At 40.3% G+C, this 288,358-nt stretch overlaps 6 protein-coding genes, 1 long non-coding RNA gene and 1 pseudogene across 15 annotated transcripts; 4 read left to right on the forward strand and 4 right to left on the reverse strand.

Moving 5' to 3' along the window:
- Positions 1–16,313: 16,313 nt before the first annotated feature.
- On the reverse strand, positions 16,314–91,866 carry KIF9 (kinesin family member 9). 3 transcript variants are annotated; one of them, XM_020999126.2, is made up of 22 exons: positions 91,635–91,859; positions 88,847–89,451; positions 87,496–87,593; positions 84,997–85,162; positions 80,134–80,240; positions 76,047–76,271; positions 51,439–51,522; positions 51,233–51,325; positions 46,682–46,829; positions 45,782–45,846; positions 38,201–38,278; positions 32,732–32,800; positions 31,948–32,052; positions 30,701–30,756; positions 27,787–27,877; positions 27,300–27,433; positions 25,620–25,814; positions 22,947–23,161; positions 22,060–22,236; positions 20,713–20,828; positions 17,768–17,872; positions 16,314–16,643 (listed from the first exon to the last, which is right to left on the reverse strand). In XM_020999126.2, the coding sequence occupies exons 2-22, from the start codon at positions 88,875–88,877 to the stop codon at positions 16,542–16,544; spliced, it is 2,460 nt and encodes an 819-aa protein (XP_020854785.1). In that variant the 5' UTR covers positions 88,878–89,451; positions 91,635–91,859; the 3' UTR covers positions 16,314–16,541. The 3 variants fall into 3 exon arrangements, with proteins under 3 accessions (XP_020854785.1, XP_020854787.1, XP_020854788.1); XM_020999129.2 differs by having other exon boundaries at positions 16,556–16,643; positions 20,708–20,828; positions 91,635–91,866; XM_020999128.2 differs by lacking the exon at positions 88,847–89,451 and having other exon boundaries at positions 91,635–91,858.
- On the forward strand, positions 27,874–33,839 carry LOC110217011 (uncharacterized). Its single transcript, XR_002326939.2, has 2 exons — positions 27,874–28,669; positions 31,639–33,839. It is a non-coding gene; the product is annotated as an uncharacterized LOC110217011 (long non-coding RNA).
- A 95-nt stretch (positions 91,867–91,961) lies between the features above and the next one.
- On the forward strand, positions 91,962–179,658 carry KLHL18 (kelch like family member 18). Of its 7 annotated transcripts, none has more exons than XM_078152447.1 (11): positions 91,962–92,234; positions 137,963–138,093; positions 139,673–139,813; positions 144,197–144,395; positions 147,610–147,753; positions 148,367–148,527; positions 152,230–152,366; positions 153,665–153,902; positions 175,724–175,828; positions 176,281–176,392; positions 177,385–179,658. In XM_078152447.1, exons 1-11 carry the CDS (start codon positions 92,106–92,108, stop codon positions 177,769–177,771), a joined length of 1,884 nt encoding a protein of 627 aa, XP_078008573.1. In that variant the 5' UTR covers positions 91,962–92,105; the 3' UTR covers positions 177,772–179,658. The 7 variants fall into 7 exon arrangements, with proteins under 7 accessions (XP_078008573.1, XP_078008574.1, XP_078008577.1 ...); XM_078152448.1 differs by having other exon boundaries at positions 153,680–153,902; XM_078152449.1 differs by lacking the exon at positions 91,962–92,234 and adding an exon at positions 97,835–97,897.
- A 17,405-nt stretch (positions 179,659–197,063) lies between these two features.
- LOC110217051 (cathelicidin-related antimicrobial peptide Bf-CRAMP-like) lies at positions 197,064–200,418 on the forward strand. Its single transcript, XM_020999195.2, has 4 exons — positions 197,064–197,379; positions 198,237–198,344; positions 199,192–199,275; positions 199,813–200,418. The coding sequence occupies exons 1-4, from the start codon at positions 197,194–197,196 to the stop codon at positions 199,915–199,917; spliced, it is 483 nt and encodes a 160-aa protein (XP_020854854.1). The 5' UTR covers positions 197,064–197,193; the 3' UTR covers positions 199,918–200,418.
- Positions 200,419–207,753: 7,335 nt separating this feature from the next.
- Positions 207,754–212,165, reverse strand: LOC110216987 (cathelicidin-related antimicrobial peptide Bf-CRAMP-like). The gene is made up of 4 exons (XM_020999089.2): positions 211,947–212,165; positions 209,825–209,932; positions 209,199–209,282; positions 207,754–208,633 (listed from the first exon to the last, which is right to left on the reverse strand). Exons 1-4 carry the CDS (start codon positions 212,130–212,132, stop codon positions 208,508–208,510), a joined length of 504 nt encoding a protein of 167 aa, XP_020854748.1. The 5' UTR covers positions 212,133–212,165; the 3' UTR covers positions 207,754–208,507.
- Positions 212,166–234,716: 22,551 nt separating this feature from the next.
- On the reverse strand, positions 234,717–236,870 carry LOC144456786 (death-associated protein 1 pseudogene; annotated as a pseudogene).
- An 11,917-nt stretch (positions 236,871–248,787) lies between these two features.
- LOC110217133 (neutrophilic granule protein-like) lies at positions 248,788–254,491 on the reverse strand. Its single transcript, XM_020999308.2, has 4 exons — positions 254,230–254,491; positions 251,646–251,747; positions 250,076–250,166; positions 248,788–249,050 (listed from the first exon to the last, which is right to left on the reverse strand). Exons 1-4 carry the CDS (start codon positions 254,401–254,403, stop codon positions 248,929–248,931), a joined length of 489 nt encoding a protein of 162 aa, XP_020854967.1. The 5' UTR covers positions 254,404–254,491; the 3' UTR covers positions 248,788–248,928.
- A 19,937-nt stretch (positions 254,492–274,428) lies between these two features.
- LOC144456787 (protegrin-2-like) lies at positions 274,429–282,171 on the forward strand. Its single transcript, XM_078152452.1, has 4 exons — positions 274,429–274,679; positions 276,096–276,191; positions 279,621–279,706; positions 281,319–282,171. Exons 1-4 carry the CDS (start codon positions 274,494–274,496, stop codon positions 281,566–281,568), a joined length of 618 nt encoding a protein of 205 aa, XP_078008578.1. The 5' UTR covers positions 274,429–274,493; the 3' UTR covers positions 281,569–282,171.
- The last annotated feature ends 6,187 nt before the right edge of the window (positions 282,172–288,358 follow it).

A 288,358-nucleotide genomic window follows, 5' to 3' on the forward strand; every position in this document is an offset into this window, starting at 1 on the left:
ACTAAAAAAAAAAACACAAAAAACTTCAGGTCTTACTAAGCCCCCAAAAACAACCAAAAATAAAATCCAAACAAACAAATCCCAAAACAGTAACAACAAAAATCAATCCCTTGACCATTTAAAAAACCCCATTTTCCCATCCTACATTTCTCTTTCCTTCACTACTAAACTTCTTGAATAATTAACTTAGCACCAATATCCCTACTTCTGCAGCACCTATTCTCTCTATAACCTCTTCAATCTGGTTTTCATCTCTTCTGTTAGTACTACCAAACCTACTCTTAAAAATCCACAATAATTTTAATTTGAAAATCCACAGGTTCTTTTTTAGCCCTGTTTCTTTCTAACCTCTATGCCGTTTTCATCACTGTTGATCATTACCACCTCCTACTGGATACACCCAAATTTTTTTTTTTGTTTTGCTTCAAGAATATTACACCCTCCTGGTTCTCCTTCATCCTGTGTCTTTCCTATCTTCTCTGATAGTTTCTTATCCTCTTCCTAACCCCATAATGTATGTGTTCCCTCAGGTTCTGTCTCCAGCTCTCCTTTCTTTTCTCACTCCATTCTCTCCCTTAGAAAGTTCATTCATTCACATAATAGAAATAAAGTTAGAAGCACAATGGGAAAGAGAGAGATACAAACCTCCTCCTTCCCTCTTCCCCAAAAGGATAGAGTGACACAAAGCTGTTCACAGACATTATAAACCTAAGTTTATAGTGTTTTCCTTGCAACTGTGTGCTATATCTATTGTGTTATCATTCATATTCGACAGGTGTAGAAACTGAGTCCCAAAGAGATTAAATGAGTTTCCTGTTGTCACATAGCTAGCAGGCAGAACTGGGGTTTAAAACCAGGTCTCCAGGATCGCCCTTTATGCTGCCTCTCCTAGTGCTGATTTGGTGGCCTTTTAAGACTTTTAAAACTTTTAAAGTTTGTTGTGTTCTAAGCAGTAGGAAAAGTAGGAATAATTGTCTTTTGGCATCCATTCCACATGCAAAGAAACTATACCAAGGGCTAGACACAGGGGTGACACGTGGCCTCGAGGCTGTGGGTTCCCCACCCCTGGTAGAGTTTTCCCAGTCCTGCCTTAGGCCAAAAATATCAACAATGCACAGCTGCCTGAACTTCAAAAGCTTCCCTGATTCAGGAAGGAAATAAGGCCTTGGCCATTTGAAGTAAAACCCCACCCCTCACACTTGAGTACTGGTGGGAGCACAGGGAGGATTGTCTCTCATCTAAGATTCAAAGAAGGGCCAGCTGTCAAAACTCTGACATGGAGGGAGAGTAAACATGCAGGTGCTGATTGGGAATGCAGTTGAGATGCGTGATTGATTAACTGGCCTTCCCACACCAGTGAAGGAGTGAGTTAAGTCGGGCAGCAGGCAAGCCCTGATGCTTAGAATCTGCTCTAGCTGTTTTGCTTATCTTTGGCAGGGCAGACAAGGTATTGTTGAATGAGGTATGTTGTGTTCCATAGCTGGATATGTGTGTCTGTGTGTGTGTGGACCAGACAGCTCCTTCCCCACAGTGGTCGAATATTAAAAGTCTATTTGTGTGAGTTAATATAGTTCTCTTAGCTCATACTAGGTTAGAGTTGAGGGGACTCGGGCATATAACCCTAGAACAGAGGAGGGGAACCTGCAGCCTCAAGGCCACATGTGGCCTTCTAGGTCCTTGGGTGTGGCCTTTTGACTGAGTCGAAGTTTTACAGAACAAATCCTTTTATTAAGGGGATTTGTTCTGTGAGGTTTGGATTCAGTCAAAGGGCCGCACTTGAGGACCTAGAGAGCCACATATGGTCTCAAGGCCACAAGTTCCCCACTGCTGCTCTAGAATTACAAATCTAGAGACTACATCTGTGTAGAGAAGTTATTAGTAGTATATGTGTGTGTGTGTGAGACACACACATATATATGCATAGAAGTGACTGAGAAACTAGTCAGATTATAAGGGGAAGTCTCTACTGATGGTGCCTTAACTAGATGGAGCCATGTCTACCGCTGTATGAGAAGTAACTTATAAGTTTCCCTTTTATTACTACTAAGAAACCTCACAAAAGCATCCAAAGTCTAAACCTTGTGCTAAAAATCCATGTGTAATAATAATAATAATTCTTTGTAGTTGCATAAATATAATTTGTAAAAGTGCTTTCTCAGACATTTGGGAAATTTGAGCCTTGGAGGAAAAAAGAAAGCTATAAAAAGTAAGCCGGACAGATATTTCCATTTTTTGCAGGTGAGGAAAGAGATTCAGACTCTGGGCTAGTAAATGGCAGAACTAGCGCTTGAACCCTAAGTCTTTTCCCACATAGAACCAAGTAGATGGAGTACTCTGTTGGAATTTGTGCAACTTAAGTTTTATTTGGCTTCCATCACTGAAGGAAGGTGTGATTTTTGACTGATTACTTCTCTGAATCTGCATTAGGACAGACCTACTCATTAAATAACAGCATTTCTTTGTTACACACCAGTGACATTATGTTCCTCCTCTTCCTCATATCTTTTCTAGTATGTGCCTTTTCCCTTCCCTTTTCTTTTTTCTCTTAAAACCAATAAAACAGGACAAAATCGCATATGGGCCCTGTGTTTGTCTTTCATAGCTCCCTTTTTGACCTCTGAAGACAGTGAAATTCTGGGTTGTTGTTTTTTAAATTGAGACTGAGTCTCTCTACCTCACTCAGACTTGGAAGTGGGATAATGCCTGATTCCATTCCTGATCAGCATGGGTGCTTTGAACTATTTCTGACAAGGGCCAATTCATTCCCCTTTGGGCAGCCTGGTGGTCCCCTGCCGTATTGGTGCCAGACTTAGGTCAGACGCATGTAATCCTCCAAAATCATCCTCAGCTTCCCCTGGGCAAGCACCACTATGCCCAGCAACAGTAGATATTTGTCTCTTTTCCTCCTTTTGGTAACCACTTATCATAATTTATCTCCTTTCAATTGCTTAACTGTATTTGTCTTTCTAGGTTTCTCTTAATTCCTGCTGTGTTTGTTTTAAGGTCCACTTTTCACCATATAGGATTGTATTCGGATTTATAGCATAAGTTATTCTTATAAAACTTTGTCTTTTGCCTTTTGGATTATCGTGTTTCAAGATTTTTTCTTCTTTCTAGTAGTTACTTCATAGTAGTTAGTTATAATCCTGACTGTAGTTCTTTGGTACTTGAACTCTTTCTTTCTAGCTGCTTTCAGTATTTCTCTTGTACCCTAGAAACTCTGAATTTTGGCTTTGACACACCCAGGTATTTTCAATCTGGTGCTTCTTTCAGGAGGTGACCAGTGGATTCTTTCTATTTACTTTACCCTTTGTTTCTCTTATCGGGAGAGTCATTCTTTTGTGATTTCTTTAAATATGATATCTAACTTTTTTGTTTTGTCATGATTTTCAGGAAGTCTTATGATTTTTACTTGATCTCTTCTTACCTATTTAACAGGTCATTTTTTTAAATGAAGAGCATATAAAGTACTTACCATTCTTCCCCAGCATTTTGACTTTGTTCTAATATTTCTTGTCTCAGAATCATTTCATTCTCTTTGCTCCATTTTAAGATTTCTTTTCAGAGAGTCTACTACTTAGGTAAGGTTTGACACATTCAGTCCTAAGTTATTTAGTCCCTTTCCAAATTTTTCCTTGAGAGTGTTAATTTTATTTTGTGACTCTTTTAAGACTTCTTGCAGAGATTCTTAGAATGCTTGTGGTCAAGCCATTCTTTTATCTGAAGTTCTATTTGTATTTGCTATGGAATTACTCTTTTCTTCTAGGTTGACCTCTTGAGCTTCCCTTAGCATCTAGTATTTCTTCAGTGTTTTCTTCTGTTTGCTTATCTCTCCAGGCTCAGTTTCTGGATTAAGACCTTGTGTTTGGGTCAGTCTCTGCCTCCCTTTCTCTTTCTCCTCCTCCACTCTTGGATGGAATGGGAGGGCCTAATTTGTCACTCTCTCTTCTCTAGTCTGAATGCTTCCAATGTTAGAATTCTGGAGGAGGTGGCTGAAAGTAGGCCCTGGCCTCTGACGTAATGCCTGTCTTCTGCCTCCTTTCCTGGTGGCCCAAGGCAAGTATTAGTGATGTACTATATGAAGTCTGAGGGGAAAGGTAATTACTGATTGGGAAGGTGGTGGTAGTGGAATGAGCTACAGGCTTTAAGATTGGATTTTCTTGAAAATGCTATCCGCATCCAAAGAAAGAACTATGGTATTTGAATGCAGATCGAAGCATACTATTTGCTATTTTTTTTCTTTTGTTTTGTTTCCTCTTTCTGGTGGTTCCTCCTATTGGTTCTAATTCTTACCTACAACATCACTAATGTGAAAATATGTTTAATAGGAATGTATATGTATAGCCTGTATCAGATTGCGCACTGTCTTGAGGAGGGATGGGAAGAAATATTTAAAACTCAAAAGCTTATGGAAGTGATTGTTGATAAATCAAAATAAATTAATAAAAAAGATGGAATTCTTTGGAAGATATAGTCCCCAGAATATTTTATTATGTACCCAAATCTCTTTGACATGGGCCATTGTAAATGGTTTGTTTCCAGGCTACTACAACAAGCCTTTGAATTGTGAAGAGAGCCTTCTCTACAAGCCAATGGAGAGGCTTCGAAAGGATGTGGAACTCCGAGATTGTTATACTGGGACTGGTGGCATAGGAGCAGGTATGTCATGGGAGGAGAGGAGGAGAAGGAACCTAGCTAGATTATTATCCTTAACATTTTGATCTTGACATCACTTTTTAGATTTGGGTTTACCAAGGACTCATCTAGCTTTTTTCCTTTTTCTTTTTTCTTCTTCTACCAAGGTCCTGGGTTTGTAACTCAGGTAAGCTGACACGAGGTGGATGATGGTGCCTGAACCATGTAGCCTGAGCAGTTAGAACTCTCCAAGGTGTGCTTCAGCAAATAAAAGATTATCACATTTCCCCACTCAGTTATACTTTGTTTCACGGTCTGCTGTGAATCCACTGCCAAACGAGTAGCCAATCATGGCCAAATTCATGGCTGAAGAATTTATTTCTACTCAACCAGATTACTGTTGATGAGTCTTTCTGCATTTAAGCAGGCTATTCCTTGGAAAGTAGAAAAAGTCTGGACTATATTCAAAGCTGTTCCATTTTAATAGATGGAGCTAGAACTTGCTTTCCCACTGACATAGCCTTTAAGAATCCAGGGTCCCTTCCATGCTACCATGAGGTATCAGAGTACAATTTTGTGCAGGGTAAGCATTATGTATGGCTAATGAATGGGGCCTAGAAATGAATAGAAGGAGAGAAAGGGCTGGATTGCTTTTGGGAAATGATGCAGTGTTTTTAATGGCCTCAAGCTTCTGCATGGAATGAAGGCTTATCTATTTCACATTAGTGTTCTTCTGGTGGTTCTGTGTGACTGCTAGTTATGTTATACCTGATCTTTAAAAAACTCGAAAGTTGAGTGGGTCAAAGGGCAATGGGAAAGGTACATGGTGGGAGTGAATTCGGCTGCAACATATTACCAACAGCGAATCAGGCAGGAGAAGGTACTAAGGGGATCATCAGAGAGATGTCAGAAAAGAAATGGAAAGGGCTGTCATGGAGCAAGATAGCTGATGCCCTGTTTGCACTTCTACTGCTATCAATCACTGCTTAATCTAATTCTTGTTTTTAACACTGCTGTCTTCCTTTAAAAAAAAAGATTTTAACTTTTACTGTTTTTTTCATTACCTTTGTTTCTGAATATATCCCTCCTCCCACCCCTATCCAACAAACCATTTCTTATAATTCAAAATAAAAGAAAGAGAAAGGGGAAAAGAAACAGTTCAGTAAAACTAGTGCACATACCAAGCCAGTCTTGACATTATATGCAGTATTCTACACCACTAGTCTCTGGCTTCTGCAAAGGGAGGGAAGTGCATTTCCTCATGTTTTCAGGGCCAAGCTTAGTCATTGTAATTACCAAGATTATAACATGACTTTCTAACATACCCTGAACCTTCCTGGGGGCTATTCTAGTGTTTTAAAACTTTCAGTAGCTTCACTGTGTATCAGGGCTCCTAGAAGCTCTAACTAACAGAGAATCTTATCTAGAATTGCTTTCTGCCTGTCCCAAAAAAAGTCTCAGATCTCTTTCCATGCACTCTTACTCCACTGGAGTGCTCATGTTACCTTTGTCTTTAACCTTCTGCTATCAGTAAAAATTAAAAAAAGAAAAACAACTCACCCATGAATATCCTGAATTGGCCAGCATGATTCCTCTGTGACTTGCCTGCCCATTCTGAGTTCCAAATTCTCTCCCTCCCTTGTCTCCCTCCCTCCTTCCTGAGAAGGTAAGTAATTTGATATGCATGCTTACATTAAAAAAAAAGTTTGTTTATTCATTCTTATTCAGAGTAGAACTTTGATTTAATGAATGTTTAAATATTGCATTTTCTGAGCGTATACATAGGTGTTCTGGTCTGTGGGGTTCTAGAATGGATACTCTACTTTAAAAAAACCATTGCTGTAATGTGGAATTAGAAAACAGAATAAAAACCATGTAAGCCAGATTAAGCCATTCAGATCCTGCTGCAGAGATCACCATGTTTTAATGACTCTCCCTGCCTCTATAATAATTAGTCAACAGCCATTTATGAGAAAACTGTCCATTTCCCTCCACCAAACCCTATCCAAGTCCTAATTCAACTCTGCCCACCCCTTCATTGTGTCCTCTGAAATTCCTGTTCCACAGTGAGTACACTTTTTTTTTCTTTTGCCCTGGACCTCTCTCTCACACTCTTTTTATCTACTGGTCCTCCCAGAGCCCTGGTTCCACCCTGTGCTTTGAATCGAGAAAGGGACTCTGAGGGGTGAAGGCGAGGAGGGACTCTATTGCAGACCCAGGCATGAAAGGTGTGGAAGGTGTAGATGGAATGCAGTGTAGCGAGAACAACCAGCAGGCCAATTTGATCAGAGTAGAGAGTGCCGAAGTGAAATAATACAAAATGAGATTGGAAAGATTGTGGAGGGCTTTAAATGCTAGGCGATGAGGTTGTATTTTATCCTAGAGGCCATAGGGAGCCCCTAGGGATTTTTGAGTAGGGGAGTGTCATGGTCATATCAGTGTTTTAAGGAATATTAACTTGGGAGGGGAGGGGAATGAATCAGACAGGGGAGAAATGGGAAGCAGAGAAACTGGTGAGGAGGTGATTGCAGTAGTGACTGAACTTGTCCCTGGTGTTTCAGCTGGAATTAACAATAAGAAAAGTAGGAATGAAAAGAGTAGCATCTGTATAATAGTTCAGATCCAAGTCTGTTCCTCTCCATTGTGCGCTTAGTGTTATATCTGTGGCCTGAGTGCTGTATAAAACACATGAAATCCATAGGCCCCTATTGTCTAGAAATCTAGATTCTGAAACATATTGTAAAAAGATCACCCCAAAGTAATAAATATAGCTGACAGTTTTCCTCAAAACAACGCCATGAAGGATAGTGTACAATCATTATTCTCCCATTTTACAAATGGGAAAACTGAGGCTCAGGGATGGGAGTCTACTGGCCTAGCTAGTAAAACTGGGATTTGTTTTTCTTGTGAGGCCACACTGCCTCTCCAACAGGGGGTTCATGCAACCATGGGGGTCTTCACTGGATGATCTACTGAGCAGGATAAATGTACTACTTCAGTTCCCTGCATTGGACTTGTTCAGTTGGTCCAGCAGCCTAAAAAGCTGGTCAGCAACCAACGATACCATGTCTTTTGGGGCAGCTCAGCCGGCCTGGCTCAGAGGAAGTACAGATCTTAAAGACACAGTGGTTCATTTTGCTAGCTCCACTGTCAGTCCATAGGGTGGTCCCCACGTGCCTCTAGAATGAGCAGAAGCTCAGTGGATGCTTCCAACAAGAAACGCCTTAAGTGGAGAGCAAGAAGAGCTCACTCGTATCTGTATGACATAATGGAAAGACACACATTCCCAACAAGTGCCTGGCACATAGTCGGCACTTTGTCAGTGTTTGTCTCGTTGAACTGAATCTTGTTCCACACAGAACATAGCCCGGTGAACCTACCCCAGCACCCTGCCCAAGCTGGGCTTCCTGGCGATAATGAGGTGAATGTTTTGTGTCTCTGGGAAAGGAGGGCATAAATAAAGAGAAGTTACCACTGTGGTTAAACTTTGCACGGGAGAAAATGTGGTAGAATCCATGGCTTTTCCACTGCTGGCCCAACAAGCCATAAAACCACCACCACAACAACAATAACGGTGATAGCTAGCATTTACATGGCGCCTACTGTGTGCCAGTTACTGGGCAGTGCTGTGACCACATTTTGTTTTTTGTCTTCCAGCAGAGGCCAGGTGTTTTGGGACAGCATGGTCTCATCTGTGACACGCTTCTTGCTTCTAAGTCGAGTACTGGGGAGCCTGTATCCTTCTTTATGTGAGCACTGATGTCAGTGCTCACATTGGGACTGAGAGTGTAATGGAGAGAGCACGAACATGCTTGTGCTTTCTACTAGGACACAGTCTACTGACCAGATGGAAACCAACCAGACACTGTCACTCCTTCAGTCAGCCAGACCCCAGTTATGGAGTCCCACCTGGCTAGCTCACATTTACTTGTTCAGTCATTTCATTTTGTCCAACTCTTCATCACCCCATTTGGGGTTTTCTTGGCAAAGGGACTGGAGTGGTTTGCCATTTCCTTCTCCAGCTCATTTTAAAGAGGAGGACACTGAGGCAACAGGGTTAAGTGACTTGCCTAGGGTCACACAGCTAGTACATGTCTGAGGTGGAATTTAAACTCAGGTCTTCCTGACTCTAGGCCTGACGCTATCCACTGTGCCACCTGGCTGCCTCAGCTCACATTTATATATTACTTTATAGTTGCCAAGTACCATACTTCCATTCTTAGATCCCCACATTAGCCCCGTGAGATAGCTCATACAAATATTTTCCCCTCTTCTTTTTTAGAGGTGATAGAAACTGAGGCTCAGACAGGGGACATGAATTAATTGCCCAAAGTCCCACAGCTAATACATGAAATAGCTGGTGATGGAACTTTCTAAGACCAAATCAGTTACTACATAGTGCCCCATCTATGTAGTGGGTACTGTGGCAAGATTTAAAAAAAAAAGACTCCCCGCCCTCCGGAAGCATACATAACACCAGAGCTATTATTCTAAGGCAATGGAAGCTAAATGCCTGTGGAGTGGTAGAGATAAGTATGATCACTATGGGCTAGGCTGGTCATGGAGGGCCTTAGGTATGAGCTGAGACATGAGTTGTACCGTGGAGTGTTGTTCTTATCCCAGTCTATCACTGTCTGTCTACCTGTGCAAGTCATGTTCTGGACAGTTTCCTCACCTGGAGGCAGAAGAAGAGGGAGGAGAGAGGCAAGGGGCCAGACTCTTTAATCTCTTTAAAGTTACTTCCTTTCTCCCTACCCCTATTCAGTAAACTCCAATGGCTTCCTGCTCCACCTGCCCCTAACCTCCCTTCTGATTATTCCCTTCCACACTCAATGTGGTCTCACCATATTGGCCACTCCATCTCCATCTCTATGGGCCACCTCTTTGCCCTTGCCCTTTCCTCATCTCTGCCTCTTGGAATCCCTAATTTCCTTCAAGATTCAATTCAAGCATCGCCTTCTTTGTGGGGGCCTTTCTTAGTTTACTTAGCTGCTTGAGCTTTGCCTCCCTCCCTCTGTCCCTCCTACCCCAGGCTGCTTTGTATCTGCTTTGTAGGGTGTTTGTGTACCTACGTTATCTCCCCCCCCAAAGAATCCGGCCTTTCTTTGTATTCCCAACACTCAGCACGGTGCCTGTTGCTTAATAAATGTTTGTTAAAACATGACAGACAGCTCAAGGACTGGATCCAAAGGTTTCTTCTATAAGGGAACAGCAAGAACTGAGTTTAGAGGAGGATCTTGAAACGAGTTGTGGTATTTGGAGTCGAGGTGAGGAGTTAGGGAATGGACCTGGTATCCTTGGGGGTTGTCATGATCCCTGACCCCAGGAAGCTTATAGTCCAACAAGAAACAATACAAGAAAAGGTATCTAACCTAAAAATGCAGCTTGTGGTAAATGCCAAGTGAGGGCTAGAGTCAAGAGCTAAAGAGACCCACGGAAGGAGAGATGACTGAGGAGGAGGGTTGTCTAGGGCGGCTTTGCAGAGAAGGTAAGGAAGGATGGGGAGGATTTGAATGGGCAACAGAAGAGTGAGAGAGTGCTGTCCTATTCTACCATCCTCCCTCCTCACCTAAATTGAACAAGGTATTTTCTCTGAGGTCTGCATGCTCTTTGGTCCTTAATTTACGCTGTTTCCAGTATTATAGTACTTCATTGCTGTCTGTGGCCCACAGTAACCACTGCTCCTTGTTCTAACCCCAGAGCTCTGCAATGAAGAGGCTGCAGCAGGCCTATGGCTGTGTATCCTGGAACCCTTTCCCTCTCTCTCTTTGGACAGGTGAGCTAAACCTTCCCCAACAACCTGAAGGCTCTTCATTCATTCAGTAGTCATTTCTTGGGCACTTACTGTGTGAAAGGCCCAGTGCTAAACACTGTGGGGCCTCCAGAAAAAAGATGTGGCCTTTACCTTCAAGAATATTAGTAGGCTGACTGTCCCAGGTATTTGGTGCTAATTGGTATTAGTGCTTAGGAAAGAAGGTGTGGAATGAAGAAGATGGAACATTGTTATATTTGGGTTTCCAATATCTGGTGTTGATATGATCCCAGGGCCCCAGATGGAAGAGTCCAGAGTCAGTGTAGATATCATATTAACCAGAAGCCTATTGCCAAAACACCCAATGCCCCAGGGTCCATGGCATCCCCAGGTTAGGGTCCAAATTGCAGGGGAATAACCCTGATCATGACTGTTCACATTATATTACTCCTGCTAATGGATGGTCTAGGTACTGCAAATTATTTTTGACCTGGAGGGAATTGTGATTTCATCAGTGTAAAAGGAAGTCCCAGTGAGGAAACTCCCATTACTCACGAAGCTGGTCACCTGCTCTGCACCGACTTGGGCCGCTGAGACTCTTAGGTGACTTTCCCATGATCCTACAGCCAGTGAATGTTAGAGGAAGAGCTTGAGCCCAGGTCTCCCAGACTCAGATCAGATGCTTGTTCCACTGTATCATGTTGGTGGGCCAAGCCAATACCAGGCCAAGCTCCGTTTTCTCCATTGCTTTCAATTCAGTGCAATTAGGTTTTTTATTAAGTGCTTTAAAGTTGACAAAACACTCTGCTCACAATCTTGTAAGGTAGGTAACAACAACAAACAGCAACAAAGCATATAATATTACTTAACATTGTTAAGGTTAATGTGGCTTTGAAACTGTAAAGTGTGTGGATAATCTGAAGGTCCTTTGAAAAGGGATTTAGTAGCCACAACCTCACTTTTCTTCTATGAGAAATAATATGAGGATCTATGGTTTCCTCAGCAGGGTTATTGGAATCTCTCTATTCAGTAGATGATTTTTATGAGTTGTTCTAGCTGAAAAAAAAAATCCCCACTTGGTGGCCAGCCCTTTGATGATGAGCTTACTTGTTCTGTGAAGTTTGGATTTAGCCAAAGGGCCGCACTTGAGGACCTAGAGAGCCACAGGTTCCCCATCCCTGGGATGGGCAATCCAATCCAATTTAGCAAATGTGTGCAAAGCACTTAGGCTTTGAAGACACCAAAACAAACAAGGAGAGAGTTACAGGATCATAGATTCAGACTCAGAGGGAGCCTTAGAGGCCATTGAACCCAACCCCTTCATTTTACAGAGGTGGAAGCTGAGACAAGGATTTACCCAAGGTCAAACAGCCTAGTAAGGGTCTGACCTGGATCTTGACTACAGGTCTTGCTGACTCCAAGTCCCATCCTCAGTACCATTCTCTGTCTTCAAAGAGGCTACATTCTTCTGTAGGCAATAAAATATGTAGCCAAGTTCAGTATAGGGTGAGGGAAAGTGAGGAGGAAGAGAGCCCTGACTATTGGAGAAGCCTGGGAAGGCCCAATGAAGGAAACAGCATCTGGGCTAAGCCTTGAAGGAAGACAACAGTTCTGAGGGGTGAAGGGAAATAAGGCATGAACGATGGCTTGTGCCAATGCATGGAGGTGGAAGATGGAAGGGACAGTTTGTTTGGCTGGCATGTACTGTTTGCAAAGGATGCTTGTGGAATGAAATAAGGCTGGAAAAATGGATGAGATTCAGGCTGGTCCCCAGAGCACAGAGACAGCAGCCCATCACAAATCTATATTTGGACTCTTTCCAGTTCTGTAAGACTTTCCAGAGCTTCACTGGCCTTTGAGAACCTAAGGACACTTCCATTTGGCAATGAGGCAACTGAAGAGGGCAAATGCCATGACAACAAACCCCATGAAGGCAAAATATCTCTGTGTAACAGAAAACATATGTTGCTTTAGCGTTATATCCATTATCTCTTTTGATCTTTGCAGCAATTCTGTCGGGTAGGTAATACAAAAACTATTATCCCCCATTTGACAAATGAGGACAAGGCTGTGAGGTTAGATTATTTGCTCAAAGTTGTATCCCCTGTAAGTGGCAGAGCAGATACTAGAACTGAAGTCTCCTGACTCAGTCAGCACCTCTTAGCTACAGGATTAACCTTAAGGTTCTATTTGAATGTGAACCCCTCCAAAACAAATATTCCAACTAGGAATTGTGGAGGAAATCTGGGGTAAAGGATGTCAGACAAACATGATCCAAAAAAAGGCAAGCTAGTTGTATGGTGAGAGTGGGATATGATCAACAGACAGCTCATGTGCTCCACTGATACTATAGAGATGTGAAGAGAAAGTGAGAAGGGCCCCTAGCCTATTGATTGGACCCTCTAAGGCAAATCATTGGGAAAATATGGACAAGATATGCAAAAGATGGGCAGGCATGGATGGGCTCCTTCATCACCAGAAGAATAATGGTATTGATAAGATTACAGATACAATATAGATTATATGAGTAAGCCCCTCTTGCCCTCCTGCCAAAGCACTGTCTAACCCCTTTACCTCCTCCCCTCCCACAATATGGCAGGATTGCCATTTTTGTAGTCTCTATTGTGCTGATGTTTCTCTTTCTGCTACCTTATGGCAGCAGATGGCCTCACATACCATTATAAAAGGAGGATTTGAGTGGTCCATAATGGGCTTTAACCTTTCGTTTTATTTTACAGGTGTTTGTGCAATGTCCCAATCGTGGCATAAAAACTAGATAACCTCCTGCTTGGCCTTTCTTTTCACAAGGTTCTTTCATGTGATTTAATAAGCCAAAGTCCAGTCCAAATGAAGGGATTTCAACACTTCTTCCATTTGCTTACTTCTGTGGAAAATCCAGCAACTTACCTGCTGTCATTTTGCAGGGTTTTGTCTTATTTTGTTTTTTGTTAAGTTAGAATAAGATCTCTCACTGGAGTGTTCCAGGGGATGGGTACTTTTCCATATTTCTTTTTAATCAGCAACTTGGAAGTATAAACTGATGTGCTTATTAAATTTCCAAATGACACAAGGTTGTGAGGTATAGAAACATTTTGACAGTCAGTTGATCTTTGCACGCTAAAGAGTGGACTGAATTCAATGAGATGAAATTTAATGGGAACAAAAGGAAAAGTCTCATACTTCGGTTAAGATGAATCAATCATAAGAGTACAAGATGTGTGTTTTTGGCTGGACAAGAATTCTTATGAAAGGAAGAGTTTTGATGCCCTGCAAGGTCAGGATGAGTCAAAAGTTTTTGTAGGTGCTTTCCAAATACTTGAGATCACGGACTTCACAAAGAACCAAGTGAATTTCTATCCAAGAATCTCATGTAGCTGGCTGGCTGGGTGCAGCCTATACCTTGTCAGAGGGGAATTCTAGAGGGCTAAAGTAAAATTAGATCTTGATACTCCAGGCACCACCTATTGGAAAAGAGTGATAAGTAAATAGTAAGGCAGCCATTCTTAAAACCAATTGATTCACCTCCCAACTGTGTGGTGCCTTGGTGAAGCAAGCTCAGATTTCACAGCAATTCTAGGAACTGCTAGCACGATGGAGAACATAAAAATAGTAGTCTTGTTCTTATTTCATAGCTGGGAAAGGTCACAGGCATATGTGAGATGAAGAGGAAGGAGTCTAGGAGATTTTAACAACGCTGAATCTTAAGGATAGCCCTATAGGAGTAGCTCTTAACCTGTTTGGTGTCACGGACTCTTGGCAGTCTAGTGAAGCTTAAGAACCATTTCTCAGAACAGTGCTTTTAAATGCATAAGATAAAATACAAAGACTTACAAAGGAAGTCAATTATTTTGAAATAATTACCAAATATTTTAAAAAATATAAGTTTTAATAGGAACCATCCATGGTGGTAGTAGAGAGAGGTAAGTAAAATCATAGGATCTTCACAATAAAAGGGACCTAGAAAGTCCAGTTTCCAACTTGGTGTAGGAAGCTTTTTTACAACATCTCTGATAGCCCATGAAAACTTCCATTGATTTTTTTGCCTCCCTAAGCAATCTGTTCCATTGTAGGACAGTTCTCAGTATTAGAAATGGGGTACTACTGGTGTCTCATCTCCTGTTTCTTTATCTTGACTCCAACCTCATGTTGAGTCAAAACCTGACTCTGTTACTATTACCCATTGGTACCTAATTCTTACTGAAGCTATGTGGAATCATTCTGTTGCATATTCCTTTCCAACTTTAAAGATATCTATGGTGTTTGCCCTTAATTTTGTCTTCTCCAGGCTAAACATCCCAGTTCTTCTACCTGCTTACCTACCTATTGTGTGTCAATTTTCAGTGTCTTCACCATGTGATACCCTTCATCTGGATGGGTTAAACTTTGTTACTGTGCATCTTTAAATATGGTACCCAGAAATGAATGCAGTACTCCGGATGTGGGTTGCCCAGGGCAGAGTAAAGTGGGACAAGTATTTCCTATGCTTCAGGAGTGGGTAACCTGCAGCCTCAAGGCTACATGTGGCCCTCTAGGTCCTCAAGTGCGGCCCTTTGACTGAATCCAAACTTCACGGAACAGATCCCCTTAATAAAAGGATTTGCTCTGTAAAACTTGGATTCAGTCAAAAGGTCACACCCAAGAACCTAGATGCCCACATGTAGCCTTGAGGCCACAGGTTACCCACCCCTGACTAGACAATTTGTGTCTATGAATGCAGCCTAACTCCAAAACATTTCTTTTCTCACAGCTTGCTATGACATGAGGGACCCGACTAGTCAGAAGCACTTACTTACTGTTTGTGCCAACCATAGCAGCATCATAGACCTGCTGAAACACACACTGGAGAAAGCACAAAAAATGTATTCAGCCAACGCATATACCCACTGGTATAGGGAATATGGCTGTGAGGGGAAAGATTTCGAGCAGGCTTTTGATACCCTCTCCTCAGTGAAGGCTGAGTATTACAGTGCAGGAGAATGAGTGACAATTCTCAGAGAAGCATCTATTTGGTGTCCCATTGAAAGGACTGAACTGAAGCCAGAAGGCCTTGACCATAGGTTAAATGATTCCCCCAGATGTCAAAGAAAGCTCCCGATTCCCACTGATCTTGGGGAAAAAAAGTGGCCATACATCTACTGCTTTTAATAGCTCAGGAAAGAAATAACTACTAAAAAGACATACCAACATTCAGCAACACGAGCCTGCAAACCAATATCTCATCAAATCAAAGATGATCTTTTTACTCACGCTTAACTGTAGCCTATTGGGCCTATTCTAAATGTAATGCTGGGGGGGGGGAGGTGGGGAGAGGGGGAGGAATTAGCCTATCAGCATTTCTACCAGAAAATTAGATTACATCTGGAAATAAATAATCAGTTCAACTGAAAAATGAAACAGTGGGGAGAAGCTTAAGGCCAGAAACTGATGAATGAAAACTTGTGTGTTTCTCCAGAGTAAGTATGCTGAAGCTGGTCCTCTTGTTTCACATGTAATCGATTGGCCAACAAGGGAAGGCCATTGTGTTCCTGGGCCTGTCTTTAACATAGCTCCTCTATTGCCAAATAGTGGCATGTTATCTAGTTGACACTAAGGAAAAGTGTCTGAAACCAGGCTAAGGAGGGAGGTGGGATTTGTCAGGGCCATCAGATATCTACCTTACATCATGATTAGATTAACAAAGTTGTGTTATCTCCAAAATCTGGCAGTGGAGCAGAGAGAGGCTCAGAAATCAGAGAATGCAGGATGAAGGAGGTAGAGGGTCAAGTGTGCATTTCTTAGCTGTAAAGAGACTGGACTGATTGGCAAGAAGCTTTTAGCACCAAAGATGAGATTGACTTTTAGGCAACACATGCTATTAACTACGTTTTATTCTACTCCTCCAAACTCAGTTCTTATTCGATTGATAACGTGAAGAAACAAAAGTATGTTGAAGATGACTAATACCCCAAACATATTTTATTCTTGTCTCTGCATAGAAAATAGGAAAAGTACTAAAGCCAAAAAAAAAAAAAAGAAAGGCTCAACCTAACAGTGTAAACATTTTCCTCTGTGGGCTAGGCTTGGCGGGGTAACAATCCAGCAGTTATCCATCCTCTGCCAGACTCAGAGACTGGGGGACAGCTGGAGAGCAGCGCACTGGGCCCTGCCCTTCTGGCTAACGCAGGTTGTAGTCGCTGGGAGACTTCTCCTTCAGGACGGAGGGGATAGAACCAGGCTTCTTATTCTGGAAGCTGGCCATAGTTTTGGAGTAGTTTTGCTGGAAAAAGGAGAAGAAAAATAAATAGGGGATGGTCAGGAGGAGTACAGTTGGCAAGGGCCTGGCCTTGGGGGTGTCACCTATGATATATTGATTGCTGATGTTTTACACTTGTCTGAGAAGTCAGATGAGCCCAACTGTATTTGTATTTCTGTCTTTTTCATTCTTTAACACTGAAGAAACTACTTGTGATTAAAAAAGATTCAAAATCTGTTTTGAATATTCAGAAGGCATGGCCCCTTTAAGAAAAGTCTTAAAGGGAAAAGAAAAAAGCCTTGTGGGAAGAAAGAAGGTAAGAATGAGGGGCTATTAGTGAAGTGGATGATGTAAAGGCCCTGGAGTTAAGAAAGCCTACCTTCAAATTCTGCCTCTGACAATTAACCACATGACTACTTTTCTGAGTCTGTGTTTCCTCAACTATAAAATGGAGGATAATACAGTCATGATATGTAGGTGCTATTATGATCCCCGTTTTAAAGTTGAGGAAACTGAGATTGACAGAGGTTAGGAGAGTAACTCAGGGTCACATAGCTAGTTAAGTGTTTGAGTCAGGATTTGAATTCATGTCTTCTGACTCAAGGTGCAGCATTCTATCCATTCTGCTCCCTAGCTTCCTCTATAGGCTCTGTCATCCCAGGAGAAGAGGAATCATCTATCTCAGCAAGGCCCAACACTTTCCCTCTCGGCTACCTGCATTTTGAACCCAGAACTATCTACAGAGAAAGAGTATCTAGTGTGTGGTGACCCCAGATGGGAGTATTTTCTTACATTCTTAGTACTCCTCAGATGACTATTGTGTGTAAGGCACTGTAGGTGATACAGGTAGGGATCTCTGGTTCCATTACCTACAAAATTCATGATATTGACACAACTCATTGACTGACCTCTAGTAAGTGATTTAGCCTGTGTTCCTCAGTTTCCCCATATATGACACAAGGAAAACAGTTCTGCTACAGTGTTGTGCTGTATACCTGGACACTATGATACATTACTCTTTAGCAAAGAACTTTCCCTTTTATCATAATTAAATCAAAGCAAGTATTAACTGAGAAGAAAGCAGATTATTCAGATACCTCAAGCTCCTTGAAAGAAAGTGGTAAGAACAATATCTATTTTTAATTTACCTTCTGGTCCAACTTCATTCTGGCATTGTAGAAAGGGACCGAGTCGGGACAGTCAGGGAGGACTGATGTTTGGATTTGGCCAAATTTATCTTCATCATCTTCAGCCTATGGGGAAGGCCAAGAGAACAGCCATTAAACCCATTAAGCCATTGGGCAGTTTCCCAGAACTATGTTCAAGAGTCCCTTGACTCTTGAGGGCCATGGAAATTCATTCATTCATTCACCTATTATTGAACATATTTATCAGATGTCTATTATGTACAAAGCACTGTGCTAGGAGCTTGGTGGGGGGAGAATAGAAATATAATAGGGTCTTCCCTGCCCTCGAGGAGCTTACAATCTGGTGGGGGTAGGACAAAACACGGACACAAATGATACAGACTCTAATTTGTGTCTAGTATACTAGCTGCATAAAAAGATTATAATGTGCAATTAGATCCCATGTAGTCTAGTGGTTCAGGGATAACTCATGGAGAAGTCAGCATGTGAACGAGGCTTGCAAGTGTTCCCCTCTCCTAGGTTGGTTGCTGGAGACTTGCTGTCAAAGCTTTGGCCCCAAGCATCTTTACAACTACTCTCTTTCCTTTCCCCACTGGGGCATCCCAGCTGTGTGACAAGAGCTAAAAGCCAAAATCCCATTTGGATTTTAGCACACCACAGGGAAGGACCATGAGGTCTAGGCAAAGGCTTCAATCTGGACCGACTTAGAACAAAGACCTCATTCCTCTGACAGCCCTTGTTAGGAAGCTTGGAATTTTGAGGGGGGTGGAGGGGGAACCTGTTATAAATCCACAAATGTATATCAGCTGCTTCTTAACAGGCAAGTGCTAGATACTGTAGGCGATGGTATAAGACATGGTATGCCCTCAAGGCATTTATAATCTAGGTAGGGAGACAAAACATAGAAATGTAAAAAAAAAAAACAAAAAACAATAATCAAAGACCGAGATGAGGATTCTGAAAAAGGAAATAGAGAAGCAAGAGTAGGATCCAGGATAGCAAAAGTCATGGAAGGTGAGCTCCTCATGAATGAGAAGCTACATGTTTGAAATGAAAAGGGAGAGGATGGAAATACTACAAAGAGAGGGGTTAATTCAAAGAGGGTCCTGGAGAAGACAAGAGGATAGAGAGTACAGGGGGGCTTGCCTCTCATTTCCTTTGAGAGGAAGGGAAGGAAGAAAGGCCAAGGGGAGAAGGAAATATTTTGAGGTAACAAGGAAAGACAATCTCACACACCTGTCCTCAACTTTTTTTTTTCCAGGAAGTAAGTGACCATAGTGAGATAGTCCTCTGAGAACAAGGGGAAAGGAGAACATTTGGAGTTTGAGAGCAGAGAAGCTTAGGGAGTACTAGGGAAGTGATAAAAGGCCCAAGGGACTGCTCCAGGTCAGCATGACAGATAGTGGGTGTCATCTGCATGATCCATGACTTCCTCTCGATGGTGGGACTCTCCTGCCCGTAAGAAGGGGAAATCAGGTGGAACGAGTAGCCCAAAGTCCAGGCCTGGCCTGGCCAAAGGTGGAGAAGACTCGCGTCTCTTATGGCTCCTTTAATCTGTACCTTTCATGGAACATGTGACCTTGCATGATCTGTCCCTTTGGGGTCTGACCTTGCTTCTATCTAGACTACGTTCCCTGAAGACAGTGACTGTATCAAAATTTTCAATCCAATTCAATCCATAAATATTTACAAAGTGCCAACTAAATGTAAGGAACTGTGCTGGTTATTAGGGACCCATGATACAAAAGGACATGATCTTTGTCTTCAAGGGGCTTACAATCTAATAGGGAGAAGAGGAAAAAATAACTACATCACAAGGCAGCGCATTATTAAGTATGTGGGAGGAGCCAACGTGGCCTAAGATATTCAAGGAGCCAGGGGGCACTTGTAGTGATGGGGGTGGGAGGGCATCCTGGAGGAAGGGGCACCTGGAAGGGGGAGGGGAAGGGGTCATTCCAGGCTTCAGGGATGGTGGGCAACCTAGCACTGAGGCTTAGCCCAGGGACTTGCATCTGCTGCTTCAGTCCTCAATAATCGTTTGTTGGATGATTTTTCCTTCCATAAGGAATTTTCTTTGTTAGGGTCATGTCCTGATCTTAATTTGAATGCCCTTATATTTCTCTCACATCACAGTCTTTTTTTTTTTAAGTGCCTCCTTGTAAACTCTCATTCCCTAGTTCTTAGGAGTTACTTAAAAAATAAATGTTGGCTGAATGAATGAACAAATTAGAGAATTAAGGGCGTCTTCAAGAACATCATTGAAGTGACTGACCATGGAATCTAGGCTGGTTCAGGAGTTATGTCACTAGAAGGGGATAAATGAACTTGATGAATTGGGAGAGATGAGGTGAAAAAGAAGTTCCAGTGAGCTGAAGGACTGCCCCTGTGGCATGGGGCACAGGAGCAGGTAAGGGGGCCTTAATTGCCACTCCATGGTCTAGCAGGAAGCTTGTAGCCTTTCTGGAGGTGGCCCATTCTGCACAGGGTGGCAATGAGGGTGGAGGGTGAACTGACTTTTCCTCTCCTGTAGGGCAGCAGAGGTGGTGGTGGTGGTTGCAAGGATGGTGGTAACACCATCTCCAGCATCTGGATGGTTTGGACTGACTTAGAAGTACCTCAATGAAGACTCTACAGGCAATTGCTACTAGTGCCTTCTAAACCACTGGAGTGGGACTACCCATTTTCTAGCTAGTCTTTAAACTACTTTGGGCAAGGAGGAGAGTGAAATTTCAACCAGATGCCCTTTTCTACCAGTCTTTCCCTCAATAGTCAGGGCACAGGTGTTGAAGAAAGCCATTGGCTCCTTCTCTTTGGCTAGCATTGCCTTGACTAAATGAGCTCAGTTCTGCCAGGAGAGACTGGGAGCTAAGGCTGGGTTCTACCCTTGAGGCTGCCTGGGGTCCCACTCCATGCCAGCTTCACAAGCTGACCCCCATTTACCTTACCAGTGATGTGAGTTTGCTCAGGGGTAGCAAGCCTAGTCTGATGCTACCCTTAGCCTTCAGAGGCGCTTGTACATCCTCATGGATGAGGAAGGATTCCTTGTACCAGATGTCAAATTCTGAAAGGAGGAAGATGGCACCATGAGAAGAGGAAGTCTTGTGGGTCCACACAACACTGACTTCTTGCCATAATGCTAATCACAAGACCAAGCATAACTAACATTTATATAGGGCTTTAAAATTTGTGAGGTGCTTTAAATACATTCTTTCTTTGGAGGCCCAGCAGTATGTCTACAGCACTTCAAGGTTTACAGAATGCCTTCCTCAATGGTATTGTCCCTATTTTAAATGAGAAAACTGAGGATTAGGAGGATGAATGCAACTGAAGCCAGGTTCAATGAAAGGTGTGATTATAAGGCTCTTTCCATTGTACCATGCAGGCAATTCCTGTCCAACTGTCAGGGTGACTTCAACTCCTCTCACTGACTTGGTTGGCTCACAGATGGGACTCTACACCATGGGTGGGAGTAGGGGGAGCAAAAGAACCTCCCTTCTCCACCTTGCTGAATTCTGTTAGAAGTGCTCCTAAGAGCTGGGTGTCCAGACCCACTCCTTTGAGAGTATTTTGTTTTTTAAAGGCTGTCAGGACTCTCTATTCTTTAGCTGCTGAGAGTAGCTCATCTATCAGGTTGGAATAAAGAGCTTCTTCATACCTTCATACTTGGAGAATGCTTTCACACCTCCTAAAGGAGTAATCAAGTATTAATACTTACGTAAACATCCACAGCAAATCAGGTCTGATACCTTAGAGACAAGACCAGAAAACTAGTATAGAAGGCTTGCCTTTCCATGATCTACCAAATCTTGGCTAGGAGAACCATTTTCAGAGTGAGAGAAGTACCATATACCATGGTGTGTAAGCATGATCTTTCAAGGATAAAAATTAACCACAATTTGGAATTTGGGATAGATTCTAGGTCCCTTGATAGGGCTTTTCTGCTAGAAGTATTCCTAAGAGCAAGCTGGCTGTCTTGATGGACTCCTGAAAAAAGTTGTCTAACTTTTTAAAGTCCATTAGGGGCATGGCTGATCCTTTTGCCCATCAATACCTAGTTGCTCTATGGCTCTATCCAGTTTGATTGAAGAACTTCACACCTGAAAAACTTCTTTCCCACATCCTAAAGGAATAAGAGCACTATTGTATACTGACTTTAAGACCTTGTCAGCTGACCTGAACATTAGCACCCCCTCCTCCCCATCCTAAGGACTTACCCTTTAACCAGGTTAAATTATTATTTTATTTTTAGTTGGTGCCCTTGAGCACAGTCTGCTGGTAGAGAGGCTGCTTACCTGTGAGCAGTCGTTGACGACATTGGTCCACCAAATGTTGGCAGTACTGAATTTCAGCCTTGAGGTCCCGCAGGTCTTGGTATTCCCCCCGATACTGCTTCTTCAGTTCCTTCAGCTTCAGAATTAGTAAGAACTCCTCTTCATCAATAATCATCAGCCCTTTATTCTCATATTCCCCTGGAGATTGAAGATTGGAGGATGAGGGAAATGCACAGAAAACAGTTGGGTTCATGCTCTCTAAATGGTAGAGCTCTTGACCTAGGCTGCTGCCCAGGAAGACTCTTCCAATGATGTTAAGGACAGCATAGAATCACAGGATTTGGAGCTGAAAAGGAGCATAGACATCATCTAGGGCAGGGGTGGGGAACCTGCTGCCTCACAGGTTCCCTACCCCTGGTCTAGGGCAATCCCCTAATTTTACAAAGTGGGAAAATAGAGCCCATGGAGAAGAAAGTAACTTGACCCAGGTGAAGTAGTTAAGTAGCAGAGCCTAGATCTGAACTCTGGACTGTGACCTCAAATCCTGCATCCTTGTTATTATGCCATAGCTGCCCCTTAGGACTAAGTGTTTAGGGCAATGCTTGCACTCAACTAGTGCCCACTGTTTTAAGAGTTCTTTATTTCCAGGGGCAAGCTAGGTGGTGCAGTGGTTAGAGCACCAGCCCTGAAGTCAGGAGGACCTGAGTTCAAACTTGGCCTCAGACCAAACACTTGACGCTTACTAGCTGTGTGACCCTGGGCAAGTCACTTAACCCCAATTGCCTAAAAATGAAAAAAATTTTAAAAAGAGAATGCCCCTTCAGATGTGAAGGCCCTCATTCTTCATACTTGACTTCCACTTGCCCAGATCCTTTTCTTGAACTCTAGGGAATGCTTCCCTTTATTACCTTGCTCTTCCCGGAAAGTTTTCTGTACATCCAATGCCTCCTTGGTAGAGTCAATTTCTTTCTTGATAGAATTGATCCGCTGAGCAGTCTCACTGGCTTTCTTCCTCCGGTCATTCAGTATGGTTTTGTTCTGCTTGAAGATCCGATTGATCTCACTGCCACGTTCATTTTTAAATTCCTCAAAAGCTGATGGTTTAGGAGGTGGGGTGCCGGGTCTGGGAAACCAACGAGAAAGGGAAAAATTAAAAGATGATCTTGATATAGGAGACTCATTTTCAACCCTTGGATTATCTGTGGTCATGGCCCCACCGCTCCTTGCTAAGAACAAGAGGATAAAGTGTTCTACTTCTTTGTTCATGAAATCTGACATTCTTTTATCCAGTCATAATCTTTTATCATCCCATCTTCCCTGGGCCTTATAACCCCCCTAACCCTGTTCTTGGTCCTTATAGTGACCTCCAATCCCTCTACTTCTCAATTCTTTTCTGGGCTATCCTCCCTGCACAGAATGCTTTCTTCCATCTCTCCTATCTTGACTCTTGGGTGAACCAGTTGAACTCAACACCATCCTCTACACTCAAATCCCTTGCTCTCATGTCTTATTGTCAATCCTATCTAGCTAAACCTGAGCTTTGGATTACTTCCACCATCCATCGCCTTTCCTTCTATTTACATACTACTGAATGGAGCTGTAGAAAACTCAGGAAACCAAGCTGACTGAGTCTATTACAAATTTATATTAGGTAATCACAGGGAAGCAAGGTAATTCTTTTCTATCTCCCTGATTTATTAGCTTTTGTACTCAAGACAGTGGCTATTCCAAACTTTCTCATTCCTCTTTATGCCTCCCACGGAACCTCCTCTTCCCCTCTCTCAGATGAGGACCTCACCTCATATTTTACTGAAAAAAAAATGGAGCCTATTCACTTAGAGCTTCCTCTTTTTCCCCTCCTCCTCTTTTCATCTCACTTGGGGATCTTCCCTCATTAGGTCCTCAATCACTCTCGTCTAGGATGAAGAGGTGGCCTTTTGCCTTACTAAGGTAAACTCCCCTACAGGTAGTCTTGATCCCATCCCCTTCCATCTTCTCTAATAGGTTGCCCCTACTATCATCCTCCATTGTCTCTCCAAACTTCAATCACTTGTCCTTGTACTTTTGCTACAACAAATAGGCCCATGTGTCCCCCACCCTCCAAAAGTCCTCACTTGCTCCAACCACCGTTACTGGAATCCTACATCTCTCCTCCCCTTCTCCACTAAATTCCTTGAGAAAACTGTCTATCCTGGGTTTCTCCATTTCTCTTCCTCTTACTCGCTTCTCTGCAATTTAGCTTCCAACTTCATTCAACTAAAACTGCCCCCTCCAAAATGATCAATGATCTCTTAATTGACCAGTTTAATGGCATTTTTAAAATCCTTATCTTTTTTTACCTCTTTGACCCTGCTGATTTCTCTCCTCGTGGGCATTTCTGGGTTTTTGTGACACTTTTCTCTCCTAGTTCTTCTATCTGACCATTCCTTCTTGGTCTACTTTGCTGGATCTTCATCCAGGTTGTGCTTACTAACTGTAGGTGTCCCCCAAGGCTCTCCTCTCTTTCCTCTATACTATCTCACTTGTTGATCTCAACAGCTCCTATGGATCCAATTGTCATGTCTATGCAGGTGATCTTCTGAGTTATATTATCTCTCTATCTAGCCTCAGTCTCTCTCCTGCTCTCTAATCTTGCATTGCCAGCTGCCTTTTGGACATCTCAAACTGCACGTCTCATGGGTATCTGAAATTCAACATGTCCAAGTCAGAATTTCTCTTTCCAGCTTCCCTGTTACTGTCAACGATAAGCAAGCCCACTTTGGTGTCCTTCTCCACTCCTCTTCCACTCATCCGATATATCTACTATATTGCAAAATCTTGTCATTTCTACCTGCACGACATCTCTTGTATACATCCCCTTCTCTTTATCCCCAGTAAAGGTCCTCATCACCTCACTTCTCCCCCCAACTATTACAATAGCTTTCATCTGCCTGCCCCTCAAGTCTCTCCTCCACTCTATCCATCTTCCACTTCTGCTGATTTCCTAAAGGGCAGGTCTGACCATGTACTCTACCTTAATAAACTCCAGGGCCTCCTTATTACCTGTAGAATCAAATGTAAAATACTTTGTTTGGCATTTAAAGCCCTTTACATCTGCTCCCTTCCTACCATTCCAGGCTGCTTACCTTTTCCTCCACTCTACACACTCTGTCATCCAGCTATAATGGCTTACTTGCTCTTCCTCACACATAAGACCGCATCCAAGAACATGATTGTTCTCTGTGTCTGGAATATTCTACTCCCCTTGCCTCCCTCCACCTCCCAGTGTCTCTGGCTTCTGTTAGGATTTACTTCTAAAATCCACCTTTCTTCAGGAGGTTTTTCTCAGTTCTCCTCCCTCCCCACTCTCACTGCTTGCCCTCGTCCCTGCATTCTGATGTCACCTACTATTTATACTACAGATCCAGTATGTACATGTGGTCTCCCCTATTAGACTGTGTGTTCTTTGAGATCAGGGAGTATTTTTTTTTTGTCTTTTTTGGTGTCCCCTGTGCTTGGCATGGTAGGTGCTTAATAAATGCTTGTTAGCTTTGGCCCAGATCCCTTGCCTCTGAAAGGAGATTTACTTTAAAGGAGTTCACCTAGTGGTATGGGAATCTTCCTTTGGGGAATCTGACACAACAGGTTCACTACTGGAAGCTTCCCGATCATGGGAGGGTGCATCCTTGACATCTGCTTCCTTGGAAGATGATAACAGCTGAGACCTTGATGTGGAAAGACTGTCTACATCCTTCGCACTCGCAGGGCTGAGGAGGCCTTCCTTCTTGGTTGAAGCTCTGAAAAAAGGATATAGGGTAAGAATCCTAGACATCCTGGCCCTGACAGAACCCTGCTGTTATTACAGATGCTATGGCGGGGCAAAAATTATTAGCCTTTGCCCCCTCTTCCTATGGTAGAAGGAAGATTGCTTATCTGTTATTCCTGGCATGTTAACCTTTACCTCAAATATTGTCAAAGGAGCCATTGATAGCTCTGAAAAAATATTAAGTTTTTAAAGCCTTGTAGTTATTGGGTTGTTTTTTTTTTGGGGGGGCGCAGAATTGTCCCCTCTCCCAATCCCTGATCCCCATGACAGGTGGCCTTTCTATTCATACCTGGGTCAAAGCACAACAGGTGAGGGGTTGGGCCCTGCCTTTGGATGATGGAACAAGCCTCTCTACTGCTCTAGTTTGGAATGATTGGCCCTGTCACATCTACACTTTCTTAATACAAGGAAGGTTTTGTTGTCTAATTTTTCTTTCCATGTTTCTCTTCTATTAATATGCATTTAGCAAAAAATAATATGGAAATACCGATATGTGGAATACATTTTGTCAGATGCAAAGAAAAGTACCCATGTTGATTTAAGAGTTAGGCATGGAGAGACTTGTCTTGCATGGTCATTGTGGCCGCCAGCTCAATTCATGGAGGAGCCTCGGATCCTCCAGCTTTCTCTTTTATCTTGTCTCCCAGGTGAGAATTATGACAATGTGTCAGTTGAAGTAAAGGCAATAGAACACAGAATCATATTCACAAAATTCTGATCTTGTGATTTTCAACTGTGAGACAAAGATAGGGAAGCAATCTGGAGGATCAGAGAATTCTAGATGAATTGAGCCAGAGGTCACAATGCCCATTTAAGACAAGTCCCTCCACCCCAACCCTTGAATTGGCCTGGTTACTGGGTTTTATTTGTTTGTTGTTTGTTTTATATCTGACAAAGTGCTTTCCCCACGTTGGTATATCCATGTTTCTTTTTCCATATCTTTTGGAATGGAAGTTTTCTGAGGGTAAGGGTATGGTCTTTAATATATCTAATGAATTACTTCCTGAGTATATATTGTTCCTTTAGGACCGATGGATGGAAATTGCAGAGAGTCAGATTTCAGCTCATTATAAGGAGTTTTCCAACACCAAGAGCTATCCAATAATGAAATTAGTTGCCCCATGAAATGGTAAGTTATTTGTTGTTAGCATTTTATTTTTTTCAAGCAGAGACTGGATGATGACCTCATAGAGATTTTATAGAAGAGATTCATCTATCAGACAGGGGACTTACTGAACTAGGTGGCCTCTCAGAGCATATTCTAAGATTCTGTTGAAGGTGAATTAACTCTTTCAGAGAGCCACAAGGAACCTTGGTTAAGGGGCAGGGGGGAACTAGGCTAATTATAATCATTTTTCCTTATGAGAACAAGTCAGTCAATAGCTTGAACAATAGTAAAAAGGTCCAACCAACATAGACAGGCAAGAACTAGTAGTGGCCTTGTGAGACAACTCACCCAGTAATATCTCTGAATGTCTTCTTGAACTTGCCTTTCTTCCCAGGCTTAGCAGAGAAAGGTGCGACACCAAGCCCAAACCCTTGTCCATCTGTTTCTCCTACTGTGTTGCCTTCCACATCAACCAGTCCGGCCTGAATAAGGACAATCCCAAAGACCCGGCCAAGATTAGAATTCTGACCCATGATGGATTGGATTCCTCTCCTCCTAAAGATTAGGCCCGATGATTAATTGAGCTCATGGCCATAATCCCTTCAATCCTTAGCCCCTGAGTAGGCTTGCTGGAGAAGTTAATCACTGAGGCCTGTTTTCAGATGAATTCCTAATAGGGTGTGGGCTCCTGTTGGGAGTCCAAAGTGGATCTTACTCTTACCTATTTAATCCCTAGTTCTGCCCCAATGCAAGAAGCCAGTTTCTCTGGAAAAGGTCTGGTGATGGAGAATCCCAAGCAGGAGTTCCAGTCTAGAAAAGCCCTGCAAACCCCTACCTTGTTGACGGCAGTAATGGTCGCAAAGTCATTCTTGTTTATCAGGGTGTACTTTCTACGTAAGCTGGCCTCCACTTCTTCTTCTTGTTGGCTTTGGAGTGAGAATGACATTAGTTACTGAGTGAAAGAGCAACTTTTCTCTGGAGGTCAAGTTGAAAATGTTGAGCATTTATCTAAGCAAGTCAAAATTTTGAGGTTAAAAAAAAACCCACGAGAAAGAACTCTTTGCTCTCACTTACATTAGATACCTTGTAATATTGAAGCTGTATTTCCATTATGTAATCCAATGGTACAACATTCGATTCAAAGAACGTTTAATAAGAACTTATGTGTTAGGCATTATGATAAGCCCTCATGACAAAAACAAAACTGTCTCTATCCTTAAGAAGATTGTGTTCTGTCCTGGGTGTGAAGGGGAGGAATTACAAGATGCACACCAACAAATCTGGCATAAGAAAAACTGAAGAAGGGATCACTAATACTGGAGAGACTCACGGAGGCTTGACAAAAGAAGTTCCCCTTGAACTGAATCTTGAAGGAAGACAAGGATTTATAAGAGGCAGAGGAAGATGGTTATGTGACTGGATGGATGTAGAATGGAAGATAAGAGTACTGAATTTAGGAGAGGGACACTAGTTCAGTTTGGCTGGATTGACTGGAACATACAATTCATGGAAGGGAAGTGGAATGGAATAAATCTGGAAAGGTGGGGGTTAGATTGTGGAAGGTATTCAGTGCTAGGCTATGGATCTGTATTTTTTTTATCTTATAGGCAATTGGGAGCTACTGAAGGTTTTTGAATGGGGAAGTGACATGCTGAGGCTTATCAAAATTCAAGAACCAGTGAGACCTTTGACAACTCAGAGAATCAGTTGAACAGAGAGTAAGTGGCAAACTCAAAGGCTGAGCTTAAATGTGCATTTCTAAACTCATTGCTCTATTTCGCCTCACAGCTCAGAGCAAGAAGGTGGGGTTCAAGGATTTACAGAAGACTGATACTAAAAAAGCTAGCGCAAGCATGAGCTTTATTATTATGCAGTGTAACAAGCAGCCAAAAATGAAACTAACACACACACACACACATACACACACACACACACACACACACACACACACACACACACACACACACACACACACACACACACACCCACCACAGGCATTTGGCCACGCAGAGCCAAGGGAGATGTGTATAATTGTAAGACCTCAGTGGAAGTACATGCTCAGAATGAGGTCTGAACAAGAAGTCTCATACCTTAAAGGTGAGTTGAGTTGGGGCAGACAATCAGCACCAGATGTGGAGGGGAGCATTCTTTATCAGACTCAGATGCCATGGGAAAATTCCCCAGGTTTGCTGATTGGTGCCAGACTCAGGTGGAGTAGTTTTCTATTCAGGTACCAGAAACTAGATGAGAGTGGTGAGGTTGTCCAATACACAACCACCGCAGTGACCAGGAGCCTCCTCCAATCAGGGGTCAAAGTTATTCATAGGCTCAGAATAAGTCAGGGCAGTGGGAAAAGTGCAAGCTGTCTGTTATTGCTGACGTGCTTATAGTCATTAGGACCACTTAGCCTAAGTGATTCCACATTGGAGTCCTATCATTTATAACTACAACATCAAATGATAAGTTTTTTAAAACTACAATGATCACACACTCAGTGTATGTATTAAATAGTTTCTAGTTCAGGTCACAGAAGAGATAGTTTATATGTTCGATTATCAAAATGGGTGTGGAAATGACTTTTATTTTTTAAATATTAAAGTGAAATTATACTATAATAGCACCTCACTTATCAGGAAATAATCATTTGGAATAGCTATGAAACTGTAAATAAGTGAAGGTCTTTCCATTGCTTAAATAGCCACCATAAGTCCAAGAATGTAGCTCCTCATTGTGAGCCTTTTCACTCTGATTATACATATTAAGATTTCAAAAAAGTTTGCCTGGTTTCTCAACTCTGTGCAGATTTTAACAGATGAACTCTGGTCCCTTTTAGCTCTATAACTGTATTCAGTCTATGATATGTGAAGCAGTAAATGCTAACGGTGATACTGGTGGAGAATTAATAGGCGTGTACTACTGACAGCAGAATAGAATGACAGGTAATAATCTGGAATTGTGGGAGGGGACAGACACTGAAGCAGAGGGAGAACCCAAAACACCCGTAGTTCAGGGCCATTTAGTATACGGGCAAGCAACTCTACAGACCTCATTAGCAAATGGAGGTCTATTATGACATTACAGAACCTGGCAACAACACTGATGTTTACAGTATTGATCTGAAAATTCTTTAACAAGTCATTATGTTCAGTGTCCTCGGTTAAAAAGGTAGGGAAGCATGTCATCCATTTTGGTTTTTTTAAATAAGTTTTATTGACGCCTTTTGTTCTTATATCACAGCCATTTCTAAACATCCCATCCTTTTCCCCAAAATGAAGCCTTGCATATGTAACAAATTTTAGAAAGTTTTTTAAACGGTTAAATAAAAAAGTTTTCAGTGCTCAAAAGGAAAAGATCCCATTGTATGGAAAATTATACCCCACCATTCGTAGTTTTTGAATGAATAAATGATATGAAATAAATGGCCCATTATAGTACCCTCCATAGTGTAAAGCCCTTTGATGTCAAGGGGATAATCTCTTATTCACCTTTGCATTGCCTGTGGCAACCAGTACAGTATCTCCCATCTAGTAGGAGCTTAATACACGTTCTTTGAATGAATGCAATTGTTCGATGAGCTCAAAGCACTACTCAAAATATATCTCAGGGTTAAACATTGTTTTTGGAAAACTGATACAGAGAGTATAATTAAATCCCAATCTGATTTAACAGCTTAGTAACAAAACCCAGAAGAAGCAGGTACCCTCCCTCCCACATCAATGCTCTACAGTTGGGGAGAAGGGCATTATTACCTTAAAATCACTCTGAACTGATTAAACACCTCTTGGATTTGTCGGAGGTTAATGATCTGAGGAAGAGAAGACAACACAAAGGCTAGACTATACTTACTGACCTATGTTGGGGGCACAGGCTACATCTTTATGAAAGAAATTTCATTCCTTTCGCTGAATTGTAAATTATTTGGAGTTATATATTGCATAGATGTAGACCTCAACACAGAGATTTGCTGTTTGTTTGTTTTTTTTAAACTACAAATGGACACAGACGGATCTGTTTTTTAAAGTGGATCTGAATTTAGGACTGAAAAATGCAATCCTATGTATGCTAATACAAAGTCAAAATAGAACTGACCCTTAGACTCCACATGAAACTTCAATGAGATTGTTACTTTAAGGCTTTAGATATCATTTATCTTATGAAGCTCAATGCTGCCCTAAAAAGCAAATCCCTTGACTCCTCTGATCATTTGCAAAAAGAATATAGCCTTTCTACAGTTTGGCAGATATGGGCTGCCTAGGTGCATAGGAAAACTTAATTTATGTCTTAAAAATAATAGTTAAAACACTTTTCATGAGTTAAAAACAGAAAAAAAAATAAAGTGTCTTTCAGTTAACAAATAATGAATAAAAAAAATGGAATTAATTTTTAAAATTTCATTATTTAAAAGAGAATGTTAATTTAGCGCAATTATTTTTTCTATTGCTCCTTTTACTTTAAAAATAGAGTTTAAACTTAACATCATTTTTTTTGAGGCCTGATTTCAGTTTTTCCTTGCCCTTGGTTGACTCATCTTTGGTAATTTAATGTTTGTATACTATAATATGTGTATGACCCAGCTTTTGAAGATAGTCTTAAAACTAAAATCTATTATCCCCCATGCCAGGCCTCATGGTAAAGGAGTTGTCACTCCTCCCACCTCTTCCCCCTTACATACCTCTTTTCTCTAAAGGTTCCACAGCCCAAAAGAACCTGTGCTTTACCTGGGCCAGCCTCCAAATTCAAGGAAATTCAAATATATAGCAAGGAATTGTAGAGAAGCCTTTCGGACACTGATAAGAGGCATACTGCCTGGGGAGCTCACCACTTTTACTACAATTAACCCCTCCACTGAAGCAGCTGTTAAGGCAATGGAAGTCACAGCAATGGGGTCTAATTTCTCATGGAATGTTTAAAGAATGCCCAAAATCCATCCATTAGCTAAGCAGCTTGTGAACAAAATGCTCCGGCCTCCAAGCAGCTCTATGAAAATGCTACTCACATCAATTTCATCCAGAGATCCATCCAGATACCTGCGAACTTGAGAATTAATCTCAGCTATTTGGATTTCATCCATGGGATCATAGGTGACCATAGCACGGTTGGCCTTAAAAGTGAAAAATGTTTCATTAGAAACAATGGAACTCAAGCCAAATAAACTGCTTTACTGTACTTGTGCTGGGGCCAGGAAGGAGGAGTTGCCAGTTCAAGAGAACTGATCCTTGAATCCTGGCCGGTATCAAGGTTGCATCCCAGCATACTGTGATGTCGTGCAAGTATTATCTCCATTTGAAGAGGAGGAAACTGAGGCTTGGAAGTGAAATGACTTGCCCAGGAACATAGGGTTTGTCATTGGCCAAACTTGAGATTTGAACTTAAGTCTTTGATCTCTAAGTCTAGTGAATTTCTCATTAAATGTCCTCTCCTTAATTTAGTTACAGCCAAAATATGAAACCAGATTTTCTAACTCTATGTCTAGCACTTTTCCCATGCTATAAATAGGAAGTAGGGTTTATTTAGCACTCTAGGGCGGCGTGAGAACTGCTGGTGTCGAGAGAGGGGACTCTGTGGCTGAAGCCCCTCATTAAGAGGGAGGGCACTGTGGAGGCTCGGAATGATAGGTAGACAAAACACACCAGACACCGTGAAAAGAGGACAGAAATGAAAAGGGCTTGATGAGTGGAGGATGCCCCCTCGCTCCTGCAGTTAGTCCCGTCAGCCTCTCTGCAGGCCACGGGCGGGTAGGCAGGCAGATCCAGGAGGAGCACGGGTAAAGAGCTCTTTACCAGACTGTCATGTATGGCCAGTTCCTGTTTTAGCAGAATCAACTCCTTCTCCAAGTTCTTCACCATCCTCTAGCAGGGAAAAAAGAGGAGAAAAAAGACCGTGAGAAATGCCTTCTGAACACACAGAAAAAAAATGCTCAGCAATTACTTATTAATTGAATTTATCTAAACCATCTAAAGATTGAATTTATCTAAATGATCACTTTCTTCTCTTTTTCCTTTGATAATCAAGATTTTATCAGTTCTTGTTTGGTTATCAGTACCTAGATTCTATGAATAATTTGTACATTTTTAATGCTACTATGTTGTTCAGTTGTTTCAGTCGTGTCCAATTCTTTGTGACCCCATCTGGGGTTTTCTTGGCAAAGACAGTACCGTGGTTTTTCATTTCTTTTTCTAGATCATTTTACAGATGAGGAACTGAGGCAAGCAGGGTGAAGTGACTTGCCCAGGGTCACACAGCTAGTAAGTGTCTGAGGCCAGATTTGAAGTCAAGAAGATGGAGTCTTCCTGACTTCAGGCCAAGCATGCTATCCACTGTGCCACCTAGCTGCTCCCTAATACTAGTGTAAAAAAATCCTAAAAACCATGTAGTTATAATCCTTTTCTAAACCTTCATTCCAGTGACTTTCCAGCTTTAAAACTGTTCCTAAAAAGAGACGATATAAAGTGCCAGGGCCTTGAAGGTGGATCAAGTATTAGGTTAGAAAAGTTCTCCTAACTCTGTATTTAATAAAACCCCATTCACTGAATGTTTGATCTTTTTCCAACCTTTTACCACACATTCACAAAGTTATTGGGACCCGACTACCAAAGATAATGTCTCTGGGAGTGCATAATTCCAAAAGGGAGATCTAACAGCAGTAAGCAGCTTAACTTAAGAAACAATTCTACTGAATAATAAGATGGATACAGAAGACAGATAAGGTTAAAGCTTTAAAATTCGTGGTCACAATTCCAGGTCTGATCTGTATTATGCTTCATTTAACATTAAAAAAAAATCACCTGCCTTTGGAATGTTGTCTCTGCACAAAATGATCAATGTTTCTGTTAATATTCCATTAAGTTATGGCTGTATGGAAAAATAAACAACCAGGACATGCTTTCACCTCTTTAAAAAGTCATTTACATTTACCTAAATATGTCTTATACCTGAGATGCAGGAATTCCTCCTTATTAAAAAAAAATATGTTTCTAGTGCTACTAAATGATTTGCAATTACAAAACACTTGTTAAAAACATACTCCTGGGGCAGAATTGTCCTTCCTCTTTAGCATCTTGGCTGCAAAGGAGTATGGATTTGATTTTACCCTCAATTAATCCATTAGCATTTATTAAGCACCTCTTCTGACACTGCAGGAACCAGTATTTGCAAGAGTTGGTTCCAAAGCTTCAAACCTCTACCTAACTGCTCCCCCTTAGCACTTCCTTCTATAGTATGGGCTCTGCCTGTCCTGCTAAGAACCTCTTACTGATCCAGTTTCCCCTATGGTAATCCTCATCTCTTTCTACCTCTCACAGAAATGGGACATACGATAGATACCCTCTACTAGCTGACCTTTAATTACTTTCACCTTTCCAGAAAAAAAAAACCCTTACTTGAATAATTCTATATTTGCCCTATCCAGTGGTAAATATTTAGCAACCAGCTTTCTGAAAACACGGGACACACTTTTAAGTTTAATCTGCACTATTGACATTCACTTGGTCACTTTCTTAAGCAGAGAAATTAAAAACAAAAACCCTAAATGCTGCCCTGATTTGTAGCTTGCCAATCTCTGAGGTGTAAATGCTCATGATGAAAATTTAACAATGCTTCTTGCCAGCAGTAGCTGGCACACCCCTGGTTCATGTATATCATAATTTTAGAAACTGGCAGAGGCAATGGGAAAATTCAACTCTCCATCTGCCCAAAGCCCTCCCTTCATGGTCCAGACCAAAGGCCCTTACTTCATGGAGTCTTCCCTGACTTCACCAGCAGAAGTGATCTTTCCCTTGTCTGGACGGCTTGTGGTCTGTTTGTACTTATCTTGGGGACTTAAGACATACTACTTTGTGGTATAGTTATTCATGCACAGGCCTCACTTCCCCCTACTAGAATGTAAGTTCTGTTAGTCAATAAACATTTATGATGCACCTTCTATATGTCAGGCAGTGTGCTAAGTGTTGGGGATACAAAGAAAAGCAAAACTCAGTCCCTGCCCTCAGGGAGCTCTCAATCAAATGGGAGAGACAACGTGCAAACAACCATTTACAAACAAGCTCTACATAGGATAAATGGAAAGTCATCAATAGAGGGAACGCACTAGAATTGAGGATTCAGAAAGGCTTCCTGTAGAAGGTTGGATTTTCGAAGGCATCTGAAAGAATCCAGGGAAGCCAGGAGGCAGAGGATGGAGAGCATTCCAGGCGTGGGGGAAAGCCAGTGAAAATATTCAAGAGTCAGGGAAAAAAAAGTGTCTTTGTTCCAGGATCAGTAAAGAAGCCAGTGGCATCGGATTGAAGGGACGTAAGGTGAAGGAAAACTAGAAAGATGGTGGGCAAGGCAGGTATTGAAGGGCTCTGACTGTCAAACACAGGATTTTGTATTTGATCCTAGAAGTGACACAGAGTCATTGGAATCCATTGAGTAGGGGAGGGATGCTATGGTCAGAGCTGTGCTTTAGGAAGATCCCTTTGACAAGAGTGGAGGATGGACTGGGGTGGGAAGAGACTTGAGCCAGGGACACCAACCAGCAGGCTATTGAAATAGTCCATGTATGAGGGGACGAGGGTCTGCACCAGGGTGGTGGCAGTATCAGTCAGAGGCAAGAAGGGGGCATATGTGAGAGAGTCACAAAGGTACAATCAACAAGATTTGCCAACAGATTGGATAAAAGGGGCAAGACATGGGAGTTGAGGATGATTCCTAGGTTGTTTGGAAGGAAGGTGGGTTTTTTGGGGGGGAGGGTGGGGGAAGGAGTTAATTCAACATTAAGGCAGAGAACATGTCTTATTTATCTTTGTGTTCCCCAGAGTACATACCACAAAGTCCCATATACAGCAAGTGCTCAGGAAAGATTTGTTGAATGTATAGGAAACCCAATAGGTCATGAACATTAGTAACTGTATCTTAAATTTGTAAGGTTTTGGCTTCTGGTCTTTAAGATCTTCTTTAAATCCCACTTTCCCACAGAAGCCTTTCCTGGGCATTCCAGTCCATAGTTTTCCTTCCCTTCTCTAAATTACTGTAATACTCACTACATCACTTATTCAACACATCATTTAATGCCTGGTATTGTTACCTTTTATATGTCTATCTCAACTAGATGGTAAGCTTCCTGAAGGCAGAAACTATGTCTTTGTGGACATAGTACCTAGCAGAGTACCTTTAACATAGGAAGTGCTCAGATATATAATATAGGACTTGTCAAAGACTCTTCCAGTTCAAATCTTCTATAATACTTTGATTTTTAAAAGTCTCATTTTATTCTATTTTTGCTACAGGAAAGGCAATAATAATTATTCACATTTCTATAACAATGATTTATAAAATGCTTCCTTCGCAACTACCCTGTGAGGTAAATAATGCAAATATTATTATCCCTATTTTACAGATGAGGGAACTGAACCTCAGAGAGGTGAAATGCTACATAGTGAGTAACTGTCAGAGTCAGGCCGCAAGCCAAACCTCCTAACTCCAAGTCCAGTGCTCTTTCCGCTATGAAGGGACCAGCCTTCATAATCTCCTAGCACTCCATTAGCCCCCCCAGCTTATATTCTAGGTGTGAGAGTTTTTTGGCAATTTTCATTAGGGCAGGCATTACTGTAAAACAGGAGCAATGCTGTGTCCTCTTGCTGGCAAATCTTTTTTTTTTTAATTTTTAATTTTTTAAAAATTGAAGGCATTTTCTTGAGGGAAAATATGTTGGGAGCAGTAAAAAAAAATCATATAATTGACATAGCATTCTATGGTTACTCCTCTCTATCTTTCATCAATTTAAGGAAATGAGTCAAGATTGTATTTCAAATCCAGCATCTTATTTTGGAGATCATTTCATATTTTTCTTTCAGTATAACCTGTTTTTCAGATTTGATCGCATTAAATTTGGGAGTCCAAAATTTGGGGCTTTTTTTTGTTGTTAAAAGAGTATTATAATGAGGGGCTGAGTGACTGACAATCTAGAATTATTAAAATGAAGGTAAAATAATGAAATGAAATGTAGTCACCTATTCCCTTATCCTTTTCCTGCAGCTTCCATGACTGTGGTAATACAATCACCACTTTTTCTCCTCCAGGTAGAGACTTTTCCCTCCCATTATCTGAATTTTGCCCACTTGAAGCAACTCCTTTGGGAATCCTTCCTTAACCAACCCCCAGCCCTCAGAGACCTCTCCTTCTACTGAACCCCTGACAGCACCTCATTTCTACATCCTTCATTTAGCTTTGAATAGACACTGCCCTGTATTATTAGTTTTTATTCATTGTGCATATTTCTTGTCTTTCCAATTAGACTGACCTCTTCAGTGGCCTAAAGCTCATTGTATCTCCAATATTTGTGACAATGGGTTGCCTACAGTAACTTTAATTTGTTGTTTCATTAAAAGAGGAGGAGAGAAAGTGTGGCTAAAGAGCATTTGGCTTTGATGTTTTCGGTCAGAATGATCACAAAGACTTTTTAGCCTAGGATTCTTGTACTATGTGCCAAACTTTATTTTCTGATGTATGCAGTATACATCTTTGATCTATGGGAAGGATAGAAACTTAAAATTTCCTGCACTTCACATATTGGGAACATTTTATCAGTATATTATGCACCTGGTCACCAAATATCTCAGGATGTTCTATATTCTGGTAAGTGACCAAACTTTCCCTTTTTTTTATGATGCCCCTTGAATCTTAGAATGTTAAACCTGGAAGGGATTTTAGAGAACACAGAACATGGAATGTCAGAGCTGAAAGGGAATTTGGAACATTGGACATTCTATGGAATGTGAGAATGGAAAGGGGCCTTGGAGCATAGAATGTTAGTCTGGGAACAGGTGTTGGAAATCTCCTAGCCCAACCCCCTTGTTTTACAGAAGTGGCAATGTCTTAGGGAAGTGAAATAACTCGATCAGAGGCCCTTAATCAGTGTCAGGGTCAGGATTAGAACTCAGTTCCACTGAGTCCCCAGACAATCTTATTTCCATTACACTCTACTGTCTTCTCCAGTCATCTGTCCCCAAGGACCTTTACAGAGTAGGAACTTTAGGGCCGGAAGGCATCTCAGGGGCCATCAGGTCTAATGCCCTCTGGATTTTACATATGAGAAAGTGGACATCAAAAGAGATAAAGGGACTGCTGTAATCTCTCAGGGGTGGGGAGGGGCAGAATTGGCCCAAGGTTTAGTTCTCCTGATTTCCTGTCCACAGCTCTATATCAGCCTGCCTCTGGAAAAATTATTTCCCTTTCACCTTTGCTGTCCCCAAAGTAATGTGAATAAATACCTCTGCATCATATTTTTCATTGATAGAAGGCTCAGTTGTGATCAGTTTCATTCTGCTGGCAAAACGAAGTGAAGAAAGCTGAAAAACAAAAGGTCATGATCATGAGGTGGCTTTTCCTTTCATAAGTAGTTCTTAGGTCTCTGGAGGAACAGGGAGTAGCCTTGTTCAGCCTGATTGTCTGCTATACTGGGAGGTCCTCCAAGAGGATGCTGGCTCCCATCTGCATGGCAGGGCTCTGGAAGGCTTAGAGACTCAGGGGTGGGGAACCTGTGGCCTTGAGGCCATGAGTTCAGTCAAAGGGCTGAGCTTGAGGACCTAGAGGGCCACATGTGGCCTCGAGGCCACAGGTTCCCCACCCCTGGTAGACCCTACCTGCCTAAGAAGGCTATCATAGTCTTCATTCATGCATTCTTTGCTGTGGAGCTGTCTTACAAATAAAGGTTTGCCTACTTTCCCAAGAAAATGGCAAAAAGAAAAGAATACTGATTTTTAGCTTTGCTTGCCATCTCTGTCTGTTTTGTAAGGGATGTGTGTATATGTGTGTGTGTGTTAATGAATGGAAAGAGAAGAGAAGAATGGAGGTGGCACTGGGGCTGGAGACAATTCTCTCCCTTCTTCTAAACCTGTGATATCTAGTTACAAAGTATGACATAAAAGTTCTTATGATGGGGTTGAGATCTGGGCCCCAGAAAGGAAAAACCCTGGACTTTCCTACACAGCCAAAACTATAATCCCATCAACTGGCCTTTTCACTGTGGCTACACCCAATCTCCCTTCCTTTGTCTTACTCCCTATGTATGGCCCCCTTAATCCTAACTAGGCTCCATTCTCCCTTGGCCTCAAGGTCCAGGGCCCAGGAGTTCTGTTCACCCCAGCTTACTTGCCACTCCTAGGTCCCTCCCATAGTCTTTCTGTATATAAGGTCCACCTTGTCTCCATCAAGGTGCTCAGATTCCTAAAATCTAGCCATGCTGAGATTCTTAAAATCTAGCCATTGCTCAGATTCCTAAAATCTAGCCACTGCTTAGATTCTTATAATCTAGCCATTGCTGAGATTCTTATAATCTATTCACTGCTCAGATTCTTAAAATCTAGCCAATAGCTCACTAATGTTCAGACTCCTTAAGAGTCTGCCCAATATGACGGATGTTCTAATAAACCTTGTCTTTGGCTGAAAGAAGGCTTGGGTCGAATTCTTTTGGACAGGACCCACATGTGATTTTGGGGTCCCAGGACCCTTCAACCCCTAAACTACATCATTTATATACATTTTTTAATTGGTCTGCTTATATCTGACTGATCATCTCTAAGTAGACACATTTGCAAAGCATGTAATTAGTGCTAATAAATGACGGAAGGCTAATACCCAAGTGAGGTAGGTTTCCAGAAGCACTAGATCTCTAAGGCTTAAGCTGGGAGCTACTGGACCCACATAGTGACGTTGCTCATTCCCTCCCTGAATAACTTCTGGGAAAACATTTCTTTCTGGCAGAAAGGTTCCAATAATTAGGTAAGTAATAGTTGGAGATCTCAAGGTCAGTAGATTCAATAGCATTTACAGAGAAAAACCATCTGTCTTTCATGGCCACTCACTAGTGTGCCTCAAACTTGCTAAATCAACTTGACACTTAGTCCAGTGTTAATCAACTTGACTGCTTATCAACCCAGCCAGTGTTTAGAAAAGGGATGGATCAGGATATTCTGGCTATAAATCTGCCTTCAGTGGAATTCCTAGAAGGGAGAATGGTAAAGTTTAAATGAAAAGTCTTTAAATGAAAGAGGGAAGGCTAACGTGATAGAATTGGTGTTATCTTTGGATTATAAAACGTTGATTTGGATAGTTGGAAAAGAGATGGAAAAGACTTTCGAAGGTCACCTAAAGTAACCATTTGTAAAATGAGTCCAAGGTTACAAATGGGAAAAATGGAGCCCAGAGAGAAAGTTATTTGCCCAAGGTTTTGTAGTTGGCTAGAGGCAGAGTTGAGCTGAGAGTCACAGTCTCCTGTATTCCTGCCCAGTCCTCTTTTCGTCTATTCAGAGAATCTCTTCTCTTTCAAGGACGCAATAATGATACTAAGTAGTCTGTCATGTCTCTCAAAATGAGGACAACTTAGCACTGAAATGTGTGAGTTAGAAATTAGAAAGAAGCTTGCTTAAGATCTCACAGGAAATCAGAACTGAGAACTCAAAATTAGTCCACTGAGAAAGGAAAAAAGTAGAATATTTTGTTTGATTTTCTGTAGAATAAAGTATAGCATGTTTTTTATTTGATAGAAACTTACCTATAATTAAAATGGTAAAGTCTTTGGTATAAATATCGAAACATTAAAACATATGGGAGTTCTTCATTCATCTCACATATAATTTTGTCCTTCCTCTCTCTCCTTTTGTCTCCCTGCCCTTCCACTGAAAAACTCTGGGATTAATATAACTATTTCTCCAGACAACGAGGCTTGGAAAGTAGTGGCAAGCCCTGTGGATCCACAGCCCAACGACACCTTAGGGAGCAGCAGGATAAACATCTGGCTCTGATGGATACAGCAGTGTCCTGGTCCTGTGACTATTACCTGGGAAGGGCTTTCAATCCTTTAAAAAGTTTCTTCCTACTTGAAAAGGAAGCTGTAAGGTTGGCTAATACAAAGGATTGAGGATGAGGGTGGGGAACCATCTGCTTAAGTGCTATTTAATTTAAATCAGATGTGCCTTTGTTTATATATTTGACTGGCATAAGTATTTTGTTACACTTTATTCTTACATTTTGAAATGGGCTTATGGCTTAACAGCCCTCTGGCTTTCCCTGCAGATAGAGAGGCCAGGAAAACCTCTGAAATGTCAACTCTCGTAAGGACGATCAGCATTTACCATCTAAACTAAAATCACAGATATGAGTCCCCTTTGTTCCCGGTTTAATATAAGATGACAGTCTTTGGCTTTAATCACTATACCAGGTTCTCTGCTTCCTCAAGCTGAAGTCCCACCTTGGGAGGGTACTAGATCATTAGAAAGATTGTAGGGCTTTAGTCATAAAACACTAGATCACAGTCCATAGCACTGAGAGCTAGAGGAGTCTTAGGTATCTAAGAAGGAACCACTTACTTATGGCCACTACAATCAGTTTTAATGCCCCATATGGTCTGCTGGCTTACACACAATACCTTCAAAATACAACATCCTTGGGGAAGAAGCTATTAAGCACACCTTTCCAGATAAGTGAAGTTCACTCTTTTCAGTATCAACACTGTTTAAAACATACAGGATTAGAAATCTTTCTAAATGCATCCTAGACTTCTATTCTCTCTTAAATCAAGGAGACCAAACAAAATCTAACTGGGTCATTAGGCACATGCAGCATCTTACTGTGCTGTTGTGATACAGTGATGCCCTCAGGGCCTCTTTAGGTGTGGAGGACTGACTGCTTCATCTTTACTGCACGGTTTCAGATTGCTGGGCTTTTTATAGCTGACTCCTACTTCATTATCAGGTAGACAGCTGTCTCTTCTTGTTACTATCACTTGAGACTACCTTTAACAAGTCTGCAGTTTTCTGATCTGCTGATTCTAACTTTCTGGAGGCTGAGAAATTGGATCACCAACCTGGTCAGAACTGTACATTAAAGCAAAATCAGTCAGGCTGTGTACTCTGAGGGGGCCCCAGTGCCAGGCTGTAGAGCACAGACCTTGTCTCAGTTCTTTCAGCAACACAGAGAGATCCTTTCAATACCTTCACCGATGCTAGAAGTCTGACCTCCAAATAAGTGGGGGATTACCGTACTCCTTCATGCTTCCCAGAACACTTGGCATAGCACTAGTCACAAGGCAGACATTTCAAAAGGCTCATTGGCTACATAAACAGGGGCCTGAACAGTAGAATATACATCTGTCCTTCTACAAGATGTGCGTATTACGTTTCCACAGAATGTCAGTAAACAAAAGCGAGCTGTCAGGAATTTCTTACTATGCAGTTTAAACTTTCTAGGTTAGTTACATGTCCTAGCCATGTGTTTTCCCTTCTGGTGATGGCAAACCAAAGTTGGGATTTGCAGGATAGTTGGTACAGCAGTAGCTGAGTCTCTTGAGAACAAGGGTTTTTAGCCTGGTGTCTGTCAATTTGTTTTTTAAAAAAAAATTTTTGATAACTGTGTTTTAATAGTGTAATTGATTTCCTTTGTGATCCTGTGTGTTTTAAGCATTTAAAAACACTCTGAGATGATGTCCATAGACATCTGCCAAAGGGGTCTGAGACACGAAGAGGGCTAATGCCTGACTTCATTCCACAGCTTTGAATGGGCCCAAATTTACCTCAGACTGCCCATTTCACATAGTAGCACAGAGTAGCCCCATAGCACTGAAACAAGTGATGTTCTTTTCAAATGGAAAATACTACATATGGAAACTAATTGGACTGGGCCAAATCCACCAGGCCTTTCCAGAGCTTAAAATTGCTCCAGGAATGTTAAAGGCTCTGACATCTGTGGAAGAAATGAGTAATGGCAAAAGGATTTCACCCTCAATTGATTTGGACAACCTCCTACAGATAAAGATGGAGGCAAGCGAGGTGGCTCAGTAGAGCAGGTAGGTGGTATGGTAGATAGAGCACTGAGACTGGAGTCAGGAAGGCCTGAATTCAAATCCAGCTTCAGGCACTTAGCTGTGTGACCCTGGGCAAGTCACTTAACCCTGTTGGCTTCCATTTCCTTATCTGTAAGATGAGCTGGAGAAGGAAATGGCAAACTACTCTAGTATCTTTACCAAGAAAACCTCAAATGGGGTCACAAAGAGTGGAACATGATTGAACAACATACAGATAAAAGACTTAGATGTGATCTTTACTTGGGAAGGGTAAAGCCTGAGCAAGTTTGTTACTAAGTTCTCTGAGGTAAGAAATCCTTGGGAATCCAACAAGGTCATCCAACATGAGCTGTCTCTCCCTCTTTTTTGGTGTGTGTGGAGTCAATTGAGGTTAAGTGACTTGCCCAGGGTCACACAGCTAGTCCGTATTTGAGGCTGAATTTGAACTCAGGACTTCTCGACTCCAGGGCTAGTGCTTTATCCACTGGGCCACCTTGCTGTTCCTGAGTTTTCTCTCAAAGCTCCTCCTTTCCATTTCATTATTTGTCTATATTTTCACACATTTTCTTTCTCAATCCCATATCAGAGAAAACTATGTCCCACCTTATTCTGAGTCTAACTTTTCCAACTCTACCACTGATCTTTCTTACTTCCTTTGGGAATTTGCTCCATCATTTATATTCTCTCTCTCTTGCATCTTCACTTTCTTGACCCTGGTTTTTCCTCTAAAACGACAAACATGTTCATGTCTCCCGCGTTCTAAACAAGTTAAAAACAACAAACACAAACATCCTTCCCTAAACCCTGCCCTACTTCCTTGTAGAGCACCAGACTCCTCCAAAGAGTAAGAACATTCTATGTCCTCCCTCAACGTGCTTACCATCCACTCTTTCCTCCACCCTTTCCCATTTGGCTTCCACATCCATCACCATATTAAAACTTTAGTGAAGGACCTTGTAATCACCAGGTCTAAGGACACCTCCTAATATTTATTCTCTTTGAGTGTCTGCATAATTTGATACTATTGAGAATAACCTTGACATTCTCTCATTTTTTGGGCTTCAGTGATACTGGTATTTCTTGCTTATTTGACCTTTATGACAGCTCTTACCTTTGCTATCTTTTACTTCCTGACACTTAAATATAGTCATTCATTAAGGCTTAGTCCTCAATCCTCTTCCCTTCCTTCTATATCCTTTCTCCTTTGGTGATCTCATCCACTATTGACTGTCATCTCTATGGCTATGCCTTCTAAATCTCCACCTCCAGACTCGATGCCTCTTCTGACCTACAGACTATCACCTGCAGTTTTCTGTTAGACATCCATACTTGAATTTCTGACAGGCATAGCATATGCCTACTCCAAACCAACTTCAGCATCTTCTCCCCCAAACCAGGTCTTGCTCCTTACTTCATTTTTTCTATATATTACGGATAGGGACTGGACCTGAGATTTCATTGGTATAGAGAATTCCAAGGTGTAAGGTATCAGTATAAAGAAACTTCCTCTTCTAATGTAGGTCACACTTTCTCTGCAACTTATAGTCTTAAAAAATTGCCTGGAGCACTAAGAGGTTATGTGACTCGACCAAGGTCACACAGCTAGTTTGTGTCAGAGGTGGGATTTGAACCTGGGCTTTCCTGAGGCCAGCTCTGTATGCACTATGCTACAATTCTTCCTATTTATGTAAATATCAAGAGTATTATTGAAGTCACTAGGGCTTGAATTCCTAGCCCATCTTTGATTTTCCCTCTCCTTTCATGTCTAATGTCATCAGTTTCAATAATGTCTCTTCTATCTTTTTTATTTTCATTTTTTTGAGGCAATCAAGGTTAAGTGACTTGCCCAGGACTACACAGCTAGTAAGTGTCTGAGGCTGGATTTGAACTCAGGTCCTCCTGACTCCAGGGCTGGTGCTGTAGCTGCCCCAGCCCAGGAGAACCCTCTCCTTTCCCTGTCCCACCACCACCACTCTGATTCTGTAACAACTAACCTCCTTACTGGTCTCCCCATTCCCATTCTCTTCTCCCCTCTAATCTTTATTCAGGCTTCTATGACATCAGTCTTCCTGAAGGACAACTCTGATCATGTCGTTCCCCTGCTCTAAACCCTTCAGTGACTCCCCATTGCCTGATGAATAATGCCTTAACTATTGTGATTCAAGGCTCTCCATGATCTCCTTTTTTGTTTTTTGTTTTTTGCTTTTTGGTGAGGCAATTGGGGTCAAGTGACTTGCCCAGGGTCACACAGCTAATCCGTGTTATGTGTCTGAGGCTGGATTTGAACTCAGGTCCTCCTGAATCCAGGGCCGGTGCTCTATCCACTGTGCTACCTAGCTGCTCCCATGATCTCCTTTTTAAAGCTCATCTCCTCCACTCTCTTCGGTGTACCTTATGCTACAGTCAGATTAGATTTCTTACCATTCCCCAAAGTCATTGTTTTCCCACCTCAGTACTACTGCTTACAGGTAGCTCCAGCATCTTGAATGTCGTCCGCATACATCTTTACTCTGAAAGCCTAAGCATCATTCAAGTCTTAGCTCAGATTTTATCTTATCCACAAAGTTCTCCCTGATCCTTTCATCCAGAAATGATCTTTTCTTCCTTGAACTCTCATAGCACAATGGACCTCTCCACTTTGGTTACTTGTATGATGATTTGTCTTAGCTCCTCTATGGAATAAATTCTTTTTTATTAAATTTATTTTTTATTTTTTATTTTTTTATGGAATAAATTCTTAAGAGATGAAGATCTGATCTTATATTCAAATCTCCTACAGTACTTTAGCATAATCACTTGCACCCAGTTGATTTTCAATAAATATTTGCCAAAATGAATGCCTAAGTTGTAGCAGGGTCTTGTGACCTTATCCTTGAAAACGAATGTTTTTAGAAAAGAGATTTTAATAGGATCCACAAGGAATACTTCTCCTTTTCCCATTCTTGAGGCAAAGGGCAATTCACGTTCTTGGGAAGAAAATCTATCCCAGAAAGCAACCGTCCCCTCTACTTACTGTCTCATCCAACTGAGTGGCATCACCATAGATATTTGCCACAATGACCATGTTACAATTTCCTCCTGCAAAGGAAGAAGACAAAAAGGCCATGAGCCATAAAGGTTTTGTGCCCAGACAATCACTTTAGTGTTATAGTAACTAGAGAATGAGAAATAGCAACTAGACCTGTGATTTTACTCTACCAATGCAAGATGGGTATCATCTTCTATGCAACTTCTATGCAACTGACAGACTTAAAAGTTTTCCTAGAACAAGAAGAGGGGGTAAGTACCTTACCCAGGGTCACATGGCCAGAATGTGTCAGAGGCTGATCTTATCTTTTTGGCTCCAAAGCCAAAGCTCTATCTACTATGCCACAATGCCTCTAATAATTAGTGAGAAGGGAGGAAAAGAGTGCATAGCGGAAGAGAGACACCCAACAAAGAAAGAAAAGAAAAAAAAATGAGATAAACATAGAGGTGGAGACACACACATCGGGAAATAGAGAAGGAGGAAGAGAGGGATGGCAGGAAGGGGGAAAAAAGAGAAGAAATAGATAGCAGGAGAAGAAAATGAAACACAGAAATGGAGAATGTTGAAGAGAAAGTTAGATAGACAAAGAACATATACCACACTTTTGACTCATTCCACTATGTCTGATGGTCACTGGGGAAACTATACACGAAAGTATGTATAAACTTGAAAAGAAGAGAAAAGGAGACAGTGGTTTTGATGAGATTCACATGCCTTATATCTTTTGAATGATTTAACACTGTCAAAAGCAATGATGAGTGTTTACTGTTGGCACATACATAAGCTTTAATGGACACTAGCCCCCAAGCTCCCTTCTGGATTGTAAGCCGTGAAGGCTTTCTTTTATTATTTTATATCAACTGAAACAAATTCTAGTTTCCTTACCTAATGAGTCCTTCAGAGCATGGGTGAGCTTGCACTGCCGGAAGGGGACATGCTCTCTCCTTCGGTCCCCTAAAGCAATAATAGCCTGCTCCAGGAAAGACAGGGATTTGTTGATATATGTGGCTTCCTTCAGGATTTGTCCTTCTGACTACAATAAAAAAAAGAAAAAGGAAAAGGAAAAAGAAAGAAAAAAAAAGAATCAGATGGTTCAGTCACTTCACTTCAGATGGAGAGGTCCATTTGTCAAAAGCAGTTCTCCTCATTCATTACTAACAGTAGTAATACTATTCTCCCAGTCACCCAGGTTCAGAGCCTCAGAACTGTTATCCATTTTCAGTTAGGCACCAGTTCTGTAAATTTTTCCTTCACAATAACAATGATTTATTAAATGCCTACCATATGTAGAGCCCAGTGTGGGATGGGGGTGTGTATGTGGCAATTTAGTTTGGAAAAGACATAGTTCCCTGCCCTCATGGTATTTGTCTAGCAGGAGAAATAAGCTAAAAACAGAAAACTTTAATACACAATGTTAAATAAATGAACTAGATTCTTGCAAATCCAAGAGCCATCTGAGATCCCTGTGGCCATAAGGATCAGGGAAGGCTTTATAGAAGAGGCAGCATTTGGTTAGCCTCTAAGCAATGCAAAGAAATTCAACAATCTTCGAGAATAGAGCAAGTGAAAGGACGGAAGCAGGAGAGAGCAGAGTGTTGGGGAGGTAGTCCAATTTGAATGGAAGTTAGCAGTAGGAGGGAGACAAGACTGGCAGAATAGGACAGTGCCGGATGGAATTGGGCCTTGAATGCCAGGCACAATAGGTTTAACTTTAATCATTGTGCAATGATTCACAATGATTTTTAAGCAAAGAAATGACATGATCAGACCTATGCTTATGTAGGCTTTTTTTTCTTTTCTGGCAGTAAAGTGAAAAATGGACCGGGTCTCTCTTTTTGTTCTACAAAAATGCTATGAAAATGCTCATTTTATTTGCCGTTTAAGTTCAAAATAAAAAAGAAATTAAATGAAAATCTTTTAAAAAAAAAAAGACTGCAGGGAGGAGAGAGCAGGAGAAAGATCTGTTATAAAGCTGTTGGTGTGGTAAAGTAGAAATGAAGGACTGTACGAGGGTAGTGGCAGTGGGAATAGAAAGGAGAGGATGGTTATAATTTGTTGTTGTTTTTCAGTCACTTTCGTCATGTCCAACTCTGTGACCCTTTTGAGGTTTTCCTGCAAAAATGCAGCAGTGATTTGGCATTTCCTTCTCCAGCTCATTTTACAAATGAGGAACTGAGGCAAATAGGGTGAAGCAAACAAGCTGCCCACGGTCATATAACTGGTAAATATCTGAGGCAGGATTTGAACTCAGGAAGATGAGTCTTCCTGACTCTAGGCCCATCATCATTCTATCCACTGTGCCACCTAGCTGCCCAAATAGTGAATATAATAGATTCAATTTATCAAGTACAAATATTTAAGTGCATAGGACATGCCAGCCATTATATCAGGTACTGGGAATATAAAAACAGAAAACGAAACAGGTCTGTGCCCTCCAGGAACTTATATTTTACCAGGGATAGGGGGTAATATGTACACGGATAAAGTATTTATTAGGAAGGAAAGAAAGATGGCAACTGGAAGGCTCAGGAAAAGCCTTCTGCCAGAGATGGTGGATCTAAAAGGCAGTTGTGAGGAGGAAGGACATTCTGGGCACAGAGACCAGAGACAGCATGTTTTTAAAAAATGTGTTATAAACTTAACAACTATCCACAAAATAACTATACAAATATAAAAAACAAGGGAGAAAAAATCACACACAAACTATATCCTTTAACAAGGCAGAATCAGCAAAAAGCAAATTAAATTCCTTTGTTCTGTGTCCCCCTTGAGGCCAGGCTCAAGCAGTGACACTACAGACCTACGTTTTTCCTTTCTTTTCTGGTCAGTGTATACACCATTTGGACTCTACCATTTTACTCTTAATCACCTTACATAGATTTTTCTAAATTTTTTTCCAAATTTCCTAATTTTCCTAAATTTTCTAACATTTCATATTATTGTGTTTTTATGGCAAAGATACTGCAGTGGTTTGCCATTTCCTTCTCTAGCCCATTTTACAGATGAGGAAACTGAGCCAAATGGGGGTGACACATAGCTAATAAGTGTCTGAGGCCAGATTTGAACTCACAAAGAGGAGTCTTTCTGACTCCAAGTCCAGAACTCTATCCACTGTACCACTGAGCTGCCCCTATATTATCCCACTAACTTAATATAAGAAATTATCCAGCCATTTCCCAATTGTTGGACATCTAGGTTGTTGCCTCTTTTTTTTTTTATCGCTCTCAAAAAGAAAACAATGAATATATTTGTACAAATAGGAAGTTCTTTTTTCTTTCAGGTGATGCTTTTGGAAGAGAGTTCTGGCAATAGAACTTCTGGGTCAAAAGGTATGATCAATTTGTGGCTACACGATGAAATGTAAAAGAGACAAAAGGTTCTATATTTGTATTCAAAAAATAAATAGCATAAATATAGGATGGGGGAGGTGTGGCTAGACAACAGTTTGTGTGAAAAAAATCTGAGGCTTTAAGTGCATCACAAGCAGAATATAAGCCAATGGCAGCCAAAAAAAAAAAAGCCCAACCCTAATGGAATATTAAGCCAAATCAATAGTGGCACAGTGCCCAGAATAAGGAGTACACTTTATTTTTTCCTAATCAGACCACATCTGTAGTATAACTATATTTAGTTATGGTGGCTGCATTTTAGGAATAATATTGACAAGCTGGTGCACATCCAGAGGAGAGTGATCAGAAGACTGGAGACCAAGTCATGTGTGCATCAGCGAAGGAATTGGGGTGTTTTGCTCAGAGAAGAAAACACTTGGTGAGGGAGAAGGAGGTAGGAGGCAGGACAGTAGGCCTCACGCATTTTCAGGGTTGTTAAGTGGAAGAAGGATTGGACTGGTTCAGCTTGTCCCAGAGGAGCAGTAGTGAGAAATTTGGGAGTTAGATTTTTACTTTACATGAGAAAAAAAACTTAAAGCTATTCAATAAGTAGAATGCCCAGGAAGTAGTGGGTTTCCCATCAGTGGAGATCCTCAAGCACAGGCTTATCATGTGGCTGTTATAGAGGGCTTTCTTGCTCAGAGACTGGTAGGACCAGATAATCTCAGATAATTTGCTACTTTGGGATTCCACTTGAGGGCCTAGGCCTCCACATACAGTGAAAGCAATAACTGTCCTGTCCAAAAATATATTTGAATACAAACACATGAAAGCTCAACAAGACTTCACCTCAGTATCAGTTTCACGTCCTCATGTCATAATTTATATTTTAATGATACCTTGATTTAATCAATCCATCTATTTAGACTCCTTATTTCTTTCTTGCTCATGGCCACTGAAACTTGCCTGATCCTCCAAACCTTAAGCAATTATATATTATCTTCAACCTGCCCTTGACCTCTGCTAAAAGCAACCTCTTTGACCCCATTGGGTGACCTGGAAATCAGACAATTGGGCTCCGTGTCTGTAGATATCATCCTCCATACTTGGAATGCCTTCTTCCTCCTACCATAGTTCTATAAATTGGGATCTTTTGAATCTCTTTCAAGGCCCAGTTCAGGTGCCACTCTCTCCCCGCCAACATAGAAGTTAGGAGTGGGTGTGGCAAATACAGCAGCCCATTGCCCACAGTTACACCACTGTACCCAACATTTCACTGACATTAATAACTCCTCTCCATAGCCTGTTCTAGCTGACTCTTTGCTAACTTTCCCAGCTTTAGGGTTTTTTTGCCTACTACTTCACCTACTGGATTCGACATTTTCAATGAAATCTGTCCTAGTTCAGAGTGGCCTTTGGCTTAAGGTCAAATCACCTCTTGGATCATGCCTTTTTTCCCCAGGTAGGCTCTTTCTTCAGGCCCTAGTGATTGTTTTTAATCACTTTATGGCAATTCCATTTCCTTTTTGGGTGGCAGGGGTACAACACACCTTCAGCTTACATCAATGTCACTTCCTTCTCCAAAATTTATAGCCTATGCTGTAAATTGAGCATCTGATCATATATTGTCTGGTGTTGTTTGCCACTTATTGAGGGAATCTTCACAACGTCACATAGCACTCTGGGAGAGATGGTATCATGACCCATGCTGCTCTGTTCTTTGACTCCCCTTTTGGCGTAATGAAGTGCTGCCATTGCTTCAAGAGCCACCTCAAAAGCCAAAACCCTTTACTAAGCTTTCTCTGATCTCCCTAGCTGGAAGTGATTTCCTCTCTAGACTTTAATAGTACTTCAAGTGGACCTTTTATGCTTGTATCATATTATATTTATATATTAACATATTCTATTATATATTATATATTATAATATATAAATATTAATTTATTAATATATAGTCTTTTGTTACTGTATTTATTGTAAACTCTTTGAGGAGGACCATGCCTTATTTATCTTTTAATCTCCTCCAGCATTCGAAGAACACCTTGAAGGCGGTAGGTACTAAATAAATGTTTGTTAAATGAGCCCACATTTTCTCCTAGCTACTTACCCCAGTCTTCCCCACTCTCTCAGAACCTGCCAAATCCACCAAATTAATTTTAGAAGTAATGTACTTCTCATCAGATAAGCTTCTTGAATGAGCCTGGGGAATAATCAAGCAGAGGTTAGACATCCCAGAACACTGTAACAGGCTGATTAATTGTGCAAAACGGTCAATTGTCTACATCCTCTGAAAAATGAAGTGATATTGCATACCTCAATATATATTGTAAAAATACAATGAGATCTAGATGAATTTTTGTTCATTGTGTGAGAGGCTATTATCCTGTTGGTCTCTCCCTGAAAACAGAGCAAAGAAACACTTTAGAATAATAAATAATAATAGATAATACTCAGCAATAAATAGCAATAAATAAATAATAAAGTAATAAATAAATAGTAATAAATAGAATAATAAATAATAACAATAATAATAGTGCTCAGTTCATATTTCAACTATTAATGTCATAGAACTACATCATCATTTACACAGGTAACCCTCTACTTGGTCTTCAAGAGTATCCTCCACACATACCTCACCACCTTCCCCTGCCCCCCCTTTTTTTTACTAGTAGGGAGGATAAAAAGTTGCTAAGAATTTCAGTCATGAGCCATTCACTAAATGACCCCAATGGATCAAAACCAAAGATCCTTGCTTATATTTCCTGAGAGCAGACTTGTCCAAATTGTCCTTACAAAGAATGCTTGGAAGAGGAGCTGTTTAAAGGGTGTACTGAAAGAAAAAAAAAAGGCAGAAACGGAATGGAATAAAGAGCAAGGACCTCCACTAAAATCCTATTGTGACATAGGAGTAATCTTAGTTCTTTAAATTTCTTTCTTTTTTTAAAATTATGAATGTAATAATTATTAAATCCAATAGAAGCATTCCAATATACAAATAAGAACAAAAAAAGATTGGGTATAAAACCATTAGCTTCTGTTACACAGTTTGTTCTTTAAGTGTACATAAAAACTCTGTTTGTTTACCTATCTGAACTTTTTTCTTCTGCATTTTTGTTATTGATGCTCTTTTCTTGCATAATTTTTCATCTCTGTCATTTCCTGCTAACTCACCTTTCCCCTCTTGACCTCATTAGAATTTCTCCTTTATAATATATAAGTATAGTAAAGCAAAACAAATCGTCATGTTGGCCATGTCTGAAATGTATCTCTTATTCTGCTTCTCCAGTCTATCCGTCACCATTCTTCCCAGAGGCAGAAGGCATTTTTGTTTCACCATTAGTCTTCTGAAGGCATGGCTCGAAATGTATAGATGAGAGTTTTGAAGTCTTTCAAAGTTGTTTTCTTTTACATTGTGCTTCTGCTCCTCCTTATTGGACTTTGGATCAATTCATATTAGTTTTACAAACATAACATCCTACCAACAGAGACCAACAAGGATTGAAGGTCTGAGAGCTAGATAGCATGGGTGATTTTGTCTAGAGTATCTTGTAGTATACACTAATTCTGGGAAAGTGAGAAGAGTTCTTTCTTCTCTCCTAAGATGAGACTTGACTTTGAAGGAGTCTGAGAAGGGCAACAACGTGGGATAAACTGGAGGCTAGCTCAAGCTAGGGTCCTTACGATGAACTTTTTAATGCAGGGTTGAGAATAGGTAGAGCACAAGAGATAAACCTAGTCAACCATGAAACTGTGATGGAGAAAAGGGAAAGTCCAGTTACTGCTAGGGATAGCCCAGATACTAGGAAGCAATGGATATTTGTTGATAATTTTAGCTTGAGCTCCTCCCTGTGCTCACCTGGGAGCAGAGACTTACTCCATTCTTCTTTACCTTCATCTATTTCCTATTTTTACTCATCCCAACAGATTAGAGTTGAGGCAGAGAAAGCTACCTGTTTCTACCTTCCCTTTTTAGCTGGAGAAAGAACTGTCTATCAACTTTTGGAACTGCTGGTTTTTAAAGGGATATTTTGGGTTTCCTGTTATCTATTTAAACTATATTAAAACCAGATAGCTATTGAATCTGTACCAGTTCTACTTGTTTAAATGTATTTGGGGAGACTTGAAAAGGAGATTTAAATTACTGAGGTTTTAAAAACTCAATTTGGATTTTTGCTGTGTAATCTTGGCTGGGGGTTTAGAGCCATACATTTAATGGAACTGAGAATTTATTAAATTGTTTTAATAATTTCCTAAAAAAAGAGAGAGAGAACAATCTCCATGAAGATACACCTAGTACGCACAAATTAGTGTAGTCACAAAGAAAAGTGAATGAATTGAAATAGGCAGCCATTCCCCTTGGCAAAGAGACCCCTTCCTCCTTTCCTCTGGAAGGCAGTGTATCAAGTTTGAAAGGAAAGCGATTTCCCAGAATGAGAATGAGTTGATAGAGATGCTATATAGCCACACTAAGAGGAGGAGAACTGATTTCTCTAGGCATGCACGGCCAGGGTCTCAGGCTCAGGGGGGGACTTATAGCTCAGCTTGCTTTGCTCACCAGTGCCATCTCATGTTTATACAAAGTTTCACTTAATTTTTTGTTTTTGTCATTCCTCAAAGTACAATATTTTAGTACATTCTTATACTCCAATTTGGTCAGCCATTCCACAACTGTAGGTACCAATTTTATTTCCAGTTCTTTGCAACAATAAAAAAAATCTGCCACAAATATCTTTGTCCATATAGGTCCTTTTCCATCTGTCTTTGACATTGTGGAGTATGTATGACTAGTAAGTATTGTTGGGCTAAAAAGTACATATACTTTAGCGTATTTTCAGTTTTACTTCTAAATTGATTAGAATGGTTGGACCAATTCACAGTTCCACCAACAGTACATTACTGTTCCTGTCCTCTTATAGGCTTTTCAAAAATAGACATCTTCCTTTTTTGTTATTTTTGTCAATCTGATGAGTATGAGGTAAAACTACAGAATTGCTTTAACTTGGATCTCTCTTTTTATTAATGACTTGGAACATTCTTTCATATGATTTTTTTTTTTGCTTCTTGATGAGGCAACCAGGGTTAAGTGACTTGCCCAGGGTCACACAGCTAGTAAGTGTCAAGTGTCTGAGGCCAGATTTGACCCCAAGGCCAGAGCTCTATCCACTATGCCACCTAGCTGCCCCCTTTCATATGATTGTTGATAGCTTTGATTTCTTCTTTCTAAAACTGTTCATTTCCTTTGGCCACTTATTGACTGGGGAGTGGCTCTTAACTTATTTGCACCAATTCCCTTTATATCTTGGAAATCTGGTCTTAATTAGAAGCATTTATAGTAAAAAATTTCCCAATTAATTGTTTCTTCTCTAATTACAGCTGCATTGATTTTGTTTTGCACATTTCATCTTCTATAATCATCTCTTGTTTAAAATAAATTTTCTTGATTTTTTTTACATCACCAAAATTTCTCCCAGTATTTTCCCTTCTCCTAGAGAATCATACCTTTTGACAAATAATATTTTGAAGAAAAAAGAAAAATCAATAAAATTTATCATCAAATCAAGACAGTATAAAAATATGCAAATGTTTAATACCCATGAACTTCCTACCTCTACAAAGGTATAGGGTAGGAGGTGGGAGGGGAGTGGAGGTTCTCACGTGTCTTCAAAAAGCTATGCTTGTCAGCTCTTTTTGTGGTGGCAAAGAATTGGAAATTGAGAGGATGCCCATCAATTGGGAAATGGCTGAGCAAGTTGTGGTATATGAATGTAATGGAATGCTATTGTGCTATAAGAAATGATGAACGGGCTGACTTCAAAAAAACCTGGAAGACTTATATGATGCTGAGTGAAATGAACAGAACCAAGAGGACTTTGTACACAATAACAGCCACATTATGCAATGACCAAGATTGTTAAACTGAACCCTTCTAAGCATTACAAGGATCTAAGACATCTCCAGAGGCCTTGGGATGGAAAATGCTGTCCACATCCAAAGAAAGAACTATGGAAGTCGAATCGTTATCACTTATTTTTACCTTCTGTTGAGTTTTGTTTCACCATTCTGATGGCTCCTCCTATTGGTTTTAATTTTTACTTACAACTTCACTAATATGAAAATGTGTTTAATAGGAATGTAAATGTAAAGCATATATCAGATTGTGCGCCATCTTGGGGAGGGTGGGGAGGAGGAAAAGGGAGAAAAATTTTAAACTCAAAAGCATATGGAAGTGATTGTTGATAAATCAGAAAAATTAATAAAATTTTTTTAAAAAGCTATGCTTGTTCTTTGTAATTTTGCAGTACTCACTCTTGATTAGATAATCATTCTTTCCATTCACATTGTTGTAGTCATTGTGTATATTGTGTTCTTGACTCTGCTTATTTCATTCTGCATCACTTATGTAAATCTTTGCATACTTCACTGTATTATCATATTTGTTATTTCATCATCAGTTTGTTAATATTCTATCACATTCTTATGCAATTTGTTTAGATGTTCCTCAATCCACTTTGGTTTCAATTTTTTTTTATTATCACACAAAAAGAGATGGTGCTATAAATGTTTTGGTGTATATGGGGAATTTTCCTCCATCAATAGTCTCCTTGGTTTATAAGCCTAGCTGTAGAATCTCTGCGTGAAAGGGTATGGACATTTTTAGTCATTTTATTTGCATAATTCCAAATTGCTTTCCAAAAATTTTATACTGTTTCACAGCTCAAACAAAACTCAAACAAGTATGCCTATCTTCCTACAACCCCACTAACACCGACTAGTCCTATCTTTTGTTAACTTTGCCAATTTTCAGACTACAAGGTGAAACTTCACCCAAAATAAGCTGTTTTGATCTGCATTTCTCTTAGTATTAGTGATTTGGAGTATTTTTTTCCATATATTTGTTAATAGTTTACTTTTTTGAGAATTGTTTATTAATAGTCTTTGATCATTTATCTATCAGGGAATGATGTGTGTGTGTGTGTGTGTGTGTGTGTGTGTGTGTGTGTGTGTAAGTTAATTGTTTATGTTTTTTGTATACTAAACCTTATCAGGGAAGTCTGATATAAAGATTTGTTTTCCTATTTAACAGTTTCCTTTCTTATCACAGGTGCATTAATTGTGTTTGTGCAGAAAATTTTCAGTATCACGTGATAAAAGTTACAGCTAGTTTCTAGTTAGTGCAACTAATGAATACTGTGAAGTATCATATTATATAAATTCATATTATGGAAAATTTCAATTGCATGTAAAATGTGGTAATTGGTTTCAGTGGAAATATGCAATGAAAATTTTTAAAAATTAGTTTATCCTTTGTCAACATAATAAAACAACAAAGGATAAGAAAAAATATTTCTGGTTTAGGTTTATCACAAAGTAATACCGTAGTTGCAGAAAACAAAATTTAAAAATTAAAAAAAAATTACTGAATATCATGCCTAAAGATAAGCCTACAATGATATGACAAAACAGTTATTGTCATTTAAAAAATTTTAGCAGTGTAAATTAAATGGTCTTCTTTCTTTAAATATTCATACAGCTGGTAAATATAGAGAACTTGTTAATGAATTTTTATGCTCACATTGGATGACCTAGGACATTATCTAAAATCAGTAAGGATCTAAACATGATATTGTTGTCTTTGCCATATTTTTCAACAACTGGAGTAAAATGACTTGGAAATCAGCCTTTAAAAACAGCTTGAATCACCCGTACTTTCTTATTTGACTGTCAAAGAACTGGAAGCCATCAATGGCTGTAGTCTTTTAAAGTGTGAGGATTTTGAGACTAATAAACACACATTTGTTTTAATTTAAAATCACCTTCAGCATTATCTTCCAGTAAGTGTTAGATGACCCTTAGACACTTTAAATATAGACTGATTTTTTTTCTTAGAAATACAAATTCTAGAAAGCTTCCCTTTCCAGAATAAGCCTGTTTCACCCACATTAAAATTTTGTTAATTACATAGCCGCCCACTTTATTCCATTATTCTATTCAAAACATTGAGATATTTAGCCTCAGGATCTTCATCTACACTGGCTGCCTCACTGGTAATTTTAACACTATGCAACTGAACGTGATTTTTAAAGTGACTGAACTGATCAATTTTTACAAGAAAAATTTCTGGACTATCCACTTCATTTTTATTTTCTTTCACTGCCATAAATAAACTTGAAGCTTTTGTCTGAATGACAGTTCTGCTAAGAAGAATGCATTTTTATATGGCTAAAAGATGATTCATTTCTATCACTGCAACACTTCTATTCCTTGTGGTTGTTTGCAAAACACAAAAAAGCTGATGTAACTTTGCCTTTTTCTTATTATATTCCACACTTTAGATTAAGGCATTCTGACATCTTGTCCTTTTTTAGTTACTATGAACTATAGGTTCATGCTACTCAATTATATCAAATTTTTGTCCTAATGTAATAACAAACATCTCATTTATTGTGCTGGCAGTGTTTTCATCTGAAATAGTCTTCTTTTTGTCCATTTTAATAAATTTAAAAAATTAACATAATTGTTGATAATATGCTGTGCAGCTGCATATCATATCCCCACAAGATGACAGGTAAAGATTCACAACATAGCAGTGTGTTAAAACACTCATAGATCACGTGTCAAATGAACTGAATTTTGGCTTGCATTAAATGCAACATGGTATTATTTTATAATTCACAAAAGAGAGAAATTTTGCATTATTTGAACTTACATTAATCACAACCTAGCTGCACATATCTCACACAAAACTATGAAAGGTATAAGATCTGCTTCTCTTCTAATTTTTCAGTGGTATAATCTTTATTACCAAGGTCATGTAACCATTTAGAATGTACTAGGGAATATGGCAAAAAGTGTTGATCTAAACTTAATTTTCACCAGACTGCTTTCCAGTTTTTCCAGTAATTGAAAAAAATAAAATAAAATAGGGAGCTCTTTTCTAAAGTAATTTATTTTTTCCAGTCATATAGTTTTAGTTCTAGAAGTGATATTCCCCCTATATCCCTACCTCTTTTCATTATTTCACTTGATAGTCTAGACCTTTTGTTTTTCAAAATGAATTTTTGTCATTTTAGCATCCTGTAAAGTATCCCTTTGATATTACGATTAGCATAGTACTAAAACTATAAATTAACTTTGGTAGTGTTCTCATTTTTATTATATTGGCATGGCCCAGACAGGAGCACTGAATATCCCATCAGCTTTTTATTTTATTTTCATTTATTTATTTTGGTGAGGCAATTGGGGTTAGGTGACTTGGCTAGGGTCACACAGCTAGTGTCAAGTGTTTGAGTCCAGATTTAAATTTAGGTCCTCCGGACTCCAGGGATGGTGCTCTATCCACTGCGCCACCTAGCTGCCCCAAAAGATAACCCATCAATTTTTTTAAAAGCTTTTTTTTTTTAAAGAGCACTTTGAAATTGAATCTAAGATTTTGTGAGCTTTAGTGGATTGATCTTCAAATATTTTATGCATTTTATAGTTATTTGGAATGAGATGTCTCTTTCTATTATTACCTCCTGGATTTTGTTATTGTATGGAAATGCTATTGCTTTCTAAGGGTTTATTTTGTAGCCTACAACTTTGCTGAAACTATTGTTTTAATATCTCTGCTGATTCCCTAGGATTTTTTAAGTAACTTATGAGAAAACTGGGAGAGTTTTATCTGCTCTTTACCTGTCTTTAAGCCTTTACCTCCTTTATTTCTCTTATCTAATTGCTATCGTTAGCATTTCCAGAAATATATAAAAAATAGTGGGGAAAATGGGCATCTTTACTTTATTCTTCTATTTATTTGGGATAACTTCTGACATATCCATATATCATGTCTTTTTCAACATACTTTTCATGATTTTTAAAATGGTCTATGTCTATAGAGTTCTATAGAGTTTTAAAAGAGTGTTATATTTTGCCAAAGGCTTTTTCTAAATATATTGAGATAATCATGTGGTTTTTAGGTATTTTTGTTTTTAATATGATTGTTATTTCTTTCCTAATGTTGAACCCTCCTTGCAACCATAGTATAAATCCAACTTTGTCATAATGATTTCTTGGATGGATTGCTGTAGTCTCTTTGGCAAGATTTTATTTAGAATTTTAAAATTAAAATTCATTAATATCACTCTATAATTATTGTATGCTTTATCCTTTCTTTCTTTATGTATCGTTCCTATATTTGTCTAATAAAAGAAGTCAGTTAGAGTACTTTCTCAGTTTCTCAGCAATTATTACTAATTGCTCTTTAAAGTTTTGATAGACTTCTTCTGTGATTCCATCAGGATCAGGTTGTCCCTTCCCTCACCACCCCTGCCACCTATTTTGGTAGTTCTAATACAGCTAACTCTATTTTAAAAAACTGAACTATTTAAGAACCTGATTTAATCTTCTGTTAGTTTTGTATTTTATATTTTTGAAGTATTCCTCTATTTTCTTGTGTTCTCAGTTTTGATAGTATATAACTATGCATAATAGGTTCTGATAATTTATTGAGATTTCACCTTATTCATTTGCTATTGGGATGTTTTGATTTTCTGCCTTTCTTTTTAACAAGCTGGCTAAAGGTTTATCAATTTTGTTAGTCTTCTCAAAGGGACATTTTTTTTTAGTTTTATTGATCATTTCTATAGTTTTTTGGTTTTCAATTTATCTATTTCTACTCCAATTTTTTTTTAAGTGAGGTAATTGGCATTAAGTGACTTGCCCAGAGTCACACAGCTAGGAAGTATTATGTGTCTGAGGTCAGAGTTGAACTCAGGTCCTCTTGACTCCAGGGCCAGTGCTGTATCCACTGAGCCACCTAGCTGCCCCTGCTCTAATTTTTAACATCTCGTTTTGGTGCTTATTTTGCGGGTTTTGTTGGCTTTCTAGTTTAAAAAAAATCATTTTCATTGTAATTCATGAATCCTTTTCTATTTTGTTAATGTATGTCTTCTAAGGATATAATTTACCCCAAGCATTGCTTTACCTGCATCCCAAAAATTCTGGTATGTTGATTCACCATTATAATTTTTTTTTACATAATTATTTCTATGATTCATTCTTTGACCCACTCATTATTTAGGAATTCATTGTTAAGTCTCATTTTGGGTCTGTGTCTTTTGCTAGTGTTCTCTGAACTGTTTATTATTTTTATTTTACATTATGATTTATAATGTGTTCACTATATCTGCCTTTTTATATTTGCAATATCTCTGTGCTCTAATACAAAGCCAATTTTTGTAAAAGTTCCATGTGTTGTTAAGAAATATGTAATATTATTTAGCAGATCCATTTCTAAGATCCCATAATTCTTTTAGCATGTTTTCTCCAGCAATTTGTTCAATTCTATACTTTCCCTTGCATTTATCTTTCTGTTAGATTTGTCCAAAACCTCCTACCCCATTGTACTACTGTTTATATCTTCTTGTAATTCAGTAAATATTTCCTTTATGACGTTAAATGGTAAAGCATGTGGAAAATATGTTTAATACTGGTATTGGTTTGTTGCTTATGTTTCCTTAAGCATAATGTGATTTCTTTTTTAAAAAGTCAACTTTATTTTATTTTCAGTTCCACATTCTCTCCCTCTCATGTCCCTCTCTCTTAACTGTTGAGAAGGGAAAATAGAGCCCATTACAAATATGTATAGTCATGCAAAACAAATGTCCACATTAGTCATGTTTTTTTTTAATTGCAAGAAAAAGAAATAGAAAAAATGCTTTAATTTGCACAGTCTACATAGTTTGCATCCATTCTCTATATAAAGGTGGATAGCATTTTTCATAATCAGTCCTTTGGAACTGTGGTGGATCATTATTCACTTTACTATGCAACAATTCACACAAATCATCCGAGGTTTTTCTGAAATCATCTTTTTCATCACTCCTTATAGCACAATAGTATTCCACTGCATTCACACATCATAACTTATTCAGTGATTCCCCAGTTGATGGACATTTCCTCAGTTTCCAATTCACGGCTACCACAACAAAAAAACCAAGCTACTATAAATATTTTTGTGCATGTGGGTCCTTTTTCTCTTCCTTTAATCTCTTTGTGATACAGACCTAGTAGAAATTGCCCTGGGCTAAAGGGTATGAATAGTTTTACAGCTTTTGAGGAATAGTTCCAAATAATTTCAGAATGGTTTAGACTAGTTCACAGGTCCACCAATAGTGAGTATATCAGTGTACCTGTTTTCCCACATTCCATCCAGAACTTATCATTTTGATAAGTTTGATAAGTATGATAGGTGTGAGATTGTATACGTTTGGTTTCTTCCCTTAAAAACAATTCATATCCTTTGACCATTTACCAGTTAAGGAATGGCTCTTATTCTTGAAAACTTGATTCAGTTCCCTACATATTTTAGAAATGATACCATTAGCAGAGAAACTTGCTGCAATGATTGTTTGCTAGTTTCAAGCTTTTCTCCCTAATTTTAGCTGAATTAGTTTTGTTTGGGCAAAAGCTTTTAAATTTATGAAACCAAAATTAAACATCTATCTCTCATGAACCTATCTCTTGTTTGGTAATGAATTCTTCCCCTATCCATAGGTCTGACAGATAATTTCTTCTATGGTCCGTTAATTTGCTTATGATATCACCTTTTGTGTCTAAGTTATATATCCTCTTTGAGCTTATATTGGTATATGTTGTGGGATGTTAGCCTGTGCTTAGTTTCTGCCAGACTACTTTCTAGCTTTCCTAACAGTTTTTGTCAAGTAGTGAGTTCTTACCATAAATCTGGAATCTTTGGGTTTAACAAATATTAGGTTATTGTTCTCATTTGCTTCTGTATATTGTACATGTAATATGCTTCACTAATCAACCTATTTCTTGTTTTTGTTTTTTGGGGTTTTTTTTTTTAGGCAATTGGGGTTAAGTGATTTGCCCAGGGTCACACAGCTAGTAAGTGTCAAGTGTTTGGTCTGAGGTCAGATTTGAACACAGGTCCTCCTGACTTCAGGGCCGGTGCTCTACCCACTGCACCACCTCGCTGCCCTGTTTTGTTTTTGTTTTTAATCAACCTATTTCTTATCTAGTACTGAATTGTTTTGATGATTACAGCTTTGTAGTATTGATTGTGATCCAGTACTGCTAGTTCTCCTTCCTTTCCCTTGTTTTTCCATTGATTCCTTTGATATTCTTGACCTTTTGTTCCTATGGGTGAATTTTTTTTCTAGCTCTAAAAAGTAATTCTTTGGTAATTTAATTAGTATAGAAATGAATAAGTAAATCAATTTAGGTAATACTGAAACTTTAATTATATTGGCTTGACCTACCCAATAGCTATGAATATTTCACCAGTTATTTAGATCTGTTTTTGTGTGGAGTGTTTTGTAGTTCATATAATTCCCATGTATGTCTTGGCAGGTAGATTCCCAAGTATTTTATACTGTCTATAGTTATTTAAAATGGAATTTCTCTATCTCTTTCTTCTAGGTTTTGTTGGTAATATATAGAAATGCTGATGATTAGTGTGGGTTTCTTTGATATGCTGCAACTTTGCTGAAGTTGTTAATTATTTGTTTTTTTAGTTGACTCTCTAGGGTTTTCTAAGTAAACCATCATATCATCTGTAAAAAATGATAGTTTCATTTTCTAATTGCCTGTGCTTGTCTTATTTCTGTATCTAGCATTTCTAGTACAATGCTGAATAGTAATGGTGATAATGGACATTCTGGCTTCACTCTGATCTTATTGGAAAGGCTTCTATCTCATCCTCATTACAGATGATGCTTGTTCTTAGTTTTAGATAGATACTACTTAACCATTTTAAGGAAAGCTCCATTTATTCTATGTTTTCTAGTGTTTTTTTTTCATAGAAATGAGTATTGCATTTTGTCAAAAGCTTTTTCTGCATTTATTGAAATAATCATATTATTTTTGTTGTTAATGTGGTAAATTATGCTTTTGGTTTTCCTAATATTGAACCAGCTCTGCATTCCTAGTGTAAATCCAGCCTGATCATAGCATATGATCTTTAATATATTGCTTCAATTTCTTTGCTAATATTTTATTTAATTTTTTGCATCAATATTCATTAGAGAAATTGGTCTATCATTTTCTTTCTCTATTTTGACTTTCCCTAGTTTAAGTGCCAAGACCTTATATGTGTCAAAGAAGGAACTTGGTAGGACTCCTTCTTTGCCTATTTTTCCAACAGTTTATGTAGTATTGGAATTAACCACTCTTTAAATTTTTGGTAAAGTTTTCTTGTAAATCCATCCAGCCATTTTTTTCCCTTAAGGAATACCTTTATGGCATCAATTTCTTTTTCTAAGATAGAGTAATTTAAGTATTTTATTTCCTGTTCTAGTTCCTATTCCTGTTATGCTAAGGAATTCATATTTTTGTAAACATTTATTCATTTCATTTACATTTTCAGTTTTATTGGCATATAGTTCTGCAAAATAGCTCCTAATAATTGTTTTTATTTATTCTTCATTGGTTATAAATTGACCTTTTTTCATTTTTGATACTAGTAATTTGTTTTTCCCCCCATTAAAAACCAGTTCTTAGTTTTATTATTATATCAAATTTTTAACTTTCATTTTTCTTAATCTCTTTTTTAATTTTCAGGATTTCTACTTTGATGTTTAATTGGGGTGGGGTTTAATTTGTTGGTTTTCTAATTTTTTTCTTTTTAGCTCCATGTAAAATTTCCCCTAAATACTGATTTGGCCACATCCCATAGATTTTGGTATGCTATCTTATTATCTTTAGGAGAATTATTGATTCTTTTAAGATTTATTCTTTTACCTACTCAATCTTTAGAATTAAGTTTAGTTTACTATTAATTTTTAATCTATGACTCAAAGGCCTCTTATTGGATGCATTTTTTTTATTACATTATGGTTAGAAAAAGATGTATTTAGTATTTTTACTTTTTTGCATTTTTTGGAGTTTTTTATGTCCTAATACACAATCAATTTTTTGGATGGTGTCATGTACGGCAGAGGAATAAGTATACTCCTTTCTATTCCTAATCAATAGTCTCCTGAGTTCTATTAGAGCTAACTTCTCTAAAATTCTATTCAGCTTCTTATTTCTTATTTTATGGCTAGATTTATTTAGGTCTGAGAGGATTAAGTTGATGTTCCTCCACTATTATATTTTGGCTATTTCCCCTTTAACTCATTTAACTTTTCCTTTAAGAGTTTAGATGCTATACTGTTTGGTGCATATATGTTCAGTATTGATATTGTTTGTTACTTTTCAGCAAAACACAGTTTTCTTGTTTATCTCTTAGGTCCATTTTTGCTTTTGCTTTGTCTTAGTTTATGACTGTTACCCCTGTCTTTACTTCAGCTAAAGTATGATAGATTTTGTTCCAACTCCTTATTTAACTCTATGTATATTTTTTCTGTTTAAAGTCTGTTAATTGTATAAACAACATATTGTTGGATTCTGGTTTCTCAGCCATTCTGCTGTCCTCTTCCATTTTATGGTTGAGTTTATCCCATTCACATGCATAGTTATATATGCTAACTGTATGTTTCCCTCCATTCCATTCTCTTGTCTTTCTCTTTTTCACCCTATCTTCTCTTTAAGATTATGTTTTGCTGCTGACTACTGCCTCCCTTAATCTATTCTCCCTCTTATCTTACCCCCTTTCTCTTACCCCCTTCCTTCCTACTTCCCTGTTGAGTAAGATGAGTTTCTACACCCAACTGTGTGTGTATGTTTATTCTTTCCTCCTTGAACCAATTCAGATAAAAGTGAAGTTTGAGTGTTGCTCACTCCCCACCCCCACTGCACCAATTATATAAACTCTTCCGTATGTACCCCATCAATGTGATATTTCCCCCCACTATTCTTCTCCCCTCCTCCCTCTCCCAGTGTACTCCATCTTCCATTCTTCTCTCTAAGATCATCCAAACATGAGAGAACCACACCTGGACTCCCTCTAAGATGCAAAAGTTCTGAGGAGGTTACATTTATCACCTCCCCAAATAAGGGATGTAAACAGTTCAACTTTATTAACACCTTTATGATATCTCTTTCATATTTACCTTTTTATGTTTCTCTTGAGACCTTTGTTTGAATGTCAAATTTCCTACTCAGCTCTGGCCTTTTCATAAGGAATGCTTTAAGGTACTCTATTTCATTAAATCTCTCTCTCTCTTTTTTTCCATCTGGAGAATTATATTCAATTTTGCTTGGTAGGTTATTCTTGGTTGTAATACTAGATCCCTTCACTTTCCCTAATTCTGGTGCTTTGATTAATTTATTAATTCCTTCTTTTTCTTCCTTTTACCTGGTTATTTAATTCATCCTCTTTTTTCTCTCTCACTTAAAAATGAGAGAAACCTCTCTTCCTTCCAACTTTTGTTTTATTTTTATCTAATTTTCTTTGCCTTTTCTAAAAAGAATTTCTTTTGCTCATGTTCTTCATTATTTCTGTTCCCTTTCTATATGTTATACTTTTATTAATTGATCCATTGCCCTTATACTGATTTATTCCTTCTTTAGTATTCCTTATTAAATTAAACCTTTTTAGTTATCTATTTTGAGTTTCTTCCTCTAAAGAATTTCTGTCATTGCCTTGTATATATTTTTCCCTGACCCCCTTTTCCCGTTGTGCCTCAGTCTTAGAAATACCAATCCTGCAGAAGATAGAAAAGATAGAAATATTAGCCCATGGTAGGAATTTTCCCATGTGCATATTTGTGCAGTTTATAATAATAAACAAACTCTTTCCCTCCCATGATCATTTTTCCCCATTTGACATGAAATCTCCTCTTGGGGCCCATGCCCTCCCACTCTTCTGGGTGTCAACTGCCCCTAGAAGTTCTAATTCCCCTTATCCTGAAACAGGATGTTGGAGACACAACACTCTGTTCTCTCTAAGCACCAAATTCTTGCAGATTATATCCACTATAAGGTCCCCATATCCCATTATATGATCTCTCTCTTTACCTCATGGAAGTGTTCTTCAGTAAGCCACTTTCCCACAAATGATCTGAGATTTCCCTTCCTCTTTCCATTTCATTCCCTTCCTTTGTCACTTTACCCATTTTTCTTTTAGACTTTAGCAGTTATTTTCCCTTCATTGTTAACCATTGACTTGATTAAGGTACATTCCCTTTATTTTCTTCATCCCTCTCTGCTTTTATGTGCCCTCCCATTCTGCAGTTTAGTTCCATAAAAAATTTAATTCACCTCTAGGCAGGATGTTTGAGACATATCATGTTTCGTGCCTTTTTTTCTTTTCAATTTCTCTTTTATCCTTGTCTTCTTGTATACTTTTACAAAGAATCTCTTAATGGCATCTATATTGTTGTTTTGTTGTTACTATTTTTTACTGTTGATAGCATAGATATATTCCTCTAATTTTGTTTTTGTTCTTTCTGGGGTAATTTATTATATGTGCCTTCCTTGGTTCTTATACTTATTCATCCTTCTTGTATTTCTGTTGTCTGAGGTATCTGCAAAGCAAATAATTTGCTCAGGTATAGTTTTCTTTATAGGAATGCTTCAAAGGTCTCTTTTTAATTGAATATCCACCTTTTCCCCCTTGATTATTAGGCTAAGGTTTTCAGGATAAACTATCTTGGCTTGCATCTTGAACTCCTTTGCTCTTTTGAACACATTTCTCCATTTCCTCCTTCACTTTCTGGTTGGTGCAGAATAGTCTTGTGTTCTTTGAATATAATTTTCTTTATATTTGAAGGTCTTTTCCCTGGTTACTTGCAGAAGTTGTTTGTCATTGGAATTATTAAATTTAATAACTATATGTTTTGGTGCTTGTAACCAGGTGTATTTTTTTTCTTCCTCTACAGACAATCTATGGATTCTTTTGATTAGAACTTTAAAAAAAAACTGTATTCAGAACTTCTGAACAATTTGGGGGGGGGGGTTGGTATAATTTATTGCATTGTGATGTTCAGGTTTTTTGACTCATGGTCTTTTGGAAGACCTATAATTCTTACAATGTTTCAATGTATCCTTTTTTTCCCCTTCAAGATTAACATGGTCTTGCTTGTGTAGAGATGTTTTCTTTTTAACATTGTTATGTTTGTTTCTCTTCTGGATTATCCTTCACTTCTGCATATTTGCATTCCCAATCAGTTGCTCTCCCTTTTTCTTTCCTTTGGCAAGATTTGCCAGCATGGATTCAGATTTTTCCATTCTTCTGATCATTTCTGCTGTTACGGCCATAAATTCTGCTTTCGTGATTCTTTTATCGTTCTTGAACAACTCAGGAATATCCTGCTGTGGTTCAAAGCTGTCTTGAGAATATGCAGGGTCCTCTGCATCCTCAGGTGTTGATTCATTTCCCCTTATTTGTTCATAGATGTGTGAACTCATTTGGATGATCTAGAGGCCACATTCCATATTGTTATTAATATTTTTCACTTTCGGTTTATGTGCTTGTGCTCCAGGTCTTTCACTGTCTTCTTCCTGAGATCTTTGGCTATTTCAGTCTTTTTGTTTCTTTATATTTTCAGTATGCTCATTTTCTTACTCCTTTTTCCTTTTTGTGCCTTTTTTCCTAGGAGCTGTTTAGCCACTTCCCATTTTTGGAAGTTCATTTTATTACAAGTGACTTTTGCAGGAAGAAAATTAGCCTCAGTTGGAGACCTTTCCTTCCAGTCCCCTTTCCTACAGGCTTGGTGGAGGTCCACACACATGCTGGTACCCTACTTCTATTTACTGTTTTTCAGTTCTCTGGCTGAGCGCTCTTGGAGTACAATGCATTGTCATGCTGCAGTTTGGTTTTCCTTGGGGCTGGGAGGGTGGGGCAGCACTGAGTTCTGTTGTAAGTCCAACTGTCACCTTGTGCAAACCAGCCAGAGTGTGGTGGCCTTTATGGGGAAGAGGTTCTGAGTAAAGCACATTAGAGATTAGCCTTCTCTATTGTTAGTGTATTGTTAGGATTGTTGGTATTATAGACTATGGAGACATATAAAATTGCCTTACCTCTTGCATATAATTCTTATTTTGAGAAGTTTGAAAGATTGTAATGTTTGGATGAAATGACTAATTGTCATGTGATCCCGGAGTCCATTCTATCTCATGTTTAATTAAGAATTTTTCCCCTAGGCATAGTGAAATGACATCTCTCTCCATTTTCCTTTATTTTTAAATTTTTTAAAAATGTATCAATTTGGATACAGAGAACTGAAAAACAGAGTAAAGCGGGGCAGGGTACCAGCATGTGTGTGGACCTCCACCAAGCCAGAAGGGAAGGGGACTGGAAGGAAAGGTATCCAGTTGAGACCAATTCTCTCTCTCTCCAAAGGTCACTTGGAATAGAGGGGAAAGGAAATCTCCATTTGGAGATTCTTGTGCTGGCCTAAACCTAATTTCTGCCAGATTGCTTTCCTGTTTCACTGCAAGTTTTTGTCAAATGGGGAGACCTTATCCCTAGATACATTTGGCTTTATACTTACTATGTTCAATTGTTTCTAATTCATATCCACCTGATCTGTTCCCATTGGTCAACTTTTCTTTTTTTAAACCAAAACCAAAAAATTTTGGTGAATACTACTTTATGACATAGTTTGAGAAGTAGTAAATGCTCATCCTTCTTTCTTTTTTATTATTTCTTTTGAGGTTTTTGACCTTTTATTTCTTCAAATGAATTTAGTTCGCTAGGTCTATAATGGAACCCCTTGGTAAGTTTGACTGGTATGGCACTGAATCTGCAGATTAATTTGGGTAATGGCATTTTTATTATAGTGTCAAAGACCAAACATGAACAGTTACTATTTCTCCAATTTTCTAGAGTTTGCCATTATTATTCTTGAAAAGTTCTGTAGTTGTGTTTGTAGGTTATAGTTTGACATGTGTCTTGGTAGTTTGAATACCAAGTTTATTTTGAATGGATTTTTCCCCTATCTTTTCCTGTTGGGTTTTTATAGTAATATATAGAGTGGGTAATTATTTTGTGAGTTAATTTTATATCATGCTACTTTACTGAAGGCCTTATTTAAAATAATTTTTAGTTGAATTTTTGGGGTTCTTTAAGTAGATCAACATATCATTTACAGATAGAGATAATTTTTCTTCCTCTTATGCTTATTTCCTATTTTTCTTTTCCTTTTTTTAATACTGTAGTTAGTGTTTCTAGAACTATACCAAATAAGAGTGATGACAATGAGCATCCTTGTTTTCTTCCAGATCTTAGTGGAAATGTCCCCTGCATTACTCCATTATTGACAATGCTAGGTCTTAGAATTAGATAAATACTATTTACCATATTAAGGGAAGAAGTACTTAAGTTTTGTGATTGTTAATGTCTTAACATATTCATGTTAATGTTTTAATATATTCTAAAGCTTTTCTGACTCTATTCATATAATAACGTGATTTTTGTTGTTTTGTAGTGGTCTATTATGTTTATCAATCAATCAGTTACTGCACATTAAGCACCTACTATGTGACAGGCACAGTGCTAAGAGCTGAGGATACAAAAAGAGACAAAAGACAGTCCCTGCTTTAAAGGAGCTTACACTCAGTAGGAGGAGACAACATGAAAAAAATATATGCAAAGAAAGCTATATACAGGATAAACAAAAACTAATTAACAGAGGGAAGGCACTGGAATTAAGAAGGGTTGGGGAAGGCTTCCTGCAGAAGTGGGGTTTTAGTTGGGAAGCCAGGGTGGTTAGTAGTCAGAGCAGAGGAGAGAGAGCATTCCAGGCACAGGGGACAGCCAAAGAGAATGCCACAGAGTTGAGAAATGGAGTGTCTTGTTCATAGTGAATAATCTTTTGAATATATTGCCGTAGGCTTTTGCTAGGATTTTATTAGAAATTTTTTCTCATATTTTTATAGAGATATTATCTTTTTTTTTTCTCTGCTTGACCTCTCCTGGGTTTGGATACTATGATTGTATTTGTGTCATAGAAGGAATTTAATAAGATGACCTTTTTTTTTCCATATTTGCAAACCATTTATGTTAAGATTCAGTAAATCATTCTTTAAAGGTTTTATGGAATTCCATTTCAATCTATCTAAACACATCATCTGTCTCCACCATCATCTTTGGATGTTCATCTGTAGCTTGTTCAACTTCTGATTTCAAGATAAAGTTGTTTAAGTCTTTGTTTCTTGTTTTGTTAATCTGAGTATTTCATATTTTTAAAAATATTAATCTATTTAACTTAAGTTTTGTTTTATTGTCATGTAATTGAGAAAAGGTTTTTTAAACAACCTCTTTTATTTCCTTTCATCTATTGTGATTTCACTCTTTTCATTTTTTATCTTCTTCATTTGCTTCTATCTTTTTTAACAAAACAATAGCTAATTTAAAAATTTTTGCTAGTCTTAAAGTTTGTTTTATTCATTTATTCAATAGATCATCCCCCCCCCAAGTTTGTTGATTTCTTCTTTGGTTTTCAGAATTTCTATTTTTGTGGGTTTTTTCTCTGTTGCTTTAATTTTTTTTTTAAATTGCATGGACTTAGTACAAGGCTTATTGTAGGTGTTCAATAAATGCTAGTCAACTGCATGCCCAATTCACTGATTTCTCCTTTATTTTGTCGATGAAAATGTCTAGCAATATACATTTTCCTATAAGGATTGAATTGTTTGCATTCCAAAACTTTTGGCATGTCATCTTCTCAATATTGTAACTTTCTTTGATGAAATTATTTTTCTATGATTGGTTCTCTGATTCACTCATTTTTAGGATATCATTTAGTGCCCATTTAAGTTTGAATTGTTTTTCAAATTTCTCTTGTTGACTGTAATTTTTATTGATCGTGGTCAGTAAAATATGCTTAACATTTCTACTTTTCTGCATTTGTTTATGAATTTTTGTATCCTAGCACATGATCAGTTTTTGTGAAGATGACATGCAAAGCTGAGAAAATATATATATATATACCAAATGAGTACCATACCAAGGCTCTATCATGTCTAATTTTCCTTAAATTCTATTCAGGTTCTTCACTTCTTTCTTGTTGATTTTTTTGGTTAGATTTATATGGGTTTTAATAAAGTACATTGAAGCACTCAACTTTTTTTTGGTATTTCTCCTTATAGTTTTCTTTTTTTAAAAAATTATTTACTTGTTTCTAATCTTTTTTTTTAAATTTGAATTCTAACTTTCCCCTCTCCTCCCAGGCCTTCCCCCACCCATTGAGAAGGCAAACGATATGATATGAATTACACATGTGAAATCAGGCAAAACATATTTCCATATTAGCTATGTTGCAAAAAAAAAAAGAAAGAAAGAAAAAGAAAAACATACACTTCAATTTGCACTTTGAGCTCATTAGTTTCCTCTCTGGAGGTGGATAGCATTTTTTTTTATCATAAGTCCTCTGGAACTACCTTGGTCAGGATAGCTAAGTCTTCCATCATCATTATAATATTGCTGTTACTGTGTACAATGATTTGGTTCTGCCCACTTCACTCTGCATCAGTTCATATAAGTCTCTTCCAAGATTTTTCTGAAATCACTCTCTCTTGTCAATTCTTACAGCACAATAGTATTCCATCACAATCGTATACTACTTGTTCAGCCATTCCCCAATTGATGAACATCCTCTCAATTTCCAATTATTTGCCACCACAAAAAAAATGCTATAAATATTTTTGTACATCTGCGTCCTTTTCCTTTTTCTTTGATCTCTTTGGGATACAGACCTAGTAGTGGCAGTGCTGGGTCACAGTTTTATAGACCTTTGGGCATACTTCTAAATTGTTCTCCAGAATGGTTGGACCAGTTCATAACTCTATCAATAATGCACTAATGTCCCTATTTTTCTAAATCCCTTCATTTTCCTTTTATGTCATGTTAGCCAACCTGGTAAGTGTGAGTTGATACCTCAGAGTTGTTTCAATTTGCATTTCTTTAATCAATGGTGATTTAGAGCATTTTTTTCATATGACTATAGATAGCTGAAAACTGCCTGTTCACATCCTTTGATCATTTATCAATTGGAGAATGGTTCTGAGAGAAATTATTATTAATAACCAATGATTTGGGGAGATCCAGAGTTCTCACCTTTTTCTAAAGTCCTGATTTTAAAAAGTCCAGTGTCTTGAAGGACACTTTGCTGAAAATGAGATTGGACTAAGACCCTGGTAGAATAGCAATTGTGTTCTGATCAGGCTTGGGTGGGGCATAAATTCTTTGAATAGATTGCCCAAGGCTGGGGGTGGTCTGAGTATACAGATAATCTGTCCCAGGGGGATGTGATGTTACTCTCAGCCCCTCACTGTAATATTCCTTCTCTAATTGTTAACCAATCAGAGTTGCTTCCCATCCTGGGGACCACCTACTCTTCAAAGGGTATATAAACTGTGAGTCCACCACCATGATTGTCTTTGGTCTAAGAGAGAGGTGACCATCCTTTTATTAATAATGTGCTGGTCTTATTAATAAAATGATTAAATTACCCAGAAACTATGTCTTTCAAACCTTTTTAATCATCACAGTTCCTGTTTTTATAAATTTGACTCACTTCCCTATATATTTGAGAAATGAGGTCTTTATCAGAGAAACTTGCTGTTAAGATTTTTGATTGCCTGTGCCTTCATTGCCTATGGTACCTTTTAGCAAAATATAGTTTCTCTGATTATCTCTTTTAATAAGGTCTATTTTTGCTTTTGCTTTGTCTGAGACCATGATTACTATCCCTGCTTTTTTTTTTAACCTCAGCTGAAGCATAATAGATTTTGCTCCAGTCCCTTATTTTAACTCTTTGTGTGTCTTCCTGTTTCAAGTATGTTTCTTGTAAACAACATATTGTTGAATTCTGGTTTCTAATCTATTCTGCTATTTACTTCCATTACATGGATGAGCTCATCCCATTCACATTCACAGTTATTGTATATTTCCCTCCATCCTATTTTCTTCTGTTTATCTTCCTCTCTCTCTCTTTACCCTGTGCCTCTCCTCAAAAGTCTGTTTTGCTTCTGACGATTCCCTCCCTTAACCCACCATCTCTTTTATCACCCTCCACCTCTTATCCCTTTTCCCTCTTACTTCTCTCTTGGGTAAGATAGATTTCTATACCCAACTGAATGTGTTCCAGCCTATTTCTTGATTTTGAACTTCATGTTAGAGTCAGGCTCTGCTCACCTTGGCAAGGAGGGTGGGGGTCACTGTCTCAAGGTCCAGGTTTTTCACATTACTGTTTTCAGAGCTAGTTCTGGGGGTCTCCAAATTTTTAGTGCTTCCAAGATGGTGTGATCTGAGGAAAGATCAGTTCACTGCTCTCCTTGTCTATGCTCTGGTCTTTATCCAGGAAGGGCTCTTGCTCCCCAAAGCCACAAGCACTAGTGTCCCTCTATGCTCTGGAACTGCGACCAGAGCCCCTGCTCCCTTGTGACTGACCACAATTACTTCTCTGTGACCTGGAACTACAACCCAGAATTGCATGTGGACTTGCCAAACAGTACCTAGTCCTGCACTGTGTCAGCTCAGAGTGCCCTGTAATCTCATTCTAACCAGCTGTGTGGTCCTCTTGCCATTTCTGGTCTGAGAGCTCCTGAAACTGCTGCTGCTGTCACAGCTACCTCTAAGGTCCACTGCTTATGTGGTTGCCACATGCCCTCTGGGATAGCTCCCACCCCAGTCTCACCGACCTCTCCTGCCAAACTCCATCTTGGGATGGAAAAACAGCTATGCCATTCCAGAATTTGATTTGATGTGTTATTTTTAAAGTTGTTTGGAGAAGAATATTGGGAGAGTTCAGCTCTAGTGCTTCCTCTACTCTGCCCTCTTCATTCTGCCCTCTCACTTGCCTTTAATGAATTATATCTATTCCATTTGACACTTACTGTTGATATTATTTTATCATCTCCAGTGTCTTTTATACTATAATATAGTTTCTCTAATTATTTCTTTCTATTTTTATGTTGTTTTGTCTGAGATCATGATTGCCCTCCTTGATTTTTATGGATTCACCCAATGTCTAATAGAGTCTATTCTAGTATCTCATTTTAACTGCATGAATCTAAATTTTAAGTGTTTCATGTAAACAACATATTAGTTGATTCTGTTTTCTGATCCATTCTACCTTTCTCCATTTTATGGGTGAATTAATTCCATTCGCAGTTATGAATATTAGGATTTTTTTTTAACCTCCATAATATCCTACCACATGTGTTCTCTCTACTTTCCTCCACTTCTTTGCAGAGATGGGGAGTCATGGATATAGAATACTGAACATAATCTCAAATTTTTGGGATATGTTGGTTAGTTTTTACAAACTATTTTTTCTTTCTCTTTTAAAGTTTTTTATTATAAGTGATAGCTCTCCCAGGGAGGGGGGGAAGAGGGAGGAATACAGTGGGAAATAGAGGTGACATAAAAACAAATATCAGTAACATTTTATGTTAAAAAAGTGTTCATTCTTTGACCCTACTTCCACCTTTATTTAAAAAAAAAAGAGTCACATAGTGAAAAGTAATGAGATCAGCACTAGCAATCACTTTAGTGGTCTCAGTTTATTCCTTTGCTATTCCTCTTTAGACTCAAATCAGATCCAGATCACTCGGTCTCACTCCTTTATAATTACACTTATGTAGTTGAAATTTGTTTTCCTTGTGATTCTAACTTCACTACCTCTCAAATCCTCTTCTTCCCTCTGTTCATTTTAATGCATTTTTACATTATACCCTTCTGTGTAATTTTCAACCTTCCTTTGCTCAGGTCAGATAAGAGTGATATTCATTAGATGCTTACTCCCTGCTCTTTCTATACCTATATACTCTTCCCCTGACATGCCTCATTATGAGAAAGAAAAAGTTCTTCCTTGTTCTTTCTCATTTCTTCCCCTGACTGTTTGCAATGGTGATTATGCAGGTGAGAGGAATAGTGGTTTATTTGAGCAGGTATGCTTTAAAAATTTTTAAATGTCTTATTAGTAAAAAATTCTTGTTGTATTTTATTTATTTATTTTTTTCTTGTTGCATTTTATAGTCTACAAATGTCTCATTCTATTTTAACCCTTAAGCCTAAAATTACTGAATTGGCCTAGTTTAGGTCCAGACCAGAGCTAAGTCCTTCCTCCAGTATAATGTGGATAAAGTTGTCCTGCTATATTTCAGGATGGGGTTTTTGGGTCCTGGTTCCACCTCCCCTATAGTGGCCATTAGCTAGGACATTGGCTGGGACCAGTCTCTCTATCTTTCCATAATCTCTGCTTGGGACCAGAGCTAGGACCAGAACTGGAACTAAGTTCTATCATTCTCAACTGGGAAATCCTTGGCTTCAGACTTCATCTCCTGGTGAAGTTTTCACACAGGAAGTTGAGCTGTCTCTGTTCCCTTTCCTGATGCAATCCTGAATGTTTTGGAGGAGCTTACTGGTTTATCTTTGAATTTCTTGATACTTTGTTGTATGTGATGCTGTTCTTAATCATTCCTGAGATGGCTCCCCAGGGAGCTGAGATTGGCTAGGATCTTTTAGGTTGCCTATTTCTTGGAAGTTGACCTTGGGTTCTTCAAAACTATGCCAGCAGGTTGCCAACTCTACTAGTTTCTACTAAGCCAGATGGTGCTCATTATCTGGTCTATATGCCTATCATCTGAGGACAAGCCTAATTTTGGAAAGACCACCACAGAGTTGGCCAACAAGGAATAAATTTTTTTCACCCAAAACAACTCATAAGACTAACTACTAAGGTGTGGAAAGAGTGCAGTATATGTTGGTTGATGTTATGCCCATTCTGATGAATTCTTTGGATCCTTGAAGTTAGAAAATGCCAAGAAGAAGCATAGCTTGAGGAAATCCCTGCACAGCAGCTGGCAAAGTAGAAGGGAATAGTGCTAAAAATTTAAATCACTCTCAGTTGATCAAAGAGGAGCTCTGCTTATATACTACCTTATGTACTAGATAAGTATGAATCCATACTTATATAGATAACCTCCGACTTCATTTCTAGCTTCAAGATTTGATGATGCTATGATTTTCAAAATGTTCCCTTGCATAATACTTAGAAGGAGGAAGTAACTGTGAGAGACTTAGATCTTACCTCAAAAAGGAGACTGAAAGCATCTTCCTCCCGTCCTGTCATATGCACAGATAGGCCCTTGACAAAGATACCTTGTGGGCTTTCTACTATAGACATTGGAGTGTCTGAGTTGCCAACATAGGGAAGGGTGGACAAGAGATCAAACAGGGCCTCATTACAGATTTCCAGATAAGAAACCCGAACAGTGATGGAATGTGTGGGGCGTTCTTCTATCATCCTAAAAACCTAGAAAGGATATTAGACAGAAATCAATAAACGTGTTTTTAATTAACTGCCGAGTTTTTGTTGAGCACTTATTATGTGTGCCAAGTACTATATGGTAGTTACAAAGATATATGATAGCCCCTGCCCTCAAATGGCTTCTAATCCATTTAGTTGGGCTTTTCATCAATAAAATGCTTTATCATTCTGTTAAGAACAGCTAGGTGGCACAGTAGATGAAGCACCAGGCCTGGAGTCAGGAAGACCTGAGTTCAAATATGGCCTCAGATTCTTACTAACTTTGGGATCCTGGGTAAGTCACTTAACCCTTTGCTTCAGTTTCCTCATCTGTAAAATGAGCTGGAGAAGGAAATAGCAAACCACTCTAATATCTCTGCCAAGAAAACCCCAAATGGGGTCACAAAGATTCAGACAGAACTGAAACCACTGAACAACAACAAAAACACCATTCTGTTGCTTTTAAGATCATGGATGATTGATTAGATTGACCAACATTAGTAAATTCACAAGTAGAGCAGCTAATGTGGTTTAGGTGAGTGAAAGTGCGGATCTCCCAAATAAATGAAAAAGCACTTATTAAGTGCTTACTACATGCAAGGCACTGTGCTAAGCACTGGGAACATGTAATAGCAAGTAAAACAGTCTCTACCCTCAAAGAGCTTACATTTGAATGGGGGAAGGCATAATGTAATGGAGAGCTAAAATGGGTGGGAGGGGTAGAGATGGTGGAATACTCATGGCAGAAGGTTTAAAAATGGCTGGAAAGTGACATGGAGTCCTGTAAGGTAAGTTGAAAACTCACCTATCAAACATTAATAGGGGGCAGAATCCAGGTACCATAGAAGGAAGGGTGAGGAGGATTAGATTTGGAAAAGTCTGGGAAGTGATGCTGGGACAGGTAGGTGGCATAGTGGATAGCGTGCTGGGCTTGGAGTCCAGAAGACTCCTCTTCCTAATTTCAGATCTGGCCTCAGACACTTACTAGCTGTGTGAACCTGGGCAAGTCACTTATCCATGTTTGCCTCAGTTTCTTCATCTGTAAAATGAGCTGGAGAAGGAAATGGCAAACCACTCTAGTATCTCTGCCAAGAAAACTTCAAATGAGGTTATGAAGAGTTGGACATGACTGAAACAACAAACAATAAGGGAAGTGATGCCAAAGTCAGGTCTCACCCTCAGCCTTAGTCACATCTCTACCACTAACTAGGTAGGCAGCCTTGGTTAAGTCCCTTTCCCTCTTTGGAATTCAGTTGTCTCATGTGTAAAATGAGGGGGTGGGGTTGATGACTTCTAGAGTGTTTTTCCCTTTAAAGATCCCATAAGTGAAAATGTTTATAATGGGACTTTTTTTTTAAAAGCACCACTATTAAAACTGACTCCTAAGGAGGTAATGCCAAGGCTGAAGGGTTTCTGATATTACTTTAGAGCTTTGTATGTGCTCCCCTAATAAATTGGAAATCTCACCAATGAGGGTATTTCCTCTAAAGACTGAAACCTATTTATGCCTACCCATTTGGTATGATTCTTATCTATATCCTCTCATAAATTCACCACAGTGGAGGCCCCTAACATGCTGGAGACCTTCCATGCATTCTCTTCACATTGTGAAGAATCATAATTAGAGTGGAATGTGATCTCTGCCATCTGTCTCTAGGCAAAAGAACACCCCAAACATCCCAAATAAGTTGCTAGGTTATTCTAAAAAATCACCAGGGAAGGAAATTATACAACTTTCCCCAGGTAGCCTTCCCAGAGCATACAATTAGCAACCCAATCTCATGCATTTAGAGTTATTTCTTTCTAGCTCCACATTCTATGATCCTGTGATTCTTTTGGGCAGCCATAATGCTATAAGTTGACAAAGTATTTCAATAAGGATATGACATTACAATGAGAAAGAACATGATATAGAGTCAAGTCGACAAACATTTATTAAGTGCCTACTATGTGCCAGTCACTATGCTAAGTTTTGACCTTAGAGTAAGAAAGGTTTAAGTCCTTTCTCTGACACATACTGGCTGTGTGACCCTGGCCAAGTCACTTAATTCCTTGGTGTTCCAAGAAGCTCTTTAGGACTATAAGTTGCAGAACAGTTGCTGATCTGCATTGGTAGGAGTTCCCTACACCAATGAACCAGAAGGACCAATGCAAAACAAGCAAAAAAACCCCAACACCCGCCACTTATCACATGGTAGGTGCCCCTTCTAAGAAGATGCTCGGACAGCCTATCCATCTTCAACTGGCCCTTGCTGTAGTAAGGCAGAGCTTTATTCTTCCCACACTGAGTGCCAATTCAGCTCCCAACAGAAGCTATTTCAAGCCTTCTCCCCTTTCCTTAAGCATTCTACACATCTCCTCCAGTTGTGGAACTCTTGCTCTGCTAAGGAAATTCAAGCTATTTGACACGACCTCTTTTTACTCTCTCCCCTTTATCTCAAAACCCTTCGACATTGTCCCTCACTTTCCCCCTTTCCTTTTCTTTAGTCTCTGAAAATAAGGTGACACTTCACCTTGTCAAGACAAACTCCTCCTTGAACCTATCTCCTCCATGTATGTGTATATATGTGTGTATGTACATAACACACATACACATATGATCGTACATGTATATATTTATCTACTTCTTGTCTCCCCTCCTAGAATGGAAGCTCCTTTAGAATAAGATGATAGGATAAATTTGGAGCTGGAAGGGACCTCTAATCCCTTCATTTTACAGATGAGGAAAAAGAGGCCAAGGAAGATGAAATTATTGCCCTAAGGTCAGACAGGTGGTAAGGAGGAGATGGGATGTGAACTTCTGTCTCCACAATCAATGAATGCCCTTTTCAAATGTACAGCAGTTGTTTTATTCTTTGTAGTTCTATCTCTAGCATACAGTAGGTGCTTAAAAAATGAATGCATGAGAGGAAGTAATGGGAAACAAGACCTGAGCCAGTGCTTTAAGTGACAACCTGAGAGCTGTATTTGAACCTAGAGGCAATAGAGAAGCTTCCAGAGCAGGAGTAACATTGTCAGATCTGTGCTACAGGAAGATTGTTCTGGTAGCTGGGTGGCCAACGCATCAGATAGAGGACAGGATGAAAGCTGGGATACCATTAAGAAGCTAGGATTGTGGAGTTTTTTGGATACCATTCATATCTGACTATACGCCTCCTATTCAGCCAATGAGCCATCCTTTGTAACAAAAACTAAGAAATAAAGAGGAAAAAGCATTCAAACAAAACAAACCAATGCATTAACCACTTCTGACAGCAGGTACTATTTCACATCCATTTTTGCCATCTCTGCAAAGAAAGGAAGGAGGTATATGTTTTCTCAACCCTCTTCCTGGGCCAAATATGGTCACTACAATTACATGGCACTTCATTTCATTTTTGTTTTTCTATTTGCATTGTTGTAGTGACTGTCATTCTCTTGATTCTGGTTACTTCACTCAAACAGTCCCTCCCAGCCCTCCTCTGCCTTTATGAATTCTTAGCATTTGTCACTTCTTATAGGACTCTGGTATTCCGTTACATTTATGTACCATAATTTGTTTTGATGTTTCCCAGTTGATAGGCTCTTACATTGTTTCTTGTTCTCTTTCTCCACAAAAAGTCCCGCTACGGATTTGATAATATATATGACTCTTCTTTCTGTCTTTGACCTCTTTGTGGTCATTGCCCAGCAATGGGATGTATGGTCATTTTGTCTCTCCGACTAGACCACGAGCTCTTCTGCAAGAGCAAGGACCACATCTTAGCCTTCTGGATCCTCCACAGAGCAATGATAAGCTCACAGAGGGGCTAGATAAACACTTGTGTTTTCAGAACCTGGAGAAAAGGCAATCTTGTCATTTCTTTTCCCTAACAGAAATTGGCCATACCTGCTGTAAGGCTCGAGGAAGGATGCCTCGATGCTTGTAGTTTTCAGTTGTTCCAGTCATGGTATATGTCTTTCCTGCTCCTGTTTGCCCATAACACATGATTGTGCCTGGAAACATTTAAAAAACATTTGTGTAAAGATCAAGTAAAATGCCTTCCCATGAAGATTTACATGAACTGTTGCTAAGTGAAGTGAGCAGAACCAGAAGAACATTGTACACAGTAACAGCAACATTGTGCAATGACTGACTTTGATAGACTTGGCTCTATTCAACAATACAATGATCTAAGACAATTCCAAAAGACTCATGATGACAAATATTATCCACATCCAGAAAAAGAACTATGGAATCTAAATGCAGATTGAAGCATACTATTTTCACCCTTTTTTGTTTGCTTTTTTTTCTTTCTCTTAGTTTTTCCCTTTTGCTCTGATTCTTCTTTCACAACATGGCTAATATGGCAATATGTTTAATATGATTGTACATGTGTAGCCTATATCAGATTGCTGGGGAGGGGAGAGGAGAGAAAGGGGAGAAAAAAGTTTGAAACTCAGAATCTTATAAAAGTGAATGTTGAAAACTTTCTTTACTTGTAATTGGAAAAAAATTAAATACTATTAAAAATACTTCTCATAGAATGTAGACCTCTAGAAACATGAATTTCTGAAATGTTCTAACAAGGCAAATAAATCTAATATCATCAATTAAAAGCATATAACAGAAATTTTAAAAAAAATTACTTATAATAGAAATTCCAAAGAAAGGGAAAATATGTCATATGGAGCCAATGGCAGGAGGTTATATGAGCTGATGAATAGGAAATTAGACAAAGGATGAATACAGTTGACTTCCAGTTTACCCACCTGCCCAATGAGAGAATCCTTAGGTGGGTCTGGAAAAACAGCATTTTTTAGTGGAATGACAGCTGGATTTGGAGTCAAAGGACCTGAGCTCAAATCCCAGCTCTGCTTATTATCCATATGATTGTGGGCAATCTGGTCCCTAGACTAGGACTTAGTTTTCTTGTCTATAAAGTAAGAGGTCTTGGGGAGGTTGGGCTAGAGGACTTCTGAAGGTCACGAACATTTCCCCCATTTTGGCATTTCTGGCCTCTTCCAGACTCTGCTCGTCTTCCACCTTCTGCTTTCCCATTTCCCCAATCCACTGAAGGCTTCCCCTCTGGGGCCATCTTCCTTTCACTTTCACGTACCTTGTACATAACTATTTATTTATAGTTCTCTCCTCCATTGCAAGCTCAAGGGCTGGTGAGGTGCTTTGTTTATTGCCTTTCTTTGTATCCTCAACATGTAACACAGCTCCTGGCACATAGGTAGCCAAGCAGCACAGTGGATACAATGCTGGGCCTGGAGTCAGAAAGACCTGAGTTCAAATCCAGCCTCAGACACTTACTAGCTGAGTAGCCTTAGACAACTCACTTAACCTCTGTCTACCTCAGTTTCCTCAACTGTAAAATAGGGATAATAGTAGCTCCTTACCTCCCAGGGATGTGGTGAGGATCAAATGAAATAATCTTTCTGAAGTGCTTAGCACTGTGCCTGGCAAGTAGTAACCACTACATAAATGCTAGCTGTTATTACAGGTATTATTAGCAAGTATATAAAAAATTGTTTACTAGAATGATTAATCAATCTATGATCCTATGATCTCTAAGATCTCTTCCCATTCTAAATTATGAACCTCACATCTTGGGTGAAGCACTGACTCTGTCTATGACTTAAGGTAGTATTTCCCAGCCTGCAAGTTATGGATCTCTTCAGGGTTGCAGAGTTATTACAAAAGGTATATGACTCCATGTCTGATTTAATAAATATGATGAACATAGCTCCCATAGACTAGATATAAAAAGCTTTTATTAAGCACTTACTATGTTTCTGGCATTGTGGTAAGATTGAAGAAATGGTGTGTCATATTTATAATTATTTTTCAAATATATATAGATACTACTATGATTAATAAATTACAAATCATAAAAAAGTATTACTGACTTTACAGTGATTTTGTTATTATGTATTTTCTCAAGCTATGGATCCTAATAGCACATCTAGTGCCATGAACGTCAGCTTTAAAAAGAGGTTCTTATACTCAACCAAGTGGGAACCACTGACTAAGAGCAAATCTTATTTCCCCCATCTCAAAGACAATTTGTGGGGGAAAGCTAGTGAGGTCATGAGTGTAAAATGTAAAGTAGTTCTCCCTAAGATACTCAAAATGTCCAACCAGTTTATTTGTTATCATTATTCAGAAAGGGAACTGACTCCCCAGGCTCCCAGTATTGGGGTCATCTTCTTCAGAAGCTAAGCCAGCAGGAACAATAGAGTAGACGATAGAAACTCCAGGGCTCTTCTAGAGAAAATGAAAGCGGCACTCTGAAGCTCATCAGATTCACAAAGGATGGAAGGATCTATTTTTTTTTTGGCTAGGCAATGGGGTTAAGTGACTTGCCCAGGGTCACACAGCTAGTCAGTGTTATGTGTCTGAGGCTGGATTTGAACTCAGGTCCTGAATTCAGGGCTGGTGCTCTATCCACTACGCCACCTAGCTGCCACTGAAGGATCTATCTTAGAAGGTCATTTTCTTTGTACAGTAAGCAAAGTTTATAGGGAGGAGGTTTCACTGGAGTCCTTTCTATGTTCCAAGATTGTAAGGCAAGGGAGGACTATTGATTTTTTTTCTATACCCATTTAAAACCATTTAAATTTGTTACCTTCTATTTTCATATTACCTTAATTTCTGATTATATCCCTTCCCCTGCCCCAATCCAGTAAGGCATCTCTTATAAAAAGAAAAGAAAAAGAATGAAAAAAAAAGCAGTTTAGCAAAATTAACTAATATATCATAGGATCTTAACTTTAGAGCTAAGAGGAACCTCAAAAGAACATCTGGTCCAACTCTTTCACTGAGGAAACTGAGTCCTAGGAAAGTTAAGTGACTTATCCAAGGTCATACAGCAAGCACCTGAGGTGGGATTACATAATCAGAGTCTTACAGTACATTCAGTGCTCCACACCCATAGTCCTTACCTCTGCAAAGAATGAAGGAAGTGCATTTCCTTCACTCTTCTCCACGGATAAGCTTGGTGACTAATTATATTCTGTGCTCTAGGGATCGTGTAGGGATTCTACCAGTAAGTCATTAATCATACCAACATTTCCTTGTAGCTTTCATTATTTTCTAATCTGGCAAACTTTGATTTGCTCCTCTGGTGTGTACTACCTGGAGCAGGTAAGAAACTTTCATATTCATGTTAATATAATCTTTCTTGAGCAAACTATGCAAAGAATCCCCTTCAACTCTATTTCTTCTTGCCCCCCTTTGGTTAGCTTCAGATTCTGTCACCATGACAGGACTTAATTGGCCTGAACCTTGTGTTCTTTCTTCATCAGCTTTTTATCCATCAACTATTACCCAGATTTCCAGGCTAATGCTATGAAACAGTCTGGATAGATTGATTAAGTATTATTGTCTAAGTATAACTTTACAGGAGAGGTTACTTCAACATGCTTGACCCAATTTCCTATGCTCTAGAACAGAGTTTATATAAAACTAAATATATACCAGAACACGATTTTGGCATGCTTTTTGTTGGCAGGAACATTAGTGTTTATCCAGAACAGAAGAGCATGACATGTTTTACTTTGGCTAAAAAATAAGGCCATTTAAGAATGGAGAATATGGCTGGTGGTCAAGATTCCTTCCTCGTACATTCTTGATTTCTTTAAAATCCTTTAATTTCCCTATGCTGCTATTTCTGTAGCTATAAGAGCTGGAGGTTATATTACCTCAAGGAAATAGTAAAGATTAATTAGAATAATGGTATAGTCCCATAACTCTTGAGATGATAGTCATCATAATCTAAGTATTGTCTATTATTATGTACAATTGTTCTAAAATGGGAGAAATAAGATGGAGCCCACTAAAAAGTGAGGAAATTTAGTTGATAGGGCATAGGCTATAAACTGTGTAGTCTTACGGTTCTCTAAATAGTAAACACTAGATAGAAAACTGGAGAAAGAACACTCTTCATTTTCCCAAGAAGAGTTCTTTTTTCTTCCATTTTGTTATGAAGACCAGACTCTGCTTTTGTGTGTAGTACTAAAAATACAAAAAAACTTGAGTGTTTATATTTAACCATGCTAATGAAATTCCTGGCAATAATTCACATTAAGAAGGTATGACAAAATGATCTGACTTTAAAAAGTTCCATAAAGAATATTTTGGGGAATTTTTCATATAGCTTGTTGAGCACAAAAACTATCTTTGTTTTTAGAAAGAATACTTTATTAGAAAGCCAGTCTTGAAATTTGTTCCAACATATGTGTTTTGAGCTCTGTCATGAATATTATAAAGCAGATAATGATTCCTCCACGGAATGAATATATAAATAAAATGACTATATAAGTTTTAGTAGAGATGCTATTGTTTTATCTACTTTAATGCTTAACTAACCTGCAATTTCATTAATGTGGGTATTTTCTTCATCAAGGCAGATTACAACTCTTACGTGATTAAGTATAAATTATTTGAGAATTGCTCGTCAAAAATTCATCATCCTTTGAATAATACAAGTGATAAATCTCTCTGACTGTTACCTGACCTGTACTGGAACTCTTCATGGGTAGTAGGACTTGCCAGAGCTTATACTCTGCTGATTTAACCTTTGAGAAACTAGGGTCACCTTTTGATTCTTCTAGACATCAAATCAAAACCTTAATTACCATAAGAATGTCATTGGAAGGAATCACTAGCTTCTATAATTTAACTTAGTTCCAACATTTTCTATGTGCAGGGTGTTATACAAGTTCTTAAAATAAGAAAAATGTTAATTAACCAAAACTAAATTACCATTATAGCCATCCAGGGCTTGAGCAACCACTTCCTTCGCTACCGTATCGTAAACACAATCCTGTGAGGCATCGTGAAGAACCCCATCCAATTTGAATGACCAGTCTGTCTGTTGGTTATTGATGATTCCTCTTCGGCTATCTTTCTTGATGTGAATATCAATGCTCTAAAAATATCAAGCGGTTTTATGGAAAAAAAAAGAAAGCTAAAACATATGATATGTCATTTGCTCAAAAGGAGGGAGTGTAGTACTGTGGAAAGGATACTCACTCTGGAGTCAGAGACACTGGGTTCAAATGCTACCTCTGATGCTTACTACTTTGTGCGACTTTGGGCAAGTTACCTAACTTCCCTAAGCCTCAGTTCCCTCATCTGAAAAATGAGGGGGTTGGTCTAGATGGCCCCTGAGATCCCTTCCAGCTCTAAAGCTATGACCCTAGAGAAGAATATTGTTACTTTTCCTCCCCATCTCCTAGATTATCATAGCCTTGATTAATAATAACATGTTCACAACCACAGAGAAGGAGTTAGGGAAAGAAAAAGTCTCCTCAGTTAATTTAGTGCATTCATTCTTTGGAAAGCCACTACAGGAATTTCTCTCTAGCATGAACATTTATAGAACAATTCTAAATGATTTACTGTTTTTCATGCTTTCACTGCCTTAAGAGCAAAAGAGATCTGAAAAGAGTGAAGACAGATCTGACCAGAAGCTTTATGTGATAAAATTAAATTATGTAGGTATCAAAGCTCAAATTATAATTTTTTTTCCTGAAATAACCAGCAGATGTGAATTCTGACCTACTCTCAGTAGTCTTTAAAAGATCAGAGACAATGGGAGGGGTACCACAGGTCTGAGGAAAGGGAAATGTCTTGATTTTCAAAAATAGGAAGAGAAGGTAGTCTACAAACAATAGGCCAGTTAGCTTAACTTGGATTCCTGGCAAAATCCTAGAATGTATTATGGAGATGGCCAGTGAAGATCTAAAGAAGAAGTAGTAAACAGAAAGCACCAACATGGCTTCATCAGAAACAGGTCATGTCAAACTAACTTTATTTTCTTTTTTAACAGGGTTACTAAAAGTGTAGATCAAGGGAATTCAGTGATATTATTTATTGAACTTTGGCAAAATATTTGATAAAGTTTTTCATACTATTCTTATAAAAAAGATGGAGACATTTGGAGATATGATACAACTAATTGGATTCAGAACTGGATAAATGGCCAAATTCAACCAGTAGTCACTAATGGTTCAATGTTAACTTGGAAAGAAGTGTCCAGTGGAGTACCCCAGGAATCTGTGTGTTATTCACCATTTTTCTTTATTGGTGATTAGCTTAAGATATAGAAGGATATGTTTATCAAATCAATCAGCCACATAATAAAAAAAGAAAATGTATTTAATGCCTACCAAGTGCCAGAAAAGGACAGCTAACACACTGAACAATAGTCAGGATTCAAAGGATCTAGGCTGGTTGGACCATTGAGCTAAATCTTATTAGATGGAACTTGATAGAGATAAATATAAAATCTTATGCATGTTCAAAAAAGCCAGCTTTCCAAGGTCAAGATGAGAAAAAGCATGAGTAGAGGGCAATATGGAAAAGGTCTGCGGGTTTTAGTGTAATAGAAGCTGAAACAGGAGTTAACAGTTTGATGTGGAAGCTAAGAAAGCTAATGAGACCTTAGTTGGCATTAAAGGAATATAAGGAAGTCTAAACCTTACTCTACACCACTAGTCACAGACCATAACCAGAGTATTGTGTTAAGCTCTGGATGTCACATTTTAGGAAGGCTGCTGGTGAGCGCACAGAATAGGGCAACCAGGAGGGTAAAGAGCCTCAAGTTCAGTCCATGTGTGGGTAGGTTGAAGGAAATAGGGCTGTTTAATCTGGAGAAGACTTAGAGGGGACAAAACAGCTATCTTGGAGTATTTGAAGAATATCACTTACCTAGAGGTATTGAATTTGTTCCATTTGGGCCTTAGAGGACAGAATTAAGAGTAATGGCTGAAAGATGCCAAGAGGGAAATTTAGACTTGGTCTAAGGAAATACTCCCTAATAATCAGATCTATCTAAAAGTGGAATTGGTTATCTTGGGAGACAGTGGGTTCCCTTTCATTTGAGGCCTCTAAGTAAAGGTTGGGTGACAACTTGTTGGATGTATTGTAGAGGGGATCTTTTCTAGGTATGGTTGAAATAGATGTCCATTGAAGTCCCTTCTAACTCTGAAATTCTGTGATTCTGTAATTTAAAGATACTTTTTTTTAATCTATAAGGATAGATCAAATGAAAGGCCTTTGAATTTTTCATCTGTAAAGTTAGATTAGCTAATCTTTAAAGCCCTCCTCAACTTTAAAATTTTATGGTAAAATTCCAACTTTGATTTCAAAGAGCTCTTCTGAAATAGTATCCAACTTGGATAACATGAGTCCCCAAAATGGAAACTGTATTCAGCTAAGAGAGGTCAGTGCAAATGTAGCATTACAGATTATAGTTACCTTGTTGTCTTCTCCAAAGGTGATCATTTCATAAGCAAATTCATCTGTGGGTTTGACCCGTACATAAGTGTGCACTTTTTTTCGAGTGGTCATTTTTACTAAGGATAAAAGAAAAGAATTTTCACTAGTATATTAAAAGATTTTAGATTTTTTATAGGCCCACTAAGTCTTATCAATACATGAAAATGATCTGAAAATGTTAGGGTGGATAAAAATTAAGGTTAATTAAATTCTATTTTCTGTTCCCCTGGGTCTTTTTACAAATGAATAAAACTTTGTGGCAAACATTCAATTCTTTCACACCAATAATTTTCTGGTGATTTTTTTTTGGCTATGAACTATGGAAAACCTTGATTTCAGGAAAAATAAATTTACGACCTAAAGAATAATAGTGGAGATAAATGTGCTGCAGTACATCATCAACAGCTTGAGCGTAACTGGCATAAAACTCATCATGCAGGCTACAGCATCTCAAAAAGGAAGCAGTGCTGATTACAGAGCAAGAGCAAGAGGTGACAGCTCGTGTGGTCCATCGGCACCTACCTCCCAAGGTATGCAAAGAACTAGAGGAATGCTTCTGGAATGTTGGATTGTGTCTAGGGAGGATTTATAAGACAGACAGACAAGGGTCATACAGAGTAAGATGTCACGGAGGGGTTGCTATCTGTATAAAGAGGGGAGGAGAGTGCCTACATCAATGAAATAAATTCATTGAAGCTTGCCAAGTTTAACCTTTATAATTTTTTTTAAATAAAAGAAGCCCCAAACATTTTCATTATTTCCCAAATTAAGGGAAATTCAAAAGAAGATATCATTTGTCTGGCTTGCTTTGATATATGTGGTTGGTATGGTGAGGGAAAGAGGCTGTTTTTGGCTAAAGTACAAGCATTTTTGTCATCTAACCCTTTGGAGGAAATCATCATGTTATCACATGCTGATATTTATACTTTCCAGGTATATAGAGAATATCTCCTGGCATCATTTCAAAGGGCAGAAAAACCTAGATGTACCCATTTCTCAGAGCCTGGTTTATAAAGTAGTTCTTTTGAAAGGCTGCAAGATCTCCAAGTGCCCAGAAGCCCCTGGTGACTGCCAGCACAAGAAAGAGCAAACCAATCATCTTCCACACTTCCCATCTCTTTTCCTGTCCTTCAGACCCCTGTACAACTTGCTAGTGCCAACCTCACTCACATATTTAACTGACAAATTCCCCAAATGAAATGTTCTTCCTTGCTAGTCATTAACATCCAGTCCTCCACACAACATGCATAGCCTTTGAAACTAAGCCCACCTAGTACAACTCCTCTACTCCACCTGGGATCAAGCCGATCCTGTGTTGTCGGGCACTTACTGATGCGTTGCTTGTTCTTATGTCTCTTCATTGGAATGTTCAGTTCCCCAGTTAGATTTTAAGCTCCTTGAAGGCAGGGGCTGTGTCTTTTATTTCTTATGAATCTCTCCCCACGACGTCAAGTGATATGCTCAGCATACAGCAGGTGCTCAGAAAATGCTTGTTGACAGGGACGACCATTGTTAGATGTGGGAGAGTAGTTGAGTCTCCATATTCACTTCCATCTTCTTGTTTTACTAAGAGAATGTTGTTTCTCATACCCAGATGTGTTCTCCTCCTGTTTATTTCTTTCACGTGCACACGGGTTCACTCTCTCCACTGAGAACATTCTACCTGTTGAGCCCTTAACCCTTTCTCTTTCCAGAGACTTTTATGAAGACACCCGACTCTCTAAGTGAAGAAAACCTCCTTTTGTTTCAACAAGCTTTTTCTTTCAGTCTTTCGCGGACATAGCAATGTCTGGAAAGAACATTAAGTTTGCAGTATCCACTGTTCAGTCAATGTCTAGCATTTTCAGAAAACTTGGGTTTAAGGCCCTTGGCTAAGGCACTTACAGATGTGTGACCTTTGCCAAACCACTTTAGACCGCACCTCAGTTTCCTCACCTGTAAAATGAAGTCAGACTAGATAACTTCTAAGGTCCCTTCCAACTTGAGCATTCTCTGAGTCATCACTCCCTACTTTTATTATCTTCTATCAGTAGTGCCTTCTCAATGTCAGAAACCCCTAATTTTTCCTTTCCTTGCTCTCTCTATAAGTATACTTCCTGGGTACTTCTCTACATGGCATAATTGCCTAACTGAAAGAACAATGAGTTGCTAAGTCCAGGGAATGCACAGGTTGGAACAATGGGCCGAAACTAACAAGGTAAATGCAAAATACTTAGTTTAAAAAATCATTTGGTTTATAAAAAGATCAATTTTATATGTGCAGAATAGGGGAGGTAAGACTTTCACATGAAAGAATCTTTGGTTTAATTAGTGGACTACATTGTGCTCAATATAAGCCCTGTTCTGTTCAACATTTTGTTAATGACTTGGATGAAGGCATAGATGAGTTGTTTATCAAATCTGGAGGTGACATAAAGATGAGAGGGAGAGTTAATGCTCTGGATGACAAAACTGGAATCCAAAAAGATCTACATGTGCTGAGGTGACAGGCTGGATCTAATGAGCTGAAATTCAATAGGAGTGTAAATTCCTACACTTGGTTTCCAAAAATCAAATGTACAAGTACAAGATGGGAAAGGAATGACTAGACAACAGCACATAAGAAAAAACATTGTGATGTTTTAGTAGATTTCAAGTATGATAAAAGTCAGCATTGAGATATAAAAGCATATATATATATACATATATATATATACATATATATATATATATGCACATATATAAACTTTTTAGAGATCCTCTATTATTTAGATTAGCATCTTCTCTTGAATTTTTGCCTGGAGTACTGAGAAGTATAAGCAGTATGTATCAGAAATGAAACCTAAACCCAGGTCTTTCTGACTATGAAGCCAGCTCAGTAACCACTACATCAAGCTGCCTCTAATGTAATAGCAGGCTTCATTAATAGAAGAAGCAAGGTGTTCAAGAAAGGGGAGGGAATAATCCTAGCATCCTCTGCCACAAGTGGGTTCACTCCTGGATATCATATTTAAGAACTAAATGAGATGTTGCATGTTCAAAAGAGGATGATTAGGAAGAAGGAAACTAGGACCCATTTTACATCAGGAAAAATGTAAAAAAAATGAAAGCAAAACAAAAACCAAGTAGCTAAACAGAGTATTTGTTCTATTCTGGATGAGAACTGAGACAGCATTGGACAGGCCACTTATATGCTGTATAACCTGGGTTAAGTCACTTCTTTTTAAATCTCATTTTCCCCCCATATAAAGTTATGGGTTGGCTTCAATGACCTTTAAAGGTCATTTCCAGCTCAAAATTATAATCCTTACAACTGTGACATATTTCTTCCTTATCAGTGAGGGAACATTTTTGCTTCCTTCTCCAGAAGACCTTTAATCTTTTCAGTGTAGCAGGCATTCTTAACCTGGGGTCCACAAACTTGCTTTATTTTTATAACTATTTCATTATAATTGGTTTCCTTAGAAATCCTATGTGTTTTATGTATTTAAAAACATTATTCTGAGAAAGGGTCCATGCCACAAGACACCACTGGTGTTGTGGAAAGAACACTAGCTTTGGAGTCAGGTAATCTGGGTTTGAATCTCAGTTCCAACACCTACCAGCTGTGTGACTCTGGGCCTCAGTTTCCTCATATGTCATCAGGGGCAAGTCATTCTTGCACTTCTTATGAGGAAGGCAGCTAGTAAACTTCAAAGTACTATGGGAAACGGGAGTTACCAATTCTGCAGAGGCAGAGAAGAGCAAACTGAATTTGGAGTCGGAAGAAGCAGTTTAAAATACCGGCTCTCCTACTTACTACCTTAAAGTTTCTTGCTGTATCTGATGGAGTTAGTTCAAGGAGTACTTTGAATCCTCTCCAATCTCTTCCAGATCTGATAGTCTATGTTCTGCCGATTCCCTCAGCTTTCAAACTTATGACAGTTCGCACTCCTGGGGATAGCCTCAGTGTGCTCATCTGTACAATGGGGGACAATCTACCCCCCTGAAAGGTTTGCTGCGAGGAAAGCGCTTTGAAGAGCTCTAGAAATGGGGGCTATTCTTAGAGACTCCCTCCCCTCTTCCTCCTCCTAGGGGATCAGGCCCTGGCGCTGCTCTGAGACTCTCGCACCCAGGCCTGTCTCCTCTCCCCTCCTTACCATTCACAGTCAGCCTCCCTATACCCCCCGGAGGGCAGGGACCCCACCAGGTCCGAGGCGGCTACACCGGCAGCGGCAGCGGGAGCAGCAGCGACAGCGGCGGCAGAGAAAGCTGCAAACCAGCCCGCTTCCAAGGCGGGAAACGGAATATTCAGGGCTCTGTGGCGCAGGAATGTGTATACCGTCGCTATGGTGACGTGACGCCATCTGGAATCTCCGGAAACACCCGAGGGGGGGAAGAGGGGGCGGGGCAAAGGAAGGCGAAAGTGGGGTGGGCAGGGCTTCCCTAGACAGGCCGACAGGGAGGGCTGCTCAGAGCAGGAAGTGAGACTTAGGTGTTTCCGGGAGGCGGAACTACGGCGGCCGCTCGGGGCCGCACCTGTCCTAAGCTGCCGGTCTGGTGCAGTTGGGTCGCTGGAGAGGGAGACTCTTTGCCGCCGCAGTTGCGGCCGGCCTTGGGGGTAGGGGAAGATGGTGGAGGACGGAGTGGAGGAGCTGGAAGATCTTGTGCATTTTTCTGTGTCGGAGCTGCCGAGCCGGGGATACGGAGTGATGGAGGAAATCCGGCGCCAGGGGAAGCTGTGCGATGTGACCCTGAAGGTGCTGGGGCTGGGGGGAGAGAAGAAGAAGAAGAGGGAGAGATGGGAGAGAAAAGGGAAGTGAAAAAGATAAGAGAGAGAGAGAATGAGAATTGAGAGAGAAGGGAGAGATGGTGGAGCAAAGAGGAGAGAAATGGCGAGAAAGAAGGGAGAAATGGGAGAGGAATGAGACAAGGAGACAGCAGAGGGAGAGAAGGGGAGAGGTGGAGAGAAGGAGAAGGGAGAAATGGGGGAGGAAAGAGAAAGAAGGGAGAGGGAAGAGAGAGATGGGGAGGAGAGAGAGAATGGGGAAGTGAGAGCAGAGAGGGATGGGAGGAGAAAGATGGTGGAGAAAAGAGAGATGGGAGAAATGGTGGAGAGAGAAAAGGAGAAGAGGGAAAGAAGGAAAAGATAGGGAGGAGACTGGAGGGAGAGATGGGAGAGGACAGAGAGAAAAGAGAGAATTAAGAGAAAGGGGAATTAAGAGCCAGCCAGGGAGGAGAAAAAGAAGGGGAAGTTAGAGAGGAGAAAGATAGGAGCAGAGGGAGAGGATAGGTGGTGGAAGAGGGAAGGGAGAGATAGTGGAGGAGAAAGATGGGAGAAATGGTAGAGAGGAGAGAGAGAAGAGATGGGGAAGGGAGAAAGGAAAGAGACAAGAGGAGAGAACAGGAGAGATGAGGAGAAGAGAAGGGGAAGGGAGAAAGGAGGAGTTGAGAAAGGGGGAGAGATAGAGAGAGAAGGGAGAGAGAGATGGGGAGGAGAAAGAGAAGGGGAAATAAGAAAGGAGAGAGAGAAGGAGAAGAGATGGGGAGGAGAGAGAAAGGGGAGAAATGATGGAGGAGAGAGAAGGGGAAGATGAGAAAGCGATGAAAGAGATAGGGGAGGAGAGAAAGATGGGGGAGATGGAGGGAGAAAAAAGGGAGAGTTGGAGAGAGGAGAGAGAAAAGAGATGAAAGAAGAGGGAGAAAAGAAAGGGATAGATGGGGAGGAGAAAGAAGAAAGGAGGAGGAGAGAAAGAGAGATTGGAGAAGAAAGAGTGAAGGGAGAGACAAGGAAGAGAGAGATGAGAGAAAGGAGATGTGAGGAAAGGGAGAGAGGAATGGGAAGCAGATAGAGAAGGGGGAAAAAGGAAGAGATGGGGAAGAGGGGAAAAAAGTGGGGAGAAAAGGGAGAGAAACATGGGGAGGAAAGGGAAAAGGAGAAGAGAGATGGAAAGAAGGAAGAGAGAAGGAGAGATGAGAGGAGGGAAAGATGGGAGAAGGAAGGGAGAGGAGAGAGATGGAAGAAAAGAGGAGGAGAAAAGTTAGCAGTGAAAGAAGAGGGAGAGAGGGGAAGACAGTGAAGGAGAGAAGGAAGAGAGATGGGAGAGGAGAAAGGGGGGCAGAAGGGATAGATGGTAGAGGGTTGAGAGAGAAGAGAGAAAGAAGTGAGAGAAGATAGATGAGAGAAGGGAGACAGATGAAGGAAGAAAAATGAAATGAGAACATGATGGGAGAGGAGAGATGAGAGAGATGGAGCAGGAGAGAGAATAGAGATGGGGAGAAAGGGTGAAAGTTCTGAGGGTTTGGGTTTGTAGGAAATGAGAAGAGGGGTCCTTGAGCAGAGTGGCAGTTTTAGGGCTATAGGTGTTGTGCATTGTGTCTGTGGGGAGAATCAGAGTTTGCAACAAATGAGAAGAGAGAGGGAGAGGGAGAAAGGAGAATGAAGAAGGAAAAGAGAAAAGATACAGAGTTTGAGAAAGGGGAGAGGATGGTTAGGGGCTAGTGGGAGATCTGATGTTGTGAGGGGAAGACCAGAGGCTAGGTTTTTGGTACAAAAAGAAGTTGTAAGAGAGAAAAAAGCTGGGCATCTTAGAGAAGGAAGGCAGGGAGATGATGACATTGGTGTGGGGTCAGTTTTGGTCAGGTGTTTCTCCTGTATGAGAAGTTTCTTCTGTAAGTGTTTCTCCTGTATGAGGCCTTCCCTGATTCCTTCCAGCTGCTATTCTGCACTCCTTCCCATTTTTATATGTATTTTTTATTCACATATACTTGATTTCCCCATAGAATGTAAGTTCCTTGAGGGCAAAGACTACTTCTTTTTGTTTATTGATTGATTGATTAGGAGGGTGTGGGTCAAATTGATTAAGTCAATATTGAATTTGGGACCCCTTTTTAAAAAGAAGAGATGGATAAATTTTTTTTCACATATTTTAATGGTATTGAGGGAGCCTTCCATTTTCCTCTTTTAGTCAGTTCCTGTGTAGAACCAAATATCTGAAATATTTCAGGATGTTAAAAAAAAAAGCAACCCATCTAACCTACATTTAATTGACAAAGCATGTCTTCTTGAAGGGGAGGAAGGTGATTTTCTTTTTTAGGGGCTAGGGGACAGATTCAAATAAAAGAAATTGAGCAGATAGGGAGAATAAATGGAAAAAGTTTGAGGTTAGGTGTATAATTTACATTTTGCTATGAAGCAGCAGAAGTTATTGGAGATATAGAAATAGTGGAGTCATGTGATTATGATAGGCTGATTGACAAAAGAGATCTTGGATATCTGGTGAAAAGAAACTGGCTCCTGTTCTGGGATTGGTATACTTGGATCAGAGATTTGCCCATTGTGATGAGAGTAGGAGCAGGAAAAGAACTTCTCTTGGAAATGTTATGGAGGAGAAAGAAATTGTGATTTCATTAACTTCTGAACAACATAGTAGGAATGATAAAAGAATGAAAGTTGCTGCTTCTGTGTGACTCCTTGTTAGTGAGTAATATTCAAAATTTTTGCCTGATGCTTAAGGTCTCCAACAACCTGACACCACCTGGCCTTTCCAGCCTTATATCATTATTCCCCTTCACTTACCACTGTCCTCAAGCCAAAGTGGACATTGCTCTGTTACTGTCCTTTAATCTTATGTCTCAATGCCTTTGTTAATATGGAATAGTCTACCTCTTCTCCACTTACCTGTTGAATTCCTACCTGTCCTTTAAAGTCCAGCCCAAATGCCATCTCCTACAGGAAGCTTTCCCCAAGCCTTTTCACTTCCTCTTCTGCTGGTAAAGAACTTTCTTAGATTTCTCATCACTTGTGACTTGTAATCTCTTACACTTATCATCTAATGTTGAGCATTATAGTTATTGATATTTGTTTCTAATCCTTGTATCTGACTGTATAGTGTTGAGGGCTGAGATCATGTTTGATTTAAATTTTGTATCTCTCCAGTGCTATGCACACAGCAGGCACTTACTAAATGTTTGTTGTATATGTTAAATTTATAGTTCTTCCATAGTCATATTTAACATGCATATCAATCTCAGTCATTTGAAACTACTCTACTTTCCAAGGTCTTAAACGCTGAAATTTTGTTGTGATTATAGTCTCTCCTATTCTTTCTGTCTAACTCACTCTCTCACACCTACTTTACCTGTTTTTTGTTTTCTAATTCTTTGTTCACTTTTCCAAATCTGTCACCCCTGATCTCATTGTGAAATTTGGATGCCGCTGCTGACCATTTCTGTAGTGTCCTTAAGAATCCTCCCTAGAATCCTCCCCTTGTCCTGGTCTGTTGGCCTTGCTACTCATCAGTCTTGGACAGATTCCACTTTTTACCCATCTTGCTTCTTGACCCAGGCTGCCAAATGTTATTGGATAAAGTCATGAAACCAGGATGGCTCCACTAGCAATTCTTGTGTACTTTTTTATTCAGTTCCTAGTAGATTCCTAATCACCTCCCCCATATCAGGTTCTAAACCTTTTCATTTTCATAAGTTCTCCCACATTCTTTACTAAGAAGATAGAGGTGATTTAACTTGGGCTCCCTCAGCTTTCCTTTTTGTCATCTCTAAATTTCTGAATCCTCACACATTTTCTCATCCTTTCTGCTTTTCTCTGAAAAATAACTGGACAACTTCCTTTCCAATCCCAATTCCTCTACTTGTTTCCTTCATTGTATCTCTTCCTGTTCTTTCACACCCTTGTTTTCAGTTATCTACTCTTCCTTGTGTCTTCAGTCACTTCTTTATACTGTTTTCATTGTTTTGTGCCTTCAGACATGTTCTAGTCTCACCTTTCCTAAAGAAAAACCTTGCCTAGACAAGATTCTGCTAACTTCCTAAGCTAGCATCTTCTTTTTCCTCTTTCCTGAGCTCTTCAACTTAGTGAAAGTATAAGCTACCGTCACTTCTCCACTTCCTTTCATCATTTTCGCACTTATATCCTTTGCAATCAGGCTTTTCCTCCAGTAGTCCACTCAAACTTCTTCCAAAGTCACTTATGATCTATTAGACAAATCATTCAGCCTTTTCTCAGTCCTCATCTTCCTTGATCTCTCCACAGCATTTGATGCTGTCGCTGTCTCCTCCCTTGTCTTTGGTGAGTGACAGCACTCTTCTGCTTGTCTTTCTCTAACTGTTCCTTCTTGGTCCTTTTCTTCTAACTATTGGCATTCCCCAAGGCTCTGGTCTCACCTTTCTTCTCACTATATGTTCTTTCCCTTGGTGATTTCAAAACCTCCCATTTCTTCAACTGTCACCTCAGTGCACATAATAATAGCAACTGGCATTTATAGAGCACTTTAAGGTTTACCAAGTGCTGCTTTATGTAATTTATCTCATTTGATGCTCACACCAATGCCTTGATGTAGGTACTGTGGGTATATTACTCCTACTCCTATTTTAGAGATGATGTTTGAAAGGAAGGCTCAGAGAAATTAAGTGACCCAGCCTTGAACACAGATGGTAAGTGTCAAAGGTGAGACTCGAATCTTGTTCTAATGTAGGAGAGAAAATATTCCTGTTACTCTTCCTCACTTCCAAAATGTTGCTTCTCACGTAAGTTTCCCTGGGCCTTGGTTCACATTATCCTAGTGGGATATCTCTTATGTCTCATATTTGAACTTGGATGGAATACGATATTGTAGTATTTCCTTTTGCCCACTGATGCTGGATGCACAATTTCTCATCAAATTCACTTTAAGAGTAACATATTTGAGTCTGGAGTCTAGTTCAGCTTTTTTTTTAAAAAAATACTAAGCTACTTGATGATATAATTTTAGGTGGAGAAGGAAGCAAGGTATTCTCCAATAGGAATGTAATTGGAGGGCATGTTAACACATGCCATTTGTATGCCATGTACATTATCGTATAGAGTGTTACATCAGCAAACTCATTTGGCATTGACATAGCTACTCATTAAAGGATGCTCTATTCATAGGCCCTGCTGATCTGAGTATCTCCATAAAAATGCTATTAGCAATGTCATCTTTTAACACAAGGGGCAGGAATGTGTTCAGATGTTCAGAAAGAAAAGCCATTTTGTTTCAGAAGAAATATTGAGATTCGTTACAGCTGATCCTCTGAACTGTTTAACTGTTTTCTTACTAATATAAAAGTGTGGGCCAATTGCTTTTCCAAAGTGCCTGCTTTTAAATGTGTGTGCTCTGTGTGTGTGCATGTGTGTACGTGCATGCATGTTAATACATAAACCATTCTCATCCACCCCTCACCCCAGTCCTTTGGGGTTCATCCTCAGTGATTGATTAGAACTGACTTTTAGAGAGTCCTGCAGAAACACAGAGCCAGGAAGATCTTTTTAGCATGAATAATTAATCATTAAGAAGTCAGCCTTACTCTCTTTCCATTTATTAGGAAATTCTGGCCAAAGCCTCAACGTGAATCACATGACTGAAGAAGTTTACACCAGTTACAGGTGGGTGGGGATCAGCAATGAGAGGTACACCCTGGAAAACTGAGTTACAAGCTGAGCAGCATTGTTGTGGCGCACCCTGAGGCTTTTGGAGGATAGCCAGTTGGGGAGGATTTCTGGGAGTCGGCATTTTGTGCTGCTGTTTTGCTGCATGTGATACCTTTAGGATATTTACACGAGATCGAATCCTGTGTTCTCTCAGCCTCTCCTCAGCCCTTGAGCTGGATCCCTGCGGATTGGTTCATAGAGAAAGAAGCCAGGTTGTGGTGTGTTGTTCCCCCCCTCCCTTGGAGCACGTTCCGTGTATGTTACAAGAAGTAAGGCATCCCTTTTCCTAAGAAGAACATTTTGTGGGATGGGTACTTCTACTTCTTTGAAAAGATTCAGATGTGTGTATGTGCATGTGCTTTTTGTCATGAGCATAGGGAGAATAGCCTCTAAAACGCTGCTGTACTGCACAGTCCTCTCTTTTTCCCTTTCACTCTGCTGCTGTTCATTTTATTTTAGTCTAGGATAGGAAATGAAAAGGAAGAGGGGTGAATGAATGAAAGTTATGTACTTCAAATCAAGGTTCTCTGAAAATGTCAATCAAAGGGGTGGTTAGGTGGCGCAACGGATAGAGCTCCGGCCTTGGAGTCAGGAGGACCTGAGTTCAAATCCAGCCTCAGACACTTGACACTTACTAGCTGTGTGACCCTGGGTAAGTCATTTAACCCCGATTGCCTCACCAAAAAGAAAAAAAAAGAAAATGTTAATCAAATCAAATCATAATATTTTTAAGTTTTCATCAGATAGTCAAGGGCTTGATAGTGGCATATCTTGAGGAGCCATGATCTCATTGGTAGTGTGTTTACTGATAACAGAGCTCAACCTGTCCACACCTTAGCGAGCTGATGTAGTTTTGTGAGCTGCTGTGGTTGAAGATATTCATCATTGCTAGACCGCTGATGATAACACACTAACTAGGTTAGTCCTTGTTGGACCCATTCGTTGAAGTCTTTCCAGCTTGCTGTAGGGTCTGTGAGAGCTTGCACTTTGTGGGCCTAGCCTTTGAAAGCCCAGAGTTATCTCCATGCAACAATGAAGCATCTGAAGACTCTCGTGGAGGGATAGTAATAGGCACCTATCCCTTTTCATCATCCTGGCTCTGAAGCACCATCACCACAGTGTTCAACAGCTTTCCGAGTATTGGAAAGCTTCTAAGTATTTTTAAAAAAAAACTAAAACTCAGTAGTCTAGGAAAGAGAGGGATTCCTAAAGTTCGAATCTAGGTCATCCTGGGACTATGCTTGTAGATGATCAGATATCTTACGTGGAAGAGGTACACAATAAATTTTGTCTTCCTTTTTAAAAAATTCATTGTTCTGAGTTCTGCTAGAGCTCTAGAAACTGAGATTTTGAGACCTAAACAAATCTGCATTTTTACTCATAATTACTGATAACTCAGTAAAAATTGAGGCAGTAGCATGCCAGACCAGAGGAACTGTAGAATGTCAGACCTTTAGAGATAAGCTAATTTAACTTTCATTTTATAGATGAGGAGACTGAACTGTAGAAAAGGGAAGTGACTTGAACAAGGTCACACAGCTAGTTAGTAGCAGAACTAGGACTAGAATCTATTTCTCCTGACTCATTCCAGGGTTTTTCCCCCTGTTCTGTCAAAGATTCTCTGAAGGTCCATGGGTTTCTCCTGAGTTTGATGGATTTTATTTATGGTCTTGAAAATAAAGAGTCAGAGTCTGTACCTTATTAGCAGGCAAAATAAATGGTTCAAATTTAACATGGTCTATTAGTAGTACTAGGTGCAAAGCATGTTAGTACTAAGTGACTAGGTGACCAGAGAACATGAAAAAAAAACTTCATACCCTACCAAAAAATAAGCTTCACACATCTCTTCACACATCTGTCCATGTTCAGATCAGTGGACTAGACTTTTCAAGCCTGCTGTGTGCAAAGTCAGTGTACTAGACTCTGGGGATAGATAGAAAGATAAAGATAGTGTAGTCCCTGCCCTTCAGGCATTTCTAGGCCATTGTATCTGAGCATCAGGTAAGCAGGTGAGACTGATAAAACCTGTAGCCTAGTGAGAGGCAGCCACAAGTGAAGGCCCCCACTGCCTTCTGCTTTGGTGACTTTGACATTGTATATCAGTGGTATCAAAATGAAATAGAAACAAGGGCCACTGAACCATACTTAAGGATGTTGACTCAGAAAACCACACATATTTATAGGTTTCTTTTTTTATTAATGTATCATTATATTATATGTACAACGTACAAGATAACATTAAGATCAGATAGGAACTATGTTTCAATCTCATTCAGGAGAGTTTGTGGGCTGCATGTGTCCTGCAGGCTAGGTGTTTGACGCCTCTGTTGTAACTCAAGAAACTAAAGGTAACGTGTGTGTGTGTGTGTGTGTGTGTGTGTCTATGAGAGAGACAGAGACAGGGAGAACATTTTCAGAAGCATTTGAATTTGCACATCCCCACCGCAGCTGCCTTAATGGCTTATCCCATCTATTACCACCGGTCAATTTTTATTCATTTAAGTTTGTCAGTTTATTTCAGGAAGCTCTGACAGCTGCTTAAGAGAAAAAGATAACGTGTAACATAAATATTTTATTAAAGTGACACACACTGTATTTCCTTAGCATATTTTTCTTGTGCAGTTGCATAAAATCTGAGTGCTGTGTAATCTTTTTATTCCCTTTTCTTGGGGACAATTGAAATGTGCCTGCCAAAATATGTTATTAATGTTGCCAACATTTCTTACAAGGAATGACAGTAAAAAAAATCATACAGAAGGGTTATAGATACAAAAAGGACATATGTATTCACCAAACATTAATTCTGCAAGCATATGCATGTCTGCTATGTACCAGAACCTTGCTCATACTAGGCCCATGGTGGGGGAATAAAAAGAAAATGAGATGATGGGTGAGGAGAAGGGAATACATATTTATACAGTGCCAGACACAATGCTAGGTGCTTTACAAATAGTATCTCATTTGGTCCTCACAACAGCCCTGTGAGGGAGGTACTGCTGTTATCCCCATTTTACAGTTGAGGAAACTGAGGCAAACAGAGGTTAAGTTACTTGCCCAGGGTCACAAAGCTAGGCAGTGTCTAAGGCTAGATTTGAACTCAGTTCTTTTTGACTCCAGTTCCAGTGCTGTAGCCACTATATGGCCTAGCTGACTCAAGATTTAGGCTAAAGGAATTTTCATTCTAGAAGAAAGGCCTTTTCTACTAGGGAGTTGTATTGTTTGGTGATACAGATTCATTAGGTGATTCTAGGATTTTGGTTGCTTGTATCTTCTTTTCCTTTTGCTGAGAGGAAATAAAACAAATCACGAAGGCAAGAGATCCACTTTGGTAGTATTCATAGAGTCCCAGAAATTCAGAGCTTGCAAGGACTTTAGGAGGCTGTCTTGCTTGACCTCTGCCTGAGTGGCACTCCTCTCCAGTTCATTCCTGACAAGCGGGCATCTAGCCACTGCTTCAAGGCCTCAGTAACTCCCTGAGACAGCCCACTCTCCTTGGGCATAGCCCTCACTATTAGGGTGCTTTTTTCCTTACATGCCACTTGCAGTCATTGCTCCTGGGTCTCTTCTCTGGAGCAAAGGAGGACAGGCCTAATCTTTCTTCCACATGGCAGTCCTTCAGGCAGCTGAAGACAGTGATCGTACTTCTTCTAAATCTTCTCTTTTCCAAGCTAAATATCTTCAGTTCCTTCGTCTGACCCTTGACATGACGTAGTTTTCTCACCGTGCTGATTGCATCCCTGCGTGCTCCAACTTGTCAGTGTCCTTGCTAAAATGAGGTTCCAGCAAGTGAACACTAAAGCAGATCCTGCCTGGCCATCCCAAAGGACTGCCGGACCAGCATTTCCTTTATTCTGAATGCTATGCTTATGTTCACGTAGTCTAACGTCACATCAGCTGTTTCAGTTACTGTGTTAACATTGTTAATTCATTAAGCTTGGAATTCACCAACATCCCTTGGTCACTTTTCACAAAAAATTATTTGTAGCCAGGCCTTTCCCTATCCTGTACAGTTCATTTTTTTTAACCCAAATGTGGGTCTTTACATTTATTGTTAATGGATTTCCTCATTAAATTTGTATTTTTGTCCCATCCTGACTTTTGGATCCAAGGTTCTGCCATCTGACATGCTGGCTGTCCTTCCTAGCTTTCTGTTATCTACAAATTTGATAAGTGTGCTTTCACCTATGTCACTGATGACAGAATTGGGCCAAGGACAAGTCCCACAGCTCTTCCTCTAATGATATCAAAGCGAGGAATGTTGGGGAGAGAAAAAGCAGCCTCACAGAGCCCTTCTGTTCCCAGACTGTACTGCTAAAAGCCTCTTTCGTTTTCATAGTAAGGATTGTCTTTTTTCTCCACTTGCTGGGTATTTAGTAAGCCCATGGGGGAATCCCTTAGACAACTTTTCAGAGGTACCAATGGATACTATTAGAATAAAAGACCCTGATGATAATGCTGTGATAGCAGCAGATGGCAGCTGGTTTCAGATGAGATTAGGGAAAGAAGTGCTGATTTGACTGGATTTCTGATTATCCTAAGCTCACAGAAATCTGTCAGGGTTGTCTCTGTGGTGGGAGTAGTTTAGAGTAGAGAGTGCTCTGGGGTGGATAAAAGATCACCTTTGTCTCATTTTACTTGAATGAGTGACAATACAAAGAATTGTTCTCCTGGAAGGGCCACTAATACGGATAAAAGATAAGTTATAAAAGCACCTATGAAGCACAGTATTGTGGTATTGTTGGTACGATAAATGTTTGGTATAATATATGTTATGTGCTGTATACCATTGGGTCAGAATCTAGTATGTTTGGGAGCAGGGCTGTGTCAAGGAAGTTGATACTGTCTTTGGGGCAAATCATACTCCATTGGCCATGCATTTCTCCTCCCCAGGAACCACCCCCTTTCCAACCAACACTCCCCCTCCCCCTGCCCCCGGAGAGGAAATCATTATAATGAGCACCATAGGCAACCTTAGGAAAAGATATTCTTCTCTCCAGTAGCATTAGGGACCCTGACTCTTCACACTGCACTGCCCCCTCCCCACCCATCACCAATGCAGGATGCAGGGTGAGCCTCTTGAGTGCCCTGTAATATTTTATCAGCTAGTAATTTTAGATGGTATTTTTTTTAGGTTGATGAGATTTTTTTTGAATCAACAAATGCTTTCTCACAAACACTTAAATTGATCTACAAAAATACATTCTCTCTAGGACAATGGCACAAAAATGCCTTGATAACAAGATTGTGCCTAATGCTGCATTTGTATGGTATTTTTTAAAATACCAGCAAAACCTAAGGGACTTCAGTATGCATTAAATACCATACTCTAGAGCAGAAGTTAATGCAGTACATTGAAAAACATTGTTCTGAGGAGTCCAGAAGTTTCACTAGATTGCCAGAGGAGTCCAGACATAGCAAAAGTGAAGAACTCCTGATCTAGAGTCTAGAGACCCTGCTATGGGGCCTGAAATCACTTAGAGAGCCTCACCTGTCATCCACTGAAGGACTGCATTTTGATTGGCAGGGGAGTGCCAGCTGGGCAACCATATGGGGCATGACCTATATCCACTGTTTTTATGAGTTATCATCTCATTGGAAACCCACTTGTACTCCTGTGGCATTACCTTATGATGGTAATTTTAATAGTTGCTTTGTTATGTTGAGTTTAGACATTCATGTTGTTTGTCTTGTTTATCTGTAAACATCACTATTAATGCTCTATATGCCTGGCATTCAAGGCCTCCACAGTCTAGTACCAAGCCTTATCTCCTATAATACCCCTATATAAACTCACCACTCATTATTTTGTCCCTGTTAGAGTGTTAAGAATAGATGTGCTTTTTCCTGACTTAGAGGACTAGAAGAGATCTCAGGGGTTATCTGGTCTAAGTCCCTCATTGCATAGATAATGAAACTGGGTCCCAGAGAGGGGAAGGGATGCTAGGTAGAGAGCTTCCTTGTGTAATTGCAAATTCTTGTTATTTTTCTGAGCTGTAACCCTTTAATGACTTCCTGCAGAGACTTGTATACCAGGTTTGCTGGAATGCCAAACTGCGTAATGTGTTTCATTCTTAAGCTCATGGCAGATTTGTCATTCCCATTAATAGCAATTAGGAAGTAGGTGAAGAGTGATGTAATCAACCATAGATTGTAAAGGAACCAAAGCATGCAGTGATTCATGCAGTTGATTGAAGATGTGAAAAAATAATACGTTATGCATCTTTATACTTTTCTGGGACAAAAGGAAGTTTCAGAGTTTATCTGCTAAGAAGTTGTATGTGGTGGGATTTGTCAGGTTTTTGGGCTGACTACATGTCCATGAATGCTTAAGCCATCACTATTTGTAAGAATCATAGTACCTGAAAATAGCCATTAATTACCCTCTTTGAAAACTCTCGTTGTACTTAAGTCAAGAAAGCGGGAAGCTTTTCTATGTATGTTTCTGTCTGTGAGTGCATTAAACTCAACATTATGGAAAGGTAAGAAGGCAGATCAACTACATATGTCTATCATGGTTGTACTTATGGATCTAGTTCATGTTTTCCCCTAGTCTGTGGGTCCCCAACTGTATAACACAACCTATTTGATATTTTATCAAGTGTGTGAAGCCTAAATCAATGGCGTAAGATTTTTTTTCCCTAAATCAAGAAGTGTTGCTCAGTTTTAGCATGATCAGTCTGCCCTTCTACATCTCTCTTCCTAATCTTCCTTCTGTGACTCCTGTGATCATTCTTGGCTTCTGTTCCTCCCTCAGCCAAATCAATGGTCTCTGGGCACTCTTCTTTTCCCAGTCAGATTCTGAGAAAAAGCCATCTATTCGTGTTGCCTCTATTTTCTTTCCTCACTTCCATTGAAATTGCTCTAAGTTTACTAGTAATTTCTTAATTGCTAGATTAGATGACCAATTCTCAGTTCTCATCCTCTTTGATCTTTCTGCAGCTCTCATACTGTTCTCTTAAATACTCCCTCCTGTGTTTTTGTGACCCTGTTCTTTCTTGGTTCTCTTCGAATCTGTCTGACCAATCCTTCTCAGTCTCCTTTGCTGGATTATCCTCCATGTCCTGCTCCCAAAGCACTGGTGTGTCCCCAGGGCTCTCTTCCATACCCTGGGCAAGTAATTTCCTCAATTTCCTCATCTGTAAAATGAACATAATAATAGCATTCCCTTCCCTGCCATGGTTATTATGAGGATTAAGAGATGATGTGTGTAAAGAACTTTGTCAACATTACAAACAAGTCTGTTTGGAAGGCAGTATGTTGTAATAGAGAGCTGATCTTGGAGGCAGGAAGATCTCAGTTCAAGACCCACCTCTACACATTGGCTCAATCACTTGACCTCTCAGTATCCCAGACAGTTCTCCAAGATCATAAGGTGCAGGATAGAGCCCACCTACATTGGAAGAGAGAGCTTCTTCACTGAAAATTCTGTATACCAATGAATTCACAGGTTGGTCACCCCCAAAAAGTGTTACATAAGTATGAATTGCTGTTGTCATTTTTTTTTAATCTGTCATCTTTTTCAGTGGAATTCAGGTAGAAACAGCCCTGGGACAAGTCACTGTCTTGCTGTTACTCTTTTATTGTTATTATTTCCTTTTCATCTTTATGATCAATAGAGTTCATATAAAAAACAGTCAATTCATCCTCTATTATTGTTCTTTTATGTTTAAAGTTTGACAGATATCATGCGGTTTTATAAATGAATGATTTTTTTTGTAAGTGAATGAAAGTGTTTGGACATATGCTCACTTTCTGTAGACTCACTGAACATACCTTCAGCACAATTCCAATAGTAGACGTGATGATGAGAATGGATGGGCATATCATTATCACCATCTCACAAGTGAATAGAGTTATAAGACGTCATCTCACTCAAGGGGAAACCTGGTCAACCTAGAGTGGGATATAGACTAGCGTAGTAGCTCTTCACTGCTTTTTAGCTTGTGATTGTTCTCTTTAAAGGTAAGGGGAAGTGGCTCAATGAGTTCACATGGTTAAATATTTGAATGGCTTTGACTCTGTCTCTTTACCTTCATGTAACATTTTGGTTAGACAGACCTATGGCCTGAGATTTAGAGTATTTGGCATTCAGTCTTGGCAATGCTAATAACTTTGCTTGTAGTTAAGTCAAGTGACATGTCTTAATTTCTCCTATGTACTCATCAGGGACATCATCTGTCTTCTTACCTGTGAAATCACCTTCTGTCTTCTACCAGAGACCTCTCCGGTGTCTCATTCTAGTGGTAAAGTAACCCTGGGTTCTTAAAGGTAGTGCAGATCTGGCAGATCTTATCAGAGTTGGAAAGGTTTCACGTCTGAGCCTGATGATGGACTTTGTGTTTCACTTCCAAGGATCAATCTTCTAAAATATGGAAGGCCTTGGTAATAAGGGCATGAACCTTTTTGGCATAGCAGCTCATGAGACCATCTACTGAGGCATGGAAGGGTTTCATCCAACCACATTGACTAAATCACAGAAGAAACATTCTGCCGCTCCTTAAGAGGGAGGCAGCCATTCCTTTGATGGGCTCTTATCCCCTCAGCCCCCAAGGCCTTCATTTCTTCCTTTGAAATCTCTTTCCCATCCTTTCTTCCTTTTTATTCTTGTGCTGCCCTGTCGGCTCTCAGGCCTTCATCATGTATGGCCACACTGTGTCAGGAGTCTTCTTCCTTTTAGTTCTTCCCCTTTGCAGTCTGTTGTGAGCCCTCTGACCAGATTAATCTTTCAAAAAACATTCCAACCAGGTTCTTCTCTTGCACAGAAACTCTCATTTGCTTTCCATTGTGCACAGGATAAAATCCATTAGCCTGGTAGGAATCAGGAATCTGGATCATAGGATCCTATATCTAAAGCAGGAAGGCCCCTTAGAGGCCTTCTAGTTCAGTATTTTTATTTCATAAATGAGGAAACTAAGGCCCAGAAAAGTTAAGTGACTTGCCCATGGTCATACAACTAGTAAATATTGAAGAGCTTTCTGCCTTTGTTTCACTTCTCTCTGTCTCCTGCTGTTCTCCCCCTATCACCCCACCCCAAACTGTCCACCAAGTCTTATTTACTACACAGGCTTCAAATGTGCCTTGTATTTTTCTGCCTTTAAACTTTTGCTCCCGCTAGTCTGACATACCCTCCACCTTATCTCTTAGATCTGTCACATAGGGCTGAACCTAAGACTGAGTTAAAAGTAAGTTAAAAGGGAAACAGATTTTGTCTCAACAACTTACTAATAATAGATCTATCCTAAAATGGAATTTGTTGTCTTAGATAGTAAGTTACTGGATGTCTTCAGGCAGAGGCTAATGATCCCTTGTCTGGGATGTTATAAAAGGGTATCCTACTTCAGGTAGGAGCTGGTCTATAATAAGAGTTTCTTAACCTAGAGTTCACAGACACCCCCCCCCCCCACCAAAGCACACCATTTCTGTTTCAGGGATTCTGTAAACTTAAATGGGGGGAAAATTGCATCTTTATTTTCACTAAGCTCTAAGTGAAATTGAGCATTTCCTTTCATTGTAAATGTAGGCAAAAACATTATCATGAAAAGGGTTCCATAGGATTTATCAGACTACGAAAGGGGATTCATGAATTGAAAAGGATTAGTAATCCTTTGTCTCTATCTCTCAGTTCCCTTCAGGTTTCAAAATTCTATAGTTCTACTTATCTATAGTCATTTTTTTTAAAGGTCCACCTCAGTTCCCATGGTCTCCATAAAGCCTTTCTTGATAACAGGTTAAAATGATCTGTCCTTTCTCTGAGCTCCTATAACATGACTTAGCTGTACTGTTCACATGGCATTTGCCATGTAGTTATTTGGGTACTTATCTTCCCAACTGTGTTGTAGGACCTGGAGGGCAAGGACTTACACATTTCTGTAAATAATCCCACAGTGCCTAAAATACCTAACAAATAAACACTAAGCCATCAATAAACATTTGTTGAACAAATTCAACAAAGATTTATTAAATAAATAAACTTGAAATTTGAAGAGGGTACAATATTTGAGCCTCAGAGCCTCATTTTGAGAAATAACAAAAGTGTGAAAAAAAAAATTTAAAGTATGTGGTTGACTTTTTAAAGGATAAGGCCAATGTTTAATTGCTTATTTAAAGAACTTTTCTTACAGGGAGAGAATGGTTGGTATTTTTAAGCACAGGATAGCTTGACTACGTGCCTTGGGCAGTATATGTACAAATAAAATGGGCCTAAATATTAGCAATTGTAATGAGATGTTTCTCAGGTAGGTATGCTACAACATTTGGTGGGTAGGTCAGTCTAGTTTAATTCAACAAACATTACTTGAGGACCTTCTGTATTCAGGGTACTATGCTAGGCAAAGAAAAAAAATGAAGGGCTGAAAGTCTTATAATTTTAGAGACAGTAGAAAGAAACTACCAGTGAGACTAAAATTAAACGGAAGTGCCTGGAGAAATAAGCTACAAATTTGTGAAGGCCTTGTTTGTGTACTATGGTGAGAATGATGATTCCTTGGAATTTCCCTTGTGTTTATAGCTGTAATGGAAATTAAGTGTAGTTTGGACAAAAATTAGGAGAGCATTGAAATTTAGATCCTAAAAGAACTTTAATTCAATAAATGTTGACTCCAATTAGTCACTAAATGTTTATTTAATACCTGCTATGTGCCAAGTACTGTGCTAAGGGCTGGGAATCCAAAGAAAGGCAAAAGACAACCCCTACCCTTGAGGAGCTCACAAACAAGCAAGCAAATGTGTACAAAACATACAAATAATTAACAGAGGCGAGGCACTGGGATTGAGAGGGATTGGGAAAGGCTTCTTGTAGAAGGTGAGATTTTAGCTGTGGTTTAAAGGAAGCTATGGAAAACAGAAGTTGGAGATGAAGAGGGAGAGCATTTCAAGCATTGAAGACAGCCAGAGAAAACACCAAGAATGGTGAGATCGAGCGTCTTGTTTGTGGAATAGCAGGGAGGCCAATGTGACTGGATTGAAGAGTATGTGGCGGGTGGGGGGTGAGGAGTGGAGTGTCAGATACAAGAAGTCTGGAAAGGTGGGCGGAGGGGGGTTGATTTTGAAGGGCTTTGAATGCCAAACAGGATTTTGCATTTGATCTTGGAGGTGATAGGGAGCCTTTAGAGTTTGTTGAGTGTTTTAGGAAAATCCCTAGCAGCTGAATTCAAGATAGGCTAAAGTGACAGACTGGGGAGAGACTTGTGGGCCAGCCAACCAGCCAGCCAGTCTAGCCTGAGGTGATGAGGTCTGCACCAAGTGGTAGCAATATCAGGGGGAAGAAGAAGCGGTCTTGAGAGATCTTGTAAAGGTGAAATTGACAGACTTCGGCCACAGATTGAACGGGGGAGGCAGGTGAGGGGAAGTGAAGAGTCGAGGATGACACCTACACTGGGAGCCTGGGGGACTGGGAGCGTGATGGTCCTCTTGACAATAATAATGAAGTTTGGGAGCAGGGAGGACTTAGGGGGAAAATAATGAGCTCACTTTTGGATGTGTTGAGCTTGAGATGTCTACTTGACATCATTTGAATTGTAATCTGCCAATTGTTGGGATATACTTATCTGGCAAATATGTCCTTATACACTGTAGACTAGAGTTTTTAGTTTAATCCTCATTATACGGATGAGGAAACTGAAGTGTTGTCCAACAAGTTCATATGGATAGTGAGTAGCAGAGCTTAGGTTTGAACTTGGGTCCTCCTGTGCTCTGTTTTCACTAGAGTTGTATTTAACTTTATGCAGAGATTCCCTACGACTGTCACCCTTCTTATTACCTGGCTCCCTTCTTCTAGCGCAATTATAATAGAAGAGTCAGGAAATAATCAGGAAGGAAAATTACATGACAATAAATTTTCCTTAGGTTATGCTACTTGTTGCTTTCCTTTGCTGCACCTTAATTTCCTCTTCTGCAAAATGAAAGGAATGAACTAGTTGACTGACCTCTTAAGTCCCCTTCCAGCTCTAAAATTCTGTGATGCTTGAGCTTTATTTCATATAATCTTAACCTTTAACAGAGTAATGAGGTTTTTTTTTCTTCTCACCATAATTTTATGGGGAAAAAATAAAATCAACTAATGGATATTTATTTTTAAAACACATGACTACTCACAGGCTACGTCATTCAAGAAATGACTTGTTAGGCACTTACTGTATTTTTCTCCTTTCAATTTTCCTACGTCTTCTAAATGTAAAAGTATTGTATGGCCATTGATCATGTTGACCTTGAAGTGTTGTAAGATGCTTTTTTTAAGAAAGATTCACTTGTTTCATATATTTCAGTAATTAAGGTAGGAAAGGTTACTAACATATTTTAGGATGGTTTTTGCTGTAGAATTGAATACTAATACTAAATCATCTTCCTACTGAGTAGCACTTTAAGGTTTATAAAGCACTTTGCCAAAAACAATGTTGTCAGCAGCCATCGTCAGGCCAGTGGTGCAAGTATTCTTATCCCCATTCAGTAAATGAAGGAACAATCGGAGGCTCACTGAGAGGGCAGGTGACTTGTTCAGGATCATGCAGGTAGTAACTGTCACAGCTAGAACTTGAACCCGGGTTTTTTTAATCCAAGTCAAGTGCTGTTTTTACAACAGCAAAGCTGCCCAAAGGTTAACCTCTTAACTAAAAATCAGTTAAATAGAAAAAAAAATCCCCAAGTATTTCAAATAATTGAGCTTTTATTATACTTAGCTGTTGTACAGTGTGGGGGAGATTGTACAGAAAACTTGGAGGAAATCAGAATGCCTGTTGCTCAGGCCTTTGTCACTTTGCTATCACTAGGTACTGGAAATAGCTCTCCCCATCAAGTCCCCAACTCTTCTTGCTGCTGGCTATGTGCACGTGGCACAAGTGGGAATCATTATCTCTAATCCTTGTAACACAGGACTCTTGTTCTCTGTCCTGTCTCTTTCTCCTTCAGTTCCTTGGCAGTGTCATTCAACCTACTTGTATAACTCAGGGACCCTGGGCCTTGCCATCCTCCCAGCTTCAGTACCCTGAGGATTTTTGGACCTTTCCATTTTTCCCCCATTTGAACTTTCTGTTGTGTATGGTCCTGCTCAATTAGAGTATGAGTTCTTTGAGAGCGCGGACCGTCTCCATTTTTCTATTTAGTGGCTGGCACATAGTAAATGCTTAATAAATGCTTTTTTATTTCACTTTTGGCAGTTATAAAAGCTGGCCTGTGATGTGTTTAGTATATCTGTTGCTGGGCTGACACAGAACTAGATTACTTCCATAGATAATCTCTAAGGTCTTTTTCCCCTTGAAATATCTGATTCTGCCCTTTGATTCCACAGGGAAATCATTGATCACAGAAAGTCGGAGCTGGAAGACACCTTGGAAATCACCAGTCTGGTCACTTCATTTTACAAATTAGGAAATCAGGGTCTTTAAGAGGTTACGTGACATATCCAAGGTCACATAGCTTTCAGAGAGCCCTGGGACTCAGACGTAGATCTTCTTGAAGGCCAGTGCTTCCCACCACCACAGCCAGGCTCTTGTTCTGGTGCTTCCAAACTCACTCAGACGTCATCATTTCTCAAGGACTGATTATGCCTCTTAACATAAGCCGATTTCTGTGAGCACCTTTCATTCATCCCATCTCCACTTTCAAACAGAACAGTGCCCTTAGATTTCGTTCCATTCCTTTCCTAAAGTGTAGTGAAAGGATGGGGGAGGGGATAGTTGATTTTTTTGTTCATCTGCTTAAAACGTTGCACATATTGGGAACCACAGGGTAAGAGGCAAGTTGAGTCTGCTCCCCACGCAGGTAGAAACGAGAAGGTATCAAGCTATCATGAAGGAAGAGTATATCTATAGTGCTGTTGCTGAATGTTTGCTGATATTTTGAAATCTGAAATTTTCTCAATGGAAGCTGATTGACTTGTTGCTATCATTCATTGCAGCAGGCATTCTTCTGTCTCTCCATTGGACTTGAAAGAACCAGCATAGCAGTAGAGTACTGGATTTGGAGTCAAAAGGCTTTGGGTGCATACCCTAAATCTCTGTGACCCTGGGCACATCATTTATCCTTCCTAGGCTTCTTTACTTATCTGTAGAACAAGAGTGTTGGTTTAGAAAGCCTTTAAAGGTCATTTCCAGTCCTAACTTCTTATGATGTTGATTGTGTGAGCTAGAGCCATTGTGGCTCTCCTGTGCTGCTGAGACTTTGTTCATTGCTCAGTTCCCTGGCCCACCCTGCAACACAGCCCTGCTGTGTATGTCCTGGCTCTGATGGCAGACTCCCAGTAGGCAGAGAAGGCCTGGGATAGTCTAATGGACAATGGACACCTGAGATGCAGACATTAAGTTGTGACAGCCTGATTGTTAGGGCTAGGTTCCTTGGATTTCAGCCCCTTACATTCAGTGGAACAAGTATTTATTGAGCAGCTTACAATTGGCTCAGTATCTTACTGAGCACTGTAGGAGATATTAGGATAAGAAGTGAACCTTGCCCTCAAAGACCTCATCCTGTGGACTTGTACCAATAAAGGTTCTGGTTAAAGTTCACCTCCTCCAGGAAACCTTCCCTTATCATACACATTCTGAGCATATCTTGCATCTTTTTGAAGCCCTACTAATGTTTAATTTTTGGGGAGTGAGGGGAATGGAAAGGAGGGGAGCTTTTTAAAGTATTTTTAATGCATTTGGTCATATGCGTAATTTGAATCCCCAGTCAGATCAAAAGCTCCCTGCAAGATTAGAGTTGTGTTTCTGTTTATATTGTCATTCCCCTACCCAATTGTCCAGGGCTTTGTATATATTAAGTGGTTAATTTATTTTCTTCAACTAATGTTGTAGATGGGCCTTTGATCAGACTCCAGTTCAAAGCCCTGTTCCAGAGGGGGTCAGCCTTTCCTTAGCTCAGGGTTCTCTTATCATTGCTTTGACACCCCAGGGTGTCATGTTAAGGAACATGCCAGTGACTGAATTGTAAAGAAGCGTAGATCACTCAGTAGAGCCAGGTGTAACTTGAACTCCAACTCTTGGGAAAATGTCATAGTGTAGCAGGTTTTTAAAAAGTGTGCATGCCTGTTATGCCCATCAACAGTCCACAGGTTGAAATAAGTATCGCTTTTCAGTGGTGATTTGGGTCAGTCAAACAAGCTTCAGTAAATACTAGCACTTACTGTGTGGCATGCATATGTGACTGTGGTGATGGAAAGACAAGACCAAGTGTCCCAGCTGTCAAGACGCTCACAGATTGTCCTCCTGGCTGCCAGAATGCCTTCTTCTTCTTTCAAACTCTGCTTATTATTTGCACAGAGTAGCTGGTTACTAAGAGTTTGTTGTAGTGAACTGAGTTATTAAATGTGGTGATGATGATGTTAATTCACATTTCTTTTGCTCTTTAATGCCTAGCCAGTACTTTCCTTATAACACTTTTTGTGAAGTAGATAATGGAAATACCTTTTCCATTTATGTACAAGAAGAGTAAGGCTCATAGAATTAAGGTCCCACAATTAGTAAGTTGCAGACCTAGGACTCAACTTCAAGTCCCATTTCCCTCTCATTCTAGTGTTCTTACTACCACATCAGGCTATTAAATAGACCCTTCCAGCCAGCCCTAATGCACATGGAGCAGGCTGGGATTGACTCAGCCTGTGAGTATAACTTTTGGCAGCTATGCACAGATTTCCTAAGCCTTGCAATTGCAAGTTCAAGGCCAGAGTGTTAGGAAGGATATCAAAAGTTCAAGGGACATGGCCATTGTTCCATGGTAACAGGAAAGGGATCAGCAGGGAATAGAGACAGTGTAGGTTAATGTCAGCAAGCCATAACAATCCATATTTATCAAGAATCTATTTATGTTCATGACACTACAGAGTGCTATGGGAGATCCAAAGATGAATCAAACACACATCCTTGCTTTCACAGAACTTACTAGTTAATGGAGAGAGGTAAGATACAGAGGGAAGTTGGGGCAGTTAGGTGATGTGATGGATAGAGCGCTGGGCCTGGAGTCAGGAAGAGTCATCTTTGTGAATTCAAATCTGGCCTCAAACTCTTACTAGCAATGTGACCTGGGCAAGTCACTTAACCCTGTTTGCCTCAGTTTTCTCATCTGTAAAATGAGTTAGAGATGGAAATGGCAAGCCGCTCCAATATCTTTGCCAAAAAAAATCCCAAGTGGGATCATAAAGAGTCAGATGTGACTGAAACAACCTAACAGCAGCTCAGTCAAGATAAAATATGAAAATGACTAGGGTAGAGGGTATTGGAGTAGCAGCGTGGGGGGAATAGTATTTGAAACTGGGCCTTGATGGATGAGTAGGAATCAGATAGGTGGAGCTTTGGGGCAGACTTTATCACAGGTAGAGGAAATGTAACATAAACTGTGATGTAGGCAAGAAACCAAGGGGTGTTTTGGGGAACAAGTCATTGAAGCAAGGATTGAAACCAAGGGCATATTAGGGGAAGGAGGTAGCCAGAAGCAGGGCCTGGTATAAGCAATCTGGTCTACACCAGTGGCACAACCAGTAAAGCGATGATTGGATTCCAAGGACAGTGCAATTGTCCTCCTTGCCCTCTTTTCAAACTCCTTGCCAGGTGTGAGCATCCGAGTAGGAGCAGGGCTGATTTTATAGCTGTTGAGGGTCAGAGCAGCTGCTTATGGCAGAGGGGCTAAGCCAGGGGTAGAAACTTGCAGCCTCTAGGCCACATGTGGCCCTCTAGGTCCTCAAGTGTGGCCCTTTGACTGACTCCAAACTTCTGCCCCTGCTGATCTGACAGTTGCCAGTCATATTGGCTTAGGGGTCATTTGTTTTCCTGGCAAGGACAAATGTGAGTTTTGGTCTCCATACTTCACTTATTTATTTTTTCTTTCCTTCCACTGGTAATGATGACTCTTATGCAGGGATGTTGGTGCTTAGCCACGAGTATATATTGTGTTGCCATTGCATTTCCTGTCTTTCCTTTTGAATTATTTTCCCATTTCTTCCAGAGAATGCTGACCTACTTTTTAAAAAAAATTTTTAGCCCTTTAACTTAAGTTTCGGTTTCAGGCAGTTCATTTTTTTTTTCAGAGAATTTTCTATGTCTTATTCAGTCCCTTGCAATGTTTAGCTTTGTGCATTGCACATTTGCTGTTCAGTGTTCTATCATGTCCAACTCTTCATGACCCTGTGGACCATAGCATGCCAGTACTGTCCATTGGTTTTTCTTGGCAAAGATTCTGGAGTGGTTTGCCATTTCCTTTTCCAAAGCAAGCAGAGGTTAAGTGACTTGCCCGAGGTCACACAGCTAGTAAGTATCTGACACTGGATTTGAACTCAGGTCTTCCTGACTCTAGGCCAGCACCTTATCCCCTGAGCCATCTAGCCATCCCAATATATGTATTGAACATAGATACTTAATAAATATTTGTCTGTTCGTTTACCATATATGCCCAGCACATGGTTAAATGTTACAATCTCCACCCACAAGGAGTTTATCATACATTTGGAGAGATAGCATGTAAGACAATGAGCCAGAGAACTCTGAAGCTTGAGTGTAGGTGAAATGGCTTGGTATAGATTGCTTATGTAAATGTGTAGCTATTTAGGAAAAAAGGAAAGATCAGGGTATATTGTTAGGCTGAGAATGTTTCACCAGGATTTGGGCTTTGTGTTGAATCTGAAAGGAAGTTGTAGCATTTGGATTAGTAAAAATGAGAGAATGGTACTTTTTTTTTCTCTAGATTGCCTTTTCTGCTTGCTCATGCTGCTCAGGACAGAATGTAGACGTGGCACCTCCACTGCCACTGCCCCATCTTGTTGAGATCATAGAGCTCACTCCCTAGGCTGTCAGGGACAGAAATGCATGTTGGAAAGTCATCAGTACAACAGTTAAGGTAGAAATGAGCAAGCTTCTACAAGGGTGGAGGGTAGAGGGAGATGAACATGGGACTTTAGGAAAAACCTCCAGCTAGGTGATGGGAAAAAAAGCCAGAGAAGTAGCGGTTAAGAAGGAGAAGCGGGGGGAACGGGATATTAGAAACTGGGAGAATGGTCCTGGTTACAGTGAGTAATTGAGGGGGAGCACTTGAAGAGAGAGTTTGGAAGAAGCAAGATTGAAGAGCTGTAGGAGGGGAGACTTTCAAGAAAGGAACAAATGAGTGAATGAAGCATTTTATTAGGCACTTACTATAGGCTAAAAACAGAGGATACAGATAGGAAAGTAAGACAGTCACTGCTCTCATGGAGCTCGCATTCTAATTGGGAAGATCACACAAATGGAAGGTTTCAGCCGCAGATCAAATGGAAAAGTCCTGTGGACCTTGGGGTGTAGCGGCAGAGCAAGTGTTAATATCATTTCCATGGATAAAATAGTATCAGTTTCTGAGGTTGAACCATTTGTCAGAGCCAAGGACTTCAAGAACTTTCCCTTCTGGTTCTTGGGTTGCTAAGCTGCCTCTCCACAAGGGTTGTTTCCTGGGATGATAGCTGAGGGTTGTGGGCTAGAAGCATTGATATTCCTAAAGGACTATGTCTTTATGGGTGTATTTGGGTATGCTTGAGTATAGACTGTACAAGTGGTGAGGAGATGGATGAGAAGGAAAAAGAGAAGGTCTTTGGGAATTTCAGAATTTAGGAGAAAATTTGGAATTTCTTCAGTGAGAGATGGGTGGTCAGGTCTAATTTTGTAGTTGAGAAATATAAACTTAGAATTAACCAGATTTGCTTAGTTATGGCATTTTTTTCCAGCAGTTCTCTTTAGCAGTTGTGTGAAAGTAAAGAATTGTTTCTTATATTTGATCTCAGGAAGATAAGGTGAAAATCTGTTGGCACCAGTTTACATAAAATCTGAGGTGTAAGAGTTCAGCAGGTAATGTTTGAGCATTTGTCTCCTTATAGTTTCAGACAGGTCACTTTGCATCAGGTTTCACAGTGGAGTGAGTAGCTGTCCTTCACAGTTATAAAGCAAGTATAATCCTTTGACTGCCTTGAAAGGTTTTTCAGAAGTCAGGAGGAAGAGTTTAGGTGTGCCTTAGCTTGGCCTGTGCTAAGCCAGCAACTCACTTTTGAGTCTTGGGAACCATTTGCACAGACCCCATAGAGTTTTCCTTGGCAAATGCATGTGGTACAATTCTGGAAGATGGTCTGGATTGGAGTTTGAATCCTTGCTCTGCCATTAACTACTTGTGTGACATGGATAAGTCACTTGACCTGTGGGCCCTGGGTTTCAGTTTTTTAGGTCTCTTATAAAATCAGGCATTTGAACCAGTTGGCCTGATCCCTGCTAGCTCTAAATCTGTGGTCCTATGATTTGATCCAAGTTTGGGAATAAGCCCAATAATGAACATTGCTTTAGAATTTTTGAGAGGATTCTAAGATTGAGTTTATGATTTAATTCTCAATACATTTCTGGACTTAGGAGGAAAGATTAAAGGAGGTACAATTATTTAGTAGCTTTTAAAGTATTCTGAATGAAGAGCTTGTACACAGAGGATTAGGAATAATTGTTTTCTCTCACTACAAAGAACAATGGGGAATTGAGCTTAAATTGCATGAAAATTGTAGTTGTTTCACTTAAAGGCCTTTTTGATTATAAGTAATTGAATATTATAATAGGTACCATGAGATACTGTGGAATCTCTGTCCCTGGAAATATTTATAAATAGGATTAACAGCTCTATGTCTTGGCTGACTTAGTGTTGTATTTGAAACAGTGATTGGACCAGATGGATAACTGTTGCGTTTTGAGAGTTCTTCAGGCTCGGGGTTGGGACCCTAAGAGACACAGCATGGTACAGTGGAAAGGCTGCTGGACTTGGAATGAGGAAGCCTGCCTTAGAATCCTGGTTCTGCTGCTTACTAGCTGGGCAACAGCGGACAAAGTTTCACTCTCTGTGAGTCTCTGCTCCCTCCTGCAAAACTCTCCCTCGAGGAAAGTCCTCTGTCAGCCTTAAAGCTGGAACATCCCAGACTTTAGGGCCAGGTGGCATTTTTTTCCCTTCCGGTCATTTCCTTCTCCTTGAATTCATCCCAGAGCATCTGAGCAATCTTGTGATGCCTTGTCGCAGCCATTGTGAGAATTCTAGAATATCCTGATCCTTCCCCTTACCTTCACACACACACATACACACTCACACTCCTACCATGCATAGCAGAATAATAGAGATTTGCAAACTTGGTACATTAAACTAGTTATTAAACATAGTGAGCTCTCTGGTCTACATATAAGATACTGAAATTGAGGCTGTAGAGAAGAGGAACAGACTGACGTTCAGAAAATGACACAGAGATGTTCTGAAAATAAAAGGGGCAAGATTTGATGGAGAGCTACATGTCAGAAGTTAGGAGTGACAGGTTTCTTGGTTGGGGGGGTGGGTGATGTAAGGGTATTACCCATTGTGATAGGGAGAGCTGGGGAAAGAGAGAGGATGAAGAAGTGGGGAAATTGTGTTGTTTTAACACATTTAATTTGAGTTGGTGTGGACTAAATGAAGGGGAAAATGCCTAAGAAGTAGTAGATTTGTATGTTGTTTGGGGCAGCTAGGTGGCACAGTGGATAGAATGCTGGTCCTGGAGTCAGGAAGACTCATCTTCCTGATTTCAAATCTGGCTCAGACCCTTACTAGCTGCGTGACCCTGGGTAAGTCACTTAACCCTGGTTGCCTCAGTTTCCTCATCTGTGAAATGATCTGGAGAAGGAAATGGTGAACCATTCCAGTATCTTTGCCAGGAAAACCCCGAATGGGGTCATGATGGACAATGATGTGTGTCTAATTCTAACTAAACAGAATAGTCATCACCAGAGCCAAGACTTCCATAAATAAATAGCTAAATGAAATTCAAGTAATTAACTTTGGAACTTATTATATGAAGCATTTTTAGATCTTCCAGGCCTACTATAGAATGTTAGCTTTTTGAGGATAGCGACTTGTTTGTTTCTGTTTTTGTATTCCAGTGCCTAGTACCATGCCTTTTGCATATAGTAGGTGCTCATTTAATGTATGGCAAAGTGAATTAAATTAAGTTCCCCTAGTTTTAGCAATTCAGAAATCTTAATATGAAGTGCAGTCTCCTCTGTGCAGTCTCCTCTGATCTCTCTTGTCAGTAAGGGCCTTTTTCTCCCTTGGAACTTGGGTTGTGCTTTGTTTATACCTTTATAATTCTCTTACTTTATATTATTCTGTTTTTCTTTTAGATTGAAGATAGAAACTGTGTCTTAAATGGTATATCCACAGCACCAGGACAGTGTTGTGCACTCACCAAGCATTTAATAAAAATCTGTCAAATTGCATCGAATTATTTTCCTTAGAAAGCAGGCCTCAGAATCAGGAAGACCCGAGTTCAGGTCCTGCCTCTGACACATACTGGCGTTGTGACCCTGGGCAAGTCAATTAACTTGTCAGTGCTCTAGGCAGTTGTGCTGACCTACATGGGTAGAAGGGTTTTCCTCATCTGTGAAATCACACATCCATCCCTAGCCTTGTTATCAAGGAAGTGACAATGAATTTCAGGTTGAGCTGTTTCAGTATACTGGAAAGAAAGTTAACATAGACCAACCACTTAATGAAAAGCTCTGGGAAACAGAATCCAGCAGTTCTTCATGGAAGTCAGACCTGGTGACCTCCCAGAGTACTGTCCTATCGAGCTTTTCTTCCAGTCCTGACTGCTGAGATCAGCTCATCTTCAAATATTAGCTGTCCATTATTATAGCTTCCTGAAGACAAAAGACATCTCTGTGCACCCCCACCTCTAACATTTCTGTTCTGAGAAGCCTCCATTGTTCTCTAAAGCTAATTAGCATTGAAGAACAGAGAAGGGGGAGGAGGGAGAGAAGCATTGTGTAACCTATTGTGAAGAATAAAAAGACAAATGGAGGTGGTAAGGCTGATTAGAGTACCATTTATAGCCTGAATAAAAAATGCCTTCTCTGCCAGCCCAGATTGTTTGGCTGTAAATAATGAAAATCATTTCATTTAAGACAGAAATTTATCCCACAGTTGGACTCCTTTGAGATACTCCGTCTTTCTAATTCTGAAAATGTTGAAGATTCCTTTTAGTACATCAGGAAAGTCAGGAAATATCAAAAGGGACAGCCCAGTATGACTGGCAGGGAGCTTCCAATCACCCACTTGAGAGAAATCCCCTCTCCACTTTTAAAATGACGATATCCCAGTATCTCAGAGGTCTTGGGCATAGTAACTTGTCTCTTTTTTTCCAAATTTGATGACCCTAACCTGAGTGACTGTGGGCATGCCACTTAATCTCCCTAAGCCTTAGTTAGGTAATCCATAAAATGAAGATAATGCTAGTCCCCTGCCTATCTCCCAGACTTGCTCCAGGGGTCAAAGAATAGGAGCTCTAGTTTCTGTAATGGTTTATTTAAAAATCTCTTCACAATACTTCTTAGGAAGCAGGCAGTACAAGCATCATTCTATTTGATAAAGAAATGGAGACTCAGAGGAAAAGGACTCTGCTGAGGTCCAGTGTCTAGTAGGTGGTAGCAGTGAGGATGGTGACAACCAGGACTTGAACTCCAGTCTTCTGACTAGAAGTCAAATACCCTTTCCAATATTCCATATTCGAGGGTATTATACAGATGTTAGGTAGAGATGTTATTTATATGATATTAGATGGCAGGGACAGAACCTCTTTATATGGTAACATATGCTGTCTGGCTAAATTCCTTGCCTTGAAACCTATATTGTCTATTATATGAGCTTCCTTAGGACTAAAATCTCTTTGTAACTTAATGCTTTTTAGTAGCCTTACCCCCCAAATCTTTCCAATGTAACAGCCTCAGTCAGGTTACCTCAACGGTGAGGGTGCCCACAGGGTATTGTCCCAATGCTTTCTATCCTGAAAAGAATCATTTATATCTTCTGTTAAAGTTTGTTGCTACGTCTTCTTAACCCCTCAGAACCATAACCTAATGCTATTTCCTACTTTTATTCTTCAGGCTGCTGCTGATCTTGTTAGTTGAAGGCTGTAGAAATAGTGGGCATTTGGAAATGATACCTCTTCTGACCCCATCAGGAGAGAAGCAGAGAAATGAGTGGCAACCACCACACTACCTGAGTGTAGGAGGTCAGATTTGTCATGGCTAAGACCATCACAATCTGACTTTGTCACTCTATGCTGCACTGCTTAGCAAGCTGAAGGTTTGGCAGGTACCCTGTATAAATACATATTCTGTTATAGCAGCAGAAAGAAATATTGGCAGATATACACTCTAGTCTTTAGGCAATAAGGGATTTATTTTTTTTTTATTCCAAGAAAAGGTAGGTATGATCCAGTAGCAACCACAAAAAATGCTGAATGAAGGATCTGAACTAAAAATGAATGATCTACACCAAAATGGATGGATACTCAAAAAAGGTGAATGTTCAAGAGCGACTGATCCTTCTTAACTCTAAAATGTCTAGATCACTCTAAAAATTAACTCTAATCACATAATTTGGAATAATAATTTGGGGGGAGGAAGCTCTTATGGTTATAAAGGAAACTTTCAGAGTTAAGATGAACATGTATAAAAGACTGAGGGAAGGACATATAACAAAGGACAAATACAAAATATTGGCATGAACCTAAAAGAATTGTGTTCAAGAATGCTAAAACTCACAGTTGACTGAGGCATGTGAAAAAATCCTGAAAACAGTAGGTTTTTTTTGTTTTGTTGTAGCTGTAGTAAGACTTCCACAAGAGTCTTCCTTTGATGCTCATGATGGGGAGATAACTGACTCAGGGTTCTTGGAGGCTGTATCATTGGAAACCAAGCTCTGTCAGGTCCTACCAAGCTGGAAGGTCTTTAACAACAGACCGGGTGATGGACTGTCTTGCTTCTGTCTGAGAATCAGGCTTGCTAGACTCAGAGGGCTAACTAGGTGATGATTTTTTTCATCAAAATAATTTGTGAAAACCATTAACCAAGGTCTAGAAAGGTTGCAATTTTATCAGTTGAGGAAGTTGTTGTTGTTGTTCAGTCATGTAGTCATGTCCAACTCTTTGTGACCCCATGGACCATAGCACACCAAACCCTCCTATCCTCCACTGTCTCCTGAAGTCTGTCCATACTCAGGTTTGTTGCTCCCATGACACCATCCATCCATTTCATCCTTAGTCATCCCCTCTTCTTTTGTCTTCAATCTTTTCCAACATCAGTGCCTTTTCCATTGAGTCTTCTTTTTTCTTCTTCTCATTTTATGGCCAAACTTCAGCTTCAGCTTCAGGATTTGACCTTCTAATCAATAGCCTGAATTAATTTCTTTAGGTATTGTGATGAAGTACCTGCAGTAATAAAATCATAGAGCCTTTAAGTATGGAAATATTGGAGGAAAAAAGTTAAAAAAAAAAGAGGTCCACAGCTTGGAGCAGGTGCTATGCTGTCAACAGATGATTGAGAGAAAGCAGAGCTACTTAATTCCGATTGTGCTTTTATCTTGTCCTCCAAAAAGAATGATATCTAACTGGAAGCTTCATTTAAATTCAATTGAAGGCCAAGATGAGAGAAAAAAAATAACGTATCACCGCTTCAGATGAGATCAGGTCTTAGTATTCAGCTGAATTATATCTATATATCTTTATGAAAAGAACTCGCAGATATGATTAAGAAATTAGTAACCAGTTTGGGGAATCTGGGAAATCAGGTAGAATGGAAGGGATAACAGAAGGCAAGAAGAAATGGACAAATGCCTCTTTTTCATAGAAAGGAAATTTGAGAAACTGTCCAGTGGGTAAGATTAGAGCTGATCTCCAACACAATTGTTGACTTTCCCCTGAAGATACCACATAACACTGTTCTGTCCTTCTCTGATGCACTTACTGTATTGTGTGTATTATATATAGTTCTCTATGTGTCTTATTCAACTGTCAGCTACAGAAGGGATCATATTTAAATATTTACATTCCTCCATGTGTAGCACACCATAGAAAGCCCCCAGTGAATGTTGTGGGACTGGAATCTTCTTAAAGATGTAAGACTTCTTCTAAAGATGTATATCTTCTATATTCCCTTCCGTTCCTTCATTCGGCAAGCATTTCTGAACATTCACTGTGCTAGGCACTAGAGATACAAAGATGAAAACAACAGTTCCTCCCTCTAAAGAGCTTATGGTCTGGAGTTTCTTGGATAGGAAAGTGACATGGTTGGACCTGTGCTTTAGGAAAATGACTTTGGCAGTGGTGTTGAAGATGCTTTGGAGAGGGATGAGGCCGGAAGACCTTTTAGGAGGATATTGCAGTAGTGCAGGTGGGAGGTGATGAGGGCCTGAATGAGAGGTAGAGGTCCTGTGAGAGAGGAGAAAGGGATGGAACTGAGAGATGTTATCAAAGTAGAATTGACAGAAGTTGACAACTGATTGAATATGTGACATGAGGAAGAGGGAGCAGTCAAGCGGGACTCCCAAGGCTGCAAACCTGTGTGACTGGCAGAATTATGGATCCCTTGACAGAAATGAAAAAGGGAGAGGAGTGGGCTGGAGAGAAAGATAATGAATTCTGTTTTGGACTGGTAGAGTATGAGGCCTATGGGACATCCAGGTGGAAATGTTCAGTAGGCAGTTGGTGATGTGGGATTGGAGGTTAGCAGAGAGACTAGAGCTTGCTGTGTAAAACTGGGAGTTGTCTGCACGGAGATTATGGTGGAACTTAGCATAGCACTAGGCACACACGTCCTCAGTCAGTGGATGTGGCTCGACTGGTAGTTTGTCACCCAAAAGGTTGCCCGACTCCGTAGCAGTGCAAACCTTGTCGGCATCATAGGTGAGAAGCACCTGCTCTTCTCTCTTACTAATATAATGGCTTGCGTTAATCTAGCTTTTTAGTTTGTAAAACACTTCCTAGAAACCTGATAAATTCGGTAAAACAAATATTGGTATTTCCATTTTACAGGCAAGTAAAACTGAGTCTAAGAGATGATAAATGCCTTGTGCGAGTCACACAGCTGTTAAGGAAAAAGCCAGGGCAGAAACCTAGCTTTTCTCCTGTCAAGTAATCTTGCCATTGTGCTGCCTCCCTGTTTGAGTGAAGGCCCTACAAGAACAAGTTCAAAATAGTATTCTTTCTGGATGTCTGTCCACGTAACTGCATCAGAAGGTCACAGGATCTTTTTCCCCAAGTGAGTAGTCTGTTGCTATTTAAATCCCCTTCTTAGTGTTGGCAGGAATTAATATGAAAAAAAACAGAACTCTCTTCAGTAACAATTGTTTCCAGCTCTGTTTCTCCGCTCATAATCCTTTAACTCGATTTTCCTTCTTGGGTATAACCAGCGTACTGAATGTTTAGCCTTTCCCTTCACCAGTGTTTCTCAAGGTGCAGAGGAATCCCTGCAACACGTTGCTCATATTGACACCAGGGTACGCCTGGGGTAAATCACAAGGAATGGAATGTCCCCTGATGTTCCCATGGAAGGAAAGTTTAAAGAAAGCAGATGATGATGTTAAGCTGCAGCAGAAGTGCTTAGAGATTTCTGGCTCGTTAGCTTGTGCTGTTCTTTGGCTCTCAGCTCTTATGGTTCACATGGTAGACATATTTTAAAATGGTTTGACCTTTAAAGGTTTGCTTCTGTGATCTCTAGGTGTTTATACAACATTAGCGAGTGCCTTTTGATTAATACTAGCCATTGACTACTTTTATGGTGTTTTTGAAGATGTTATGAAGGTAATTACTTTACAGGTATTAGTTGGACTAGATGTGTTACCACAGGCAAATCATTTAACTTCTGTTTGCCTCAGTCTCTTCATCCATAAAATGGTGATAATAATAGCACCTCCCTCCCAAAGTGATGGTGAGGATCAAATGAGATAATATTTGTAAAGCACTTAGCATGGTGCATGGCACATAGAGCTATATAAATGTTATTATTTTATTTTAGATGACCTCTGTGGTCAGTTCCAACTCTGTGATTCTATAATCTCATAACCCCTGTGAAGTGTTACCCTCAGGGATAGTAAGTACTTTCCACAATGTTCTGTTTTGAGAATCTGAGGCACTGTAAGGGTGACCTAGGACTGAAATTAAAGTAAGCAAACTCCCAACGCAGTGCTTTAAGGATTGGTCTGCCCTGGTCATTTCAGACATTCACATTTACATTCTGGTGACTGTGACCCACCCATTTGCTCAATTGGAGACAGTATTTGATACTAAAGTTGTAATTTTGAGCCCTGTAAAGGCCATTTCTCTTTTTTCTGTTCCATTACTTTTTGTTCACCAAGTGTATATTGTATGCCTGCTATGTGTCAGGCAACATGCTAGGTATGGTAGAGGGGGTATAAAGATGAATAAGACTTGGTTATAAAAATGTATCCCCTCTTTTACCCAACCATCTTGCCAGTTTTATGCTTTGAGTCACATCACAAAGACAACTGAGTGGATGAGTGTAAATATATCAGCATAAAACCAGGCCCACAACTGGAGGAACAATTCAAAACACATCCCCTAGTTTTGGGAAAACAACGTTGTCTTTTTTTAATTATGAATTTATTTTGGTTTATCAACAGTCACTTCCATAAGCTTTTGAGTTTTAAATTTTTCTCCCCTTCCCTTCCTTCCTCCCTCTCCAAGAAGGCATGCAATCTGATATAGGCTATACATATACATTCCTATCAAACATATTTTCACATTAGTCATATTGTAAAGAAGAATTAGAACCAATAGAAGGAACCACAAGAAAGAGGAAACAAAACAAAACAGAAGAAAAAAAACAGCGAATAGTATGCACCGATCTGCATTCAAACTCCATAGTTCTTTCTCTGGATGTGGATAGCATTTTCCATAAGCCCTTTGGAGATGTCTTAGATTTTGCATTGCTGAGAAGTGCTAAGTCTATCAAAGTTAGTCATTGCACAACGTGGCTGTTACAGTGTTCAATGTTCTCCTGGTTCTTCTCACGTCAGTCAGCATCCGTCCATATAAGTCTTTCCAGGTTTTTCTGAAGTCTGCCTGCTCATCATTTCTTATAGCACAATAGTATTCCATTACATTCATGTACCACAACTTGTTCAACCATTCCCCAATTGATGGGCATCCCCTCAATTTCTAATTCTTTGCCACCACGGAAAGAGCTGCTATAAATATTTTTGTACATGTGGGTCCTTTTCCCATTTGTATGATCTCTCTGGGATATAGCCCTAGAGGTGCTTTGTTGGTTCAAAGGGTATGCACATTTTTATAGCCCTTTGGGCATAGTTCCAAATTGCTCTGCAAAGTGAAAACAACATTATCTTGACATGTAAAAGAGACATTTAGTTCTTAAACTCTCCTGTGGCATTATCTGTCTTTGATGGACTAGTCATTCTTCTTTCTAGCCAACTCTAATAATCCTTTCCCTTTTTTCCCCCTCTCTCTTTCTACTTTATTTTCAAGTGTGTAGAGCACTGCTCTAGGGAAGATACAAAGATAAGTAGGATATTTTCTGCCTTTAACGAAATTGGTCTAGGATTGAGGAATAAATATAGTACATGTTAGCATGTGAGAAGACCACAAGGATATAAAGGAGACGTGATTAAATTGCTCTTATTTTCTTTCCCATCTCCAAATGTCTTTGTGCTGATTCTTGGGGACTAGACTCCTTCAAAGGTCTTTGTTTACTTTAGGATCTGTGTAGGCCACAGCCTAAAAACTGTTAGTATATGCTTTTCCCTTTGAATATAGTGTAAAGTTCTTCATTCTGTTTTTAGACAGTTTCAGTGGGCTCTGAGTTCTTTTCTTAAGAGAGGGCTTGATAAATTGCTCCAGATATTTTCCTGTTCCCTTTGCTGGGAAAGGTGTACTCATTTGGAAAGGCAAAACGTACATTTTTTCTTACCCACCAGTTACCTCAAAGCCAGATGTTTGGGTGCCCAAGTCCAAGGACCACCCAACATTGCTTTTTGTTCTCCTACTTGGTTTTATTCCATCATTTTTCTTCTTGATCTGACTTCTGACTCCTGGCTTTGCCTTCCTTTTCACCCTATGGTCTCTTGTTTTCTATAGAGCAGAGGTTCTTAACCTGTGAAATTTTAATATCTTTTAATAACTGTTTCCATATCATTGGTTTTCCTTTGCCATTCTATGTATTTTTTAAAAATGCATTTGAAAACGTTGTACTGAGAAGTCCAAAGGACTTACCAGATTAAAAAACCCCCACTATAGAGTATTTAAGATACTGTTTCTTAAAGACATGCCTCTAAGTAGCTCTAAGAATATAATCGTAGAGATTGTAGGGATGCTGTGAAACATCCTGGCAGATTACCAGGGAGATAGGGAGAAGTTATTTGAACTCGGTCTGTGTTCTATCCATTGTGTAGACAGGGAGAAGTGTTTTGAACCGTGTCTGTATTCTGTCTATTTTTCTTTCCTAAATACTTCTTTTCTTTGAGGATGTATGAAGCGAATCTTCAGCCAGTAGTTTTGCCTTATTTTGAACTTAAATCTGACGCTGCAACTTCCTCTTATTGTTCCTGATTCTGCCCTTTTGGGGCAAGCAGAATGAATCCAGTTCCTCTCTACGTGGTAACCCTTCAAATACCTGGAGACAGTAATCAGGTCCTTCCATCTGTCCATTCCTCTTAACCCAGCTCAAATCTCTTTCAGGCTAAAAACATACCGGTTCCTTCAGCTTGTGCTTGTGTGACGTTGGCTCAAGGCGTTTCACCATCCTGGTTGCGTCTGGATGCTCTCTGCCTTGTGAATATCTTTCCAGAAATGCAGAACTAAAGTCAGTTCTTCAGATTAGGTCTGACTGGGCCAGGTTGTGCGCTCTGGACACCGTGCCTCTCAGGCGGGGAGAGCAGTTCTTCTTTTGGCTGCTATGTTTTACTATGACTCGTGTTGAACTTTTAATCCACTAAACCCTTGATCTTTTTCATGAGAACTGTTGTCTGCCTGTACTTCCCCATTTTGTCCTTGTGAAATTGATTTTTTTGAACCCACGTAGGATTTTCTATTAATCTTTGTTAAAGTTTATCTTACTAGATTTGACCCATTGTTGCTATGTCACTGAATGTCTCTCAGCATCAAGCGCAGTGTGAAATGTGAAGAACAAGCGGTGGAGGACAACATGGCGTGGTAGAAAGGGCAATGAACTTAAGAGTCCAAAGCCTGGAACTGGGCTGCTGGGCTGTAGTGCTCCATCTCTTCAGTGCTTCAAGAGTTTCAAAGTGGGGGCAGCTAGGTGGCACAGTAGATAGAGCTCCAGCCCTGAAGACAGGAGGACCTGAGTTCAAATGTGGCCTCAGACCAAACACTTGACACTTACTAGCTGTGTGACCCTGGGCAAGTCACTTAACTCCAATTGCCTAAGGGGGGGGAAAGTTTCAAAGTGCTTTCTTCACAACAACCCTGTGTGAGATGTAGTGGCAGTATGACCCTGGGGCAGTCATTTAAACTCTCAGTACCCTAGGTAACTCTCAAAGACTATAAACTTTTTGTTTTTCAGTTAGAACCATATTGATTTATATATGATATTATAAGAAAAGTATAGAAAAGTAGGGTAGTATGGTTTGTTCTTGTTCAATTTTATGCACTTGTAGTAAACCATATTTCTTTGGTTTAGCCATCATATGAGAGTACTTAAGTTTGACTGTAGTATGGGCTGTGGAGAGGAGTAATAAGAGATAAGTATGCCCAAACAGGCACAGAGGTGCCAGATTGAGGAGGGCCTGGAAGCCAAAGTGTTTTGGCAATAAAGAGTCACTAAAGATTTTTGAGTAAAAGGGGCTTGAATTAATCCATAAGTAAGATTATTCCATCAGTAACATAAAGGCTAGAGCAGGGAATGGGAAGACCTGTTAGGTGGTTGTTGTAGTAATCCAAGCAGGTGGTAATGAGGGCCTGAACTGGGGTGATGGCCATGGGAATTCAAAGAAAGGAACCATTCAAGAGGGACCAAAGAGATAAAATTGACAAGACTTGGTTACTGATTGTATATGAAAGATAAAATGAGTGGAAAAGTCAAAGATAACACCAAGGTTTCAAACATGGAAGGTGTAGGTGAATGGTGGTGCTACTGATAGGGACGTGAATTTAAAAGAAGGAACATATTTGTTTTCCTACTAGTTTGCCGCTGAGTTTTGCTAGTGGAAGTCATCTGTCCATACTGACTCCACTAGAAATTGGAGGAGCTGATGGAAATACAAGTTTCAGCTGGGCCGTCAGTGGTGCATGGTGGTCTTTTCATTCTTCTCTGTGTGACTATTACACTCCCCCACAGGTGTTCTTCTAAACCTTTACTTTCCTAAACCCTTCTGTATCACTTACTCTCTCTCTCTCTCTCTTCCTTCTCAGCAGAGGGCCTCATCTCCTACCTTACTGAGCAAATCAAGGCTATCTTGTCATAAATTTCTTCCTCTTCTTCACTTTAGAACTTCTGTACATCATTTTCCATTCTTTCCTCCCTTGCACTAGTATCAGACAAAGAGGTATTTCCTTTCCTTACAGAAACGAGTTCTGCTACTTGTGCCCTTGATGCCATTTCCACATATCTCCTCCAGCAGTTTGCCTTTTTCATATCCCCTCAACCCTCATCTTCTTAACTATTCAGTCCTTCCCTGCTGTCTGCACACATGCCCAGCTCACACCATTCCTTTAAAAAAAACAAACAAAAACCCCTTTACTTGATCTTGCTATCTCCTTCAGTTTATGTCCTGTATTTCTCCTGCTTTTCACAATTAAATGTCAAGAAGAATATATCTACACTGGTTGTCTCCACTTCCTCATCTTTTTTTTTTTTACATGGACTCTTGCAGTGATAGCCACCTTAGGAGATTTTTATTTGTTTTTTGCATTAAACCATGTGACACATAAGTTCTACTCACAGTGATTATAGACTTGTCATGAATACCCTATTGCATCCTAAAAGACAAGACCTGTACAGCTAAACATATACTAATCAAGACCACTTTTATGACATACTTGTCTGTTATGAACAAAGATAAGAAAAAAGTAAAAAAAGAACTTTGTGCACTAAACGTAGACCTAACAGATCATATAGATTCATCCATCATTTAGTTATTTCTTTTTTTAAATTTTTAACATACGTTTTTAAAACTTTGGGTTACAAATTTTCTCCCTTCCTCCCTTCCCACCCACCCCCATTGAAAAGGCAAGCATCTCGATACAGGCTGTAGATGTGTAGTCATGTAAAATACTTCTATATTGTGAAAAGCTAAGTATGTTTCCCTTCATCCTATCATACCCCCCATTTATTCTATTCTCTCTTTTGACCCTGTTCCTCCTCAGAATCCACTTCCTCATCTTGTACTCACTTCCCAGTCTCTTGCAGATTAGCTTCTGACCCCATCATTCAACTGAAGTTGCTTTCTCCTAAATGACCAAGTGATCTTCTGATTGCTAAATCCAATGGCCTTTTCTCAGTACTCTTCCTTCTTGACTTCCTTACTCCTTTTTAAAAAAAAATTATTTAAAGTTTTGAGTTCCAGATCCTATCCCTCGTTCCTCTCACCCCTCCCCAAGACAGCAAGCAATCATATGTAAGTTATACATGTGCAATTATGCAAAACATTTCCATATTAGTCATTTTGTATAGGAAGACTTGGATAAAAAAAATGAAAGAAAGAAAGTGAAAAATTGCATGCTTCAATCTGTATTCAATCAATACCAGTTCTTTCTCTGGAGGCAGATGGTATGCTTTGTCATTAGTCCTTTGTCTTGGGATTGTCTTGGATCTTTGTATTGCTGAGAATAGCTAAGTCATTCACAGTTCTTCATCATACAATATTGCTGTTACTGTGTGCAGTGTTCTTCTACTTCTGTTCACATCACTATGCATTAGTTCATGTAAGTCTTTCCAGGTTTTTCTGAAATCATCCTGCTTGTCATGTCTTATAGCATGATAATATTCCATTACAATCATATACCACAGCTTGATTAGCCATTCCCCAATTGATGGGCATCCCTTTGATTTCCATTTCTTAGTCACCACAAAAAAGAGCTGCTATACATATTTTTGTACAAATAGATCCTTTTCCCTTTTTTTGTATATCTTTGGGATATAGACCTAGCAGTGGTATTGCTGGATCAAAGGGTATGCACGGTTTTATAGCTCTTTGGGCATAGTTCCAAATTGCTCTCTAGAATGGTTGAATCCATTCACAACTCCACCAACAGTGCATTAATGTCCCAGTTTTCCCACATCCCCTCCAACATCCAACATTTTCCTTCTTTGTCAGACTCCCAATCTGATAGGTGTGAGGTGGTACCTCAGAGTTGTTTTGATTTGCATTTCTCTGATCAATAGTGATTTAGAGCATTTTTTCATATGACTATAGTTAGTTTTGATTTCTTTGTCTGGAAATTGTCTGTTCACATCCTTTGGCCATTTATCAATTGGAGAATGATTTGTATTTTTATAAATTTGACTCAGTTCTCTATATATTTGAGAAATGAGGCCTTTATCAGAGGTACTTGTTGCAAATTTTTCCCCCTGTTTTCTGCTTTGCTTATAACTTTGATTGCATTGGTTTTGTTTGTGTAAAAAACTTTTAAATTTTATATAATCAAAATTACCTATTTTACATTTTATAATGCTCTCTATGTCTTCTTTGGTCCTAAAATCTTCCCTTATCCATAAATTTGACAGATAAACTATTCCATGCTCTCTTAATTTGCTTATGGTATATCGCCCTTTATGTGTAACTCATGTACCCATTTTGACCTTATCTTGGTATATGGTGTGTGATGTTGGTCTATACCTAGTTTCTGCCATATTATTTTGCACTTTTCCCAGCAGTTTTTGTTAAATAATGAGTTTTTGTTCCAAAAGCTTGGCTCTTTGGGTTTATCATATACTAGATTACTATGGTTATTTACTGTAATGTAATTTGTACCTGATCTATTCCACTGATCCACCACTGTGTTTCTTAGCCAATACCAGATTATTTTGATGATTACAGCTTTATAATGTACAGTTTGAGATTTGGTACAGCTAGACCACCTTCTTTTGCATTTTTTTCATTGATTCCCTTGGCAACCGTGAGCTTTTGTTCTTCTGGATGAATTTTGTTATTCTTTTTTTCTAGCTCTATAAAATAATTTTTGATAGTTTAATTGGTATGGCATTGAACAAGTAAATTAATTTAAGTATAATTTCATTTTTATCATATTGGCTCAACCTACCCATGAGCAATTAAAATTTTTTAATTGTTTAGATCTGACTTTATTTGTGTGAAAAATGTTTTATACTTGTGTTCATATAGTTCCTGGGTTCGTCTTGGCAGGTAGACTACCAAGTATTTTATATTGCTTACAGTTATTTTAAATGGAATTTCTCTTTCTGTCTCTTGCTGTTGGACTTTGTTCATAATATATAGAAATGCTGATGATTTGTGTGGGTTTATTTTGTATCCTACAACTTTGCTAAAGTTTTTAATAATTTCAAGTAGTTTTTTAGTGGATTCTCTCTGATTTTCTAAGTATAACATCATATCATCTGCAAAGAGTGATAGTTTTGTTTCCTTATTGCCTATTCTAATTCCTTTAATTTCTTTTTCTTCTCTTTTTGCTATAGCTAATATTTCTAATACAATATTAAATAAAAGAGGTGATAATGGGCATTCTTGTTTCATCCTTGATCTTATTGGGAAGGTTTCTAGCTTATCCCCATTGCAGAAAATGCTTGCTGATGTTTTTAGATAAATATTACTTATCATTTTAAGGTAAGCTCCATTTATTCCTCTGTTCTCTAGTGTTTTTAACAGGAATGGGTGCTGTATTTTGTCAAAGGCTTTTTCTGCATCTGTTGTGATAATCATATGATTTCTGTTGGTTTTGATATGGTCAGTTATGCTGATAGTTTTCCTACTATTGAACCAGCCCTGCATTTCTGGTATAAATTCCACCTGGCCGTAGTGTATGATCCTCGTGATAAATTACTATACTCTTTTTGCTAATATTTTGTTTAAAATTTTTTTGGGGGGGGCTAGGCAATGGGGTTAAGTGACTTGCCCAGGGTCACACAGCCAGTAAGTGTCATGTGTCTGAGGCCAGACTTGAACTCAGGTACTCCTGAATCCAGGGCCGGTACTCTATCCACTGCGCCACCTATCTGCCCCCAAAATTTTTGCATCAGTATTTGAAATTGGTCTATAATTTTCTTTCTCTGTTTTGGCTCTTCCTGGTTTGGGTATCATCATCATATTTGTGTCATAAAAGGAATTTGGTAGGATTCTTTCTTCCCCTATTTTTCCAAATTATATAGTATTAGGATTGATTGTTCTTTAAATGTTTGGTAGAATTCACTTGTGAATCCATCTGGTCCTGGGGATTTTTTCTTAGGAAAAAGTTGATGGCTTGTTTGATTTCGTTATTGAGTTATTTAAGTATTTTATTTCTACTTTTGTTAATCTGCATAATTTATGTTTTTGTAGATATTCATCCACTTTACTTAGACTGTCAAATTTATTGGCATATAATTGGACAAAATAGCTCCTAACAATTGTCTTAATTTTCTCACTCCTTTCATTTTTGATACTAGTAATTTGGTTTTTTTCTTTCCTTTTTTAAATCAAATTAATTAATAGTTTATTTTATTAGGTTTTTTTTTAATAAAATCAGCTTCTAGTTTTATTTGATGATTTTCTTACTTTCAATTTTAATTAATCTCTTCTTTGACTTTCAGGATTTCCAATTTGGTGTTTAATTGGGAATTTTTAATTTGTTGTTTTTCTAATTTTTTAATTTGCATGCTCAATTCATTGATCTGCTTTTTCTTTATTTTATTTATGTAAATAAGAGATATAAATTTTCCCCTAAGTACTGCTTTGGTTTTATCCCATAAATTTTGGTATGTTGTCTCATTGTTGTCATTTTCTTTAATGAAATTGTTGATTGTTCCTATGATTTGTTCTTTGATCCGTTTATTTTTTTGGATTAGATTATTTAATTTCCAATGAATTTTTAAACTTTTTCCATTATAATTTTTATTTCATAATGATCCAAAAAGGATGCATTTACTATTTCTGCCTTTCTGCATTTGGTTGTGAGGTTTTTATGTACTGATACATGGTCAGTTTTTGTGTAGGTGCCATGTACTGTTGAGAAAAAAGGTATATTACTTTCTATTCCCATTCAGTTTTCTCCAGAGATCTATCATATCTAACTTTTCCAGAATTTTATTCACCTCTTTAACTTCCTTTTTCATTTTTTGGTTAGATTTATCTGGTTCTGAGAGGGAAAAGTTGAGGTCCCCCCATTAGTAGAGTTTTATCATCTATTTCGTCCTGTAACTCATTCAACTTCTCCTTCAAAAATTTAGATGCTATACCATTTGGTGTGTGTGTGTACACACACACACACACACACACATATAAAAACGTATATACATATACACATGTATACATATACATACACACATACTTTATATATATAAACATATAGCATATATGTTTAAGATTGATATGACTTCATTGTCTATGGTACCTTTCAGCAAGTTATAACATGAAGAACTCCTAAAGAGACCTTTCTTTTTCCCCCTGGAGCTCCTCTGCAGCCTTCCGTCCCTCTCCAGTCTTTCATTTATGCAGCACACATTTTTCAGCATCTCCTGTTTACTGGGCACCAGAAATGCAAAGATAAAAACCGAACAGTTCCTGCTGTCAAGGAGTTTTTGTTCTGTTGGGGGGAAATGACATGGACCAAACTAATTCAATACCCAATATCTACAAAGTAATTTCTGGGATGAGGCACTAGCAGGACTGGAAGAATCATGATAAACTTTGGCAAGAGGTGGCACTTTAGCTTAGCCTTGAGAGATTCTGTAGACAGGGACGCAGGAGAGTGAGGGGGGAGGGTATAGTAGGCAGAAGGGAATGGGCTGGGCAAAGGCATGGGGAGAGGAAGCGGGGGGGGGGGGGGGGGGGGGGGCGCGTGTGTTGTATCAGAACATCAGCTAAGTCATTTTGGCCAGAGTGGAGCTCTTGAAGAAGAGTAGTAATGAACATGTGATAAACCTGGGGAGGTAGATAGGAGGCAGATTGTAAAGGCCTTTAGCCTGCATTTTGTCCTAGAGGTGTCTGGGAGCTTGTGGAGCTTTTTGAATAGGGGAGTGACACGGTCAGATATGGGTTTAGCAGAATGAACTGCACAGTCACCTGATTCATACTGAATCTTCCTGGAACACACTTTAATCATGTTATTCCTCTCCTTAATATTCTACAGTGGTTCAAATAACCCACCAAATAGTATCTGGCTGGCTTTCAAGACCTTCTAAAACCCCCACTGCATTTTTCCTAATCTGTCACTGCCATACATACACATTGATTTCTTTGGTCTAAAAAGGCCGATTTCCTCATTAGTCCCCCACCCCTACAGTTTCTGCCTCTTTGTTCAGGTTGTTTGCCCCAGGTAGAATGCCCTCCTTCCTCAACCCTGCCTTTTCTGCCTCAGGAGAACTCCCTCCTCTTCCATGAAAGTCACTAGAGTAAAGGTTTCAAACATAGGCATGTAGCCCACAACACTCCTGAGTGTGACCCAAACTAGATTAAATTCTAATTGGGAAATATTTGACCAAAGAAATTAATTTTATGTATGTGTGTGTTATACACACGCAGACCACAAGCATATGGTCTTCAAAGTCAATATGTGGCCCACAGGGATCCTTACATACAGTTTTGTCTCCTATTTATATTTGAGTTTGACACCACCACTCTAGAGGACTGCAATACTCATTGTTCTCTCCCATCTCTAATTCCTTTGTTGTTTGACAAGGGTACAAAATGAGCACCTTGTTGTATTTCATCTTATTCTCTAAATGTCCATGATATTCAGTTTGATACCTTACTCTGGTGGAAAGAACACTGAATTAGAGTCAAAAGACCATATCTCATGCCTTATAGTTTGCAAATTGTCGTTATTATTAACTGTTGAATGTAAAGCACTTCTAGACAGGGATTATGGTGTTTTATATTTACTATGTATTCATTAGGTGCTTAATGACACAGTCCTGAGTTCAAATGATGGCATTTTTGTTGCAATATTCCTAATAACCTAGTATAGAATAAGCACTTAAAAATGTTTAATTGACTAAGCCATGAAATATACTGAATTTACTGGGATACTCTTGATAAAAAGAGTGATTAGAATAATGAACAGGAGCCTTGGCCTAAAAAAGGTTTTGTATCACGGGTTTTCCTGTTTTGGAAAATCTTCACATAACATAAATACTGTAAGATACTATTCAATTTAGCATATACAGTTATTAAGTACCTATTTTATGCAACGCCAAATGAGTTATGGCATTGTCTTCACTAGTAAGCTTGGGTGATGATTGACACTGTGGTTTCAAGTGCCTTCGGTAGCAGTTCTCATACCTGCCTTTGCCTTATGTTGCTTCATGAACGTGTCCTGAGGTGAACTTGCCTTTGTGCTTTATTGGAAGACATCCCTGGGGATAGAGACCTCCATGGCCTCTTAATAAGAGCAGTTCTGCACCCTTTCACAGTGTCAGGTTCTTCAAAGTAAAAAGAGATAATGTAGAATAGAATAAGTGGTTCAAAACAGTTATACTTGGTTCTGAATAGTTGGGTGTCTCCCCCCCCCCCGTCTCCCCTCCCCCTTTGCTGGTAAAGGTTAAGGAAATGAGCTTACTTATCACATTATCACTTCTCCTTTGAGTTCAGTTGAAAACTAGGATGAGGGCATGGCAGTTGCCTAGATGAAAGATATATTGAGTGGGAAGGTATGATGAAGAACATTTTAAAATGTTGCTTTTTTAAAATGCGTATCATTTTAATGCTAGAAAATTCTGATCCTCGTGGCAGATAGCTTTATGGTGCTGAGTTGCCCATTGCAGCAATAGTTGTGGGTGGCTGGTTAGTCATTTACTGAATCTTGTTCCACAAATGCTTGGTCTTGGCTCTGATTAGTTACCATTTCAGTGTAATCTTTCTCAGTCTTAATCACTAATACTGTTTTCTGATTCAGTAGGTTTCACCTAGCCATTAGTAGCTTGGTCATTCTTTGACATAAGTCATTCTTTGTTTTTATTTCTTAATATCAGCTTCCTTATAAAGGTATGATAATATATGTTTAGGAATCATTTCCTTTTTTTGGTCTTTGTATCCACAGTAACAGTGCCTGGCTCATGGTAGTCCCTTAATGAATAAATACTTGTTGATCAGTTGATTAAGGGCGAGGATTCATAAGGAAGGAATAAAAATATGATCCCCATATACAAGTAGCTAGCTTACCATTTAATCAAGGAACTAGAACACGTAGAGGCAGTGAACATTGAGTACTTAGATAGCAAGTATCAGTAACCACTAATGGATAGAATACAAATGCAACAGAGTAGTACTTCGTTTATGTGACTTTCCGTTGGAATGAGCCATTTCCAAATGAATGAATTTTCCAGATAAGTGAAACTTGCCCCTTGAAGTATTAATGCTTTCTTTAAAAAATTAACCTTTTGGGATTGAAATTTTTATGAAATGTAATCCACTTCTTTGCCATGGTAACCAAAGTAACCCTAGGTACCCTGACCATCAGGTGGCACTATGGATAGAGAATTGTTTAAGGAGTCAGGAGGACCTGAGTTCAGATTCTGCCTTACTGCCAGATACTCACTAGCTTTGTGACTCAGGGCATGTCACTTAACCTTTGGCTACCTCATTTTCCTCATCCCTAAAATGGGGAGACTCTTACCTCACAGGGTTGTTGTGAGGATCAAATGAGATCTTTGTAGGTATTTGTAATTTTGGTACAGTATTTGAAATGTAAACCTTAAAGCTCTAATTATTAGGGAGCAGCTTGTTGCCTCACTCTTCTGGAACCTGTTGCCTCTAATCTCTTATGGTCTTAGAACTGAGATGAGTGAAGTTTTCAGAACTGTATGTAAATTAGGAGTCAGGGTGACGACCTCTTCTCTAGGTCAAAGGGATTGGACTCTGTGGCCTCCTAACTGCTGAGGGAATCCGCAGTAGAGATGCATGTAGGGGGAGCCTGCTGCGGCACAGAGGCAGCCCCGACCCTGCTCTGAGGGAGACGCTTGCAAGTCTTTACCCCAAGCTGTATCCAGACAATGACAAGCGTCCAGGAGAGGTAAGCAGGCAGGCTGGGTTTGTGTATTTATGTCCCCCACTTTATTTTTCTGTGGCTTTCTCCCTCTGCAGGTTGGAGATCACAAATTTAGTGCTCACAGGATTGTCTTAGCTGCGTCAATCCCTTACTTTCACGCTATGTTTACCAATGACATGATGGAATGTAAGCAGGATGAGATTGTAATGCAAGGAATGGATCCAAGGTAACTATCGTTGACTGCACTGTGCATTTACATAGTACAGTCTGTTTCTCATGGCTGTTGTAGTCTTTGTTCTTTACACTTGTCCTTTAATGATAATAAAGGAGCTGCAGTGACTTGGCTCACGCAGCCAAGAGCAGTGTTTTCACCTCTTTATTTATTTATTTCCTGTATTCTTTCCCTTATTAGTGGAGGTCTCCGTGCAGGCCAAGAGCCCAGTGCTTGGCAAATGTTATATTGTGAGCATTGTGAAGTTTTGATCTGAGGGAAGACTGGTGACCTGCTTTAGGTCACGTGGTGAAATAGTAATCTTTCATCTATTGCATAGCCTTTTAGTCATATTGGCCTCCTGGGATTAAAATATTACTGAAAAATCATGCTGGAAATAGTGAAGAGAATGGTCAGAGATCCTGAAATAAGAGATTTTCACACTGACCCTTTGAGAGAAGAAAGGTTAAATATGTCTATTAAGACACAGGAGATAAGTTGCATAATGTTACCTTGAGACCCAGAGATTTTGATAATATCCCATTGTGTTTGGGTCTGATTGATGCGAAAGCCTGCCTGAGCGTAGGGGTCTGCATGATACATATTAGCTTTTTCTCGCTTTTTAAGACTTTTGCTTTGAAACTCAGACATTATTACCTGCTCTCAGCTACTGTCAGGGAAGCACTGGCCATTGAGGTGCTGTTATTACTTGAGGCTCCTGGTTGCTGCTACCCTTTCAACAAAAGGAAATAAAACTTTTCCTTAGATCATGAGTAAAGGCTAAAGCTGTTAATTTATTATTGAAGTGTTTCTGGGGGAAGGAACACACTTGGCATGTCAAGCCAAACAAATGGACAAGGCTTTTTGAGTTCTTTCTCTGTGGTGCAAATCCCACAGTGTGTCTCCATAGGTGGGAAGGGTGACTCTCTCCATCGGTACCAGAGAGGCCCCAGAATTCCACCCAAACATTCCAAGGAAGGTCCAATGCCATTGGCATGTTTTAGTCCAGCTTGGCATATGTGTTAAGTGGAGAGGAGATAGGGAAGGGATGGCCTTATTGAGCCTTTTCCTCAAGGCCAAATCTTTGGGTGGTGATTTTTCAAAGTGAACTTATGCTTAGAGTCCTGACAGTCCCTGAGGCTAGAGGGAAGGGCAGGAAAACCAGAGAATGGAACAGCAGAAGGTCAGGGAGTGAGGGTGAGAATATATTCTGATGGGCAAGGGGGCTTGGAGTGAAGAACTTCCGCATATGGAACAAGTTGGAAGGAAAAAATAAAAGGGAATCTTCATGGTATCAGAGAAGGGAAAACTTTGGAGTGATCTGAATAGAAGGAACAGGTGCCCAAAATGAAGCAAGGGTGTGTGAAATTCAGAGAGATTCCAGAGAGACACGGAAGCAAAACATGTTTAGAAATGACTGTCCATGTGACAGGAGGGTTATTGAGATCAAGTAGAGTCCTAGAGTGAGGCAGACAGATGTCTCTCACACAGTCTGATTTTGAGTCTGGTACATTTTTCTTTGCCTGCTGAATAGGAAAGTTGGCAGAGAAACACCTCTGGTTAACTCTGCTGCTTTTTCCTATTCTTACTGTAGTGCCCTGGAGGCTCTGATCAACTTTGCCTACAATGGCCACCTCGCCATCGATCAGCAGAATGTCCAGTCCTTGCTCATGGGGGCCAGCTTCCTACAGCTGCAGAACATCAAAGATGCTTGCTGCACGTTCCTCAGAGAAAGGTGAGAGGGCAAAGAGAACCCAGCAGGGGAAGGAATGGTCTCCCTCTGCCCTGGGAGTCCCTGGCCAGGGTTTTCTGGGCCCTTCAAGCTCATGTCATTGTACCACATGAGAGGAGCTGATTGGTAAGAAAGACTGTGCTGCAGAGATGATATTTTAAAAAATCAGAATGAAGTCATAACTACCCTCTGCCAGATTAATCTTCCCAAAATAGCACGTTGTGAGTTATCCTCTTGCTAAAAAAACTGTCCCCCTCACTTAGAGAATTAAGCTCCAACTCTAGTCTAGCATTCAAAGCCCTTTATAATGCAGCATCTAAACTGTCCCTCAAGGAGGCACATTGTGAATTGTAGCTAAGTATGGTGAGGTCTGGATCAGTGCAGACTGAAGAGATTGTTGAGCTTGGATTCAAATCCCTCCTCTGATGTATATTAGCTATGTGACCAGGGGCAAGTCACTGAACCTCTCTGTGCTTTGGTTTCCTCAGCTGAAAAAATGTGGCTAATCCTTGTAGTATTTACTTCATAGCGTTGTTGTGAGGCTCAAAGGAGAGAGTGTATGTGAAGTGAACTGCAAACTTCAGAGTGCCTTGCAAAGAAAGGTCAATAGTTAATAATGAGAGCAGTGATGAAGACAGTGGTCACGTGAGCTGAGTCTGCTCTGTGTTGTTGCCCTGATGCCTTCTTCTCACCCCTGACTGTGTCATTTTTCCTTTCATCCCTGGTGTGCCAAGCCTGCTCACCTTCCTCCTCATCCCTCCCGAGCTTGCTCCCCCTGAGCCAAGCCCACCTCCCAGCCCCAGGCAGCACAACCGCTGTGATTGTGGAGCAAGGCATCCCAGTCTCCTCCTACCTCCAGGTGCTAGTGAGTGCTAACTGCACACACAGTTACACGCTGGAGAAGAGCATTAATGAAGTGCGCAGAAGAACGCAGAGAAGCGGAGCAGAGGACACAAGGCAGATTTAGTACAACTTTCCATTTCACAGAGATATATGGCTTAAAAACAAACAGTACGTGGCAGAAGGTCGTAGTTCTTGTACAAGCCTGTATCTTATTCTTTTTTTGTATAGTGGAATGTTTATATTAGTTGATAATTAAATTCATAATGAGAAAGAAAGTTTAAAGATGAGCTAAAGTCAGGCTTTCTTGAGCTTCAGATGACAGCAAGGACCTACTTCGTTTTCCAGCCAGGTACTTATTGTTCCTTTGCGATCACCAATCAGTCTTAGGGAAGAAGAGTAGAAAGAATTCTGTCTGATTCAGTGCAACTATTTCTTAATGCCCAGGAAGCACTTAGCATTAGCCTGCTCAAAGGAAAATGTCAGGAAACGGATTATAGAAACCAAAAATTGGTTTGGAAGAGGCAGGGGTGGGCATCTCTGCACATAAGACTAAGCGTATTTTGGTACTACTCTCATAGGCAATAAGACTCTGGTCAGGTTTCAAGGGTGGGTTTTGGGTCCTCCTTCAAGGTTGAAAACTGAGATCTAGGAATGAAGCTTTCTCATGTAGTAGCATAGAAAAGGTACATGTGGCTAATGTTCTAGTATTTCCATAGCTCTTTAGCTTCTACTCTAAAAAGAACATAAGTAGGACCTTCTCAGATACTAGGCCAAGCAAGCCAATGCTTGACTAAAGGAACCATCATATTCAATTGGTGTTGGTCATAAAAGCCTTTTTAATGCTCAGCTGCTCTGTTGTTAGGGAGGCAATGTGGTGGTGTAGAAAGAACCATAGGTATGGAGTCACAACACCTTGCTTTCACATATGATTCCTACACTTCACCTTCAGCAAGTTAGCTAACCTCTTTGAGGCTCCTTCCTCAACTGTGCCATGGGAATAATACTTCTTCTATTAGCTACCTCACATGATGTTGTTGTGAGAAGAGTTTGTAAACCTCGGAGTGTTATGTAAGGGTGATCTATCAGTATCTGTGTTAGAAATGCCTGGCTTAAACTTGAGCACATAGAGACCTTTGAACTTTGTACGTCTGATAAAAACACTCCTATTCTTTGCCCATGATCCCAAATAAAAAGAGGGATGTCAGCTGACCAACAAGTATTTATTAAGGGCCTACTATGTGCCAGGACCTGTGGAAAGAAAGAATGAAACAGCCTTCCTCCCAAATGGCTTACATTCTAATGGAGGAGATGACAAGTAATTATATACAGCACAGATATAAAGTGAATAAGTATAAATATATTCAGAGTAATTAAAAGCAAGATAATTTGAGAGAGAAGGCACTAGCATTTTGAGGGGATCAGGAAAGGCTTCGTGCAGAAATTGCATGATGCTTGAATTGCATCTGAAAGAGAGGAGCTCTGTAATAAGGAAGTCAGGAAGGAAGGACTAGATTCCATGCATATGGGATGGCACAGAGAAAAAAGATGAAGTGTTGTATGTATGAGGAACAGAGAGAAAGCCTGTTTGGCTGGATGTCAGAAGGAGAAAATGATGCCCAGCAGTGTTTGAAAGATAGGTTGGGACCAGGTTGTGTAGAAGAGTTTTATTTTATTTTATTTTTTTGGTGAGGCAATGGGGTTAAGTGACTTGCCCAGGGTCATGCAGCTAGTAAGTGTTAAATGTCTGAGGCCAGATTTGAACTCAGGTCCTCCAGACTCCAAGGCCAGTGCTCTATCCACTGCGCCACCCTGCTGCCCCTGTAGAAGAGTTTTAAAGGACAAACAAAGGAGTTTATGTTTGTCCTTGGGTCAATAGGAAGCCACTAGGGTTGGTTGAGTAGAGGAGTCAGATGGTCAGATCTGCACTTAAGAAAAATTATTTTGGTAGCAGGGTATGTGCTGTTTTAAAGTAGTAATGAGACAGGGAGACCAGTTAAAAGGGAGGAATAATTTAGGCAAGAGATAACTTAGCCTGAACTGAGCTGGTAGCTTATGAGTGGAGAAAAAGGGTTAGGTATGAGAGGTATTGTCAAGGTAGAAACAGCAATATTTGGCAACTGATCAAATATGTGGAAAGTGGGGGAGTGAAGAGTGGAGATGATCTTGAGAGACTAGAAAGATGGTGGTGCCTTTGAGAGAAACAGGGAAGTTAGGAAGAGGGAAGTAATTTAGAGGGAAGATACATTCCATTTTGGACATGTTGAGTTTAAAATGTCTCAAGGACATCTATATTGAAATGTCGGCTAGGCAGTCAGTGATACAGGACTGAAACTCAGTGGGGAGATTAGGCCTGGATGGACAGGTCTTGGAGTTGTCTGTGTAAGAGTGATAAACCCTTGGTTAAACCCGTGGTTGCTGATGAAGTTATTGGGAGAGAAGAGAAAAGGGTCTAGAACAGAACCTCCGCAAACACTTTCTTGTTAGGTGATATGATATGACTGATGGGCCAGCAAAGGAGACTGAGAAAAAATGGTCAGACAAGATGGAAAGAACTTTAATTGTGAGAAATAAGTGTACGCTTTCAAAAACTGACAACTTTCAGGTTTTTCCAGAAACTACTACTAGGAGAGACAAAGAAGCAGAATCTCAGTGCTAGGATAAGACTATCCCCAGTGCCTGCTGCAGCCTCCCCCTTCACCAAACCTTAATGACCTCGGCTGGAAATTTCATCGGTGCATCACCCCAAGTCTATCGTCTTTGTGCTTTGTCTTCTGACAAGAGTCCCGTCTAGCTTACTGTCACCATCAATATCACCCAAAAAGAACCAGCAAGAAGAGATCTTCCCTGTTTGTCTTAGATTACAGTTATTTTGGAATTGACAGATGATCTGATCAGAGTTGATCCAGAGTCTGAGTAGGGCGTTCTAGGTATTATTCAGCAAAGGATCTAGGTACAGGATATTGCTGTGTGTTAGCTCTTCACCTGAGAGCAGTACATTTGGAGAGAGGGTTTGGGTGGGTCTTCCTACTTACCTTGGAGATCACAAGCAGGTCAGTGTACCTTTCTCTGCCTAATTTTCCTCATTTGTAAGATGAGGAGGCGTGTAGTGGAGAATCTCTAAAGAACACTCCTCCTGTTGTTGGTCCTGTGATCCTATAATGAAAAAGACACAAGTCTCTAGAGAAAGCCTTGCTATAATTGCATACCCAGGCTCATTTTCTTCCTCTGCCAGTGCTCTTTTCTCTCTCCCTCCTCCCCTTGGCCTAATTCTTTTTACTTCATTGCATTTGCTGGTACACATCTTAGTTTAGAATCTAACTTAAATATCACATTTGAAATCTGGAAGAGACCTTAGAAATCTTCTAGCCCAGCCGCCTTGGAAGTGACTCACCCAGAGTTTAAACAGTGCTATGTAGTGGTAAAGCCAGGATTAAGACTTCTTCCTTCTGCTCTTCCAGAAGGAACCTAAGAAATGATGAAAAATTTCATCTCACTCTCCTCCCCACTGAGCTCTCCCTTTCTCTCTTTTCCTCACATCCAAAGGCTTCACCCCAAGAACTGTCTGGGTGTCCGTCAGTTTGCTGAGACCATGATGTGTGCTGTGCTGTACGACTCGGCCAACAGTTTCATCCACCAGCATTTTGTGGAGGTGTCTATGTCAGAAGAGTTCCTGGCATTACCCTTTGACGATGTCCTTGAATTGGTGTCTCGGGATGAGCTCAATGTGAAATCAGAGGAGCAGGTACTTGGGGAACAGTAGGCTTTCTAAAAGCGTTAGTTGGGAACATTGTCTTTTTTCAGCCAGTAGGGGAGAGAATGCATTTTGTGATGCATCAGTATCTTCTGATTTGATTTTTTGTCCCTTCCCATGCACTCTGAAGAGAAAAGCAAAATGTCTTCTTTGAAATTCTTTCCTTCTTTAAGATTCAGCTCAGTTGCTACTTTCTCCATGAAGCCTTTCCAGATCCCCTGAGCCAAAAGCATTCTCTTCCACCTCAGAATTCCTTCCACAGTTTCCTTTGCTCCTCTCATACTCTGCCTACACATTTTATATTTGCTTATTATGTACATGTGCACCATATTACATTATTAGCACCTTGAGCACAGGGACTGTATTATAGTTTTTCATCTTCATATCCTTACTCTTTAGCACAGTGCTTCACATATAATAAACTTTTAATCAATGCGAATTGAATTGAATTTTGATTTGCTTGTCCATGGTCTAACAGTGATAGGGGTCCAAGAAAACAACTTAGCCCCCTCATTCATATATTTATTCGTCTTATGTGCAGCCACACACTAGGCTCAGTTCAGGGGATGGGGAGGTCAAATGCAAAGGCATGAGACATGGCATCTGTCCTGGAATTTACAGTATTATTGGAGACATGAAACATGTACACATGTAGCTACAGTACTGCCCAGGCAGCAAGTACTGCAGGAACTCAGAGGAAGGAGTGGTCACTTCTAGCTTGGGTCATCAGGGAAAGTTCCGTAGAGGTTGTGGGATTGAACTGCACCATGAAGAATGCACAAGATTTCAGTGGGGCCAGAACAGAGCAGGCAGGACATTCTAAGTTCTGGATGTGTTGGAGATGGGGTGGGGGGAGGAGGTAGATAGGGAACAGCACTGGTACATCTTGGGTGGAGTGAAGGATTCACTCTAAAGGAGGAGAAAGGACTGGACAGATAGGTTGGGGGCAGGTAGGCAAGTTTATAGATGAGGCTGAGAGTGGTTGGTAGGCAGGCAGTGGGAGCAGTTGCCTTAAACTCCTCGTGCTAAATGTCAAATGGACTGAAAGTCCAGGATAGGCCTCTGAAGGACAGGTTTGGAGCAAGTCTGTCTAGTGTGAAGCTGTGCTGGAGTTCATTTTTCATATAATACTTCATAGCTTATAAAGTGCCCTCACGGACACATTTGATCCTCACAACAGCTCTGTGAGGTAAATAGTGCAGGGTTGATTATCTTCATTTTTTGGATGAGAAAGCTGAGCCTCAGCGAGGTGTAGGGACTTGTCCCTAATCATAGAGCCTGTCAGCGTCATAGCCGGGTCTTTCAGCTCCACATCCTGTCCTGTGCTTTCCTTACTGCTTCCCCAGAATATTGTACTTATTTCTTTGTCTTCTAGGGATTACTAACTTGGTTGCATAGCCTTAGGCAAGTTACTCACCAACATCTCTTTATCTCCCTACTTGTGCCTCAGTTCTCCCATCTTTAAATCATAATAATGACTATTTCTATGTCCCTTTAGGGTTTATCACCACTTTCCTTGCCATAGCCCGGTAAGTTAGGTAGTGTGTGCATAATTATCTCTGTTTTTCATATGAGGAAATCAAAGGCCTGGAGAGGTTGGCTAAGTAACTTGTTCAAGGTCACATAGCTAGTAAAGGCCAGAGCCTTGGGCCTCACACCTGGGTCTTTAGGGTATAGATCTGGTATTCCTCATGATACCTGCCCCTAGACGTCTCAAAGGGCTGTTGTGAGGATAAAGTGAGTGCTTTAAAAAGGAACCGATGCTGTACAAATTCCCTCTTGATGATATTGTTCATAGCACACTCCATCAGAGCCCCTTGTGAATGGTAAGAACACAATTTTGCATAGTCATTGAGTTATTTGCTTAGAATATTGGGCCAAGGTAATTTCAAAAGTGAACCTATTCTGCACACTCACCCACTGAATTTGGGGATGTCTGTCGTGCAGTTTGTGGTCCTGAAGACCACTAGGTGGCAGCACAAACAAGAATGTTTACTTCTGGACATTGGAGCCTGGTGAATGAATCAAGATGTAGCTCTTCCCCATGCCCATCCCCAAGTGGTGAGGCCTGTGTAGCCACTGCACTATAGAAAAGGTCTTTGGAGTATTTCCTTCAGTGGCTCTGGCACGTGCAGTGTTATGGCATTCATCACAATAGCTCACATTTGCACAGTGCAATGTGGTTTATAAAGATGGCAATGTGTAGCATCCTGTTTAAGTGCCCAGTGACTCATGGCACTGTTCTAAGTACTACTTGAAGTGAACAAAACAGATGTGGTCCCTTTTGATGCTCACTCTGACCTTTTTAGGAAGACAAGATTGAGCCTCAAGAGGCTAAAGCCTATTTCTGGTAAAAGAGGGACGCAAAGGAAAGGGAGAGAGAGGCATGTATGTTCAAGTCAGAATACTTAGAAGTTGCTTTTATTAATGGAAATAAGCAAAATAAATTTTTGATTAAGCTATTTTGTGGGGGGAAACTATTGATGTTTCCATCCATCATGTCCTATTTTGAGACTCTAGAGCAGTCCACAGGGATTTACTGAGCACCTGCTGTGTACTCTGTAGTGAGCTGGGAGCACTGGGGATGCAGAAGGCATTCAAAACACATGCCCCTCCATTTGTTTGGGGACACAATACTGAAACAGGTGAAACAATTGGAAGATAGTACCATTAAGTGCCAAATTGTAGGATTCTTCAGCTTAATTCACCATTTATTATAGTCCTAATATGTATAGACACCAGAGTACTATAAGATTAGAAGGAGTACTAAAAGATTTATATCTGTATATATGTAAGCACATGTATATACTGTATTATATATATATATGCAGACTATACATATATATTTAACCTATATACATATTCTTTATGTAATACACATTTATACATATACACAATGTCCCATACGTCTTTTGGGACATCCTATATATGCTTATATGGATGTACTTATTTCTCTTCTGTTGCCTAGCAAAGTACATGAAATACACACACAGATAGACATGCATATATAGTACTTTGTAAACTGTAAAAGGCTTTATAACTAAGCTGCTATTGTTTTTAAACTACCTAGTGTTTATTGAATATGTACTTAAGAGTTTATATCATTGTGAAATAGAATGGTTAGAGAAGGTTTCATGGAGTTGGGAGTTGATCAGGGCCCTAGCACAATGCCTAGCACATTGTTATTGTTATTCCGTCGTTTCAGTTGTGTCCGACTCTTTGTGACCCCTTTTGGGGTCTTCTTGGCAGAGATGCTGGCATGGTTTGCCATTTCCTTCTCTGGATCATTTTACAGATGAGGAAGCTGAGGCAAACAGGATTGAGTGACTTTCCCAGGGTCACACATCTAGTAAGTGTCTGAGGATGTATTTGAATTCAGATCGTCCTGACTCCAGGCCCAGCACTCCCAACCTGGCACAGATAAGGCACTTAATAAATGTTTATTGATTGATTTGTATCAGCAGAGGAGAAAGAAAAGCCATTCCAAGAAAAGAGAGGAACACAAACATACGAGCAATAGGACTGAATATGTCAGTTTTGTAGCACAGTGACTAAAGCGAAGGGTCCACATTGAAGAACAATAAGATATAAAGTTGGACAGGTTGGGTAGGGCCATGTTGTGGTAGAGGACCTTCTAAACCAAGCAGCATTTAGATTGGAGATAGCAGAAATGAAGGAGTTTTTTGAGCAGAGGGGCAATATGCTCTTCAAGGCTGGGGCCACGCCATACCAAGATGGGCTGTGAGAATGGAGGACAAGGAATGGGTGTGAAAGACAAAAATCGCTAAGGCTTCATGACTGACTGAACATGGAGAGGAGGAGTCTAAGACGACTTCAGTGCTCGGAGAATGGCAATGCCATTAACAAGGGCGGGGCTTCATCATATTCTTGTAGTTCATAAATAATTTGACTTTCAGAAAGAGGTTCTGCAGCCAGTGTGTCATTGCTCTTTTGCCTGGCAGGTGTTTGAAGCTGCATTGGCCTGGATTAGGTATGACCAGGAGCAGCGAGAGCCCTGCCTTCCTGAGCTTCTGTCCAAAATCCGCCTGCCTCTCTGCCGTCCTCAGTTCCTATCAGATCGAGTGCAGCAAGATGACCTGGTACGCTGTTGTCATAAGTGCAGGTAAGCAAGGCCTGACTTGAATTCTGTCCCTGCTGCTTCAGGGAGCTTCTGCTCTGTCTAGACAAGGGGTCATGCTTGTCAAGGGCCCTTAGAGGGCTTCACAGTTTACAACATCTCTATCTTAGCATCATCTTCTTTAATCCTCACATTAACACTGTGAGATAGGTAATCCAGGCCTTATCATCCCCGTTTTACAGCTTAGGAAACCCAGGCTCAAAAAGGGCTTCCCCAGGGTCATATAGCTAATGAATGACAGAGACAGGGTTTTGCACCTGGTCTTCTGACTCCAAGTTCGGTGCTTATGCAACACTTTCTCTCATTAAAGATGATTTTAGATGGCACTCATATTGCCAGTACAGGGAGCAGCATAGAAAGGCATAGAAACACATCCCATGTTAGCCAGGAACTTCACCTTTTGTCACTGTATCCTAGGAAGGAGGTAGTAGACCCCCAAGTTCAGGTTACATGCCTCACATAAACAAAGATCAGGAGAAAACTTCTTGTTCCTTTTTTGAGTGTCTGTCCCCCTGTTCTCTCTTTACTTTTCCCCTTTCTCATCCCTTACTCTATATTTAAGGTAACCAAAAAACTCCTAGTTTTGTCTACTTCCCCCCCTCCCATTCGCTCCCCCCCATCTCCTGTGCACTTCTTCTAGCTCCCTTCTTGAACAGCATCATCAGCCCACTTGGGTGGCACAGAGGCCATTTGCATATTTCCCAGATCTCATTGTCATCTCAGGTCAAGCAGTTTTAATTCAGTTCCCCAAGGTGACATGGGGGTTCCAAATCCACAGGGACTTAGGAAGAAGGAAGGTTATCACTGGTGTCTGAAATCATAAATTAGGATGAATAGATGATGACTGGGCGTGCCAGTCAAAAAGGTTATGGCCCCACTTTGATATTTAGGATTAGTCTAGCATCTGGCTTTGAAAGTCTACCATCTCAAAAGTATACTTACCAGCTTACCCAGTATTTTGCATAATCAAAGTTACAAAAATAGTTTTTTTCCATTCTTAGCCACAACATTATAGTTATTTGCTATTTTCTTTTTTTTAAACCATTCTCAGTACCCTCCTTTGTTTTTCCTTTCTGGGCCCAGTCTGTTGTCTTCTTCATCTTTTATATCCTTACTGCTTTCTTTCTTTTCTCTTTTCTGTTACTCTTTTCATGCCTAACTCCCTCTTTTTCTTTCTCTCTACACCCAGCCACTCTTTCCCTACTTTTGCCCAAGTAGCTCCTTTCCCTCTTTGGTCCCAGTCACCTTTTCAAAACGTCTCCTAAAAATTCAATCCTAAGCTTTCTTATAACATTGTTTGCTTTGGAGTAAAACTGGAAAACAAGCAGGTGGGTCTTTCTTGGGCCTTTTTCACCAGATATCAAGAAGACTTTGTTATAAAATGGTACTACAGCATAGACACCCCCAGAAAAAACAAAAACAAAAACCTGTGTCATGTCATGGTTCCACTTGGATCTCCATGGTGTTGGGACTGAGCAGGCACATAGGCCCAACTCTCTGGACAGCCTAAACCACCTCTCAAAGTCCTAGGGGAAAGACTGTTTTCTTCTGAATCTTTTTCCTTCTTACTACTATAATCACTACAGTTTAGCTTCTGCTATACTTAAGTAGACTCCTGATTTGTCTTCCTGATTTTAGTTTCTTCCATTTTTAGTTTATTCTGTAACACATCAAAGCACCGACTTCATTTTTTCATTATCATGTTAACCCAGGGCTCTGGCTCAGAAAGCTTCTATGGCTAGTGATTGTTCGGTCCAGTTTCCTACAGGATAAAGTCAAGACTTCTTAGCCTGGCATTCTGAGTCTGGCTGCTGCCTACTTCTTCACCTTTATCCTTCCCTACTCCTGTTCCTTCATTGCAGCCAACTGCCCTAGTCATCATTCTGCAAATGTTCTTTGAGTTTTGTTGCCTACCTGCCTTTTTTTTTTGGCTTTTGTAATTTCCTTCACCTATAATGCCCACCTCTGATTCCAGTCTATGGCAATCTAACCTGTCTCTCAGTACCCATAGCTGGTGGGAGTGACCCCCTAAAATGAGTACTTTAGGAAGATTAATTGGGCAGTACCCTTACCATGAGAACAAAATAGCATTCAACAGGACTGGAACAGCTGTCTTTTCCTTAATGCTTTATTTGGGTCAGTTAGCTTAGAAGGGAGGGCTTTGCATTATGACCCAAGGGTTAAGTTCAGGCAGTCCTGTTCCCAAGACAAGGCTCCTAAGTGTTAGAGCTCTAGGGTGGCAGCCATCCTGAGCAGCATCTTGAGAGTAGGAAGAGGGACCCCCTCTAAGTTTATCCTGTTTCTGGACCTATTAATAGCATCTTGCAATTCTGTGGCACTTTGGGGTTTACAAAGCACTTCCCTTAGACCAACTCTGTGAGGAGGTTGGTAGTATAAATATTATTATCCCGTTTTGACAGAGGAAGAAATGGAGGCTCACAAAGATGATGTTCTTACCCAGGGTCACACAGCAAGAAAGCGTCAGAGCTAGAATTTGAACCAAGGTCTTCTGACTCTAAATTTTTTTGTGCTTTCTGTTATACCACACTGCCTCTCCAAAGACAGAAGTATTAGGAAATCAGGAGAATCCAGTCCAGTTCCCCCACATTCTCCAATGTGGCTTAGTAGTTTCAGTCCCATTTCATATTATTGGGGCATTTTGACCCTAGGAAGACCTGGGAACGATTTGCTTTAGGTGAATTAAGTTATTATATTCTGTATTGCTAAGCCTTTCCATGCTAGTGGGGATCAGTTTATGTGCTTCCTGGTGACCTGCACCTTGATCCATGAACAAAAGCTAATTCTGAGCTCAAGGGTAGTATATGACCTAGTTGGCAGTTGGCAGCTACGTCTCCACCTATTACTGCTGGGGACCTGTTACATGAGAGATCAGATGGATTTTAGATTAGTTGTGCAAAGCAAAGTTGTGGGTCAAAACAGTTTGAAGAGAGGGAAGGTTATTAGTGATACTCAGAAATGTAATTTGGAGTGATCGAAGGCTAGGCCTGCCAGTCCAAACGTTATTGACCCCTATTTAGGTCACCCACACAGCTGGATTTGTCATATCTACCAGCTCAGAATGTTACCAGTCTGGGCATTGTTTCTCATGTTCATAGTGATGAAATCATTTTTCCCCTTTCAGCAAAGCCATATGCTTATGTGCCTTTCTTTTTCCTGATCCCAACCCCCTCTTTTTTCTTCCCTTTATGAAGTTCTCCCTCCTGTAGGCAGAATCATTGATCAAACTGCTTTCTGGTCTCTGGTGGTGGGTTTTTAATTTCCCTATTGATTTTTTTTTTAGTAGCAGATCTTTTAGTTATTAACTCCGACCCATCAGCAGAGTATAGTTAAGCTCCCAAGTGACTTGCCAGGCAATAGAATGTGTACTTGTACTTAGCAAGGAAGCATTTGCTTGTTCCCAGAAAACGCAAGATATAATTGACTCAGGAATGAGCAGATGCCTGGAGATTTGTCCTCATTAACTCCACGAGACTCACACCATACACAATCATGCTGCCATTTGGGATCCCTCAGGTCCATAGTTTTTGACGGCCATCCCTCTTTTTATCTGAGAAAGGGTAACTTGGGTATTTCTTTTGGGAGGAAGGAACCTTGTGCTGGAATTTGACAGTCTGTTCTTGGTTGAATGTGAGTAAATCATCTTTCTTACCTTGTGCTTCATTTCAGGGACTTGGTGGATGAAGCAAAAGACTATCACCTCATGCCAGAGCGCCGGCCACACCTGCTGGCCTTCAAAACTCGGCCTCGCTGCTGCACTTCCATCGCAGGGCTCATCTATGCCGTGGGAGGCTTGAACTCAGCAGGTATCTTGCAGCTCCCCTTTGGAGCTCCCAGTCAGAGGGGATTTGCCAGGAGAGTATAGCAGCATACCCTTTGGGTTTTACCCTTTCAGATACTTGGCTTGCTTTTGTGCACTTCTTGACTTTTTTAAATGACTGTGTTTATACTGTTAATGTTTATTGAGCATCAGTAAGGTGCATCTTTTCCCATTGTGTTTATGATTAGAGATTTACACACCTAATTAAGGGGAGAAGAGAGAGTAAAGAAAAGAATCTGACAATCATTCCAGTCTTAGCCCAACACAATTTAGCTGAGTCTCTATTATCAGAGCTTTAAGAAAGTAACAACTTCAGTTACTTTCTTAAAGCTCTGATATTAGAGACTCACCTAAATTGGATTATTCCAGGTTCAGGTTGCTACTCAAGTGCTTTTGGTGAGCACTCTTCACTCTCCCTGACCAGGGATTTTCTGGATGAAACAGAAGAGGTGATCCACCTTCCTACTTATGATTAGTGGCAGTGCAAGATAACAAACAGTTTCATTTGAGAAATCCACCCCAACCGTGGTAACACTGAGGCAGTGCAGTACTGGAATGGTTACCCTTGGGAGTGGCATCCAGAAGAAAATGTGTATATTGAGCTCTTTGGAAGAAAAGAGTTTAAATTGTTAGGGATAGTGCCTGGACCTGTGACTTCTTAGGTATAGGGAATTCCTGAGTGATAAAACTCCCTTCCCCAAAGCAGTCACCTTCTCTGCATCATGCAGTCTTAGAGAATTGCCTAAGCCTAAAGTATGAAGACACTAAGAGACACTCAGCCCATAGGTGCCAGACACAGGACTCGAGTCTCCCTGGTCTCCATCAAGCCTTTCTGGTTCTCAGGGTAGTTCTCTTATCCACTGGGTCCTGCCGGCTCTCTGAAGGTGGCTATTATTCTTTCCAGCCCTTAACATAAAGCTTTGGTTCTAACAGGGTGCTCTGTATGACAAGCATAGGAAATTACATTGTGGTGCTACTTCTCTGCCACTAGCTCTAAGCTAGGAGTCTCCTTGATTGTAACTGATTTTCAGTACTGAAAATTATCCTCTACTGAGGATAAAATGGGTCTTGGCTTTGTCTAGCATCCTAGAAGGCGTAGCATGAGTGAAATTTTCACAGTGGCAATACCCACAGATGAAGTTTGTTCTTGAAAATGTTTAGGATATCCCTGGTATCTATGGTATTTTGTCATTCTGCAGACAGAATCAAGTGAAGTGCTCTGACTAGTCATTCCCCATAAGTAGCAAACTAAATAAATGGGATCATTTGTTTTAATTTGAGTAGCAAATTTTTATGCAGGTGATTCGCTGAATGTGGTCGAAGTGTTTGATCCCATCGCCAATCGATGGGAGAAGTGTCAGCCCATGACTACAGCCCGTAGCCGTGTAGGAGTGGCTGTGGTCAATGGGCTCCTGTACGCCATTGGAGGATATGATGGCCAATTGCGGCTGAGTACTGTGGAGGTATACAACCCTGAGACAGACACGTGGACCAAAGTGGGCAGCATGAACAGCAAACGAAGGTATTTGGGCTTTGAATTCTGCCATGTTGTTTTTCTGTTGTATTTCATCCATTCATTTATTCATTGAGTAAATATTTGTTGAGTCTCTACGTACAGTGAGGGTTGCAAAGGACTAAAGCAAAACTTAGAACTGAGGGGGTTCTTTTGGACCATCTGGTCCAACCTCTCATTTTATTAAGGAGGAAACTAAGGCCTGGGCCTTATCACAGTGCTTGTAAGGGACTCTAGAGGTCTTGAAGATGGCCCCCTTTCGCCCCACACACACGTAGACATGGAAAGTGAAATAGGATGTAAGTTCCACTTAAGTGGGATAGTCATGCTGAGAGAACTCTGCAAGTGTGATTTCAGGAAGCCAGAGGGACTATAGGAGGTTTCATGAAGGCTCCATTAGAGGCCGGATTTGGAATCACACATCCCAGATGCTAATCCCTGAGGGGCCTTAGGCAAGTCATTTAGCGTCTTACTCTATAAAATTAAGATTGATGACATAGCCCCTAAGGTTCCTCTCAGCTTTAAATTTATGATCCAAAAAACTTCAAGTAGATTTAAGTAGATAGGATTTCATGTTCTAGGGCAGGCGTGTAGATACAGAAAGTTGCCCAAAGTAACCAGCTCAGTCTCCTTTCCCCTCCTAGTCCCTAACTACCTGGTTTATCCTGGGAGATATATATTAAGCCAGTATTTTAACTTCTGGACCACAGGCAAATAGGGGCCTGTCTTTGTTTCTAACATTGAAATTGTGACATGTCTGGATGCTATTTTGAGTGACATGAGATGGCTCAGTGGGCTGAACAGTGCTATAAACAGTTGTCTGTGTTGGGTATAGTTCAAAGAACCTTTAACTTGGAATCAGGAGACCTGGGTTGAAATGACCCTGGCCAAGTCACTTCGCTTTTCTGAGGATAAATCTTCTCATCTATAAACTTGAGATGGTAACGCTTGCATCGAGAGGAAAGATGATATAGGGAATTTAGGATTAGCCTCAAAGTCAGGAAGACCTGGGTTCAAATCCTTCCTCTAACATATAGTATCTGTGTGACCATGGTGAGGTCATTTAACTTAGAGGGAACTCTCTAAGACTGTAAGTTATAGATAAGTTGCTGATCTGCCCTGGTGAAAGGAGTTTGCATATTGGAAACTCTCCTCACCAATGAAAGCACAAGTTTGGCTCTCCCTCCTAAATAGGAGGAAAAAAATGCATGTTCTTCATGTCCTTGATTTTCTGTGATCAGAGTACTCTGTAAATGATAGATCTCTATAAAAATTCACATTACTGGTATGAATTGTCTCTTTCACAATTACTTTCTCTCCATTGTTCACTTTCTTTTCCAGAAATAAGAAAGGAAGACCAATTTACCTCTGTCTAAAACTTTTTGCTACCTAAATGGTTAATGGTAATAAATTATATATTGTATAATTAAAAGCATTTGTGTAGATAGATGTGGTGCTTTCTTTTCTAACTAAGGAAATAGTGCTAATATTTATGTCCAGAGATAATGAATCTGTGCTTTTTTGTGTTATTCAAATCCTATTTAGAAAGAATTAAACTGTGGTCTGTCTTGGAAACAAAGAAAACATCATATATAACCCACTTCTCAAAACCCACTGGTTAATGCCAAGTCTGCACATTCTTCCCACCACTGATGCTTTTGGTGACTTTGCTCTTCCCACTCTTTGGGTATGATACAGCATTTCTGTGGCTTTAAATGTTCCATTGTCCTGTTTCCCCAAATTTTAGTTATTTCCTTACTTTTTGTTTGGGTCAGGGGTGGACTGAAGTGGAAAGTTGCCAGTCATCTTTCACTTGTTCTCATTTGCCTACTTTCTTCTCATTAATTTTAACAGAATTTGAAATACAACTTGGGAAGGCATGCTACTGATCTAGTTACTCTCTATTTTTCAATAATGCTCTGTTATTTAATGGTTTTGATATAGCCCATTTCATTTTCATTAAATTATAGGCTTTGTTAAAATGTTCTTGGTAGTTCTGTAGGCTTGAACAGTAATCTTTTTTCAGGCATTCCGTTCCCTACAGTGCTTTTTGGAGGAACTTTCATTCTCTTCTATCCATCATTTGAGGCTTAGGTCGAGTGCAACGAACTTCTTGAAGCTTTCCTTCTAAAACCCCACCTCCACCCCCCACCCCTAGCCCCACACTAAAATTGCCCTTCTCTAACCTTAGTGACTGGGCCACTCATTTAGTAATTGTACTGCTTTGGACAACCTTTTGTGTTTCATTTTTGTACCATTGCTATTTATAGGCTGATTAATGGGCGTAAGATTAAGTGTGTTTAATGTTGGTATTTTCCCAACTGCTTTTCACCCATCAGAGCTTAGAGGAAATACTGTGTAAATTCTCTCTCTGCTTGAGTGCTGTGGGACAGTGTGGTGAAACAAGCAGAATGTGGACCAGAGAGCCAGAAGACCCATGCCTTTATCCAGATCTTACTGTGCTGTCCATATTGCTATCAGTGAGTTGGATAAACAAGTAAATGGCATACTTATCAAATTTTCAGATGAAATAAAGCTGAGCAGGATTGTTGGTATCCTCGATGACACATTTATTAAGCACTTACTGATATCAGGTAATGGGGGGACACAAAGACAAAAAAGAAATAGTCCTTATCCTCTGAGAACTTATATTCTGTCAAGGGGTGGGGAGGACACACAGGGCAATATGTACGTATACAAGTACATACAAAGTATAAACAAAATTAGTCCAAGGTGATTCTGTGAGAGAGAGAAGTCATTAGAATTTAGAAGGTGGGGAGGAATTAGGAAAGGCATTGTGTAGAAGGTGATGGGAGCAGTGTTGAAGAGGAATTCCATTCCAGACACATGAGGCAGAGCCAGTGTGCAAAATGTAGAGATGAGAGATAGGGTGTTGTATGGGAGGAATGGCAAGAAAGCCAGTTTGTTGAGACTGTAGAGTGGATGAGGTGGAGTAATTTATAGGACTGGAAAGGTAGGTTGGGGCCCGGTTGCAAAGGAGGATCCTGCTTTTCAAGTTGATCAGACTACTGATGTGACTATTATTTTTCTACCTGTCTAAAGAAAACTTTCTTTAGTGCCTTTTGTGCCTGTGCCTCACCTATGTCTCTCCATCTTTCCCACAAGAATCCCATGAAAGAATTGGCCACACGTTTTCATAATATCAGGTCATTCGTGTCTGTGGCATTTTCCTGATCTATCATGCCTGTAGTGATCCCATCAAAAAAAGGAAATAAAATTAGCTGGCATGACTTGTCCTTTTTTTTTTATAGCGTTTTATCTTTTCCAACTACATGTAAAGACACTTTTTAACATTCATTTTTTAAAGTTTTGAGTTCCCAATTTTCTTTCTCCTTCTCTCCTTTTCCCCTTCCCTAAAACAGTAAGCAGTTTGATATAGTTTATATATGTGCAATCATGTAAATCATATTTCCATATTTAGTTATGTTGTGAGAAAAGAAATAGACCAAAAGGAAAAAGCGTGAAAAAAATAAAGCGAAAATAGTATGCTTTGATCTGCATCAATTCTTTCTCTGGATGTGGGTAACATTTCCCATCATGAGTCCTTTGGAATTGTCTTGGATCACTGTATTCCTGAGAATAAAATTGTTCATAGTTGGTCATCGCACAGTGTTGCTGTTACTGTGTACAATGTTCTTCTGGCTCTACTCACTTCACTTTGCGTCAATACATATAAGTCTTTCCAAGTTTTTCTGAAATCCACCTGCTCCTCGTTTCTTATAGCACAATGGTATTCCATTACATTCATAACTGCAACTTGTTCAACAATTCCCCAATTGATGGGCATTCCCTCAATTTCCAGTTCTTTGCCACCACAAAAAGAGCTGCTGTAACTATTTTTGTACATGTGGGTCCTTTTCCCTTTTTTATGATCTCATGACTTGTTCTTGATGAAGTTGTATTAGTTTGTTAACACTGCTTCCTTTTCTAGGGATTTTATAATCTTCCCTGGAAAAAAGTATTTTGATTCTTCAATGTATATGCGATTTCATTGATATGAGTACTCCCTCCATGGCTGGAGATCCCAGTCTATTCATTCCCTCTCATACTGTTGTCTGTGTCCTCTCATAAATCCATTCAATGTGCTAAGAGCTTTCTCCTAACATTTTTGACTTTGTGTGGGTGCCAGTGAAGTATGCAGTTATCACTTGTTGCCACCATGTGAATGGCCCATCTTTTCCAATCAGACATCTCTCTGATGATAACTTGTGCTGCTCCTTTTCTGTAGTTCTTGATTATGTGTTTCATTGCCCACCCTGTGCCTCTCCATTGCCCTTTGGATGACCTTCAGCCCTAATTCTTCAGAGACTCTGTTGCAGCCATATAACGTCACCAGAAAAATATTGGTAAAATTAAGGTTGATTTCAAGGAGAAGCTGGGGGTCATTATAAGTTCTGTTTGGTTTCCTAATGGCCATCCAGTCTCTTCTTTGGCTCCTGTTCAATTCTTGATCCAGTGCATTGTTTGTGACATGTTTCCAAAATATGTGAACTGAGGAACCAACTTCTTGGGCTTTCCACCAAACTGCATAGTGCAATAGATGCATAATAGATAGGCATTTTTTGTCAACTTGATTTTTCACTGTGAATAATTAGGACAAACTCTTGAGAAATTATGGATCTTATTTAAGAAACTGCCATGTTCCAAGGCTTGATGCCACTCACACAGATAGCAGCCTCTAGAGGACCTTTATCACCTAATGGAGAGTTTTCTTTGATTTAAACTCTGTGTTGAGTCTCTTATCAAATGTTTGGCAGACTTACTCTTTTTCTTGTCATATTGCTAGAGCTAGCATTTCTAGTACAATATTAAATAATGGTGGTGCTAATTAATATCCTTGCTTCACCCTGATTTTACTAGGAAGGCTTCTAGGTTATGCCCATTACAGATAATGCTTGCTCTTGGTTTTAGATAGATAGTACTTTTCATTTTAAGAAAAGCTCCATTGATTTGTATGCTTTCTAGTGTCTCTCATAGGAATGGCTGTTGTATTTTGTCAAAGCCTTTTCTATATCCATTGAGACAATCATATGATTTTTGTTGTTTTTGTTATTGATATAGTCAATTATGCTTACAGTTTTCCTAATATTGAGCCAGCCCTGCATTCCTAGTATAAATCCCACCTGGTCATATTGTATAAGCTTTATGATATATTGCTGTAATCTCCTTGATAGTGTTTCATTTAAAATTTTTCATTAATATTCATTACAGAAATTGGTCTGTAGTTTTCTTTCTCTGTTTCTGCTCTCCCTGTTTTAGGTATCAGAACCATGTTTGTGTCTTAGAAGGAATTGGTAGAACTCCTTTACTGATTGTTTTTTCAAATAGTTTATATAGTATTGGAATTATTTTCTCCTAAGTAGTACCTTGGCTGCATCCTACAAATTTTGGTATGTTGTTTCTTTGTTGTCATTATCTTTAGTGAAATTATTTATTGTTTCTGTGAGTTGTTCTTTGATTTAGATTATTTAGTTTTCAATTAATTTAATCTATGCTTCCAAGATCTTTTGTTGGATATAATTTTTATTGCTTTATGATCAGAAAAGCATGCACTTAGTATTTCTGCTTTTCTGCATTTATTTATGAGATTCTTATGGTCAGGTTTTGTTAAGGTGCTACATACAGCTGAGAAAAAAAGTATATGTCTTTCTGTTCCCATTCAGTTTTCTCCAGAGGTCCATTATATCTAACTTTTCTAAAATTTTATTCATCTATAACTTCTTTCTTATTTATTTTATAGTAAAATTTATCTAGTTTTGAGAGAGGAAAGTTGAGGTCCCCCCATTGGTATGGATTTACTGTCTATTTACTCTTGTAACTTATTTAACTTTACCTTTAAGAATGTGGATGCAGGGTGGAGTCAAGATGGTGGAGAAAAGTCAGAAAGTCGCCTGAGCTCTCCCCAGTTTTACTCAGAAACAATGTTACATCAAGCGTCTAAATGGATTCTGGAGCAACAGAACCTACAAAAAGACGGAGTGAAACAATCTTCTAGCTTAGGATAACTTAGGGCTTCAGGAAAAGTCTGTCTCACTTAGGTAAAAAGGGAAATGTAGCCCAGTACAGATGGTGTCTAGGGAAGCCAACAGGTAGCTCTCAGCTACAGCACAGATTAGTAACCAAGGCCTCTGGGTCCTGGCTCCACAGGCCAGTGCAACAGCAGGTCAGCTGTGAGGCCTCCAGCCCCAACAGAGAAGACAAACTGCCAGCCCCAAAACCCCATAGCCCCATAGGCAAGACTTGGCTGGACCACCCCAGCACAGTGGGCAAGCTGCCAGCACCTGAGACCCAGGCGTAGAAAACCAGGCCCCCAGACCCCAGCACAAGAAGCTCAGTACACTGCCTCCTGTGTCCTAGGAGCAGAGCTCAACTTTAAAAGTTATGAAATAGACTAAAAAATGAGCAAAAATAGAAAAGAGCCCTGATCATAGAAAGCTGTTATGGCGACAGCGAAGATCAAAACACGAACTCGGAAGAGGACAACAATGTCAAAATGCCTGCACGTGAAACTTCAGGGGATCATGAATTGGTCTAAAGCCCAAAAAGCCTTCTTGGAAGAATTAAAAAAATATTTAAAGCAAATAAGAGAGTTAGAAGAAAAATTGGGAAAAGAAATGAGAGTTATGCAAGAGAGAATCAACAGCTTAGAAAAGGAAGTACAAAAATTGACAGAAGAAAGCAGTTCTTTAAAAAATGCAATTGGCCAAATGAGGGGGGAAATCTACTGAAGAAAAGAACTCCTTAAAGAGTAGAATTGACCAAATGCAAAAAAAGCTACAAAAGCTCACTGAAGAAAATAATTCCTTAAAATTTAGAATTGGGCAAGTGGAAGCTAATGACTCTATGAGACATCAAGCATCAATCAAACAAAATCTAAAGAATGGAAAGATAGAAGAAATTTTTTTTCTCATTGGAAAAACAACTGAGCTGGAAAATAGTTCCAGGAGGGATAATTTAAGAATTATTAGACTACCTGAAAGCTCTGATTAAAAAAAAAGAGCCTAGACAATATCTTTCAAGAAATTATCAAGGAAAACTGCCCTGATATTCTAGAACCAGAGGGCAAAATAGTCATTGAAAGAATCCACTGATCACCTCCTGAAAGGGATCCCTAAATGAAAACTCCCAGGAATATTGTAACCAAATTCCAGAATTTACCAGGTCAAGGAGAAAATACTGCAAGCAGCCAGAAAGAAACAATTCAGATGTCAAGGAGCCACAGTCAAGATTACACAGGATTCAGCAGCTTCTACATTAAATGATTGGAGGGCGTGGAATACAATATTCTGGAAGGCAAAGGAGCTTGGATTACAACCAAGAATCAGCTATCCAGCAAAACTGAGTATAATCTTTCAGGGAAAAAGATAGATATCCAATAAAATAGAGGACTTTCAGACTTTCCTGATGAAAAGACCAGAGCTGAACAGAAAATTTGATTTCAAATACAAGACTCAGGAAAAGCATAAAAAGATAAACAGGGAAGGAAAAAAAAATCCATACTGTTCAATAAAGTTAAACTGTTTACATCCCTACACAGGAAGATGATACTTGTAACTCTTGAGAATTGTATCTCTATTAGGGTAGATAGAAGAAGTATACATAGACAGAGGGTGTGGGTATAAGTTGACTTTAATGTGATGATATAACAAAAAATCAAGGGTTGAAAAAAAAGGATTGTACTGAGAGAAGAGGAAAGGGGGAGGCAGAATAAGGTAAATTATATCACATGAAGAAGTATTGAAGGCATCACGTGAAAGATAGTAGAGGGAAGGAAGGGAGGGGTGAGCATTGTTTGAACCTTACTCATCAGATTTGGCTCAAAGAGGGAATAATATATTCACTTAGTTGGGTGCAGAAATTTATCTTACCCTATAGGGAAGTAGGAGGGGAAATGGGAAAGAAAAGGTGGGGGAGCTGATAGAAGAGAGGGTAGATTGAGGGAGGTGGCAGTAAGAAATACTGGTGAGGAGGAACAGGGTGAGAGAGAAAAGTATAAATGGGAAAAATAGGATGGAGGGAAATACACAGTAACTGTAAATGTGAATGGGATAAACTTTCCCATAAAACAGAAGTGCGTAGCAGAGTGGATTAAAAAACAGAATCCTATAATATGTTGTTTACAAGAACCACATTTGAAGCAGAAAGATACACACAGAGGAAATTAAAGCAATAATTAGGAGCTATTTTGCCCAACCACATGCTAATAAATCTGACAGTCTAAGTTATATAGATGAATATTTACAAAAATTTAAATTTCTCAGATGAACAGAAGAGGAAATAACCCCATTTTAGAAAAAGAAATTGAATAAGCCATCAACGAATTCCCTAAGAAAAAAATCTCCAGGGCTAGAGGGATTTACAAGCGAATTCTACCAAACATTTAAAGGATAATTAATTCCAATACTATGTAAGCTATTTGGGAACATAGGCAAAGAAATAGTCCTACCATATTCCTTTTCTGACACAAATATGGTGCTAGTACCTAAACCAAGAAGAGCCAAAACAGAGAAAGAAAATTATGGACCAATTTCCCTAATGAATACCAATGCAAAATTTTTAAATAAAATATTAGCAAAGAGATTGCAGCTATTTATTATGAGGATAATACACTATGACCATGTGAGATTTCTACCAGAAATGCAGAGCTGGTTCAATATTAGGAAAACTATCAGCATAATTGACCGTATCAATAACAAAACTGACAGAAATCATGTGATTATCTTAATAGCTGCAGAAAAAGCTTTTGACAGAATACAGTACCAGTTAAAAACACTAGAGAGCATAGGAATAAATGGAGTTTTCCTTAAAATAATAAGTAGTATCTATCTAAAACCATCAACAAGCATTATATGTAGTGAGGATAAGCTAGAAACTTTCCCAATAAGGTCGGGGTGAAACAAGGATGCCCATTATTACCACTATTTATTCAATAATGCACTAGAAATGTTAGTTTTAGCAATAAGAGAAGAAAAAGAAATTGAAGGAATTAGAATAGGCAATGAGAAAACAAAACTATCACTCTTTGCAGATGATATGATGGTATATTTAGAGAATCCTAGAGAATGAGCTAAAAAACTATTTGAAATAATAACTTCAGCAAAGTTGTTGGATGTAAAATAAGCCCACATAAATCATTGTCATTTCTATATATTATCAACAAAGCCCAGCAGCAAGAGATAGAAAGAGAAATTTCATTTAAAATAACTGTAGATAATGCAAAATATTTGGGAGTCTGCCTGTCAAGACAAACCCAGGAACTATATGAACACAATTACAAAACTCTTTTCACACAAATAAAGTCAGATCTTAAACAGTTGGAAAAATATTAATTGCTCATGGGTAGCCTAAGCTAATATAATAAAAATGATGATTCTACCTAAATTGCCATACCAAAAATTGTTTTATAGAGCTAGAAAAGTAACAAAATTCAACTGAAAGAACAAAAAGTCCAGAATATCAAGGGAATCGATAAAAAAAAAATGCAAAGGAGGGTGACCTAGCAATACCAGATCTCAAACTATAACGTAAAGCAGCAATCATCAAAACTACTTGGTACTGGCTAAGAAATAGAATGGTAGATACACGAGACACAGGAGTAAATGATTATAGAAATCTACTGTTTGATAAACCCAAAGACTCTAGCTTCTGGAATAAGAACTCACCATTTGACAAAAACTTACGGGAAAACTGGAAAATAGTACAGTAGTAGCTCGGCATACACCAGCATCTCACACTGTATACCACGAGAAGGTCAAAAGGATACATGAGTTAGACTTAAAGGGTGATACCGTAAGCAAATTAGGGAAAGCAAGAAATAGTTTACCTGTCAGGTAATAGGAAGTATTTATGGAAATAGGAAGGATTTATGGACCAAACAAGAGATAGGGAACATTATGAAATGCAAAATAGATAATTAAAGCCAGTGCAACCAAGATTAGAAGGAAAACAGAAAGCTGGGAAACAATTTTTATAGCCAGTTATCTCTTATAAAGTCCTCATTTCTAAGATATATAGAGAAGTCAGTCAAATTTATAAGAATACAAGTCATTCTCCAGTTGAGAAATGGTCAACGGATATAAGCAGGCAGTTTTCAGGTGAAGAAATTAAAGCTATCTATAGTCATATGAAAAATGCTGTAAATCATTATTGATTAGAGAAATGCAAATTAAAACAACTCAACTCTCAGATTGGCTGATAGAAAAGGAAAATGATAAATGTTGGAGAAGATGTGGAAAAATTGGAACACTAATGCATTATTGGTAGAGTTGTGAACTGATTCACCCATTCTGAAGAGCAATTTGGAATTATGCCCAAAGGGCTACAAAACTGTGCGTATCCTTTGATTCAGCAATATCTCTACTAGGTCTGTATCCCAAAGAGATCATAAAAAGGGAAAAGGACCCACATGTGCAAAAATATTTAGAGCAGCTCTTTTTGTGACAGCAAAGAATTGGAAATTGAGGGAATGCCCATCAATTGAGGAATGGCTGAAGAAGTTGTGGCATATGAATGTAATGGATTACTATTGTTCTATAAGAAATGACACGCATGCAGATTTCTGAAAAACCTGGAAAAAGTTACATGAACTGGTGCTGAGTGGAGTGAGCAGAACCAGGAGAACTTTGTACATAATGACAGTAACATTGTGCAATGATCAATTATGACTGACTTAGCTCTCCTCAGCAATGCAGTGATCCAAGACAGTTCCAAGACTCACAATGGAAAATGCTATCCATATCTGGAGAAAGAACTGTGGAGTCTGAATGTAGATCGAAGCATACTATTTTCTCTCTTTTTTGTTTTTGTTTTTTCTTTCTTGTGGTTTCTCCCTTTTGTTCTGATTTCTTCTTTCACAACATGACTGAGGTGGAAATATGTTTAACATGATTGTACATGTATAACCTATATCAGATTACTTGCTGTCTTGGGGAGGTGAGGGAGGGAGCAAGGGAGAAAAATTCGGAACTCACAATCTTATTTAAATGAATGTTGAAAAGTATCTTTACGTGGAATTGGAAAAAATAAAATACTAAATGGGGGAAAAAGAATTTGGATGCTCTGCCATTTGGTACATATGTGTTTAGTATTGATATTATTTCATTGTATATGGTACCTTTTAGTAAAATGTAGTTTCCCTTCTTATCTCTTTTAATTAGGACTATTTTTGCTTTTGCTTTTTCTGAGATCATGATTGCTATCCCTGCCTTTTTTTTAAACCTCAGCTCGTATAACAGATTGTGCCCTAATCCCTTATTTTAAGTCTTTGTATGTCTTTCTGTTTCAAGTGTTTCTTGTAAAGAACATATTGTTGGGTTCTGCTTTCTAATCCATTCTGCTGTCTGCTTCTGTTTCATGGATGAGTTCATCCCAGTCACATTCACACTTACAATTACTAACTGTATTTTGCTCCATCCTATTGTCCTCTATTTATTCTTTGCTCTCTCTTTTGACTTTTTTTCTCCTTAAAAGCCTCCCTTAATCTACTTTCTCTTTTATCACCCTGTCCCTTTTCTCTCACCTTCTTCCCCTCCTACTTCCCTATTGGGTGGGATACATTTCTATGCCCACCTGAGTGTATATTTATATTCTTCCCTCTGTGAACCAAATCCACTGGGATTGAGGGTTAAGAGCAATGAGAGTGAGGTTCAAGAGTTGTCCACGATGTCCCTCCACCCCCTTTTCCCCTCCACAGAAAAGCTCTTATTTGCTCACCTCTTTTTTGTGAGATAATTTTCCCCATTCTTCCTTTCCCTTCCCCCTTCTCCCAGTGCATCCGTCTTTCTCACCCTTTTTTTTGTTAAAGATCATCACTACAAAATTGACTCACACTCATGCCCTCTGTCTATGTAGACTCCTTCTAACTGTCTTAATAATGATAAAATTTATAGGAGTTTCATGTATCAGCTTCCCATATAGGAATGTAAACATTTTAACCTCATTGAGTCCTTTATGATTTCTCTTTCATGTTTATCTTTTTATGCTTCTATTGAGTCTTATGTTTGAATGTCAGGTTTTCTGTTTAGCTCTGGTCTTTTCATGAGGAATGCTTGAAAATCCTCTATTTCATTAAATGTCTATTTTTTTTTCCCTTGAAGAACTATACTCAGTTTTTCTGGGTAGGTTATTCTTGGTTATAATCCTAGCACCTTTGCCTTCTGGAATATAATATCCTTTAACATGCAAGCTGCTGAATCCTATGGCTTCATGAAATTTGAAGGTTTCTTTCTGGCAGCTTTCAGTATTTTCTACTTGACCTGGGAGCACTGGAATGTGACTATAAATTCCTGCAAGTTTTCATTCTGGAATCTCTTTCAGGAGATGAACAGTGGATTCTTTCAATTTCTGTTTTACCCTCTGTATCTGAGATATTGGGATATTTATAATTTCTTAAAATATAATGTGTAGACTTTTTCTTTGAAATAGCTTTCAACTAAGTCCAATAATTCCTAAATTCTTTTTCCTCAGCCTGTTTTCCAGGTCATCTGTTTTTCAGATAAGATATTTCACATTTTCTTCTATTTTTTTCATTCTTTTGACTTTGTTTTATTGTTTCTTGATGTCTCATGGAGTCATTAGCTTCTAGTTGCCAATTTTAATTTTTTTAAAAAAATTTTATTAATTTATTTTGATTCATCAACAATCACTTCCATATGCTTTTGAGTTTAAAATTTTTCTCCCCCTTCCTCCCTACCACCCTCCCCAAGACGGTGCACAATCTCATATAGGCTATACATTTACATTCCTATTAAACATACTTTCACATTAATGAAGTTGTAAGTAAAAATTAAAACCAATAGGAGGGAACCATTAGAAAGAGGAAACAAAACTCAACGGAAGAGTAAAAAAAAATGATAGTGATTCAACTTCCATAGTTCTTTCTTTGGATGTGGATAGCATTTTCCACCCCAACGCCTCTGGAGATGTCTTAGATCCTCGTAATGCTGAGAAGGGTTCAGTTTAACATTCTTAGTCATTGCATAACGTGGCTGTTATTGTGTACAACGTCCTCTTGGTTCTGCTCACTTTACTCAGCATCAGACCATGTAAGTCTTTCTAGGTTTTTCTGAAGTCAGCCTGTTCATCATTTCTTATAGCACAATAGTATTCCATTACATCCATATACCACAACTTGCTCAGCCATTCCCCAATTGATGGGCATCCTCCCAACTTCCAATTCTTTGCCACCACAAAAAGAGCTGCTATGAATATTTTTGTACATGTGGGTCCTTTTCCCATTTGTTTGATCTCTTTGGGATATAGCCCTAGAAGTGCTATTGCTGGATCAAAGGGTATGCACATTTTTGTAGCCCTTTGGGCATAGTTCCAAATTGTTCTCCAGAACGGTTGGATCATTTCACAACTCTACCAACAATGCATTAGTGTTCCAATTTTCCCACATCTTCTCCAACATTTATCATTTTCCTGTTTTGTCATGTTGGCCAATCTGATAGGTGTGATGTGGTACCTCAGAGTTGTTTTGATTTGCATTTCTCTAATCAATAATGATTTAGAGCATTTTTTCATATGACTATAGATGGCTTTAATTTCTTCATCTGAGAACTGTCTGTTCATATCCTTTGACCATTTATCAATTGGGGAATGGCTTGTAGTCTTATAAATTTGTCTTAATTCTCTATATATTTAGAAAGGAGACCTTTAGCAGAGAGACTGGTTGTAAAAATTCTTTCCCAATTTTCTACCTTCCTTCTAATCTTAGGTGCATTGGCTTTGTTTGTGCAAAAACTTTTCAATTTAATGTAATCAAAATTATCTATTTTGCTTTTCGTAATGTTCTCTATCTCCTGTTTGGTCATGAATTCCTCTGTTCTCTATAGATCTGATAGGTAAACTATTCCTTGTTCTCCCAGTTTGCTTATAGGATCAAACTTTATATTTAAATCATGAACCCATTTTGACTTTATTTTGGTATGTGGTGTGAGATTTGGGTCTATGCCTAGTTTCTTCCATACTCTTTTCCAGTTTTCCCAGCAGTTTTTTTCTAAGAGTGGGTTCTTGTCCCAGAAGCTGGGGTCTTTGGGTTCCAATTTTAATTTTTAAGAAATTATTTTCTTCAATTTGGAACTATGCCCAAAGTGCTACAAAAATGTGCATACCCTTTGATCCAGCAATAGCACTTCTAGGGCTATATCCCAGAGAGATCAAACAAATGGGAAAAGGACCCACATGTACGAAAATATTCATAGCAGCTCTTTTTGTGGTGGCAAAGAATTGGAAATTGAGAGGATGCCCATCAATTGGGCAGTGGCTGAGCAAGTTGTGGTATATGAATGTAATGGAATACTATTGTGCTATAAGAAATGATGAACAGGCTGACTTCAGAAAAACCTGTAAAGACTTATATGGTCTGATGATGAGTGAAGTGAGCAGAACCAAGAGGACTTTGTACACAATAACAGCCACGTTATGCAATGACTAAGAATGTTAAACTGAACCCTTCTCAGCATTACGAGGATCTAAGACATCTCCAGAGGCGTTGGGGTGGAAAATGCTATCCACATCCAAAGAAAGAACTATGGAAGTCGAATCGCTATCACTTATGTTTACCTTCTGTTGAGTTTTGTTTACTGTTTCTGATGGTTCCTCCTATTGGTTTTAATTTTTACTTACAACTTCACTAATGTGAAAATGTGTTTAATGGGTATGTAAATGTAAAGCCTATGTCAGATTGTGCACCGTCTTGGGGAGGGTGGGGAGGAGGAAAAGGGAGAGAAATTTTCAACTCAAGCGTATGGGAAAAAAAAATTAATTAATTTTTTAAAAAAAGAAATTATTTTCTTTAGTGAGCTTGTGTAGGTACAATTTTGTAGTTCCATTTGGCCAATTCTGCTTTTTAAGGTGTTCTTTCAGTGAATTTTTGTACCTCTTTTACTAGTTAGCCAATTCTGTTTTTTAAGTATTGTTTTCTTCATTTTTTTGTGCCTCTTTTACCAAGGTATTAATTCTTTTTTCATAATTTTCTTGTGTCACTCTTATTTCCCCCCAGTTTTTCCTGTACCACTCTCATCTCTTTCTTTAGCTCTTCTATGAATTCTTGTTGGGCTTGTGTCTAATTTCCAGGTTTTTTTCTTTAATGCTTTGCTGGTAGCTGTTTTTATATTGTTATCTTCTTCTGAGTTTGTGTCTTTGTTTTTCCCTCCATAATAGTAACTTTTTATGGTCAGGTTCTTTTTTTGTTGTTTGCTCCTTTTTTTCCAGCCTGTTTCTTAACTTTGAACTTTATGTTAAAGTTGGGCTCTACTCAGCTGGGGCTAGGGAATCACTATCCCAAGATTCAGGCTTTTTCATGCTGCTGTTTTCAGAGATAATTTTGGAGGTCTGTAAGTTTTCAGTGCTTCCAAGGTGGTGTGATCCTGGGAGAAGTGGGTCACTGCTCTACTGGTCTACATGCTGATCTTCACCCAGAAGGGCACCTACTCACCTGTAGCTACAAGCAGTAGTCGTTCTCCCTTCTTTGGAACTGTGTCCAGACCCCTGCTTCCTTGTGACTGACCATAAGCACTCTTCTCTGTCCTGAAACTATGACCCTGAACTGTGTTTGGGCAATAGAGTTGCCCAACAGTACCACACCCTGCATCCAGTGCTATCAAAAGGTCCCCTGTTATCTGTTTTTGACCACTTATCCAAAGCTGCTGATGCTACTGTTGCAGACACCTCCAAGACTGGCAGCTGGTGCACTGCCATGCTCTGGGTTGGCCTGGAAAAATATCTTGTTGGCTATGCTGCTCCAGAATTCTGTTTGAAACATTATTTTTAAGTTGTTTGGAAGGAAATGTTGGGAGAGTTTGTCTGGGCTTCTGCCTGTACTCTGCCATCTTGGTGTCTCCCCCCCCCCCCGACTTTTCTTGAGGAAAATATTGATGCTCTGCAGGTGTGAGGTTTCTGAATTGTCTAGAAAAATTTTATTTCTATCATTTCTTACTCCTGAACCATACTTGCCAACATTTTTTCTGTCTTCCCCATATCTACCTTTCCATTAAAGTCACTGAATATTAAAGTAAATGTTGATTTAATTGACCCAAATAGATACTTAATAATGACATCCTAAAAAAATTGAGTGGATCAAAGAACAAATCATAAAAGCAACTCAGTATCATGTGAAAGAAAATCATAATGATGAGAACACATGCCAGAATTTCTGGGATGTAACTAATCCAATCTTCAGAAGAAAAGAAAAATGTGTTTCTGATTACATGTATTAAGAAAATGGAAATAAGATGATTAATGAACTGGATACAATTTAAGATTTAGAAAATTAATGAATAAGTCTAAAAGAAAAAATTGTAAATTGGAGGAGAAATAAATTGGAAGCCCCCAAAAGTATAGAACTGGGAAAATTAAAAGATAGTCCTTTGGAAAAACACATCCAATGCCTCCTTAACTAGCCTATTAAAAGAAACTCCAGGAAAATTTAATCACCATAGTAAAAAATGAATAAAGTTAAATCAACAGGAAAGAAATAAAAAGAATTATCAGAACCCCCTATAACAACAATAACAGTGATAAAATTAGCACCATTTATATAGCATGAAGCACTTTGCTGTTTGCTGTTTGATCCTTACAACAACCTGTGAGGTGGGTGCTATTATTATCTTCACTTTACAGTTGAGAAAATTAGTAGACAAGAGTTCAAATAGCTTGTCTAGGATCACCCAGTTAGGAAAATGTCTAAGGTAGGATTCGAGACCAGGTCTAACTGACCTCAAAGTCCAGCACTCTGTCCTCTACACTGTCCACAATTATATACCAGAAAAATGAGAATTTAAAAGAAGTGGAAGAATATGTATGAAAATATAACATGCCCAAATTAAGAGCCTCCAATAGAGCTATTAATCCAATTTCTGAAAGAAATAAAATTACCTATAAAGGAACCATCAAAATGCAAGAACCCTAGTATAGGTGGATTTATAGGTGAATTCTGTGAAGTTACCTCTGCTACACAAATTATTCTCAAAAACTGAAAAAGAAATCATTCTGCTAAATTCCTTTTTGAAACAAATAGAGCCCCAGTGCCCAAATTAGTGAAAAATAAAGCAATAAAAAAGAATTATAGGGGCAGGTTGGTGGTGTAGTAGATAGAGCACAGGCCCTGGATTCAGGAGGACCTGCGTTCAAATCCAGCCTCAGACACATAACACTTACCAGCTGTGTGACCCTGGGCAAGTCAGTTAACCCCATTGCCCAGCCAAAAAAAAAAAGAATTATACATCAGTATCATTAATGTACATAAAAGCAAAAATTTTAATAGAATAGTAGCAAAATAATTTTGACAGTATATCAAAAAATTATTCATTTTGGTGAATGAATGAATGAAAAAATCAAGCATTTATTAAGCATTTACTATCTGCCATGCACTGTGAGAAGCACTAAAGATACATATCAAAATCAAGATACTCCCTGCTCTCAAGAAACTAACATCTCAATAAGGAAAGATAGCATGTGTAGGAGAGTCCAATTCCAGGGTGAATAGAAAGGCTTGTGCCATTTTGATCTGTTTGAATTTTGTACTAGAGATGGAAGGATTCATTAGAAATGACATTAGGAACCCAACATTAGGGAAACAATTAACATAATTATATTAAAAGCAAAAACATCTAAGATTATTATATGATTATTTGAATACAGGCAGAGAAAGCCTTTGACAAAGATTTAATTTTATGGTTCGTAATGGGTTCTTCATAGAATTTCTTTCCCTCCTTCAACAAAAGGCATGTGAACTGGAATTATTTTCATGGTGGTCTTACAAATTCTTCTCATAAGTACTGCAGTATAAATGGATCAAGTATCTTTGAAGTGATATTTCTTATTATCCTTGAATGCATCAATAAAACCAACTCTAAAAAGTCTTTTGCCTCTTCAGGTAGAACCTGTGAATCGTTCTTTTGTTTAGCTACAACTTCCCTGTATCTTCTAGTTTTGTTTGTAGTGAAGATGTCAAAATTAATACAGTTCCATTTGTCAACTTGTGATCATTGGACAAAAAAATGCCAAAATCTAGGTTATAAGTTAGAAGACTCAGCAGAGCCCTGTGTCTACTTTCCACCAATCTGCCGCTGTCTTTGTTGTCTCACAAAGGGGCTGGATAAGACTGAAGGTCATTTTGTATTTCATATCAATAAATCAAGTCAACCAGTATTTATTAAATGCCTGCTTTGTGCCAGACACTATGCTAAGCCCTGGGGATACAAAGAAAGACAAAAAGCAATCTGAGGCCTTAGGGAACCCAAAATCTAGCTGTAAATCAACTTACAAACAAGTATGTATAAGCAAGATAAATACAGGATAAATTGGAGATCATCTCAGGGGGAAGGGACTGGCATTAAGAAAGATGGGAAAGGCTTCTTATAGAAGGTGGAATCTTAGGTGCCACTTGAAGGAACCATGGAAGCCAGGAGGTAGAAGATGATGAGAAATCAAGGAAAAATGCATGGATATGGGAGAGCGAATATTTGTGTGAGCAAGGACACAGATCATTGACACTAGATTGTAGGATATGTGGAAGGGAGTCAGGTGTAAGAATTTTGAGAGGTAAGAAGGGACCAGGAAAAAAGGGCATTAAAAGCCAAACAGAGGAGTTTTTATTTGATCCTGAAGGTAATAGGTATATTGAATAGGAGGACAGCATGCTTAGTTTGGTGGCTGAATGAAGTTGGACTGTCGTGGAGGGAGACTTGAGGCAGGGAAAACTACCTGCCATAGTCCAGGTGTGAGGTGATGACAGTCTGCAAAGCAGGGGGTGAGGGGTGAGTGTCAGAGGAGAGAAAGGAGCTTATGTAAGAGATGGCATGAAGGTAGAATTGGCTGTACATGGCAACAGATTGGAAAGGGGAGTGTGAGGAGTTCTGTGGAATGACAAGGTCGGAAGTCAGACTGCTGAGAATTAAGAAGAGAGTCCCAGGAAAGGAAGGGTGGCAACTGTGTTTTCTACCTGCTCGAGTGAACTCTGAGGGCATCATATGAGGAAGAGAAGATGTAGGTGAGTGATAGCTACACTTAGATCTGAAAGGATCTCAGGGGTTATCTTGTCAAGCCTCTTAGCCCACGCTGGAATATCTGTCTGCAGCAACTATGACAGGTGTTCATCCACTCTCAGTGATGGTGAACTTATACCTGAAAAAAGCAGCCCATTACAGAGCTCTGGTTGTTAGAAAGTTCTTTACATTGTGCCAAATCTGTTTTCTTCTTGCTGCCATCTACCTACCCTACCGCTTAAGTGACATAGGGTAAGTCCAATTTCCTTACCACCTGATAGTTCTTCAGTGATTTGAGATAGTTATCCTGTCCCACTTTTTTCTTTTCTTCTCCCAGGTTTCATTTCCAATTAAGCCAGTGATTCCTTGTATGACCTTCCTTCTGCACCTCTTATAACCCTGGTGGCCTTCCTTTTTTTTTATATTTGATCACGTCCCTCTTAAGATGTGGCACCCAGGCCTTGATCAGGACGCTGTTTTTCTGTTAAAGGCTCATCATCATCACCATCTTAGCTTTATATGGTATTTTAAAGTTTTCAGAGGGCTTTACAAATATGATCTCCTTTTATTCTTGTAATGACCTTGGAAAGTAGGTGCTCTTCTCCCCATTTTATAGATAATGAAACTGAAGCAGACAGAGGTTAAGCAACTTCAGTAGGGTCACACAGGGTTACACAGCTAGTAGGTATCTGAGCCTGGATTTGCACTCAGGTCTTCCTGACTCCAGGTCCAGTACTCTTTCTGCTGTGCAGCCTAGCCGCCTCTTAATAATGGTTTATGTTATTTACATATACATTTATATAGTGCTTTAAGGTTTCCAAAGTACTTTACAAGTGTTATCTCATTTTATCCTCTCAACAACCTGATGAGGTAAGTACTGTTATTATCCCCATTTTACAGTTGGGGAAATTGAGGCTAGCAGAGTTTAAGTGACTTGTCCAGAGTCACACAGTTAGTAAGTATCAGAGGCAGGATTTGAACTCAAGTCTTCCTGACTCCAGGCCTAGCACTCTACCCACCATGCCCCCTACCTGCCCATCCCTCTCTCTTTCTCAGTCAATTCCTTGGGGGGAAAAAAAAGTCTGCACTCACTGCTTCTACTTCCTCTCTTCTCACTCACTTCTCGGTCCTTTGCAATTTGACTTTTGATCTCATCACTCAACCTCTCACTTGCCAAATCTGATAGTCTTTTCTGAGGTCTAATCCTCACCCTCTGCTATATTTGATGCTGTTAACCACTCTTTCATTTTGTATTTTCTTTCCTTTCTGAGTTTTCATGATGCTCTGCTCTCCTGGTTCACTTCTTAGCTTTCTGCCCACTCCTCAGTCTCCTGTCCTAGCTCATCCTCATATCTCACCCCCTAACCATTGGTGTTCCCCAAGGTTCTATCCTAGGCTTTCTTTCCTCTCTTCTTTTTCTCTTGAAAACCACATCATTTCCCATGGATTTAACTGTCATTTCTGTGCAGATGATTCTCAAATTGGGTATCCAACCTCAGTATCTTTTCTGAGCCTAAGTCCTGGATCATCAGCTGCCTTTTAGACATTTGTTCAAACCTGATGTCCCAGAGACAATTTATATTCAGTGGATCTAAAACTCATTGTCTTTCTGCCTTGAACTCTCTTTCAAACTTCCTATTTTTGTCAGAGGCACACCCACCCTTTGAATAGCTTCAGTTTCTAATCTTAGCTGTAGCCTTAACCACTCATGCTCCCTTACCACACATAGCTAATCAGTCTCCAGATCTTGCCATTTCTGCTTTCACAACTTCCCTTGCATCTGCGCCTTTCTCTTCATTGGCATAGCTACCGGCTTAGGTCAGGCCCTCTTCATTTCTCACCGAGATTATCTCAGTAGTCACCTAATTGCTTTCCTGCCTCAGGTCTCTCACCATTCCAGTCCATCTTATTACCACAATAATTTTCCTTAAGATCAGGTGAGACCATGTAACTCCCTTACTCAGCCAACTCTAGCGGTTTCCTTTCCTCTAGGATAAAATGTAACCTCCTCTCTTTAGCTTTTAAAGCCCTACACAACCTGGCCCCAACCTGTCTTTCCAGTCTTCTTGGACAGTACCTCCCTTCCTGTACACCTCAGTGCCACCATACTGGCTTCTCTTTGTTCCTCACACATCTCTGTTTCTTGCAGTGGCCAATCCCCACACTTAAAATGCGCTTCCTGCCTCTCTACAACTCAGGGTCACTTTCATGTTCTAAGATATGGCTTAAACACCATCTTCTTTGTGAAGACTTTCTTGACCTCTCCCCACTATTGCTGGGCCCTTCTTCTCACACTTGTACTTAATTGCTTTGTATCGATTTGTATTTATTAACTTTATATTTATGCTGTGTGTATATTATATATGTACATATACACACATATATGGATATGGATATATATTTAAATATGGACTTGTCTCACCTTTTAGAGTATAAGTTCATTTCTAGAAGGGAATGTTTTTCTTCTTTGTACTTATATCTCCAGTGACTGGCACATAGTAGGTGCTTAATAAATACTTGTTGATTGATTGATTGAAGATTGAATATCTACCATGTACTCCTCCCGAAATGCTATATCAGATTTATAAATAGGATCAGAGAGAGAGAGAGCTTACAGAGACCCTAGAGAAGGAAGCAGGTTCTCCAAGAAGGGAAGTGACTTCACCGTGGGCCGCCAGTTAGTGCGTGAGAGCTATGATCAGAGCTGTGACCTGATAGTGATGGCTGGCAGACGATTGATTGGAGGTTATGGGTATTGATTGATGAGGAGGAGCATGTGTGTGAATTACTAATGCCTGTTCTACTGTGCTTTTGTTTCAGTGCTATGGGAACAGTTGTGTTGGATGGGCAAATCTACGTCTGTGGTGGATATGACGGCAATTCTTCCCTCAACTCTGTGGAGACGTACTCCCCTGAAACAGACAAGTAAGAGCTCCCAGCTCAGCCTGGTGCTTTCTCCTACCTTTCCTGCATGAACATTTTGGGGATCCAGTTATGAAAAAGGGTTCAAGGAATATGCTGCTTTGGTACCCAAAGACTTCGTTTGCCCATTCAACTTTATGTACTTATAGAAGTTCAGGGCCAGTGCTTTGAATGAGACAAAGATTTAATAAAAGAGTTCACAGAAGAGAGGAAGAATTGAATAGATCATTTAAATGAGGGACAGTATTAACTCACATTCTTTGTTTTATTGGAATGTTTTGGTTGTATCGCTAATGTGTGGCAACAAATTTAACTTTGTGATGGAGATCTATACAAAGCTCATGCTGTAGACATAGTAAGGCTTGTTAGCTCTAATAAGCTGTCTCTGAAGGGCAGGAAGTCTAGCAGGTGACTGAATTTCACGTATACTTTTCTTTCTTGACTGTCTCTTAAAGATGGACGATAGTGACCCCAATGAGCTCAAACCGAAGTGCAGCAGGTGTCACCGTATTTGAAGGTCGAATATATGTGTCTGGAGGACATGATGGTTTACAGATATTCAATAGCGTGAGTCTCTTTCTTTTGGGTTCAGGGCACTTTATCCCCACCCCTTAGCCTGTGTTCTTTCATTAGGTATTAGTCTGTCACCTGAAAAAATGACGCCAAGGGATTGCTTAAGGAAAACAAGGTTTGGAGGGAATACAGGTCACCATACTCACTATAGTTAGTTCCTAGCTTCCAGAAAATTAATACAAATAGAAAAGAAAAACAAAACTAAATTCCCCATTCTAGCTTAAAGCACATTTTCTAGCCCTCTTTTCATGTCCTCCTCCTGAAGGTATCTGATATTTATTAGGTCACCATTATGTGCAAGACAGGCTCCTATTAACTAAGTTTCTGAGCAGTTTTTTGTATCATTTGATTTTTTTTTCTATTTTATTTTTTAAAACAACGTAACAAGCCAGTGTAAAACCTCATTGAAAACTGTCTTCAATTTTTAAAATTTAACGATGGCACTGTTTCCCTTATTCCTCCACTTCCCCGTCTGTTCTTGGTCTACTCCCCTTCTATGATACGTCCTTTGTAGTAGTCAGTGTGCATGTTGTTCTCCTAATTCTACTTTCTTTACTGTGCATTATTTCATCTCTTTCCATAATTTCTTTATATTCTTCAAATTGGTCATTTGTAGTGATCCTAAAATTCCCTTACATTAAAGGACCATAGTTTGTTCAAGATTTTATTGTTTAAACATGTAAAATTAGCATTTGTGCTAGAAAAGGCTGACCTGCCCTTGAAAAGCATACTCCACAGTTCAATTGAGAAGCAGGGGATCAGTGTCAGCCCCCAGTATGACTGAGGAGGTTGTGGATTAGACATGAGCAGTGACCTACCCAAAGTCACACCATATATGAGTAGCAAAGCTTACCCTAGAATCCTCCAGTCACCAGTGGGAAGGCAGTTATGTTACAGTGCTGCAGGAGATCATAGATTTAACTTAATGTGGGGACTGAGATCCACCTTTCCTTTGACTCTTGTGTGCCTGTCCCTCCCAACCACAGGTGGAATATTACAACCATCACATAGCCACCTGGCACCCAGTGGCAAGCATGCTCAACAAACGTTGCCGTCACGGAGCTGCCTCCTTGGGCAGTAAGATGTTCGTCTGTGGGGGCTACGATGGTTCTGGCTTCCTTAGCATCGCTGAGGTCTACAGTTCTGTGGCAGACCAGTGGTACCTGATTGTCCCCATGAATACACGCCGGAGCCGGGTCTCCCTGGTAGCAAACTGTGGGCGCTTGTATGCCGTGGGAGGCTATGACGGACAGTCCAACCTGAGCTCAGTAGAGATGTATGACCCAGAAACGAACCGCTGGACGTTCATGGCCCCCATGGTGTGTCACGAAGGAGGGGTGGGTGTAGGCTGCATTCCCCTCCTCACCATTTAAAGCAGAAGTGGGACATGTGGGGTGGGGTTCAAACCATGGGTTCAAGTGACAATCCTGAGAAGAAGCAACGCATCACCTAAGGGTGTAATGTGAAATCATGGGAGGTACAGTTTTCCAGGTGCTTAAGTCATCACCACATGGCCCTCTGACCAGACAGGCCACGATCACTGAAAGGCACAGTGGGAAGCCGTCATCACTGGGTCCTCCGTGGCTTGCCATCTCATGGTGCAGCACCCTCCTCAGTAGCTGATGCCCATGAAGTGCTCCATTCAAACCCAGCTCCCACACTCCAATTTGCCCAAGTGGGCCCCTAGTCCTTCCTAGTTTGGCTTCATGACCAGCATTTATGTATGTCTGGCCATTTTCCAGCCAGTGTGTGGGATTTTCCATGGAGCAGCTACAGTGGCCCAATCCTGTGTAACGTGTGTGGGTCTGTGGTCGAGAGAAGGTGTACACTGTGTGTGTTCAGGGCAAATGACCCTAGTATCAGTGCAGTATATTTAATGGCAACAGCTTGTCTGTTGCAAAACATCATGTTCCTTCTGTGATAGAGTAGAGCACATAGGATTATATCCTTGCATAGATGCATGAGGGGAAACTGATAGGTTTTTCTCATGTTTTAGTTTGGGGTTTGAATGTGGTTTTTCATCTTGATCTGGACAAAACAAAAAGGACACTTGAAAGCAGGACTGAAGAATATGAACGTTTTTCTCTCCTCATTTTGGAAAGAAAATGGAATTTTAAAAAGCGAACCACTTCTTTGGGTTTGCAGAAAGAAAAAAAAGTGGATAAAAGACACAATCAGCAAACCTTTGTATGAAACAGAACTGCCAAACATTCAAAGAGACGCACTTCTGCAGGTGTGAAAAATGACAGATTTTCTGAGACTTGGTATGTGCGTAGAATCCAAGCTGGGCTTTGGTTTGTACTGCACCAAGCATTGGTCTGTGGTCAGTATCAACGGCAGACGTTTCAAGTTGAGATTTGGACTTGTCTTTGGGCTGGATGTGTAGCCTGTGGGGAGCAGCATGCCACGAGCGCCCGCAAGTTTTTCATCATAGGTGCAGCAGGTCTGGAACCTTGTACTCCCTGCTCAGCCATCGGTCACTTTTCTTGGTGCTCCCAAGAAGTCAGCCAGGGCTCCTAGGTCCTTTCATTGCTCCATATTCTTTAAGGATAGACTCACAGCTCTTGTTTTTATCCAGCTTTTTCAGTTTTCCTTTTATTTCCATTTTTACCTTCTGGTTGTTAGGAAAACAGCAGGGCTGTATCCAACCTTCACATTTCAGGCCTTAGTTCCTACATTTGTCCTTTTCATGATGTGTACATTGATGACTCTGTGGTAGCTCTAACACTCCAAAGCTTGGATACTTCCTACCAACTATTGGCCGACTGAATTCAGTGCCATCAGCTTGCCAGTGGGTCTGCTGTGCTTCCAACTGGTCTATAATTCCAAGGCTCGTCTTTTTTTTTTTTTAATGTCCTTGGCAGACCAGTAATGCGGACCATTTGGGTTTATGCAAGGCATGTATGTGGCATGCAGAACAGAAATGTTGAAAAAACAAACAAAAAAACACCCTTCTTTTACCTCTTAAGTTCCATCTTTCCATGTGTTTCCATAGCTCTGCCAATGGCCTCGCGATGAGAGTCTAGCCTCCCATCCCCTCCTAGGCTGGGACCTTTGACATAATCAAGTCAGTTTATGCACAAGAGAGCAGCCTGCAGACTGCTGACACTGTTTCTTAAAGGACTTTTACTATCGCAGGGAAGTAGAACCCCCTGATTATTTCTGGGGCTTCCTGGGGAGTCAAAGGCTTTCTCTGTCCCACTGTCTTTTGTAACAGAGCCAGAACAAGTTGGGAAAATAAAATGAAACTTGTGTGTGCATGATGGACTTTTCCTTCAGCTTCTGATGTCAAAATTGATATTATTTTAAAAAAAGGTTGGGCTAGAAGGCAATGGAGGAGAAAATGGTACCTTCTCAGTGGTGAGGTGGTCATTGTCTGGGCCTGATGAGATTAGAGAACCAGATTGGAGTAGTTACAGGGGAAAGGACCATCACAGAGGACATCTAATCCAACCTCTTTATTTTGATGTGAGGCCCCAAAAGATTAGGTATTCAGACCCAGAGCCTTTGGTTTCAGTGTTCTCTCCCATGCACCATGACTCCTAGCTCTTCGTGGAGAGGCTTTCGTTGGACTCTCCTCTTGTCCCAGTTGATGATCTGCACTAGACCTCATGTTCCACACTTGGTTTGGTTGGAAGTTTACCCCATGTAAGATCCTGTTCTTGTTCCCTGTCCCTCCCTGTTAGAGGAAATAACCATTCTAAAAGAAAGTTTATGCACTGGGTCTTTACTATGAGGAATAAAATTTAGAGGTTTTGTTTGTTTTTAAGGCTTACTGTGATTGAACACAAGTCATGGTACTCAGGTATTTTTTTTAAAAATCCCTATGAATGAGAAATTGCCTTTGGCTAGGGGACACTGTTATCTTGTGTTGTGTTTACACTGGGTATATTACAAAAGAGACCAAAAGTTAACATTTCTATTTTGTAACAAAGATTGTCAACATTTATAATTTTTTTTTGTTTCCCTTGTAGCTTTTGAAGCCAATATCCTAAAATATAGCACCATTAACTATCTATGGCACTCATTAATCTCTAAATAGCCTAGGCCAGATACACTGAACAGCTCTGGATGAAACACACTTAGGTCCGTATCATGCCAGATTGTAGTTTTTCCATTGATGACTGAATTCTAGCCCCTAAAGTGATCTAGGTCTATGTGATGCACTCTAGTAAGTCAAAATTTAAATGCGTGGAAGGCCAAATCATTGGTTTAATTCCAGCTCCTGAATACCAATGACCATGTGAGTGTCTTTTCATACTTTAAAGTCATACTTTCACACTGCCATAGAGAGGTATCTAGTCTGATGGCTACATTGATATTGTGGTAGCCATACCAGTCTGATTCTCAGTGGTTTTAATCAGTCAAGTTGACACTGTTAAAGAAGAGCATGTCCCTAGGAAACTTCACCCGTTATGATTTAATAGGACTGAGGAGCTCAGTGGATTATGATCTTACACCACTCCAAGTTTCTGTGAATGAAACCTTAGTTGTGCTTCCCACTTTTCCTAGAAGTGAGGAAGAGGACCACGATGATTTCAGGCTAAGATGAATACCTTACTCTGCAACTGTGCTTTTCCCCCACCCCATCTCAGAAATCAGTGCACCCAGCCTCCTCTGATCAGTGTTAGCAGTGGGGTCACAGACCAGCCTTTTGACCTGACAACAGAACCTGACCAGAAAAGACTAATCCACTGTTCACTTGATTTCCTCTTGCCATTTGGTTTTCATTTTATTCTACAGAATGCATGTCTTTTTGTGGTGGAAAACCAAAGAGAAAATAAAGAAGCAAAACAGTCCTATTACCTTCTTTCCCTGTTGCTGGCTCACCTACAAGGATTGCAAGGAGGGGGAGGGGAGGGGAGAACAAGTTGGAGTTAGGGGGAGGTGACTCCTATATCATAGGAGTCAAGGACTGTGCAGGAAGTCACCTTCTCTGCAACTCTGGCATGTCCTTTTAAAATTTAGAGTCTTAGAGAGTCACCTGGTGCATGGAGAGTTTAAGCAACCTGCCCAGGGTCACACAGGCAGTGTGTGTCAGGGTGTCAGAGATGAGACCTGAGCTCCACTCTTCCTGGCTCCAGGCCTGCTCCCTACCCCGTCTACCATGCTGCCTGCCTCTTGCTATCTGTCTCTCCTCTCATCTCTCTATATGTTATAGGAGATGTAGTAATCTTTTATTTTGGAGAGAAGGATCTAAATCTCCTAAAAGGAGGACAAGTGAGTAAAAGATGGACAAGTTTCAGTCATAGTATTCTGATTCCAGGTGTGGCTGCTCCCTAGATCCAGGACTTCTCCAAATTTCACCTGCCCTGGTTCTTGTAGCCTCTAGCCAACTGAAGTCTTTGTTTACTGAGTAGAGCAATTCAACAGTAGAATCATCACTGATTCTGGTAGGCTTCATTGTATAATTACATCTCTGGCTTCACTTCCCCCAACTCTGTCTACATCTAACCTGGGCACCAGATCACAAAGCACAGAAATCGGAGGACGGAAGTAGGAATTCAGCTTGATACAATCCAAGAAACATTTAAGTGCCTCCAGGCGTATTACTTTGCGGCATTGGGCATTCTCTCCCCTCTTCTGGTTCTCCTCTTGCCCTTCTGACGTCACCTCAGTTTCCTTTACTATCATGCCTTGAACTATTGTTAAACCTCAAGGTTCTGCCCTGGGCCTGCTCTCTGTACACTCACTTGATTACCTCATTAGCTCCCCAAACTTTAATTATCATCTCTGCTGCAAATGACTGCCAGATCTTTATATTTAGCTCTTAATATCTTTCCTGAGCTCCAGTCCCCAATCATCAACTACCTGCTATACATTTAGAATTGGATGTCCTGTAGGCATCCCAGACTCAACGTATCTAAAACAAAACTTCCTCAAAGCCCGCTCCTAATTCAAATTCCCTTTATTTCTTTCTAGGGCGCCACTATCCTAGCAACCCAGGTTCACGGCTCCAGACTCATCCTTCACTCTCCCTGCCCCACCTCACAGATCCAATCACTTGCCAGATATTGTTGATTCTACCATCACAGTCTCTCCTACGCATCCCCTTATTTCTACTCCGAGCCACCGGCCCAGTTCAGGCCCTCATCACCTCTCACCTGCAGCTCCCAGCTTCACATCTCTCCCTCCTATGATCTGTCCTCCACTTCTGCAAAAGTGATTTTCCTAAAGCACGTACACGAACACATCGCTCCGTTGTTCGGTAAACTGGTAGCTTGCTATTACCCCTAGGATCAAGTATCACCTTCTCTGATATTTAAGATCTACCAGGCCGGCCCCAGCCTTCCTGTCCTACGTGTCTGGAACACACTCCTTCCTCAGCTCTGCGTCTTAGAATGCCTACTGAAGGAGAGATTTGAGAGTACTCATATTTGTTCTTTCATCTTAATATCCCCAATCTTGAACATGGTGATTGTTTGTTACATAGGCTGGATTGGCCACCATAGCTGTATTGTAGAGTTCATAGAGAGGAGTAGATTGTGAAGATTGGAAAGATAGCTTGAGGCCAGGTTGAGAAGGGCTTTCAATGCCAAACAGCAGAGTTATTACTTTTTCCTGGAAGTAATAGGGAACCATTAGAGTTTATTAAGCAGAGGGGGTGGGTGGGTGACATGATCATACTTGATGTTAGGATGAGCAAAGGAGGTGTGTTCAGAGTGCACTAATCCTGCCCTCTAGGAGCTGACAATCTAATGGGGGTGGGGGGGGAATAAGACTTGAGCACAGCCATTCAGTCATCAAGCATTTATTGAGTGCTTTCTATATGCTAAGTACGGCCGTCAGGGTAGTGGATAGAGCACCAAGCTTGGAATCAGAAAGGCATCTTCCTGAGTTCAAATCTTACCTCAGACACTTATTAGCTGTGTGACCCTGGGCAAGTCACTTAACCATGTTTGCCTCAGCTTCTCATCTGTAAAATAAGCTGGAGAAGGAAATGGCAAACTACTCTAGTATCTTTGCCAGAAAACCCTGAATGGGGTTATGAAGAGTCAGACATGACTGAAATGATTAAACAACAATATGCTAAGCTCTGTCTCAGGTGCTAGTGATATGAAGACAATGAATGAAACAGTCTGTTCCTGCAAAGAGCTTTCTACTCTAATGCCAAGTATGGTGCAAGATAAAATGGCATGGAAGTAAAGAAGAGAGCCAGATTGTGAAAATTTGAGTGGGGAAAGATCACTTGGAGCTGGGGATGAGGGAAAACCTGGCACTTGAGCTTGGCCTTGAGAAGAAAAGATCTTCCACAGGTTGAGATGAAGACACAGTTCCAGACATGGTGCATAGAAATGTGGTTGAGTAAAGGAATTTCTAGAACCAGGCATGATGAGTGACCAAGTAGTCTGAAATATAGAATATGGAAAATAAGAAATAAGATAGAAAATAGAATAGAGACAGATCATAGAAGGCTGAATTCAAATGTGTCTAAGACTATACTCATGTGTAGAAATACTGAAGTACTTGGCTTCTTCCTAAGTCAGTCTCCCTACCCTGAATGGTGCAGGAAGCAGCTTCAGGTCATTTAAATACCCCACCCAGTTAACCAAAGAACAACTTGTAAGGTCCAAAAGAACAATTTGGGGGAAATTTAGGAGTAGGCCAAGAGGAAACCATATGAAATTTACTCTAAATGTATTGAGGTTGAATACATTCTTGGAAGGTACAAGGGGAAGTGTTTCTGATCACTGAGCAAGCTTCTGTAGGCTAAATGTCAGCAGAACTGATGCACAAGGGAAAAATCCAGAGTGAGGTCTTTTGTCTGGCACCACATTAGAGCTGGATACAGGGAAGACCAAGAAAAGAGGAGCTGTGGACTATCTCCCACAGCTACAGTATTGGCTGCTGTCTTAGAGGGATGGGAAAAGTTAAGAACCATCCTGGTAGTTATCTTCAAAAGGGGTTGCCTATCTCCCTCTGCTGGAGAATTGCTAGTAAAGCAATCCTATAGAGGATGGTAGAGAAAACTACTTTGGGAAGTTGTTAAAGACACAAATAGCAAACACACACACATATATCATCATCATCATCATCATCATCATTATCACCACCCCCACTATTACCAATTTACTGGGAGCTGTCACATGATGATAATAAAAAAAAAACCCAGGTAGCTTGAAGAGGGTATATACCCATGGAGGGACATGATGATGGAAAAGAGGCTGCATGTGCTCTTCTGGAAGGTCAGTGGGAGACACTAAAGGACTTGGCATTGTGGCACACCCCTGTAGTCCTGATGCTGGGGAGCCTTGCAGCTGGCGGATCACTTGAGCTCTGGAGCTCTGAGATGAAGCGTAGTAAGCTGTTGAAATGTCTCTACTAAGTTCAGCACCAATACGGTAAGTGCCTGAGAGTGGGGACCATAAGGCTGCCTAGAGAGGGACAGATCAATACAAGGAAGAAAATCTTCCATACCTGTGAATGGTCAGTGGCCATTGAATGGGTCTTGGTATTTCCAGTGTGGCTGAAATAGGGAGACTCAGCCTCAGAGACAGACTATAGGATGTAACTGATTGAACCCCTACCTCGGGGCATTGACTATAAATTATTGTGGTTTTCCAGGCTATATGGCAGCCCTATGAATGTTATTCATAGGTGGATGTCATTATTTCCTATACATATGCCATGGGCCTTATTTGTTCCTGTGACCTATACACCAGAATTGGCTTATAGAATATCAATGAGGAAGTGCATGATTGGAAAAAGAGGTGCAATGACTATATAACGGAATAAGTTATAACAGCCTAGCAGTTGCATTGATGTGTATAAAATATGGAAAGGCCAGATCCTTCAAAGAGAATCTACTAAAGAACGTGAACAAGAATCACACAGGATGAGAATTCATGGAGGTGCTGCAGTTCATGATTGAGTTGAACTGAAGAAGGATATGTTTAATTTGATAATATCACCGATCCGTTGTATTGACCTTTAAATAAATCTGTGCATTTTTTGAGCTTTGTGAACCTTGTACTGGCAAAAGGATATGGTGACAATGCAATGGGTTGTGTCAGATAGTGATGTCCTCAGATTATGGGGCTATGGGGAATAAACAAGAGAAATGAGAACTCTCCCATCTTGGGGAGGGTAGAATTTTCATGTTTTACATATTTTATATTTACCTTTAACTTACTCTTTTCTCTTTGTATAGAAAACCCTAGAAAACTCACACTTAATGGTAATCAGTATGCTGGCCAGGAGAAGGATAAAGAATGCTGTCACCCTTGTCTCTGTTCCAAATGCCACCTTCCAGTACAAGCTCTCATTACCAGGTAGGGAAGTGGCCCAAATTCTGGCCTTGGAGCCCTAAGTTCTGAATTCTTAACTATGTGACCCAGAGCGTGGCATTTAACCTCTCAGCCTCAGGCTCCTCAATAGCACCTATATCACTGGGTTGTTGAGTCAAGATCAAATGAGGTAACAGATGTAAAGCACTTTGGAAACCCTCAAGCACTTAAAAATGCTATTATTACCACCTGTGTGTAGAACTGCTATAATCATCCTCCTAAATAGTCTCTTCTTGCCTCTACTCCTTCCATCTCCGTTTCATCCTTCTCATGATCCTTCCAATTCATCCAGAGCCATCTGCAGTCATCCTGATCTGTATCTTGCCACTGGACCCAGGTAGCCCCAGAGGAAAGTGGGGCTGGTGACCTTGCCCCGCCCTCCCTCACTTAAATCCAATCCACTTGCAAGTCATGGCATCACCTTCCTGACGTCATGGTCCTCTTCAAGAATGAAGGACAAACCACATCCTTCACACACCATCCGGCTAATATTTTTCATGTGTAGTGATAACATCACTCCTGTACAAAAGTTGTCACTGGATCCCTGCTATCTGCATATAATTCCAGTTCCTCAGCCTGGCATTTGGGGTCCTCCATAATCAGGCACCACACCATCCTTTCAGCCTTATCTCCTCCACCCATTCTATGCTCCAGCCATACTGATCACTCTTTCTCTCTGCCAGTCTCACTGTATGCAATTCCTTACCATTTGTTCATACTCCTCCATATGCCTTGAATGTGTTTCCCTCTCCCTCTTTGCCTCTTCATTCCTATCCATTTTTTTAAACTTAGTTCAGCTGCCACCTCTGTTCTCCGTGAAGCCTTCCCTGAACCCCTACTCAACAGCCAGTGACTTGTAAATAATGACTTTCCCTCTAAGATCTCATATAGCACTCTGTTTTGCACCTGGACTTACCATACAATATTGAGTATTAGAGCAACCTGTGTTGGTACCTTTATCGCCCTTGCTAAGCAAACTCCAAGAAGAAAGTTATATCTAGGTTTTGTATCTTCCCCAGTTTCTAGCCAATGCTTTGCCCACACCAGACGCCTAATAAATGTTGAATGCTTGAGCACTCAGGGATGGTGGCAGTGGCAGAAAGGTAATTAGGGATTTGGAGGTGGCACATCTCTGAACTCAGGTGAAAAACAGGCATCAAGTGGGCAAGAGGTTTAGAGTGCTTCATCTTGAGCCTGAATTTAGAGGTGAATTCAACTTAAAAATCAGTAGAGAATGAAGATCTAAGTCAAGAGCAGTATTTCCCTAAATGTGTTCCAAGGAACAACTGCTAACCCAAGAAGCATACAGCCTCATTTGGATTCTTTGCCACATGTGGTGATGGATTAGAAGAGGGAGAAGGTCAAGGAAATTATTGGAGGCTATTGCAATAGTCCAAAGATGAAGTAGTGAGGGCTTACACTAGGGGAGGGGAAATGAAAGTGGAAAAGGAAGACTAGATAGGAAAGAAGAAAAAAATTATATTCTGGCTACTTAATAAATCCTTGTTGATTCTGATGGAAAGGGGGCAAGCAGAAACTGGGATTACAGGAAAAACTGTAAAAGTAGTACACCTAGCACTGGACTCTAAAAACAACTGAAGCACAAAGTGGGCATTTCCATCCACCAACCGTGAGCTTCCTTTTAACTCACTGGGGCAGGATAGGAAGTAGCCTCTTGGAAGGCTACCAGATCCTAGGTTCTTTGGCCTTTCCCAAGGTGGAATCAGGAAGGAGGCAGAAAAAGTTACACATTTGGGCCTCATGGACAACTTTCTACTTCCTCCTCAACCCAAATCTGCCCCCAGAGATAAAAAATAACTTCAGTCCCATCTTTCTGATTTTACAAAGAGGAAACCGAGGCCTCAGAGAGGTTACCTGATTTGTTTAAGGTCATATAGGGATTTAGGAGCAGAGCCAAATTTCAAACCCTAGACACTTCCTTCCTCTCAACTCAGAGAACATCTGGGGCAAGGAGGTCCTAGCAGAAAAAAAGATCCTATGGGGGACAGAGTATCTTTTAGACTAAACTGGTGTGTGATGCTGCCTTGACATTGCCAAGGAGATCAAGATGCAAGAGATGGATGATCACTGGTGTCAGGAGGATGTCTCCTACTGTCTCCCCGTCTCAGTTTCCTGAAGCTATTTGGGAGCATTTTTTGCCGTAGTCTTTGCTTGACAAGCGAGTTGCACCCATCTGAAGGGATTAGGGGAGGGAGGGTAGAAATAGAAGTTGGCCCTGGACATCAGGGTGTGACCTAGCACTTTCAACAAAGAGAGACGGCAACCGTGGGCACAAAGCAGAAGAGTGATGTGGTGAAAGGAGTATAAGGTCCAGAGACAAGGAATCTGGCTTTGAGTACCACCTCAGGCACTTTCTAGCTGTGTAACCATGAGTAAGTGACTTCACTTATTAAGCCTGTTTTCTCATTCTTCAGCTGAAGGTCCTGCTAATTGTACAGTCTTCCTCACACAGTTGTTATTAGCAAAGAACATAGCTTAAAATGGTACAGAACTCGGAGCTCTTACTGTTATTAAGACATCTGTTGCAGGATCTGTTGATTCAACTTCCACATCTGTCAAAGCCTTCTTCTTTTTTCTATTCATACCAGGCTACCCCTACCACAGTATAAGTCCTCGTCACTTCTTGCCAAGGCTTTATGTCCTAGAGATCTCCCTTGGCCCCTCTCTTGACTCTTCAGGCTTCTATCGATAACTATATGAAAAAGCACCCCAAATAGCTAATAATAAAAGAAGTCCAAATTAAGACAACTCTGAAGTTTTACCTCATGCTTATCAGATTAGCAAAGATAAGAAAAATGGAAAAGGACAGCTGTTAGAGGGAATGTGGAAGGACAGAGAAAATGAGGCACTGTTGGTGGACTTGTGAATTGGTCATGCTGTTCTGGAAAGCAATGCAGAACTGTTCTCTAAATAAAAAATCATGAAAGTATGCAAATCTTTTCCCCAGCAGTGCCACTATTATCCATATAGCCCAAAGAGGTGTTTTTCATAGAGCAAACAGATCTTTATGTGGCAGGTAAGGAAAAGGAAACCCTCAAAGATGATTCTGAGATTAGAAGCAAAGCACCCACTTTGTTTGCATTTTCCTGCTGCCACCTAAAGGGCTGCCATAGATATTTTGGTATATAGAGAGCTTTGTTTCTGGCTTTAACTTGCTTGGGTTATATTGCCCAAGAGATCTCTGGGTCAAAGGGTATGGACAGTTCCCAAATTGTTTCCCATAATGGTTTGACCAGTTTCTTCTGTTTTCATTTGTAACAAGAATGTCAATATTAATCCTGATCATTTCTTCCTGCATTATGTCCACTCACTGGTTGCTGGATAAGGAATCTAACATTTAGAATTAAGTGAAATTAAGTTAATATTTATGGAAGACGTAAAAAACTGTGCTTCTTGGCACCCTCTGTGTCATTTTCTGCCACCCTCATTGAAGAAATAGAGTGGTACAGGCACTGGACTAAGGACTATTTTCTAATTTTTCTTTGTTTCATTGGTTTCTGTGGCCAAAAATTCATTATCAAGCAGCTAACCTTCTAGTACTAAATCTCTCTATACTGAATTAGACTGGTCCTTAGAACACCAGTATCATATGTTGCCATAATCATACATGAAGCCATTCCATCATGGTAGAATTTGTCAATGTGTTCATTGCACTGATAGAGGCTCCATTGCACTTATTATGTATGTTATAGTTAGCTCTGCTTGTGTATTCTTTTTTCCCTAACTGATGCTCACTAGACTATGTACTCTACAAGGGTAGGGCCTGTCTTATCTAAAGTCTATATCTGCTCTGCACACCATGGCCTCTTAAATGCTTATTGTAGTATTTATTGCATGATATTTTACTGGGATTTGGATTGCTGGGGTCTAGGTTCTGAAATCATGTTTTAATGACAATCATTTCAACATTCCCGCCATCCCCTTCCCAGAAAGGAAGCTAGTTTCTCAAGTTTTCCTGTTCTGTCCTAATGAGTTTGTGACTAAATTTTTATCCTGTTGTAACTTCCTGTAGCAATCTTCTCCTCTCTCATTCCCACCTGGCATAGGGCTGATCAGCAGTAAAGAAATGCCTTGAGACTGGGGACTGATCAACTTGCCTAAGCATCCAGTCTTCATGATTTACTATATTTATTGTTAATATTAAATTTTATTAACGTATTAGTTAATTATTTTGTTGATATTATTAACCACAATTCTCCCAGTTATCCAGGTTCAAAGCTTGAGTTATCTTTTTTTAAATGTCTCACTGATGCTCTTTCCCCTATTGTTGTCACTTCCCAATGGCTCTTCTGTCCTCCATAAGGCCTTGCTTTGAAGAAAAGTACAAGGGGACCAAACAAATTAACAAACTAACTTAATTGAAGTTAAGACTAACAAATCAGCAAAATGTCAGACGCCGTATGCCTTGCTCTGCATCTGAGTCCATCACCTCTCTTCTGCCAAGAGCTGGGATGCAAGCTTCACCATCAGTTCTCTGCAGCTGATTGGCCACTGAGCTGATCAGAGTTCTGCTGACTTTCAGTGTTGTTTTCCTTTACATTATTGTGGTCATTGTGTGAATTGTTCTCCTGGTTCTGTTTACTTTGTTCTGCATCCATTCGTACGAGCCTGGCCACGTTTCTCTGAATTCTCTGTATTTGTTGTTATGAGGCAGTAATACTCCATGCATCCACATGCCACAGTTTGTTCAGCCATTTGCCTTGCAGGGGGCACCTGCTTTGCTCCTAATCTCAGAGTCGTCTTTGATACTCTCTTTTCCCTCACCTGTCTCATGCTATCAATTGCTGAGTCCTCTAGAGTCTGTCTCTAGACAGTCCCTCCCCTCCATCTTCTTCTCTCTACTTAGAAGGCTCTCATCCAGGTACAGGCCTTCATTACTTCTCGCCTGGACTATTTTTAAAGCCTCTGAACTAGTGGTTCTGCTTTCAGTTTCTCCCTCGTTATAAGCTACCTAAGTAATTTTCCTAATATGTAGGTCTGACTACACCACTCTCCCATGTGACGCTGTGATACTGTGGAAAGAGCATTGATAGAGTTAGAGAACTGGAGTTCATATTCAGCACTTAAATTCCCTGGCCTGTTTCCTCATCTGCAAAGTGAAAGGATTAGATAGGTGTTTGTGAGGTCACTTTCAGCCCCAGATTTTTAATTCTAAGATCAAAAATCCTCCCTGAACACCTTCGCCTTTCTCCCCAGGGCTTATCCAAGCTGACATTTTGCCTAGAGTTTGCTGCTGGTCCTGAGCTTGCTTTTTTACTGCCTTTGTCTTTAGATTTAATTACTCCTTCCTTTCTCCCTTTTGTCACATAACACAGGAGATCAACTGGGATGTTTCCTAGCGTTTATTTGAAGTCTAACCACTGTCCCCCACAATTAGATCATAAGCTGCTTGAGGGCTAAGCTTGTGTCACTTTTCATGTTTATCCTCAGTCCCAGATAATTCCAGTAGAATGGACAGAGCTCTGTATTTGGAGTCAGAGAACTGGGTTCAAATCTCATCTTACTGCCTATTTGACCTTGTTTGATCTTGGGCAAAGACAATTAACTTTTCCTGAAGTCAAGTGGCCAGAGCTATCATCCATCCATTCCCTCACAGCCCCTCACACATTCTCAGTTTTCATGTCTATAAAATGGGGGTGTTGGATTGTGATTATTTCTAAGGTCCCTTGTAGCTCCAAGTCTGTGACCCTACAAATAACATATGTGATGAATGAAAAGTCCAAGAGATATAATTTCTGGGTAATTAATAATCAATTTATTAATTATAATTATAGATTGAAGTCAGTGGCTTTCTCTCATAAACCAAAGATAGGCCCACTGAATGTTTATATACACTTGGAAGAGTGGGTGTTCCCAACAGGAGGAAATCAACTCTGATTGGTTAACAATTATTGAGAAAATTAATATTATAATGGGAAGTGAGCTTATTCTAATGAGGTGCTGGGTGGATGACTCTGACTGTGTTACTCTTGGACAAAGAGACTCATTTCAAGCCAGACTACTCTACCTCGGGCAATCAGTACAAGAGGAATCTACCTCCACCCAGTCAATGAACAATGAATAATGGTAGGGATAAGAATTTCACATAGATAAGATGGTCTGGGTGGGTGAATTCTTTGGGCAGAGTCAGAAATGGCCCCTGAAAGACTGTATTTTGAATGAGGAAATAGAAAGGGAAGAAACCCTGGCTTCTTCTGTATTAATAGGTGATTAATAATAATTTCTCTCACAGACCTAGGTTTTCCATTTGTATCAAGGAGGGGAGTTTCCAGAATGGGATCCCCATATACCAATGAAATCATCGGTCTGGACTGCTGTCCATCCCCTGGCCCCATAAATATGTGTATATGACAATAAAAAGAGCTGACATTTACATGGTATTTTAAGGTTTCCAAAACACTTTACGTATATTATCTCACTTTATTTTCACAAGAACTCTAGGAGATGGGTGCTATTAATATCACCCCCATTTTACAGATGGGAAAACTGTGGTAGACAGAGGCTACATCTTGTTCTATTCTTTACTGACTTGCCCAGGTCCATATAGCTAATAAGACTCTGAGGCAGGATTCTAACTGAATTTTTCCGGACTCTAAGTAGAGCCACCTATGTGTAAATATACAAATGATAAAGGATATGCCTGTGAAGGCATTTCTGTTTATGTTGGTGTATATCAGAAGATTCATTTTCTAATGAATGTGCAGGCATTGTGACATGCTCCTGTCTCCCAAATGAGTCTGAACCCTGCCTTTTTACAGTTTGTTTTGCCTTATTTTATAATGCTGGACACTGGTCACACTGTCCTTTGCCAGTGTCTTTGCATCCTGTGGAGATGATTCATTGGCTTGACATATCCAGCATACATTAAGGTGGAATACATTTTTGTTCAATGGGGGAAATAATCGACTGCTTGATTGTAGGGTAGGGAGGTGTGACTAGACAATCAGTTATATGAAAAAGACCTGGGGGTTTGAGTGAACTTCAAATTAAATGTTTAATATGATTGTACATGTGTAACCTATATCAGATTGCATGCGTCTTGGGGAGGGGGAATGGGCAGGAGGGAGGGAGAAAAAAATTGGAGCTCAAAATCTTATCAAAGTGAGTATTGAAAACTTTCCTTACATGTAATTGGAAAAATAAGATACTATTAAATAGGTGGGGAGGAAGAAAGAAAGAACACTAAAAAAAGAGAGATGAAGTCAAAATGTATTCTTCTACTTCTTTTCAGTGTGTTGTCCTTTATCTGCCAGATCCAATAAATCCATGAAAAATTAATAGGGAAAAAACAACAACAACTGTGCATACCCTTTGACCTGGCAATACCACTAGTAGGTCTGTATCCCAAGGAGATCATAAAAAAGGGAAAAGACCCACACGTACAAAAATATTCATAGCAGCTCTTTTTGGGGTGGCCAAGAATTGGAAATTCAGGGCATGCCCATCGATTGGGGAACAAGTTGGGGTATGTGAATGTAATAAAATACCATTGCTCAATAAGAAATGATGAGCGGGCAGATTTCAGAAAAACGTGGACTTACATTCACAGATGCTGAATGAAGTGACCAGAATTAGGAGAACATTATCCACAGTGACATTGTGCAGTGATAAACTTTGATACAAAGACTCATGAAAGAAAACGCTATCCACATCCGGAGAAAGAACTAAGGAGTCGGAATGCAGATCAAAGAACACTATTCTCACTTTTTTTTGGTTTTGTTTTTCCATCATTTTTCCCTTTCCTTCTGATTCTTCTTTCAGAACATGACCAATGTGAAATATGTTGAACATGATTGCACGTGTATAACCTATCTCAGATTGCTTGCAGTCTTGGGGATGGGGTGTGGGAGGGAGGGAGAAAAATTTGGAACATAAAATCTTATAAAAGTGTATGTTGAAAACTATCTTTACGTGTAATTGAAAAAAAATGAAAATGTTATTTACAAAAGAAAGAAAGACAAAAGGAAAGAAAGAAGGAAGGAAAGAAAAGTGATTAGTCATGGCCTGGTTGATTCCAAAGGACAGAACTAGGAGCGGTGGGAGGCAGATTTCTGCTTAGTGTCAAGAATTTCTAACAATGAGAATTGTCCAAAATGGAATGGTTTCTTTTGGAAGTAGTAGGTTTCCCCCTTGAAGACTGAAGATCTTTCCCCTCCCCCCCTTAAATATATGTATATATATTTATTATTTATTTTTAACATATTTTCATTTTGAGTTTCAAATTCTCTTCCTCCCTCCCATGCCACCCACTGAGAAAGCAAGCAATATGATATCATTTATATATGTGAAATCATGCAAAACATATTTTCATATTAACCATATTAGAAAAGAAAAAGCAAAAATGAAGGGAGAAGACTATACTTCAATTTGCACTCAGAGTTCATCAGTTCTCCCTCTGGAGGTGGATAGAGTTTTTCATCATGGATGCCTTGAAATTGTCTTGAATTACTGTCTTGATCAGAGTAGCTAAGTCTTTCACAGTTGATCATAAGTACAATATTGCTGTTACTGTGTTCAGTGATCTCCTGGTTCTGCCCATTTCCCCTTGCATAAGTTCAGATAAATCTTCCCAGTATTTCTGAAACCATCTCCCTCATCATTTCTTTGGGTGATTTTTTGTTTGTTTGTTTTGTTTGGGGGTTGTTTGGGGGTTTTTTTGGCTAGGCAATGGCGTTAAATGACTTGCCTAGGGTCACACAGCTAGTAAGTATTATGTGTCTGAGGCTGGATTTGAACTCAGGTCCTACTGACTCCAAAGCCAGTGCTGTATCCACTGTGCCACCTAGCTGCCCCTCATCATTTCTAAATAGCACGATAATACTCCATCACAATCATATGCTGCAACTTACATCGCCAGTTGTCCTAACCTATACTTTGCCACTAGACTTTGATGACTCTGGAATAGAGAGTGAGGCTGATGCCTCCCTTAAATCCCATTCACTTGCAAGTCAAGACATCACCCTCCTGAGGTCATTGGTCCTCTTTGAGAATGAAGGACAACAAGGTATCCGTTCAATTTCGAATTCTTCGCCACCACAAGAATTGCTATAAATATTTGTGGACCTACAGGTCCTTTTCCTTTTCTTTGATCTCCTTGGGGTACAGACCTAGTAGTGGTATTGCTGGGTCAAAGGGGATGCACAGTTTGATAGCCCTTTGGACTTAGTTCCAAATTGCTCTCCGGAGTGGTTGGATCAGTTCACAACCTCAGAGTTGTTTTAATTTGCATTTCTCTAATCAGTAATGATTGAGAGCATTTTTTGGTTAATATTAACATCCCTCCTTCATTCCTTCCTCTCTCAGTGCCTTCCTTCCTCTCTGCTTCCCTCCCTCTGCCCCTTCCCTTTTATCTTGTTTTTCTCTCTTTCTCTATCTCCCTCAAAGCTGGTGAGAGAATGTTGAGGTTCCATTTTGACTGAGCAGGGTGCAGGCACCGTTGTCCTCACCTGTGTAATGAGAGAAATATCTCCTCTCCAACTGAGTTCACGTGGTAGGTAACTATTGCTGTCTATATATCTATATCTATGTGTATCTCTCTCTCTCTCTCTCTCTCTCTCTCTCTCTCTCTCTCTATATATATATATATATATATATATATATATATACATATATATACATATATGTATATTTATATGTATGTATATATATCTTTACCACAATGCAGAAATTAGGGAGGTAAAAACCTAGGTTTCATTATTATGCTCAAGCATAGGTTCAGGCCTCAGAGGAAACCTGAACAATTGTGAGAATTTTGACAAAGCTTCTTCTAGGAAAAATTGCTTCAAAGTGACAGAGAAATAATTCATTTACATATTGTTTGGCCATGAAAGTGATCCTGGGCAAATCACTTAACCCTGTTTGCCTCAGTTTCCTCATCTGTAAAATGAGCTAGAGAAGGAAATGGCATAGCACTCCTGTGTCTTTGCCAACCCACAGGCCTGTGTGGGGAGGCAGGGAAGGAAGGAAGTGTTGTAGAAATAGATGAGATCAAGGTAAACTTAAAAAAACTGTCTTTGAAATGCTTTGCGTGATTTCATATATATGATGAGTATTGCATTTCTTGCCTTCTCAGTGTGGGAGTGAAGGGTTGGAGCTTCCAGGTAGGAGTTTCTTTTTTGCTGTGGCTGTCTCACAGGGCAGCCAGCCTGGCCAACTCTTCCCACTAGCTGATAATTCTTCCTCACTAGAGGTCTTCAAGCAGCGACTAGATGGCCATTCATCAGTGTGTTATAGTAGGGATTTCTTTGGGGCACGAGCTGCCGAGGGGGCCAGTAAAGTTCCTTCCAACTCCTTCCGATGCTGAGACTCTATCTTCATTCCTCCATGGCAAACAGTATAATCATTGTCTTGGGTGACAGCAGCAAGTTTCTATAGAGCCTTCCAGTTGTCTTGTAAGAGGGACTCTAGGGGCAGATAGGCAGTGCAGTGGATAGAGCACCAGCCCTGGAGTCAGGAGGCCCTGAGTTCAAATCCAGCCTCAGACACTTGACACTTACTAGCTGTGTGACCCTGGGTAAGTCACTTAACCCCATTTCCTAGCAGCCCCCTCCCAAAAAAAAATGACTCTCCTGGTAGCCCTGGAATAGTTTCATGTCTGTTGCCTCCTATTGACCCAGGGCCCTTACTCAGCTATGTGCAGGTAGCCTAGACCTGCCTCCAAACACTCTGGGGGCTCTAGAGGAGGGGCAAAGGGAGAGAAACAGGAGGAAGGAAAGGAATGAAATATATATATATATATATATATATATATATATATATATATATATATATATATACATATAGCGCCTATTAGTGACAGGCACTGTGCTTAGCACTTTATCAGTAATAATCTCATTTAATCCTAGAAACTAACCTTTAAGGTAGGTGCTGTTATTCTTCTCATTTTGCAGTCAAGAAAACTGAAACAAACCGAAGTTAAGTGACCTACCCAGGGTCACACAGGCTGGATTTGAACTCAGGTTTTTCTGACTCTAGGCCCAGTGCTCTATGCATTGTGCCATATCAGACAGCCCATAAGGTACAGGGCCTGGCAGAATGTGGCAGGGGTGGTCCTGTGCTTTCAGTGCTGAGTCACCTGACCCCCACCCTGGAAGGGAACCTCATTTCCTTTTTTGCTTCTCTCTCTTAAAGGCCAAAGTGGTGGCTAGAGATGGAGAAACCAGGGCCAAAGTTGGGGCTACTTGTCTGGTCTGGTGCCCTCCTCAAGAAATATTAACTTTGATCAAAGAGGGTAAACACTCAGGCTCCTTCCCCATCTAAACCGAGGCAGCTAGGTCCTTCCCTTGTCTCCGATGTTAGCACATCTCTAGATAGGAAAGTGTTTCACAATCTTAGCTTCCTTCATACCCTTCCTGTCCCTGCCATACAACAGACTGAAATACAGTAGAGAGGCCCAGGCAATGGACGAGGACCCCTGTTGCCCAACAGAACAGAGGAGAGAGGACATAAAAGGAACTGGCTGAGGGTCAGTGAGGCAGAGGAAGGAGGATGGAGCCCCTCAGGAAGCTGCTGCTGTTGGCCAGTGCCGCCGCTGTCCTCCCAACACGAGTTTTGCCTCAGCCCTCCCTAAGCTATGAGAAGGCCCTGTCTGCAGCCATTTACTTCTACAACCAGGGACCTGGGAGAGAGAATGCGTTCCGGGTATTTCAAGTCCACTCTTTTCCATCCATTCAGGTGAGGGCTCCCTCTGGCCTCTTCCCCTGGGGTAAAATCCAGACTGACCTCATTCTTCTTCATCTTTCCCTTTTCCTTCAAAATCAGTTCTAATGCCTTGATTGGGAGTGGCCCACCAGCTTTGAAGATCAAGAACTAGTTATTCTAGTTCCCACTTTACAGATGAGGAAAGTGAGACGCAGAGAGATGATGGGATTTGCCCAGGTTCCTACAGAGGCTGGAGCCCAAGTCTTCCCGATTCCATGTCCTGCAGTCTTCCCACTCCGTCATGTTGTCCATGTTGCCTCTTGGCCAGACTGGAGTTGAGGAGAGAAATCTTGATAAAGATGTTCATTTGGGATTGATGCTCATAGAAATGACCATTGAAACCAGGGGAGTGAATGAAATTGCCAAGGGAGAGATTATAGAAAGAGAAGAGAAGAAGGTCTGTACAGAACCTGGGGTGTGGGGGAGGAGCCCAAATAGAGGGCAGGAGGAGGAACTGAAGCACTGAAGGAGGTGGAAAGGGAAGGAAGGATGGATGGATGGATGAAAAAGGCAGGCAGAAATCGTTGCAGCACTCTCATGAGACATGTACTTTCTGGCATCTGTCCCCTACAGATGAGGAAATCGAGGCCCAGACCAGTGAGGTAACCTACTCCAAGTCACACAATCAATTACTGGCAGAGTGGGCTCTCTCTCCTCTTTCCATGGCTCTGTCCACTCTTCCACACCATAGGAAATGCTTGTTCCTTGAATGCCTTGAAGACGATGGAGGTGATGATGCCTTCTTGGTTCAGGACAAGACCAGGACCCTGGTCCTATATTCACTTCCCTTAACCAGTCCCATCCCATCTAGCCTTAACTTGTCTTTTTAGCCTCTCCAAGAGCAAACCCAGAAGTTTCTGAGTTTTACCTTGAAGGAAACTGTGTGTCCAGTGACTGAGGAGCTCCTGCTGGACCAGTGTGACTTTAAAACAGATGGGGTAAGCAGTTTGTGGGTCAGGATGGGGTTGAGGACATATTGGAGAAGGGCTGGGGTAGGAGAGTTCTTATGGGAGTCTATATGTCCTCTAGACTGATAGCCCGGCATCAGTGCAGAGCTAGAATCTCAGTTTACCTTGGAAACCCTTAGAGGTAGGTAGCATAGCAGTTATATTCCCATTTAACCCATGGAGAAGCAAAGGGTCCAAAGGAAGTGATCTCTGCATAAGGACACAGCCTGCTGGTTGTGAAACCAGGAATAGAATCCAGGTCCCCTGAGTCCAAGCTTAAGCACTCTCTCAGAGCAGCTAGGTGGTGCAGTAGATAGAGTATAGCGGGCCTGAAGTCAGGGAGACCTGGCTTCCAATGTGGCCTTAGATGCTTATTAGCTGTGTGACCTTGGGCAAGTCATTTATCCTCTACCTGAGTTTCCTCAATTATAAAATGGGGATAATAACAGCACCCACCTCCCAGGGTTACAGTGAGAATCAAATGAGATACTATTTGTAAAGTACTTAGCACAGTGCCTGGCACCTGGTAAACACTTAATAAATGCTTATTTCCTCCCTTCCTCTCTTGCCCTGGAAGGGACTCGGTGTGGCATTCAGAGATAACTGCACTTTGGACTCTCAGGAACCCTCTGGGTTCCTGAAAAGATGAGCAAATTTGACTTTTCTCAATTTTTTCCTCCCTTCATTTCTTCCTTTTTCCTCTCTTTCTCTTTCCTCTTTTCTTTCCTTTATTTCTTCTTCTTTTCTCTCTCTTTCTCACTATCTCTGTCTGTACCCCTCTGTCTCTGTCTGTCTCTCTCTCTGTCTCCCTCTTTAATCATGGATGTCCCCTACACAGCTGGTGAAAGAATGTCAAGTCTCAGTATCTAATGAACAGGACATGGCTGCCATCATCCTTACTTGTAACCAAGTGCCCCCAGAGGTGAGCTTTCTACTCTCCCCTCACTTTCTGCCCCACTCTCTCATATTTTATCATTCCCAGCTGATCCTGTTAGCTTCAGGGGTGCAGTTGAGGGGGAGGATAGAGGAACTGGTACAGGGAGATTCCATTCTGCCCTCCCTGCCCTGGCCATTGCCTCTGTCACCTAGAAGGAGAGACACCTGGCCACAGCAGGGTGACCATGGGGCACAGCCAGGCTGTTGTGGGCTTTCCAACCCCTGCCACCACTTCCAAGGTTTGCACCTCATCTGGGTAAGCTTACAACTAAGGATAGTTTGCATTTTAACTTAGATTAGAAAATGCATCCTTCCACCACTCCCCAGTTGTCCCTATGTGCTCTGGGAGTCTTAGATCTCAAGGGTGGGGGAAAGACCAGGGATTGGGCACGACCTAAGCTAGCTATTCTTAGGAGTGAGCACAGAATACCTGCCTAGCCCCTATTGCAAGGACCAGGATATTGGTAGAAATTCCCACTCTCCAGTACTGTTGTCTGAATTAGACCATGTCCTTCCTCTGCAGCCACTTCGCTTCAAAAGAATACGTTGCCTAAACGGAAGGAAATGCAACTATCATAACTTGCTTCTTACAATCGTACCTCATTGGAGGATACCAAAGGGCAAGTAAATCTAGCTTATCCTGATCTGCTGTATCCCTAGTACAGCCATCAAATGCCTTCCCCCTGGCATTATTTACCTTATTTTCCATTACCTTCTTCCAGCAAGACATAATGATGAGTAATAGGGAATGGTCCACCTCAGAAGGCATCTCCCCTTGTTGAAAGGGATGAGGAACCTGTTTCCTGGAGATCTGTGATGACTTGTGATGTAAATGCCTTACAGTACCTATGGAGATATATAGACATGCTGTTATTGTTTGTGGACTGCTGAGTCATGTGGTTCAGAGGAGCTTTTGTGATTGGCTATGTATCAGGAGCTGAGAATGTCCTCCAAAGGCCTTAGCCTCTGCCATTTTTCTTTAGCCTCTCTCTCTTAGTTGCACTAAGATATCTCCCTCCCAGTGGGAGAGCTCATTTAATCTGTATATTGTTGGGTATATTCTAACCTGTATCATTGCTCTGATTTCTGTTTTCTATCTGATTAGATAAAAGAGCTTATTTGATGTTCATTATTTGTGATGGTCTTTGTGTGACTAGAATTTGGTGGGAATGGAGTGAAGCCTTTGGAAATAAGCTTGGGAGACTTCTTCCTCTTTAATGGGTGGCTTGAACCTAAGGGGAAAAAAAAATTACTCCAGCTTAGCATTATTTGGAGGGACATGGGAACAGATAAGGTGTGACTCTAGGCTAGTACCTCTCTCTAAAGAGTGCAAAGAATCCAGTCTCATGATCCCTTCTCCTTCTCTCCTCTAGGCAGGAATCAAAGGCACTATTTGAAGGATGGGCAAGATTTCAGAGACAGTTGCATTCAGATAACCCTTGTAGACATATACAAAATCTACAACAACCCTACACACATAGACACACAAACGTTGCATATGTATGCCTCCATATATGCTTATTTGCATATGTTATAAATATTCATTCATATACATTTATAGATTTACATGTAAAATATGATAGTTCTTATAGAAAACAAATTTTTCTAAATGCAGTCACTTTATTTCTGGCCCCATTTGGGCTGGCATTTTTGCAGGGATGGTTAGGAAGGAAGGAACGATGAAGACAAACAAGATACATGCACATTCAAAGAACTGAATGCCAGCAGTTCCAAATGACCTCCTCAGAGATTTTGGGTTTTCACAGGGCTAGGGGAGACACAATGATCTAAAGGCATGGAGAGACAATGTGAAAAGAATACCGATCTGAAGATGGCAGAGTAGGTCAGAAAATTCCAAGCTCTCCAGATTTCTCCCACAAAGGAGATAAAACAGCACCTCATGGTGAACACAGAGCAATTAAAAATAAACCAGAGTTGAGGCAGAACAGTGGTCCTCCTGGGACAATCAGAGAAGATCCAAAAGTTTAGTTCCTGTGAAGAATAAATACCTCCAGGCTAGTTTCTCTGAAATGGCAAGTGGTAAGCCCTGGGGCTAGCTGGGTTGTGAGGTGGCCTCAGCCCCAGCCATAGGAGCTTTCACCTCTGGGACACTGAGGGGAGTCGGGTATCTGAGCCAGGGAAGATTGAGGGAACCTCTGTTGATAAGGGATGCCAGACCAAGCTGTGCTTGCAGAGACAGGGCCCTGGGCGAGAAGGAACCAGCACACGCCTGCCTAGTGAGTGCAGAAGCAGTGGGGCAGAACCCTGCTGACTGTAGGCACTCACAGGAGGGTGGAGGTCTTGGTTTGGGTTCCCGGCCAGAGGGGAGAGCTGAAGGAGGATCTGAAGCCAGAGGCACCTTCCCCCATACCTCAGGACTAGAGATGATTACAAAAAATAAGCTGCTATAATTTTTTTTAAAAATGAGCAGGCAAAGGAGAAAGACTCCAACCGTAGGAAAGCTACTATGGTAATAGAGAAGACTGGAGTTCATCTTCAGAGGAGAATACTGAAGCAAAGCAAGCCTCTTCTACCCCAAAGAGTAACATCAAACGGTCACCTGCCCCAAAAGAATTCATAGAAGAACTTTAAAAAGACTTTAAAAACCAAATGAGAAAGATTGAGGAAAAATTTAAAAAAAATAAGAACAATCCAAGAAAACCAAGAAGACTGTGAAAAAAAAGTCAACCAATTAGAAAAGGAGATCCAAAATCTTAAGGAAAAACATGACTCCTTGAAAATTAGAATTGGAGGGGGGGAAATCAGAGAAATCATAAGAGTCCAAGAAACAATAAAACAAAACATAAAAAATGAACAAATAGAAGAGAATGTAAAAAATCTCTTATAAGTAAAACAACTGACCTAGAGAAGAGATCAAGAAGAAAAAAACATAAGAATAATTGGACTACCTGAAAGCTATGATCAAAAAGAGAATCTTGGTACAATGATACAAGAAATAATTAAAGGAAATTGTCCTGAATCATTAGAACAAGAGGGGAAAGTAGAAATGGAAAAAATCCACCAAACACCATCTGAAAGAGATTCTATGAGGAAAACCTACAGGAATATCATAGCCAAATTCTGAAACCCCCAGTTCAAGGATAAAATATTATGAGCAACAAGAAAAAGAAAACAATTTAAATATGGCAGTATCAAATTATGGCAGTATTAAAAACGGCAGTATCACAATTAGAATCACACAAGACCTAGCACTTGGTGACACTAAAAAACTGTAGATCTTGGAACACCTTATATCAAATTGCAAAAGAACTGGGGTTGCAGCCAAAAATATCACACCCAGCAAAGTTAAGCATAATCCTGAATGGAAAAAAAATGGATATTTAATGAATTGTCAGACTTTTAGTGTTTTGTTTAAAAAAAAACAACCACCACCTGAATTTAATAAAAGATTTGCCATACAAGAGCCAAGAGAACTGTAAGGTACATATCAAAGACTAATTACAAGGGACTCAATAAGGACAGACTGTTTTCCTCAGTGACGGAAGGAGCCCTACCAGGAATGTTTGAGACCCATAGGGTGTGAGAAGCCATGCAAAAAGTTGCTAGGTTTCAGGCAGATCTAATTATGGAGTCTGAGATTCAGGGGAAATATGGCAGTCCTGAAACATATAAGGTGTGGGTAGAGAGTCAAGGAAAGGATTCAGAGTCTGGTGATCACAACATGAATTCAGGTCCTGGGACTAGGATATAAGACAGGGGCTTGGTCACAAGAAACAAGACTAATCTGATTACTCATTTAGTCCAGGAAAAAAAAAGAAATCATCCCTGCCCTAACATTTTACTGGGAAGATACAATTGTCGTTTGTCCTTTGGTTCTAGAAGAAGATAGTGACATCAGGGAGGTAATTCCATGACTTGCAAGTGAATTGGATTTGGGGGGGGGGGCTGTGCAAAGTCACCAGCCTCACTTTCTCTTCCGGAGCCATCTGGGTCTAGTGGCCAGACGTAGATCAGGACCACTAGAGATGGCCCCTAGGAAGATAAAATATATAGAAAGTGAAGGAAATGCAAAGTAATTTGAGGAGTGAGAGAACGTTAATGACTGGAGGATTCACCAATGCTTGCACTATATATTTATGCTGCCCCTCTCGCTTCAAGGAACAATCCATAAAAATCAAAAGCAAGTTCACACGCAGATCTCTAGTTGCTGAATACACAAAGACAATTTATTTTCCATTTCCTTATGCCAGAGATCTAGCTTTTCTAAGACCATTAGTAAGATCTAGAAAATATTAGGCAGTCAGTTAGTGGGATGCAAGGCAGAAAAGACAGGACATTGTCAGTGTGACCAAGTCCCAGATGCTCATCTTTGGTTTTTTTTATTGTTTGTTTTTTTTGTTTTTGGCTAGGCGGTAGGGTTAAGTGACTTGCCCAGGGTCACACAGCTAGTAAGTGTTATGTGTCTGAGGCCGGATTTGAACTCAGGTCCTCCTGAATCCAGGGCCGGTGCTCTATCCACTGTGCCACCTAGCTGCCCTGATGCTCATCTTTGTTCAGGCCACAAACAAAAAAGTCCTTCCATCTACAAAACAGAAAATTTCCAGTGAGCATAACTTGCCAAAGATTGAAAAGAGATTCTGACATAGACCAACAGCTTTTTCTTCCTCCTTTTTTTTTAAAGTAAGCAAATCATTTTAGCATTCATGCAAACAAAATGGCATAGGACATAGGCATATAACTCTAATAGACTTATACATGTATGTATATGTTAATATATATTGTAAATGGAGATTCAAAGCGTAGGTAATCTCATGGCTCCTTTGAAGCAAGAGAATCTGAGGGAAAGTACAGCACAGTAGATGGAGTGCTAGACTCTAAACCAAGAACTCTGGCCACTTACTGCAGTACAAGGCAAACCTCTTCACGTTTCTGAACCGTAAGATGGAGATAATGATGGCTACAGTGCCTTCCCCTCAAGGTTGTTGAGAGAGCCCGGATAGAGCTCCAGCCAAGGAGTCAGGAGGACCTGAGTTCATGTTTGGCCTCAGACACTTACTAGCTGTGTGGCAAGTCACTTAACCCCAATTGCCTCCAAAAAAAAAAATCCAAAACAAAAAAATTTTGATAATTATACCTCTTACGTATATACACATGCACATACACATACATATATTTGGTTTCCTTTGTGTTCCTGGTATATTTTATTTTATGCATTTAAAAATATTATTTTGAGAAGGGATCCATAGGCTTCACCAGACTGCCCAAGGAGTCCATGACCCAAAAAAGGTTAACTTCTGCAAAAATCATGGTGGAAAGGAGAGGTATTCTAATTTATGAGAGAGAATTGGAATTATCAGAATACTTGTGTCATTAAAGGCAAGTCATTTCCTCCTCTGAGCCTCAGTTTCCTCAGCTGTAAAAATGAGAGGCCTGAGCAAGATGATCATGAAGTGGCCCTTTCCAGTTCTAAATACCGTGAGTGTGACTGCATCTGGTTTTCAGCGAGGGACCTATGACCACAGCTGAGTGTCCCTCTCCTCCTGTCAACATCCTAATGAGTTTGGGGTTACAGAAAGCATTCAGCTGTTGGGACTCAAGCACATTTTCTGCATGGCCCCAAGGCCAAATTGCCCATAGCTATTTGCACCCTGGAGACAAAAGAAAACCGTGACAGGAAAAAGTGAGCACAAATGAGAACGTCTGTGCATCTATCCCCTGTGTGAGAACACCATGCATATAGAACCATACCTCACACTTTGTGGCCTGGCTAGGATTGTCAGAGCCTTCCCCTACCTTGCAATGGTCCTTAAATCCCCACTTAGAAAGACTGGGTACCTCTCCTTTCCTCTGCATCTTACACTTCCACAGACACAGGAGTCTGTTGCTGCTACTTTCCCCAGGACTGAGGGGCCTGGGTGTATTTGGGAGGAGAGGAAGAGAAACACCAGCACCCCCCACTTTAAGGCAGTACCTAGGGCAGTGCCCTTGGCTGAGCCTGAGGCAGGGTGGAGTAGCAGGGCACTGAAACGGACCCTGGTGATGTCTGACAGCACCCTCTGTGCTATGCCCGGCATTCCCATAGGAGACTACGGAGTCATCTGGACAGGTTCACACTAGAGCCACAGGATAGGGCTAGGCCTAGGGCGGTGCTGGGGTCTGAGGGAAGCGATTTTGAAGGGATTTCCCATTCAGAGATGGGCTAATGTGAGAGACAAGGAAGGGGATTTTCTGCCCACAGTTCCTTGGGGAAAGAGATTGAGTATTTACCCTCTTTGATAAAAATTACAATTTCTTGAGGAGGGAGCCAGACCCAAACAGGCAGCCCCAATATTGGCCACGGCTTCACCATCTCTAGCCACCACTTTGAGCTTTGAGAGAGAGAAGGAACAAGGGAAGAGACCTACTATGTTCACTAAAAGATAACACTTTCTAACGTTCTTTTTAGGGTTGATGGTAAATTGAAAGAGCCTGTCAGTGCTAAGTTGCAGTCAAAAAGGAGAATTTTCTCCAACTAAGCTAATTTTCTCTAGCTAACTTCTCCAGAGAAGTTGTAATTTGGGGTGCAAATGTTCGTTCCCCCCACTTTGACCACTGCTTTGGCCTGCACCTCTCACCTCAGTGTCCTGAGCTCTAGCATTAAACCTGACCTCTTGTCCCGAGTCAGACGTTACTTAGGTCACTCCAGGGATTCAAGCTCAGAAATGGAACCTATGCACAAAACCACGCAGCTAAAAATGCAGTTAAAAATAGTCCTTCTTACAATAAAAAAGAAAAGCATGCAATTCACTAAAAATAAAACCTGCCCCCTCCTAGACCCTCCCCTATCTCTACATTTCCATCACAGTTTGACTGGGCAAGAGAGCTGTGTCAGAAATCTATCCAGCAGGGGCCCCAACCTGAGAGTGCAATTTGGGGCCTGGAGGATGTAGGCTCCACATCAACAATATTCTACCTTCTCATTCCCCTCCACTGTGTAATGCCTTTTCTTGGACTGCTCATACTTCTATAGCAAGTGACTTCTTTCCTGTACTCCAGTAGGACCCCTCCATTTTCCTATCACATATGCCTCCTGCAGCTGCTCAGTCACCAAAATGAACTATTGTCTTCTTCAGCCCTTGAAAGGTGGGTTGTGACATTAGAATGAGCTCAGGTCGGGGCAGGCCTGGAAAGGCAGCTATAGTAATATTTGAGCAAGTTACTTTTGCAGAAACACTGAACTGATAACCTGTCATTCCAGCACCATCAACAATCAATTAATTAACAAGCATTTATTAAGCATCTGTTGTGTTCCAGGTCTGGGCTCAGTTACTGAAGATACAAAGAAAAAAATAAAACAATTCCTGCTCTCGAGGACTATATATTCTATAGGGGGTAAAGTAGAAGGGCGTTTGAGGTAGGATGGGAGAAGGGGAACCTAATGAATATATATATAATTATGTAGAGACCAAATAAAAATTAAATGTAAGGTAGTCTAGGAAAGGAAGGCAATAGCAATTGAGATAATCAGGAAAAACTTCACGTAGAAATTTTGCTTGGTTCAGTAAAGGATTCTATGAGGCCAAGGTAAGGTGGGCATGCATTCCAGGTATGGGGGCTGGCCAGAAAGGAACGGAGATGACATGATGTATCATGTGTGAGGAATAAGGAGGAAGCCAGTTTGACTGGACCATGTAGTGCAAGAAGAGGAGTGATATCTAATGAATTCAGACAGGTTGGGGACAAGTGATAAAAGGTAATTTAAAAGCCAGAGGAGTTGGTATTTTCTCCTAGAGGCAATAAAAATCCACCGATGTTTATCAGTTAGGGGGGTGGCATGATCAGACATTCAATCAAGGAAAACCAGCTCTTTGGCTGATTGATTACAGTAAGGAGAGAATTGAAGCAGGGAAACCAATTGGGAGCCAAAGTGCAAGTGAAAAGTGATGAGGAGCTGGCCTCAAATGGTGGCTGTGGATCTAGGGACAAGGGAATGGCAAGTGACTGGATAGTGGGGTTAGGGAGAGTACAGAACCTAGGATAATCCTGAGTTTGCAAACCTGGGGTTTTGGAAGTGTGGTGGTGTCCTCATTAGAAATATGGAAATTGAGAAAAAGGGTAGGTTTGGGGCGAAAGATAATGGAATCTCTTGTTGAGAGGGGGCATGCCGAGTTTGAGGTATCTATATAGGATGTCCAGTTTCAGATGTCCAACAGGCAGTTGGAGATGCCTGACTCAGCCTCAATAGAGAGGCTTAGGCTATAAATATATAGAATATATATATAGTCATCTGGATAAAGATGATACTTAAACCTATGGAAACTGATGATTCTAAGGGAGAGAGTATTGAGAGAGAAGAAGGCCTAGTGAGTGTATCCCGAGAATATTGAGGTACACTCACAGTCAAGGACATGGTATTGCTGATGAGCTAACAGAAGGACTGAGAAGGAAGGAGAACCCAAAGCTTTCATTGGAGCCTTGACTCCTTCCCACCAAATTCTGATTGCATAAAAGACCATCACAAATATTGAAGAATGAGTAAATCCATTTATCCAAGCACATAGCAAACAGAAATCAGGCAAGTTACGTAAGTTAGAATATGCCAGAAAATGCACAGAATCAACAACCTCTCCCAGTTAGCATGAGATGTTTCAGTTCAACCAAGAAAGAAATGCTGCAATCTCATCCAAGGGGCAATTCCCTAAAGATTCTAGGAAGGCAACCTGGAAATCTGGGACACATTTAAGGAACCAGCTTTCTCCTGTATATCTGCCTTCCAAAGTCAGTCTGTCTGTCTGTCTGTCTGTCTGTCTCTCTCTCTCTCTCACTCCCCCCGAACTTTTTAAAAAGAATATTTAGGAAATGTGTGTCCTCCCTTCAAGCAGGAAGGAGGAATAATCTCTCTTCTCCAAAGCCATTCTACCAATTCCACCTTTCACGTGGATAGGTTTGTAGTATCAAGATGTTTTCTCCACCAAGGAAGAAAATCTTATACAAATGCTCAAGTCTTGAAGACCAGGCTGAACGCGCACGCACGCACACACACACACACACACACACACACACACGTCATATGTATATACACCCCATGCAAATTATATATATGTACCCCAAACATTGTATTACATATGTGTACCACACACAGAAAAATATATACCTATAGATTATACAAGGGTGTGTGTGTGTGTGTGTTTATTTGTGTGTATCATTAAGGGGAGTGGAAACTGAAAAAGAGTCAAATATAAGGGAGAAAGCAGGCTTTAAGTTATATTGGCTTGAGCCTAGATAGTCAGTATATGTGGGGTCTTGCCTACAGAGGGCTTTGCAGCAAAAAGCACAGAGTATTTCCCAGGTTTGTTTGAACCTTTCCTTCGTCTGGGAAACAGGGCTCTTCTGAAGCGAGAAGGCTGCAAAGAAATTAAAACGGAAGGTAAGCATCTGATTCAGGTAACAGAGCTAGACACTGAGGGGCTTCCAGCAGAGTCCTGGCCCTTGGGGTAGGAGTTGGGCATGGGTTCTTTGCTCACTCCTAAGAATAGTCAGTTTAGGTCGTGCCCAATCCCTGGTCTTTCTCCCACCCTTCAGGTCTAAGACTCCCAGCGTGCATAGGGACAGCTGGGATGTAGTGGGAGGATGCATTTTCTAATCTAAGTTAAAATGCAAACTATTCTCTGGAGTAAGCCTACCCAGATGAGGTGCAAACCTTGGAAAGGTAGCCACAGGGGTTGGAAAGCCCACAGCAGCTTGGGTGTGCCCTGTGGTTGCTCTGCTATGGCCAGCCCTCCCTCAGGTGTCTCTCCTGCTCTAGTGACAGGGGTAATGGGCCAGGGCAGGGAGGGCAGGATGGAATCTCCTTGTACCAGTTCCTCTATCCCCCACCAAACCCTCTACCATTGCAGCTAACAGGATCAGCCCTGAAGGATAAAATATGAGAGGGTGGGGCAGAGAGTGGGGGAAAAGTAGAAAGCTCACCTCGGGGGCCACTGGGTCACAGGTGAGGATGATGGCAGCAATGCCCTGTTCATTGGATAGTGAGCCTTGACATTCTTTCACCAGCTGTATAGGGGACATCCATGATTAGAGAGAGAGACAGAGACAGAGGCAGAAAAAGACAGAGAGAAGAAGGAGGAGGAAGAGGAAGAGGACGAAGAACAAAGAAAAGAAAAAAGGATGAGAGGAAAAAAGGAAGAAAAGAAGGAAGGAAAAAATTGAGAGAAGTCTAATTTGGTCTTCTTTTCAGGAGGCCAGAGGGTTTAGGTCTGTGAGAGCCAGAAGTGTAGTTATCTCTTAATGTCATAGAGTCCCTTCCAGGTCAGAGAGCACGTAAGGTTGGATCTGGGGAACCTGGATTCTATTCCTGGCTTCACAACCAGTAGGCTGTATCTTTATGTGAAGCTCCCCTCCTTTGGACCCTTTGTTTCTTCGTAAGTTAAATGGGAAAATAACTGCTATACTATCAACCTCCCAAGGTTTCAAGACTTAACAGAAACCTTGCTGCTTTGATGAAAAGTAGGATTGAGCAGAGCAATAAAAGCTCCAACAAGCCCCTCTGCCTCCTCCAGGGTGCTTTCAAGCCCTTCCTCCCACTGACTGTTTACCCCATCAGTTTTGAAGTCACACTGGTATAGCACAAGATCCTCGGTCATTGGGCACACAGTTTCCTTCAAGGTAAAGTTCACACGCTTCAGAGTTTGTTCTTGGGGGTCCTGAAAAGGCAAGGTGAGGTTAGATGGGATGGGGCTGCTCAAAGAAGGTGGACTAAGGACCCTAGCTTGAAAAGAAATCACCTCCATAGTCTTCACGGCTTGGGCCAATGGGAACAAGTGTCTCCTACAGTGTGGAAAAATGAAAGTCCCTTAAACAGAGCAGAGTCTTGTGTCCTAGACCCTACTCAGCTATAATTGACTGTGTGACTTTTGAGTAGCTTATTTCGCTCATCTAAACCTCAAATTCCTTCTCCAGCAAAGGGTAGATAATAGGTCATGTCCAATAGTATATGTCTTCTGACAGTGCAGTGTATAGTTGAAAGAATGCTGTCTGTGGAGTCAGATGGACCTGGGTTCACATCATGGCTTTGCCACCTACTACCTATACAACCTTGAACAAGTCCCTTAATTTCCTTGTGCCTCATTTTTTTATCTGTAAAAACAAGAAGACTGAAATAGATGGTCTCTGATTTCCAAGTCTACACCTGTGATCCTAAGATCTCTTGCCTCTCTAACTGTTCACTCCTTTTTACTCTCCTTTCTTGGTTTTTCTTCTTCCCCCCTCCCACTACAAAAAGTGGCCAAGGGTCAGCAGGCAGGGTGTTTGAGGCCTCTGGTCTATAGTGCTATGTGGTGGAGGGCTCTGGGGAAAACATCATGGGACTGCCAAATTGGGAAACTCATATCAGTGGTCTGCCTGTGTGTGGATTCTGTTTCCTCTGTGAATGATCATTGACCTTTCATACCAAAGCCCTCCCAGCCTTCATGAGACTCTCTCATCCATAGCAGACCAGTTCTCCTTTTCCTGGTCAAGAGGCATTGGAAGGCAAACAGTAGGAAAGGGTGTGACCTGCAGACTTAACTAGTTTGTATGCCATTCTCTCCCTGGACTCAAAGCCAACCAAAAGCCTGAGATTTAGAAACATCTCTTTGGGATCCCTGAAGCTGCACCTGTAGACTCCGTCTACTGGTATGGTATGGTGTGCTGTGCTGTGCTGTGTTGCTGTGCTGTGCTGTGCTGTGCTGTGCTGTGCTGTGCTGTGGTGTGGTATGGTATGATGTGGTATGATATGGTATGGCATGATATGATATGGTAGCAAGAACAGCAGCTCGGAAGTCAGAGTATCTAAATTCAAATCTTCGTTTAGTTACCTACTAGGTGTAGTTATCTCACTTCTTGGGCCCTCAGTTTTATCATCTATGAAATGAGTGAATTGAATCTCTAGCGTTCTCTCCAGGTCTAAATCCTATGATTCTTTTTCTGCCCAAAACTTTTCTATGAGAGAAAGGAAAGAAACAAGAATCTCTTAAATGTCTATTGGATCCTTGCAATAACCCTGGGAAGTGGGTGATTTTGTTATCCCCATTTTATAGTTGAGGAAACTTAGGCAAGACAGCAGCTAAGTGACTTCCCCAAGGTCACACAGTTGATAAATGTCAGAGATTGGATTTGAACGCATCATCCTGATTCCAGGACCAAAGATCTATCCACTGTGCCACCTGGTTACCTCTTATCAGGGGCCGTACCAACCTGAAACTTACCCTAAGGCAGGGTTCTTCACCTTTTTTGTGCCAACTTTGTCAGTCTGGTGACACCTATGAGTGCCTTCTCAGAATAAAATACATAGGATGACAAAGGAAAGCAATCATAGAAATAGAGTCATTGGGGTTTTTTTAAAACATATTTGAGGACCCCAAGTAAAGAAAGAGGAAGGGAGTAGTACCCAAAGTGCCAGGATTTAAGGCAGAGCCTTTTGCCAACAGCAGATATCTATTCAGTTCAAGTCTGTCATGTTACCCTGCCCCTGCTCTGGAATCTGAGAGAATGACCCCCTCACACCTTTGAGCCATAACTGTCACTCATGGGCCCAAGAGCCTGAGTCCCTGAGTAAAGGATTGGCTGGTTCCCAACAAGACACTGGAACTAATTCTGGAGGGGAAGAAAAGGAAGATGGACAAAATCTGAGCCAGTCTGTTATTTCCTCTACAGGAAGGGGATGGAACTAGCACTCACCTTATTGGATGAAGGAGAGTAGGTTTGGAGAAGTCGGAAGGCATTCTCTCCTCTGTGTACTTCATTGTAGAAATGAATGGCTGTGGAAAGGGCCTGCTCATAGCTCAGGCTGGACAGAGGGAAAGCCTGCGTGGGGATGAGAGTGGCCACACTGGCCAACAGTAGGGCCTTCCTGAGATGCTCCATGCTCCTTCCTCTGCCTCACTGACTCTCAGCCAGCCCCTTATATGTCTAGTCTTCCCTGTTTTGTTACGCAATATGAGTCCTTGACATGCTGTCCAATTTCTGGAGCTTCATCCTGTTGTATGGCAGGGGCAGGAAAGGAGGGTCTGAGGGAAGCTGTGATTGTGAAATGATTTCCCATCTAGTGTCAGAAACAAGGGAGGGGCTGAGCTGCCCCAGTTTGGATCAACAAGTTGGCCCAAGTCTTCATCCTCTTGCTCAAAGGTGGCCCTTGAGGAGGGAGCTAGAGAAACAGGGAAATGGGAGCCAAATGCTGGGCCCAGAGAGTCGGGGGCAGATCAGATCGCTGGAACAGATTCCCTGTGCTCCCAACAGCCCCAGTTCTGGTCATGGCTTCTCCACCTCTAGCCACTACACTGGGCTTTGGCAAGAGAGAGGGAGAAATGAAGGATGGGTCCCTTGCAAGCAAGATGATGACTGGTTCCATGCCATCAGAAGAGCAGGAACAGAAGGAATAGGACCTGAAGCACAGGACCACTCTTCCCTCACTCTGCCAGACTCTGTATCCTCAGAGCCACAAGCTCAAGAGCCCTCTGTGTTTGGAGGTGGGGCTAGGGCTCCCCTACAGGGCTTAGTAAAAGCTCCAAGTCAGCAGGTGGCACCTATCCTTGCCTATGAGCAGTGGTCTTTTCTTCACTCCCTCTCAGTTCGGTTCTACAGGCCACCTCAGAGAGTTTGCTGACTCCTGCCTCCAAAGGAAAATAAAATGGCAGAATGAGGATTGAAAAAGATTCAAGACAGATTAGAAAGATAGATTTAATAATGTGAAATTTACTTATACTGCAATGATGCAATGCTTCTGAAACTCCCTGTTACCTCCAGGGTCAAATATGAAATCCTCTGTTTGCCATACAAAGTCTTTATAACCTAGCTCTCCTCACTTCCTACCTTTCTGTCTTCTTCTACCTTATGCCCTCCACAATCTCAGATCCAGTGACACCAGGCTCCTTAATGTTCCTTGCAAGAAACACTCCATCACAGTTGTGAAATGATCCAACCATTTTGGAGAACAATTTGGAACTGTGCCCAAAGGGCTATAAAAATGTGCATACCCTTTGACCCAGCGATAGCACTTCTAGGGCTACATCCCAAAGAGATCATACAAATGGGAAAAGGACCCACATGTACAAAAATATTCATAGCAGCTCATTATGTGGTGGCAAAGAATTAGAAATTGAGAGGATGCCCATCAGTTGGGGAATGGCTGAGCAAGTTGTGGTATATGAATGTAATAGAATACTATTGTTCAATAAGAGATGATGAACAGGCTGACTTCAGAAAAACCTGGAAAGACTTGTATGTTCTGATGCTAAGTGAAGTGAGCAGAATGAAGAGAACGTTGTACACGAAAACAGCCACATTGTGCGATGACTAATACTGATAAACTTAACCCTTCTCAGCAATACAAGGATCTAAGACATCTTCAGAGGCCTCATGATAGAAAATGCCATCCACATCCAAAGAAAGAACTATGGAAGTTGAATTGCTATGTTTTTTTCTGTTAAGTTTTGTTTCTTCTTTCTTTTTTTCCTTTTTTTTCTTCATTTACAACATCATTAATGTGAAAATATATTTAATAGGAATGTAAATGTGTAGCCTGTATCAGATTGTGCGCTGTCTAGGGGAGGGTGGGGAGGAAGAGGGAGAAAAATTTTAAACTCAAAAGCATATGGAAGTGATTGTTGATAAATCAAAATAAATTGATAAAAAAATAAAAAGAAAGGAGAGAAGGAGAAAGAGAGGAGAGGAGGAGGAAAAGAGGAGAGAAGAAGAAAAGGAAGATGAGAAACATAAGAGGAGAGTAGGAAAAAGATAAATCTAAGAGGAGAGGAGGAGGAAGAAGAGGGGGGAGAAAGAGGAAGAAGATGAATAGGAGGGAGAGGAGGAGAAGAAAGGGAAGATGAGAAACATGAAAGAAGGAAAAATGATGAGAAAGAAACATAAGAAGAGGAGAGGAGGGAAAAGATGAAAAAGAAATGTAAGAGGAGAGGAGGAAGAAGAGAAAGAGAGGGGAGAAGGAGAAAAGATGAGAAGCATAAGAAAAGAGGAAGAAAAAAGATGAGAAAGACATAAGAAGAGGAAGAAAAATAGGAAAATCAGGAGGGAAGAGGAAAATGAGAAAAAAGACAGAAAAGAAGGAAAGAAAAAAGGAAAATGAGAATCAGGAAGAAGGAGGGAAAGGAGGAAGGGAAGAAAGAAAGAAAAAAAAAAGAGAAGGAAAAGGAGGAGAAGTAGGAAGAAGAGAAGGAGAGAAAGAGGGTAGGAAGAAGAGGAGGAGGAAGAGAGAAAGATAAGAGGAGAAAGAAGAAGAGAAGTATGAGGAGAGGAGGAGAGAAAGGAAGAAGAGGCAAAGGAAGAGAAAGAAGAAAAACTCTGGCATGTTATAAATATTGCATCCAGTTACCTAGCTTTTTCCCTCTTCTGAAGATAAACAATGAGGTCCACATTAGGTCATGAGTCATTTCTTTAGGCAGCAGCACAAACTTCACAGATTGCAAAATCGAATTTATGCACTGGCAGTCCTTCCTCCTCAGGACATTGTCCTAAGCTTCATTTGAAGAGATTTGAAGGGGTTCCATTGTCCATACCTCATTCTCAATTAATGCAAATGGTGGAAAGCACACCTCCCTGAAGATTTGGACCTCAATGGGTCTCTGCTTCATCTCTACTAAAATTAAGGTTTTGGATGTGCCAATCTTTGAGTGGGTTGCTCAGCTTAGTCATCCTACATGCTAAGGATTATTTAGCTAACATTCTGTGTTCTCCACCGCACACTCCACTCTCCAGATAACTGCAGCTCAGATAACTCTCAGCTCTTCTAAGCTCTCATAGATAGGATCATAGATTTAGAATTGGGAAAGACCTTATAGACAATCCAATTCAACCCCATTTTATAGGTAAGGACCTGTAAGTTAAGTGATTTGTCTAAATTCATTTAGGTAATATAAAAGGTATGGATTCCAAAAGAAGAAGAAGAAGAAGAAAGAAACACTCCATCACCCAACTCCAAGAACTTCATTGGCTGCCCTTATGTCTGGAACATTCTCCCTGCTCATCTCTGCCTCCTAGCTTCCTTGGCTTCCTTCAGGTTTCACCTAAAATCCTTTGTTCAAGAAACCTTTCCCAGTCCTCCTTAATCTAACCTGAAACTACCTCCAATTTATCCTGTATATATCTCATTTGTACATAGTTGTTTGCCTGTTGGCTTTCCCTCGTTAGCTCCTTGAAAGCAAGAATTGTTTGGGGTTTTTTTGCCTTTCTTCATATCCCTAGTGCTTAGCACAGTGCCTGGCACGTAGTAGGCATTTAATAAATGCTTATTAACTGACTTGTTCTGGGATTTCCTCATTGTGATTTATTCTTCCAATCAACAAAGATGTTGATGATTGACCCATGAAACAGAAAAAAAAAAAGATTAAATGCAATTGGGGTAAATATAAAGCCTTTCTCTTAGGTATACAAATTCAGTATACAAACTTAGTATGGAGACTTACCTAGCAAATGGCTCCTGTAAAAATTATGTGAGTTTTAATGGACTGCAAAAGAGTCAGCTTCGAAGTAGGCAGCAAGGGCTGGAAGGGCACCAGGGATCGTGCCACACAAGGATTGATTTAAGGCACTGCCGTGTGTAGCCTGGAGAAGAGGAGACTTAAGGAAGGATATGTAGCTGTCTTCAAGTGTATTGAAGACTGTCAGAGAGAAGGGAATTATTCCACTTGACTCCAAAAGGCCAAGCCACGACCATGGAGTGGAACTGCAGAAAAGCAGACTTCAGTTCAGTGTTGAGAAAACTTCCTAACAATGGGAACTATTCCAGAGTGGAATAGACTGCCTTGGGGAGGTAGTGGGCTCCCCATCTTCTCTTAAAGTCTACTGGAGAAAGTGGGATGAACAGGATTGTAATGGAAGCTGTTAAGGGCATTCCAAATCTGATTGGAATTAGATTAGATGATCACCAAGGCCCTCACCAACAGAGATGTGTGATTCTCTAATGTAGTGGACAGTCTCTATGTTTAACACATCCTCTCTTGTACTACAGCAATCTGGGCATGTCTTATTCCCTTACTAGACAATGAACTCCATGAAGACAGATTGTGTCCTTTTTTATCGCCCCTAGAAGAAAACCCAGGGCATTACCCCAAATGTCATTTAATAGAATGAGAGTGACCACCGTACAAGGGTTAGGGGTATATCTCCCCCACCCCACCCCATCGGCTACAGCTTCTCATTAGTCCATTAGAGAATTATATGTTATGTTATAATATTATATTCTCAGCCCCACAATTTCTTAGGGGTAAAATTCCTTACTGTCTCATGTGAACTTCCCACCTCAGGGGATCCCACAGATGGCTGACCATGTTACATGGGGAAGTGGTTTTTGTAGGGCTTCCTCATGAGTCAACTTTGGGGAAGTTTCAGGAGTCTCAACAGATGGGCAGAATTGTGTCTAACTCTTTGTATCCTCCTTTGGGGTTTTCTTGGCAAAGATGCTGGAATGATTTGCCATTTCCTCCTACTGCTCATTTTATAGATGTGAAAACTGAGGCAAGCAGGATTAAGTGACTTGCCCAACGTCACACACCTAGTAAGTGTCTGAGGCCAGATTTGAACTCCAGGCCTGGTGCCCTAGAATCCACCTTAAGCTCTGCTCTGGCAAATTGCAAAGTCAAAGAAGTTTATCTTTGATGTGTCCCAACTCCCACCTCCCTTTTTGTGTCCATCCAGGCTCACAGACTGTCCCCTGGCCGCCCAGTCTCTTCCTGGGGTGGGGATTCTGTGGCCTTGAGACTACATGTGGCCCTCTAGGTCCTCAAGGGCAGCCCTTTGATGGAATCCAAACTTCACAGAACAAATCCCCTTAATAAAAGGATTTGTTCTGTAAAACTTGGACTCAGTCAAAGGGCCACACTTGAGGATCTAGAGGGCCACAGGATCCCCACCCCTGAGTCCTAGACCAATTCTCAGACCTGGCTCCTCTCATTTCAGGGTCCTGAATTTAAAGAGAGTCCTCTCAGAGGCTTTGTCCTGAGCCAGTGCAGTGATTTAGACTTTGAAATAGAATACAACTGTGGACCATGAAATACAATAGCAATAAACTTACTCTTAATAAGAGTAAAAGGATATAATTCACTCAGAATGGATGTTGTTCTCCTCCACCTCCAGGGCAGCAGTACTGAGCCACATCTTGACAGGGCAGTGGGGCCAAGCCTCAGGAAAACCAAACTCCCAGAGGTAGGGCTTTTCATGCCCCCAGTTCTCTAGGGAGGCCACCTGTGGAGGGCAGCTACCTTGTTTCCTTTAAGGAAAACCATCCCAAGCAAGGTAAAATTGCCACAGCTCCTAGATACCTCACTTTTTACTCTGTCCACACCGTTGGTGAGGCTCTCTCAATTGCATGTTAAGGCAAAACAATTTAATTGAAAGGATTCACTCCAAGGTGTGAATAGGTATTTCCTTCTCCACTTTCTTTACACCTCTCTATTGCAGTCGATGTTTGTGTTGTGCATTAAGCATAGTACAAAGGAGATCAAAGAATTCCAGGTTTGGAAGGAGCTTTAGGGGTCACATAGTCCAAACCATGCCTGGAAACAACCTTTTCTTTAGAACATGTTCACAAGAGGTCATTGAGCCACTGGCCAGCTGAAGACTTCCAGATCTGTGGGAGGATTAGATGATCCCCCTCTTCTCCTTGAGCATTCTCTTCTCTTTAGGTTTTCCTGCTCTCTCTTGGTTCTCCTCTTACCTATCTGACTGCCCCTTCTCAGTCTCCTTTGCTGGATCTTCATCCAGGTCATGCACACCAGGATGTCCTCCAAGGCTCTTCCCTCCATATAATTTCACAGACCTCTTCAAGAATGAAGGACAACTAACAACACCACCACTTGGTGATCTCATCTTTGAATCCCATGGATTCAACTATCATCTCTATGCAGGTGATTCTCAGATCTATTTGTCCAGCCCCAATCTCTCTCCTGAATGCTCAAATTTTCCACTGTGTATTGGACATCTCAAACCAGATGTCTCAGAGACATCTTCAACTTAACATATTCCAAAGACAACTCATTTGTCTTTCCTCCCTAAACCTCCCACCCTTCCTAACGTCCCTGTCACTGCTGAGAGCACCCCCATGCCCCCAGTCACCCAAGCTTGAAACCTAGGTGTCATCCAGGACTCCTCACTCTCTCTCTTACCTCTCATATCCAATCTATGGCCATGTCATATTGATTCTACTTTCACAACATCTCATATACTCTCCCTTCTCTGCTTGCTTTCCTCTCATTCTCTTCTTAACTCTTTTCAGTCTGATTTCTCACGTCACATTCAACTGAAACTCCAAAGTTACCAGTGATCTCTTAATTGCCAAATTTAATGACCTCCATGTAGTCTTTGACACTCTTGGTCACCCTGTGCCCCTTGAATCTTTCTTCTCTCCAGGCTTTCCTGATACTGCTCTCTTCTGGTTCTCCTCTTATCTGTCTGATCAATCCTCCTTTTGCTGTATCCAGGTCATGCACAGGATGTCCCTCAAGGCTCTTCTCTCTATATACAATTTCACTTGGTGATCTCATCAGCTATCATGGATTCAACTACCATATCTATGCTTATGATTCTCAGATTAATCTCCTGCACTCCAAATTTACATCTCCAAATACTTGTTTGATTTATTTATTTATTCTATATAAGACTTACCTATTAAGATATCTGTAGACCTATTGTCTCAGTCTCCTCTCCCTCCCCATTTCTCCACCCCCCCCCACATTGTCCCCTTTTCTCTATTTGCTGTTTAGGACAACACCATGCTCCAAGTCATCCAAGCTCACGTCCTAGATGTCATCCTAGACTTTTTTTTCATTCTTTTATATCCAGTCAGCTTCCAAATCCTGTCATTTCTACCTTCATACCATCTTTCTTATATGCCTCTTTCTAGTGAAACTGCCACCAACGTGGTGTAGACTCTCATCACCTCATGCCTGGACTATTCCAATAATTCCCTGGTTGGACTCCCTGCCTCAAGCCTCTCCCCCACTCCCATCCGTCCTCTATTCAGATGTTAAAGATGAGATATTAAAGATCATTAATATCAAGAGCAAGTATGAAAAAAAAATTTAAAAATATTTTTAGAAAAAGAGCAATGTCATGCTCTTACTCAGTAAACTTCAGTGGCTCCCTATACCTCTAGAATCAAATAACAAAATCTTCTTTTAAAGTCTTTCATAAACTGGCTGCCTAACTTTCTAGCCTTCTTACACCTTTCTTCCTTCCATGTACTCTCCAATCTAGTGACACTGCCGTCTTCGAGTTCTTTACAGGAGACATTCTGTCTACCTGCTCCATACATTTACAGTGGCTAGCTCCCATGCAAAACTGCATGGAGGTGGAGAGGGATGAAGATTGAGAAAAGGCCATTAAATTTGGCAGTTAAGAGATCACTGATAACTTTGGAGAGAGCAATTTCAGTCAAATGATGAAGTCAGAGGCCGGACTGAAGAGAAGAAGAAAGTAAGACGTAAGGAAGTAGAGTCATCAATTGCAGTCTTCTCAAGGATAGGAAAATTAGGAAGAGGGGACAGTTTGGGGGGAGGGGCTTACTAGGAAAAAATGTATTGAATTGAGTAGCAGCTACTTTGTTCAAAGGCTATGTTTGATGTTATATAGACAAATATGAAAAATGACACAGGCCCTGCCCTCAAAGAGCTTACAGTCTAATAGGAACATAAGACATGAACTGAACCCTTATAAATGAATATTGAATTGGTGAAATTTCATATAGCAGTTTTTCTGACAAACTGATGTGAAAATTTGGAGGAAATTATACCCGGGGGAGAGGTGTAGGAAAGTTGGCTGGTTTCAGGAACCGCAGGCCTGACTTGTAATCTGGGCTATAGGATCTTACAGTCATAACTAATATCACTATGATTTTGTCCCAGTTCTTAATCACAGACACAATTAATTTAGCCCTTCTTTGTCTTATTAAAAATTAATGTAGGCATTCAGTATTGCAGATTTCTCTCTAAAAACCATTTTGGCTATACTCTACAGACTTTGATGAATTGCATGGATCATCATTATTGTTTGAATAGTTTGTTATAGTATTTCTAATCTCTTCCTTAAACCAAATTATCGTTTAATAGATTGAATTTTACTTTCCAATTTTCATATTCTTTTTTTTATTTGTGTTGTTTATTGTAGTTTTATATATCATTATCTATAAATAGAATATCATTATTTCTTTTTAAATTGAGCCAAGGCTTTTTATGCCTCATATTCGATCAACAATTATGGGAGTTAAACTTGGGAGCAACTAGATGGTATAATGGATAGAACACTGGGCTTGGAATCAAGAAGACCTGAGTTCAAATCCTGCCCCAAACATTTACTAGCTGCATGACCTTAGGCAAGACATTTAACACCTATTTGCCTCAGTTCCTCAACTGTAAAATGGGGGCACATTGGAGAAGGAAATGACAAATCACTCCCATATCTTTGCCAAGAAAGTCCCACAGACAAGGCCATGGATTCATGAAGAGTCAGACATGACTGAGGAGGAGAAGAAGAGTAAGAGAAAAGAGGGTTATTCAAGTGTTTTTTTTAAATGCACAGAGAAAAACTAAAGGGAGTTTGTAAGTAAAGAGAGAAGCATGTTGAGATGTTGAATTTATCATATCCTTTTTAAAATTAATTTTTAAAATTTTTTAAAATTTATTTTTTATCATATATTTTTAAGTGAGCTGTATATAATAGAGTTTCTTTTCATATATAATCCTGTTTTTCTGTTCTATTTTGCATATGGAAATATTCTTTTTTATTCTCCTTAAATTAACAATAAAACAGTAATAACAGCAACAACAATAATAATAGTTAGCATTTATGTAGTGCTTTAAGCTTCACAAAGCGCTTTGCAACTATTATCTCATTTTATCTTCACAGCAATGCTGCAAGGTAAGTGCTGTTATTATCCCTATTTTGCAGATGAAAATAGTCACCTGAAGCAGGCAGATATTATGTGATTTGCCCAGGGTCTGAGGCTGGATTTGAATTCAAATCTTCCTGACACTAGGTCTAGTATTCTTCCCACTATGCTATTTGGTTGACCAACAAAGTATATTCCCCACTTTTTTCTATTTAATTCTAAGAAACTAAAGAAGGAAATGGCATACCATTCCAGTATCTTTGCCAAGAAAACCCCAAATGAGATCGAAAAGAGTCAGAAGTGATTGAAATGACTGAACCACAAAAATCTATATATTATATACTGCTCACTAACTAAGTTCATATTTATGATTTTCTGTTCTTAATTTTTTTTACTAGATTTATCATATTCTGACTATGGAATCTTAAATACTCCTCCTATTATTATTTTTTTGCCAGGTACTCAGGGTTAAGTGACTTGCCCAGGGTCACACAGCTAGTAAGTGTCAAGTGTCTGAAGCCAGTTTTAAACTCCTGACTCCAGGGCTGGTGTGCTTTATCCACTGTGTCACCTAACTGCCCTTTATTGTTTTTAATCTATTCCTTCTTGTAGTATTATTAACTTTTCTTTCGTAAGTCTAACTCTAGAAATATTTGGTGCATATAAATGAAAGACTGTTATACCACTGAAGCTCAGTGTTGGAAGGGAAACCCATGACCTCTTGAAGATTTTGGATAGCGCTAATTTTTAGGACCTTTTTTCTTATATAAATCCTAAATTTGCCTCTTTGAAACTCCTGAACTTTGCTTCTTGTTCTGTTCTCTGGGGCAAAACAGAATAAATTTATTCCCTTTTCCATATAATAATCCTCTAATAATCCTAATAATCAGCTAATGTGTCTTTCCTAAATCTTCTTAGTGCAGAAGTAAAACATACTCTGTGTTTTTGTCACATCAGAAACAAAATTCTTTATTGAATTCTGGGTATGCTAGCTTAGAGAGAGAAATCATAAAAAAAAAAAAAAGTAGACTCTCCCCATGCCTTTGAAAATCTCTCTGATCCAAGCCATTTTTCTATTTACAATCTATAGCATTCAAGAATAAAGAAAAATTTCCACAGTCAAGATTAAACAACGATATAAGCTTAGATTTTTTAAAAATTTCCTTGAACAAAACAATAGTAACTTCAGAGCACCCCAGAGAACCACTTCCCTAAAACCATTCAATTCCTTTTTAGCCACTTCCTCTAAGGACTTCCCTTTCAAATTGGTCAAAGGTGAACTCAAGAGATGCTTCTCCTAATTGAATTAATAAAAAAATTTTTTTAAAAAGATGTTCTTTCTTAGTCTGATCATTATCCTAATTAGTTTCAGAGAGGATTCCTTCCTAAGATGACTGAGCCTCTTCCTTTAGAACCTGGGTCTTGAGGAAATCACATTGTGATCACTACTTTCCTTTTTCCAGTTTTCACTAATCATGCTTTCAATAATACATTCTAGAATGCTCAGGGAATCAAAGTCAAGCTCATTGGTCTATATTTTGCAGTCACTATTCTTTCCCCAATCCCTCTTACTTTAAAATTTTTTTTAGAAAATTGAGACATTTGCGTACCTCCAGTTTTGCCAGATCTTAACCATTCTCCATTCTTTCAAATAGCCCTGACCGTGGCCCAGCAATCTCATGCACTCGCCCTTAAAGTACTGAGATTTAGTTCATTTGAATTTTTGTCTTGAGCTCATTAAGAGTAAGTAGGTGCTTCCCTACTTATCTTGGTTTATAACTCCTTATCAAGCATTTCATTCTATATGTTCCGGTACAAAGATGATTCTTGCCAAAGAAAACAGAAGCAAGATGAAATTTGAACATGTCAAGTAATTAATTCACAGCATTCAGCTTCATTGAGGCTTTTTTTAATTTCTTGCACAAGAAAAGATACAAATTACAAACTCTTCCTAGCTGCCATAGTCAAAATTGTCATCCATGCTGAGTATAATGGACCAATTTAACATAGCTGGAGAAAATCAAATGTGGGTAGTACAAAATCAAGGAGGTACAAAGTTAGGAGATTGATATATGTGTATAGCACTAAGGGAACCAGTGAAATAGTGGTCATATGGGAGATGGTATTTTTCAAAATATATTAATAGATAATTGACTACAAATTGAGGATATAAATTTCATTGTTTTGCCTAGAGGCAACAAAACTCTGATGGGAAAGAAATTTTTCCATAGTAATTCATGGGTAACAATGTGTAATCTACCCCATAGTCCTTTGCTGTGATGTCAAAATCTCCAGAAGCACAACAAAAAGACAAGTGCAGAGCTCTGATTCCACAAACAGTTTTGCCTTCTCTCCCTCACAAATAGATAATTATTGTCCCCTCCATGCTAAGTGATCCTCCTCTTTTCCCTAATGTATCCATTTTAAAACCTTTTTTGTTTTCCTTAGCTGTCATCGCCCCAAGCTCATGCTAAGCTTTAGGAGTCCTGGAACTATTCTTACAATACAAAGCCATGATTTTGCTTTCATCTTCTTCTCATGTCTTAAAAATCTAAGTTGAACTGCAGATAATGTCAGACTTTGGTTAGTTTGGGGAAACTAATTTTTTTTCATTTTAAAAAATTCTTTGTTATTAAAGATAGCTCTCTGGGAGGGGGTAGAAGGAGGGCTATATTGGGAAATGTGGATACTATAAAACTGAAAGATATCAATAACATTTATTATAAAAAATAAAATCTAAGTTTAGTGAATTCCTGTGCATGCACCATGTTCTCTTTGGACAACTGTTATCCTTCTTCTCTATTTCATTCTTGAAAGTTTCCCATTGGGGCAGACTTGTTCCAATAAAGTTATAGTTCATGGAATCTTACCTATTCTTTCTCTGAACCCTTTGAAATATGCTCACTGAAAATCTAGGGTGCATATGAGATTATGCCCAGCTTTCTTTGTCTCACAAATTCTGAAATGGAGTGGTTACTTTTCCTGAAGGTTCTCAACATTCCTACCAACTGGTTTCTCTTTATTGTTGACAATTGGGTCCAGAAATAGCAATTCCCTCTCTTGCTTCATCTACTTTTTGATGGATGAAGTTATTAGGGTTTTTTTTTTAGTTTGTTTTTTGATATGGCAGTCCTTATATCCACAACCCAGAATAACCATGCACAAATCCAGGGATGCAGGTCTCTATTTACAAAGAAGGTTGTGCTGAACCGAATATAAGTGCTATGTAGCAGAAGAAACAGATATATGAATGAACAGAGTTCTGCTCTAGCCCTGGCTTTTACATGCAAACTAAACCTACTTGTGGTGTAGCAGTTACTCAGCAATGTCCACTATTTTTTTTTCTTTTTAAATAGTGTTTTATTTTTTTCCAATTATACATAAAGATAATTTTTAACATTCTTTTTTAATTTTGAATTCCAAATTTTCTCCCTCCCTCCCTCATCTCCCTCCTCCCCGATATGGTAAACAATTATGTGCAATCATATAAAATACATTTCCATATTAGTCATGTTGTGAAAGAACTGGCCAAAAGAAAAACACACACACACACACAAATAAAGGAAGTGAAAGTAGTGTGCCTTGCTCTCCCTTCAGACTCCATTAGTTCTTTCTCTGGATGTGGACATTTTCCATCATGAGTCCTTTGGAATTGTCTTGGATAATTGTATTGCTGAGAAGAGCTAAGTCATTCACAGCTGATCATGATACAATGTTGCTGATACTATGTACAATATTCTCCTGGTTCTTCTCATTTCACTTTGCATTGGTCCATACAAGTCTTTCCAGGTTTTTCTGAAATCCTCCTGCTCATCATTTCTTATAGCACAATAGTATTCCATTGCATTCATATACCATGACTTGTTTGACCATTCCCCAACTGATGGGCACCCCTTCAATTTCCAGTTCTTTGCCACCACAGAAAGAGCTGCTATAAATATTTGTGTATATGTAGGTCCCTTTCTCTTTAGCAACGTCTACTATTGACCAACCTAACCATACCCAGAAATCTGGGCTATATCAGGAAGGCTGCTTGCAGCTAGATTAGTCACCCTACCCATACTCCTAGTGGGTGCCTGTTTTGAGGAAGTAGGGAATTCTCTTCAGTCTCCCTCCCAGGCATGTTTCCCTTTAGCTGCTGTTCTTGGCTCAGGGCCCTTGAGGGTTTACTCTAGTATGAAGGCCTCTAAACTGGTGAAATTTGGATAATTTGAGCTTTCAGAGGAAATCATAACCAAGAAGGGTTACCAGAATCCATCTTCCCTTCCTGTGACACTCTGAAAGAGGAGTGGTGGTTTTGGGGCTTTTGAATAACTTATCTTGAACTTGGTGGTATCTTGAGAGGCCTGAATCTAAATAATCAGTGCTCCTCTATTGCTCTCTGAACTCCACCGCTGCCACAACCACAAGCCTATACCTACATCTTTTTAGAAAACTCAAAAAGGCAGCCTGAGGGACTGAATTGAACAGCCCCAGTTTCAACAGTCCAGGGTCCTTCCTATCCACAGCCACTAGCAGCTGTTGATTCCTGGAGCCTTGGGGCCCTAGAAGGTTCATTATCAAGCTAGAAGTTCTACCAACTCATACTAACAAGCTCCAGTCTCAGCTCAGGCCTTGGGCTAGGCTAGAAGGTCAGGCTTGCCTGAGCAGGACCTCACTGTCTCTATAGAACACTGGGACATCTCTGATCCAGGTAATACTCTGATTCCAAAGTTGTCTGAACTTCCCTGAAGAATACAGTAAAGACAGATCCAGGGATCCCAGTGAGAATTTAATGTAAAAATGCACCAGTTCTGGGTAACAAATTCTCAAAATGGACTTCCTTCTCTCTCCTGGTCGTATCTTTTCATTACCCTTCCATGGTCCAGTTTAAAAGGTGTCATTCCTAACCCCAATGTGGTATATAGGCAGACTGCCTTAGTCTGGAGGTAACTGGTCAGAAGACTGCCCTAATATCCTTCCCTTATTATCCCTGTGTCTCACTCTGTGCCCCATCATATGTCTACAGTTAAACCACATGGACTTTTCTTAAATGTATCAAATAAATGGGCCCATTACTTTAAGTACTGACTGGTTTATCTAATTCTTCTGCAAATACCCTTTTAGTTGCAGCAATGAACCCAAATTGCAAGCCAATAACTATTAGTAACTCTGTTTTGGGCAGAGAGCAAGTTCTAACAAATATCTAAATAACTGAAGTCCTCTATCATTACTATATCATGCCTCTGTGTCAGGTCTACTGAACACTTCATCTATTTCTTGTTTCTGCCCAAGTAGTCTGTAGTATATCCCTATTACAATATAGTTTCTGCTTCTTCTTTTGCTGATCTACCCCTTGTTCCACCCTACCAATGTTCTCCTCCTTGCTTCCCTTTTCCATCCCTTGGATTGTTTCATATGTATATGCTTCCTTAATGTAAAATGCTACTCTGACCTCACTTTTGATCATCCTTTTCGTTTTGATTAAAGTATTTTCTTCTAAGGTGGAGTCAAGATGGCAGAGTAAAAGCAGTGACTTGCTTGAGCTCTCCCCCAAAATCCTCCAAATACCTGTAAAAAATGGCTCTGAACAAATTCTAGACCAGCAGAACCCACAAAAAGACAGAGTGAAACAAATTTCTAGCCCAAGACAACCTAGATGGTTGATTAAAAAGTTCTATCATGCCAGGTTGGGAGAGAAACACAATTCAGCATGGGCATGCAGGCAAAACAGGCCTCAGCGAACTTGGAGCAGGCCTTGGAGGACTGAATCACAGGCAGCTGTAGTGGTTTCCAGACTTCTCAACCCACAAATGCCAAAGACAACTTAGAAGGTCAGTAGGAAAAGTCTGTGACTGTGGTGAGAGAGAAGCTTGGTCCCAGCCCCAGTCGCCAAGCTCAACCCTGGTGTGGTACCTGCTTCTGGAGCTTCCAGCCCATATACTGAGGGGGAATCAAGTGGTTGATCAGAGGGGGATTGCAGGAATTTCTTTGCTGATGCTAAGGCAGGATTCTCTTGCTTTGCCCATGCTTGGATCTGGGTTGCAGTTCTGAGTGGCGGTCCTGGGGCAAGGAGGAGTGCTGCTGTGGTAGAGCTTGTGGTAGTAGTGCAGAGAGAATCCTCCTCACAGTTCCAAGGCAGCAAAGAGTGCTTGTTGTCACTCACAGACCAGAGCACAGGCCAGGAAAGGAGTAAACACCTTGCCCTTGATCATACCACCTTGGAAGAATTGAAAACTTAATAGGACCCTAGAAGTATCTCTGAAAACAGCTGCACAAAACCCCTGAAGCTTGGGACAGTGCATTCTCCACACTGGAAGCAGACCCCTACCTTAACAAAGAGTTCAAAACTCAAGTAATTGGCTGGGATCATGAGCAAACAGTACACAAAAAAGTTAGACCATAGAATCTTTCTTTGGTGACAAAGAAGATCAAAACATGCAACCAGAAGAAGACAACAAAGTCAAAGCTCCTACATCCAAAGCCTCTTAAGAAAAATATGAATCAGTCCCAGGTCATGGAAGAGCTCAAAAAGGATTTTGAGAAGCAAGTAAGAGAAGTAGAGGAAAAACTGGGAAGAGAAATGAGAGTGATGCAAGAAAATCATGAAAAACTAATCAATAACTTGCTAAAGGAGACCCAAAAAAATACTGAAGAAAATAAAACCTTAAAAAATAGCCTAACCCAAATGGCAAAAGAGGTCCAAAAAGCCAATGAGGAGAAGAATGCCTTAAAAAGCAGAATTGGCCAGATGGAAAAGGAAGTCCAAAAGCTCACTGAAGAAAATACTTCCTTAAAAATTAGAACGGAGCAATTGGAAGCTAGTGACTTTATGAGAAATTAAGACATTGTAAAACAAAAACCAAAAGAATGAAAAAATAGAAGGCAATGTGAAATATCTCATTGGAAAAACAACTGACCTGGAAAATAGATTCAGGAGAGATCATTTAAAAATTATTGGACTATCTGAAAGCCATGATCAGCTTCTACATTAAGAGACCAGAGGGGTTGGAAGATGATATTCCAGAAAGCAAAGGAGATAGGATTATCACCAAGAATCACCTACCCAGCAAAACTGAATATAATCCTTCAGGGGAAAAAATAGACATTCAGTGAAATAGGGTACTTTCAAGCATTCTTAATGAAAAGACCAGAGCTGAATAGAAAATTTGACTTTCAAATACAAGACTCAAGAGAAGCATGAAGAGGTAAACAGGAAAGAGAAATCATAAGGGGATTATTAAGGTTGAACTGTTTACATTCCTACGTGGAATGATGATATTTGTAACTTATAAGACCTTTGTCAGTATTAGGGTAGTTTGAGGGGGGGAAATTACATATATAGATAGATTGATAGATAGAGGGCACAGGGTGAGTTAAAGATTAAGGGGTCATACCTGGAGAATAAAATTAAGGGATGAGAGAGGATTATACTGGAGAAGTAGAAAGGGAGAAGTAGAAAGGGAGAGGTAGAATGAGGTTAATTATCTCACATGAAACAGACAAGAAAAGGCTTTTACAGTGGAGGGGAAGTGGAGGAAGGTGAGAGGGAATGAGTGAATCTTATTCTCATCAGATTTGGCTTAAGGAGGGAATAGCATACACACTCACTTGGGTATGGAAATCTATGTTACCCTACAGGAAAATGGGTGGGAAGGGGAGAAGAGAGCAGGGGGAATGCTAGAGGGGAGAGCAGATTGGGGGAGGGGGTAATCAGAAGCAAACACTTCTGAGGAGGGACAAGATCAAAAGAGAGAATAGAATAAATGGGGTGGGAGGGAGGTGGGATAGGATGAAGTGAAATATAGTTAGTTTTCCACAGCATAACTACTATGGAAGTGTTTTGCATGACTACACAAGTATAACCTGTATCGAATTGCTTGCCTTCTCAATGAGGGTGGGTGGGGAGGGAGAAAGGGAGAAAATTTGGAACCCAAAGTTTTAAAAACAAATGCTAAAAAATTGTTTTCACATGCAACTGGGAAATATATAGGCAATGGGGTATAGAAATCTATCCTGCCCTATAGGACAATAAAAGAGGAAGAGGATAAGAGAAGGTGGGGGGAAGGGGAAGATAGAAGGGAGGGCAAATTAGGGGAAATTATTCAGAATGCACACTGTCTTGGGGTTGGGGGAGGGATGAGATGGGGAGAAAATTTGGACATCAGAATCTTGTGGATGTGAATGTTGAAAACTAAAACTAAATTAATGAATCTTAAAAACAATTCTCTTCTAGAGCCATCTTCTAAACACATTTCCCATCTCACCAAGTCTCAGGGATACAAATAGACACAACCACATTTTATGTTTTCTCTCTCTGTACCACCTACTCTGTGGTGAAGATGTGATCTACTGTAGAAAATCTGGAAAAAAAAATTGTTGCCACTTTGTATTTTCAAGTATACCCTTGACACCCATGAAGATCATTCCCATAAAAATGTCATAGAGATGAGAGAATAAGGTGTGAGAGTACCAAACCATTAACTATTGTCTGTCATCTTTTTTTTTTACTCTTTTTTAGTCTGTGATCTTTTTCAGTTGGGGGGCAAATTTCCCTCTTTCAGATAGCTTGAAAATCTTTACCCACAGCAAATATTTCTTCTGTGAGCATTTCATCAGGTCTCTCTGCTTTTCCATTTTCTTATGTATCATCTCTGCTTTCTCAAATAACATATAAGATACTGAGGTATTAAAGACAAAATATAATACTTCTGATGTCCTCAATGAAAAAATAGATCATCTGGAAAGACTTGTATGTACTGATGCTGAATGAAGTGAGCAGAACCAGAACATTGTACACAGTAACAGCCATGTTGTACAATGACCGACTTTGATAGACTTAACTCCTCTCAGCAAAGCAAAGATCTAAGACATCTCCAAAAGTTTCATAATGGAAAATGTTATCCACATCCAGAGAAAGAACTATGGAGTCTGAATGCAGATTGAAGCATACCATTTGCTCTTTTTTTCCCTTGTTTTGTTTTGTTTCTTCTTTCTTGTGGTTCCTCCTATTGTTTCTAATTCTTCTTTACAACATGACTATTGTTCAAATATGTTTAATAGGAATGTATATATAGAGCCTATATCAGATTATGCACCATCTTGGGAAGGGAGGTGGGAAGAGAAGGGGAGAAAATTTAAAACTCGAAAGCTTATGGAAGTGAATGTTGAAAACTAAAAATAAATTAAGGGAAAAAGAAGGAAAAAAAGAAAAGAATAGGTCATAATTGAAATGCTGATATTTCTAATCTCTTTTCTTTTTATTTGTTGCCCACTTGCCAGTTTCACTGTATAAATACTCTCAGTATCATTTGGATTAATTGTATCTTGCCCAACTTTCTGCAGACTTGTCTTCTCCTCCGGTGCTTTTTTTTTTTCTGCTGGTATAACAGGGGACCAGGCAAGACTAGTCCTTATGAGTATGCACAGCTGATGCAGTCCCCAAATAGTCTTTGGAGCATGTGTTGGCATTCTATAACTGGTTCCTGTCCACTAGTAATGCGGTGAAGAGACAGACTTTTAATTGGCTGCTGAGATCGAACTGAAGTGCTTTCAAAAAGTACCAGCCAGCCAAAACAAATCTCTCTTTCTCTCCTGCCTGACTGTTCATGTGAGAGAGGGATGATGTAAGCCTCTGGAACTGAAGACGCCTCAGAACCTCTCTACCCAAACTGACACATGGCCAGTGAATATGGGCCTCTGTTCTTTTCGCTTTTGAATTTGTTTTTTCTTGCTTTTAGGTGAAGGAGGATGACGACAGCTTCCATAGGTTGGAATAGGGGGTGTCAGAAGTCCAGGAGTATCTGCAGGAAGCTGAACAGGGGTGAGGCACTGAGGAGTGATGTGCTTGGCCCAGCCCAGCTGTAGCAGAAAAGCAGATTCGTCTGCAGCTATGTTGCGTTTGGAAATGAACTGGGTGAGAGAGATATTTCAGAAACTGTTTCAAGTTTGAGCCCACTCTTCTCATGGACCAAGGTAATATTAGGAAGGATATTCAGAGGAAGGGATGTTTTATAACCTCTGTTCTTGCTCTATCTTTTCAGAAAATATCCCTTTGTAAAACATCATTGATGTTCACTTCTTAAATGACGCTGGAAATAATAGGAATTTGATATGACTGCCAGAACTGCTGTAACACCACAACACTGGCGTAATCCTATCTGGTGTTTTGCAGGCCTGATGCAATAAATTATTAAAAAAAAAAAAAGAGGATTGACTTCAGGGCAGGAAGGGGGTCAAAATTCTGGAATTTGAATTGCCCATGGGGTGTTTCTTTTAGTTCCCTGATTTTCAAAATGGAAGTTGTGTTTTATTTCCTTTTTATTCTGATATTCTGTGTTTTCCAAACTTTAAATATTAATTTTAATTGGATTTTTGTGATTCACAACTGCCATTTATTTTTTTTTGAAGGGAAGGCATAGTTTTTATTAGTGAAAAACACAAATTATTAACTATAAGGGAAATACTTGATATAATTATTTCTTCCAGCAATTTGGAATATGTGGATACACACTATATCTAAGCTATATGTAAAATGAAATTTCTGGAAACATAATAGGCTATCATTTCCAGCTCTTCCTCAGTGGAGATTTGAAGCAGGATGAAAGAAACTTCCTAAACTATTCTTTTCTTTACATTTTAATTTGTTATTTATTTATTTTTAACATTCTTTTTAGATTTTGAGTTCTAAATTAACTCCCTCCCTCCAACCCCCTTTCCTATTTACTGAGAAAGCAAGCAATATGATATCAATTATGTGTGAAATCACACAAAACATATTTCCATATTAGCTATGTTTCCCAAAAAAAGCAAGAAAAATAAAGAAAGTTAGAAAAATTATGTTTCAATTTGCACTCAGTTCATCAGTTCTGTCTCTGGAGGTGGATAGCATTTTTTCATCATGAGTCATTTGGAATTGTCTTGGATCATTGTATTTATCAGAATAGCCAAGTCTTTCACAGTTGATCATCATTACAGCATTGCTGTTACTGTGCCCAGTAATCTCCTGGTTCTTCTTACTTCACTTTGCATCAGTTCATATAGGTCTTGCAATGTTTTTCTGAAACCACCTCCCTTTGTCATTTCTTATAGCATAATAGTACTCCATCACAATTATATGCTGTAACTTGTTCAGCCATTTCCCAATTTTCCTACATTATTCTTTTTTTCTTTTTTTAAGCAATCATATTTTAAGCATATTTTCCCATTAGTCATGATGTAAAGAACAATTAGAACTAATGGGAGGAACCATGAGAATGAAGCAATAAAACAAAATAACAAAGGAAGAGGAGAGCAAATAGTATGCTTCCATCTGCATTCAGACTCCATATTTCTTTCTCTGGGTGTGGATAGCAATTTCCATCATGAGTCTTTTGGAGTTGTCTTAAATTCTTGCATTGCTGTGAAGAGCCAAGTCTATCAAAGTCAGTCATCCCATAATGTGGCTGTTACTGTTGTGTACAATGTTCTCTTGGTTCTGCTTATTTCACTCTGCATCAATGTTCATGTAAGTCTTTCCAAGTTTTTTTGAAGTCTGCCTGCTTATCATTTCTTATAGCACAATAGTATTCCATTATATTCACATACTACAACTTGTTCAACGATTCCCAAATTGATGGGCGTCTCCTCAATTTCCAATTCTTTGCCACCACAAAAAGGGCTGCTATAAATATTTTTGTACATGTGGGTCCTTTCCTACACTATTCTTATAGCAAAGGGTGTGATTATGCTAGATCTAATCTACCACCAATTGTTTTCCTAAATGGTATAAAGCTCTCCCTTTCCTATTTGAAATGTTTATTTCTGAACAGAGCTCATGGGAGATGCCAAGTCTTTAGGCACATGTTCCATGGGAATATCAACCTGCAAGCCTCAGGGTATTTGTTCTGACCATGTAATAATAAATACATGTTTTTCAGAGACAGAAAATGTTCACATTAATACTTCTGCCATTAAGAAACAATATAGATGATACAGTGTCACTGCCATAGGAAACTGGCTTGCTATTAATCTGGAGCTAAGAAAACCCCAAGTTTTCTTGAAAATATGAAACAAAGTGAACTGTGAACATTCTTTTTTTTTCCTGTAGTTTTTAGGCAATTGGGGTTAAGTGACTTGCCCAAGGTCACACAGCTAGTAAGTGTCAAGTGTTTGGTTTGAGACCACATTAGAACTCAGGTCCTCCTGACTTAAGGGCCAGTGCTCTATCCACTGCGCCACCTAGCTGCCCCCTGCAAGCATTCTTTCTTGAGAAGAGGGTTAAGAGACATTGATCAAGGAAGGGTTACAAGTATTTCTGCCAATAGGCAGATGCGAATTTAATCATTTTATATGGGAATGATTGGTGCTGTAGGCAGGCAGCCCCTCATAGTATCATTGTTGACCTACAGCAATAAATAGCTTCAAAACAGACTGTTAGTATCCTATCTAGCAAGGCAATACTTTCTCCATAAAACTGTATTGTTTGAGACAGATTTTTTTTTCATATGCAAATAAACAGGATACATCTATTTTCCAATAGGGAAATAGTATAGTAATTGTTCCAGCAGCGGTCTTAAAAATATCAACTAGCAAGAAGCACACACGAAATAATTCCAAATGACATCATATATTTAAACATTTCTAGAAGTAATTATGTAATTAAAGCAAAGGGGACTCTGACCACAGTTGTAAGGTCTGCTAACTGGATTGCTCTCAGCTAAAGTGGAATGTGTTTATCTTTTCTTGACAATTGGATTAATCTCTCTTTGGAGGAAAACTGGATCTCTTTGTGAACTTGGTGGGTTTTTATCCCACCTCCACCACCACACCCCTCCACTTACATTTCTAACCATTATCCATGTGTCTTCTCCTCCTCCTTCCCGGCCTCCCTGCACCCCAACATTCCCCCACCACAATGTGAGTGCTGGTCCTAAGAATCTGGCCAAATCGGAATCTAACAAGATGATTACAGAAATGCCTATTTCTCAAGCCAGGACTTTGTCTGATAAAACAAATTCCCCAGCCCTGTGACTCATAAGCCTCATTTTGAGTAAGCCTTCTTGGATTCTCATGCTCCGGAAACAAGACTCTGAAAGGAAATAACTGTTCTGGTAATTCATTGAAAGAACAGTATGAAATTTTAACTGACTTCCCTGTTTTGCTCTAGACTACATGGTAAGACCCTAGTGTCTGATAAAAACAAGCTTATAAAATGACCCATTTTCCCCTAATTTTTACCTCACCTATCCAAAAATTTGTTTACAACAGTCTTTAAATATTATACTTAACTTCATTGTAGAAACCAAAGACAACTTTAGAACTACTAAAACTAATTTAAAAAAAATTTTTTTGTTTTGTTTTTAGGCAGTTGGGGTTAAGTGACTTGCCCACGGTCACACAGCTAGGAAGTGTCAAGTGTTTGGTTGATCTGAGGCTGGATTTGAACTCAGGTCCTCCTGACTTCAGGGCTGGTGCGCTATCCACTGCTATCTAGCTGCCCCTAAAACTGACTTTTAAAAACAGCATTGTATTCCCTAAGCAGAATTGCAGAGGAGTCTAAATTGAGGAAGAATCCTAGAGCAAGGGGGAAACGAGACTCAAGTGTTCTTTGTGTTTAGGTGAACAAGATACATGGGTATCTGATCTATTTGCAGGCAGTAAACAAGGAAACATAAGGCAAAGGAAGCTGCTGATTTTTTTTTAATTTAAAAAAATTTTTTTGGAAGCTGCTGATTTGCTTTGTCTTAAATTTCTCTACAGAGCTAGAGGTAGAAAAAAAAATGGCTAACTCTTGTTGCTCTATAAATGTCAAACTTCAGAGAAATCACGTGCTTTTTTCCAAGAACCAGACTGACAGGACGAAGGCAGGACCTTCACTTTGGGGGCTGTTGGATCTGCTGTGTCGTCCTGTGAAAAGGATGCTTTTCCACAGAGGGGCGTGTTCTTTGGTGAGCCATCTGAGCTGCAGAAGAAGGGGAATCTTTGTCACCCCTTGCAATAACGCCAGAGATGTGCACAGTTGGTTTAGTTGGGGTGGTACTTTCCCTTTCTTGATCGTCTTTACCCCTCTCTTCTTTGGCATCTCCATCATGAGGATGCTTCTGCACAATTCTCATTCCACCAGCTTTTATCTCAGGAGGATGTACAGCTCTAGTCTCTACTTTCTTGTCAGTAGGTGAAGACATTATGGACACTGATTTGCACTCTCCTTTTTTGTCTTAGTTCAAGGGACACAGGACCTAGGACCAAGGTGACCAGCTTCGATAAAAGAGCCCAAGCACATTTTTGAAGAGGAGGGGCCTTTATAGGGATGAGCCTTATAAATGATGAGCCTTTATAGGGAAAGGTAGAGAGACAGCAACCAGCTGTGGTCATGGCTCCCATGCCCAGGATCAGCATGCACTCTTTCTCTTTTTTTTTTTTTGTCCTTCCTTCTCTTCCTCTTTCCTCCTCTCCCCTTCCCTCTCCTTCTCTCCTGTCTCTTCTTTCCTCCTCTCCCCTCCCCTTTTCTTCTCTCCTCTCTCTTCTTTCCTCTTCTCCCATCTCTTTCCTTTCTTTCCCTCTTGTCCTCTTCCTTCCCTCCCCTTCCTTCCCCTTCCTTTGTCTTCTCTTCCCTTCCCCTTGACTTGTCTTGCTTTCCCTTTTCCTTTTCCTTTTCTTCTCCTTCCCTTCCTTTCCTATTTCAGCAAGACTGAAAGTGTAGCAGTCATTCATAGGCCTAATCCCACTACTGGTTAGCATGGAAGCTTTGACCTGCTCTCTTTCTGACCTGGGCCAGTTCACCCCTCCTTAGAGAGCTTGATGGTCCCCCTGCCCACAGGTGCTCACAGTATTAGTACCTGATTTAGTGTGGACACCAGATCTTTAGCCCTACTGCAGCTCAGAGCTCCCAAGCTCATCAGCTTCAGCCTCAGCCTCAGCCTCAACCTGGGCAGCATGGTTTGCAGGTGTGAACACCACGCTCAGCTCCATATCACTTTCCCCTGAATTTTTTCCCTCTACCCTTCCTGCAGAAACCCAGGACCTTTTTGCTCATTTCCTCCTCCCCATTAATATCTGCTGAGCTGCCAGTGACAGCTGACCACTTCAAGTGTGATTCCTTTCCAGGGAACTTAACTCCTCAAAATCATCCTCATCATTCCCATAGCAGGTGATTGTCATAACCTGGGAATTCCACAGCTTGAAGATGCCTCCAGTACATGCCTTCTCCAGCTGCAGAAGAGAAGGGAGAGCATGCACATCTGAGAAAATGGAAAACGCATCACCTCTTTTCCCCTTGTGGGACTGTTCTGTTCTAGGATAGAGGCGGAAATCCGGGAGACTCAGGGGTCCAGCTAGTCCAAGAACAGAGAACAGCAGGGACCTTAGAAACCATTTGGTCCAACCTCCCCATTATGTAGGTGAGGACACGGATAGCCCACAACTGTTGAGTCCCTTGTCTAAAATCACACAGAGTTTGTACCTGAGAGCCAGGACTAGAAACCAGGTCTCCAGTCTACAGATTTTTTCACCATGCTAAGCTGCTTCTTGGGAACTAGTTGTAGGACTAGGAAAGCCATTCCTGCTTGCCGGGCCTCAGTTTCCTCACTTATAAAATGAAGGGAAAAAAATAAAATGAAGAAATTGGACTAGATGGCTTCTGAGGACCCTTTCACTTTCAACATTCTCTGATTATGCACCAATCTATGATGCCATGATAATTCTTGTTCTTCCTTCCTCCCAGGATTATTGTGAGCTATCAAATGAGATAATGGAAGGGAAAGTGCTTTGTATTTTATATATATAAATATATATATATATGTATGTGCATATATATGTGTATATATACATATGTGTGTGTATATATATATATATATATATATATATATATATATATATATATATATATATATGAGAGAGAGAGAGAGAGAGAGAAACAACCTTGAAAGAATTAAGAACTCTGACCAATTCACTGACCAATCATAATTCCAGGGGACCAGTGATGAAGCATGCTACCCTCCTCCTGACAGAAGTGATGGACTCAAGGTGTACAGATTGACACATATGTGTTGTAGACATAGTCGATGCTGATATTTGTTTTGCTTGACTATGCATATGTATTATAACAGTTTGGGGTTTTTCCCCTCCTTCCCCTATGAGGGGGGAGGGAGAGAAAATAGATTTTTGTTCATTGAAGAAGAAATTTAATTTTTTTAAACAAAAATTATGTTATACAAATCCTGAGGACTAGAATTATTTCTAGGAGAAAGACATGCAGACCCAAGAAGGAGAGAATCGCAGCCTATGGTCCCAATTCCAGGGTGAAGCAGAAAGGTCTTCTGGGAGGGGGAGGGGTGTCTGGATTCCATCCCTAGGAATCACACAGCTTCGTGAAATCTTGTGGAAGACAAAATGCTACTCATTCCATTCTCATTGAAGGCACATTCTTCTGGATCTAGCTTCATCCTTCTAGAGTACCAACACAGTTTTGTTAATTCTGAATTTCAGAGGAATTGTATTTTTGGATTTCTAAAAACAAACAAACCAAAGACAAGATAAAAATTCAAAGTGAATGAGATTCCCCTCGGGTACCTTTCTGAGGCATGGAAGTGCCTTTGCATTCTTGGAGACTAGACCAGCAGACTACAAATTCTGTCTTTCCCTAGTGTTGCCCACAACCAGATTGTACACCGAATGGAGAGGCGTGAAATAACTTATGACATGGGCCAGGCGGAGTAGAATTACTGACTCAGTTTATTCATCTGAGGGCACAGAATATATAGGGAAGATCTAGCCTAACTTCAAAGAGTCCTCCCTGAGAGATACTCCCCAGAACATCTGCTGAGGATGTAACAATCATGAATTTCCTCCTTATCAGGGTTCCTAGATTGGGCTGTAGATTCCAAGGTTTTCCCAGGCGCCTAGGCGCCACCTGCATAGAGGAGTAAATATGTAAATCTAAGGTTCAAAGAGAGAGAAGGGAAGTCTCAGAGACCTCTTTATCAGGAAGGAATTGGGGAGCCGTACCACTTAATCCCTGAGCCCTTTGGGGTGAAAGCCTGAGCAGAGGTCAAAGTCTGCCTTAGATCTTAAACCCTTATCAGACTCTTAAGATCGGCCCTCAACACCCTAGTCTTATGGAAAGGTTTTGAGTTTGAACCTGACATGCAACTGGGTCTGTTTTCTGAGGACTAACCTCTTTAAATTCAGAGAGCCATGTCACAAGGAGATGGGCCACCAGGGAGGAATCTTTTGCCTGTTACAGCTCAGGAAGTGTGGAAGGGCTTCCTTTTCTTAAATAGAGACCACACCAGTTAAATTACGAGTCTTTCAAAGTTTCCAAATAGCCCAATCCTACAGAGCATTGCAAGTAATCAACAAATATTTGCTCAATATTTAGTTGGACTGTGTCAAGGGCAGAGTTGTCTCTATGGTGACCTAGAACAGTCATTTGAAGGTCCTCCCTTTGGGAGTTAGGCAATGATTTTAAGGAACAGACAGGGAAGGGAAAAAAATGGGTTCCACCCTAACTAGACTTTACATTTATTCCTATTAAATTTTACCTTATTAGATTGGACCCATTGTTCACATCTGGTGAAATCTTTTTTGCAACTCATGTCTATCATCCTATCAGTTTTCCCTCCCAATTTTGTGTATTATTAAGGCAAGTAGTGAGACTCCCTCTCCTCACCTCACTACCCCCTCAGGCTGCCCTTTAATGACTTTGTTTCCCCTTTACTACTGCCTTGGATGCTCATTATAAATTTATTTCACCTGCAGAGGTGAGATATATTTGGCCAGACCTACCCCTCCACTAAGAATGACTCTACCCATGAGAAACACATAACATGAAAGGGTCTAAGGGTGCTATGTCTAAGGGAATTTTGTTGGAACAACTGAGATCACACAAATAAATTGGAGAAAAATGCATGATAATGAGTAAAGAATAAATATACAGTTATCCCACATCACAGGGTTTAGGGGCATGGTACCCCTGCGAACTAGAAAACCCATGCAAAATTTTTTAGCCCTCCCTTCATACCAGAGAAGAAGTCTGAATTATTATGGTATTAAAAGATAAAATGTGTTGACATTATACATGCCATAAATATATTTTATAGATTTCTGAGTTTCTAAACTTTTTCTGTGTCATCTGCTGGCCTTCCGGTGTCATCTGCAGCTTCTGCAAAACTCCCCCAAAATCCCCATTTAAATTCTAATGCCAGCCTGCAATATATCAAGACTGTGATAGGGAAAGTTGGTGTGTGGGAGGGATAACTGTACTTGAAGAGACAGAATGTTATAAAGACTGCTGCATTTAAATTCAGAGCAAGGAGATTCCAACCTAAACTTTCCCACTTAGGACACATACTCTGGGTCTCAGTTTCCTAATCTAGAAAATGAGACAAGTGGACTAGATGATCTCCAAGGTCCCTCCCATCTCTAAATCTTCTAGTAATGACAGAAGTGGACACCAGGTAGCAGGTATAGACCCTTACTAGGTAAGGGCCTCACGTCTCTCACCTAGGTATATCAACATTTCACTCTTCTAATGAATGACCTCTGTCTCATTCTAGCAGGTCTATATTTCCAAAGTTAGATAATTACCCCAAGGTTACACTCAGACTTTCTCAAGGTCCTAAGGGGTAACCCTATGGAGGAGAAATATACTGGAGATCTCTATTGCTGTTGATATCAACTACTCTTTGGGTACAGTCATTTAACCAGTTTCAAATCCACCTGAATCATCACCTGACCTACATTTCTCCATCTTATCCACAAGGATAGCAGGAGAGACTCTATGGAGAGCTTTACTAAAGTCTCGGTAAGTTCTATCTATAACATTCCCCTAATCTATCAATATTGTATTCCTGTCAAAAAAGGAAATGATATTTTGTCTGCTGTGACCTATTCTTGAACATAAATCATAGAATATGAAGTTGGTAGGGAAGGGCATTTGGACTAAATGTCCTCTGAAATCTTTTCCATCTCTAAGATTCTACACTTCTAGTTATTGAATAGAAACGCTATGCCTAGTATGTTGATATATGTCATAGAGCGGGAAAAAAAGACATTCTTTATCCTAGGAGCCATGCAAATCCTCTCCATCCTTCAGGACCTATCACAAGATCTAACTCTTCAAGGAACCCTCCAGAACTATTCCAGTCCTGGTCCTGCAGCTTAGCATATGTGACCTCAGGCAAATCATCTGTCCTCTTTGGGCCTCATTTTTCTCATCTGCAAACTAGGTAACAATACAGTATTTCATAGAATTGTTGTGAGGCTCAAATGAGAGAATGTGTTACAGAATTTGGTAAATGGCAATGTGCTTTTAAACAGTAACAGTTCATGTTTCCATAGCATTTAACAAGACACTTTCCTCATAATAAACCTATGAGGCAAGTTATTGTAAATGAGGAAACTCAGAGAGGTTAAATGTCATAAATGAGGAAGCTCAGAGAAATTAAATGATTTACCCACAATCACATTGCAAGTATCAGAACAGAGGCTTCACTGAATTCAGTGCTCTTTCCACCAAGCTAGGCTGCCTCTATTAAACATGAGGTGCCTTTTGTAATTATTCTTTACTTTTTGTACCACTCACTTTGGCCCTCGATCACACACTGTCTTACATGCTCTAATTGGTTCAAGTGAGTGAGGCTCCATTTTAATTAACCAGGGCAGGATTATCTTCTTTTTGTCTAGCTTCCACTTCCAGTCCCCATCTACCCCTAGGAATCTGCCTGAGTACTTGCAGAATTGAGGGGAGTGGCCTCCAGGTGGCGATAGATAGCTTCTCCAAGTTCTAAGCCTTAATTGTAGTACTTCAGACCCGGAGGCACAGCTTCCTCATAGTTCAGGGCCTTGAGATAAGCAGGCCCATCTGCAGCAGCATTGTCCAGGAATTTTCCCTCTTCCCTCCACCCTGAAGGTGGAGGGTCCTCTCCTGGTGTAGGACAGAACCCCATGTATGCCTTGTCCTGGCACTTTCCTTGTTCAAGATGAGTGAGGGTAATAAAGTAGAAAAGGAGGAAGACCAACCAATAAGTAGCGAGAGACAGCTGAGTCAGGACCTTCCTGAAGTCAGTGGCTTCTCCTTGCCTTCACAAGAGGCCACACTGATCAATGTCCTGGTGAGTAGTTGGCCAAGAGTTGCCCCAGAGGAAGCTGAATTGGTATAATAAATAGGTGTGAGTGAAGAAAGGGGTGGGGAAGGGGGAGAGGACATGGTGAAGGTGGCAGGCTGGAAGGACAAGAGGAAAAAGAGGAAGAAACTGAAAAGATTTCTGGATGGGAAGGCAAGGTACCTTCACTTAATTCCCTCTGCCACTTACTATGTGATTGGGTAGCTAGGTGGTACAATGCTATCGGGTGTGGAGTCAGGAAGACCTGAGTTCAAATCCTCATCACCACCACCTCTTAGACATTGACTAGCTGTGTGATTCTGGACGTTTCTGTCTTCCTCAATTTCCTCAGATGTAAAATGGAGACAATAATAATACCTACCTTTCAGGGTTGATATAAAGATTAAATGAAATCATATTTTTAAAGCATTTAGCACAGTGGCTGGCACACAAGTAAGCCATAATGCTAGTTAGTATAATTATACTTATTTGATCTTTCTCAGCCTGTTTCCTCATCTATCAAATAGGAATAATATTATATGCACTACTCTTTTCATTTAATCCAATTTGACAAACATTTAATAAGCTTGGGCACTGGTGCCAGATGCTGGTGATACAAAAGCCAAAACAAAACAGGAGCTGACATTTTGTTGAGAGGATACAACATGTGCGCATGTAAGTAAAGACAAAATAATGCAGGGTGATTTCAGGAGATGCACACGAGCACTTGGTGGACCAGAAAGCTCTCTCTCTTGTAGAAGGTAGCACCTGAGCTGAGCTTTGCCGGAAGCTAGCAGTTGGATCAGATGAGAAGATACATTGTAAGCAGTTCAGAAAAATTGTAGGTGTTATATAAGTTGTAAAGTGTGATGTTGATTATAGTCCTTGATCATATCTCCTAACCAGGGTTAGGAAAGAAGAAATGGAACCATTTTCGGTCGGCCAGGAATCTCACAAGTTGGTTTTTTTTATCTTATATTTGATGTCTTTTGTTAATATGTCACCATCATTTCCAAATTTAGCCTTTTCCTCTTCCCTCCCCAATAAAGTATCCCTGTAACAAAAATTTAAAAAGAAAGAAAAAAGCAGTTCAGCAAACCCAACCCCTAACATCAACCAAGTCAGCCTTTATGGGTACATAGAGTCCCCCCCCCCCCGACTGCGAAGAGAGGAGGGAGGTACATTTTCTCCCCTCTTCTCTGCGGCCAGGCATGGTCATTACAATTTCACAGCATTCATTTCCTAGTGACATTTGTTCCCAGTTTCCATTGTTGAAAGTCATGGGGGTATCATCTGGCTGATTCTGCTTACTTCGCTCTGTATCAAGTCACATGCTTTCCATATTTCTCTAATTCTTCATCTTTAGTCAATCCACAAGCATTTATCAAACACTTACTATAATTCACGGGCATAAAGATAAGGGTTTTTCCTCTTGAGTCCCAACCAGTTAATCCTCTTAAAGCCAGTTCTAATGTCTGAATCCCAAGCCATAGTTCTCTGTGACCTCTCAGAAAGACACCAATGGGATGCCTACAGTCCATGGGTAAGTGTTCCTCAGATACCTCCATACACAGACCCACACTCTTTAATCTCAAATTTATTGATCAAGGATTCTCCTAATCCATTTCCCCCCTTACATACAGATATGAAAACTGAGGTTCAGAGGGATTAACTGATAACCCAGTCATTTAGCTAGTGAGCTATAGGAGCTAGGACTCCAACCCAGTCTGGGCTCTCTGACTCCAAATCCAGGGCTCTTTGGACTATACCATCTGCCTCCCATGATTAGTATGGATTTGTAGGGAGGGAAAATGGAAGACTTTTCCTTTGATACTTCAATATCACAATAGTTGAATATTTCAGGGGGGGGCCTAATGTGCCTAGAATGGGTCAGAATCCCATTTTTTAAAAATATATATATATATATATACAGATTTGTATATTATCTACATGCATTATATAAATAGAACAGTATGTTATCATAAACCTGTATATATACAGGATATGTATATAGATGCATATAGATATGTATGTGTATAATAACATATCTGTTATAATAATGACCCAGATTATTATGGTACTTTAAGGTTTCCAGAGTGCTTTTTTTTATAACTCCATGATATGAGTAGTACAAATGTTATTGAACCCATTTTGCAGATGAGGAAATTGAGGCTCAGTGAAGCAACTTTCTCAAGTTTCCACAGATAGTGTCAGGATCTTTGGGCCACAACAGGAGAGGAATGGGGTCACTGATCTTCTACCAGAGGCCACCCTCAGATTTGGCACACCTAAGTTCCATGAAGCTCTCTTCCTTTCTTTCTCATTGATGTATAGGACAATTAGATCTTTCCTCTCCTCCACACCAGGGCGTCACAGAGACAGCCAAAGGTTACTGAGTTATATTTGTATGGATATGGCAAGTTCATGCTCAAGGGCAGCTGGTTGGTTTCCCAATGTTGGTATCATAGGCACTATGGTACTGGCTGGCCAAATAGACCAAGTATAAACAGGAGTTATGGAAGTTTCTAGAAGATTGTAGGAAGAGAGCCCAGGTCATAAGTGAGGTAACCTCCAACAAGTGAGCATTATGGGTCTCAGAGAATCCCATAGATTCTGGGTTATTTTTGGATTATCACAGATGAGAAGTTGAACCAGATGGCATCTCACTCTCAACATGCTTTCTAGCTCTAAAATTCTATGATTCCATGAAACACAACAACTTGGGGAATAAACTAAATTCCACATAATACTTTTTTGTATTCTTAAGCTAGTGAAGTAGCAATGTCTATAAAGGGTACTAAAAATTAGTATTGGAAATATTTCTGTTTTCACAAATTACAGAGACCAGGGAGAAACCAGGCTGTGATGTGATGCTGGAAGGAAGTAAAAAAGAAGTCATTGCTTTGATCTGAATTCTGTACCTTTTATTATTGTTTTCCTTGATGTTCTTGTAGTCAAAGTGTTCTGTTCTCTTGCTTCTACTCTAAATCAATTCAAACAAGTCTTCCAAGGTCTCTGGATTCCTCATATTTGCCATTTCCCATGGTGCAAAATTTGCTCAGCTATTGCCCATTTGAGGGGCACCTTCTTTGATTTTCTAATTTTTATGTTACTGTAAAAAAAATGTTGCTATGAATATCCTAGGTTATATGAGACTTTGTCTCTGGCCTTCTTTGGGCATATGTACTCTACTTTGGGGAATAGTATCAGTGGGTCAAAGGATCAATTTAGTCACTTTTCTAGCATAACTCTATATTGTTTTCCAGAATGGTTGAATCGGTTCATCACTTTACTAATTAATGATGTATTAGATTTCCTGCCTTCCCATATCCCCTTGAACATTGACTCTTCTTTATACTGCTATTTCTGTCCTTTGGCTGACTTCTTTTAAGTCCCCTTCTTCCTGCATAGGTGTCTGGAGGAATGAATGAGAAGGAGTTGGTTTTATGGGGCCTCCAAGGACAGGTCAGCTGGGGATCGTGTCTATGCAGAACCATGGCCTCAGCAGTCTGAGTCGAAGGCACTTAGTATCCACAACCAAACCAAGAAGCATAATCTGGCATGGCTAGCAAAAGAAAAGAGAGTTGAGAGGAGCTGAGACATCAGAAAAACATGGCAGACAATGAGGTGATGGATGACTTCCTCAAAATTATGGCCTCTTGGCAGAAGAAGCAGGTTCCCACTAAGATCAAGAAGGAATAGGCTTGGAAGATGCTGAAAGGGACTGTGGCATATTGGAAAGACTGTTTAACTTGGAGTCAGTGAACCTGAGTTTGGAGGCCAGCTTTATCACTTACTACCTGTGTGACCTTTGTATGAGTCCCTTCCCCTCTCTGACACTCAGTTCCATTATCTATAACAAGAAAGGGTTGGACCAGATGACCTCCAAGGTCTCTTTCAGGTAAACATCTATAATCCTAGGATAAGAACACAAGACCTTTGTCAAACCTCTGAATGGTTAGTGAGGTTGGGTTTCTAGCACCTGGTCCTCCCCCTGGTTCCTCTCTATCTGCCTGGCCTGAGTTTGAAGGATGGCAGACTCCACTAACTTGGTAAGGCAGCGGCGGCCTGTGCTGCTTGGAAGTGCTTTCATGCTCGTGCCTGGTAAATCTAACTATAAAAGTTCACCTCCTGATTATTTTCTGAATCTTTTGGACAGAGGATAGGAGACACCAGCTGGGCTGGGCTTGGTCCACAGGGCCTACAAAAACAGGCCAACTGAGGACCAGCAGGCAAGATCTTTGCAGAACAGCAGCGGCACTCAGGACCCACAAACAAACAAAGAAGCAAAGGAAGAAGAGAGCTAGAAGAAAGTGAAGCAGCAGAAAATCAAAGGTCCTGGTAGGCTGGTTATCATCCATACTTTCTCCACCTTCCACCCCCAGCTTTCTTCCAAGGACTTTTCTCTCATGTTTTCGTTGGAAGAAACAATGCTGTGGTTTTAAGGGCGAAGGGAACCCAAGAATCTCTCTGATTACTATACTATGTTAGCCTCTCCCTTTCCATGCTATGGAAGGGAATGAGGGTCAATGGAGAAGGAAGAGGTGGCCACATCAACCTAGATTGGGACATTAAGTTAGGACACAGATACCTGCAACTTACCAGAGGACCCACTCAGGAAATCCATGCATTGGCAAACATATTACCCCAAGGCTAAAGATGATGGTCTATGCTCCAGAGCAAGGGGGAGGGGAAGTGGGCTCTGAAATGGGGAAGTCCTACAGGTCCAGAGACGACCTCGAAGGACCTACCTTGATCTGCCTCTGGATAGCTTCTCCCTCTGGCTAGAGCCCATCATAGACATGGAGTCATGATTAATTATTAGAAGGAATTCATTAACATTACCAAGGATTGGCCCCCTTCTTGGGGCGACCTGTGAGATCATCTCTTATTCACATCCTCTCTCCAAGATAGTGCATTGGTTAGTGTAAGAGATCAGGACTCAGAAGACCTGGGTTTGAAGCTCCTTGTCCAACTTGCTACGTGACCTTGATCAAATCATTTAACTTTCTGGGCCTTGGTTTCTTCATCAATTTAGAAAAGACTAGATGACAGGCAGCTGAAAGCAAGAATGGGTCCCAGTACCTGAAATCCATCTACTGCTTAGATACATAACCCATCACAGAGTTATTCCATTATTGGCAAGGGAAACTGTCCAACTGCAACTACTACAGGAGAGACCAGAAGGTGGACCTGAGACAAAAATACACATATGCCTGAAGGAAAGTAATTGCAGCAAATCTCATGAATGCTTTGCCAATTCAGACCCTGGACATAATCTTAGCCTTATCATTCAACCTCTGACATGAAAGGATAGCCAAATGTTCTAGCTCTAACTCTGGTCTTGGCTGAACCACAGCACTGCAGAGTTAGGAGGAACCTCAGAGATCACCCTGTCCAACCCATCCATCCTAGAGCAGGAAACTCCCCTAGAATGTCCTTGAGAAGTGGTCATCTGACCTCTGCTTGAAGACCTCCAGGAGGGGCAATCCACTGCCATCTGAGGCAGCTCATTCCATTTTTTGCACAGTCCTTCACTTCTTCTTGCTGGAATCTACTTCCCTGAGCCTTCCCTCCCTTCCCTCTCTGCTCCTGGTTCTGTTCTCTGGAACCAAGCTGAACGAGTCTGACCTAAATACTTCCCACCACAGTGTAAGGCCATTTCATCTGAAGGAGAAATTGGACTGTGTCCCAGGACATGTTTTCTCTGACTGTCCCACATTGCTGAAATGTTCTCCCTCCTTTGCTCCACCTACTGACATCCCTGACGTGCTTTAAGTCACAGCTAACATCCCATCTTTTACTGGGAGCCTTCCTTATCCCCTCTTAATTCTAGTGCCTTCTTCTGTTTATTATTTCCTTTACATCCTGTATATAACTTGCTTTGTATATATTTGTGTATATGTATGTGTGCGTGTGTATACACACACACACACACACACACACACACATATATATATCTTCCCCCATTAGAATGTAAGCTCCCTGAGGGCAGGAACTATCTGTAGCCTCTTTTTGTATCACCAGAGCTTAGTACTGTGCCTGGCACATAGCAGGTGCTAAATGTTTATTAATTGATTGATTGACATCCCTCTTCTACCCACCTAGGGAGAATGCTTTAAAGGGGTTGTCCTTGCCAGTCCCTCTTTGAGGCACCGTTGTTCTGGCTCTTCGTTTGTCTTCTGGGGGAGGGGGGAGGCATTTGGACTCATGGATGGCAGAGCCCAGGCACGAGATAGGAAACACCTTGGCCTGTGACAGTGAGAATCAGATAAAGCATCAGGCAGGGCCGTGAGGATTTATCTTGACAATATGATCACACATACACACACAACACACAACATACACACACACACACACACACACACACACACACACACACACACACACACACACACACACATACCCCTACCTCTCCCTCCAGTCATCCCCAGTCCCTAAGATTTAGGCAGGGCTGTTGCTTCTCATAGCTACATGTACCCCAAGGCATATGTTTGAGGTTCTCCCCTCAAATACACTACCCTTGGGTCAGGCTCCTCAGGGCCTGTTGAGTATTAGAAAATAATTTACAGGGGCAGCTAGGTGGTGCAGTGGATAGATCACCAGCCCTGAAGTCAAGAGTATCTGAGTTCAAATCTGGCCTCAGACCAAACACTTAACACTTACTAGCTGTGTGACCCTGGGCAAGTCACTTAACTCCAATTGCCTAAAAAAAATAATAATTTACTCATGTTCATTGAGCACAACTGATTTAACATATATGCATTTTATTTGAAAGTTTCTGTCTATTTTGCCCCAACCCAGAGGCCTGTCTCCAGGGGTGGGGATTTCAGACACTAAGGAGAGGTCAGAGAGAGAGATTTTGGCACAAGAGGGCTGTCAGTGTGCCCTGCTTGAGACCCACCCCGTAAGCAGCCAACTATTCTGCCTATGGGTAGGTTCAGCCATGTGGGCCTTCATGCTGTCTGGGTACCCCTAGCATTTCTTCAGTTTCAGCAACCTCCCCTAAACCATCATGTTGAACTTGGCCTTGGGAACACTGTAATCCCTTGTACCAGAGACATTATCCTCTCTGCATCTTTATGCTTGCCATTCCCCCTGAAAAACTGAATCTATTACGCGCCATCTTCTGCGATGCAGAGTAAGGTAGCAGAACCAGGAGTGCAATTCATACAATAAAAAATCGTTGTAAAGGCAAACAACTTTGAATGTATCTGACTGGGTGTCTCAGACTGGACAGACATCTCCAAAGCAGCACATCCAGAACTGAGCTCATTATCTATACCCCTAAGCCCTTCCTTCTTCCTAACTTTCTTATGACTTGGGATGATAGATTCAAGATGTAGAATGAGACACATTTTTGAATACAGCCTATGTGGGAATTCATTTTGTTTGACTGTATTCATATTTGTTCCAAAGGGATATCTTCTGTTTTCTCTAATGAGGGTGGGGAAAGGTAGAAAGGAAAGAAAATAATTGCTTGTTCAATGAGATTTTAAATTAAATTTTTTAAAAAAGAAATTAGTTCTAGATCTGTGCTAGGGTTAGAGGAAACACAGATTCCAAAAACAAAACACAGAAACCAAACATAGATTCCCAAGTGAAAATGGACAACCCTGAAGAGTTCTGATTGCAACTTTTATTTATTTCTAACCAAAGCAGGGAGGGAGGATTTTCCAACCACAGCAGAGGACAGGGATAAAGGTACAGCTTTTATGTTAACCAAAGCTTCTCCATTTCACTGGCTCTGTTCTAGTTCTTTTCCTTAGAAGTTCCTCAAGATTCCAACTAATGTGTCATATACGGCCTGGTTATATATCTGTCTAATTTTGGGTGGAAGGGAGCTGGTGTCAATGATTCCACTGGATGCAGATCTTTTAAAGCGAACTGTGTGAAGATGAAAAATATAAATTAAAAATGTAAACTAAACTATAATATAATAATATAAAATATAAGTTAATAATGTGAGTCTTAGGGAAGCAAGGTGGAGTCTAAAGCTTTCCACAATGCCCCGTGTTCACAGAAGGTAGTAAAAAGATTGAAATAATACTCACATACCTGTTAGAACCAAATAGGATAAGGTATGGCAAAGTGTTTTGTAATGTCCAAAATGCTATCCAAATGTACATACAGTCACAATAAAGAGAACCCATACATCAGTAACTCATAGGATTTTAGTGAGTAGCCCCATAATCTACATTCAGTGGCCAGTATAAGAATAGAACACATTTCCTGATTCTCAAACCTGAGTTCTCTATTATATTACATAGAAACAGATTTCAGCTCATGATCGCAGAATGTTAGAATGGAGGTGACCTTAGAAGTTATCCAGTCCACCCCTTCCCCCTTTTTCGACCGATGAGATGACTGAGACACAAAGATATTATTCAAAGTCCCCCAATTGGTAAGTGTTAGAAATGGGATTCATCATATGACTCCAGCAGACAGTCAAAAGGAGAGAGACAGGAAAGCAGCTATAGATAGTCTGCCATAATGGTGAAAAAGCTGGCTGACTAGGTTTGGGCAATTCACACTGATCACAAACTTTATCAGCTTTAGATAGTCCATTTTCCTTGAGTAATCAAATCTAATGAGGCCTTTGGTCAGAATATTTAAAAAATCTTCTGAATTAAATAGCTCGTCCATAGTCTTCCTTTTTGGGAAACACAGATTTACATCTCTCAGTTTCTTGGGTTTGTGTGGGGCAGGGCCTCCTGCCTCCTGAGATGCAGGTTTTCTAATGAGGTTTTTTATGCTGACATCTAGGAGGTTCCTGTGTTAGACTCATGGCTTGGGCAAGTTTGGGAAGAAAGCAGAGAAAGCAGAGAGGAGCCTTGAGACCCCCAATCCCAGGTTGCATTTCTACAACAAGCCTGCCTTCTCCCCTGGCAGGCCATATTGGGAAAGCTTACCCAAATTGTTATTGCCAACGTCCTGGCATTCCACGGAACCTAGCCCGAAACGAGTCAGCCTGGTGAACTTTGCCGTACAGTTCTTCTCCAACTGATCAGGAGAGACAGAAAAAACACATTTGAGGATCTGAAAAATACACCACTTGTCACACTTGTCATCCTCTCAGGAAGGTTAGTCCATTGTCCTGTTTTCCCTCTCCTCCCTTGCTATGGGGCAAAGGTAGAAACTCAGTCCAGACATTGGACCAGTCCAAAAATAAGAGAACACCAGAAGTGAAAGACACCCAGGAGATCATGTAGGTCAGGTTCTCCATTATGAAGAAGTCAGAGATAGTCAGCAACTTGCCCAAAGTCACCCAGAGATTTTGTGTCAACATTGAGACTAGAAACCAGTCAGGTCTCCTGCCTCCCTGTTTTTCCGCTGCACAGGTCTGAGGTTTACTGGAGCTAGCTCAAGGTGCTCTCAAGAGAGTTACATTTTCAGTGAGCATTTATACTTCAGAAATGGGCAACAATTACAAATCAGGAATTGATTTTGTGTTTGGCTTCTTGTCTAGACTTAAGAAGCTGATGGAGAAAATGTTAGTAATGCAGATTAAATTTAAGTGTGTACATTTTGGGGAAGGGGGAGAGCTGGTTGTTGAACATTTACCAGCACAACCCTACCATACTTCTCCTCAACCTTTTCTATATTACTTTGAGTCAATCAATGCCCCTTTTTGTACCTGTTACCTCATGTAGAAAATAAAGAGTTTGGTCCAGAGGATCTCAAAGATACTTCTCAACTACATAATGCTGTTATTCTGTATCAGTCATTTTATGGTCTTCACCACGTATTGTGAGGACCATACCGAATAATGGAAGGCCAAATACTTCAGGGAGAATTGCATGTCACTACAAGACTGAACTTAAAATAAATGCAATGACTAATAACTGGTTGCATAGGACAGATGATAGCATAGTCTCAATAGAGATGAGAAACAGAGGACCATGAATGTCAAATGTAGCATATACTGACAGATCCTAGCAGTTGATTTTGTTACTGTTTTTGTTGTTATGAGAAAGGGTTCTGTTAGGGGCAGCAAAGTGGCACAGTGGATACAGCACTGGCCTTGGAGTCAAGAGACCCTGAGTTCAAATGTGGCCTCAGACACATAACACCCACTAGTGACCCTGGGCAAGTCACTTAACCCCAACTGCCTCACATAAAAAAAAAGAAAGGGTTCTGTTGAGAGTGGTATCTATCAAGAAACTATGGTGTAAGAAACAAAAAAGCATCAGTAAAACTTTTTAGAGAAAAAGAGAATTGATAATTCAAAATAAATTAATTTTAAAAAATAACTCCAAAAAAAAGAAGAAGAAAAAGAAAAGGAGAAGTTATGAGTTGTTCAAATGCCAAGAGTGGTAGTTATTATTGCTAGAAAGAGACACAGTGACACAGGGATGAGGAGGGCTACAACTTAGGGCTTCCATAATGAAGTGAGACAGGGTGGATTTCTGCACCGAGACCCCATCCTGGGGATGCACAGAGAGTCCCAGGGGGCTACTTCCAAAATCAAATGCTACTTACTCCATTCTCTTTGAAGGCACAGGTTTCTGGGTTCTGCAGCCCTGATGAAGGACACTCCGTTTCCTTTATTCTGAATGTCAATGGCAGCACCAGAGGTGAGTCCTAAAACATCAGGGTAAAAACTCAAGGTCAACAAGGGCCTTATATGCCAAGGTCCTGTTTTCATGCCCCATCATGGCCTGAAGGTGACCCTGCTTTCCTCAAAGCTATACTATCAAAGCACAAGTTCTGCCTGGAAAGATGTCAGATCCAGTGGGAGGGCTTGTGTCTGTGAAAAGAAGACCAGCCCAGCTGAAGACAGGAAGCTCATCACCAGAAAAGTGACCGCAAGAGGAGGAATTTTTTCAGCCGTGGTAGCTTAAGAAACATGGAGGAGTTATAGTTTACATGGGAAGGGGGACTGGAAGAAGCAGCAGAAGTAAGGTGGGTACCCATGCCCATGAAATCACAAACCTTTGAAATATCAAGCAATATGGAGTAGCTAGGTGGCACAGTGCCTAGAGCTCCAGCCTTGGAGTCAGGAAGACCTGAGTTCAAATGTGAGCTCAGACACTTGACGCTTAACTAGCTATGTGACCCTAGGCAAGTCACTTAACCCCAATTGCCTCACCAAAAAGCAAAAAAAAAAAATATCAAGCAATAAAACGCTAAGCAATATAAACAGGTGAAGTGTTTGCTGAGGGTCTGTGTCTCAGGATATTAGGAAATGGTACACTAGGACTTAGAGTCAGGAAGACTTGAGTTCATAGGGTAGCTAGGTGGCACCATAGTGCATAGAGTGCTGGGCCTGGAATCAGGAAGACTCATCTTTCTGAGTTCAAATCTAGCCTCAGACACTTACTAGTCATGTGACCCAGGGCAAGTCACTTAACCCTGTTTGCCTCAGTTTCCTCATCTGTAAAATGAACTGGAGAAGGAAATGGCAAACCACTCCAGTATCTTTGCCAAGAAAACCCCCAATGAGGTCATCACTCAACAACAAAGACTTTCAGAGACACTCCCCACCTAGCTGTGTGACCCTGAGCAAGGAATTTAACCTCTCTGTGCCTTATCCCTAGAAAAGGAATAATAATAGCACCTACCTCAGAGAGAGTTCTTGGGAGGATCAAAGGTGTTAGTATATATAAAGCACTTTGCAAAACCTTATGGTACTGTATACATGCTAGCTATTATTATAATAGATTTAGAACTGGAAAGATCTTAGAGACCATTCGAGTCCAACCCTCTCATTTTACAGGTGAGTAAACTGAGGACCATAGAGGTTAAGGAATTGGCCCAGAGTCACACAGATAGTGTGAAGCTGGATTCCAATCCAAGTCTTTCTGGGTCCAAGTACAACATGCTGTCACCTCATTGCTTCTCCTAAAGAGGAACACAGAGCTGTCTTTTGGGCACTGGAATGTCCCTCTATAACTCGCATCATTTGGGGAGTAGCTAGAGAAAGGAGTGATTACATATCAATATTCTACAGGACATTTAGGAAGGAGGCAGATTGGTGGTTTGGAAAGTGGAAAGGCCGTGTCATTTACCCTTCTTGGTGGCAGTGGATGAGAATTGGAGCTGGGTGTGCCTGGGTATGGGAAGATAGGATGGATATGAGAAAGGTGGAAGAGAGACTGAGACAGTGTGGTCAAGGCTTGTCCCTGTCTTAGGTCCTGGAGGTGAATCATGGGACACTTTAGAGAACACCCAGCCTAAAGGTCCTCAACCTTGGTCACCAGATTCCCCAGGAGTCTGTGAACTTGGATAGAAAAAAATTACATCTTTGTTTTATTTAATATCTAACTGAAATTTAGCATTTCCTTCCATTATTTAAAAACATGGTTTTGAGAAGGGGTCCATAGGCTTCGCCAGACTGGTGCGTGACACACACACACAAAGGTGAAGAACACCTGTTTTAATCCAACTCCCTCATTTTACAGCTGAGGGAGGTAAAGTCTAGAGAAGTTACAGGACTTGTTCAAGGTCCCTCAGGGCAAAAATAAGAGAGCTGAGAATCAGGCTCTTTGACCCCCCAACTCCAGGGCTCTTTCCACTCTGCCACACTGTCCCTCTGCAGGTGTGGCAGGTGGAGCTGGCCTCATTGGCCCCTGAACAAAACTACCCAACCTCAAGCTGTTCAACAAGGCTTAGATACCTTTTTATTGTTATTCACTCAATTGAATCATGTCTGACTCTTCGTGACCACATTTGGGGTTTTCTTGGCAAAGATACTAAAGTGGTTTGCCATTTCCTTTTCCAGCTCATTTTACAGATGAGAAAACTGAGGCAAACAGGGTAAAGTGACTTGCCCAGGGTCACACGGCTAATAAATGTCTGAGGCCAGATCTGAACTCAGGAAGGTGAATCTTTCTGATTCCAGGCCAGCACTCTACCCAATGCACCACTGAGCTGCTGCTTAGATACCGTAGATATTTGTAGAAAGTCACACAATTCAATTTCAGAGCCAGGTCAGGAACCCAGATCAAAGTTCAGCATTTTCCATTACAATCTACTGCCCACTAGTTTCATGTCTCCTTGTGGTCTCCCCTGGCCTCCAACTCCAGCCATATACACATCCCCAAGGAATCCCCTGTGTACTCACTGGAGTTTGAAGACTGGACACCAGAACACGATACTTTGCTCCTTCATTTAAGTTCCCATTAAACCTCCTTGCAGCCAGGACTGAAGCATCCCTGAAGGTCAGCTTTCTTCTAGGTAAAGCTATGACTGCTGTAGCCAGGCCCAGCAGCAGCAGGACCCTCCAAGTACTCGCCATTCTTCCTGCTCTTAGGTCCAAGGGAGGTCCTCCGTGGCCTGGCAGAGATCCCTTTAAGCCTGCCCTAGTCCTTGTCTTACACAAGGGTAGCCTCTTCCCCAAACTGGTGACTTCTCTTTTTCTTTGCAATAGACTTCCATTGGCCAATGTATGAAGTAGGTAGAATTGGTCAAGAGGTAACCCAAAGGAAAACAAACAGGGAAGAAGCCTGTGTGTTGGGTATAGGCAAGAGCCAGTGAGGTAAGGAAATCTGTGTGCTCACCTCCCTTTACCACTTCTGCACCCCTCTGGAGGATTTAACATGGTAGGCCCTTTCCTCCTTTAGCTTAGCTTTCATGAACTTCTTATGGTTCTCCAATCTCTCAACCCCACTAACTGTCTTCTTTGCTAGTGTTAGAATGGTGGCATAAGGAAGGGACCAGAATTCCCAAATTGCAGAGCTGGGAAGGAACCTTTGAAATCCTATTTGTTGCAATGAGTTGTCAAATTCAGTTCAAGTCTCTCACTTTATGAAAATCAGGCTCAGAGTGATAAAGTGACTTACCCAAGATTACATAGCTACTAAGTGGGCAGAGCAGGAACTTAAACTGGGGTTTTCTCATACCAAGGCTAGTGATCTCTCTATCAAACCACATTTGCCTTTCTCAGTCCTGACCCCTTTGACTACAGGGAGATTTCCTACTAGCCTCATTCCAAGGAATGGGTTGAGATGGAATCAATCAATCAATAAGCATTATGAAGTGCCTTCTATGTACTAGGTACTGTGCTAGGTGCTGGAAAAACAAAGTTAAAAATAAAACAGTCCCTGTCCTCTAGAGGCTTACGTCTAGCCAGGGGACACAACCTATATACATGTAGGTATATACAAAATTGATACAAGATTATTTGAGGGGAAGTAACTGACAACTGGAGGGATCAGGAAAGGCTTCATGTGATAGAGTGTAAATTGAAAGCTGGCCAGCAACAAATGGCCAAAAAAATTCCTGAGTTCAGCCTGAACCAGATTAAAATGTAACTGGGAGATGTTTAACAAAATAAGTGAAAATACAGTGCAAAATAGATAATGTTAATCTGTGGTTTTCTAAGTCAATATGTGGCCCACAGGGATCCCTTTCTATTTGAGTTTGACACCACTGATGAGAAAGATGGTTCTTGAGCTGGTCCTTAAAGGAAAACTAAGGATTCTAGGTCATAAGGTTGAGGAAAGAGGACTTTCTAAGCACAAGGGACACAATACAAAGACACAGAGACAGGAGATTGAGCGCCATGTATGAGGCACAGTAAGACCACTCTTGCTAGACCATACAGTTTGTGAAGGGATACCAAGCTTTATATCCAAGGCTTGACTCCATTCCCTCAAAATACCACACACATAGCAAATATCAGTGAAACTCATTTATCCAAATCAACAGCAAAACAGAAATCAGAGAAAGTATACAGATGAAAATATATACCTATCAGATTGAAGGAGGTTTTCCATTGAGAGCAAGGTAACTCAACTCAACCAAGAAAATCTCATATTTCACTCAAGGAGAAAAATTCCCAGAGTCTCTAGTGTAGCAAGCTGAGAATAAGTTTGTGATCAAAGTCTGGCTTCTTCTAGAGTCTTTCTACCTTCATGGCTCTGAAGAAAGGTTGGAATTCCACACATGTTTTTTCCTCAATGCTAGAGACTGGAAAATTCTAACAACTCCACCTTGCTTCTCCCAATACTCTCAATGCTCAGGGCATTGGCCTCCACCAATGAAGAGAGATTCCCATGCCAATGGACTTGAGAGCTTGGTCCGAAATACTTATCCTGCCAACCTCATGGGATTGTGGTGAGGAGAGAGCTTTGCAAACCATACAGTTTTATAGTGACAGAAAAGTTGTTAATATACTAACAGAAAAAAAGGTCAATATCCCTCTTAATGATCCTAGTAATGTCGGAATTCAACAAACATCCTGATATTCCTACTTTTAAGACATTTTCAATTAGGTTAAGTTGAGGCACGCCCTAAGTCCCCACCCTGGGACTTTTCCTTATAAACAAAGCCAGCTTGAGCCATACCAGCTTCCAAAGTAGCTTCTGATGTGATTTCTCTTGGTAATCTGTGTCTTGGAGACTCAAAATTCCACCCTGACAGCCTTCTGTCCAAAGTTGTTCAGAAGGACATCTCTGATAATGAGATTGCATTGAATCTTCTTGTCTTGGTCAAACTCTGACCCAGGCCTGAATTGATTTTATCCTACTCAGATTTTGGTGGAGAGAGACTCCCAAGACTGGGGGTGGTATTTCCTTTGATGATGGACAATATTGGTTCCTGAGGACTGAGTTATCCAAGGCACATACTTAAGACCTCATTTTGATATGACCCACCTCCTAGTGTGTCAACCAGTCATGGTAGATTGGCACTTCAGTTTACTGTTCTGTAAGGGGATAATAGTGGAACCCACTTCCCAGGGATGTTGTGAGGATCACATTATTGTAAAATGACTGGCATATGCTAGACAACATTATTATTATCTCTCTAATTTAATGTAATTGTTCCATACCTGATAATACCAAAATACCAAAAGTAATAAGATCAATTATTTCTATATGTGATAATCTAAAAATGCAATTGATGTCATCTGAAGTTTATTTTTTGTGTTATTGCTGTATTTCTCAATTTTTAATCCAGATTTTGTTCCATATGAATTAGGCCTTTTAAAATGAAAGGGATGAGATAAAATCTTTTTGAAAACTGTTAACATTTAATGAAGTATATTTGGTTATAAGTAATAATAATACTGATATTTACTATGAGAGCAGATTTTTCATTTGAAATTTTGGCTATTATGAAAATACATAAGGTGGTTTCAGGTCGTAGTTTCAATTTATTAATGATGAGATGAATGATTCTCTGTGCAAGGTGATTTAGAAATGCATTTACCTAAAGTGATAATGTGTTCTTTCAAGTTTTAAATACATTATAATGTGTAGGGTATTGTTACACTTCTAAATTGTGCAATTTGGTTAACAATTGTATCACCTATGTTGTTAGAAAAGCAATTTCTCTTATAATCTAGACGTTGTTAGATTAAGAATTGTACTATCAAAAAAAATGAATGAGTTACGAAGCTGTTAGGTCATTCTATCTGACCGTTTTGAAGTACTATAATTTAAAAAATCATAAACTTCCAAGTTTTGTCTATATTTAAAGGGAAGTTTCAACTAAAATTATTTGGTTCTCACTTATGAAATTTAAGATTGTAACTAAGCTATTTGAAGCTATTGTTTAAGTCAAGTATTCGTAAAAGTATTTTTGTGAAAGGAAACTTGGTAATTGTGCAAAAAAGATTTCCTTGTAATTAATTTAGTGTGTTATAGTAACAGGATAAATTGTAAACTGTCTTTAAGAAAGAGAAATACTTTTATAAAGAAATGTTTTTGTTAAAACTTTTGTGTGATTTTTAGGTCTCCTAAATTTTCATCTGCAAGCTAATTTGTTGCAGTAATAATTTGATATTGATGACAATTATGCCCAAACCTACTGTGAATTTTGAGTTTGTTTTCCTAGGTTTGAATTTCCTAGGTTTGTTGTGTCCTTGGACTGGCCTTAATGTGCGCTTTCTGAGAAACAGAGTCAGAGTCAGCAGTTCAATGGGATCAGCATCAGAGGTACAAATACTAAAGCAATTACTGTGATGAGCTGTAAGTGGGAAGGATCTTGCTGTTTTGATCTGAATTCATTCCATGGCCTAACAAGGGTTAAAATGAGTGTTTGAACGTCTCACATGTATAAGATTCAATTCCTGAAGTGTCTCATTCTTTCAGATTAAGTGTGGGTTAGAGGATAAATAAGCTTAAGAAGCACAGATGCAAATCTTTTAGAGTGGCAATTTATGATCTTAAGGAAAATTTGATTTTACTCAGGGTTGTTATTTAATCAGGAATTAGAACACGTGTAGGAATGTGTGTAAACTACTTAAGGCTCACTTTAAAGATGTTCCCTAACCAATGTGAGATTATAGTCACATCTGAAAATCTAATTATAGAACTTGCTATTCAAGACCTTATGGTCTTGTTAATGGACTATAATTTTGAGTCTAACTCCAGGTATGGTTATCAAGGTGAGCCATTGACCCTTGATGGTAGTAACCCTGTTGGGGGTGGGGGTCGTCTATGAGCTATATCTATAAACTGCAGAGGGTTCACTCGAAGGAAAGTCAGAAAAATGACTGATCTACATAAGTTGAGGTAAGATTCTCCTGACTCAATTTCCCCACTATGATACCTGGCAGACTTTAGGCCTTAAGGCTTAATGCAGTTGGCCATTACATAATGTCTTCCTGCAATTGACATGAAGTTTTAGGGAAACATTGTTGCCTTACTTTAGTTATGTCTCTATTCTTTGATGGCAAATTTCTATAATAAAAAGTTTTGTATGCACAATAGTAAATCTATTAAGTAACAGATTGATGCTGGAACATCTGTGGTTATTATAGTACGATGCAAGTATAAGATTGAGCTATTTAGCTTAGAATTTTAGAATTAAATATTTAGCCTTGACATCTGTTACTACTATATCCCTGTATAAGTTAGGGTCCTTTAATTCCTCATAATGGTATGAGAATTATTAGGCCAAGAACTTGTGAAACCAGGATATTATTCTGTTAGTTACTATCTTATCTGTCTCAGTTTGTTACAATTAATGTTAAAAGAAGAATGGCTTGTGGTCTGTCTTGTAAAGGCCTTTAAAAAAGCATCCACTTTAATTAAGAGTTATTTATTTGTACATGACCAGAACTTGGAATTGTTTTATTACTTGATATGTACTGTTTTTAAATTGATTACTCAATGTTTTTAACTGTATTTAATTTTTCTGTTACTTCTTTTCTTATTTGAGTTTCTTAAACATGACAATTGGCCAAGGTTCCAGTTTTGATCTTATAATAATAGAGGCATGAGGGTTGGGTTAACTTTCGTTATTTGACCTGGTTATTGGCAAGGTAATGTAAATTTGTGTTAAGATCAATCTTGTAGGAGAGTGGACACAAGAAAGAGGATTTCTACAAGAAGACAGTCTGCTGGACACTGCTTGAACAGCACTCAGACCAGAAAACTTCATCAGATGATGGATGTTTCAAAAACCAGACAGCTGTATAAGATGCCTTAAGTGGACTATTTATTGTTACTTTTTACCTTTGTGTCTCTGTATCTGTACTTACTAAGAGGACCGCCACCTTTTGATTTGTCAATGCATTGATCAATTTCTCCCTCTCCTCTCCCATATTATTAGAAGTCCCCAAAACTCCTTGATGAAGTGTTGACCATATCAGTTAGTGATTCATAGAGAAGGCTATGCCTCTCATTAGAATCAGTTGGGGGAATGTGAAAAATGATTTCTCTTGGTAATCTGTGTCTTGGAGACTCAGACTTCTGCCCCGACAGCCTTCTGTCCAAAGTTGTTCAGAAGGACATCTCTGATAATGAGATTGCATTGAATCTTCTTGTCTTGGTCAGACTCCAATCCAGGCCTGAATTGATTTTATCCTACTCAGGTTTGGGTGGAGACAGATTCCCAAGACTGGGGGTGGTATTTCCTTTGATGGCAGGCAATATTGGCCCCTGTGGAGTGAGTGATCCAAGGCACATACTCAAGACCTTATTTTGATATGACCCACCTCCTAGTGTGTCAACCAATCATGGTTGATTGGCACCCCTTGGGAACACCTACTCTTCAAAGGGCATATAAGGCTGTACCCCCAAATCCCAAACTGAGCCAGTTCTGAACTGGCCCCCTTAGGGAGGCCCAGTTTTGGACTGAACTCTCATGCAATGCATATCAAGCCAGCTCAAGAAAAATTAAATTGTGGACACATGCACCCTAATTTCATTTGTCTCTTTCTTAGAATAAATAAATTGGAGTTCACACCCTCTTTCTTTGGGATTCATGGCCTGAAAGGCAAAACAGCCAGAATGGAGTAGTTTTCCTTGCTCAGATTGCCAAGGGTAGCTGGCATCTCATGACCAGACCTCGAGACCTAATATGATTCCCCTCCTCCTTTTCTTCTCCTGTAGGTCTCCTGGTAGGACATCCCCTGGGGGGCAGGTTTGCTACCTGTTATCTTGCTTAAAGATATCTTATTCTTCTACTTTGACAATAGCAATAGGGATCACTATAACGCATATAAAGCACATTGAAACAGTCAAGCACTTATAGAGACAACTGTGAAAGACTTAAAAATTCTGATCAATACCATGACCCATCATGATTCTCCAGGATCCATGATGAAATGTGCTACCTATGTCCTGACAGAGAGGTGATGGTCTCAGGTTGCAAAATGAGACAGATATTTTCTGGATATATAACCAGTGCAGAAATATTTTTGTTTGACTATGTATATTTGGTACAAGGTATTTATTTTCTTAAATGGGGGATAGAAGAGAGAGAAAATAGATTTTTTATGAAAAAAGAAAATCTATTCTTATAAAAAGAAAAGAAGGTCAAGTACTATGTAAATGTAAGCTATTATTAAGGAAATGAGGAAATTAAGACTCTGAGAGGTTAAGGAACTTGCCAAAGATCACACAGCAAGTTGGTCTCAGAACCAGGACCCAGGTCTCATCTCTTAATTTAGTGTGAATAAGGAAACCTTGGAAAGGTCACCTTGAAAAACTGCCCAGCTCTGGCCTACGTTAAGCTGGCACTGAACCATGACTCTAGGACATGTGCTGGGCCTTAGCCTGAGGGAGAAGCTGGGCAAAGGGTGATCCAGGAGAGGTCCCTGGGGCTGTCTCTGGAACTCCAAGCCTTTGCCATTCTGGAGAGCAGTCCCTGATTTCTGGGTTTCCAGGGCATGTGGTGTCATCCTCAGCTGTGAGGCAATGTGTTTGCCAAGGCCTTGATTTCCCAAAAAGTTGCAGGCGTGTGGCCTAATTGAATGTACTAATCAAGTTTGATGGGACCAACTCTTCCTTCTCTATCTGCCCTCATTCCACAACCTGAGGTCAAAAGGGACTTGTGTCAGAGACAGAGACAGAGATGGAGAGAGAGACAGAGAGAGACAGAAACGAAACAGAGAGGCAAAGAGAAAGAAAGAGCAGTGCCCTCACAGGTGGCTACAATATGTGGTCACATACAAGCTGTGCACTGAAAACTAAGGAAGGTGCCCTTCCTCCCCTAAATCCTCTTAAGATAGTGCCTGAAAATTTAACATTAGATCTTCATTCCTTTAGCATAAGGCTTTTTCTCTTATTAACATATTTCCCTACAAGGAGTTACACACTAAAACATGATCAATATCTCATTATAATTATGTTTCTCAGGTCCTTTCCTAAAAGCAAAGCTTGGTTGGGGGATGGGGGGGAGCAGAAGAATATGACTATGCGGATGAGGAGGTAGAGGGAGGAAGGGGTGCAAAAGGAAATGGTTCCTACCCATCACTAGGGGGAAAAGGCTTAGGAAAGGTAGGCTAGAATGATAAACTTTGCCAAATTCTTCTTTGAGCTAAGGCTAGAGCTAGTGAACTGTGTGGCCTATTTCCAAGTGCCTTACATATATTATTTCATTTGATCCTTACAACCCTGGGAAGTAAGTACTATTATTATCCCCATTTTACAGATGAGGAAACTGAGGATGAGATGGTCAGTCACTTGCCATGGGTCCCACAGCTAATATCTAGGCAGGACTGGAACTCAGGTCTCCCTGACTCCAAGTCTGGTATTCTATCCATTTTGCCACCTAGCTGCCTGATGTGAATTTACATGGCTAGGGTGGGATTCCAGACTGAATTTTGTAGACCTCAGCAGGTGCCTGTTAGTAAGAGGGGTCTGCCTTAAGTAGCCTCGCAGTCATGAAGCATTGTGATGTTACAGATCCAGCTTTGGCTGTGCCCTTTTAACTGTTCCCAGGCACCTGCATGGGCCCCTGTTGAAGCTGAAAGCATGGTCTGGATAACGGAGTCCCAGGCGCTCCTTTGTGCAGGAAGCGTGGTACTATCCTTAGAATAACTTCAGTGGCCACAGCAAGGGGCCAGATTTCAACTTGTGCTGGAAACAGAGGTCAGGACCCCAGTCCTAACCCTTCAAAGTTTTCTGTCTGTGTCCCAGGAGAGGAATCCACAGGAGCTGCCCTAAGGATTAGTGTGGGGGAGGGGTGAAGGGCGGAGAATCTCTCCACCAGGGGTCCGATGATCTGTCTTCCTCGAAGACTTAGCATGGGCTTCAGACGCAGAGGACTCTAAGGAAGAGGAAATTAAAAACATGCTGCATTAACAATACCTCAAATCATAAGGTGATTGGGCATCATGGTTGGGTGGAAAGAGCACTAAATTCGGAGTTAGAGGTCCTGGGATGGAATCCAGGTTTTGCCTTTTGCCAGGCAAGTCACCTGACCTCTCTGGGCCTTGGTTTCCTCATCTGTAAAATTAGAGGTTTGAGCTAAAGGATCGTTCAAGTCTCTCCATCTTGAAATACTACGATGCTACTGATATAGGGGCCAAAGAGTGCCCTAGGATTAACAATAACCTTAGAGGTTGCTTCCCCAGGCCCCTGAGGGAATTAGAAGATAAGATAGCCATTTACAACCTGCACCAAAAGGATTGCCTTTGTTTCCCTTATCCTGAGATGCCATAAAACTTCCCCCTATCCTGAACTATAAAAGTTCCTTGTCTCCCTCATCCTGAGTCATGAAATTTCCCAGATTCCTTATCCTGGGTCCCCTATGCTGCCATCCATCTTCCTCATCCTGTGTCTTGACAACCCCTCCCCTTATCTTTGTAAGATAAAACAGACCCCTATCTCTTTGTAAGTTGCTAGTCCTCTTTCCAGAGCCAGCCCGCTTCTTTTGCGTCAATAAAGCTCCCAATGGTTACAGAGAAGGTCTAAGTGAATTCTTTCACACCTGAACCAGCTCTCCCAACTCTAAACCTCAACACCACGGTGATTTCCCAAAGGGCTCAGTGACCTAGAACACATTAAAGGCAGCACAGGACAGAGGGCTCCAAGGGCTCCAACCCCTCCTTTGGGGGTGATCCTATCGGTTGCTTCCTGCCTCGGATAGGCACTGGCCTGACTACACTCACTGGCTTCTGATTGGGCTCAGGGACCAGGCCTTTGTCTGCATCCCTGGCACCAAAGATACCTAGAGATGAGATTCTTGGTCAACTAAAGTTTATACTAGATGGCCCCAAGGTCCCTTCCTGTCCAGATTCTCTGAGGTCTCAGCTCACACCTCAGCCAAGACATGGGCAAAGTTTGTCTTGAATGGCCCAGTTGCCCCAAGCCCCCCTTCTCTTCCCCCTCACCCATGATTTGTCCCTTCTTTTTCTTCCTCCCCTCTCCCCTTCACTCTCTGAGTTTTTGTTCCTTTCCCATTAACCCTACTAAACTCCTCTACTAGGAAAAGAAATTCATTTCCTGAGGCCTCAGTAGCTGATCACTTCTTTTGGGACTCTTCTCAGGGAGATGAAAATTAACAGGGAACAAAGCCTTAAGCCAAGGATCTTTAAAGTTGGGGGTCTGTGGATAGATTTCAGGGAGCCCATGAATTTGGATGGAAAAAATAATTACTATCTTTTATTTTCACTAACCTCTAATTGAAATTTAGTTGTTCAGTCAATTATTTAAAAACACGTTTCTGAAAAGAGCTACTAGGCTTCACCAAACTGTCGAAGGTGTCCATGACACAAAAGGGGTCAAGAGCACCTGCCTTAAAGCTGAAGGGATGTTGGAATGTCAGGTACCAGTTTATGTTGATGGAGGATTGGGGTGGGGGAGCAGGAGGGAACTTCCCTCATCTCTCCATGCCAGCTTTGACAGTAACCACTGGCAGTGTGAGAAGCAGAGTAGCCTAATGGGTATAGTGCAGAACTTGGAGCCAGGAAAACCTGGCTTCTGTCACTACTGTGTGACCCAGGACAAGTCAGAGGCTTAGCTTCCTCATCTGTAAAATGAGTATAACACCATCTTGAGCACCTATCTCACAGAGTTGTTAACAAGGCTCAAACAAAATCACATATGCAAACTACTTCACAAAATTTAAAGTTCTATGTAAATGGAATTCATCACTATTAACACCATTAGCAATATTATCACTGGAGCTCCCTGCAGGATTAGCACCCTTGGTGGCCTCTCCCCTGAGATCCTTCAGCCTGAAGATGTGTAGAATAAGGGTGGATGGGGAAAGAAGAGGTGGCCACATCTGCCTGGATTGGGACATTAAGTTAAGCCATAGATATCTGCAATTCACTAAGGAACCCACTCAGTAAATAAAGACATTGGCAAACATTGCCCCAGAATTTAGGTGCCCCAGGGAGCAGGAAATCAGCTCCACAGGGCTAGAGTCAGCCCTCAGGGATTCGACCTATTGATGGAGCCCAGCCTAGTTCTGGACTCATAACTAAAGACCAGAAACAATTCCTAGAATCAGAGATTGAAGAGCCAGAAGGGAACCTAGAACTTCCCTGGTCTGACCTTCTCAATTTACAGAGGTGGAGACATCCTCTTTGAGGTTAATGATGTGCCTAATTCACAAAGACAGAACCCAGACTAAAATCAGGGATTGGCAACCTTTCAGCAGAATTCTGCCATGTTTTCATTTACTTTTTCCTTTGCTGATATTGGGGTATTCCTAAATGAGTCAGATCATGAACCAGAGACCAGAGTTCTGGCCCTGTGACCAACTTGCTGTGTGACAGTGGACAAGTCACTTAACCTACCTTGCCTCTAGTTTCTTAATTCTCCTAATAAAATATTAATGATGATTATGATGATAATTGTAATTCATATTTTGGTAGAACAAGGGTCAGAAAACTATATCCTGTAGGCCAAATCTAGCCAGTGGCCTATTTTTATTTGGCCCTTGGGCTAAGAATGGTGTTTCTGTTTTTAAGTAAAGTTTTATTGTATTTTAAAATATAAACTCCATTCTTAGCTCAAAGGCCAACAAAAACAGTCTGCCAGTATAGTTTGCTAACCTTGGCCTTAGAACTTTATGGCTTTTCATATATCATTTTATCTTCTCTCCAGCAGGGATTAGTTGATGTGCAGCTGAAAGCAAGCTGAAAGCAAGAAATGGACACAGGAGAGGCAGCTGACTTTGAGGAGTTGCAAATGAAAGGGAGGATAGAGAGGCTAGCTGGGAAGATAGCTGGGGGTGTGGGAGCGTGCTTCTGCCTAAAATAGGTTTCATTTACTTCAGAGTTTCCCCCCGGGTCATGCCAAACAGAATCTGTTCGTGTGCCATGTTGGATTTATCTGATAAAAGTTCTCACCTCCAGGGGTAAGACTGAGACAGAATGGTGTAGATCCAATTTCAATGAAGAAACCTTTCTGAAACTTCCTCTTGAGTCTAATGAAGTCTACAGGGTTTTAGGAACATGCCCATACCTCAGCCTCTTCATTCCTCATCCGTTCTTTGAAATTAGGTCAGTAAGAAATCTCTCTGTAATTAGAGGGACCCCAAATAAAAGTTCTACAACTGTGAGGTGATTTTTTAAAAGTCTTAGAGTCAGAATGAATGAAAAAGCATTTATTAAGTGCTAATCATATACTATGCTATGTACCTAGTGCTAAGCACTGGGAATACAAATGCAAGGAAGAGACAGTCCCTGTCCTCAAGAAGCTTACATTCTAATGGGGGAGCAGTGGCCATGTAATGGTGAAGCTTCAGGAAAGGTGAGTGGTCGTATTGATTTGATTACTGTTCCCAGAGCAAGAGGTATGAGGAGGGGAGAGAAGGGGAAGAATGGGGGCGGGGGAGGAGATGTCATGGTGGCTGACATGGCTGGCACCAGCTAGATGTAGTGAGCTCTCATCAGTCAACTCGGTCCCAGGGAGGGAACTGGCAGTGCAATGGGGATTGTGAATGGCAGAAGGCAGCACAGGCGTGGCAGTGTGGACATGAGTGCAAGCCCAATCTGTGACACTTCTTGGCTATGGATTTGTGAACAAGTTATTTCGTTTCCCTGAGTCTTAGTTTTCTCTTCGTGAAGACGAAGAAGACTAAGAAGGAGAAGAAGATTTGCAATGACCACCAATTACTAGCATATGACACTTACTAGCTAAGTGACTATATGGGATTTGGAGTCAAAAGACCTGATTCCCAATTCTTTTTTTGCTACCACTAGCTGTGTGAACTTGGACAATCAATCAATCAAAAAATTTTTATCAAGTGTCTGCTATGCCTCAGATAGGGCAGCTAGATGGCCGAGTGAATAGAGCATTGGGCCTAAAGTCGGAAAGACGCATCTTCCTGAGTTCAAATCTGGCCTCAGATACATACTAGCTGTGTGAGTCATTTAACCCTATTTGCTTCAGTTTCCTCATCTGTAAAATGAGCTGGAGAAGGAATAGCAAACCACTCCAGTATTTTTACCAAGAAAATGTCAAATGGGGTCATGAAGAGTAAGACATGACTGAAAATGACTGAACAATAAGAATGTGTCAGACACAGTGCTGGGTGCTTAAGATACAAAGTGACAACAGTCCCTCCTCTCCAGGAGCTTGTATTCTATCTGGAGAGAGAATATGTGCATCTAAAATATATTCAGAGCAAATACAAAAGAAATGCAAGGGCACTAGCAGTGAGAGGAATCAGGAAAGGCTTGATGTAAGAGGTGGTGTATAAGTTCTTGAAGGCAGTAAAGGATTTACAGAAACAGAAGACAGAGTATGATGGGGGAGGAACAGCTGGAAGGTGGAGTGAGGGAAGGGAAGTGATATATAATGAGGCAAAATAAAAACAAAAACAAAACAAAAAAACCAACAAGGTAGAATGGGGTCAGGTTGTGAAGACCTTTAAAAGCAAAACAGAGGAGCTTGTATTGTATCCTAGGGACAATAAAGATCCAGTAGAACTTATTGGCAAAGGAAGTGACTTGGTCAAACCTTTGGCAGCTGTTTGAAGAACAGTTTGGGGTGAGGAAAGACTCAAAGCCCAGAGAGCCTTGCTCCTTACACTCAGCAAAATGACAACAAAGGCCAAAGATTAGAACAGACAAATTTGTGTTTTTTTTCTTAGTTAAAATATGCTCTTTAAGATCAAACAAATGGGAAAAGGACCCACATGTACAAAAATATTCATAGCAGCTCTTCTGTGGTGGCAAAGAATTGGAAATTGAGAGGATGCCCATCAACTGGGGAATGGCTGAGCAAGTTGTGGTATATGAATGTAATGGAATACTATTGTGCTATAAGAAATGATGAGCAGGACGACTTCAGGAAAACCTGGAAAGACTTGTATGGTCTGATGCTGAGTGAAGTGAGCAGAACCAAGAGGACTCTGTACACAATAACAGCCATGCTATGCAATGACTAAGATTGTTAAACTGAACCTTTCTCAGCATTATGAGGATCTAAGACATCTCCAGAGGCCTTGGGATGGAAAACACTGTCCACATCCAAAGAAAGAACTATGCAAGTCGAATTGCGGTCACTTATTTTTACCTTCTGTTGAGTTTTGTTTCATCTTTCTGATGGTTCTTCCTATTGGTTTTAATTTTTACTTACAACTTCACTAATGTGAAAATATGTTTAATGGGTATGTAAATGTAAAGCCTGTATCAGATTGTTCGCCATCTTGGGGAGGGTGGGGGAGAAGGAGGGAGAGAAAAAATTTTAACTCAAAAGCATATGGAAGTGATTGTTGATAAATCAAAATAAATTAATAAAATTTTAAAAAAATTTAAAATATGCTCTTTATTGGATTACTCATCTCAAAATAAAGTTACAACTTCCTTTCTATTAAAAATTGGAGAAAAGTTTCTTTTTAATAAAAACAAATTGAAACCAATAATAAACACTTCTACTAATAACCATATGATTTGTATAGCAACAGAAAACAAGCACTTAGAGACCTCTTCATCTTCTTTGACCCCATTAGTATTTTAAGATTACAATAAATTATTGCAAGGGCATCCTCTGTCATTTGTTTTTGTTTTATGTTCTTTAAAATAGGAGTGCCATCAGGTAGAGCCAGAAACATGAAACATAGAAACCTGTTACCTCTACTTTTAAAAATTAGTCATTGTCTTATTGAATAATAATTTCAATCTTTCAAAATACTCATGATTCCAGTGATGTGGGTACATTTCTTCCATCAGGCAAATTGCACCCCTTTCATGCCTTAGAATATGGTTTCACAATTTTTTTTTTACCCAAATTTATCACCATGGAAAGATCTCCATGGATGGATGGAGAGTGAAGTCAGCAGAGCCAGGACACCAATAAACACAGTGACTGAAGTCAATGGAAAGAATGACAAACCAAAAAAATGAAAGTAAATATCCCAAAAGTATAAAGAAGCAGCAGTACTGGAATGGAAACATAGGGGAGGACAGCCCCAAGCCACCCCTTCATAGAGATTCGAGGTTCACAGAGGTTGGTACAGGAAGAATAGACAAATTTGAAGCTAGGCACATTAATGCATTGTTAGTGGAGCTGTGATTTGGCCCAGCCAAAATTACAATGATGTGAAAAGAGAGACTAAAATGTCTACATCCTTCAACACAGAGATCCCACTGCTAGATAAGTACCCCAAAGATGTGAATGACAAAAAGAAAAGTGCCATACACACCAAAAAGTTTATGGCAGCACTTTTTATAGAAGCAAAGAACTGGGCGGGGGGGGGGGTTGACCATCACTTGAGAGAATGGATAAACCAATTATGGTATATGGATATAATGGAATATGCTAAATATGATAAATACAATAGAGAAACATGGGAAGAATTATATGAACTGATGTGGAATAAAGCAAGTAGAACCAGGAAAACAATATGTGCAATGACTACAACAACATACATGGAAAGAATAACAATGATAAAACAATTGAAACCGGATGCAATGCAATTATAATGACCCAGCTTGGCCCCAAAGATGAAACATGATAAGACCATATCCCTGCTTTTTTCCCCCCCAAAACTCGTGAGTTTATAGATGTGGAACATTGCATAAAACATCAGAATTTTGATATCTTGCTTAGTTTTGATGCATGCTTCCCTCACCCCTACCTTACAATTCCTTTCTTATAAGTAATGACTCTGGGTGGGATTCAATGGGAATTATAGGTTATATAGAAACAAAAGATATCAATACAATGTATATTAAATAGTAATAATAATAATAAAGATAATGCTGAGGTTGTGAACCTGGTAGATTGGAAAGATGTGGGTGAGTCCAATAGAAACAGGGAAGTTTGGAAGGAGAATGGGTTTGGAGAAAAGATGATTTTATTTAACCGAGTGAATAAGTCACTGAACCACTCTGGGTATCAGTTTCCTTATGTGTAGAATGAGAAGACTGCGCTTGCTGATTTTTGAGGTCTCTTCCGTCTCTAACTCTATGAATCTATCTTATGATCCCAAATCACTTAACTTCTCTGAGGTTCAATTTCCTCATCTGCAAACTGGAGATAATACCAGTTGTACCCACCTGGCAGGGTTGCTATGAGGACCAAATAAGATATAAGTGTCCACTAACCTCCCAGAACTACTGTAAGGAAAGTGCTATGTTACCCTTAGAGTACTATTAAAATGTGAATAATTTTTCTCATCCCATCGGTTAACAAGTGTTTAGGGTTCCCATTTAGGACTTTGCAAAGGTGGTCTAGAGGTTTGTGTTATTGCATTGCACAATAAATAACTGCCCAATTACATTACAAATATGTATTTCCCTCTGTGACAAGTATGGGCATATTTGAAACATTATAGGTTTGTTTCTTCAGATTTCAAAACCTACATGAATGCAATAATTTCGGTGTTCTTGCAGCAATGACAGCAAACTCTGGCCATTCCTAATTAAGTGAAATGTGTTATCAAATTGGTTTCCAAACTGCAATATACATGATTTTACTTTAGATACATTTTTTATTTAACAAAGTAGGGAAGAAAAAGGGGGCAAAGGGAGGAAAAGTGAACAAAGCATATGGTAGAAAGCAAAGATTCCCAGTGGATGATCAGATGCATGTGCATGCCCTTATTTGTGTTTTGTTTACCACACTAGAGTGGCTCCCTCATTCTCCTTTGTTACCCTGTAATTATACTTCATCAGCTGTACAATCATGTGATCAAAACTGTTATGAACATTTTCATTCTTATAATGCAAATGTGAGGATACATGAAAACAAGGCTCACTGAATATTATGTTATTGTTGTTCTGTTGTTTTAGTTATATCTGACTCTTCATGACCCCATTTGGGGTTTCCTTGGCAAAGATACTGGAATGGTTTGTCATTTCCTTCTCCAGCTCATTTTACAGATGAGGAAACTGAAGCAAATAGGGTTAAATGACTTGCCCAGGATCACACAGCTAGTGTGTATCTGAGGGCAGATTTGAATTCAGGAAGATGAGTCTTCCTAACTTCAAACCCTGCACCACCTAGCTGCCCTATACACATTATGAGTTATCTTAAAAATCATCACAGACTGGGGCAGCTAGGTGGCCCAATGGATACAGCACTCACTTGGAATTCAGGAGGACCTGAGTTCAAATCCAGCCTCAGTCACATAACAGTTACTAGCTATATGATCCTGGGCAAGTCACTTAATCCCATTGCCTAACTCCCCCCCAAATCATCATGGACCATCGCAAATGTTCCACAGAAACAAATCTTATATTGCCTGTCATTGAAGCATTCCATTTAGATTTATCCTCCACTCGTGTTACTATTCTCCTGTCTGGCAGATTTTCAGATAATCTGGTTGTCAACACTGGCCAGTCATTGAGTAGAGTTTCAGTAGAAACATTCTGTGAGAGTGTAGCCAGTGTGGCCATGGCAGAACAGAAGAAAGTAACTTTTGGAGAGATTATTTTATTACGAAGATTAGTTTATTTATAAACATTGCTAAAAACTAAAGCAATTTATGCAATTTAACTTTAGGCATATTTTTTATTTAACACAGTGATTGACATTAGCCAGTAGGGAAAGGAAAAGACTGGGAAAGCTAGGAAAAGGGAACAAGCATTTGTATAGCATCTTCTATGTGCTAGGCACCGAGCTGAATGCTTTTCCGAATGTGATCTCCTTTGATCCCCGCATCTCAATGAGGTAGGTATTATTATCCCCATTTTACAGTTGAGGAAACTGAGACAAACAAGGATTAAGTGAGTAAATGCCCAGGGTCTCATAGCCAGGAAGTGTCTGAGGCTGGATTTGAACTTAGGTTTTCCTGACTCCAGGCCCAGTGTTCTATCCACTGTGACCCCAGCTTTCTAGTAAAACTTTTAATTAAATAACAAAATTTTAATTAAACAATAAATAGTAAATATTTTATAGCATAACAAACTGTTCATGTTCATCAGTTAATTAGGTAACCATATCTTCCAGAGTTCAAATACATTAGCAATGTCAATGTTTTTCTTTAGGAAAGTGTCCTAATGTCTGTTTTTAAGAACGAAGTTGCTTGGAGAAAAACACATTTGCAATAATTGTATTGATACGGTATTGTTATATTTTTAATGAGTAGTGAACATTAAAATGATTTTTTTTTAAATTATAGCAGCTCCAATGGATCTTTGGATAAGGACTGGAAGTGTGAAAAAACGTTGAAATGTGATAATGAGGAATCTCAAAATATTTATTCAGATTCAGCGTACTGCAATGAGGAAATTAGTAGAAAGTCATTCAATAGGTCACACTACTGAAATAATAAACAAAGATGTTCAAGATAACTTGAATTCTAATGAGTGTGAAAAAAGGAGGTACAATGAAGAATATATTAAAGTTTTGCTTTTTTTTAAGTAATATTTTTTTTCCAGGGTTACACCCTGGGATGAGCTATTTCAGTTGGCTGTTTTCAAAGGGTTCTTTCACAGGGACCTCCTCCTGCTGGGATCCAGATGGTCTTTGCTCCTGGCTAAAGACTTGACATTCCATTGCCGAGGCATCCTGGAACTAAAATGAAATAAATTTTTTTAAAATCTAAGTGACATTTATGCTTTGCAATTAGATGAGATAATTGTATTTACAATATGGCTGTTTTAATTATACCTGTAAGAAATCTACACAATGATAAAGAGTGGAAGAGAATATGCTATTTTGTCCTCAGTTAATACCACTGGGGAAGACATTCTTAATCTAATTAATTCATGCTTTGTAGGAAAACAAATCTTTTGGTCCTCTTTTGTGGAACTTGCACAGATATAGCAAAATGGATGACTAGGAAATATTGGGGACCTGTTTCATCAATAAAAAACGAATATGAATACAGCATGGACACACTGGAGCACACACAAACAAGTTTAAACATCAAGTGCGGGCCACCACAACCTAAAAGCACATTATATGATACTGTAAAAAGAGTTAATTTCTTCAAAATCAAGGCCCACTAACTCTCGAATGCTTACTATCTTATGCAGAAAGACGAGCAACAAGCATTTTTCATTTAGTGGCTTTCCTATGGCAGTTATCACTTGTCCATTTGACTAAGAGAAGAGTTCATTGTCTTCTTCACTGAACTTTTCACCCAAACAAATGTACAAATGATATGATGTGGCCACTAAGATGAATATGTTTAGCAGACATTTTTTCAAAAATTAACAAACTCAGCACATCATTACTGGGTGCAACTAAAAACATACTGACTGCTCAAGATGAGTATAAAGTATGATTAGGAAATTAAAACTGGGAACTACAAAATTGAGAATAGGCCTGTCACATTCCATAATTTTTACTGACATCACATAATTTCTTGTTAGAAAATGACCTATCTTTGGGTCTGGCTGTCAAGAAAGACATAGATGATCATCTGAAAATTTTAGAACTGACTTTCAATGAATTTGAAAGTTCCAATAAACTAAATTAAATTCATAAACTACTTGATATGCCTTTTATATTCTGACTAATGAATTGACAAAAGATGAAAAAGAAAACTTAATTGACATATCAACAGATTTTAGACATTCAAAAATGATAGCCTTAAATATTCTTACTTAAATAAAAAATGCACGTCCATCAAGACAGCTTGTAAAATTCTCCACATTTTTTTTTTACCATTTTCCACATACGTTAATATTCTGACCTGTGAGTGAAATGGATGTAAGACTGCACAAAGTTGTCAGCCTCGTGATTTTGTGCACCTCTGCCTCACTTAAATCCCATTCATGTGCAAGTCAAGACATCACACTTTTGGTGTCGTTGGTCCTTTCCAAGAATGAAGAATGAACAATTTATATGAGAAAGCATTTTCACTTTACTTTTGTTTGAAATCAAAATACAGAAATAAAATCTATGTGGAAACAGATTTAAGACTGGATTTGTCTGGAGTTGAGCCAAACAGTGCAAACCTCCTTTGTTTAAATAAAAAAGTCCAACATCAAGAGTAAGTTTATATGTCATTATTATACTATGTTAAACATCTTCTAAGTTGTAATTTATTTAATTAAAAATGCTGCTTATGTTTAACAAATTTTTCATAATGAAGAAATTCAACACAAAATCTTGCAAAGAATAGGAAGCATTTGAGATCTTGCTGGGTTACTTCTTTTAAAAATCTTACAGAATTGGGGCAGCTAGGTGGCTCACTGGATAAAGTATCAGCCCTGGATTCAGAAGAACCTGAGTTCAAATCCAGCCTCAGACCAAACACTTGACAGCTACTAGCTGTGTAACCCTGACCCCAATTGCCTATAAAGAAAAAAAAGAGAAAAAAAATAAAAACGACCTTCGTGGTATATCATCCCCTCTGAGGTGACATTCCACCAACTTGAATTCATACTTACAAGTGGGATCCCCAGAAAGCAGCTACCACTCCTGATTCTAGGATACCCTGTGGATCCTAAAAACATGGCAGAATTCTTTGTCTGGGGACTCTGAAGCACAGGATTATCTCCTCAGACTTCAAGTTTTTGCTCAGCTCCCAGCCAGAGAGGATAGATAAGCTTTTCTGCCCCTTTCTCAACCTCTCAGCAGCCCCTGTGACTCCATCAAGGTAAGAGGGTTTGAGCCACCCAGGTTTTTGCAAAAGGTACCTCCTTCCTCTTTGCCAAAGGATTAGGCAATGTGTTATGGAGAAAGAAAGCCACAGATTAAAACATCTGACCTGCCTCCCTCTGCCCTCCAGGGGCCTTAAAAGAACATCTTGGAGGGAAGGACAGACCTGGATCCCCAGCCAAGGTGCAAAAAGATGGGGAGCCTGGGGAGAAGCCTTCTGGTGCTATGTGTGGCCATCACCATTGCAACACTTTCTGCTCAGCAAAAGGAGAGACTGAGTGACCAAGAAGCTATATCCCTGTTACTAGCTACCTACAACAGAGAGTCCAACGATAATTTCATCTATGGGCTCCTTCAAACCAAATCTGTCTCTGACCAGGTAAGTCCCCTCCCCACTTGTCTCCATCTCCCCAAGCACAGAACTTTGGGTTATAGACTCCAAGTCAAAGGTGCATGCTTCCATGCAAACCTAAGGGAAGGTTTAAGGTCCACCCCTAGGGTTTAAGGTCATTCTTAAGCCATGACAGAGCATCCTCTGGGTATCTTTGAGGGAGGTTCAGTTGGAAGTAGTTCTGGTCATTGGAACAGCTGGTTTCCCACCAGGCCTCGAGCAGAATAAGGTGGTTCTAGACTCCCCTAGAAAAGCCTCCAGGGAGAAGCAACCCCAGGTTGGGGTTGGTTTTTTTTTTAAGTTTTATTGATATTTTTGCTTTTATATTAATTTCCAAAAATATTTCCCTCATCCCTCTCCATTCAGTGAGCCTTGCCTGGTGATAAGGAAAAACCATTAAGCAAAAATAATTGCTGGTAATCCTGTTTGCTAGTGCATGCAAAATTCTGCATACCTCTGCAATGAAAGGAGAGAAATGCATTTCCTCTTCATTCTTTCTCCAAGGCCAAGATTGGCCATCACTATTACATAGTATTACACTTCATTTCATGGTCATTTTCATTTAAAATTATTGTGATTGTGTATATTATTCTCCTGGTTCTCATTTTATTCATGAAACAAATATGTTTATGTTTTTCTGAATTTCTTTGAGTTATGTTTTGAAGAAGAAAAGAAATATGATTTCACATAAGGTGACAGGACTGGGAATGGGGTGGGGAATCTATTTTTCAAAGGGAATGGTGGGTGGCAAGGTGCAGTCTGTCCAAAAGAGAGGACAATGCTTACTGTGCAAGGTAAAGAGCTCATTCTAGTCTGAAAACATGACAGTCTAATAAGTGCTGGGGGAGGGGAGAGTGTTCCTGGACTACCACTGCCCATAGGGGCAGTTCCTACCCAGAGGCAGAGCAAATGGCTGTCCACATGTGATGGAAGAGTTCCCTGCGCCCAAATATTCCCCAGTGCCTTCCTGTGATAGCTGTGGTTTCCATCTGAATCCCTCTTCTTAGTGGAGGTGGGTTTTCCAGAAGGCTAAAACTCACCTATGTCATAAGGCAGCTCAACTGTACCTGTTGCCCCATTTGGAGAAGAGAAATTGAGGGTTTTCATCTTTTCTAGCAGGGGACTGTTAGAGGATGAATGGCTTTGGTGGAGGAGGAGAGAAGCCTGAACAGGGGGTGCAAGGTCATGCAAGAATTTAAACTGGGCTTCAAACCCAGGCCTTCATTCACCACACTACCTCCCAATAGGAGAATACTGGGGCTTAGAAGCTAGGGGAGGGCAAAAAGAGGGCAAAGATCTGAATCCTAGAGGAGTCTTCAAAACCAGACTTTGTCTATGTCACATGGCCCAGGATCATCCTCACTCCTCTCACCCCTTCCCTTCCTTCAACTCTCTCACTCCCAGGCTGAGAAACGGATCCTGAGTTTTACCATCCAGGAAACTAAGTGCCTTAAATCAGAGAATCAGAACCCTGACCAGTGTGAATTCAAAGAAGGTGGGGTAAGTACTCCTTACTGAGCCTAGGATACCCCCAGTCTCCCCCTACAAAAAAAAGGTTAATGCTAACACCCAAGGATTCAGGAGCAAGTTTTGATCCAGCTTTGCAAATGGGCTGCTAACCTCAAGCCTAATTCTCCATCTAAGCTTGAGCAGATATCAAAGTAATTTACTAATCCTTCTACTTTGGGAAGGGAAGGGAATGGTTTCAGGCAGTCAGGCTGGTAACAATTGTGCTGAACGAAGATGGGGTCTGATACACGCTGCTTTTTCACATCTTGTTTTCTAAAATGAGTTGATTTTTTTTTCAGCCAAAGACAAGGTTTATTAGAATATCTGTCATATTGGGCAGACTCTTAAGGAGACTGAACATTAGTAAGCTATTGGCTAGATTTTAAGAATCTGAGCAATGGCTAAATTATAAGAATCTAAGCAAATGAGTTGATTTTGAAGGGAACATAGCAAAGGAAAGCTCTATCTCACTTTGCATCTCAGGGTTCTAGCTCCTATAGCTTCAAAAAGAACTCATTAAAATGTAATCTGACTGATGAGAATGCTAGGACCCAGAGCCAGAGGGCAATCTAGTATCAATACCGTAGTTATCATATATTATATGGTAAGAAACCCAGCACACTATGACAATAGTAGCAATAATTCACAATCATTTAGCAATTTTTTTTTACAACAAGCCTATGAGGAAGGTGGTGCCAATAAGATTCTCTCCATTAAATTTTTTCCCCTTTTTATAGATGAGGAAACTAAGGGTCACAGAGGAGAAATAACTTACTCAAAGTCACATAACTAATAAATATCATGCAAAGGGTGTGAACCCTGCAGGGTTTTCTGACTCCAAGACCAAGACTCCCTTCACTGTCCTGCTGTACCCAGTTATAACACAAATGTGACATCTGTTTGTTTTACTCAGTTCATTGTAGAGGGAGAGAGCAGTCACATGAGTTAAAATCTAGTCAAGAGGATGCGAATAACACAGAATATAATAAATGTAATAACTCAGAATATGATAGCTAAATCACTTGCCAGGGGGTACTGCTTTGATCAATAAACACTTAAGTGCCTGCTGTGTGCCAGGTACTGTGCTGTGTTCTTTGCCAAGAAGCAAGAAAAAAAACCCCAAAACCCAGTCCCTGCCCTGCATATAATTTAATGGGAGAGACAATATGCAAACAAACACATAGAAAGAAGGAAAGCACTGGGTTTAAGATGAAGTAGGGAAGGCTTCCAGTAGAAGGTGAGTTTTTAATTGAGATTTAAGAAAGCTGATCCCTTCTTGCCTGGACCACACTGGACTCTGAACCTTTCATTAGACCACTACATTGCTGCTGGCCATTGGAGGGCAATCAAAGCCTGAAAGCTGTACTGAGAAGGGTTTGTTTTGGTTTGGGTTTTTACTACTTTTCGTTATCTTCTGGGAGGTGGTTCTCCCCAGTGCACATGATACCACTGTCTGAATTTACATCCACCAGACCTAGAACATGGAGAGGATGGGGAGTGAAAGGGAATGATAATAAGGATAATACTAAGGAATGAAGAGACTGCTGGAACTGCCACTATTATTCCCTGGGAATTTCCCTGGACCCTGGGACACCTTCCCACTTCCAGCTAGGATCTCAGAACCTGGTCAGTCTCCAGTTAACTTTGATTCCATTTCAGGAGACTTTGGGGCTCTTGCATTAGAGAAAGCAGCATAAGGCAATGGAAAGAACCCAGGATTGGGAGCCTGAGGCTCTAGGCTTGAATCTTACCTCTGTCTCTTCCCACTTGTATGACTGTGGCCAAGTCACTTAGCCATTTGGGGCCTCTTCTGTTTCTCTGCCTCTATAAAATGAGGAGAGAGGAGGAAAGTGATAGAAGACTAGCAATAGAGAGGACCTTAGAAGTTATCTAACCCAACTCTCCCATTGTAGATATGGGAAAACTAAGGCCCAGAGAGAGGAAGTCACTTGGCCAAGGTTACAGAAGAAGGTAGGGGCATGAACTCTAAGGTCCTTTCCCATCTCTGAATCCCTTTTGACCCAACCAAGGGTCCTTGAACAGGTCACTCTTGTTCTTCGCCTATAAAATAAGATACTAATATTGTACTACCTATGTTGCAGAGTTGTGATGCTTTAAGATTTACATGGTACTATAAAATATTACATCATTGGGGCAGCTAGGTAGCACAGTGGAGAGAGCACTGGCCCTGGATTCAGGATGACCTGAGTTCAAATCTGGCCTAGGACACTTGACACTTACTAGCTGTGTGACCCTGGACAAGTCACTTCACCCCATTGCCTTGCCAAAAAAAAAGAAAAAAACATATCACATCATTGTATCCTCACAGCAACCCTAGAAGGTTTTATTATCCTCACTTTGCAGATGAAACCTGAGGCTAAATAGCTAAGTGACTTGCCCAGCATCACATAGCTCATTCATGTCTGAGGCTGGATTTGAATTCAGATCTTCTTGACCCAGGTCCTACACTCTAGCTGCTGGGTCACCTAGCTCCACCTAGCTGCCTCTTGGATACAAAGGACTATAAAAGGGATACCAAAAGCCTCAGTTTAGCTTCAGGCTATTAAAGATTAAGAAATTTCAGGGATTAAAGTTACTAAAGCTTAAAGCTGCACTAAGAATTTTGGGATACTCTATAGAATGTCAGTGAAGGTTTTCATGGTGATGGCCATTTTGCTCGGTTGCTCATGTATTAATATTTATTATTATACATCTATACTTGCAAACATAGGGAACAGCAGGGTGATGATTGGTGACCTGTCAGTGCCCCAACCCTGGTGAGCAGAGAGGTCACACTCAGCATCCTGTCTCCACCTACCAGGTAGCCCAGCTCCCTCGAATGCCTTCGGAAACATACCTATGCCTGAGAGTCAAGAGTCTCTCAAGATGGCCTCATGAGACCCTTGGTCAATCAGAAGGAATTTTGTGGTTGTTCTTTTTCTTTTTGTAAAAATATGTATTGATCTCTCGTGTCTTTACATCCCCTTTGTTTCCCAATATATCCCTTCCCAATCTTCCACCTAGAGAACAACCCTTTATAAGGGGGGGGGGGGAATGGAGTTTTTCAGAGTTCAGCGGAACTAACCAACTCAATTGAGCATGACAGTCTATGCCTCATTCCAGGTCCTTAGTCCTCCGCGGCTTCAAAGAAGGGAGGGAAGTCCATTCGTGTAGTGTGGACCAAGTCTGGTCATTATAAATTCTCATTATTCATTTTCCATTCCCACTGTTGCAGTGATGATGTATGTCTTTTCTCTTTTCCTGCTTACTTCCCTTGGAATAAGTTCCTAGGTTTCAAATCTGAGAAAATTCCATAAGCCAAGCAGCCAGGCCAGATGGGGAAAGTCAGGAGAGTCTGATTCCTAAGGGAACAGAGCCACTAATGCCTCAGTTACTACCTTTTGTTCTTTGTCCTTGTAGCTGGTGAGAGACTGCTCAGGAGAGATTTTATCTGAGCAACGTCCCCCCCCGTGGTTCTTGTCTCTTGTGACTCTGCGACTGCACAGGTGAGTCTTAGAACTTGATGCTTTGGGATAGAAAGGAAGAGTGTGCTCCTGACCTTGACCTTTCCACCTTCCCCTTTTCCCAAGGAATTTTTTTCCCCTGAGGTCAGAAAGGAGGCTGGGGGAGGAGTGTGCAGCTCTAACTTCCCAGGATATGTTCTCGTTACTCCCTGAAATCCTACCACGCACAAAAGGGAGCAAGCTTCTCTTGCTTGGCCCCAGGGGTCAGAAACAATGGGTTGAAGATTCCAAGAAACCACTTTAGGCACCAGGAAAAGGGGGGGGGGAGTCAGGTAGCCCACAAAATCAGGAGAGGCTGCTTCAGGAAGCAGTGAGCTCCTCATTACTGGAGCTGTAGGGGACCTCTGTGGGCCCTTCCAACACTGAGTTTCTGTCTAATGAATTTTTACTACAGCAAAAAAAAAAAGGGGGGGGGGAATAATCTGCCAATGGTGACCAGAAGACGAGAGATGCTGTTAGATGTTGCCTATCCTGCCTGCCTTTAATTAAGGCCAGGCCTTCCTACTCAAGGGAAGTTGAGACCAAAAAAGACACGTAAGTCAACAAAAAGCCCCACCCTCCAACTCATCCTCTTATTGCTCTGGGAATTCCCATCTATTATCATGTGATCAGGTCCCTTTCTGGCAAGGAAAGAAAGCCATCTTGGACCTTCTTGGCATATAATGGGTACTGAAATTCATTGTTCAGTTGTAGGTACTGAAGGCTTCTACTAGTCCTTAAGTGACCAGAGGGCTTCTTCCTGCTAATTGGAGCCTCTCTCCTCCACTCTTCTTGGTGTCTGCCTCAGGTCCTTCCTGGCTATGGGCTGCCATGCTGAGATTTCTTTTGAAGGACTTGGAGTACATACCCAATCTACTCTTTCTGGGTCATTTTTTTTCTTCTTTTCTTTTCTTTTCTTTTCTTTATTCCCTACCCTCCCCCCCTTTGGCAGTTAGGAATAAGTGACTTGCCCAGGGTCACACAGCTAGTAAGTGTCAAATGTTTGGTCTGAGGCTGGATTTGAACTCAGGTCCTCCTGACTTTAGGGCCAGTGTTTTATCCACTGCGCCACTTAGCTGCCTCTTTCTGGGTCATTTTCACTACTTCCTTGGACCCCTCCTTTGAGACCAAGCCCCACATTCTCACTCCTTCCCCTAGCCCTATAATTCATTCAACAAGCTTTTCAAAGCATATTAAAACCCTACTCTCAGAAAAGAGTCTGTGATCAGTCTTCACCATTCTTCAATCTTCTCATTGTAGCTTTTGGTTTCCTTTCCTTGTCATTGGCATTGCTAACCTGAGCTCCTGATGGAGAGTAAAGAATGTGCCCCCGAAAGGATCCTAAGAGCAGAAGGGATTTGGGGGGGTATTTGGGGGGAAAGCCTTCCCAAAATTATACCTCCTCAGTCTAGGCAACTTATCTGCTCTGCCTATGGGTGAGGAGAACCCTGGACATTCAGAATAGTAGGCCTAGCCCCAGCCATACACTGACACGACTTATGAATTCCAGCAAGGTCTCCAAGACATCCTAATAGTCCTATACACCTGTATACCTGGGAGGTCTTCTGCCTTCATGAAGACATAATCACTGTTTGTGTGCTTCTTTCTCCCACAGGAGGCTCAAGCCCAGGAAGTGTCAGATGCTGATCCATTACCAGCCTCTGCTGGTGGAGGCCGAGGAGGCCGTGGAGGCCGTGGAGGCCGTGGAGGCCGTGGCGGCCGTGGTGGCCGTGGCGGCCGTGGAGGCCGTGGAGGCCGTGGAGGCCGTGGAGGCCGTGGAGGCCGGGGAGGCCGGGGAGGCCGTGGCGGCCGAGGCGGCCGTGGAGGTCGAGGAGGCCGTGGCCGCAGAGGAAGACGTGATGTAGAGAGTGAAGTACCAGATATCTTTCTAGACAGACAAAGGGGGCCTCCTTTTGGAGATCCTTTTAATCCGTTCCCCAGGCCGGGGCCTAGACCCTTCCCCAGGCCTCGGCCTCAACCTGGGCCCTTCCCCAGGCCTCGGCCTCGACCTGGGCCCTTCCCCAGGCCTCAGCCTCGACCTGGGCCCTTCCCCAGGCCTCAGCCTCAACCTTTTCCCAACCCTCCGTTTGACCCCGATCAGCCTGACCCCAATCAGCCTGACCTTGATTACCTTTAATTTAGCTTGACCCCAGCCTGGGCCTGCTTTTAGCCTAAGCTCATCCTTGGCTAAGCTCTCACTTTAGATTCCTTTGTCATGTCCAGAAATCCTTCCTTAGCCCAGGCCACTAAACCCAATTCTTCAATGAGTTCCAAGATTTGAACCCACAGATCCAGTAGGAGCAGAAAAGGTACAAATAGGGATCAAATGCAAGAAGACATCCAAGAACCCAAAGAAGAGGCTGGACTGTGGACTGGTAGAGGGCAGGGACTGTCCAACCATCATTGCAGCATTCCAAGCAGACAGAAATCAAATAAAGCCTTTGTGATAGCAATAATCATTCCAACAACCTCTTACCTCCTGGTCTTCTTGTCTCCTGTTTCCTCCCAAGTCCAATCTATCCTGATTACATATACACATCAATTTTCCTAAAGTGGCATAGGAAGGAAAGGAGGAAGGGAGGGAGAGAGGGAAGGAATAAGCATTTCTATCACACCTACTATGTGCCAGGCACAAAGTGCTAAGCACTTTACAAATATTAGCTCATTTGATCCGTACAACAGCCCTGGGAGGTAGGTGCTGTTATTATTCCCATTTTACAACTGAAGAAACTGAAGTAACTTGTCTAGGGTCATACAGAGTTAAGTATCTGAGACTGGATTTAAACTCAAGCTTCCTGACTCCAGGCCCAGCATTCTATCCACTGCTACACCAAAGAAGAAATGGGATTGGACTTGAAATCAAAAGATCTGGATTCTAATTCTAACTCTGCACTTGTGTGTAACCTTAGGCAAGGCAATTAACCTTTGAGGGCCTTAGTTTTCTAAAGCCTAAGTTTTCTTGTAAAAAACCAGAAAGTTTATCTCTAAATTCTCTTCCAGATATAAAACCTAGGAACATATAGATCTGATCCTGACCCTCCCCTGCTCAAACATCTCTGTTGACTAGGCTATGTAAAATCCAAAGCCCTTATCCTGGATTGAAGACTTTCTCTCTCACTATATTCTTCCAAGTTTATACATGTATTATCGCCCTGAATGGAATGTAAGTTCCTTGAGGGCAGAGACTATTTAATGTTTTGTCTTGCTCTCCCTAATGCTTAGCGTAGTGCCTGTCACATAGTAGACGCTTAAAAGGAGGATGGAGGATGGACGGGAGAGTCAGGAAGAGCAGTTCAGAGGTTATTCCAGTAGTTCTGGCTAGAACTTCAGAGAAAAAAATAGATACAAGAGATGCAAGCAGCAAGAGTTGGCAACTGACTGGATATCTAGGAGAAGGCAGAGGAAGAAGTTGAAGGTGACTAGAAATAGGGAAACTTAGAAGAAGGGTAGATTTGGAGAAAAGGTGTATTCTATTTTGGACATGTGGAGTTTGAGATGCTTAGAGTTCAAAATGCACACCTGGCTCTCAGGAGAGGGACTAAAGTCAATTAGATAGATCTGGGAGGTAACCGCAAAGATGATAATTAAACCCAAGGAGCTGATGAGTGAGAGAAAAGAGAAGAGAGCCCAGGACATAGCCTTGGTGGACATCCATAGTTTGAGGGCAGGATATGTGATGATCCAGCTAAGACAGAGCAGTTAGGCAGGTAGGAGGAAAACCCAGAGAGAGGCATGTCATGAAAATAAAGAAAGGAGAAAGTATCCAAGAGGAGGGTTGTCACAAATGTCAAATTCTGCAGAGAAGTCAAGAAGGAAGAGGATTGAGAAAAGAACCCTAGGCAAGCAGTGTGGTGCACTGGAAAGAACGGCAACTCTGTACTCAGGAGACCTGAGTTAAATCCAGCCTCTCACACTCACTCGGGTGACCTTGATCAAGTCACTTAACTGCCCAGGACGTCGGTTTTCCCACAGGTCAAATAATAGACTTGGACTAGGTGGCCTCTGAGATCTCTTCCAGCCCTAGATCTATGATCCCATGGTCATTGGTCATCTGCTATATAGGGAACTGACAGAAATATTTAACACCAGGTATCGTTCCTTAGTACATAAGTAATCAAAGTATATGAAGAAACAGTTCTCAAAAGAAGAACACAACTATTAATGGATATACAAAAGATTGCTTGTCTGAGGCCAGATTTGAACTCAGGTCCTCCTGACTCCAAGCCCCAGAACTCCACCTAGCTACCCTTTTCTTTCTTTCTTTCTCTTTCTTTCTTTCTTTCTTTCTTTCTTTCTTTCTTTCTTTCTTTCTTTCTTTCTTTCTTTCTTTCTTTCTTTCTTTCTTCTTTTCTTCCTTTCTTTCCCATATTTGCTGACTCTCATTTCCTCTATGCTACATAAAAAAAAGGAAAAGAGGGGCAGCTAGGTGACGCAGTGGATAGAACACTGGCCTTGAAGTCAGGAAGACCTGAGTTCAAATCTGGCCTGAGACCTAACACTTGACACTTAATAGCTGTGCGAACCTGGGCAAGTCATTTAACCCCAATTGCCTAAAAAAACAAACAAACAAACAAAAAAAGGAAAAGCATAATTCTCCTAACATATAAACATCTTCAAGAAAAATAAATCCACACATTTGTCATGTCCAAAAATGTATCTCATTCTGCACCTTGTGTCTATCCTCTCCACTCCCCCAGGTCAGAGAGTGCACAGCATGCTTCATTTTTATCTTCCAGAGTTATGGTAGGTCACTACACTGAAGAGTGCACAGCATGCTTCATTTTTATCTTCCAGAGTTATGGTAGGTCACTACACTGATCAAAGTTCTTAAGTTTTTCAAAGTTCTTTTTTTCTTTAAAGTGTTCTTATATAAATTGTTCTCCTAGTTTTGTTCACTCTTTCCATTATTTCTTTTGGTGCAAGAGTATTCCATTACATTCATATATCACAATGGTTGTAATGGAATACTGTGGTATATGTGCTACGGTACATGTATATGGCATGGTACAGTACATATGGTTTATATATAGGAGCAGCCCCTTTCTGCTCACGTACCATAATCTGTTCAGCCATTCCCCAACTCATGAAATGTCTTTTGTTTTTAGTTCTTAGCTACAACAAAAAATCTGCTGTAAATATTTTGGTATATTTGTCCCTTTTCCCTCTTTCTTTGATCTCCTGGGGTTATAGTCCTAGAAGTGGTATCACTGGGTTAAGGGATTGTTGTTCAGTCATTTTTCAGTCATGTCCAACACTTTGTGACCCCATTTGGGGTTTTCTTGGCAAACATACTGTAGTGGTTTGCCATCTCCTTCACCAACTCATTTACTGATGAGGAACTGAGGCAAACATGGTTAGGGGGCTTGCCAAAGGTAACACAGCTAGTCTGAGGCTGCATTTGAACTCAAAAAGATGAGTCTTCCTAACTCCAGGACCAGCACTTTATCCACTGTGGCATCTAGCTGCCTGGGTCCAAGGATATGCACTGTTTAATGACTTTTGAGGCATAGTTCCAAATTGCCCTCCAGAATGAACGTCTGGACCATGCCACAGCTCCACCTATAATACACTTAATGTGCCTATCTTCCCACAGCCCCTCCAATATTTGTCAGAAAATGTCAAGCTCTCAAGATTTCCCTCCAAAAAAGAGATAAAATAGCACCTCAGGGCAAACATAGAGCAGGGAAAATAAATAAGAGTAGGGGCAGAACAGTGGTCCTTCTGGAACAATGGGAGATCTGAAGAAAAATACAGGGACCAGATCTCATCCCTGTGAAGAGTAAACACCTCCAGGCTAGGGACCACTTAAACAAAGTGGCAAGACCTCAGATTAGCTGGGTTGGGAGAGTGCCTCAACCCCAGCCACAGGAACTTCTACCCTGGGATTGTGATGGGAGTTGGGCATCTGAGCCAGAGAAGATCAGGGGAACCTCTGCTGAGAAGAAATGCCAGACCCAGCTGTGCTGGCAAGACTCAGCCCTGAGCACGAAGGAACCAGCATACACTTGGTGAGTGCAGAAGCAATGGGGCAGGGATGCCACTGGCTGTGGGCATTTCCGGAAGACTGGAGGTCTTGGTTTGTGTTCAAGGTCAGAGGGGAAAACTGAAGGAGGATCTGAGGCCACAGGCACCATCCCCCATCCCCCAGTACTAGAGGTGATTACAAAAACTAAACTGTTATTCTCCACACCGCCCCCCCAAAAAAGTGCACAGGCAAAGGAGAAAGAAGCCAACCACAGAGAGTTACTATGGGAATAAAGAAGACCAGGGTTCGTCTTCAGAGGAGGATACTGAAGCAGAGAAACCCTCTTCTACTCCAAAGAGTGATATCAAAGAATTTGTAGAAGAACTTAAAAAAGACTTTAAAAATCAAGTGAAAGAGATTGAGGAAAAAAATTTTTAAAAATAAGAACAATCCAAGAAAAACAAGATTATGAAAAGAAAGGCAACCAGTTAGAAAAGGAGATCCAGAAGCTTAAGGAAGAAAATGACTCCTTGAAAATCAGAATTGGGCAAGGGGAAGTCAGTGAAGTTATAAGAGATCAAGAAATAATAAAACAAAATAGAAAGAATGAAAAAATAGAAGTGAAAGTGAAGGACCTTATAAGAAAAACAACCAATCTGGAGAGCAGATCAATAAGAGAAAACATAAGAATAATCTGACTATCTGAAAGCTATGATCAAAAAAAGAATCTTGATACAATAATACAAGAAATAATTAAAGAAAATTGTCCTGAAGCATTAGAACAAGAGGGGGAAGTAGAAATACAAAAAATCCATCAAACACCACCTGAAAGAGATTCTTGGGAAAACCCACAAGAAAATTATAGTCAGATTCCTAAACCCTCAGCTCAAGGATGAAATATTACAAGCAACATAAAAAAAAAATTTACATATGGTGGTGTCACAATTAGAAACACACAAAACCTAGCAGTGATGACACTAAAAGACCATAGGTCTTGGAACACTATATATCAAAGAGCAAAAGAATTGGGCTTCTGCCAAAAATATCACATCTAACAAAACTAAGCATAATTCTGAATGAAAAAAAAAGACAATTAATGAATTGTCAGACTTGCAGGACTTTGTTTAAAAAAAAAAAAAAACAAACCCGAACTTAATAGAAGATTTGACATGCAAGAGCCAAGAGAAACATAAGGTACATACCAAAGACCAACTACAAGGGATTCAATAATGACAGACTCTCTACCTTTTATGTATGTAAAATGCAAAATGTATGTCTAAGATTGTTGTTAATAACTGGGTAGTTCATAAGAAAGAATGCGGTAGACCTGAGCATGATGACTTCAAAAAGTAAAACTGTTCAGGAACAGCTAAAACGTAAAAGGGGTGCAAGAGGAAGAACCAATACAGAGGAATCAGATAGGAGATGAGGGCTGTTAGTTCTGGAAACCTATTTTCATCAGGAGTGGGTTTAAGGGGGAACAATACATCTATATATCTATCTAAAAGGGTATAAAAGTCTTCTAAATTTAGAAAGAAACAAAATGCTAAGGGGATAGGGAGGGGGAGAGAACAAGGGAAGGATCTTTAGAGGGGAGGGTGAGGAATAAGTTGAAGGTGGCTATAAAAGAGTGTTTAGATTTATGGGAATGGGAGAATAACTGAGGGATGATGTGCGTGTGTGGGGGTTAAGTTAAGTAAATAGGAAGGCAAGGTATCAGGCAGAAATAAAGTAGAGCTGGGCAGCTGAGTGGCGAAGTGGATAGAGCACCGGCCCTGGCATTAGGAGGACCTGAGTTCAAATCTGACCTCAGACCCAAATACTTGACACTAGCTGTGTGACCCTGGGCAAGTCACTTAACTCCAATTGCCTATTAAAAGAAATAAAGTAGAGGAGTCAGGAAGGATAAGAAATAAGAGATAGGCGCAAACATAAAAATAAAGAATAGGAATAGAATCTATTAGGAAAAGTATATGTTTATATATGTATGTATGTATACATATATGTATATCTATCTATCTATGTAATTATATCCATGCTTAATTATAGCCTGGGCAAAGGTGAGGAAAGGGGAAAAAAGAACAAAGTAAAAAGTGTACAGCAGAGAGCAAAAGAAAACCTACAAGGAACAAAGAAAAGGTGGACAGCTCTCAACACGATGTATAGTATTTATTATATGGCTTTCTTGAAATGGAAATTTATTGCTATATATTTTGAATCTTCTCTTACATTCTGCCATACACTTTTTTTCCTTTCTTATTTTATATTTAAGTCTTAATATTTAAGTTAATAATATGTTTTTCTTTTTACATTATATATTTAAGTTTTAGTATTTAGGTCTAAAGATAAAGCCAAACTAAAGAAAGAAAAAAAAGCTTGAACTAGGGCCTCACTTACATTTTCCTTTAAAGAATGAGATGATTGGGGTCATAATGCTGCTGAAGGTGTGGATCTCAGACTTTAAAATCTGCTCATTTTAACCAAAATGGATGAGGAGAACTGGAGAGAGTACAGGACAAAGTCCCACCTCCAAGAAAACCCAATTGTCTATGAGTCTATGTAGTCTATGAGGATTTCAGTTCCATCCCTAATTTGGTTGGGAGGGAAAAGTGTAGTTCCCCTTGTGCTCCACAGTGACATCTAGTGGAGTTACATTTTTTAAAAATATTTCTTAATATGAATTTATTTAT

This window comes from Phascolarctos cinereus, unplaced genomic scaffold (genome assembly GCF_003287225.1).
Source record: "Phascolarctos cinereus isolate Bilbo 61053 unplaced genomic scaffold, phaCin_HiC Scaffold_4;HRSCAF=312, whole genome shotgun sequence".
Lineage (NCBI taxonomy): Eukaryota > Metazoa > Chordata > Mammalia > Diprotodontia > Phascolarctidae > Phascolarctos > Phascolarctos cinereus.

What these genes read in the sequence shown, in the direction of transcription:
- KIF9 (XM_020999126.2), bottom strand. Translation starts at nt 88,877, where the DNA reads ATGAAGAGACATAAGAACAAGCAACGCATCA. An exon ending in CCTTTGGAGAAGACAACAAG is followed by an intron (nt 85,163 to 87,495) that starts GTAACTATAATC and finishes TGATATTTTTAG; the next exon opens with AGCATTGATATTCACATCAA. An exon ending in CCATTACTGCCGTCAACAAG is followed by an intron (nt 27,434 to 27,786) that starts GTAGGGGTTTGC and finishes GTCCTTATTCAG; the next exon opens with GCCGGACTGGTTGATGTGGA.
- KLHL18 (XM_078152447.1), top strand. Translation starts at nt 92,106, where the DNA reads ATGGTGGAGGACGGAGTGGAGGAGCTGGAAGATCTTGTGCATTTTTCT. An exon ending in ATGCAAGGAATGGATCCAAG is followed by an intron (nt 138,094 to 139,672) that starts GTAACTATCGTT and finishes TTCTTACTGTAG; the next exon opens with TGCCCTGGAGGCTCTGATCA. An exon ending in TGCACGTTCCTCAGAGAAAG is followed by an intron (nt 139,814 to 144,196) that starts GTGAGAGGGCAA and finishes TCACATCCAAAG; the next exon opens with GCTTCACCCCAAGAACTGTC.
- LOC110217051 (XM_020999195.2), top strand. Translation starts at nt 197,194, where the DNA reads ATGGAGCCCCTCAGGAAGCTGCTGCTGTTGGCCAGTGCCGCCGCTGTC. An exon ending in ACTCTTTTCCATCCATTCAG is followed by an intron (nt 197,380 to 198,236) that starts GTGAGGGCTCCC and finishes TTGTCTTTTTAG; the next exon opens with CCTCTCCAAGAGCAAACCCA. An exon ending in GTGACTTTAAAACAGATGGG is followed by an intron (nt 198,345 to 199,191) that starts GTAAGCAGTTTG and finishes TCCCCTACACAG; the next exon opens with CTGGTGAAAGAATGTCAAGT.
- LOC110216987 (XM_020999089.2), bottom strand. Translation starts at nt 212,132, where the DNA reads ATGGAGCATCTCAGGAAGGCCCTACTGTTGGCCAGTGTGGCCACTCTC. An exon ending in GTGACTTCAAAACTGATGGG is followed by an intron (nt 209,283 to 209,824) that starts GTAAACAGTCAG and finishes TCCCCTATACAG; the next exon opens with CTGGTGAAAGAATGTCAAGG. An exon ending in GTGACCCAGTGGCCCCCGAG is followed by an intron (nt 208,634 to 209,198) that starts GTGAGCTTTCTA and finishes ATTTCTTTGCAG; the next exon opens with CCTTCTCGCTTCAGAAGAGC.
- LOC110217133 (XM_020999308.2), bottom strand. Translation starts at nt 254,403, where the DNA reads ATGGCGAGTACTTGGAGGGTCCTGCTGCTGCTGGGCCTGGCTACAGCA. An exon ending in TGTCCAGTCTTCAAACTCCA is followed by an intron (nt 251,748 to 254,229) that starts GTGAGTACACAG and finishes CTGATGTTTTAG; the next exon opens with GACTCACCTCTGGTGCTGCC. An exon ending in GTGCCTTCAAAGAGAATGGA is followed by an intron (nt 250,167 to 251,645) that starts GTAAGTAGCATT and finishes TCTCCTGATCAG; the next exon opens with TTGGAGAAGAACTGTACGGC.
- LOC144456787 (XM_078152452.1), top strand. Translation starts at nt 274,494, where the DNA reads ATGGGGAGCCTGGGGAGAAGCCTTCTGGTGCTATGTGTGGCCATCACC. An exon ending in CCAAATCTGTCTCTGACCAG is followed by an intron (nt 274,680 to 276,095) that starts GTAAGTCCCCTC and finishes TCTCACTCCCAG; the next exon opens with GCTGAGAAACGGATCCTGAG. An exon ending in GTGAATTCAAAGAAGGTGGG is followed by an intron (nt 276,192 to 279,620) that starts GTAAGTACTCCT and finishes TTGTCCTTGTAG; the next exon opens with CTGGTGAGAGACTGCTCAGG.